Source organism: Ambystoma mexicanum, chromosome 13, assembly GCF_040938575.1.
Source record: "Ambystoma mexicanum isolate Mex_15411 chromosome 13, UKY_AmexF1_1, whole genome shotgun sequence".
Lineage (NCBI taxonomy): Eukaryota > Metazoa > Chordata > Amphibia > Caudata > Ambystomatidae > Ambystoma > Ambystoma mexicanum.
The window spans coordinates 511,205,704-511,494,061 of record NC_090938.1 but is presented as its reverse complement, the minus strand read 5'-3'; the positions used below and the strand labels follow the sequence as shown (position 1 = coordinate 511,494,061).

Below are 288,358 nucleotides of genomic sequence, written 5' to 3'. Positions count from 1 at the left end.
ACTCAGCCAATCCTGGGAGCAAGGGAGAGTCAGAAGACTCTTCTGAGCACCACAAGAGACTAGGCACCCACATTCTGCAAGCCATTTCCAAGCTTGCAGAATTAGGGAGAACCTAGAGGATCATATAGCCACCTCCTGTAGCAGGGCCTCTGAGTCAGAGGATGAGTGGACCAGGGTGACTAAGAATAAAAAGGCCAACAAAATTAATAGTGCCCTACTGAAAGATCCCCTGAAACAAATCAAGGCCATTAGGAGCGTCATAACTCCCTATCATAAAAATGCCAAATATTCAGTTTGGGAGCACCTCGAGTTATATGAGCAAATGATGGATACTTTCCACCAGAAAGATAGCCAGATTTGCATTCAATATGCCAAGTGGACATTTTCCCGTGAATACTCCAGCTTCTTTGCTGGGATGGAGGATCAGAACCACTCGAGATGGTCCACCTATAGCATGGCCATCTTAAAGCATTTCTCCATGCATAGGAACCCTCAAGAGGCCCGCAAGATGGCCCACAACCTGCAATGTGGGGAAGACCAGGTCCCACAAGAATTTGTACAAGAGTTAAAATGTGCCTTTGCGCAGACCACCAGGAGGGTGCGCACGGACAGTAGGGAGTTCATTAATACCTTCTTTCATGCACTCCCTAAAGACATCATGACCCAGCTGGTGAGGGACTTTCATGAGAAGAGATCACTAGACTGGGTCATTGAACAGGCAACTTGCGTTTATGAAGTGCAGAAACTGGCAGAGAATAAAAGTACAAATAAAAACCCCAAACCAACCAACACCCCTGCTGCTGCTAAGGTGGTAGAGGTGAAGGTTGCCGCCATTTTAGATCTGGAGATGGGGGAGCCTAAAATTATTCCTGCGCTAAATCCTCCTAACTCCCCTGACTACATCAGCCCCCGTTACAAGGGCAACAGACCCATCCTGGGCTATGTGTGGACTCCCCCAACACAAGGGGGGGCGGGATCCAACCAGGTAGCTGCCAACCCAGGAAACTTCCCTCCTAACTTTCCCCAGGAGGGCAGTAATCCCCCAAATGCCAGGTTGAGCTTCTTCAAACATCAACCCCCAAAACAACCATTCTTTCTTTCCCCACTTTCCTGAGCCCAGACAACCCAATCCGTGAGAGGAGAGGCCAAGGGTCGAGGGGTACCCAAACTATCCCAACCAAGGCTATTATGGCAGAAGGGACAGTTACCCTTCCCATGATCAATCTAAGATGGACCAGACACCCCCGTACCAGCCAGAGCGGGTGTCCCAACTGGAGCACCAGGTCCAGAACATGTCACAGGATATGGGTCACATGTTGAGGGCTCAGCAGAACCCTCAGATGAACAGGGCGACTCAGAACCCCTCAAATCAAGGGTCTGGTACTCCAGAGAAATGACAGGGAAAGAACCCCGACAACCCACTGGTTCCCAGGGAGGAGGCACAGGGGGAAGAGGGGAGTAAAGCCTTAGAAGAAGCTTCTTTCCCCACTTGTGAAAAGCCCCTGGAAACCCAGGAACCAGAACCAAAATCTCCTGCCCCTGAAAGTCTGCAACCTAAGGAACAGAGGGCGTGTAGGAGAAATAAAGGGCCTAAAAAGACCCATTTTGTGGAGGAGGTTAGAATCTTCCAATTTGAAGGAGAGAGGTCCTCAGAGGATTCTGGGAAAAGGATCTCCTCATTCAGGGATGGGAGAACTCCTCCCAAAGAAATATGGGTCCCAAGAGATCCTAATCCAGACTGGGTAGATGTGGGGACCGAGTTAAAACCGCCCATCATTGAACCCCAGAATGACCAGCCAGAAAATCACTTTGCCCAAACCAATTCTGGTGACTGCCTCCAAAATGGGGGGGGGGGCAGCCCAGAATAAGAACCAGGGGAGCCCTAAACTCCCCCAATATCCAACTGTCACCTTTTTCTTACAGGTTCCCAAGGTCCCAACCCAAATCCTGCACAAATTACCCCTCTGTCAGAATCCAGAGCAAAGAAATTAACCCACCAATTGGCCCAGAATGTGCATTATCTTTGCTCCCTTGAGGAGAAGGAGGGAGGATTTTATGCCCCGTTCCAAATACAGGGGGGACAATGTACATTTTTGGCACTGGTGGACACTGGATCCCAAGCCACCCTTCTGTCAAAAAGGGCCTTTGATCAGCTGAATTCAGGAAGGGGGAGAGATACCAGATCCCTCTTACCCCTCTTCCTGGACAACTTCAGAACTTTGATGGGAATGAAATTCCTGTCAAGGGGACTGCGGATTTAGACATTAAAATTGGGCGACACAAGGTGAAACACCCAGTCATAGTTGTGACTCCAGAGGGCACACCATGTTTACTAGGGAATGACATCCTGCGTAGATTGTCTCCCCTCATAGATTGTGTAAACAAGGTCCTCTAGACACAGACTAACCGACCAATAAAATTAAAACATAGTGTCAACCAAGTGCCACATGCCACATGGTTGAACAAAAACCTGACCAAATTGAATTCCATTTTCAAAACAACCAAATCCCTGACTTGACAATAATTGCAGTAGGACAACAAACTGGTGATGGGAAGTCCTCTCTAATTCTGAAAATCAACCAGTCTCAAGTGGCATTCCACACTGGAAGGCAAATACTCTGAAATTCTATACCAATTCACAATCAGAAAATCCCACTTATATAGTCCAAAATGATGAGGAACTAGCTCAAAGCTTGGCTGACCTTCAGAAAATTGGAGAACAGTTGTTCCTCCCGGTTCAGTTAAATGGGGGGGAAGGACTCTGTTCTCGCCTGAGTGTGCATGAACAACGGTGAGAGCTTCATCAGCAAGGCCATGTTCAGAAAACCCCAAAAAGATCCAGCAATTCCCAGATTTAAATTGATAGACAAATGGGAAATGGCCCTGGAAACACCCAATTCCAAACATCTCCTGCCTAGCATGTGTATGCTCAAAATGTCCATAGGCAACAAGAGCATAGTCCATAATTGTTGGGTCGTGCGAGATGTCCCTGCTGCATTTTATTTAGGCAGTGAAATTCTCAATCGCTTTGCCATTAGTTTGGACCTAATAAACTTCAAAGCCTGGTCCCGATTAGCGGGTATTCCCATGGACTTTGATGACCCAGAGAAAGCATTTTGGTCAGCTCATTGCTGCCCTATGCAGTTGAAATTCAGATTGGAGAGGAATTCACCATCCCAGAACGGACCCGACTATTCACACTTAAAGTAAAAATTAAGAGGACAGAATCTGAAAAATCCTCACGCATATGTTCACCTCAGTGCCCATTTCCAACAGCAAGGGTTGGGGTTAAACCCAACACCACTAGTCAATACAGAACACAACACCATTCCAAAAGTGGTGGATAACAGCGACCTTAGGAGTATCAATCTGGGCGCAGGCACCATTATTGGAATGGCGGTTGATGACTGACATTTTTTCATAGATTTAGGTAATGAACTGGGTGGACCAATCCTCAATTACTTTTTTGACAGTGATAGCGACAATGACACAACACCAGACAGGATCTTCATCCGGCATGGGAGAAATTTCCTGGTGTACTCTTCCTGCCCTTATGTTAAGGAAGAGGTGACCTGTGACTTCAGGAGGGATGAGGTGATCTTTCAAGTCCACCCGGACTGCCTTACCCATCTGAAGACATCAGTCCAAGTCAGTACTTTAACCAGGGACTTCTTCACCCAGCTGGAGGAGGCCGCTGAGATAGCCAAACTAGAAGTCTTTCCGGGCTTCAGGCAGATGGTTGAAGAGAGAGTCAACCTAGCTGATGCCTGTGAGACTCTGGAGCAAAAGCAGAAGTTGAAACAAGTTTTCGTAGATTTTCAAGATCTCTTTGCAGTGGACTCAGATGACTGTGGTCGCACCGACATCCACACAACAACAATTCCCACGGACCCTGGCATGACTCCAGTGTTTGTGAAGCAATATCGCTTGCCTCTCGCATCCATGGAGTCTCTTGCAGAAATAATTAAGAACCTTGAGTGCCGTGGGATAATTCGTCCAGTCCACAGCACCTTCAATAATCCGGAACTGGGGATTTTGAAACCAAACGGCCAGTGGAGACTCTGTGCTGACCAAAGGGTGCTAAACAAATGGGTCCACATTTCCCGATGGCCTCTTCCCTACATTTACTAAGGGCTGGCCCAGATGCAGGGGTCAAAGGTATACACTGCCATTGACCTCACCAATGGGTACTGGACTGTATCTGTCTGCAGGGAGGACCAATACAAGCTGGCCTTCACCCTTGGGGGCAGCAGTGACTTGGACCCAGACTCCCTTCGGATACATCAACTCCGGCAATGAATTTAATATCTTTTGTCATACGGCCATGCCTGACTTGGGCGAAAGCGGTAACCTGGCCTATGTAGATGATGTTCTAATCAAAAGCTCAACTGTGGAGGAACACATAGCGGAGATCCGTTATGTTCTGACACTGTTGAGGGCTGCCCGAGCAAAACTCTCTTTCCAAAAGGCACATTGGTGCAGGACCCTTGTCAACTTCTTGGGGCATGAGATAACTCCCGAGGGTCTCTGTCCCCCGGAAAAGAAAGTAGAAGCACTCCAGAAACTAGAAGACCCCAGAACTCTGCAGGATCTAAGGAGCCTCCTTGGACTGACTAATTACAGTAGAAAGTTCATTGAGGTTTACGCAGAGTTCACAAGATCTCTGATCCATCTGTTAGAGGGGGGGCCAAGAGGGAGTGGGGTCCAGAACAAACCCTGGCAGTAAGACAACTCAAAAGAAGCCTCTCACAAGCGCCTTGTCTAGTTTACCCTGTCAAAACAAGGAGTTCTTCTTGGAGACAGGGTTCTCAAATACATGCTTGACTGCAGTATTATACCAAAAGCATGACAATGTCAATAAAGACATCTCCTGTGCAAGAAAGACTTTATCCTCTGTGGAGGAAAAATTCAATGATTGTGAGAAGACACTCCTGGCAACGGTCTGGGCATTGAAGAATTACCGCCCGTTTATCCAGGGGGAACACATCATAGTGGAGACTCCACACCAGCCTCTGCAATATCTCCAAAGTGACAGAATCCGGGCTGGAAATGTGAGTAATTCCCGAATTACTTCCTGGATTCTGTCAATGCAAGGCTTTCCTGTGGAGGTCAGATATGGCCAAAACAAGAAGTGTCCCCTCGCGCAAAGTCTGGCTGACTTGCATGATTGTTCCAGAGAAAACTGTTTCGAGGACGAAAGTCTTAAAATCAAGGACAACATGGAGGCATACTTTAATTCCCCACACAAAGTCTATGAAGAAGACAAGTGTGAGGGAATTCTCACTGTCTATGTGGATGGGTGCTCCTACCATGTTGACAACAACGGGGAAAAGGACTTGTGGCCGGCGTGGGGAATGTATGGGTGAATGATGCCCCAGAACCCTCTGCTGGGTAGAAAATTGGTCCCCGTAGTAGTCAAGCGGCAGAGCTGATGGCTGTGCATCAAGCCATCCTCACTGCTGTCCAACATCAACTCCACAAACTGGTCATAATCACTGATTCAGATTATGTCCGGAACGGGTTCGTGGAGCACCTGGTTAATTGGAAAACCAGAGGCATGCTATGTGCTAACAATAAACTACTAAAACATGGAAAACTAATACTAAATATTGATAATCTGGTCACCTCGAATGGGATTACCATCTACTAGAAAAAGATCAAGGGTCATTCTAAAGTAGAGGGACCAGACAAAACCGCAAATGATTTAGCTGATCAGCTGGCCAAAACTGGAGCCATCCAAGGGGATCTACTTGAGATCGAGTCCCTGTTGGGGGAAATCCAGGTCACTGCTATCACTATGTTCCAGACAAATGCTCACAATGAACTCTGAACTGCCCAGTGGAGTAAGGAGACCCCAGATGCTGACTTGATTATGGCTCAAAAAGGGGATCCAATAATTGGTAACTTTTATCAACACATTGAAGACCCTGAGAACTTTCCCCTGACGGATACCAATTGCATTGGGAAAGAGGACCTCAGAGTGTTGATGGAATGTCTAAAAATGTTCCGAATCCAAGATGGTTTGTTGGTGAAGAGATCCATATCTGGCCATGACTAGTGGGTGTTCCCTACCTCATTCCGAAGCCTGATGCTAAGTCACGCCCATGATGCAGCAAAAGCCGGTCATCAGGGGTTTCATACGACATTAGAAATTTAGCGAGAGGTTGCATACTGGCCACACATGGGGCAGGACCTCGACCAATACTTGAAAGGGTGTCTTGTGTGTTCACAATTCCAGCCAACATCACTCACACACTGTGCTCCCCTCCAAAAGAGGGGGATGACACTGCCTTGGTCAGATTTGCAAGTCGATTTTATCGGACCCGTGATTCGCTCCTCTACGGGGAACAAGTACATGTTTACCGTAACATGCTTGTTTACTAAATGGGTGGAATGTCTCCCGGCCCCAAATTGCAAGGCAGAAACAGCAACTGCCCTGATGATCAATCACATCTTCTTGCGTTTTGGACTACCCCAAAGGATTGAGTCAGACCGAGGTAGCCACTTCACTAGCGAAGTGATGACAAAGATGTGGGAGATACTTGGGGTAAAAAGGAAACTACATATTGCCTACCAGCAGTCCTCTAGTGGTGGAGTTGAGAGGTACAATAAAACTATTGTGAGCAAATTAAAAAAAGTTTCTGGCAGGTTCTGGGCCAAGTTGGGACATTCAATTACCCCTTGTCCTGATGGCCATCAGATCTTCCCCTTCTTCTGCAACAAACATGTCTCCATTTGAGCTGACGACTGGACGAAGGATGGTGCTACCCCAGCAGCTGCTCTACAGAACACAAGAGCAGAGAATCTGAGAAAACACCTTCAACATGCTTTTGCGCATGCTCAGCAGAATCTAGAAAGATCTGCCGACAGTATGAAGACCCACTATGATCTTAAGACAACTAAAAAGGAATATCAAGCAGGAGACCGGGTCTACTTGTACAATTTCCAAAGGAACCAAGCCAAAGAGCGAAAATTCCTCCCAAGTTGGCGGGGTCCTTTTGAAATTGTGGACAGACTCTCACCAGTCACCTACAGAATCTGCATCCCAAGGGCAATTTGACAGAGGGGGAAGACAAGTGGGTCCACATAAACCAGCTAAAGAGTTGCCACCCCAGGCATACTTTGCAGCAGATAGAAGAGCTTACCGGAAACACAGAGGGGGAAAATCCGGACATCTAGAAAAATGACTAAATATTAATTGATTACAACTGAGAAAATGGGTAAATCATCACTGAATATAGGTGGGGAATATTGTCAATTGTTAGGGAATGCAAGTGTGGTTCCCACTGCTGAGATCCCCAGAAGAAGTGTGGGTGCAGTAGTGGGAACATTTTCATAGCCGTGTTATGTTCTATTTTCTAGTACTGGTGCTAAATCCCAAGAATCACCAAGGAGGAACTCTCAGGGACCGGGAGGAAAAACCCAAGGAATCCAGAGTATCATCTCATCCCAACCCGAACCGGCGAGGAGGGCGTGTCGCTTCAATCGCTGACGAGAGAAGCAACTGAATTTCTCCACATGGACAGAAAAGAACATCCCACTCGCCCGACTTCCCCTCGACTGGAAGTCAAAACGAATGCGGGGGGGAATTTGTGGGATGTATTGACTCACTATGATATACTATGCGGCCTCACTCTGCTATCTATGGTGCGAGAAACAGTAAAATGGCGGCAAAACCCTTGTGCATGGCAAAACCTCCAAAACCGCATTTTTCAACACACAAAAAGATGGCTGCACAACCTACCACCCATGGTGCATGTGTGGTGGAACAGAGAGCACGCTGCAGAAAAAGTACCAGTGGGCTCCATGACAAGTAAACATAGAGTGCAGAGGGAGAAGCAGCGCTTTGCAAGTGAACTCCAAAATTTGCCTGTAAATTACATTTACGTTGCTGCTGAAACTTCAAAAGGCCTGTACATAACACTTTCCAAAACTCAAAATCTTAGTGGTGCTAAAATTCATTTAATCTAATGAAGCACTGGGAATTTACAAGGTCCTGAACTTTTAAGAGCAAAACACCTTCTCAGCAAAACTGGATTGCCTGTGAATGACAACTCCTGTCAAAAATCCTTGTGCAGCCACACTGGGCTACCTGGGAGTGACAGTCCCGGTCAAATGGGCTCTCCTGATTAAACTTTAAGGTTGTCTAAACTAAAGGTCTGTCGGATTAGCAAATATAAAAGGACTGTTGCTGAAAGGAACACGGATCTCAGTTGTTTTGATCCCACAGGTTTAAATCAAGAATGCACATTATATATGTTATCTGATGTAACAAGTTTTATGCTGGATTTCAGGTCAAGAAATTAAGAATTAACCTATGCTGGCTGGGCCTGCAAGGGGTTGAAAACAGGTTTCCACCCAAAGGGAGGGCATTGCTCTCAGCAGATGCTCACTGACACATGATAATTCTGGGGTATGCCAGACTTGTTTCTGCTGCCAGGGACTAAACAATGGCACATTCTCCAGGCCAAGAAATGGACGTGTGAAGAGGTCATAAACTCGGCTTGCAGAAGGAAATCCCAAACGTGGGGGCTGCTCCTTGCCTCCAGAGACAGACAAAAGGCTGACTATTTGCTGCTAATGAATATGTAATGAACATTTTTTAGAGATGTATAACTCACTATCAGAAGTGGTGAAAAATATAAAATGGCAGATTTGTTAATCTAATTTTTGGCCCTACATTTGAAAAGTTGGTGGAACTGTGTGGCATATTCTGAACAGGAATGGCAATATATGTGGTTTTATGGGAACTGTATTTATGCTAGAATTGTTAAACTTTGCACACACATTCCTATGGTAAACGTGCATATTTGTGGAAATTTGGAGAAAGTTTGGAAAATGTTTTCATGGTGAAATGGACAAAATGCTGCAGAAAGGCGAAACAAGGTCTCAGCTGTGGGATTTTGATGAACAGATACTCCATAAAATATGTAATCCTTGTATGTGATTTTTGTAGAGGTTACAAATGTATAAATATGTATTTAGGACAAAATTTAATGTTGATACTAATGGCTAGGGGAGGTTTCTAAGTATGGTAAAAAGCAATCCATAAACCTGACATCATCCGTCTTTGATCCAATCACCCGGATGCAAGACGGAGATGAGGCTCTGATCCAATCCCATTTCACAGGGGCAGGTTTAGTTAAGCCGGCCCATACACCCATTTGGTGATGTCATTTGACAGGTTAAATAGGGACATCTGACAACACATGGGACGCTCTCTTCTGATTCCAGTGAAGCATTTTGATCCAACATTCAACATCCAGCCTTTAACATCCTTCTAGATCCAGATGCCAATCAACAGGCCAAGCAGTAGCTGAACCATTTTCAGCTAGGCCTCAATCCTCAACTAATCCTCACAACCCAGTAAAGCGCTGTGGTAGGGGGAAGCATCCTGAAGCTATCTGGCTTGCTACCACAAATGCTTGCCTGATGAACTCGCCATCCCGCTGATCTGAAATATCCAGAGACAAGAAGGGCAGATCCCATGCAGTTCCGGTGACCGGCCTAGCTGATGTGCTGTCCTTCCCTGATAGATCCGATCCAATTGATCAGAACTTTGACGGTCCAAAAATCTTAAATCCCATTGGGTTGTGAGTATTAACAGGATTCTAGAGAACTATTGTATACCTTGCCTTATCGTGTTCCACCCAAATCTCTGAACTATCCTTACTTTCTTAACCAGTAACAGTGTCATAATCTTGAGTTATATCCTATCCTGTCTATTTGCTAAAGCGTTATTTGCATAGTCATTTTTATTTGTGTAACTCTTATCCCGAAATCCCACTTCGAAGCTTTGAACTCGTTCCGCCGGGGAAGGCACTGGGTATCTGTTACTGAAGTCATGAATCAGTCTCAGAGCTTACTTAATCCCGACCTAGTTGTCTAGTTTGAATAGTCTAGTCTTGAGTTAAAGCATAATCCATATTTTCTGGTTTTAAACTGAAGTTCCTGTCCAAACCTGCGCCTTTTTTTTCCGAAAACACCTCTCAATAAAACCTCTATAACGCCCTCAGTTTTAAAGATAGAAACGACATTTCAACTCCCACTGATACCTAACATCCTTCGCTATCTCCACAACTAAAATCCACAGAACAGTGTAATTGACCCGCTTTTCTTCAATATCGCATAGTAAAGTTTGCAGTGAATTTGCAATTTCAGCCAAAGTGCACGTGTCTTTTGCCCATTTCGAAGTGTTTTTTTCCATCCCATCATGTTCTGAAGTGTATATTGTGGTTCATATTATAGCCCATGCATGTTAGGACCTGATTAGTGTTGCTTTCTTTAGAATTTGTCTCCATATTAGCAGTTTTGACTGTTTTGTAGTATTTCACCAAGCCATTTTCATCTGTCATTTCAAAGTGTAATTTGCCAAAATAAGGTTTTCTCTCTTGGGGGAGGGGGATTGCCTATAACTCTAGACATTGTATTTCATTCCTGAAAGCCTGCTGTTTACTCACATTGGTGTAGGATTGGTCATTTGTATTTAAACAAAACTGTGCAGGGGGAACATTAACCTAAACTCTATTTGTGTGCAAAACAAAACTGTTCTTTTTGTCTGTGTTTTCTATTTTGCCTCCTTATAAGTGAATTCAATTGCTTGACTTATATTTCTGAATTGCATTGTCACCCTTTGGGTGATTGCTGTCCCATATACCTATCTATAGTAAACCTATGTGTGATTTGAATATTAAATAAATAAATAAATCTTTACCTTTGCCAACTAGCCTGATTCCTGGTTCAGTGTGACCTGGGGGTATTTTGAGAAGGGTGTGATATGAGTGGTATATCATTCAGAATATTGAACTTATAGACAAAAATAAAATAAGGGTTTCATTTGCGCACTACATGCTAGGCGAGACTTGGGTCTGTGCCCGATTGAAATCCCTTACACAATGCAATCTCTTACAGAAAGTATACCTAGACACTGCTCTTAGTCCTATCACGATCCCGCGTAGGTTTTCTTAGCTTGACACATATGAAGGTACGCATGCATATGTAATGTTGTGCTCACACTTGGAGTTTGTACTAATCACCATATGTGTTAAAAGAATGTACCCTTTTGTTAAAAGAAGAGGCATTCTCTTTATACAGCGGCGTTTAAGACCTGCTGACCTGGCAAGAACTTGTTTTTAACAGAAGAATTGTGTTTGGTCACTGTATGTCGAAGCATGCTGAGCCTGCTAAAACTATCTGCAGATTACGGGTGGGGGAAGAAATGAGTAGGCATAGCCTTGAGCACAGAGATACGGGCACAAAGGGGCATGAAAGAATGTGAAGACCGGGATAACAGGAAACCACGATAGACCACGATAGCAAATGTGCAATGGTTGTTCGTTAAACTCCAACTGGATACTTCAGATAAGCTCCAACTGGAGATCCGCCCTGGGGTGGACGTGTTCTATGTGCAAGGCAATATAAACAGGAAAGTATAAAAGAGCATGATGTGTAGAGGAAGGCGCGGCACTTCGACGACTTGCTTTGCGAGACGTTTGAACTTGCAGCCCATTCGCGAATGCTTGTGCATTAATAAAGTAATGTTTACTTGGCTCTTTTCTGTCTGAGTTATTGCAGGGTCCCTCATTGTACTGGTTATGGTGACGGCGAGAAATCGCACCCACAATTTTGGTGTCAGAAGTGGGAGGCGAAGGAGCGACAGTCCGTCACTGGGTGAGGAACGCCGCGGCGGAACCGGAGAAGGAATTGATCACGGGGCCCCAACAACTGAATCCGCACCTTTGATTGCAACCAACGCGTCATCCTTGTTTTTCCGGCTCCGTCGGCGGTGGAACAGCAGGCTGTCGCCCTTCGGGTCCGGAACACTCTGGCGGGACCCTTAAGGTAAGTGGTATGGATGGATGCATGATGGAATAAGGAAATAACGATTTAGGGTTTATGAAGAGGACAGTGGTATGTCAGTCTATGGAATAATAATGATGAAACGGTGATGTATTGATATTGGTATGGCGATATATGTCAGGAGGATGTACTGTTAATGTTAGCCTATTAATGCACATTTGGGAAAGGTGAGTGTTTTTAGGCAATTGTGGTATACCAACAAAATGGGTCAAGCGGCTTCCAGCAAGAGTGGTATAGGCAAGAGACACTATGCCCCTCTTGAAGGAACCCCTGCATTTGATATGTTGATTAAACATGGATTGAATTCAACATTGTTCTTAAGAGAATGGTCTGAATATACAAAAGATTCGATTGAGCATAAATGGCCAGACACTGGGTCCTTTGATGTGGACCGCATATCCAAAGTAGAAATAGAATTAGTAAAAAGACGGGTCAGACCCGCACAGTTTGAGGCTATACGACTATGGAGGGTAGAAGCAATGCGCAGGCGCAATGCTCAGAACAAACAAAAGGCAAAGGGGCAGAAGAGAACAGTAAATCAAAAATTACGTGACCTAGAGATAAAAGAGAAGGATGAGAAACTAGACCAGTTGGATAGACGTATTATGATTAAGAATAGCGGGGGTATGTATCCTGCCTTGCCGGCGCCTCGGTATGAAGATGTGATAGGACTAGAAGCAGAACAAACAACGACTGAATTGTTATTTCCAGGGGCTACGGCTCCTTCGAGAGAAGGTGAGGGTGAGAGGGCGGAATTCCCAATGAAGTATGGAGACCCAGATAGGTTGATAGACCATAGGAGAACGACTACTGTAGAAAAGGATAGAGATGGAGACTTGCAAATCCTTATGACCGGGCTGTATGGCACACCCCTCAATGACAGCCTACGGGACCAATTGGGGCGTTTGACACCTTTGGAATTTAGGACAGTGGCCACTAAACTATATACCTTTTATGAGGGTAACTGTAAATTGAGAGGACAGAGTACTGCGGATCTGCCCTCAGCATATCAGGACGCTGTCGCATTACTACCAGTGACTGCATCCAGTGTTCAGTTATGGGGATGTATGTCCGACATAATAGCGGAAGTAATAAGGGGAGGTGTTGAATGGGAGAAGGAAAAGAGGGCTTGGGAAAGAGAGGTGAAGGAAAGAGAGGCTAAACTCAAAGATGCAGACCTGGCGGGCCAAAACGTAGCTAATCGTATGATAGCATCCATACACTCGCAGTCCATGTCCACCCTGGTGAGTCTGATGGAGGGCCTTGGCTGGCCTATACAAGTAAACGTAATTAAATATCTTCTTATTAGGGTGGAGGATATAGAAGAGGAAAAGGAGCCTAGATATGTGTCCCAGTGGAATAGGATTAAGACAGAATTGGATAAGAAACTGCTATCTAATATAAGAGTGGATGATTCTGGGGCGGAAGAATGGAGAATGGCTAAGGTGGAGAAACTTAAAAGATTATAAAAAAATAAAAGAGAAAAACCTTAGTCATCAGTCCTCTGCTTCATTACCAGTGCAGGCCCTTGTAAGTGAACAAACAAACATGGAAAAGTTACTATCAATGCCAATGAGAGAGTGTCAACCCACCATAGATGCAGTTACTGGTAACATGATGCGCACCTATGTGTATGTCCCCTTATCTCGAATAGAATTGATGCATATCACCAAGTCCATCCCCGACCCCCGTATAGACCCGGCAGGATTCTACAAAGAAGTGGGAAAGCTATTCAGACCCGGGTTATTTACTGTAGAGGATGTAGATAACATATTGTTAGCTATTGTCCCAGAGGAGATATGGACCCCCTTTCGTGCCAAAGACAATGATACAATAAAATGGAAAGATGTAATGGAGGCGAGTAAAAATAGGAAACTGCATGAGGAATATCCCGAACCCCTAAGGGGGCATGGCATGGCAGTCCTGAGGGCTCTAGAAAAGGTATTACCCCCATTTGATGTGAATGTGGAGAAACTGTCTGCTGTGATACAGGGCGCAAGTGAGGAAGTAGCACAGTACTTCCTGCGTTACGAAGCAGCATTTAAAGCACACAGTGGGCTAGAGATAGGGTCTGAGACGGGCCAACGGTACTTTGCCACAAACTTTATAGAAGGGCTCCACGGGCCAATCCAGGAGAACATTAGGAAGGCAGAAAGTACGTGGATGACTAGAAACCCCCGGGATCTCCTCGAAATGGCCAGGTATTATGAAAGAGGAGAAAGAGTAAAGGGACAACAAAAGGCACGACAAGAGAAGGATCTAAAAACCAAAGTGTTGATGCAACAGTTGCATCAAGGGCCCCAAGGCAGGTATAACTACAATAATAATGGCCCGTCACAGGGCTATAGTAGCAACATGATAGGGGGCCAAGGGACAGGTAGAGGTACAGTGCAAGGAGGTGCGCTATATGGGAGGATGGATGGGCTACCCCAAGATGTATGTGCCTTCTGCAAGAGACCCGGACACTGGAAATCCCAGTGTCCCCAGAGTGGTGGGAGAGGAAGGGGCGTACGGCCCCCTTTACAGACAACATTTGCCCCAGGAAATAGGACTGGTGGGTACGGCAATCAAGACAATAGAATGTTTAAACCCCCTCAACCCAATGCCTTTGACGGACAAGCAAGAGGGGATGTTCCCTGGCCGGCCCCGCCTCCCACCAATCTACTGTATCAGCCACAACAAACAACACAAATACAAGGTGTATGCCAGGGCGAAGGATGTGGGGAAGGGGTATACTATAATGACGACTTCCAGGATAACACAAGTGATATGTCCTGAGGAGGCCGAAATGAGACAGCGGGAGTGGTACAAGTACCTATAGATCAGAGGGGGCCTTATGCCTCCATTAGGATCGGCCCCCACCGAAACTTGAGATGTCTGGTATACACGGGAGCTGGAAACAGTTCCGTGAATATCAGAGCCGTCCCCGCTGTCCCATTATCGGATAAAAGCAAGGTATCAGTTGGATTTGGGGGAAATCCAATAAAGACTCCTGTAAGTGAAATAGTAGAGGCGGAACTTCATGGGGTAAAATGGGAGAATGGGTGGCTATTGACCAATCACTGCCCAGAAAACTTGTTAGGTATTGATGCATTAAAGACACTAGGGGCCACAACATATTGCTCCCCTCAGGGGGTGAGAATGACTATAAGCAAACCTATGGGTATGATAGGAGTAACGCAAACCCTGCCCCCGGAACTCCAAGACATCCCAAATGAACTATGGGCCACTCATGGGAATGATGTAGGGGTGTTGGATGTTTCCCCAGTAGTAATCAAATTAAAGCCCGGTGCCAGGTTGCCCAGGATAAAACAATATCGCATATCACACGAGGGAGAGCAGGCACTATATCAAATAGTACAGGATATGATACGGTTAGGGGTGGTAGAGCCAACAAATGATAGCCCTTGTAACTCTCCGATCCTTCCAGTACACAAGAAAGGTGATGAAGCGGTACCCTATCGTTTCATTATTGATTTGAGGGAGATAAACAAAATAGTAGAACCCAGATATCCAGTTGTCCCTAATATTGCAAGTGTACTCACTTTAATTCCCAAAACAGCGAAATGGTTTACGGTAATTGATTTGAAAAATGCCTTCTTCAGCATTCCTATTGCCGAAGAAAGCAGGTACCTGTTTAGTTTCACTCTTCGAGATAGACAGTACCAATTTACTAGAGCCCCGCAGGGATATACAGAAAGTCCCGGTATATTCAGCCAAGCACTAAAAACACAGATGGATAACCTAGCCCTACCCGCTAACACTGCTCTGATACAATATGTTGATGATTTGCTATTATGTGCAGCCACCGAAGAGGAATGCCATTATGTGACCAGATTGGTGCTAATGCACTTAGCAGAAAATAAGCACAAGGTAGCCCTAGCCAAAATGCAGTATGTAAAACAAAAGGTCCATTATTTAGGCTTTGAGTTGTCCGAAGAGGGGCGAACTCTGTCTACTGATCGCATTGCTTTGATACAGTCCATAAAAGGCCCCGACACGGCAAAAGGTCTCCGAAGGATAATTGGTGTTTTATCCTATTGTAGGCACTGGATTCCTGAATTCTCTGTATTGATCCAGCCCATGCTAAAAGCCTTAAAAGAAGTACAAGAAAACGGACCATTAGAATGGACACCTGAGATGGAAAAAGCCCTGACAGCTATGAAAGATGTTTTATGCCACGCACCGGCCTTAGGCACACCTGATTATACCAAGAGATTTTGCCTTTTCGTTGATGAACAGGAAGGTTGCGCTGTGTCAGTCTTAACGTAGGAACAAGGGGGTATACAGAGACCATGTGCATATTTCTCCAGTGCTCTGGACTCAGTAGCTCGAGGCCTACCCCCATGCATGAGAGCAGTGGCCGCAGCAGCGACAGCCCTAAAACAAAGTGCAGGTATCATCCTAGGGAGCGAAGTGACAGTAAAAGTCCCACATGCGGTGAACGTTCTCCTGAATAGAGTGCATACACAGCATTTGACCACAGCTAGACTCACACAGTATGAGATGATTCTGTTTGCCAGTAATGTAAAATATCGAACGATGTAACACTTTGAATCCAGCGACACTGCTTCCTTTGCCCGTCTCACCTAATGACATTAGGCATGATTGTGTGATCCAAATGGAAGAACACACTAAGGGTAGAGCAGACCTGCAAGACACCCCGCTGGTTGATAATGAGGGTATATTATTCTGTGATGGTTCCTGTTTCAAACTGCCAAATGGGGAGACAACAGCAGGGTATGCTGTAACCACAGGGGAGCGGTTGATTGAGAGTGGGAAAGTGTGTGAAAAATCGGCCCAGGCAGCCGAATTGATTGCACTAACGAGAGCATTAGTGTTAAGCAGCGGTATGAAAGTGACAATTTATACTGATTCAGCCTACGCTCATGGGGTGGTTTCCAGTTTTGGTAAACTCTGGGGAGAGCGTGGGTTTTTAACCTCCCAAGGTGATACTATTAAACATGCCCAATTGATTGCTGAATTCTTACAAGCCCTTACGTTGCCCAAGATGGTGGCCATAGTGAAATGCCCAGCGCATAAAAGGACTCTAGATTATGTCACGCAAGGAAACTCCTTAGCCGACCAGATGGCTAAACTAGCTGCCACAAGGGATACACGGTGGGAGGCCCGACAACTCATAGTGGGGAGGGATGTGACTATGGAAGGGACGAAGGAGCGCATAAAGGAAATCCAAGCAGATGCAACCATTGAAGAAAGACTATCTTGGCACAAGGATGATCAATACGAGGAGACGGTAGATGGGCTATGGGCACATACCAATACGAATACTTGGGTACTACCTGATGCATACTTACCTGTGATAGTGAGTGTGGCTCATGGTCCAACTCACGTTAACGCAAGGACTATGGAAGAAGTTTTGAGTGCTGTGTGGTACAACAAAAGATTGGGAATGTATTGTCGTCAATGGCAAAACAATGTGAAATATGTGTTCTATACAATGTGGGGAAAGGTGTACCAGCCCCGGCGGGCCACAGTAAGTTACCCACCTGCCCTTTTGAGGTGGTGTATATGGACTTTATACAGCTGGAGCCTGTAAATAAACATTCCTACTGTTTGGTGATGAGATGTGGGTTCTCAGGATGGGTGGAAGCATATCCCCTGCGGGACAATAGTGCCACCTCCACAGCACAATGCATATTGAAACACTGGGTGCCCTTGTATACGGTCCCCAGATATCTATGGTCTGACAATGGGACTCATTTTACTGGTGAAGTAGTACGCAAAGTTTGCAAGGCCCTTGGTATTGATCAACGCTTCCACGCAGTTTTTCATCCTCAATCAGCTGGGATAATAGAGGGCACAAATAAGGTACTGAAGAACAAACTGGCAAAGGCTTGTGCTGAAACGGGACTGAAATGGCCGGATGCATTGCCTATTGCATTATTGAGTATGCGTACTATGCCTAAGCGTACACATGGTTTATCTCCTTTCGAAATTGTTATGGGGCATCCACCAAGTATTGGGACCCCCATATCACCTAAGAGATTGTCTGAGCAAGCATGGCCTGCATTACAACAGTATTGTATTGGGTTAACTAATAGACTGATTTCTATTAATGCACAGGTGAACGCAGTAGCTCCATCTCCTCTGATAGGAGAAGGTCACGACGTGCAGCCCGGTGACTGGGTTGTTATAAAAGCCTTCGATCGCACCAGCGGACTGCAACCCAGATGGAGGGGCCCGTTTCAGGTGCTCCTCGCAACACAAACTGCGGTAAAAGTTGATGGCAAATCGCACTGGTACCACGTGAATCACGTCAAGAAGACGCTTCCATTACTGATTCCTCCAGAAAAGGGAACCAACCAACCCCAGGTTGCAACAGTACTGCCAGACGCCATTAGTAGGTGTGCCTATCGCCTCCGATCCCGTGACGTGTATGTGCCAAACAACGTGTAAGGACACTGTTTTGAACTTTGATCATTAGGGAGATGAACATTTGGACTCTCTTGTTGGTTTTAGCAGGATTGTGCCTTACTGAAGACAACGGGCTTGTAGCCTGAAGGGCCTCCGGCGTTCCCCTCATGGGACAGGCACTACGAGACGTGGGACAGATCGGATGAAGGTTTTCAGTGAGACCTACCACTATTAGAGTAATAAGGACACTGGTGCTTTAAATAGGGGATACAGCTATATCGCTAGGTTGCATCTGATACGCATACGTACCTATAATTGAGCCACATACTGAATTATGTCTGCACCCGTATATGCTGGTTTAATCCCTGAGCAGATAAATGTATGTTCCCCAAACACAGAAGGTAAGAGAAAAACACCACTTTGCACCACAAGGAACAAAATCTTATTTTTTGTATGCTCAATAGTAGTATTAATAGCGTTCGCCATATTATTCTGGTATTTGGAACATCCATCTAGATATGAATTAAAGAACTTGTTACCCGTGTCAAACGGAACAGGGAGAATAGATCGGGTCAAGAGCAGGAATCGAGATGCCTATGACCAACACGACCCGGAAGACTATGCTAAAAATGAATATGTGAAGATAATAAACACAACATATGGGGTAGTGAATAAAACTGATTGCTGGATCTGCACCCACATGCCCCGACATAGCAGTGAAGGCATCCCAGTGTACGCGTCGCCAGTTACTGAGGATGCCGGGTGTACATTAATTTACATGAGAATAGTGTCAGCACAGCAATACATGATGCCGAATACCTCTTGTTATGTTAGAGGAGAGAACAAAACCCTTCTAATGGCAAAGATACGCTATAAAATCAAAACTGAGGGAATCGGGCTTGCACCTGCTATGGTACAGATAGTAAGAGAACCTCCTCCCCCTATCACCATCACACAAGAGTTTAGGCCAAAGAATATATGTTTTAAGAGAAACGCAAGAGGTAATCAAAGAATGATCTCGGGGTGCAGTCAAATGGTGAATCTAAATAACTACACTAAGGGATTGTTACAGATAGAGGGACATGCCTACGTCTGTAACAAGAGGGCTTATTTGTGGTTAGCGAGAGATTTTGTTGGGGTATGTTACATAGCCAGAATAATGCCGGCTGTGATGGTATATGCCCCGTCTACTCTGCATAAAGAAATACACAGCAGAAATAAAGGAGCAGTAAACCCAAAAATTCCTACGTATCAACCTACAGGATGGGAAACGATTATAGATCTGATGGGGGCCCTGGTTCCTCCAGCGGGCATCTTTATGAACAGTCAAGAAATCCAAAAGCTAAGCAGGGCCCTTGAGTTCGTAATCGAAGAATCCGCAGACCTAATGGAAAACATCACTTATGAAATGAAAGCAATTCGGATAGTGGCTCTCCAGAATAGGTATGTCTTAGACATACTCACTGCAGAAAGGGGCGGGGTCTGTTTCATGGTGGGGTCCCAATGTTGTGTTTACATACCAGAAGAAAGTACAGGAATCTTAGATGGAATAAACAAACTACATAAAATAGCGGATAGTATCCACCAGGAGGAAGGGTCAGGAGATAGCTGGTGGATGAAACTCCTAAAAGAAATCGGGTGGCAGCTCCTTACGCCCATACTGGTTCTAGCGGCAATAGTTGTAGGAATTTGTCTCTGCATCCAATGCTTCCCGGTATGTGTGTCGTGCTGTGTTTCCATGTGTTCTTCCAGCATAACGCGCCTAAATCCAATGGATAAAAGCCATGTACAACAGGAATTTTTTGACATGGGAGGCCTGGAGAAGATTATGGTACAGACAGTATGTAATGATGTTGCTTTCCTGCCATCTGCTTATGCTAGGACTGTTTAGATTGATGCTCAAGTGTGAGCAAAGGGTGGATTGAAGGTACGCATGCATATGTAATGTTGTGCTCACATTTGGAGTTTGTACTAATCACCATATGCGTTAAAAGAATGTACCCTTTTGTTAAAAGAAGAGGCATTCTCTTTATACAGCGGCGTTTAAGACCTGCTGACCTGGCAAGAACTTGTTTTTAACAGAAGAATTGTGTTTGGTCACTGTATGTCGAAGCATGCTGAGCCTGCTAAAACTATCTGCAGATTACGGGTGGGGGAAGGAATGAGTAAGCATAGCCTTGAGCACAGAGATACGGGCACAAAGGGGCACGAAAGAATGTGAAGACCGGGATAACAGGAAACCACGATAGACCACGATAGCAAATGTGCAATGGTTGTTCGTTAAACTCCAACTGGATACTTCAGATAAGCTCCAACTGGAGATCCGCCCTGGGGTGGACGTGTTCTATGTGCAAGGCAATGTAAACAGGAAAGTATAAAAGAGCATGATGTGTAGAGGAAGGCGCGGCACTTCGACGACTTGCTTTGCGAGACGTTTGAGCTTGCAGCCCATTCGCGAATGCTTGTGCATTAATAAAGTAATGTTTACTTGGCTCTTTTCTGTCTGAGTTATTGCAGGGTCCCTCATTGTACTGGTTATGGTGACGGCGAGAAATCGCACCCACACATAGTATGACGTCATGTATAATCAGTTATTGGTATACAAGTATTGTTTTTTTATTAAATGCTTTGAGACTATGCTGTGCGATGTCCATTGATGTCAGTTGTAACTCCCTGTTTTAGATCATTGAGAATAAAACAGACATTTTGCCAACTTCCTGAGTCAGGCTTTTCATTGGTGTAAGAGTTATTCTGCATCCCATCCATCGTATGATGTGTTACCTTATTGAAAAGGACCATAAGGGTTCACTGTGTATTATGTATACAAAGCTGCTCTTCGGCCACTTGGACAGCCTTGAAATCTCCTACACCTAAATCACCGATGACACGTAAATTCTCCTCAAGCTCACCAGTAATCACTGCCTGGACTCAGCCAAAATGTACCGGATTTACAGCATCAATCAGGCCTGGATGGCTACCCACCACATATGCCTGAATGATGACAAGACAGAGCTCATCATCATAGCCTCACCACACCGTCTCAAACACTTAGACCATGGGTGCACAACATACGGCCCGCGGGCCAGTTGCGGCCCGCCATGCCCTTTTGACCGGCCCGCGAGGCACAAGACTTTCCTAATGGAGGGCGGCCCGTGGCCCCCCTCCATTAGGAAAGTCTTTGTTGTCTTCCGGGCCGGTGAAAACACTGGCCCTCATTGGCTCAGCACACACACGCATCACGTCGCTCCTACGAGCCACGTAATGCGTGTGTGCTGCACCAATGGAGGGCCAGCACTAAGGCTGGCGTGGTCCATAAGGCTTGATGCTGGAAGGCATTTCAGCCTTGGACCACGCCAGCCGTAGTACGATTCCAGCGTTCCAGCTTACCTGCCGCTTACCTGCATTCCAGCACGTCTCCGGTAAGTGGTCTGTTTGTGTTTGTGTGTCGGGTTTGTTTTGCTTTATGTTTGTGTGTGTATGTTGGGGGGGGTGTGTCGGATGTGTCGGATGTGTATGAATGTTTGTATTTGAATGTATTTTGTGTGTATGTTGAGATGCGGGGGTGGGGGGGTGTCGGATGTGTATGAATGTTTGTATTTGAATGTATTTTGTGTGTATGTTCAGATGCGGGGGTGGGGGGGTGTTGGATGTGTATGAATGTTTGTATTTGAATGTATTTTGGTTGTATGTTGAGATGCGGGAGTGGGGGGTGTGTCGGATGTGTATGAATGTTTGTATTTAAATGTATTTTGTGTGTATGTTGAGATGCAGGGGTGGGGGGGTGTCGGATGTGTATGAATGTTTGTATTTGAATGTATTTTGTGTGTATGTTGAGATGCAGGAGTGGGGGGGTGTGTCAGATGTGTATGAATGTTTGTATTTGAATGTATTTTGTGTGTATGTTGAGATGCAGGGGTGGGGGGGTGTGTCGGATGTGTATGAATGTTTGTATTTGAATGTATTTTGCGTGTATGTTGAGATGCGGGGGTGAGGGGGTGTGTCGGATGTGTATGAATGTTTGTGTTTGAATGTATTTTGAGTATGTTGAGATGCGGGGGTGGGGGGGTGTGTCGGATGTGTATGAATGTTTGTGTTTGAATGTATTTTGAGTGTATGTTGAGATGCGGGGGTGGGGGGGGTGTCGGATGTGTATGAATGTTTATATTTGAATGTATTTTGTGTGTATGTTGAGATGTGGGGGGGTGTGTGAATGTTTGTATTTGAATGTATTTTGTGTGTATGTTGAGATGTGGTGGGGTGTGTGAATGTTTGTATTTGAATGTATTTTGTGTGTATGTTGAGATGCGGGGGTGGGGGGGTGTCGGATGGTTGTCGGATGTGTTTTAATGTTTTGATTTGAATGTTTTTTGTGTTCTGAGTTGGGGGTGGGGGGTTCGGGTCTGTATGGGTGCATGTTTGTGTGTGTGCTGAGTTGGGGGGGTGGGGGGTTCGGGTGTGTATGGGTGCATGCTTGAGTGTGTGTGTGCTGAGTTGGGGGTGGGGGGTTTGGAGTTGGGGGTGTGGGGGGTTCGGGTCTTTATGCATGTTTGTGTGTGTGCTGATTGGGGGGGTGGGGGGTTCGGGTCTGTATGGGTGCATGTTTGTGTGTGTGCTGAGTTGGGGGGTGGGGGGTTCGGGTCTGTATGGGTGCATGTTTGTGTGTGTGCTGAGTTGGGGGGTGTGGGGTTCGGGTCTGTATGGGTGCATGTTTGTGTGCTGAGTTGGGGGGTGGGGGGTTCGGGTCTGTATGGGTGCATGTTTGTGTGTGTGCTGAGTTGGGGGGTGGGGGGTTTGGGTCTGTATGGGTGCATGTTTGTGTGTGTGCTGAGTTGGGGGATGGGGGGTTCGGGTCTGTATGGGTGCATGCTTGAGAGTGTGTGTGCTGAGTTGGGGGGTGGGGGTTTGGAGTTGGGGGGTGGGGTTTCGGGTCTTTATGGGTGCATGTTTGTGTGTGTGCTGAGTTGGGGGGTGGGGGTTCGGGTCTGTATTGGTGCATGTTTGTGTGTGTGTGCTGAGTTGGGGGTGAGGAGGCCATGGGGCATAGTGTTTGGTTGGGGGTGAGGGGGACATGGGGCATAGTGTTTGGTTGGGGGTGAGGGGGCCATGGGGCATAGTGTTTGGTTGGGGGTGAGGGGGGCATGGGGCATAGTGTTTGGTTGGGGGTGAGGGGGCCATGGGGCATAGTGTTTGGTTGGGGGTGAGGGGACCATGGGGCATAGTGTTTGGTTGGGGGTGAGGGTGTCATGGGGCATAGAGTTTGGTTGGGGGTGAGGGGGCCATGGGGCATAGTGTTTGGTTGGGGGTGAGGAGGCCATGGGGCATAGTGTTTGGTTGGGGGTGAGGAGGCCATGGGGCATAGTGTTTGGTTGGGGGTGAGGGGGATATGGGGCATAGTGTTTGGTTGGGGGTGAGGGGGCCATGGGGCATAGTGTTTGGTTGGGGGTGAGGGGGGCATGGGGCATAGTGTTTGGTTGGGGGTGAGGGGGCCATGGGGCATAGTGTTTGGTTGGGGGTGAGGGGACCATGGGGCATAGTGTTTGGTTGGGGGCGAGGGGGACATGGGGCATAGAGTTTGCTTGGGGGTGAGGGGGCCATGGAGCATAGTGTTTGGTTGGGGGTAAGGGGGCCATGGGGCATAGTGTTTGGTTGGGGGTAAGGGGGCCCTGGGGCATAGTGTTTGGTTGGGGGTGAGGGGGCCCTGGGGCATAGTGTTTGGTTGGGGGTGAGGGGGCCATGGGGCATAGTGTTTGATTGGGTGTGAGGGGGCCATGGGGCATAATGTTTGGTTGGGGTGAGGGTGCCATGGGGCATAGTGTTTGGTTGGGGGTAAGGGGGCCCTGGGGCATAGTGTTTGGTTGGGGGTGAGGGGGCCCTGGGGCATAGTGTTTGGTTGGGGGTGAGGGGGCCATGGGGCATAGTGTTTGGTTGGGAGTGAGGGGGCCATGGGGCATAGTGTTTGGTTGGGGGTGAGGGGGCCATGTGGCATAATGTTTGGTTGGGGTGAGGGGGCCATGGGGCATAGTGTTTGGTTGGGGGTAAGGGGGCCCTGGGGCATAGTGTTTGGTTGGGGATGAGGGTGCCATGGGGCATAGTGTATCTAGGGTTAATAAAATATATATAAGTTAATTAAACAGGCGAGATACAATAACTAAATAGAAATAAATTATAACAATGGAAAATGTGTAGTACAAAATGTAAGTTTGAAATGCAAATAAAAATCATTACCCCTCAAAAACATTCTTTTTCCATGTGTTTAGTACAAATTAGGGGTTTAAAAAGCCTCCTGCCACGCCCTGCCTACCGCCCCGCCCACATTTACTTTTCGGCCCACTATAGCCCTCATGTAAGGTACTTTCGGCCTTCTGTCAAAATCAGTTGTGCACCCCTGACTTAGACCCTGCCTTTGCCTCCTTCTTCATCAATGGAAACATTACACACGTGTCCAGCTCTGTCAAAACTCTGGGAGTCCACCTAGACTCTGAACTCATCATTTTCAAACACATAAAAGCTGTTGCCTCCTCCACTGTCTAATCCACTAAACTTATCAATGACTCCAGAAAATTCTTCTCCCCGGACAGCTGCCTTACTCAGGCGAGGGCCATTATCGGCAGCAAATTGGATTATTGCAACGCCATACTCGCTGGAACTTCCACCAAAAATCAAATTAAATTACAATTGATCCAAAATAACACCCTTTGAGCTGTCTAGGGCCTAAAAAGATCTGACCACATCTCTTTAGTGAGACACGAAGCTCACTGGATGCCCATCAAGGCACATATTGAGTTTAAAATAGCTACGGGCTACCGGCGCTATATAAAAAATAAATAAAATAAAATCCTCTCAATCACCCACCGATGCATCCACAATACTGCACCCACTTACCTCACAGCGCGCATCTCCAAAAAACACAATCCCTGCAGCCTGAGATTCTCCTCTTCGCCCTCCGTTACAAAGCCCAGATTCACCAGACAAAGAGCTAGAAGAGCCAGCTTCACATTTATTGCTCCCACTCTTTGGAATACTCTCCCTCCATCTATCAAAGACGAGCCTTCTTACCCGATCTTCCATAAAAGACTAAAAACCATTCTGTTCAACGAATACACCTAACTGTATCCTACTTACCACTACTGCTGCAACCGTAATAATTATGTAACCCAGCAACTGTTCTATTTTCAACGGTCTTGTTCTTACCAATGTAAAATGTAACCCAGCAACTGTTCTTCTTCAACTGTCTTTTTCCAACCAATGTAACCTAGAGACGTGATACTTCCGGGTTTGGGCGCTATCAACAAATGAAATAAATAAATACATATTTGATAAATGAGACAGAGGAATCAAAATAAACACCAATGTAATGAGTGGAGGTAATAAATGAGAGAATTAATCAGGGAAAGGATGTAGAATGGGGAGTGGGAATAGTAGAGCCAAGGAAGAAAATAATCTCAGTTTTTGAGGCATTGAGATGTAGGAATTCCCATTCATCCAAATTTGTAGAGCTAAGAGGCAGGAAGAGATGGTGTTCTGGAGAGAGCCGGAGGAAGAGGAGAAAGAGACATAGATTTGAGTACCATCAGCATAAAAGTGAGACGATTGACAAAATTAAGAAGCAATGGAGGAAAGAAGAGAGGTATACAGACTAAAGACGTGAAGACCTAGAATGGAACTCTAAGGAACACCGTATAGTAGAACATTTACCAGTCCAGGAAACAGAAACATATTTTTTAGATAAGGTTGGAACCACTGAGTGCAAAAAAAAAAAGGTTGGAACCACTGATGAACAAAACCAGAGGAACTCTGAGAGGAGAGAGTACGAAGAGGTGTAGAGTGACTGACTGGGTCAAAAGCGGCAGAAATATCTAGAAGGATTAAATTAGAAGAAAGTTTTGAATGTCCAACAGATAGAAGGGAATTGGAGACACACTGAGAAGGGATATCTTCGTGGAATGTGGAGGACAGAAGGCAGTTTGGTGCAGAAGAAATAAATAAATAATGGAGATCAAATAGGATGCAATCTGAAAATGTTCAACATGTTCAAGAATCTTAGAGAGAGAATGTGGGAGAGAAATAGGATGGAAACTTGCAGGACGGGTCAATAGAGGGCTTTTTTAAAATAAGCAAATGTTTAAAATTAGCCAGAAAAGTAGCTGAGGAGAGAGCCAGATTAAGAAATGTTCTTAGGAAAGGAGGGGGGTGAGGGTATATTTTAGAGATAAGAGGGAAAGGAAGTGGATCAAGAGAAGAAGCAATCGGATGACCGGGAAATAGGAAAACAGGCATTTCAGGAATGGAAACAGAGGTAAAGGTAGAAATGGAGGAGACTGAGGCAGATGGAAACTCAGCGAGGTTGGAACTGGAGGAGAGAGAGGGCCACAGCTGTATGATTTTATTCGAGGAGTAGTTAGCAAAGCTTGAGAGGTTGAGAGAAAAAGATAAGGAAAGGTCAGGAGCAAGTGGTGAAAGAATGCGATTAAGGAGCTGAAACCAGTGGCAGGGATGCCGAGAATGTGGCGTTAAGCCCCCGTTCCAAGAGCTGGAACAGGGGTAACGGCCCGGCAGCACAAGTTAATGGCCCAAGTGAAGGCAGGGCTATTAACGAGGGCTTCAGGCCGTTACCCCTTTCTAGCCCTTGGAACGGGGGATTAAGGCCATTAGCACCCCGGCTACCAAAGTGGTAACCTTGGGTGCTATAAAAAGTATTTTCAGTCATTGAATGAGATGCCTTGTGCATCCTGTTCAATGACTGAAAATACTGTCTTAAGATGGCTGCCATGGAAAGGGCTCCTCTCATTCCATGGTGGCCTTTGGGAACCAAAGGGAAGGAGCGGCTGCCAAAATAAGGTAAGTAGGGGGGTGGGAAATGAAGAAAAAAGGGACGGAGTATGGGAGAAAGAAGGCAGCAGTGGAGCCAGCCGTCAGGAGGCATGGAACACAGGCTTTCATTGCCAATTCAAGCCACCTGATTGGCTGGCTCTTCCTGCCAGGGTGCTAATCAGAGATAATACACTCACATAAACATAATTCTTCAGCATTAACTAACAAAGAATCATAAAATGAGTGAATATCAGGGAGGCAGGCAAGATCAGAAGATTAATTTCAGTTTTTCCGAAGGTATTCAGCAGATTGTAGGGTGGATCGATGGGTAAAAAGATTAAGTGTGAGACACAGTTGAGTTTGTTTGCTAACAGGGATGGGGCATGCTGGCAGCAGAGTGTTGGTGGCAGAGGTCAATATTAAGAGCAGAAATGCCAGAGTCGGCTGAGAGAAGAGCTAAGTCGAAGAGGGTGGGGGAAAGAGGCAAAAAGCTAGGGAAGAAAAGAGGTGAGATTGCAAGAGTTTAGGTTATGCTGAATGAAGGTCGGGGAGAATTAACAGGTGGGGATGGCGTAGGCACAGAAGACAGAAAAGATAGCAAGAGGTGGTCTGAGGAAAAGCAAGGGAAAGGCTCAGATGGAGCGGATAGACAGGATAGATGAGAAAAGAGAGCTAGATGATTTGAAACAGATGGTAGGAATTAGCAGTGCAAGAAGGGGAGATGAAGCATGTAAAGTAAGAACTTGTAGATTAAAGTCTCAAAGAAGAAAGAAAGTGGAAGATGAAGGGAGATGAGTCGATAAAAGGGAGTCATGGTCATCATAAAAGGAGAATAGGGACCCAGGTGGACAATAAATGATCAAGAAAGACATGGGGATAAGGCTTCAAAATGTAAGCAAGATGGAATTCAAAAGAAGAGCATGAAGGGCGAATCATTTGGTGTGTATTTAAAGTGTAAAAGGAGAGATAGAGAATACCAGTGGCTCCACCTCTACCTGTTTGATGAGGCGCATGAGAAAACTAGAAAGAGGAGAAGTAAGAGAGGCAGCAGTTGCAGTGTAGTGGGAGAGTTCCTCATCTCAGTAACGCAAAGGAAATGAAGATGAAGATGAAAAGAAGTGTCAAGAGTCGTATCGGATTTGTTACAGATTGAGCGTGGATTGAGAAAGCGAATTGGGATAATAGGGGAAAGAGGCGCTAGAAGAGATATGTGACGAATCCTTGGATACTGTCCCTTGTCCCATAGGGGGGACCCTTCACATGTGTCCATGGTTGTGTGGCCACAGTCTAATAGTCCCCCTGTGGATGGTACACTGTGGGAGGGGAAATCCCTTACGGGACCAGGGACGACGTTACAGGGAGAACGCGGTATGCAAATACCCCTTTACCCACTCCCTTACACTCTTACGGTATTCAGGGCAACCCAGTCCCTCCTTCCTCTATGTATGACTGTAAGGTAGAATATACCAACTCTGTACCATACTCTGAGACGAGGAAGAATAGGGACTACCCATGTGAGCAATGTAACCTGAAATCTGAGATGAAGAAGAGGCCCAGAGTAATGCAGGTTCAAACGGTGTAGTCTAGTCAATGTGGACAGTCGGATGTACAACAGAGTATAAAAATAGAACAAGGACGTGGAATGGCACTAAGCCCTACCTGGAGAAACTGCGAGAGCAAGCGGGGAGCCAAAAGAAGGAAGAAGACAGATTGTGCTGCCAAGGCGGGAGCAAGTAAAAGCTGAGCAGTTCCAAAGCGGAAGGACCGTTAAACAAACAAACAGAAGAAGAGGCTCCTGGAGTTGCAGTGGACTGTAGAATGCGAGAGGGAAAAGTTGTGTTCCCCAGAAGAAGATTTCGACCTTGAAGCTGCAGCAGACTGCAGAACGACCACGGAGGCCGGGGAAGCCCCACAGCAAACCGCAGGTGCCCGGGAAGACCTGGAACCACAGCGAACTGAGAAAAAGGTTTGCTTGTTGTCAGGGAGGCGCAAGGGCCCCAAGAAGCTGGTCAAGAAGCCGGAAGGGTGAGCAAAACCCAGAAGAAAGGGTATTGGATGATGACAGAGGCAAGGGAACTTTGACATGTCCAAAACAGGGGAGTACACCAAGTATATCAGAAAGAGAAATATAAATCGGAAAGGCAAGTCTGGGACTCACACCCATAAGAGGATTAGATCATTGGGAATCTTCATAGCCACAGTACCTGGCAAGTTAGAGAAATGGGTTGGCTGTGAGCAAAGCTGAAAAGAAACCAGGGGAAGGTAGTCATTCCCCCTGGTGTTTGTGAACACTATACCAAGCCAAGAGAAGGGAGACATTCTCTTGGTACTTTGGGATCTATGTGTTAAGTGCGAAAAAATAAATTCCAATCCAAAAATGTTGACATTATTTTTTCCTTTCACTGCAAGTATATGAGGGGTGGACCCTCCTACCCCCCACATCTCCCTCATACTCCCCTTCCACATTTTTGGATTTTAAATATTTTCATTCTGTATTTTGTTATGATCCCGTACTTTGGAGAAGCTGAAGAAAAACCATGGAATCATACCCCCTGGTGTCAGCGAACATTTTGCAAAAACAAGAGAAGGGGGTGATTATCTTGGCATTGTGAGTACCCGACAACTTTTTTGTCTCAAGGTTGAACATCCTTTGGAAGTTTGCTTTTGCATCATTTCCAACTTTGTTTCACGAGTTGGAAAATAACTTTTAATCTCACGTCCAGACGAAGAAAGGCCTTCTTCTGAACCAAAGAAGATCACCATTCCCCTTAGTTCGAGTTCCCAATGTAAGGTCAGAATGAGGTTTTGCCACAATGGTGGACTTTTCCTTTGGACATCCTGACAGACTCCTTTGATTATTCTTTGAGGCAGGAAACCGCTCTTATTACTCGGGATGTTTAGGTTTTCCCCAACCCTCATTTCTTTAATAAGTGTTTATAGCAATACACATGCCACCATTGTGTTGATCTCTTACTTCAGAACCCTTAGAGATATGAATTAAGTTTGAAAGAGTATGTGAAGGGAAGGACTTGGAGTGAAAGCTTGACCCGTGGGTCGAGTTGGAGGTAGACATCGGAGAAAGATCAGAGAGTAAAGAGAAGAGAAGAATTAGAAACAGGTACGAGTGTACTGTCCTGCGATATAGCTCCCATCCAATTCTTGATTCAAACTCACAGTCACAGGGATAGAGAGCGTAGACACTTCTTGGCTCAAATTCACAGTCACAGGAATTTAGCACCCAGCTGCTTCTTGAATAAAACTCAGTCATACGGCCACTTCTTTGCTCAGGTTACAGTCACAGGGCTCTAACTTCCAGCAGCACACTTCCCAGTCATAAATATAGCACCCAGCGTGAACCTTGCAATCCAGCCAGGAGGAAGTCACGCCTGACCGACTTCTTCCTAATCTAATTCTGAGTTCTAGTGCCACAGTTCGCTTTTAAGAGATGCCGCGCCATTCCCACTATAAAGGATGATGTGCACTTCTCACGCTTAAGGACTATCCTTCCCCTAATAATTGCTATAGTTCTCTTCTCACTCTTAAGAGACACAGTGCCCTTCCCATATATAAGCGATAGCAAGCCCTACTCTCTCTTAAGGGATCTAGTGCTCTCCCCTGAGTCCACTCAGGATGCTTAAGTGGGTCCTGCTCTTAGTCCCATCCACTGCTATTGGGCCATCCTGCCCAGATGTGCAAGGACCTTCATTACTTTGCCATTCATGGATCTCTGGTCCTGCTTCAGACTCGCCTGCAGTGCCCTGGGTGCCCAGCCCCCTCTCTCCTGCCATGTGATGGTACTTCTGCCACCTCCCTTTCTGCTTCCATACCTGGCCTTGTATAATGGCCCTACCTCTTAACTCCCATTTCTATTACTAACATCATAATATATTAGTCTAATACTGGGTATATATGGTTATAAGAACATTTAAGTAGGCTATAACATATACTAGTAAGAGCAGCCTTTTCAAATTGGCTGTGCCATTGGCTTTATTCTCATTTTTAATGGAAAATGAAAAAAACATCATGGTGTTATGCCTAACAATAACATGTGTTTAGCATATATTTTGCTCAACATCTTTAAAAACGGATAAACAATTAACGCAACACGTTCATATACTTGTCCTCGTAAGTGCCCTGACATAGGTCTAGCTGCAGGCAAAAGGTGACCAAGCCTTTCTATTTGAACTGGTCATGCTCATTTATTCTTTGTATGGGTTATTCCCATTGCCTCCCTTGTTTGCGTCCTCCCTTTGCCCCTCCCACTGCGCGTCCATAGCTTCCTTTATTGATGAAATGCCCAGCGGAGGATTTTGACAGCAGGGGGAATTGAGCCTCTGTGCCTGTTCTGCTTAACTCTGCAGTATCTGCCTGCCTCAGCTCTCCTTGGCCTGCCCACGTCCACAGTGCATCAGCAAGGCCGTGCTCTCTGCACTCATCACTGCAGGAATGGTTGGTCGAAGTGCAGGCTCAGACTGGCTTATAGGGCAATAGAGCCATGCCCGAACCAAAAACGCAAAATGCTGGTGTGGGCATGGTTTTTGGGTCAAAGTGGGACACTTTTTTGGCCACGCTGGGCCAGTTTGATGAGTTACTTCGCCATGCGTCTAGTAGTTTTGACCATTGTTACTGAATTAATATTCTTCAAATTACAAATGTGCATTGCATTTATTTTTTAAAGCACCCCCTTGGGTACTATTCACATAGTCTGTCACAAAAGGAATGAATTGCCATTTGCAACTATGGGCCACTTTTTCCTTGGTGCCAGAGACAATGTTAGGCCCCAGTACGACCCAGCCTAAGTGATTGCCGGTCCGCCGTTCACATATTGTTGCAGTTTCTTCCGTGTACTGCTTGCACCCACACATAGCCTTGCACCGCACGTGACGGCTAACAAACAAAAAACACACCTACGCCTAGCGAACGGTGTCAACCGAACTGATACCGCCACATCACAGCTCCCTTGCTCTTTTTCCCGCTCAGTCCTACTAACTTACACACCCTTTACCCTCTTACCTTACAGATCCGACGGTTGCAAAGGAACTGTGGAGGTGGTGACAGTGCGTGGTATGAGAACGCTTAACATAACATAACATATGCCTGTGCTTGCTTTGCCTCAGTGATTCTCCAGCCACTAAGGGCGCAGCAGTGTGCATTAATCAGAAGCAGTTCACATAGGAGTCTATTTGGGCCTATTCAGCACTTACACTGTTGCCTTAGAATTCAACACCAAAGGATCGCTTCATATGAAGGTCTCCATAGTGCACGTATTAGCAAAGGCCATAGTGTCATTACAGCGGGTACCGTGTTCTCCAACCTGCATCTAGGAGTTGGGGACTGAGTATTGACAACAGAGCATGGGTTAGTTCTGCATTCTGAGTCTCCTAGCTGTGAGGCCACATCACTCACATTAGGGCATGGCCATGGATTTAATAGGGGGCCTGGTGTTGTGTTCTGGAAATGGGCCCACTCACACAATAACGCACTGACACAGGATATGTCTTTACCCTTTTTATTTCTATCTTGTTACTGACTTCCTTTTCCCTCCCCTCCCCCTCCTCCCTTCCTCCCTTCCCAGTCGTTACTTTCCCTTTCCCTGAAAGGGGCCGGTGCCTCATGGCCTGTAACACCCCCCCCTCTAATTATCATGGAAGTCCATGGCCTACATTTCTTCAATGAGGCGAGGAGGCCTTCGTGAGGCCCTCAGGGGCCGGCCAGGTGGGTCACTTTTGTCATCATCTGACGCCTTCGGCAGCGGGTCCTCGGGTGGTTTGGGGGGTGCCTCCCGGATTTCTGTTTCTTCCTCTCCGATGTATCCATCCTCTTCAGGGTCCTCTTGGAACATCTTGCGGAAGAACAAGGCATTCTGTGTCATATCCCGTGGTCCCCCATGGTGGTAATCATCAGTCCCTTAACTTCCGTTACTACCAGCGGCTCCGGTCTGTATCTGGAATCAGTTTTCCTTTGTTGCGCTTGTCTGACAAGCACAATCTCGCCTACCTGGCTTTGGGGTTCTCTGGCTTTCTGTTTCTGGTTGGCCTATTCTTTGGCTTTCCTTCTTTTTTCAGCGTCTCGTCTCCTGATCTCTCTGTCCTCTGCCGGAGTGTAGTCTTCTAGCTGTAGTAGTCTGGTCCGTGGTTTGTATCTGATCATTAGTTGTGCTGGGGTCCGGCCGGTTGTTTTGTGTGGCGTGTTGCGGTAGCTCCTCAGCATTTGGGAGATGTCTTGAGGCATGGAGGTCTGGTCAGCCGCTGCCTTTTGGCATGTCCGCTTGATGTTAGCCATGAAGCGTTCCACCATGCCGTTGGCTTGGTGCCACAGCAGTGTAATCCTCTGATGGTGGAATTCTAGGAGTGCTGCGAACTTCCCGAACTCCTGTCCTTGGAAGGGTGGGCCGTTGTCGGTTTTCACGACATTGGGGATGCCCCATTCACTGAACAGCTCGTCCACCAAGGCCACGACCTGGTGGAATGCCATAGACTCCACGTGTTTCACTAATGGGAATCTGGAGTATTCGTCGATTGCCACTAGGAGGTGGGCCCCTTCTTCCAGCTGCCTATAGAAATCTAGCGCCACTCGTTGCCATGGTCCCTCGGGTAAGGGGACTGACTGTAGCGGGCATGGGGGTGATCTCGCTACGTTCATCTGTCATGGCACGCAGTGCCTCAGTGTGTCCTCGACGATGGTGTCCATGTGCGGGAACCAGACCTGATTGCGTAGTATTTTCTTTGTGTTGGCCATGCCTCGGTGCCCCTCATGCGCGATTATCACAAGGGGTTTCCTGAGACTTTTGGGGGGCTGTTTCCTCTGAGGAGTGCACATTGATCTGTCGTGGCCAGTTCTCCCTGCATCTTTGCTATTCTTAGTAGGTCTCTCCTGTCCGCTTCCTCCCCATCCCCGTCTCAAAGTGTTCCGTGGCCACCTGTCGCCACCTGTTGGTGTTCGTGAGTTGGACTGCGGCCCGTATCGTGGAGTCAGATCTGCTCCGTTCCACGAATTGCTCCGTCGTGATTGCCAGGAGGAGTGGGTTCTGGGACAAATAGGCAATGTATGCCTCCACCTTGCCTTGCATAGCGGTGTCCGGGGCTTTGTCCGGGTGTCTGGACAGGTAGTCGGCTGGATTGGCTTCACCTCTGGGCTTGTTGATGATGGTGTAATCGTACTCCTAGAGGCGTATGCCTCAGCGTTCGATGCGCGGCGGCATCTTTACTTTACGGTTACCGAATATAGACAGGAGGGCTTGGTGATCGGTTATGAGTATGAAGGTCCTCCCAATGATGATGTGGTGGAATTTCTTGCACACCCAGACTGCCGCCAGGCTCTCGCGTTCTGCCTGGGAGTACTCTTGCTCGATGGGGTTGAGCGCTCTGCTGGCATATGCGACCATGTGTGTCTCGGTGCTCTGTTGCAGGTTGGTCTGGCCTAAGATGGCGCCTAAACTGACAGGGCTAGCATCTACAGTGATTTCTGTGTCCCACTGTGGGTTGAAGTACGCCAGCTGTCGATTGGTCGCTAGTTCTTGTTTGATCATGGAGAAAGTGTGTTGACACTGTTCGTCCCATGTGAATGGTTGGTCCTTCCTGAGGAGTTGTTGTAGTGGGCTGATGAGTGTCGCGTAGTGGGGGAGGTATCGCGCATAGTAGCCGGCCTTGCCTAGGAATGATCGTAGCTCGGACACATCCTTTGGGCTCGTTATATTGACGATGGTGCTGATCTTGTCGGGGTATGCTCTGATGCCCTGGTCTGAGAAGATGTGTCCAAAAAAACACAAGCTGTGCTTGTTGATGTCACACTTTGGGCCGTTGAGGGTGATGCCGGCTTCATGTAGGATGTGGCAGACCTGTCTCAGTGAATCGTTGTGTTGCTCTTGGGTGACACCAAAGACCAGGATGTCGTTGCTGTAATTGAATGCATTTGTGACTGGGTTTATCAGCCTGCGTATGGTCTCTTGGAAAATTTCGCCCGCTGATGAGATTCCGAAATTCAACCGTTTGTAATGGAAGAGGCCTTCATGCATTGTAAAGGTTGTTATGGGTCGTGATTCGGGGTCAACGACTAGCTGGTGATAGCCTTGGTTTAGGTCCAGCTTCGAGAACCGGGTGGCTTGGTTGAGTCTTACCAGCATGTCCTCGATGTTGGGTCCTGGGTGTCTCTCCCTTTGGATTGCTGTATTGGGGATCCTCATGTCGACGCAGACACGAAGGCGTCCATCTGCCTTGGGGGAGACAAGTGGGGACACCCATAGAGTGGGCCCTTCTGCTCTCTCAATGATGTCGTTGTCGAGTAGTAGCTGTAGCTCCTGCGTCACTCTGGCCTGTAGGTGAAACCCTATCCTTCTGGGGTGTTGTGGCACTGGTCGTACTGAGGCGTTGTAGTGCAGCTTGATCACGGTGTCCTTTAACATAACAACACCCTTGAATAGGTTAGGAAACGTGACGCTTGAGGTCTCGAGGTCTAGCGCATTCCGGGACATGGCACATATGGACAGGGCACTCGGTGGAAATCCTTGGATCGTCTCCGACTGGTCATACTGGATGTCGATTAGGTGGAGGGCGATGGCTGTTTTGTATCTTAGGGGGCATCTCCCTCACAGGGCTGTGGATGACGTGGATCGTGACTGGCACTCATCGTCCTCTGTGCACTAGATCACACAGAAATTGGCCCATGGATGTGAGGGGTAGAGTCACGCCCCACTGGAGGATTTGAGCCTGAGATGGTCGTAGGGGATATGTCGCAGTCAGCGCATTATACGTTCTCTCGTTCATGATGTTGACTGTGGCTCCTGTGTCGATGAAGAACGGTGTGTTGAGCCCTCCAAGGTGAACCATCACTCGGGGTGCTGTGCTGTCGTCGGATGAGTTGAACATGAGCCGGACTTATTCTCTACTGTACCGGTCATATTCCTGATACTGCTCCGTCCCTGGGGGTTCTTCTTCAATGGGAGGGTTCTCATACAGGTCTCCGGTGGTAAATTCTCCTCTCGGGTCTTCGTCGGGGATGGGTTGCGTGTGGTAGAGGAGTTCCGGGATGTTGTGTGTGCCCCCCGCCGATTACATTTGCAGGTGTGTTGTATTTCTGGGAGGGTTGTTTCTCTCAGGGTATGGTCTTGGATTGGGTGGCCTGGGCGGCTCATATCTCATGTTTGGTGTCAGCTGAGCCGGCGGCCTGTAGTTGCAGTGTTCTTTCTCGACACATGCTCTGGAAATGATTTTCCTGGTCACACCTCATACACATCTGGACGATTGCAGGGCACTGCTGTGGGATGTTTTTACCCATGCATCCAAGCCCTACCATAAAACTGTGCAGTACTGGCATGGAAAACATCATGATGGCCAGAACTCCCCAGAGAGTGCACAGGGAAAACATGAAGAATAGGCTGCCACCCATTTTTGCCTATGTTGTGAGCACAGGAGGGCACTGCCTAAAACCACCATTGGGCTACACACACAGTAGCCTGAAACCATTGGGAATGGCAATGCTGATTGCCAAAAAGCAACTCAGAACTGTGGGGAATTCATTTTCTTAATCCCAAAAATGGTTGCATTACCAGTACTCACCACTATCAGAAAGCCGGCGTTTTAAAACCACCAGACTTTTGTGTAAAACTGAACAAATGAAACAAAACCAGACCAAGGAAAGACTTGCTAAGAGGTGGATACAATGTAAAACTATATTCTGAAATGACTTGAAGGAAGTAATTATTTAACGTACATGTAAAAATTGTAAGTTTTGATTTAAACTGGGAACTAAAGTGACATTTAGCTGAAACCTGGCTTAATGAAACTGGATTCTGCCTGACAACTACCCCCGACAGGAGTTGAAACTGGATCAACAGCCACTCTTCCCAGGCCTAGCTGCATCCTGCTGCCCCTTGCCAAAAGGAGTTCACCTCTCTGATTAGATTAGGGGTGGAGCACCTGGGAACTGGAAGGGACAGAACAATGCAACTTCCTTATATTGGGGGCGTCGTAAAATAGCTTCCTCTTGGGAGAAACTGGGGGGCAGCTGTGCCTCTGTGAACACGCTGGCTTGGGGGAAGTGGATAAACCAGTTATTCCACCCTGTGATGTGGGAAGCCACACTCCTTTTTGACCAGAGCATAATTTTAAAAAGATAGATAACTCATAGTGCGGACTTATCAGAATTATATAAGTAATATCATTATTTTTGTGATTTTTCTGTGAACATTTTAGGAGGCGTTAGGACCCTGTGGTGTATTCTGGGGGGTTGCTAGCGGAAAATAGGGTCTCACTCCAAATGTATGCATGTTAAAAATCTGACACTTTATCATCTGTAACCCATATCCCTGGTGCACATTTGTGTAAAATCTGGAAAGGGTTAGAGGTCGTTATCTGGATGAAAAGGGGAGAATTCTGTCATCAGTGGACACGACATCGTACAAAGACAGGGATCGGATGGTTTGGTGCTACAGAAAATATTTTAACTGGACCTATAATATTAGAAAAATGGTACATAGATAAATATGTATTTGGGTCAGAAATAGATTTGTGTGCAATCTGACAAGGGCAGGTTCCTCTGACCACAAAACCTACAGCATCACTCTGACTCACATTTCCTTCCCCCAATCAAGGGAGAGAGGAGGAATTGGCCAAGGATAAGTGAGAGGCGCAGGTTTAGTTATGACCAGGCACACACCCATTTTCAAAACACATAAAAAGAGACTGCTAGGACAGGTAGAGACAGTCAATTCCATTTGCTGCGGAGCATGCTGACCGACGACTTCACATCCAGAGATCCAGACTTCAAATCCATCAATCTCCAGAACCTGTAGCAGAAATTAACTCCAGAATTTGTAGCAGAGAGGCCTGAATCCACCAGCTGAATCCTCTTCAGCAGGCCTCAAAACTAACCAAACTATTCAACAGCCGGGCGAGCTGTTTGATGTTTTGCCGAGAATTTTTGCAAGAACCGGTAGCAGTACCCAGAAAGCAGTGTTACATCCAGAATCCAGAGAGGCTAGACCAGCAGAGCAGAGCTGACCCAGATCGCCGTGAACAGAACCAGTGCCTGATTGACCCGCCGAGCAGACAGAACCGCAGCCGGACGTGTTGACCAGATCCGTGACGAGGCCTAGTTCAGATTTATATTGTGAGTACCTAGCAGAACTGTGCAGAACCAATCTCTTAGTTAAAATAATCTAATCCATACTATTTTAACCTAAGTAGAACTGCCTCCTAGAAATCGTGTCATCTGTCATTTTTAAAGCTGCACTACTGTCACCTGTCAATTCTGCAGCTGCAAGCTGTCACCTGTCATTTTGAGTTACTTTAAATCTGAAAAACTACCTTTAGTTAATCGTCCGTATCTCTGGAACCGTTTGGGCTACCAACGAAATTCATTTGAAAGCTTAGAATATAGGCTTTCCAACTAACCTAGAACCGACTTCCTACTCCCTATACTTTTTCCGTAATCGCGAGACACAAACTCGTGAAATTTACCGCGATTTACGATTTGGCCCGATTTCTTCATCTGCAGAAATCAGCAGCTTTTTGCTTCTCTTTGCTAAAATTCGTTTGCAATCTGCTAATCATTCATAGAGTATTGTTAAAGTGAGCCTGAACTAATATAAAGTAGCCATCACCTACCCTGAACCTCTAGAGGGAATTAAAAGCAATTTTAGCACCTTTTCACTTCATTGCCATCACATTTAAAAGCATTTTGGGCCTGTGTTTCAAACCTCTACCTGTTTTCCTCTAAGCTTGCTGGGGGGAACTGCATTTCGTATTGCATTTTGTTGGGATTCTTGAAGACTGTGTGCTCTCCTTCCATTTCTTACATTGCATATGGGGGGAGTGAATTGTCAAGGAAAAGTGATTACATTGCCTTTTGTTGAAGCCATATCAAGTTATTTTCTGTACTGCATTTCATTCATCATTGCGTTGTCCTTGAAGCCATAAAAGCACTCTCAGCTACCTCATCCTCTATACTACTCCTAAGTAATCAAGTGTACCACTGTAACATTACCCATTGTGGATCCACATCATATGTCTCAGTGTACTATCAGATATTAATTTATTATAAAAGTGTGTTATATATATATATTGTTTAATTTTTCAAATAAACCTTTTAATTTGCAAAACAAACCTACTTCTTGGCTCAGTGGGGTCAGGGGGATTCTAAGAGGGGGGTGTTATACAAGGGTTGTCATCCAGAGTACTGAACTGAATATAAAAATACATCAATAAGGGTTTTCCTCAGCATCCCAGACTAGGCATTGACTTAGCTGTAGTGTTGATTGAATATCGCTTACAAAAGTGGGGGCTCGGAGCCGGGATATTCTGGGTTAGATTTACCACTTGTGTAGATTAATACAGTGTGCCAACTGACCAGATACACATATCCGGTTAGATCACCACGCTGCTTTACACTGTGAAAGCACCCCTCAAAGGAACGCTCTAAGGAAACGGTCTGTTTTGCAAAATAAAATACAAACTTCTGTAAGTCAGGAAGGAACTCAAATTCCAGAATGACGACCTTGGTAGTTATGAAAATAGCCAGAGAGCACTTCTTACATAAGCTATTTGTGAGAGGTGAGTGGACTCATCAGGACCAAACGGTCTGGTTGCAGGCAATCGTGCAACAGGTCACTGAAACAGGGTCAGATATATGGGGAGATCAGGGTCCCCTACATGTGGCCCTGAGTGAACTATATATGGCCCCTAAAGCCAACGATGAACATAATAAGATTGCCAGGATAGCGGCATATTTGTATCTATATATGGGAGCCATGCAGGACAAATGTGCTGAAGGCCAAGATCTGGCAAATAGGCAACAGATGGTGTTAGAGAAGGCCCAATCTGATCTGGACTCTTCTGAGCAGAGGCTGCTCAGGAGCCAGGAGTCAGAAAAGGACAGCAGACAGTACATCACTAAAATAAAGGAGGATATGGATGTGCTGCAACAGGAAAATGCGGACCAGGATACCAGATTTCTGGTCTTGCAGAAGGAGTACCAAGAAGGTTTGGACTCCCTACTGCAGAGCCAGAAAAAGTTGGAGCAACAATTAGATTTCAATAGGGCATGTGCCGAGCAGGTAGTCACCCTGCAAAGCCACCTAGATAGGGAGAAGGCAGAGAGCAACAAACTGATTTTGAAAGACCTGGATACCCAGGCAGAGTTTGACCAGCAGCGCCAGAAAGCTGGTGCATTCCAAAGGCAAAGGGACGACCTGGCGGCACAGATGCAGGCTCTTAGTCAGGAAAGGGATACCTTAGGCCAGGAAGTCTGCCACTTAAAAAGGAAAATGGAAGAAAATCACCTGGCCCTCCAGGGACTGGGTGACCTCCAAAAAGAACACCAGAACTTGTTAGAGCACACCAGGAGGGTGGAGGATGCTCTGGCAAGAAAGGAGCAGGCCAATAGGGACACAGCGCAGGAGGTAACCCTCCTGCAGCAGAGACTGGCCCAGTACTCCAGGACCAATCAGGAGGCACAGAGAGAAAATAAGGCTCTTTGTCAGCACAATGATAGGCTCCAGCAACAGGTAGCGATGCAGGAGAGACTGATAGAGTCTAGTAAGGCCTTAACTGAGGAACTGAAAGCGCGGGCTCTTGCATTGCAACAGGGAGCAGGGGCTGATAGAGACGAGGTGTGCTGGGAAAGGGTAACGCCTGAGCATAACCTCATGAGCCCTGGTACCAGAGGCCTCCATCTCTCCCAGTCCCTGGACTCTGCCACCCCCATGTCCCCTCGCGCACATGAGCCCAGGGCCACGGAGATGGCAGATTACTATCCAGCTAGAAGTATGGGGCTCATAGGCCAGTACCTCCCAGGAATGGATGGGCGGGCATCCGGGTATGGGCATCCAAGCACAGTGCAATTAAGTGGGGAACCCCAGGAGAGTAGGCCCATTAAGGGCATCCTGAAAACCTCTGCCCAGTTAGGTCAGTGGGGGGGTACCCATCAAATCCTGGCAGCAAGGAGGGGTCTGAAGACTCCTCTGAGCATTACAGGACACAGGAGACCAGGTCCCCACATTCTGCCAGCCATTCCCAGGCTCGCAGAATCCGGGAAAACCTGGAAGATCAGACGGGCACCTCTGGGAGCAGCGCTTCTGAGTCGGAGGATGAATGGACCAGGGTTACCCGAACCAAAAAGGCCAATAAGGCAAAAAGGGCCTTGCTTAAGGACCCATTGAAACAAATAAAGGCAATAAGGAGTGTCATCACGCCTTATCATAAGAACGCCAAGTATTCTGTTTGGGAACACTTGGAGCTCTATGAGCAAATGATGGAGACTTTCCATTTGAAGGACAGCCAAAGCTGTATTCAATATGTAAAGTGGACCTTCTCACCAGAATACTCCAGTTTCTTTGCGGGACTGGAGGATCAAAACCATTCAAGGTGATCCACATACAGGGCGGCCATCTTGAAACATTTTTCTGTGCACAGAAATCCTCAAGAGGCTCGCAAGGCAGCCTACAATTTGCAATGTGGGGAGGATCAGGCCCCACAAGAGTTTGTGCAAGAATTAAAGCGTGCTTTTGCGCAGACCACCAGAAGGGTGCGCACGGATAGCAGAGAATTTATCAATACGTTTTTCCATGCCTTACCCAAATACATAATGACCCAGCTCGTGAGAGATTTTCATGAGAAAAGATCTTTAGTCTGGGTCATTGAACAGGCTACCTGGATCTATGAGGTGCAGAAGCCCATCGAAAATAAAAATAATGCGCCGAAAAACCCCAAAACCAACAGCACCCCTGCTGCTGCCAAGGTGGCAGAGGTAAAGGTTGCCCCCGTTTTAGATTTGGAGATGGGGGGGCCTAAAAACCTGCCTGCATCAAATAATTCACAGCCTAGAAGGCCCTTGGGCCAGTCACAGACAGGGAGTCGAGGAGGTAGTCCCACAAATGGGGTCCCCCGCCCCCCTGACTATGTAAGTCCCTGCTACAAGGGAAACCGACCAATCCTGGGTTATGTGTGGACTCCTCCAGCCCAAGGGGGGGATCCAGCCAAGCACCTGACCTGGGGAACATCCCTCCTAACTTCCCCCAGGAGGGCAGAAATTTACCAAATCCTGGGCAGAACTTTTTCCCCAGGTATCCACCCAATTTCCAGCCCCAAAATCATCCATCCTTCTTTCCTCAATTCCCTGAGCCCAGACAACCTAATCCGGGAGAGGGGAGGCCAAGGGTGGAGGGGTACCAAAATCTTCCCAACCAGGGGTACTACCAGAGAAGGGATAGCTACCCTTCCCGGGATCAGCCCAGGGGAGAAAATAGAGCCCCGTATCAGCCTGAGCGGGTTTCACAACTTGAGCGCCAGGTCCAAAATATGGCACGAGATCTGGGTCACATACTGAGGGCTCAACAGAACCCTCAGATGAACATGCCACTGCAGAATGCCCCAAACCTGGACCTGGTGCTCCAGAACAATGACGGGGGCAGCACCCCGATAACCCACCGGTTCCCAGGGAGGAGGCACAAGGGGAAGGGGGGTGTAAAGCCTTGGAGGAAGCTTCCTTCCCAACTTGTAAACAGCCCCTGGAAAACCAGGAACCGGAAACAAAATCTCCTGCCCCTGAAAGCCTGCCTTCCAAGGAGCAGAGGGGGGGTAGGAGAAACAAAGGACCCAAACAGACCCACTTTGTGGAGGAGGTACAGGTCTTCCGATTTGAGGGAGAGGGATCCTCAGAAGATCCTGGGAAAAGGATCTTCTCCCTCAGAGATGGGGGAACTCCTCCCAAGGAAAAATGGGTCCCAAGGGATTCCAATCCAGACTGGGGAGATGTGGAGACTGAGCTACCGCCGCCCATCATCTCATCCCAGAACCGACAATACCAAAATCCCAAGGGTCAAACCCATCCTGATGACTGCCTCCAAAAAGGGCGGGGCGGCCCAGAACCGGAACCAGGGGAACCCACAATGGCTCTGATCTCCATTTGCCAACTTTTTCTTTCAGATTCCCAAGGCTCTCCACAGAATTCCGCCCAAATTTCTTCGCTAGCAATGTCCAAAACCAGAAAGTTAGCCCACCAGTTGTCCAAAAATGTGCATTATCTGTGCCCCCTTGAGGAGAAGGAGGGAAGATACTATGCCCCGGTACAAGTACAGGGGCAGGGTACAATTTTGGCACTGGTGGACACTGGATCCCAAGCTACCCTTCTGTCCAAAAAGGCCTTTGAGGAACTAAATGCAGGAAGGGGGGAGAATTACCGTATTCCTCTCACCTCTCTTCCTGGACAACTGCAGAACTTTGACGGGAAGGAAATTCCTGTCGAGGGGACTGCAGATTTGGACATCAAAATTGGGTGACACAAGGTGAAACACCCGGTCATAGTAGTGACTCCAGAGGGCACCCCTTGTTTACTAGGGAATGACCCCCTGAGAAGGTTGTCACCCCTAATAGATTGCGTAAACAAGGTCCTCTGGACCCAGACTAGCCGACCAATAAAATTAAAACAGAGTGTCAACCATGTTAGTTTAAACGGCACCTGCCACATGGTTGAACAAAAATCTGACCAAGTAGAATTTCACTTCCAGAACAACCAGATTCCAGACGTGACAGTAATAGCAGTAGGACAACAGACTGGTGATGGGGGGTCCTCTCTATTTCTGAAAATCAACCTTCCTTCCAGTTTAAGGTGGTATTCCACACTGGAAGGAAACACTCTGAAATCCTTCAAATTGGAGAGCAGTTCTTCATCCCTGTTACATTAAATGATGGGAAGGACTCTGTTCTCGCTCGAGTGTGTGTGAACAACGGTAAGAGCTTCATCAGCGAAGCCATGTTCCGCCAACTCCCAAAAGATCCAGCCATTCCCACATTCAAACTGATAGACAAATGGGAAATGGACCTGGAAGCCTCCAATTCCAAACATCTCCTGCCAAGCAGGTGTATGCTCAAAATCTCCATTGGCAACAAGAGCATAGTCCATAATTGTTGGGTCGTGCGGGACGTCACTGCCGCCTTTTACTTAGGCAGTGACATTCTCAATCGCTTTGCCTTTAGTTTGGACCTTATAAACTTCAAAGCTTGGTCCCAATTAGCGGATAATCCCATGGGCTTTGATGATCCAAAAAAAGCATTTAGGTCAGCTCAATTGCTACCTTATGCAGTTGAAATTCAGATTAAAGAGGAAGTCACCATCCCAGAAAGGACCCGACAAGTCTCCCTAGGAGTGAAAGTTAAAAGAGGACAAACATTGAAAAACCCTGATGTTTGTATCCATCTAAATGCTTCTCTCCAACAGCAAGGGTTAGGGGTAAACCCAACACCATTAGTCAACATAGAACATGACACCATTCCAATAGAGGTGGATAACAGTGACTTAAAGAGTATTACTCTAGCCGCAGGCACCATTATTGGAATGGCGATTGATGACTGACATTTCTCCATTGATTTAGGAAATGAACTGTTAGGACCAATCCCCAAGGACTGTTTTGACAGTGACAGTGAGGACAATACAACACCAGACAGGATTTTCACCCGGCATGGGGGGGAACTTCCTGGTGTACACTTCTTGCCCTTATGGTAAGGAAGATGTGACTTGTGACTTCAGGAGGGATGAGGTGATTTTCCAGGTCCATGAGGGCTGCCTTTCCCACCTGAAGTCTCCAGTCCAAATCAGCACTCTGACCAGGGACTTCTCCACCCAGCTGGAGGAGGCCGTTGAGATAGCCAAACCAGAAGTCTTTCCAGGCTTCAGGCAGATGGTGAAAGAGAGAGTCAACCTAGCTGATGCCTGTGTGACTCTGGAACAGAAGCAAAAGTTGAAACAAGTTTTCTTGGATTTCCAAGATCTCTTTGCGGTAGACTCATATGACTGTGGTCGCACTGACATCCACACCACAACAATTCCCACGGACCCCGGAATGACTCCAGTGTTTGTGAAGCAATATCGCTTGCCTCTCGCATCCATGGAGTCCCTTACTGAAATAATTAAGAACCTTGAGTCCCGGGGAATAATCCGTCCAGTCCACAGCACTTTCAATAATCAGGTGCTGGGAATATTGAAGCCAAACGGCCAGTGGAGACTCTGCGCCGACCTTAGGGAGCTCAACAAACGGGTCCATAATTCCAGATGGCCTCTACCCTACATTGACCAAGGGCTGGCCCAGATTCAGGGGTCACAGGTATTCGCAGCAATAGACCTGACCAATGGATACTGGACCGTGCCTGTCAGTAGGGAGGACCAATACAAACTGGCTTTTACCTTTGGGGGCCAGCAGTACACATGGACCCGGACTCCCTTCGGATACCTCAACTCCGGCAATTAAGTCAACATTTTCCTACATAAGGCCATGCCCGACCTGGGTGCGAGGGGTAACCTGGCTTATGTAGATGATGTCCTCATCAAAAGTTCATCTGTGGAGGAACACATAGCGGAGATCCGTTATGTTCTGACACAGTTGAGAGCCGCCGGAGCAAAACTTTCCTTTCAGAAAGCACAGTGGTGTAGAACCCGTGTTAATTTCTTGGGGCATGAGTTTACTCCTCAGGGTCTCTGTCCCCAGGAAAAGAAAGTGGAAGCACTTCAGAAACTGAAAGACCCCACAACTCTGCGGGAACTAAGGAGCCTCCTTGGACTGACTAATTACAGCAGAAAGTTCATTGAAGGCTACGCAGAGATCACTAGACCCCTGATTCATCTCTTGAAGGGGGGGTCAAGTGGGAATGGGTCCAGAACAATCCGAGGCAGTAAGACAACTCAAGAGAAGCCTCTCACAAGCGCCTTGCCTAGCTTACCCTGTCAGAAACAAGGAGTTCTTCCTGGAGACAGGGTTCTCTAATACGTGCTTGACGGCAGTATTATACCAAAAGCATGACAAGGTCAATAAAGTAATCTCCTATGCGAGCAAAACTTTATCCTCTGTGGAGGAAAAATTCAACGATTGTGAGAAGGCACTCCTGGCAACGGTGTGGGCATTGAAGAATTACCGCCCGTTTTTCCAGGGGGAACACATCATAGTGGAGACTCCACACCAGCCTCTGCAATATCTCCAAAGTGACAGAATCCGGGCCGGAAATGTGAGTAATTCCCGAATTACTTCCTGAATTCTGTCAATGCAAGGCTTTCCTGTAGAGGTCAGATATGGCCAAAACAAGAAGAGTCCCCTCGCGCAAGGTCTGGCTGACTTGCATGATTGCGCCAGAGAAAACTGTCTTGAGGACGAAAGTCTAAAAATCAAGGACAACATGGAGGCATACCTTAATTCCCACACAAAGTCTTTGAAGAAGACAAGTGTGAGGGAATGCCCACTGTCTATGTGGATGGATGCTTGTACCATGTTGACGACAACGGGGAGAAAGAATTGGTGGCCGGCGTAGGGAATGCATGGGTGAATGAGTCACCAGAACCCTCCGCTGGATACAAAATTGGTCCCCGAAGTAGTCAGGTGGCAGAATTGATGGCGTGCATCAGGCCATCCTCACTGCTGTCCAACATCAACTCCACAAACTGGTCATACTCACAGACTCGGATTATGTACGGAACGGGTTCGTGGAGCACCTGGTTAATTGGAAAACCAGAGGCATGTTATGTGCTAATAACAAACCCCTGAAACATGGGAAGTTAATCCAAAATATTGATGATCTGGTCACATCGAATGGGATGACCATCTACTGGAAAAAGATCAAGGGTCATTCCAAAGTAGAGGGACCAGACAAAACTGGAAATGACTTAGCTGATCAGCTGGCCAAAACCGGGGCCATCCAAGGGGATCTAATAGAAATAGAGTCCCTGTTGGGGGAAATCCAGGTCACTGCTATCACTAGGTCCCAGACGAATGCTCACAATGATCTTTCAACTGCACAATGGAGTAAGGAGACCCCTGATGCTGATTTGATTGCAGCTCAGAAGGGGGATCCAATAATTGGTAAGTTGTACCAACACATTGAGGGCCCTGAGGACTTTCCCCTGACGGATACCGATTACATTGGGAAAGAGGACCTAAGAGTGTTGATGAAATGTCCAAAAATGTTCCGAATCCAAGACGGTTTGTTGGTAAGGAAATCCAAAGCTGGCCACGATCAGTAGGTGGTTCCTACCTCATTCCGAAGCCTGATGTTATGTCACGCCCATGATGCGGCCACCGCCGGTCATAGGGGGTTTCACACAACACTGGAAATCTTAAGAGAGGTTTCATACTGGCCACACATGGGGCAGGACCTCGACCAATACTTGAAGGGGTGTCTTGTGTGTGCACAATTTCAGCCATCATCCCTCACGCACCGTGCACCTCTCCAAAAGAGGGGGATGACTCTGCCATGGTCATATTTGCAAATCGTCTTTGTAGGCCCTGTGATTCGCTCGTCTAGAGGAAACAAGTACATGTTGACCGTTACATGCTTGTTTACCAAGTGGGTGGAATGTCTCCCGGCCCCAAACTGCAAGGCAGAAACAGCAGCTGCCCTGATGATTAACCACATCTTTTCCCGTTTTGGTCTACCTCAAAGGATTGAGTCTGATAGGGGTAGCCACTTCACCAGTGAAGTAATGACAAAGATGTGGGAGATACTGGGGGTTAAAAGGAAGCTACACATTGCTTACAGGCCAGCTTCTTCTGGAGCAGTGGAGAGATACAACCAAACCATTGTGAGCATATTAAAAATGTTTGTGGCAGATTCTGGGCCAAGTTGGGATATCCGATTACCTCTGGTCCTCATGGCCATCAGATCTACCCCTTCATCTGCAACCAAAATGTCACCATTTGAGTTTATGAAAGGACGCAAGATGGTGCTTCCCCAGCATTTGCTCTACAGAACCCAAGAGCAAACGCTGATAAATGCCTCCACAACTCATGAGTATGTGGAGAATTTAAGGAAACACCTTCAGCATGCTTTTGCCTATGCTCAGCGGAATCTAGAAAGATCAGCCGAGAGCATGAAGACCCACTATGATTTAATAACTACCCGAAAGGAATATAAGGTGGGTGATCGGGTCTATCTATACAATTTCCAAAGGAACCAGGCCAAACAGCGAAAATTCTTGCCTACATGGAAGGGACCGTTTGAAATTATAGACAAGATCTCCCCTGTTGCCTATAAGATCTGCATCCCCAAAGGCAGACTGGAGAAAGGGGAAGACAAGCGGGTACATATAAATCAGCTAAAGTGTTGCCATCCCAGGCACACTCTGCAACAACTGGAGGAATCCACTGGAATCCCAGAGGGGGCCGCTCCAGAGTCATTCAGTTCCAACCCTAAAATATTCCACATATAGCATATAAAATTCTGTGATCCTTGTATATATATATATATATGTTCTTGTCTCCTAATTTAAAAAAGAAAATGTATATGTTCATATCTTCTGATTCATAAAATGTATATGTTCGCCACACCATTAATAGTGGTGAAGAAATGTCTACGAATAGGTATTGCCGCTTTGCTTTATCATCCTAGGAGAGATGAAACCATGGAGACTGACCAAGGAGGACGACCGGGGACCGGGAGCAGAGACCCGAGGGACCCGGGGTACCGACCCAATCCTCCCATCAGGACCAGCAAGGAGAACTGATTGATCGACTGGAGGGAGGAAAAGATGCTGAACTGTGCCATCCATGGAATTGGAAGAAAAGGAGGTGAACATCCCAGATCTTGCGAGTTCCATCAGCGAAAGGACAGAATGCCATCGCAAGAGGGGGGGCTTGTGGGATGTTTTTACCCATGCATCCAAGCCCTACCATAAAACTGTGCAGTACTGGCATGGAAAACATCATGATGGCCAGAACTCCCCAGAGAGTGCACAGGGAAAACATGAAGAATAGGCTGCCACCCATTTTTGCCTATGTTGTGAGCACAGGAGGGCACTGCCTAAAACCACCATTGGGCTACACACACAGTAGCCTGAAACCATTGGGAATGGCAATGCTGATTGCCAAAAAGCAACTCAGAACTGTGGGGAATTCATTTTCTTAATCCCAAAAATGGTTGCATTACCAGTACTCACCACTATCAGAAAGCCGGCGTTTTAAAACCACCAGACTTTTGTGTAAAACTGAACAAATGAAACAAAACCAGGCCAAGGAAAGACTTGCTAAGAGGTGGATACAATGTAAAACTATATTCTGAAATGACTTGAAGGAAGTAATTATTTAATGTACATGTAAAAATTGTAAGTTTTGATTTAAACTGGGAACTAAAGTGACATTTAGCTGAAACCTGGCTTAATGAAACTGGATTCTGCCTGACAACTACCCCCGACAGGAGTTGAAACTGGATCAACAGCCACTCTTCCCAGGCCTAGCTGCATCCTGCTGCCCCTTGCCAAAAGGAGTTCACCTCTCTGATTAGATTAGGGGTGGAGCACCTGGGAACTGGAAGGGACAGAAAAATGCAACTTCCTTGACTCAGGCAAATGTTATATTGGGGTGTCGTAAAATAGCTTCCTCTTGGGAGAAACTGGGGGGCAGCTGTGTCTCTGTGAACAAGCTGGCTTGAGGGAAGTGGATAAACCAGTTATTCTACCCTGTGATGTGGGAAGCCACACCCCTTTTTGACCAGAGCATGATTTTAAAAAGATAGATAACTCATAGTGCGGACTTGTCAGAATTATATAAGTAATATCAATATTTTTGTGATTTTTCTGTGAACATTTTAGGAGGCGTTAGGACCCTGTGGTGTATTCTGGGGGGTTGCTAGCGGAAAATAGGGTCTCACTCCAAATGTATGCATGTTAAAAATCTGACACTTTATCATCTGTAACCCATATCCCTGGTGCACATTTGTGTAAAATCTGGAAAGGTTTAGAGGTCGTTATCTGGATGAAAAGGGGAGAATTCTGTCATCAGTGGACACGACATCGTACAAAGACAGGGATCGGATGGTTTGGTGCTACAGAAAATATGTTAACTGGACCTATAATATTAGAAAAATGGTACATAGATAAATATGTATTTGGGTCAGAAATAGATTTGTGTGCAATCTGACAAGGGCAGGTTCCTCTGACCATAAAACCTACAGCATCACTCTGACTCACATTTCCTTCCCCCAATCAAGGGAGAGAGGAGGAATTGGCCAATGATAAGTGAGAGGGGCAGGTTTAGTTATGACCAGGCACACACCCATTTTCAAAACACATAAAAAGAGACTGCTGGGACAGGTAGAGACAGTCAATTCCATTTGCTGTGGAGCATGCTGACCGACGACTTCACATCCAGAGATCCAGACTTCAAATCCATCAATCTCCATAACCTGTAGCAGAAATTAACTCCAGAATTTGTAGCAGAGAGGCCTGAATCCACCAGCTGAATCCTCTTCAGCAGGCCTCAAAACTAACCAAACTATTCAACAGCTGTTTGAGGTTTTGCCGAGAATTTTTGCAAGAACCGGTAGCAGTACCCAGAAAGCAGTGTTACATCCAGAATCCAGAGAGGCTAGACCAGCAGAGCAGAGCTGACCCAGATCGCCGTGAACAGAACCGGTGCCTGATTGACCCGCCGAGCAGACAGAACCGCAGCCGGACGTGTTGACCAGATCCGTGATGAGGCCTAGTTCAGATTTATATTGTGAGTACCTAGCAGAACTGTGCAGAACCAATCTCTTAGTTAAAATAATCTAATCCAAACTATTTTAACCTAAGTAGAACTGCCTCCTAGAAATCGTGTCATCTGTCATTTTTAAAGCTGCACAACTGTCACCTGTCAATTCTGCAGCTGCAAGCTGTCACCTGTCATTTTGAGTTACTTTAAATCTGAAAAACTACCTTTAGTTAATCGTCCGTATCTCTGGAACCGTTTGGGCTAGCAACGAAATTCATCTGAAAGCTTAGAATATAGGCTTTCCAACGAACCTAGAACCGACTTCCTACTCCCTATACATTTTCCGTAATCGCGAGACACACACTCGCGAAATTTACCGCGATTTACGATTTGGCCGATTTCTTCATCTGTAGAAATCAGCAGCTTTTTGCTTCTCTTTGCTAAAATTTGTTTGCAATCTGCTAATCATTCATAGAGTATTGTTAAAGTGAGCCTGAACTAATATAAAGTAGCCATCACCTACCCTGAACCTCTAGAGGGAATTAAAAGCAATTTTAGCACCTTTTCACTTCATTGCCATCACATTTAAAAGCATTTTGGGCCTGTGTTTCAAACCTCTACCTGTTTTCCTCTAAGCTTGCTGGGGGGGAACTGCATTTCGTATTGCATTTTGTTGGGATTCTTGAAGACTGTGTGCTCTCCTTCCATTTCTTACATTGCATATGGGGGGAGTGAATTGTCAAGGAAAAGTGATTACATTGCCTTTTGTTGAAGCCATATCAAGTTATTTTCTGTACTGCATTTCATTCATCATTGCGTTGTCCTTGAAGCCATAAAAGCACTCTCAGCTACCTCATCCTCTATACTACTCCTAAGTAATCAAGTGTACCACTGTAACATTACCCATTGTGGATCCACATCATATGTCTCAGTGTACTATCAGATATTAATTTATTATAAAAGTGTGATATATATATATATATATATATTGTTTAATTTTTCAAATAAACCTTTTAATTTGCAAAACAAACCTACTTCTTGGCTCAGTGGGGTTAGGGGGATTCTAAGAGGGGGGTGTTATACAAGGGTTGTCATCCAGAGTACTGAACTGAATATAAAAATACATCAATAAGGGTTTTCCTCAGCATCCCAGACTAGGCATTGACTTAGCTGTAGTGTTGATTGAATATCGCTTACACTGCCCTTTGTGGGGGAACTCAAACCCGCAACGGTAGCACTGTCTCTCGGGTTGGGTCCGACGGGCTGAGTTCCAGGTGTCTTGGCGGGACGAGGCGCCAAAGTGGCGGGTCTGACCTTGCGGGTTGTTGGTGATGGCGGCTACCGTATCTAGTTTCCTCGGATTTTCGATGTTAGCAGCTTGAGCGTCAATGTGCTCATAGACCCTTGCCAGTTCCGCTATCTCCTGGAGGGGAAGGGGTTTCTTCAACAGGTGTTTCATGAACTCGGAGGACAGACACCCCTTGATCACCCTTAGCCGATGGCTTCGTCATCGTTGAAATTCGCAAAGAGACAGTATGTTATTTTCTTTTGGAGGCGTAGGATGAACTGTCCCATTGTTTCGTGGGGTGCCTGGGTACACTGGTTGAATGTGTATCGTTCATAGTCTCTGTTCGGTAGAAACTATTGGCGGCCGATGATTGCAGTGATGAGTAACGAGTAGGTCGTTCTCTCTTGAGTGGGAATGGTTTTAATGACGCTCTTGATGTCCTTTCCCACCAGGTTGGTGAATATCTCTAGCTTGTTGGGTGCGTCTTGATTTTCCACGGATCTCATGAATACTCCAAAAGCGTCCATCCATTCCTGCCATTTCTGGCCTTGATTTTCTTGTGGCTCGAGCGTGAAAGGATTCGGACGGCGCAGAAATGATATTGGGTTCGTGGGTGTTACCCCTGCTGAAGGTGGTATGGCACCATCTGCTGCCGCGCTTCCTGATTGCGACATTTTTATTTGAGGTTGTTTGGCTTCTCAGTTTCTGCTCTTGCTACGTCCCTAGGACATGTGCTTTTGGTATCAGTTGCGGGTGGGAGGGCTAGTCCGCGCTTCCTAGTGGGCTTGTTGTGCATGTAGATCTACCTTTCCTCTTGGGCCGTCCTCGCTTTTCTAGTGGGTTAATGAGCCGGTCAGTTGCTCCTTTACTTGTGGGTAATCCTCTCTTTCTAGTGGTTTCCAGGATGTGTGGGCGAGTTTTTATTCAGGCGTATAATGCCAGTCCTCGCTTTCTAGTGGCTTTATTATTTGGGTGCTTTGTGCGTCTTGCTTCTTCATGCGGCGTGTTCTGCCGCTTGTTCCCGCCCCTTAGACCGCCTCTGTACCTTGTTATAGCTGTTGTCGGACACCGCGCTGCGTCACTCGTGGTTCTTCTGCTTCTTCCTTCGTTGCGGTCCTCCTCGCCGGCCGCACTGCTGACCGCCCTCTTCTCCGAGCAAATCTTCTTCCCGCTGGTTGTCCTCCGGCCATCTGGAGCCTCCTGGGGGGGGTCCTCCTCACCGGCAGCACTGGTGGGCCTTTCTTTCCCTCCGGAGCCTCCTGGCGCGGCCCTCCTCACCAGCAGCACTGCTGTGCCTTTCTTCCCCTCTGGAACCTCCTGGTGTGGTCCTCTTCACTGGCGGCACTGCTGGGCCTTTTGCCTCCGGGCTGGTCCTGCTGCTCTCCTCCTTCTGACAGCACGCTGCGTCGTCTCGCTGACAGTGCAGCTTCGACCCTGAAATCTCTGCCTCGGTCCGCCTCCTCCTGTCCGGGCTGTGCACGTTCCCTCCTCATGGGACGGCACCGTGGGCTACTGCTCGACGCCAGTTGTTGTGTTCTGGAAACGGGCCCACTCACACAATAACGCACCGACAGAGGATACGTCTTTACCCTTTTTATTTCTATCTTCTTACTGACTTCCTTTTCCCTCCCCTCTTCCCTCCTCCCCTCGTCCTCTCCTCCCACCCCTCCCTTCCCAGTCGTTACTTTCCCTTTCCCTTAAAGGGGCCGGTGCCTTGTGGCCTGTAACAGCTGGGGCTCTGCACAACCCACCTAACCGCCTCTAGGTAGCTCACAGCAAGGGTGAATTAGCCCTCCTAGGCCGGCTTTACCGGTCCCTGCCAGACATTTGAATGAAGTCAATGATCTGAAAACATCACAGGTGTCTTTGCGTTGAATGCAAGATTACACGCACGCCCGCTGCTTTTCACGTGTTTTGGGGTGCTGTACAGCTGTGGCACAGATACAAACATATGCCAGGCAATGCACTTTCGAATAAGCAGTGGCGAATATGAACACGCGCCTCGGTCACGTGCACATGCGTCTGGAATCATGACACGCATGCGTGCTTCGACGGCGTTACAGCTACTGGTTTTGAGAACACGACTGCAGCCCTACGGTACTTTCAGACAGAAGTCTGACATATGTCGGTGTGTGCCATACTATTTCAAACTTTGGATAATTAACCCCCGATTTCTTTTGTGAATTGGAAATGAGTTATTTTGTTTCATGTATTCATAACCTACCGTATTTTCCAGAAGAAAGTTACACTTACCCCTCGAAAAAATCTTTGTGGGCCAGGCCCATATCCCCAAAGCAGTGTCACTTTAAACAATATCCCAGCCATTGCCACAGCTGTTAAGATTCCCAGTTCCATGTGTGACACCTCGAGCCAGTTCTGATTGGCCTATCACATTCTGGCTTTTGTAGTTTAGCTCCCCCACTTTAAGTATTGGCCTACAAATCCCAGCCTGTCATGGAAAAAAACAGGACTGTCTCGAGGTGTCGTGCATAGAAATAGGGAGCAGGCAGAGCTTCGGGTGGGGATCCTCCTCCTGCTTGTTTTGCTTGCCGCATGCTTGCTGCGGCACTGACATTGTCTGATGCATTCGAATGTGTTTGAAAATCGAAAAGCAAAGGGGAAGGTTGGAGAAGCAGGGCAAGCGGTGAAGAGGCGAGTCAGCAAGCCACAGGAATAAGAGGCTGTGTATGGGGGACTTCCATTGCCTTTAAGAAAGCCGCGTCTGACAAAGGAAGGTCTGCCTGGCTCCGCGCCTGCTCTCCTCATCCAGAAAGGAAACGCGATCCCCGCACGAATGTGTCCATCCGCCAGGAAAGGCTTGTCTGGATGTGAGCAATGACTTCACCGTGCATGTGGCCGGGACTTTTCCTGCACATTCCTGAAGCATGGGCGCAACTGCCGTGGGCTTTCAAAGGGGATGTGACTGTCCACCGAAGTTATGAAGCCCCCCCCAACGTTTACACCGACTTCCTTCCTTCACTACTGACATATAGTTTTCAGCACTGGAAGCCCCGCCCCCCTCACTTCCCAGAAATTCCCTTTCAGCACACATTGTTTATTTTAGAGTAGTGTGCTCGCTGATAATGTGCAGATTCTCCCCCTCCCCCCACCTCCCCTGTTTCTCCTGATGGACGCCCAAGCGGGTCCTGTCGGGTGAGAGGTGAGTCTCAGGACTAGAGAAGTCTTTACCAGGGTCCCTGCTACGCTTTCAATTACTTTTTCCTTCTGTCCATCCTTTACTCCTTAAGTCATCAGCTGCCTAGCAGCAAAACAAAGGAGGGGGAGGCTGACAGGTTTAGAATTAATCTTAACCACTAGTATCACTGTGGGCAACCCTCCAGACCATTGTTCTTCATCTGCCAAGCCGTTAGAGAAAGGGGAAAGAACATATGCAAATCAGTCTTGCCCCCCCCCCCCCACACATGGGCACTCCAGCCCAAAGTACTTGGTCACAACCCTTCCGCAAGACACCACAAGCAACCCCATACATGCTTTCGGCCTTGGTGGGCATCATCAGCGAGGTGTAACTTGGGTCTCTAGCCCCAGCTGGCATGGGGCCCACCTGTGGGTATACCGTCCCATTCAGGGGAACATCAGCAAAACAAAGGAGGTGTTGGCTGGAAGTTTTAAAATGATGCTTTACCACTGACAACGCTCTGGGCTACCGTCCAGACCATCCTTCTACGCCTGCCAAGCCATTACAGAAGGGGAAAGATCATATGCAAATGAGGCTTGGTCCCACCCCATGCGTGGCAGTGCAGCCCAAACTGCTTGGTCATACCCCTTGTGTATGAAGCCGCAACCAACCACAGCCACGTTTTTCCACCTTGTTGGGAGTTGTCTGTGAAGTGTAGGTTATGTCCCTACGTCCAAAAGGCAAAGGACCCACTTTTGGGCGACTTGGGGTGACATCAGCAAAATAAAAGAGGTAATGGCTGGAAGGTTTAGAACTAATCTTACCCACTCCATCTTTCTTTGCCTGCCAAGCCATTACAGAAAGGGTAAAGACCATATGCAAAACTCCTAGGAGGCAGCAATTAATAGCAAATGGGTCACAGCAAGGCCTATCTTCAGTAACACTTTTGTGGGAGCAGTTAACAATTTTCATTAAAACTGCCAATTTCCTTGTTTGTAATGCTGTTTGGGGCCATCTAAATGTTTTACTAAATCCCCACCAGGGATTTACATATGTCTCAAGTTGCCCCATTTAGCTTGTGAATAAGCACATCCATTACTCCCTACTTTCCTTGCATACTTCCACTTACAGAATTGCATTTATTATAAAAAAGACAAAACTACAAGTACCACAATCCAAAGAAAGAAGCAGTGCAGGATACACCACTCGTAGCCCACATGGTGCATATTTACATCTTTTGGGTTCCCTCACGATGTGGACAAACACCAACATTTTAATCGTACTCTCCACCATGGCCTGCAAATATTTAAGTTAGCTCAAAAGGGTTCAATGGCGTGCGTGAGTACCCCATCAAACCCAGATTGTGTTTTTTCTGTGCATTCTGTTACCTACAGTTCTGCATTTATAATGGATACCCATAAAGTATAGATACCATAATGTAATGTAGAGGGACTATTGCCTGGCCTCCTGTGCAGGCAGACTAGGCCCAACCAATTGGAAAAAATCCACTAGCTCCTTCTCTAGCCCAGTAGAATGAAGCTATTGGCTGAGAGAATAAGGGCGATGCGACACGGTTTTTCAGAACCACTACTGGTGTAGAATTCTGTGAAACTGACCTAGAGGACCTGAAAGGTTCTCACCAAACCTTCACTTGGTAATACATCTGAGCAGTAACGACTTAGGAGATTGTTGGTTTGGTGTACAGTCCAGTTAACAGCACAGGAAAATGAAGAATAAAAGGGTCTGTAGACATAAGGGTTTGGCAAGATGGACGCGCCTTTGAAATGAGAAGGTATGTGAACATGAGAGAGCTTGTGCATATGAGAATTCAAGTAAACATGGCAAGGGCTGTGTGAGGAACCAGGAATGAGAATGAGACTGAGATACAGGGGATTCATGGTTTTGGTCAAAGATTTGTATTCAAATAAAAAGGGGGCAGGGAAATGCCTCTCTGCCCATGCTCCAAGAATGGTTTCCCTACCTAAAACCAAAACTAAGAGTCCGTCAGTGGTCAGAATGTCCAAGGCAAAATGCACTGTATCCAAAGCACTATTCTGGCCCTCACATTCTAAAAATCAACTCTAAGGTGAAAAGGAAAAATGTCTTTGGCCTTAAGTAGTGAATAAATATTCAAAAAAAGGAAAAATGCGTAACTCCAACACACATGTTCCAGAAGATAGAGTTGCTTGTTCCAGGGGTGTTCCCCTGGATTTCTCGTCAATCTGTTTTATACTCAAGAATATCAGTTCCTTGAGTTTATCTTGATCAACAACACAACTGGTAAACAAGACAACTTTGCTGCAAGTCTGTACCTTGGTAGGATATCTGGTGTACTTCCGTGCCAGGTTTACACTCCTGTTCTATTGATAACAACACAACTGGTACACAAAACAACTTGGCTGTGAATTTGTACCTTGGTAGGATACATGGTGTACACTTTTGCCAGATTTTCACTCCTCTTCTCTTGATCAGCAACAGAGCCTGTTGCTAGTCCTGCTATATCCTTCTCAGGACCTCTTTTCCATGATGTATTTCTTATACACTGTTCAGTTTGCCCTTGCCTGGTGTGCTTCCCTGGCAGGACTTTCTCCTATAACCACACTTGCAACTGCCTGGTAGGCTGGTATGCTCTCCTAGAAAAAACAAAGATTGGACCAGTGGATCAGGGTGACACAACTCACTATCTCGATTAGTACAAATTGTATTAAATAATTCACAAATAAACATATATCTGTATGTATCCTTTAAAAAAACATTTTCCTTTTTACAAAAAAGTCACAATTCTTTCACAACTCATACCCCAATACTCTCAATCTCTCATTAATACATACGTACATAAAACCATAACGGCCTACAATAGTGTAGCAATACCCAAATGGTACACAAATGTTTGCAGCTATCTTTTCAACATCTAGTTTCTCTGACCCTGTCCTTGCTAATGATGTCATATACAGTTTGTTTATAATTTCCAAACAATTTGTGTGGTCATCGACACATGTTTCGGTCAATTGGACAACAGTGCTGTCCTTTTCTTCTTAAGACCTTCCTCGGGACGTGAGGCAAAATCTAGTTGTCTGGCTTCTTATGGACTGGAGTAAGCCATTTCAAATCTAAAAAACATACATAAAATAAAAACCTATCAGGGTCTTGTGTCATCCCCATTTCTTCAATCAATGACTATTACTGTCATATATGCAATTCTAAACAATAGATGCAACACATCTTACTCACCCCTGTATAACAACTCAGGAGATGCAGATAGATGTAATGGAGTAAATCCTTCACTGGTAACTAATCTCCTGTTTGACTAGGTCCTGTGAATTACAATGGGAAAGAAAAAATCTGATTTATTCTCTACCCTGATCGTGATCATTGTCCTTTTATTGGTCATATACCAAATATACTTACAAGTCCAGACACACAACCAAGTGGTCTCTGGATCTGTGTATTTTAATCACCTCCCATAACAGACATCCAACCTCTGTCTCTGTGTCCTATAATCAAGAAGAAATCCATATGTATCTTATTCGTCCAATCATATTTAGCAGGATAGAGAATATCTACACGAGTATATCTTTTATTTACAAACTTACCCCCTACACCCCCATGCAGATCACAGCCGGGTCGGTAGTACTTATAGTGTGCGGCTTCCTTCAATCACTATATATCATCAGTGCCATTGATTCTTTGCCTTCTTTTGACTAGTTCTACATTCTTGAGATTCACTGTATTGTGACGTGCGTCTCGAAGGACGTCAAAAGAGTAAGCAACGCTGCAATACGGTGGTTCTGAGGAGTGCTTTGTAGATATGGCGATCTGTTGTTCTGACTAGTGAACACAGAAGGACTTTGATGACCATATGTCTTCTATTTTAGAGATCCAAGAGTATAGAACTAGTCAAAAGAAGTCTGCTGCTATGTGACTCAGGATCGGCTGCAACTAGAGTTAAGGAAAAGTTAGTGTTGAGTTATTATTTTAAAATCATAGTCTCGCCATTTGTAATTGTTCTCTAACGAATTACATCATAGCATGCTGAGGAAGCCAAATGATAAGAAGCCTACGGGTAAACGTAGCACATATCACTTTCAATGAAGGGGCTAATTCAATGGAGATGGAGGTGGCAAGTTTAAAAGGTGTGGTGCACAGGGACCTAGTTTACACTGCCCAGCTTCAAGGGGCACAGCTTGGAAAAATCACAGCCTTCTTCTATCCAGTTAGCAGAGATACGCCTGTTGAGAGAAGTACAGAAGGCAACGGTAGCGAGACGCATAGTCTTAAATCCATCCTAGTGGATAGAAATTCCCTATTACATCTCTACTTCTCCCTACAAAACGGAATTGCTAATCTAATATATATATAGCTGAATGTATGTATGTGTGTGTGTATGTTTATCCGGCTATACAAATCCACACCATGGAACCCACGTCTACCAAATTTTGCATGGATTCCTCTTTTGTCTGGGGCAAGATGGTGGTCTATGTTTCGATGCAAAAATCTTATATGCCAAAATATTTTTGGATGTGTGTGTATGTTTGTCCGGCTATACAAATCCACAACGTTGAACCCAATGCTACCATATTTTGCATGGATTCCTCATTATTCTGGACACAATTGTAGTCTATGTTTGGCTGCAGAAAATTCACTTCGTAGACACCCTCATTTACTGATGCATACGCCGATTCACTAAAGTAGGTACTTGAAGGAGGCAAAAATGTGAAAAGTGTCTGAAGCTAAATGTTCGGTGTGCTGGTTATTCCTTTTAAATGTATTACTACTGTATACAGGTCGAAACTGTTTATTATAAAGCATTTTTAAAGGGAATTAAAACAAAATATGTTTTATCACGCCACTCCAAATATGGCACAAGGCAAGGTTAAAGTTTACTTAAGTTCATTCACGAGAAGAGAGCACAATCAATCGAATCAATCTTTCCTGGACATTTTCTCAAATGTGCTGAAGCCATTGAGTGACTGAAACATGCCGCACAACAACAAAAAAGCTTCACTTGGAAAGGCTCCATCTGATGCAAAGCAAAAATCAATATCAAGAACTTCTGAAACACAAGAAACAGCAGCGCGACTTGTCAACCAAAGGACAAGAGCAACTTTCTCCAGGGCAAATGAGATACCGGAGCACACTGAAGCAAGAATTGCTGACATGAGGACAAGAGCAACATCCTCCATGGCACATGAGACACCAGAGCAAACTGAAGCAAGACTTGCCGACATGAGGACAAGAGCAACATCCACCAGGGAACATGAGACACCACTCGATCAGAAAACACGGCCAACGGTGGTTACCCCAGCTAGTTTAACATATAGACAGGGAGAGCAGAAGAATGTGTCAATGGACTTATTTGCTGAAGTACACAGTGAACATCAGGGCTGGCCTTAGCGGCAGCAGTGCCCTGGACAGCAAGAAACATTTCCTGCCCCCTACCCCTGCAAACACCTGATCATGCGGGGGGGCTGGCAAATTTGTCGATAGGCGCTGATGCAAAAGCTCAGTACTCTATTGTTATTAAATGCACCCTGCTCCCGAAAGCAGGGTGCATTTAATTTCAATAGGGCACCTGACTCCCCCTCTCCCATACTGCTCAAAATTTGCAACAAAAAGCCTGAAGACCTTTGCACACAAACAGGGATGTGTTGCAGTGCTTAGAGAACTCTATGGGCCTGAACATGTGTCAATGCCGCCGGCGACTGGCGTTTGTGGCGAAGGTGGAAAGACGGACGCCATTAAAATGTTCCATTACGTTCCTCCTCACCTACCAGACTCGGTCTAGTTGTTTTCAAGATGGCCGCCGCCGTTTGTATATCTCACTCGGCTGCCGGCGGCTCGGCGCGTTTCAACTGAGTTCATTTCTCACCCTGTTGCTTGCGCTAGTTTTTCCATCTGACAGTCTGCCTTGCTATCACGTCTTCCTTACTCTTCCTGTTTTTTCTCCTCCTCCCGTTCCCTAGGGGCCCCCCCCCTTTCTTTGGACCCTGTGTACCTTCTCATGTGTTTTGTTCCCGTGCTGATTTTCTGCTGAGATTTCTACGCTCTAGGATTCTCTATCTCCCGGATATTCCGTTCACTCTTGTCTTCCAACCCGAGGGGTATCTACCTGTAAACCGCCCTATTCATTTCCCTTGATTAACGGAGTCACGCCGACCTTACTATTTCCTGGATTTTCGGCGAAGGACCGTTCAACCTACTGCAGTGCCGACGACTTCCACAACCTTCACGACTATATATGATCTAGGGGTTTTTTTGCCGTTCCAGTGGCTTTTTCCCCTCTGGCTGTCGCGGAGGGGAGTCACCGTGGGTTTTCTCTGTCTGGGAGTCACGGTGGCTTCTTTCCGAGGTAGACCATATCTTCTAAAAAAGAAGAAGCCGTACATCCGACTTACCCGCCGGAAGAAACTGGACTATTCAGGTGAGGAGGAAGAGATTGGGGAGGGTTATCAATCGAGTGAAGACGAAGATATAGCTGATCACCTAGCAAGTCCCGTAGCCCATAGTGTCAGTCCTGATAGTTTGCAACGCCCGAAAGAAGACATGGCTACGCCACAACAACTGCAAGAGCTGGTGACAGCTGTCCAAACCCTCAACGTAGAAGTCCAAACACTAAAAGCTGACAACATGGCGCTCCAACAAAGAGTAGCTGCAAGAGAACAACAGACAACTGATTTACCCCCACTACCCCTGGTGTCAGGTAAATTCGACGGCTCGGAAAGAAAGGTTAAGGAATTCCTGGAAGCCTGTAATATTCATTTCACCTTCCGCAGAAATGCCTTTTCCACAGATCATTCCAAGGTGGGTTTCATGATCAGGCACATGACAGGAAACGCCTTGGCATGGGCTACTCCATTGGTATCTCTATCAGACCCAGTGTTGCAGGACTATGCGGCCTCTAAGGAACTACTGCGACACACCTTTTTGCGAACCGAAAGCTCACACGTGGCTAGCGAAGACTTGCTGGATGTGCGTCAAGGGAGTACCGACTTACTATCCTATATCTCCACTTTCAAGAAACTCGCTGCAGAGGCAGGTTGGCAAGAGCAGGCCCAGTATGCCATATTCCGCCGGGGCTTGCGAGAAGAGCTCAAGGATGAGCTTGCCCGGATCCCGCGCCCAGAAACCTTTTTAGATCTTCAAACTGCAGTTCTAAGAATAGATTTCCGCCTGACGGAACGAAGAAACGAAAGGAAGAAGGTTCGAGGTCCACATTCTTTCTTGGATATACCCCCCACCTCCTCCTCACCTGGATCGCGTCCCGCCAGAGATGAACCCATGCAGGTCGGAAGCACCAGATCTCCGTTGACTGCCGAAGAAAAGAAGAGGAGACGTGAAGGGAACCTTTGTTTATATTGTGGAGCCGCCAACCATCTGTTGAGAGACTGTCCCGATGTGCCCCCAAGGAGATCGGGAAACGAACGCCCTCGATAATCAGTGGAACAGACTATCGAGGGGCTACACCTTGTTCCTACACTACACTTTCTGTGGCCTCATCTCAGATGAGCGAAGATGTGCGTCTCATGGTGATTTCCATAAAACTCCATTTCCGGAAGAGAGAGGTAGAGACGCAGGCTCTACTGGATTGTGGGGCGGCTGGAAACTTCCTTGACACCTTTTGGGCTGATAAGGTGGGTCTGCTAAGGATTGAAAAAAAGGAGGACCAAAAGGTTGAAGGAGTGGACGGTACACCCCTATGTTCAGGACTCATTACTCACACCACCGAGGAGATTCAGGTGTCCATTCACCAGCATTCTGAAATCATAAAGTTCGACATTATACGGGCGGCCCACTTCCCTGTCATCTTAGGAATTGGGTGGCTCAGGAAACACAACCCAACGGTGGATTGGTCTAAGAATCTACTAAGTTTTCATTCCGCTTTTTGCCTGCGAGAATGTCTTCCAGAACCAACATTCGCAACTGTTAAGACCATGTCTGCTGTTGAAAGCAGTTCCATCCATTGCATACCGGAATGTCTTTCAGAATACAATGAAGTCTTTCAGGAGCAGACCCCCATTAAGCTTCCTCCACATCGCCCAGAGGATTGTGGTATCGACCTAGTGCCACAAGCATTGGTCCCCTTTGGGAAGATGTATTCCCTCTCTGTATCGGAGAAGGCTGTACTCCGATGTTACCTTGATGATAATTTAGCAAATGGACTCATAAGACCTTCCAAATCCCCCGCTGGGGCCTCTCTGTTTTTCATACCCAAACGGGACACCAAGGAGCTGCGGCCCTGTATCGACTATCGGGGGTTAAACAGAGTGACCATAAAAGATCGATACCCTATGCCTATCATATCAGAGATTCTAGAGGCTGTCCAAGGCTCTGTTGTGTTTACTAAACTTGATCTACGGAATGCGTATCATCTACTCCGCATAAGAACAGGAGATGAGTGGAAGACGGCGTTTCGCACTCCCTATGGGTTGTTTGAATACCAAGTCATGCCGTTTGGCCTAGTCAATGCACCATCCATTTTCCAGAGATTCATGGACCGATTGTTTTCCGACCTTCTGAACCTTAACACAGTGGTTTACCTGGATGACATTTTAGTCTTTTCACGGAGCCAGGAGGAACATACCGACATGTAAAGAAAGTTCTGCACAGACTACAACATCACAGTCTACTGGTAAAACCTGAGAAATGTGCATTTGCTCAATCCTCATTGTCTTACTTGGGATTCATCCTATCCGACAAAGGGGTTACTATGGACCCAAGGAAGGTAGATGCCATCTTGTCCTGGCCGTCGCCTTCTTCAGTTAAGGATATTCAACGTTTTCTGGGGCTGGCAAATTTCTATAGGAAGTTCATTCCGATTTTTTCCTTACTCACTCTTCCTATTACATCCCTTCTCAAGAAATCCACAGGTCCGTTCATCTGGTCAAATAAGGCTGAAGAAAGCTTCCTCAGCTTAAAACACAAGTTCTGTTCAACTCCTATCTTGAAACAACCAGATCAATTACTACCCTTTATTCTGGAAACTGACGCTTCTGCAGCAGCCGTAGGTGCTGTTCTTCTTCAGAGAGTCAAGGACCTAGAACATCCGGTGGCTTACTTCTCAAAGACTTTAAATCCTAGCCAACGCAACTACTCAGTCATAGAGAAGGAATTACTTGCTATGAAGTTGGCTTGTGTGGAATGGAGGCATTTGCTCCAAGGGAGCCTACACCCGTTCCAGATACGAACAGACCATAAAAATCTGCAAATACTCAAGCAGCAAGAGTGTTATAACACCCGTCAGGCCGGATGGGCTCATTTTTTCGCCCAGTTTGATTTTGTCATCACATTCATCCCTGGCTCTCAAAATTTAGTTGCCGATGCTCTCTCCCGCAGAGACGATGTTATCTTCCCGTACAGAAAGGAGTTGATGTTTCCTCGTACCCGGATCATATCTACAGTGTCTAACTTCTTGGAAGAAGTACGAGGAGCCTGCCTCCAAGAACCTACTCTCAATATGGGTAATCAACCAGTCACCACTAAGGACGGGTTGCACTTTATCCGTGGAAGACTGTTTATTCCTTCCAATAATCTCAGAAGACGAGTTACTCAGTGGTGCCACGATTCCAAGACTGCAGGTCATCGAGGAGTACGAGGAACTCTGGAACTTCTCCAAAGAGCTTTCATCTGGCCCAACATGAAGGCCGACACTCAAGCCTATGTCCAATCCTGTATGGTGTGTTTACAAAGCAAATATACCACCTCGAAACCTATGGGGCTGCTACAACAGGAACCGGTTCCACCTGGTCCCTGGAAATGTATTTCTACGGATTTTATTGTGGAGTTAGCGGTTTCCCGAGGCTGTACCTGCATTATGGTAACCGTAGACGCCTTCTCGAAACTTGCACATTTCTCTCCATTGACAAAGATCCGGTCCGCCTCGATCATGGCTGACGTATTCCTCAAGGACATATTTAGGTTACATGGGCTTCCTCAAAAGATAATTTCAGACAGGGGGAGCCAGTATACCTCCATTCTGGTCAGCATTGTGCAATTCATTGGGCGTTGAGAGAGCTCTTTCGTCGGGGTTTCACCCCCAAACAAATGGACAAACCGAGAGGTTAAACGGTACCTTAGAGCAATACTTAAGGTGTTTCATCAATAAACAGCAGGACAATTGGGTGGACCTGCTTCCCACAGCAGAGTTTGCATATAATAACGCTGTCCACACGGCCACAGGAATTAGCCCATTCTTTTGTACCTACGGATACAACCCGCAGTCCATAGTTCCGAGTTTCTGGGAGGAAACTAACATTCCTTCTTTGGAGAACACCCTTGTGCAGATCAAGGAGGCCCACGACACAGCCCGTCAGAGCCTCTCTAAGGCTAGCAGTCGTTACAAAGAGCAAACCAACAAACACCGGAGTCAAGTTCCTGCCTGGGACAAGGGTTCCAAGGTCATGCTGTCCACCAAGTTCCTTCCTCGATGGGTTCGGCCTTCTAAGCTGTCACCCCGCTACATCGGACCCTTCGAGATAACTTCTAAGATAAATCCTGTGGCCTTCCGCCTAAAGTTGCCAGAGGGACTCAGACGGATTCATCCCGTGTTTCACTCATCTCTCTTACGCCCCTTTGTGCCAGATACTCGGAAACAAGCATCCCCCAAGCTGTGGACTTTGCCAGTTCCAGCTTCCGATGAATATGAAGTATCTCAGATACGGGACTCCCGTTATCATCGGGGACGTCTTGAGTATCTCGTTCATTGGAAAGGGTATCCCTCCTCAGAAGACACCTGGGAACCGCAGTTCCATATTCACTCTCCTCAACTGTTACACAAGTTCCACCGACTACATCCAGAAAGGCCGGGAGGGAGAAGCCTTCGGAGGGGGCATACTGTCACTGCCGCCGGCGACTGGCGTTTGTGGCGAAGGTGGAAACAAGGACGCCATTAAAATGTTCCATTACGTTCCTCCTCACCTACCAGACTCGGTCTAGTTGTTTTCAAGATGGCCGCCGCCGTTTGTATATCTCACTCGGCTGCCGGCGGCTCGGCGCGTTGCAACTGAGTTCATTTCTCACCCTGTTGCTTGCGCTAGTTTTTCCATCTGACAGTCTGCCTTGCTATCACGTCTTCCTTACTCTTCCTGTTTTTTCTCCTCCTCCCGTTCCCTAGGGCCCCCCCCCCTTTCTTTGGACCCTGTGTACCTTCGCATGTGTTTTGTTCACGTGCTAATTTTCTGCTGAGATTTCTACGCTCTAGGATTCTCTATCTCCCGGATATTCCGTTCACTCTTGTCTTCCAACCCGAGGGGTATCTACCTGTAAACCGCCCTATTCATTTCCCTTGATTAACGGAGTCACGCCGACCTTACTATTTCCTGGATTTTCGGCGAAGGACCGTTCAACCTACTACAGTGCCGACGACTTCCACAACCTTCACGACTATATATGATCTAGGGTTTTTTTTGCCGTTCCAGTGGCTTTTTCCCCTCTGGCTGTCGCGGAGGGGAGTCACCGTGGGTTTTCTCTGTCTGGGAGTCACGGTGGCTTCTTTCCGAGGTAGACCATATCTTCTAAAAAGGAAGAAGCCGTACATCGGACTTACCCGCCGGAAGAAACTGGACTATTCAGGTGAGGAGGAAGAGATTGGGGAGGGTTATCAATCGAGTGAAGACGAAGATATAGCTGATCACCTAGCAAGTCCCGTAGCCCATAGTGTCAGTCCTGATAACATGTTGGCTTATTTGCAGAAAGGAGAGAGTGTTGAGAGGTCACTGGATGCTGGAAGCTGGGGTAAGGACCTTCCTTCTGGCAATGATGTCCCAATTGTTATCTCTGCAGCAAATGATGCACAGGATTGAAGTGCTTGCTTTATTGAGGGGGAAGATACCCCAGATGGTATGTCTAGCGGAAAGAAAGAAGGCGCTGGAAGGGGATCAAGTTTAAAAAATCCAAAAGAGGAGCTGCTGAAGTCCCCACACCTGCTTTATCTTTGCCTGGGTGGGGCAACGCCACTCCAGGACGTAAACACCAAGAAGGCCAGAAAACGAGCCAACCGTCGCCTTAAGAAACTCAACAAGAAGGAAGGATCCTTTATCAGCTGGGTCCTGTAAAAATGCTTGACGGTGGCAAAAATAAGCCATCAGTGGGGCTGCTTGATGCCACAATGGGGTCTTCCTAAGAAGAGGAAAGCACAGGTGACATTTTCATGAATGTGGAGTACTTTGAAGCACAGGATAGATGCTGTACTCACGACAATTTGATTTCTGATTCAGTTAAAGCAGGGCAAATTGTGGAGCATTGGAAAGACAATAATGATCTTCGCAATGTGGATGTGAAAAGGGACAGAGATGCTAAATCGCTTACCATCGGCTGTTTATTCAAGGAGGGGGAAGGAAAGTGGATAAACCGGTCCCATCTACTGCAGCTTTTTCAAATGGTCCCTGCCTTGTGGGTCTTGCACTCCGACAACATTGACCATGTCAATGTTTTGGACTACACTAGGAACACACCCTCAATGGTTCACTGCTATTCAAGTGGAATAGTAGAGTTAAATAGATCCCATCTGACACACTTTATTAGAATTGTCTACAACCGGGGCATTGGTTGTGAAGCCCAGAGTGTGAAGGATAACCTAAAGCCACTCTGGGTCACAATGGATCTTAGAATAACTTCTACCAAGAGTTGGAGGCTGGTTACAAGCAAGACGCTCAGGGGGGACTTGGACAACCCAAAGAGTGAATGGAACTGGGTTGCTGGTTTTTTGCAGGTGACAACCAATGCCAGAACCTGAACTTGCAGCTTTCTTACTTGGAACACTCAGGGTCTCAGGCACTTTGGTTTTCAGGGGTGCTCTTGGACTGTTTTAACAGAAGCAGGCATGTTTATGATACAAGCAAGTTGGCTGCAAAAGTGTTTTATTGGATGGTGTGAGAAACCTGAAGATGTCTGCCTAGCTAGTCCCTGGGGATCTGTCATCCAGGTGGCCAGGACACAGGTTTGCTATTGGATCCAATTCCTGAGGGTGGACCAGTGATGGAGGATCACCTGGATGGGGGGGTTCTTTTTTTTTTTAAACTCTTTTAATTGTTCAACAATGGTCTCAACAGTTACAGCATCGTACCCCATCAAGAAAACACAAATTGATAGGCAAAGAAAACATTAACATACAACATTATATGGACATTTCGTCATCTGAGAGCAACTCGCACAGATAGGTTCGGAAGGGGCCCCATATGTCTTTTGGTCGGCTTGCCCCTGGCAGAGTCAAAACAAATTGTTCCTCACATTCAGTGATGTAAGTAAGTTCGCGGAGGAAAGTGGTCACATTTGGTGGCACAGGCATCTTCGAGGCCTGCAGGATGCATTTCTTAGCCACAGCACATGTGATATTAAATAGCCGCCTTTTTTTCTCCGAGCACTTGCCAATGTCTCCAAATAAATATTTCTGGGGGTCAGCTGTGGGGGTATCTGTGTAATTTCAGTCACTATTTCGGCCACCTCTCCCCAGAACTTCAGGAGAGCCGGGCACTTCCAGTACATGTGAAAGGAGTCCGCATGTAGGGCCCCACACTTGGGGCATTCCCCCCCATGTTCCGCAGCAAATTTTGCCATTTTAGCTGGCGTATAGTGTAGCCTATTTAGAAGTTTAAATTGTATCAGAAGTAAGCCTGCATTCAATGAAACCTTTTTTGTTAGTGAACAGTATCTGCTTCATTTGTCCTCTGGGATAGGCATTTGCAAGTCTATCTCCCATTTGTCCTTGACCCGGTTCACCGAGGGGGTGTGGGCCTGTACTGCCCCATATGGTTTAGAAATGCCCAGCCCAGCCTTCATTGTGATGAGTTGTGTACAGGGGTGTTGAGGGGGCTCATCTGGGAACATTGGCCATCTTTTCTGAAATGCGGCCCTTACTCTGTAGTATTGTAGTATTTTGAGTGGCCCAGCCCCCATCGCTCTAGTAAATTCCTCGCTGGTAGCAAATTTACCATCTATAAACATATTGCCTACCTTCATTTCCATGTGTGGGTCCCAGCTCTCCTGAATACTCAGGTCTGACATAGGGGGGATGCCTGGAAAATTCCACAAGGGGACTTCTGGGTTGTGGTTGTATGGTGTTTCCAACTTCAGTCGTATAAATAATGCCCCCCAGGCCCTGACCGTGCAGCTAACTGGATCGTAATCACAGGTGTCTTTATGGCGTGAATTAAATAGGAGGACTTAATGTCCGCGGGGGATATAGTTTGTGCTTCCACCCAGGTGTGCGGTGTAACCCCAGGTTCCTCGTACCAATATTTTGCAAACTGTGCCTGTGCGACCAGGTAATAGAGCTCAAAGTCTGGAGTCGCTATTCCTCCGGTGTCGTAGGGCTCTGTCATTTTCTCCCACCCTATTCTGGCTGCCTTCCCGTTCCATATGAAGGTTACTACCAGCGACCGTAGTCTTGAAAAAAAGTCTCTACCCGGCCATATGGGTATATTTACAAAAAAATATAGCAACTTGGGGAGAGCTATCATTTTAAGTAGGGCTATCCTGCCGTAAAGGGATATAGGGAGGTGTCCCCAAATCTGTAGCTTGGTGTCCAATGTTTGCAGCGCCTTCTCGTGGTTGTCCGCGTACAGGGTTTGCCTGGTCCTAGACACTAACACCCCGAGATATCTAATACATTGGTCCGACCATTTAAGGCCGCAGGTGTTCACAGGGCATTTAGTGTGGGGTGTGAGTGGGAATATCTCCGATTTGGTTATATTGATAACGTATACTGAATAATCCGCGAAATCATGTATGTCAGTCATAATGGGTGCTATGTTTACTTCTGGTTCGCGGAAGTAGAGTAACGTATCGTCCGCATAAAGTGATATTAGCTGGATAGAGCCTTTCATGTTAATCCCCTTGTCCCTGTGTCTCAGCCGAACCGCAGCTGCCATAGGCTCAATAGTTAGGGCAAACAAGATGGGCGAGAAGGGACAACCCTGCCGCGTTCGCCTACCCAGTTGGAACATCTCAGAGATGGTTCTATTCGTGCAGACTTTGGCGCCCGGAGCACTATAGAGCAGTCTTACAAATCTGATAAACGCCAGCCCCACCCCAAATGCTTCCAAAACCGTGAAAAGGTAGACCCATGATACAGAATCGAACGCCTTTTTGACGTCAAGGGCTACAGCTGCTGCGCTTCTGCTCGAGTCAATCTGTGCTATTATACTAAATAGTCTGCGGAGGTTCATTGCGGTGGACCTCTGGGGGATGAAACCGTTCTGATCGGGATGGACTAGAGTGGAGACCATGGGCAACATTCGATTAGCCAGTACTTTAGCAAAAATGCTGGCATCTACATTGATGAGCGAAAGGGGCCTGTATGATGACATATCGCTAGGAGGACGTCGGGGCTTGGGGAGCACAGTGATAATGGCTTCCCTCATCGTCGGGGGTAATATGCTTCCCTCTAGAGCTTCCTCCCAGGTTTCCAACATTATGGGGACCAGTTCCATGCGGAACTCCTTATAGAATTCAGCCCCCAACCCGTCAGAGCCCGGAGCTTTGCCCGACGCTAGCCCCATGATTGCCTCACTCATTTCTTCTGCAGTGACCGGCTGATCTAGTGTCATTTTACTCTCAAGTGAAAGTTTAGGGAGCCCTAGCGACGCCAGGTATGTTCTAATCTCAGTAGTCGTCTTCCTATCCTTATTTGAATACAGCGTCTGTTAAAATTTGGCAAATTCTCCATTTATGCCCTCTTCACTCGTCAACACCTCGCCAGAAGCATTTTGTATGCGAGTAATAGGGTATGGCTGCCTCTCATTTTTAATCAAGTTAGCCTTTGTTCTGCCCGCCTTATTACTTTCACCGTATCTGCGTGCTCTGGCAGGGGCCGCTTTGTATTGTATTTCTCTAGCAGCCAGCTAATTAAAGGTTTGGATGTGTTTATTAATCTCGGCCAGAACGGCCTTGTCGTGTGTACGGCTATACCTCCCTCACGGCTGTTCAAGGTATTTTCTACCCCCTCTAGCTCCCTCCTCACTCCCTTCAGGAGTCCAGTGAATTTGGAGAGAATTGCCCCCCTAGCCCAAACCTTAAATGTTTCCCATACCGTGGAGACCCGTGCAACCGACCCAACGTTATTTTTGAAAAACTCTGTTATTTCTTCCCATAGTGTCTCTGCCACCCCCGCGTCACCAAGTATCCCACCCGGCATGCGCCATCTTCTGGCAGGTCTAGGAGCATCTCTTATACTAAGCTCCAGTGTAACAGGGGAATGGTCGGACAGTGTGCGGCACAGGATTTTGCAGCTGTGCAGTGCCTCTGAGAGGTTCTGGGATAAAAAGAAATAGTCTATTCGTGATTCACTGTCGTGCACGGATGAGTAGTGGGTGTAATGTCTAACGTCTGAGTGTAATGTGCGCCACAGCTTAACGCAGCCAACCGATGTCCCGTACCCTGCCCCCCCACCCGCATCATCTCCCCAAACTCGACGGTGCAACCCATGAACACTCATAACTTGCCCGAAGGGCTTTCCTGTTGAGTTGGTGGACATTTTCAAAGGGGCAACCACTGTCGACACTTGGCCGCCCACGTCAGAGGCCCCAGGCCTGGTAATTACGGCGATCCTTCCAGTCCAGTCGGGTCGACTTATAGAAAGGACGGTGAACAAATTATCATGGCGGGGATGGTGTGGTTTCATCCATTTGTCAGATTTCTTCAGTCTTCCCCAGGATTGGGTCTCGCATTTTGATCCACATTGCGGTCTCTAGGGGGCAACGGAATGGAGGCCTCCACGTATGCCATAGCTTCAGCAGGGTTCTCGAAGAAATGGGCCCTCCCTCCATGTTGGATTTTCATTTTTGTGGGGAACATTAATGTGTATGGGACACCACAGAGCCGTAGCTGTCTTTTGACCGTCTCATATGACCTGCGTTGTGATTGTATGTTCGCAGAGAAATCCGGATAAATGTGGATTCTATTCTCCTCGTATTGTAGCGGACCTTTTTCTCTGGACCGTCGAAGTATTGTATCCCTGTCCCGATAGTTGAGGAGCCATGCTATGATGGTTCGGGGTGGAGCGCCCGGCTTCGGAGGTGGTGCAAGGGTACGGTGTGCTCTTTCCACAAGGAAGCGGTCCGAAAGGGATCCTGTCCCCAGCACAGACTTTAGCAATTCCTCCACTTGCCTTTCCATGGAGCCCCTGCCGAACGTTTCGGAAACCCCAACTATCCGAATGTTGTTTCTGCTGGACCTTGATTCGAGATCCTCACACTTATTCAGAGTTTTGCGTAGCTCGGTTTGAAGTAAATCTATGTCGCGGCCATGTTGTGTGAGTACATCCTCGTTGGAGCTTATTCTGTTCTCTGCCTCCGTGATGCGTGAGCTTTCCTTTTCCACTCTCGCCTTTAGGGAACCAATTGTAGCCACTATGTCGTCCAACTTGACGTTAACGGCCAGGAACCCATTCTGCACGATTGTTGCCAGGTGGTCCAATGGGTCCGTGTCTCGGTTTTCGGAAGCTTGTGCCGCTGCCCCCCCCCCACTATTGCCTGCGGTTGGGAGCTGGCAAAGGTATCCATAGGGCCGTTTTCTCTCCCCCCTGCTGCCTTCTTCTCAGTGCGGCCCATCAGTTAGTGCCACTGGTGTATGGCGGGTTGCGTTTTCCAACGTGTATATGATGGGCCCCCCGGAGATTAGAGTTTTAACGCCAGCAGTCGTGCGAGCGGGCGGTGTAGCAGTCTTAGCCCTGTCTGCCAACAAGGATCTTGTCGCAGCCCAAATGAGGGATTGAGGCTTGGCGTGACCAAGGTGTATACTCCCGTCTTCAGGTCGTTATAAGTTCTCGCGTCCCTTCCCCCGGATCACTCACCGCGACAGCGGGCCACGAGCTGGGCCCCCGCTTCAATGGGGGAGTGTGTCGCTGCAAAGCCTTTCACCGGGTCTTGCCTTCCTGGTCCGATGCGGTGGCAGCGATGTAAAGCGTTACAGTCCCTCAGCCGTGCCCGGGTTTGGACGCGTGGCCCCTCCCCCACTCGGCCGGCTAGCGGTTACAAGCACCAGGCTCACGTAGATGTCGTGTGGAGCCCTTGGGCAGCCGCATTGCAGCCTGGCAGTTGCCGCAGCTTCACATCCGGATATCTCCGCTGCTCCGGGGCCGCCGTAGTCAGCGTTTTCAGGATTCCTTCCTTAGATCTTCCGCCGCAGTATTTTATGGTCAACCGTCGACCAACTTGGAGCTGGAAGGATGAATTTGTTGCAAGGATTTTGAACGAGCCGGAGCTCTCCACCTAGGCGGCCATCTTGAACGTGCGCAACAGCGCCCCCCCTGGATGGGGGGTTCTTGGGGAGTGGAAGTGGGACACTGATGAGTGATGCATGGTATCGCCCTTCTTTCAACACCTTTTCCGCATCCGACCACGTAGGATATTCCAAAACACTGCCCCCCCTTTCCGACATGAACACTTTTGCATAAAACAAAAGACAACTGACTAACAACAGAGCTGTTTACCTGACAGGTTGCAATACACACAATACAAGGGTCAGGCAAAGTCAGGCAAATGAGCAGAATTAAACATGCCCGACGGCCCTTTCCCTTCCCCACAGGGATAAAAGGTGGAGCACGAGAGCACAGGACGAGCAAGGCAGACCGCACGACGTGAGAGCTAACACAGCAGTTCAAGAGGAGGCAAAAGGCGACGAATACTGAGAGGGTGACAAGAAGAGAAGTGATCTTGCCCTTTACGACCAAGGCCCGTGAAACCTCTGCAGACGGAAACATAAGTCCGCAAACAATAGCCAGCATGTGCCAGAAGTTCTTGGGAAAAGGCAAAAAGAGGTCAAAGTGGTCATATAGGGGTCTTGTAAATCCTCTGTACCGTTGAAAGTCTTTGACCAACAGATGATTGTGAAGCTAAGGGAAATGAGACCTGTTTCATGAAATGAGCATATGAACAGTGTGTTGTAAATGTTGGTGAGAGCGAACCAGGCTGAGGGAAGCCGACAAAAAGAGCGAAGCCTGAAGAACTGTTTAAAAAGACATTAAGATTTGTGAAAGTAAGAAAAGCCACAGTGAAACCCAAAGGAGGGAGGTGAACGTCTGAAAGGGGTCCAAGCTCGAAAGAGGGAGATCCGGGGAGGAAAGTTGTCACCCAAAGTGCATTGAAAAGGAACTGTTGGATACGATTTTGTGAAGGGTCTACGCCCGGAAGAGGTGGACCCGGGGTTGAAACCAACACCCAAGGTATACATAAAGCAGAACTTTGTGTTTGTTCGTTGGATGCATCAGGCCTTGAATGCAAGAGACTTTTTATTGAAACATAGACTTGGCCCTAGAAAAACCAGACATCTGATGAGGAACTGTCGGCTCATGCTGGTAAAGCTTGAGTGTGTGCTCTGCTCCAAGGTCCCACCTTGTCCTGTGCTGAAAACGTGGGAAAGGGACCCCCTGGCAATCACATCCCGACTTATGATTTAAGAACCCTTCTTTCTTTATTGATGCATCTAAATTACAGAAAGAATGTGGCATAGTGTAAGGAATTGGCAATAGGTTTTTCATAGTATAGGCCCTTTTATTTGACACAACGCCACTAGGACTGCCTTATTTCTCATTTGATGGTTGACGCTTGCTCCCATCTTAGATTTAGGTTTAGGTAATGTGTTTTTCCACCCTGCATTCATTGTTCAATAAAAACCCTGGAACTGTGATCATTTGTGTCTGTCTTTACTGTTGCCACCATGAGCTCCTTACAATGGCTATGTTATAATAAGGCTGAGAAATGCCCATATGGTGTATTGATGATTGGAGTAAGAAAATCCTCAGAGGCTTTCTCAAATTAGATTATGCCTTGATGAGAAGAATGTGCTTGCTGTTGAAATTAGTCTTAAAGCAGAATTAAATTTAAAAAAGATGCTAGTGACAACGGTTTACGAGCCTCCAAGTAGCACACATAATGATGGTATCCAAGAGACTCTAATGAAGCGATTGCTGGACCGGTTAGCATTGAATAATGAAGGAATGGTGTTATTAGATGGTGACATGAATGCACGTATTGTGGATGATGATTCAGGGTAAGAGGTCATTAACATAAGGGCTAACTAACTAACTAGCATGACGCAACAAACGGGCAATAATCAAGGGCAGACGTGGCTCCGTTTCATGTAGGGCTGTCATCTGGTATTATTAGTAAATGGGTGGACAGAGGGAGATGTCCCAGATAAATACACGTGGTTCAGAGGAAATGGTAAGGCTACTCTTGATAATTTCTTTTGCAACCGTGTAATGTCTTATGTAGTCGCTAAATTAGAGGTTGAATTGAATGATTTTAGCGACCACGCAACCGTGAAACTTACAACCGACCTCATGGGTGGTCATCATAGTTCATTGCAAACTGGAGACATGGATTTTAACAAAGGAGTAATAGGATGTCTTGGTCGGCCAATAATTTGGCAAAGATGACCGCTCATCTCTTCACTTATGTCGGTTCTCTCAGGCCAAAATTGGCGACCTTAGATATTGTGCACTGGTTTAAATCCATTTGACCCATGGAATAATATTAGAAAGTAGCATTTATTATGTTCAGGAAGAAACCCCTCACAGAAGACGTTAAGATAAGACAATCCACAATGATAAAGGCAAATTAAGGAGAGAGATTAGGCATATCAGGAGATCCACTATCTATCCAGTTGAAAAAGGAACGGGTGTAAGGCAATTGAAAAATGAATACAAGATGTGGGTTAAGAGATGGAAATATTCTGATTTGAACGTACAATGGCAAAATATGGTGGGCATTCTTACCAGTGGAAACATAAGGAGGATGTGGAATTAAAAAAAAAAATATTGATGACTCTAAAGTAACTCAGCTGAGCGACCTGTTCAGCGAAAAATCTTTGAACTGAGGATATAAGTGCTGCTCACTCCACAGGGATGGGGGACGGGTGATTTGGCCAGGAGCAGTATGGAGAAGAGCACTGGGAGTCTACACCTGAATATTGACAGAGATGATATCATCACAGTTATTGGCAGACTGAGAAAATCGAGGGCCGCGGCCCAGATGGCCTAGCCAACGTAGTGAGGAAAAAAGATGTAGAGATGTGGCCCACTATTTTGACCTCGTTGTTTTCTAAAGGTTTGCCTGTAGGGTCTGATCTCGAACTCTTGGAAGCAGGCAAACGGTCCATTAAAATCAATCCAGAATGGATCCAGATAATTATCGATTACTATTGATGTTGGACATACCAGGCAAACTGTTTGCCATGATATTATTGAAAGAACTTAATTGCTGGGGCAGAAAGAGTAAACATCCTGAGTATGTCCCAACTGGATTTTGGATGGGCTCCTCAATGGTGCATAACATTTTGGCCCTTAACATACTGATTGAGGCAGCTTGTAGGAAGGAGAAGCCCTGCTCCCTATTATTGTACTTAACGTATGTGGATTTCCAGGCTGCCTTTGACTAAGTGAACTGACAGCTCCTCTGGGAGAGCTTGGAAAAGCAAGGGGTCGGGGGAGGGGGGGGCACTAGCAGAAATGTTGTCACTGGATGCCTGAGGGCTTTGGGGATCTATAAAGATAGATAGATAGATAGATAGATAGATAGATAGATAGATAGATAGATAGATAGATAGATAGATAGATAGATAGATAGATAGATAGATAGATAGATAGATAAGCAGTTGCATGAGGGAACAAGTGAATGTGTCGGGTTGAGCAGTAAAGGTAATGGTACGGCTTATATTTCAACAAATAAAGCCCTCAAGCTAGGCTGTGGTTTAGGGCCCCTCTTATTAAACCTGTACTTAGAGGATTTCCAAGAGAGATTATCTAACATCAGGAATTGTCCCTCGAGATTGGGTGACAAGCAAGTAATCTGGATGTCATACAAGGATGACATCATCCTGTTTGATCACACATATGTAGGCTATCAGAGAACCATGGAAGAGCTATGCACATATGCTGGTGAGAACAACTTAAGTTTGAATGTAGATAAAACTAAGTAGATGTACTTTGGACGGAATAAGCGATGAATACGAATAATGCATATTACAGCTGGTCCTATTGAGCAAGTGAACACATATTGCTACCTCGGGGTCCTCATAAGCGCCCATTGTACTCTTAACGATCTGATGCCCAGGAAACGGCAGGCTATAGCATGATGGGTGTTGTAAACGGGTAAAGGTAGTGCTACTGACCTGCACTCCTGTATGGGCTGGAAGCCATGGGAAAGACAAATGGGTTGGCTGAACCTTTTGGAAGGTAGATTTTGGAAGAGCATACTGGGAATTTCTCCTAGTATTCCCACGGCAGCCTTGAGACTGGAACTTGGCTTGACCTTGTTGATTAGGCAGGTATCTTGCCAAAGTGTGATTCTCTATCTACAAATGATGAAAGAGCCCACCTGTCCACTATTAAAATACTTGGCGGCCACTTTAGCCTTTCGAGCTGGTGTAACAGCAAGAGGGTTCCAATCCATTAATGAGTAAGTGTTGGCACATATAGGTTGGGTCCCAGACTGGTGTGTGAACTTCTGGGACACGAAGCAAGCCCTTGTTAAGAAGTCAAGATGCTGTGACTGGTTCAGTAATTACCACCATCTAGCAACACTGAAGTTGTATCAGGAATTTGGAGTTACTGGTCACACCTTTCTTAAAATGTGGCGTTACTTAGTGTTAAACCCAGCCCTGAGGAGGTTCATACTCTTCCTTAGGCTTGGCCTGCGCCCCACTTTGCAAAGGGTCCTCAGACAGGAATTTGGCCCACGAAAAGAATCTGCAGGGTGTGCAACCTAATAGACACGTGCTGACCTAATGTGCGGTTTTGGCAAGTGCAAATATTTGGCATTTGGCCAGATTTGTGCACGACTCTACTAACATCCCTTCGCAAAAGTTTGGGGTGTTTTGTAGGAACTCTGGTGGTATGGCAATAAGAATTGCCCTCTTCAGAGTCTGGAAACTGTTTCTAGTACTTCAACAAAGGGCGAAACTCCTATATGTCTGGATAAGACTTGGAGGGGAACGCTCAAGGGATTTAGGCCTTGTGCCCTGTATGTCCAAGGTAGTAAAACTAATGTAGGACTCTTATGCATCTATATACTTACTCACTGATGGGTGATATGCGATAAAAGCTGTTTCTGGTTTTATAAATTCTGTTTTTATGATTAAAATTGTTATTTGACATCAAAAGTAAGTGTAAACCAGTAAGTGAAAAGTTCTGTAAACTGTATCACATTACATGCAAATAAATACATACATAAATAAATATGTCAACACTTAATGGCACCCTGTTGTAAAATTATGAATTTGTGGAACATGGCTCCGATAAAAATTATATCAGCGACGAAAGTGGTCATTAGCCACTGATGCTACAGTCAATACTCTGTGGCTTTTGTCCTATTTCTGAAGCTCCCTAGATTAGTTCCTAAGTGAGTAATGATAAAAGATGTAAAATGAAGTGGTCTGTTGTCAGTTTTGAAAACCTCCTTAAGTTGGTAGTAACAGAAGGCCTCCCTCATATGTATGAGAGCTTGACGGGCAATCTGGAGCCAATCGATGCAATTAATGCATTTGATAGATTGAATGAGATCATTAAACATGCATTCATAGTTACTGTTAAATCTGAGGCACAGAGAACTACACTTTCTTGGTATGATAAATGCTGCAGGGTTGCTAAAGTAGCTCCTGTTACTACCCCTAGTAATAGTTCCTCGACTCAATCCGTGAAGGCATGGGTGAGAAGGAACTAGTGATGTAACTTAACTAGTGCCAGACCTGTACGTGACAATGAAGCATGGCGATAAATTCTGAAAGGTTACACTGATTGTGACTCCAGACAGTTCTGGACGTTAGTAGCCAATAGTGTAGATACCAACCCAGTAGTTGATGCTATAACGGGAAACATTTCTGAATGTGATAAGTACTTCTATATCAGTCATGTTTACAGCGTTGAGACTTGCGATAATGTGATCATACTAGATCGCATAAAGAGTATTGATGATCTCGAGTATTGTCTCGGGAAGATAGCTCAGCGGCAAGTGCTTGCTTTGGAAGCACGACGACACGGAGCAAACACAGGTTCGATCCCCGGGTCCGCGCTTAGAAACCGCTGGGTATTAAGAGCGTTGTAAATAACCTATCATATCATATCTTGTAGAAGTTCTTACAACAGAACAAGTCAAGAAAAACAGATTAGAAAGAACCTGTCTGAAATGAGGTGTGGGGCACTGATGGGGTTCTGGCTGATATTTATAAATCTAATGTAGAGCTGTGGACACCCCTGGAACTAAATACCCTACACTCTCTACGACAATCCAGAATTCTGCCCAAAACAGGGCTTACTAGTTCCATCATTACTGTGTTTAAAAAAAGGTGATCAAGCAAAGGCGAATGCTACAGACTGATTTCCCTTAGTAATATCTCTTTGAAGATACTAGGGAAATTTGTGTTATTAAGATTACAAAATTGGGTTGAGAAGGAAGGTGTACTCTCAGATATAGCCAATATGGCTTCAGACCCAGATTGGGCCCTACTGAGCAGTACCTTAATCTTGCATTCATTGTCAATACCAAGGAATTAGAGGAGGTGCCATTGATCTCGCTTTCAAACATGTCTCAAATAGACAAGGCACTGCTATGGGAACACTTATCTCATTGGCTGTCGAAGTCCAGCATCTCAGCATCTCCATGCAATTATTTTCTAGCACTGCTGCTTTTGTTACCTATCCTTAAAGTGGTGCTAATACCTCACGTTGTGTAAATCAATAAAATGGCCAGCCGGGATGTGTAATAGCGCCATTATTTTAAAATATATCTTTATAATTTGGAAGGTTATTTAACATCTTTTACAAAAGATGTCCCTCGGGCTGGAAGGCAGCTCCATTTCATGTTTAGCATATACAAATGATGTCGTCCTGATAAGCCATTCGCCACTTGTATTGCAAATATGTCTAACAGGCTACAGTGAGTATGTGTAAGATGTGAATACAGTTAAACAAGTCTAATGTGATTTCTTCGAAGAAGAAAATGTAAGAAATCATTGATGTTTGACAAAAATAACATACATTTAGCTAAAGTTGAGACCTTTGACTATCTAGGTGTAATATGTGATTCTGGAAATGTAAGCGTGGTTCAGATGAAGAAGGTTTGTATGCGTATGTCTCAAGTTTATTTATTTATTTATTTATATTTATTGTGCATTTGTATGGCGCTTATACATCAAGTAAATTGTGTTTCAAAGCGCCCACAGGGCAACAGGGAGGGAACATGGGAAAGAGAACAAATATAACAATGGAATATAGAGGTGTATGAGCATTCAGAACCTGCAAGTGCAGAGAGAGAGGGGGACAATGGGGTAGTGGGGGGTAAGTGCTAGGTATATTAAGAGGGAAGTGCTAGGGAGTGAGCAGCTGTAAGTGCATAGGAGGAGTGGCCAGCCACCAATAAATAAGTGCGGGTAAGTGATGACATATGCCAGTGGGTGCATAGGCAAAGTGCTGTGAGGGGTGGAGGGTGGAGGCTGTAGGCGATTGGGTGTGGGAAGCCAGGGCCTGGGAGGACACATGAGGAACCTGGTCCCTAATCTCAGCACCTGTGTGATTAGTAAAGGAGGGAGGAAGGGGAGGAGGAGGTGAAAAGGAGAGTCTTGAGGAGCTTCTGGAATTTGAGGCGATCCAGCTCAAGACTAAGAGTGGGGCTAGTGGCCACAACACTAACGGTCTGCACGGATAGAACTTGTGGAATTGCTAAATAGGCAGCCAGAGTCTGGGCTACATCTTCATTGACAGCAATAGCTAAAACAGAATGAATGTTTATGAGGAGTCTTCTGGGTGCAATTTGCAATTTACAATATAAACAAATATGAATATATTATTGGTTTACAGAGTTCTAAAGGGTTGAGATGGTGTTCCCAATATTTGTCTTTCTTCATCCCATTGTGGCAGCAGCTATTATATTAATTCTGCACTCTGTAGCCAATGACAAGATGACTGGGAAGCAAACATCTTATATCACAAAAAAAACTCCTTGCCAGAGCGTCTGCTCGTCGAGGCGCAGGTTGAGAGTGACCAACGAGCTCTGAAGCTCCATTTTCGCACAATCCACTCTTCAACGAGCTGTCAGTGCCAAAGCCTCATATATTTTTTTTATTAGTACATTGGTTTGTTACAAACCTTTTACTTTTACATCAATCATTAATTCCTGTTAGAAAATATTGAATCAACAGTATGTACAATTGGGTACAATGACCATTTATCATCCATTTACAGCAGGAATTGCTGTAAAATAGTTATCTTTGACCAGTATCGCAGTATTTTAAAAATAAAGGGTTTCTGTTCACCCAAAATCAATGAGGACCATCGTTCATCTGGATTAAGAGTCTGTGTTCTTGATTGGCTGTCATCACGATATTTGTCTCTGATATTTGATAACCCCTCACATTCCAATATATATGTCGGAGGGATTCCTTTTGCTGAGAATCGGCAGAAGACCATGTCACCATTGCCTGTTTCCATTGTGCCAACACTTCTCTTGTGGGCAGAAGATTCAGTTTTAATCGTAAAAACAGATATCTCGTCTTTGGGCACAGGAATCTGTATAAATACGAGGGCAGTTGATTCAGTGCTCGCGAGTCAGCCGTACAGTTAATCGATAGTTTAGATTTGGCTTTGGTCTGCTGCGTCTCCACCCAGTCATTGCACTGTATTTTTTTATGTTTAAGGGATTTGTTACTAAGCTTTCTTCCGTGGAGTCTAGCGTTTCTAGGCACCTTGCACATTGGATCTTCCAAAGGTTCAAAATTACATTTTGTTGCTAGTAGATGTTCTACTCAAGGTCTCCAGCGGGAGGATCCCATCAAATATATATCTCATGCAATTTACAGACATCTCTTTATTAGGGTGAATATTGTGACCAATCAAAACAGAAGAGTCTATTATTCACTTAAAAAGGGTTTCTTACAGAATCCCTATAAGGCATATTTAACATTTGAAATTGTGGACATTATGATGTTCCCATGATGCTCTTTCCTTGTATGCAAATCACCAGGATTGGGTTCTATGGAGAGATACGGGTTTCACAACCTGGCCCACCCACTCCTTTCCACAGCCCTGTTCCTCCAAAGAGGTGACATTTCTGCCAGTAATTTTTTTGCCATTTCCAGCGCTGCACACAATTGTGTTTTTATATGTTATATACGATATTATTATGGAGCTGGACCTCTGAAATCAAGTTGCTTTTAATTTGTTTAGGTCTTATATGGCTCGGCAGCTGGCATTTGCATGGCCACTCAGCGCTTTTGGGCCCTGACTGATTATATATATGAATGAATGAAGAAATTAATACAATCAGTCAGGGATCTGTTAATCAGCATCTTTTATATCTATTACTTATTAAGGCATCCATTCGTTTCCTAGTGCACACGTCTCCATTCCTCCAAACTTCCCTTCATGCCAATCGCTGTACAATTACGTCATCATTCATTCATAACATCATTCAATTATTTCTGGATTCATTAAAATAGTTGCTCGTGTAAGCCTTTGTGCATTCATCCCCCAAGTCTTTACGCACCAACATGCCCCATTCCGGTCGGAGACTGTAGTCCAACCCTGGTTTTAATGCCGCATTCTGTTAGTGGATTCTAAACGGGGAAATCCGGGATTACACATCGCAGAACGCAAAGCTAAATTAACATCTTCCAAATGAAATGGGGTTGTTGATTTGCATGTCTCCACTCAAATGGCTAGTCATTAATGCAATGCTCACATTCATTTCCAAATGGGCTACTTCTCGGCCCATACATATCTTTCTAAAATGCTGCCATTCGTGTCTTTCGTTCACGTTGTCTATTCTTTCGGGGCTCGGTATTAGTAAAATCTGCACTCCGATCACACCACCACCGCCGTCGTGCGCAGTTCCCCGTTCCATCCCCGTCCTAGCTAGCGCTGCGCGACCCCTTTAAGACTCGCTGGTGCAGTTGAAAGGCAGCGGTCTGAGCAGGCCCCGCCCCTCCGGCGCGCGCTTTCCAGTGGTGCCTGCGAGCGCGAGCCACTGCCACACCCCTCCCCTCCCCTCCGCGAACAGCTGGCAGCGGACAGACAGGGCGAGAGGAGAAAGCATCAGCCCCGGCGCGAGGACAGGACCAGAGCGCGCGAGGAGGACCGCACCCGGCTCCAAGCGAGGACCTGCCCCTGCGGCGCGCGGACACCCGTACTCCCTGCACGAGGAGGACAGCTGCGGCGCAAGGACCACAGACGCGAGCACCGTCCTGCCGAGCCCACCCTTCCTCCTCCTCCCGCCGCCACCCTAGTCATGTCCGGAGAGGAGGCAGCCGCGGCCGCCCCGGCGCAGCCCCCAGAGCAGCAACAGCCGGAGCAGCCCCCGGCCGAGGAGGCAGCCGAGCCGGCGACGGCCCCCGCCCCGGAGCAGCCCCCAGAACCCACGTACCGGTGTCTTGTCCTCTCCGGCCACGGGGGCTACGATAAGGTGAAGCTGCAGACCCGCAAGGGCGTGCCCGGCCCACCCCGCGCCGGGGAAGTGCTCGTTCGTGTGCGAGCCTGCGGGCTCAACTTCGCGGACCTCATGGGCCGCCAGGGGCTGTATGACCGGCTCCCGAGCCCCCCCACCACCCTGGGCATGGAGTGCAGCGGCACCGTGGAGCAGCTGGGTGAGGGGGTGACCGACAGGAAGGTGAGCGCGCTGCAATCCCCATCTCCAGCACTGGGCATGTGGGTGTGGGGCCATGCACCTGTGGCATATGGAACTGCGGGAATACGGCTTGAGCGCACCCGCCGTGTGTGCGGGAGTACACCTGTCACGCACACCTCTAATGAGTGCCGCTAACGAAGATGCGGCAGTGTGGTGGCCTAGACGTGTACAACGGGTGTCTGGCGCATGTACGCACCTGTGATGTGTACTGGATGGAGTGCGCCTGTCTACACGTGAGCGTGCGGGAATACGAATGTAACGCATGTCTGATAAGAAGGCAAATGACGTATGTGGCATTGTTATACTGCACATATCTGTAATGTGTGACGGCGTATAAATCACTATATAACATCTAATCGAGAATATTAAAGCATTCGGCTGCTTTAAGCGTGTGCGACGGGAGCGACTGCTCCACGCGTTCAGCCTGCGCTCGCGACCTACATCATTAATGCATGCGATATGCACCACGAGTATATGTTCCAAATGGCAGACTGTGCGTTATGAATGCTGTATTCGACGATATAGTAGAGTGGTGACTTGCAGGGGCGTTGCTGGGGGGGGCTAAGGGGGCTATAGCTCCTGATCTTTTGGTTGTAACCCCTGGTAGAATCTCAGGAGCTACAGCCAAAAGACTAGCCATCCCCCAGTCCCAACAGTTCCGACATCAGCTTAGCCCCGGGTCTTTTCCAGACCTAGCAACTCCCCTGGTGACTTGGCACATGCGAGGTTCCAGCAGGGCGCCCATCTATTATAACGGTGTATGTCGCGGGATCGTGCTGCTGTGCATCCAGGTGGCCCCTGGCGGACTATGCAATGTGCTCTCGCCGAGGTGGGCGGTGTGGCGTCGCGACTGCCACACGAGCCATCGCTGCAGTAAAACTGGGGATACTGTGACAGGTTGTTAGCCAGAGCTAAAATGTGTGGGCATTCGCGGCGCCGCACCCGAGGTTGTAGACTCATTGAAATGCAGCACGATGCGAAGCATTCGTGAAACGGTGTAGAACTGAAAACGGGTCTGTTTGGAATGCGGCAGGCGTCCGGAAGTAGCGCGTGCCCGCGTTATATGCAGGCTTAATGTGTACCTCCAAAAGCGGCATCGTTGGCACTATTAAGGAGAACAGGCGAGGGGAGAGCAGCGGGTGTAGGGATAATTCATGGGCAGAGCGTCAAGAAACGTGTCTGGCTTAGAGGGTATCCACTTCACAGGAATTGGACTATCAGCACTGGCCCAAATGGTATAAAGTATTATCTCGCTGTCATTTTATTGGTCCCCCAGGTGAGTGACAGCAGCAGAACTGTCACACGGATTTACGGCACTCTTGGAAAAATCGACATTTACGTGGTCCGAGTGTCCTTGATTTTCAGAGGGTTTCCGCTTTTTTATTTATTTATTTTTTTTATCCATTGAGATCTACGAGTCATCACAGTGATCGATGTAATACACTTAGCGACCACTAGCCTGCCAAATGGTCATTCTGCCTATACGTGTTTTGTGCCTAGCGCTTCTTCTGGACCACATCTCTGCCTATGGGAGAATCTCATGAAATCGTGGACCATAAAGGCCGGGGAAATGTTGCTCGTATCACTGCATCCTTGTACCTGTTCTTGCTGGATCAGTTGTCTGTAGCAGACTGCGATCACAAGTTGACCAGTAAAATGACCAACTTACATTTGCTACTTATTTTGGGCCAGCACAAACGGTCTTACCTCAGTTTAATTGGGCTACTGCCTTTGTTATGCCTGACACACGGCGAATACCTTAACCTGAGTTAAGTCGTGTAACGTAAGCCTGCATACCTACTTTATAATGGTGGGTTTTACAGGGAGCCTAGTAGGCTGTTTTTTTGCAGACTGGATAGTGATGGCTTGGTGTGTACCGCAATTAAGTCTATAGTGGATCCCAGGTCTATTTCCTTCACTTTACAATCCCACAAGCCCAGAGACAGCGAGGGGGGCCTCTCAAACTTTTCAAATGAAAGGGACCTCAAGCCCCAGCACCTGCCCCCATATTGCCAGTCATCACTCGGCAGTCTTAAAACATGGCATTCTATTAATTTCTCCATTTTCGTTCTGGGGCTTAAAATGTGCGCTTTGCAGTGCTCTCATTACAAGTGGTGGTTTCTCTTCTGCCGGGATACACGAGTGTTATCACCAATAATAATAAACCAACACAATGAGTGTTGCAGGCACCGGCCTTATCCTTGGTTTAGTTCAGATACTCTCTGGCACTTCCCACCTAGGAAGCTTGCTAGCAGGGCACGCTGTGTGCTGGCTGGGTACCAGTTCTGGAGCTCCTGGAGGCTCCTCTGGATTCAGTATCTCCCGCTGTTCCTTGGGAGATGTTTAGGGGTGGATTTTTATTTTGCTATAGTGCACAAAGCCCAGAGGCATCTAGGTGTTTTAACTTTGTTTACAGTAAGTGCTTGAAGAAAACAAGTTACAATAGTTACATACCAGGCATACATTGGACCTGGATAGTGCAAAAAATACATACTGCGGAAAAGCTTGCCTCTTGCTGTGGGGAACTACATCAAGAGTAAGTATGAGGGACATAATAGGTACATTTCACAGATACGAAAGTCCAACAATGGGCAAATACATGGTGCCTACCCCATGTTGCGGGGCAGCAGTAGCACACAGATGCGATATGGGCCAATCCATGGTGCCTACCCCATGTTGCGGGGCAGCAGTAGCATGCAAAAGCAAAAATGAATTGGGGGCACTATCTGGCTTGGAAGAATGGGAAACAGGGAGGGGGTGGGGGAGGAAATTAAGGGCAAGAAAGTGGGGTGGGGGCACATAGCATCACAGGCGACCGGGGGTGGAGAGCACACACAGCTTCACAGGTGACCAGGGCGTGGCACACACAGCATCACCAGTGACCGGGGGTGCACACACAAACTCACAGGCAACCGGGGGGGGAGCGTAGTGGACAGGGAGCAGACAGGGGCCTTTGTTGTGGGCCCTGGTTGGTCAGAGCCAGCTCCCGCCTCCCGGTTGCTCTGATTGGCCTTTCTAGACCAATGCAGCCACTGGGAGGGGGAGTTTGTCCAAACCAGGCACCACCACAGTTAGTGAACCAAGTAATGAAGCCCTCTTGAAAGGGCAGGTCAAGTGAGGAGCCCCAATCATGCCAGTGAGAACAAAACGAAAATCTCAGGTAGAGGGCTCAATCAGGAGAAAAGCTTTCACTGCAAGTGCTCCTTGTGCAGCACACGATTTAGAAATTGTGTTCTAACCTCTTTGGAAATCCTGGCCTTTCTTCATTGGTGGCGTCTGTAAGGCAACTTGTACCTTGAGCCAGCATTCAATGCTGAGTTCTACTCCTTGCGGAATCTTAAGATCTGCCAAAGAGGGACTCCACAACTCTTTTAAAGCCAAATGGGCCCCAGTGATTGGTGTAGGCTAAGCCTACCTTAATTAACCAATCCCCATCAACGATCTCCTTTATGCATGAGGTCATAACCAGAGTGCTTTGCAACAGGAAAGGTAAAGGGTGAAAACCTGTATTAAGTCCCACCCATCTTCCTGTCTGTTGTGGACAACAATCTGGTTTATTGCGCTCTCTGTGATTCCTGATTAAAGTGGCGGGTCTCCCTTGAAGCTGCAGCCAGAACAGACATTCGGTTGCCATCAAACTACATACTCGTGCTTTGGGGGCCCCTCTCTGCAGGGATGATTACTGTAAACGGCTGTCCTAGACAATACATTTCACTGCCCTTTATACTAGGAGGCGGGAGCTGGCTCCAGGTTGACACAGATGCATACCAAAGGTGTTGGGGTTTCCTGGCTTTTGATACCCCTGCGACAGGGCCTTTCATGGGCCTACTTTAAAAAAATTGTAATCGGTATGCATAGTTGCCACCAGCAGGGCCAACAAAGGACAGGGCGGATCCATAGGACCTTTGTCAATTAATCAGGCTGGCCATGGCATGAGGAAGGCTTTGCCCTCCCCGTTTGCTATGCCTTGATGTACTCCTGGCTGTCACATTCCAACTAAATGTGTTGGAGGGTTGGCACCTGTAAGCTGTGTCCACCCAGAGTACACCTGTCTGTCGTGTGGTGAGCACAGGTAAATGCACATGGATTAGCCCCACACATTCTTCGAGGTTGATATAACATTTCAAAAAAGCCCAGGCGACGGCACACCCACCGTGCGGATGGTTGAATTCCTCACACTACCACTGTGGACATTATGTAAACCCAAAAATCTGGAACGAGGCGATCTTTTTAAATCACTGGGCATGAAACTCTTTAAATCATGGGTCAAGGCAGGGCTTCTGGAACTCCTGCTGTGCAGAGCAAGCCAGTACTACAGTGGTCTTTCCTTCTCAAGAACAGTTCTGATCTAATCTCAATCGAGTGTCCATTTCAGTGTTTGGACCCAAAGCCCAGCCACACACATGACAGTCGTAATTGAAAGCTACTGCTGTGGCAGATCTAGCTGCATAACCCCTGGTGTAAACTACTCTCCCCTGGCCCCTCTCATGCCTTAATGCTTTTACGGCTTGTTTGCGTGAACCTCAGGGGCACGGCTGCATATCCACCAACAAATTAATCCACACTGTGCGTCTGCATCCATACTTTTGTACATTTCACCTTAACTCCTAGTTGTACCAGTCACCCTTTTTTAGTAGTAGGATCATGCTGTATTCCCGGCAGGTGCTGTATTCCCCCCCACAGGTGCATATTTATCGCATTAGGCATCCCGACTCCGCCCTCCAAGGACCACATCATGCCAGGCTTTCAGGAAAGTTTTGAGGTAAAGAATTAAAATGTGAAACCTTTTACATGCCGCTTTGTGGGTATCCTGAGTACCCGATGAAGGCAGCCATTGTGGCTGTAGGTAGACACTGCCTGTGGTTTGCCTGTCCGAAGTGCAGGAAAAAATGTACTGGGGGAACAGACTCCTTTTTGTAGGGGTGGGGCTGTGGGAAGGAGGGTCCAGGGGACAGGCAAGCAGTGTTACAGCACAGTATCTCTATAGCCCCCAATCCTGGCGATTTGCATAAAAGCAAAGAGCATTATGTGAACATGGCCACAATTTTAAATGTTAAACGTGTCTTATAGTGATTCAGTAAGGACCCATTTTAAGCGAATAATGGACTCTTCTGTTTTGTTTGGTCACAATATTCACCCTAATAAAGATGTCTAAATTCCAGGACTTATATCAGTTTGGACACCTGCATCCCTGCATGTGAGGCTTTAGTAGTTTCGGTGTGCAGTCTCCAGTGCTGGGGCTGGTGAAAGCTGTAGAAGAGCGGGTGCGATAATCCGGCATCAGATCAGATCAGGTTGTTGTTTGTCTGGGCGAGCCCCTGGGCGTGGGGACAGGCTAGTGCAGTTATAGCAGCGAGTGAGCACCTGTCCTGCACCTCGACGAGCAGACTCCTTCTAAAAGCCCGGGCAGCACTCTGCAGTGTCTTATAAAAGCGGTCTGCCCATCGTGGCGGGGGGGGGGGGGTCAATCCAGTCTTCTGGAGTCCACTACGAATCCAGGTGTTGGAATAGGCAGAGACTTTTTGTTGCGGTAGCAGTAAAAACTTTTATTCAGCACATGTAATGGGGTCCAATTTCACAGCACTATACAATGAAGAACACATTTGTAATCCGGCAGACAATGTATATAGAATATTAACCATTAAACTCCATATATGCCATGATTGATAATTCATTCAATTGTATAAAATCAAGGTGCGTGTGTGTATAATGAAACCTTGTTTAAATGACTCCAGAGAACAGACCCTAATGGATAAAGGCCACACATTCATTCGACACCAAAGGGGACTCCTGTTATTTACTGTATGCACGTGTGACTTTTGGGGAAAATGTGTGCTGGATTTAGTTCTTGAGGACTGGGCTCTGAGACCAAACATTAATGCATATAGATGGTCTGTAATGCATGCCTGCAGCAGACTGACCAATGGGACTGCATGCAAGGCAATGGCAGGATTTACACGGTGCCAGGCAACAGCAGAGTAGTAGCTTGCCCTTAAAAACAATTTGGCATTATTGTACAGGAACAGTGACCGTACAATGACCCCCCCCCCATTACCCCCTCGAGTGGCGCATGTGAGGGAGGACTGTGTGAGGGCTATGAATAACACAAGTGTCATTACTATGCTTTCTCCATCCTTCATGCCATAGTGTTGAGAATAGCAACATTTAATGCACTTAGAACTGCATTTACTGGTGTGGGTAAACTCTGGCATATTTTAAACATAACTGCACCGTTTACAGAAAGCAATGGGTAAAGACTGTAACATGGCGTGCTGTTGTATGTGCTCGATGCATTACCCGGAAGCCCTTTGTAGGAAACTGTTTTTATTAACCAGATGTATTGTGCACCAATATTATGGAATGTATATCTGACCTATGATACACCCTTAGTAAATGTGTTACTGCAACCCAAATACATGAAATCAGGATTGAGTGTTGCGTGCGTATGCAGCTTTTAGTTTTTGGGCCATAGTGGCCAATGCACCCATTGTGCCAAGGCCAACGTTGAGCCACGCGGTCCAGCGCTCCAGATCTCCCTCTCGGAAATGTTGCCCCTTGTGGCTCCACTTGCCCCTTGTGGGGGGGGCTAGATGAATTACCCAGTGTGGCTTTGCAGACCTTCTCAAATGTGATTGTTTTGGTAACGCCCCAAACCCTTGCTTTGGGGCTAATGGCCCCTCTGTGTTCAGAGGTTAAACCATAAGGATATTGGAAGCAAAGTCTAACATATGGCTAACGTTAACCGCCTAAAAGGACCATTTTCTTACTAGAGAAGTGTTAGGATCTATATAGGAAAGCTGTGCACGTCCCTGTGGCCCCATTCCTGTCTGACATGTGCTTCATGGTTGCTTGGGAGAGGAGGCAAGTGGCCTCCATTCACTGACGTCATGTGAATCACTTGTGTATAGGCGCGTTACAAATAACATATATCATAGTAGAATACTAGTGACACTATCATGTTTCATTCGTGTTGGTTTATCTAGGCCCAATGATTCCAAGCCACCCTGAACACCATGCCCGTCTTCCACTATGAATTGTATTCTGGGATATTTGCCTTGGTTCACTTTGGTTGCCTACAGAGGACTGAAGTGGAAGAACTTGAACATGATGTCCCATGATAGGAAGTACTCTGGCGGAGCCAGCATCGGTTTGGGGAGATGCAGGGGTGTAGGAGGGCTGGATGAGTTTTGAAAGCTAGTCCTGATTGGGGCCAATAACCCATTACAATGCCCCCCTCCCTCCACACCCCAGCCACCCCCCTTTGTCTGAGCCGAGTAGGCTGAGTAGTGGTTGCCTTACTTTGCCCCATTAGATGCACATTTTGCCCCCAAATAAAGACACTATATTTTGTTTTAGAAAGCAACGTGAATCATTGTATGCCTGGTCCATCTAAGTAGCACCCATCAGTTGCCTTGTGTATACCGGAGGGGTTATGGATATTGCCTGGGTAGGCTTGTTTTTCACCTGTTTGCTGCTGCCACTTTAATTGTGTTAGATGCAACTACTGGGCTCTTCCAGGTGGCATCTTTGACCAGCTCTTGCTGTAGCATTCCTTTCCTATTGGAGTCATGGTTTGAGCATCACAGCAGAGTGATGGCTTCTTCCTGCAACCCCCTTAAAGTGGGAGGGCTTAAGCACTCACCACTATGCATTCGCCTGGTAGCCTCACTGACTGGGAGTAACCATACCCCAATGACGAGCTATTACGCTTTCCCATTCAGTGATCCTAATTATACTTATAAGGCTGCCTGATGTTGGTGAAAGGGTGAGGCAACTAGCACAATGTGCCAATTACGAAAATGACTAAGAGCTGAAGGCGGACTTGCTTTGAATGATTCTGGGGTGGCTAGTGGTACTCTTGTTCAGAGAATTGTCTAGCACTTCAGTGCTGGACTGCCCAAGTGGGAGTGACCTGAGCGCTATGCAAATAGTTATTTCTCCTGTGAAAGGCACAGGTAGTTTGTAGTTGTAGAACCTCCCCACTCGGCACCATACCAAAGAACAGGTAATTTGCCTGGCTTCCAGCCCTTTTTTGTTGCTTTTGATTGCCAGGTGTGTTCTATCCGAGCTTTGCCTGTAGAACGGCTTTCCCTCTGTATTGGAGACCTCCTCACCACGCATTTTAACTGGTGACATGTCCATCTTGCCATGTCCTAGTTGAGACTGCAATGGCGATTAATAGGACTACGGGTTTTGCTGGACATTAAGAGCATCGCATTTTAGTCGGCGCAGGGAAGCCTAAAGATCTTGAAGCGCAAAGCGCGTCTTGTGATATCCCCGCTTTCTTTTTGTCCTCGTCTTCCAGCGTTCCTGGGTGTGGTTTCCTGCCGCGCGGTCTTGCGGCCCGGGGTCGGTCTGTGGCGGTGCTGCTCTGCGGGGACAGAGATTCCGGGCTGCGCTGAGTTTCCCCTCCGCCCTCGGGCACCGCCCCTGCACCACAGGGGGAGACAATGGCCGCGGAGTGCGCGCGCCTGGCGCATCCCCGCCTGGCGGCCTCCGGGAGGCTCGCCACGCCAGTGCCATGCCGCTCGCACCCCCGTTTCCAGCGTCCGCCGGACTCCCCTTTCTGTCACACCGAGAGCCATGCTGTTCGCTTCCATACAGCCCCCTTGCAGAGAGGAGACGTGGGGGTAGAGGGGGCGCGGCAGTTGTGGCATGCAGTGGGGAGGGGAGTGCGGGCCTGGAATTTGTGGCATGGAGTTGGGCAGCTGAACCCCATCGTCTGAATTCAATTGGCAAAAACTAGGCAGCATACGCTGCTGGCCACTTAAAGCGCATCTGTCTTATGGTGACGATGACTTTGTATATTGTCGTCACGCAGGCAAGATGCTTTCACATTTCGGGGGAAAGGAGGTTCATATTTTTTTTTGAATATTTTTGAAATGTTTTCTTGGTATAAAGATGACTTCATGTAAAGTTAGATGGGCGGTCCACACGTCTGACGCGTGTTTATCCCATTTTAAATCATGCGCATTAATCACAGGTCTTGTGCTTTTGCTTTTTCCATTGCAAGTCGAGGCTTTAAAGTCCAAGCACGTAGAGCACCTTTTGCTAAAGATCACGATTTTTCCTGTGGAAAATGGCCAAATTGGCATCGCTGTTGAGGTCTTAGTTCTTCAGTCAATATTGTTCCCCTCTCTGGGACAGAGGCTTAGCCAGGATAGTCTAACTAACAAGTGGGGACTGAAGCCAATGTACTTGGGCCTACCGCAGTGGCATTAAGATCTGTAAATGCCCACACAGTGCTGCTGAGTGGGCATTTACAGATTTTGGGTGGGCCATGCCCACTGAGGCCCTACTCTGTCTACGCCTCTGCTCTGCGCATGTGCTGTGGGTGTCAAAAAAGACTACTCAGCAGGAGTACTGGGATGAGTAATGGTTGGACTCCTACTCAGCATCACACCCCAGGTGCACACTACTAAACCAGCAGTGATCCATCTACTGCCTGTCCGTCTTTAAAGAAGACTGGGCAAAAGGTAGACAATATACGTTTTAGGAGGCATGAGAGTTGGCACAGATGCAGAGCCAACAGTCTTACTGTGGTACCAAATAAAGATGTTCCTAAACTTCTATAAAAATACCAACGACAAACTCCCTAATCAAACGCCATACTCCTCCCATGTTGGGGACAGATTGAATATGCAGTCTTGTACTGAAAGTGGGCCTGGAGCCAGGGGTGCGCAGTTTACTGAAGATGCCTTTTAGAAAGGTAGAGCGTAGCAGTCTTAATAGTCACTGTAGCCCTTTAAATCAGACCAGGGGAATAGAACCACGTACAATACTTTACAGCCTTGTTCTTGGGCCTGACGGTGGAGCCAGAGTTATAGGTGCTTTACAAAGGGTTGGCATTAAGCATTCTGTGCCTCCCGTGTGGGTTGACCATCCCCAAGCCCAACAGTGTTCCCTTGGGAGACCTAGTGGGGGTTCCCCCTCCGTAGGGCAAAGCTTTAGCACTGCCTGGCCAGAGCTGTAGTGGCTATCGGCTTGATCAGGTGAGGAACAGGAAGGTGATGGGTCAGTTGCCTCAGAGGTCCAACAATGCAGTTTTTCAGTGGCAATCTGCTCAAAAGGCTGGAGTAAGTCAGCCACTCAATGGCTTGGCAGTGGATTGAAATGCAGGGAGTGTCAATGGCTCCAAGTGCTTGCAGTGGCTCAAATCTCTTTCCATGTCTCAAACTGATCAGCATGAACTGAGTACCCAGGGCTGGCTCTCGCCTTTGTTTGTCAGGAGGTCCTGTCCTGGGTCTCCAGGGGGAAGGTTGGCCGTGCTTCTGTACTTCGCAGCCAGGAGGCTTTCCAGTGGACACTTGCAAGAGGCTGTTTCCTCCAGATTTTTGGATATGGATACCAGTGGTCTCTACTTGCAGTAGGCAAATGGGCTCTCCTTGTCCAGCCATCTGCTCACTTCAAAAGTCCCTCTGGGATAGTTAAGGAGAAAGGCTTGTCCTTTACTTTGATGTCTTCACCTCTGTGGAAGATTACTTTGGAGCAGATAGTAACCCCCAACAAAGTTCAAGATATAATCATGGTAGTCTAAAGGTTTGACAGAGGACATTTTTACACCCATTAAATTGGTAATTGTCTACAGCGGAATGGTTCCTTTGCAGCCTCCTGTAAGTGGTCCACTCCTGGTTGCTGTTTGTCTGCCTGGTGATCTACCCAGAGTGCTTCATATGCAGGAATTTGGGAGGGCTACAGAACGTTTTGAAGCTCTAGGAAATCCCAAGATGGTGGTACCCCTCTTTTTCTGGAAAATCTCCTGTCCCCATTTTTCCTGTCTTTTAATTGTGCTGGTGTGAGCTCCCCGTTGACCTGACACTACTTGCCTTGGTGGCAGTTTCCCAGCTGACCCACCTGGGGTGGTTTGCTGTCTTGCTGGAGAAGGTGGCAAGCCGGGGACGTCATTTCACCAAAATGCCATGGTTAGCAGAAGTGACATCCCATGACCCCCCTGATGACATCACAGGAAATGATGCAATTTCACCCTGTCCCTATGTAAAATCAGAGAAGTGATGGAAAACTACCTACACATTTTTTAGATGCATCTAGCAGTGTTTCCATGTGCTAATTTCAGCCAGATATAAGAACCGAGGCACATAGGGAGGCATGATTACCCATTTGGGGAGTGCCATTTTCCAGATACAACATGGGGTCTATATGTAAAACATACATAATGCAGTATTTCTAACGGGGGAACCGAAATCTTAACGCAGGCTACAGCTAGTGAATGAAAAATCAATGTACACAGAAGTATGTTATCTGTGGCATTGCTGGGTTAAACAAGCCAAAAAAGCACTGACCTATGGAGGCGTGTGCTGCTGTTTAGCCAGGAGAAATATGCTGCACGAATTAAATCATTGACCAGGATTTTGCATAAACAAAATTCCCTGGTTACAAATGTATATATGATTTAGCTACCACTACGCTAAAAGAAACCCATTAGACTGGTCTGCATGCACAGAGGGGAGTGCACCTGATAATCTTTGCTGGAGTATAATACCTGGGGAAAGTTTCTTTCAATGTACTATCTAAGCTTAATGCTGGGTGCCAGAGGACAAAACGCCACTTGATGTAATATCATTGCTGAACACACAAATTTATAGCACCACACAGTTATTTGAAATTGAAAAAACCCAAGCGTTGCTTCTCACCTGGGGACTCGCTGGATTTCAAGGCGCGCACTGCACACTACCCCTTTTGTGAAAACCGGTGGCGCCCAATGGCGTAGCACAAGCATTTGGCAGCTTCCCTGCGAGCCATGCTGTGGGTGCCCCCCTCAAGCTCCTTAAAACACAGGGCACGCCTACCTGGGCTGGTCCGGACCACCACGTGTGTGGAATGTACATGAGTATGCCGTTGCTGGGGCATGCACTACAAGTGAAAACTAAATGTTTTTCAACCAAAGCTTAAATCTTTAACATAATATAGAGAAGGTGGCGGTGCCTGGTCCACAAATATACCAGCCACCAGTGGTGACTGGTGAGTTGTTTTTTGGAGGGTTTAAATATATGCCACAAGTATGTGATTGTTCCGGAAATGGATTGGGGAGGAGTCCAGGGGTTTCTTCTCCCATCCCAGAGTAAATGTTTTGAATAAAGGATTAAAATGGTGCATTACAAAGCACACTTTGGGGAAAATGTGGGTAAAAGGCCAACAATGTGGGTAAAAGGCCAACAATCGGTTTTGTAGGGTAAATCATGAAAAAGCCAAATAGATGCAAGTCACCAAAAGTGCACAGGGTATTTCCCAATGCATTCACACGCCGATCCCCTGCAATATATGCCAGTATGAAAAACATCTGTATGCTAGCTGTGCCCATACATTTCCATGCTGGCTCCACCATCCTATGCTCTTATTCCCATATAAGAACATACTTATGTACACAGGTCCTTTTTCTATAGTCTCATTACTGGCACTGGGCACAAAACTGGCTCTGCCAATTTATACCAGTACTCCTATGTAAGTACATACTCCCGTTGGTTTGGCCATTAAAAGTGGCAGGTTACAATAGGAAAACCTGTCCAAACACGTTCCAATGTACGCCAATCTAGACCCATAAGAACACTTACCTTGCTTGATTCATCATAGATCCTCAGTTAATAAAAAAAAAAATATAGTGATGCTCCATTGAAGAATATACAGGCCGCTACTCCAAAACATCAGTCTAGCGAGGTAGCGCTGCTTATCATGGTTCTTTTTATTTTTTAAAGATGCTGAGTAATGCATGTCATGCTACAGTAAGCAATGGCTAGACTCACTGCACCAAAATGCCAGTCAAGCCAGGGCATGGCAGATATGACTTTGCCTTTGCCCAAAAATACCAGTAAAACATGCAAGTCAATAAAGGATGTGACAAATGCTCCAGACGCCCAGGAGCTTAAACGCACATTCCTCCCCTTTCACCCACGGTCATTCACCCATACTCTCACTGAATTCACCACACAGGCACACACCAAACCCCACCAAGAACATTCAAACACCCACTACCACATGTATGCTAATTCACCCACCAGTCACTCACACCTTCTCTTACATGCACTCATTGCATTCTCTACACAGGCACACGCCCACCCAGAACATTGAGAAACACGCCATCACATTCGTACTCGCCCACCAGTCACTCAATCAAACACTTTTTCTTACCTCCACCCATTACATTTTCTACACAGGCGCCGCACACACACCCAGAACATTCAAAATCACACCATCAGTCACTCGTTCACCGACCAGTCACTCACACCTTCTCTTACATCCACTCATTGCATTCTCTGCACAGGCATACATCCACCCAGAACATAAAACACACATCACATCACTTCTCATTCACCCACCATTCACATGCCTACATCTGACACGCTCTTGACACCTTCAAAACAAAAGCCTTCTTACCTTTTTGTTTCCGCTTCAGTCCTTCCAGGCCCCATCGGCTCCTCCGTGCTGCTCACAAACAGGAACCAGGAAGCTGCAAGAGCTTCCTGGTTACTGTATGTGACCTGCAAGGAAGCGGAGGGAGAAGGGGTTGGAGCTGAACATGGCATGTGACATGTCACCTCACGGTCAACTCCAACCCCTACTGAGTGCCTCCCTGGCCCAGCCTTCACCCTAATGGGTGAGGACTGGGCTGGGACCCACCAGACCTGGTGTGCCCGCTACACCAGAAGCACCTGGTTTGTTTTGGCAAAAAAACGAGTGTTTATCTTTTGGGGTTGCAAGGGAGTCTCGGGGGTTGCAGTTGCGACCCCTGCTGACCCCTAAATGATGTCCCTAATAGGGGTCCTGGGCTGGACCCAAATTGCTTTGGGTGAAACCCTGGTCCCCGAAACTGACTTGCATAAGGCCCTCTCGGTGAGTCACTAGCAACCAAGCTGACAATGACTGCACATGAGTTTGGGCCAATATAATGGATTCCCACAAACGGTCGGAATAAAGCATGGCTTACGTTTCATCTGCACCATTCTCTCGGAGCCCACGCATATAACATTGTTGCATCAGAGCTGGCCATGGTTATGCAGAGCCCGACTGCTCGTACAGCAGTCCCATCAGTCTTTTGTCAGAAATGCAAATGTCCCCTTGTAACTGCCATGTTGCCAAACTACAAGGCAACTGCTGATGTCAGACCGGCTCATCAAGTTCTGTTTGCAGTATGCCTTTGAGAACTGAGGGGAGGAGGGGGAGGTTCTGATTAGCAGGCCGCATTATCAGAGAATGATACCTGCATACTTGGACAATTAAACTAAAAACGCACATGCTGCTTTTGCCCTCAGAAAGCATTCTGTTATAGGGGGTTGGTGGTATAGGAGGGGCCGATGCTGAAACCTGCAGTGTTGCAGAGTATAGGTCACAAACACCTGTTACATGTGTGCTGGTTTGTAAACTGTGCAACGCGATTGAGTGTAACGCTGGGCTGTTTAGCTTTAGGGATGGCCCCTGGTTGTGGGGTGAGTTGTGTGCATGAGGCATGCAATGCAATGTGGAGAGCGTAGGAATCTGTGCTAGACCAAGTGGATCATTTAGGGAGGGAAGTGGGAAGTTGAAAGATGTTAATATTGTGGAGTTGGGATATCTGTAGAAGGCTTGAAGTGGCTAGATCTAACCGGTTTGCTACCAAGAGCATATACGTTGGAGTAAATTCTTAAGGTCTTGTACACTAGCCCTGTAATCTGCCACTGTTGGAATATGTTGGGGGTCTCTGGGTGCCCCCATGCGTGCCCGTGAGCCCCTCCACCCACAGACTCAGACCAGACACGTCTGTGTGCTTCGGGCTCCCCGGTCGCTCTGACGCGGCTGGGAACGCCCCGTTTATTTAAGACGCACGCGGCGACGTGCAACGTCACGTCGCCGCGTGCGTGTCTCCCTCACGGGGCAACGCCACACTCCTCCTTTTTCCGGGAGGAACAACAACAGACACTTCCAAAAATTGCACTGCACACAACATAACAATTACAAACTCAGAGCCCATGCCCCTTTAATGTCAGCCTCCCGATTCCCCTTACTCCGGAACACAGTCAATCGGCCCCAGCACATAGTCTCCGAGATAGGCAGGTCTCCCTCGCCCAGCCCTCTGGGGGTACCTCCCGCCTACCTCAGCCGCAGGATTCCCAGCTGCTCCAGTGCCTCGTTCTGGCGACCCCACGAGTTCCCCCCGGGGGGTATCTTCATCCGGGAGGACAGTCTCATCCGGGTCAGGCGGGAGCTCAGCTCGAGAGTCCCCCAGTTTCTTAAAGAAGCTCACATTTCGAGTGACGGCCGACTTCCCGTCCGAGGCCGTTACCATCGATCCCTTTACTGCCACCACGTCCAGCGGCTCCGGTTCATATGGGAGCGAGAGTTTTCCGTGGGGATGCCGATTCCTGATCAGCACTTCGTCGCCCGGTTCCAGCCGCTGCGGACGAAGACCCCGCCGTATGTTCTCTTGATGTGTCCTTGCCTGTCGCTCCGCTTCCACCCGTTGGTCATCTATTACGCCAGGTTCCTTTTCATGTACCTCCGGGAGGAGACCTCGGGGGCACCTTCGGAACAGGACTTCAGCCGGGGCCACCCCCGTCGAGGCGTGTGGGGTGGTGCGGTACACTCTCAAAAACTGGTATAGCGCCCGCTGGAGGGGCTGGCCCTGTCCCTGGGCTATCCGGAATGTTTTTTTCAATGTCCTCATCAGCCTCTCCGCGTCCCCGTTCGCACGGGGCCACAGCGGGGACACCTTCCGGTGCGCCACTCCACAGCTCTCCAGAAATTCCGAGAACCAAGCGCTCTGGAATGGGGACCCATTATCCGAGCACAGAGTCACGGGAAACCCATGGGTGGCAAAGATTTTCTCCACAGCGCCCACCACGTGCTCAAATGCCACCGACTCGACGAATTCCACCTCAGGGTATCGGGAGTATTCATCCACAATGGCCAGGAAGTGAGTGCCTACGGCCGTGGATCCGAAGTACGCATGTACGACCTCCCACGGCCGGGTCCCTCGTGGCATTACTTCGATTTCAGGCTCCCGCTGGACTGGGGAGGCCGCCTGGCACCACACACAGGCCGCTACGAAGTCGTCCACTTTTTTCTCTAGCTCGGGAAACCACACCTTCAGCCTCAGTCTCGCCTTCGTCTTGGCGGCCCCTTGGTGTCCCTGGTGTGCCAGGTTGATGACTTCATGGACCTTGGAGCCTGGCACCACCAGGCGATCGCACCGCAGCAGCAGGCCCGACTCCGTGAAGGACAGTTCGTCCTTTACCTTCCAGAGTTGCTCGAGGGTCACTTTAGCTTCTTGAGTGCGCCCTGCCACCAATTCCAGCACGGACTTCCAGGACCCCGACCGCATCGAGCTCCTCAAGATGCGGAAACACTCGTCGTTGGCCGCAGCACTCTCCAGTTCGGGTAGCGGCATTGCGTTGGGGGTGGCACCCTCTACCACCATCCTGACGTGGTCATCGGCTTCCTCAGCACACGAGTCTTGTGCAGGTCCTCCACCGCCCACCGGGTGCCTGGACAGGTAGTCAGCCGCATTGTTGGCACCCGGCCGGTAGATCAGGGTGACGCTATACTCCAGAAGGGCCAACATCCACCTCTCGATTCTGGCTGGTGGTTTTGAAGATGATCCGGCCATGATCGGAAGCAGCGGCTTGTGGTCCGTTACCACTGTCACGGGTCTCCCCAGCACATAAAGCCGAAAATGCCGACAGCCCCACAAGACAGCCAGGGCCTCGCGTTCAATCTGCGAGTATCTCTGTTCGGTCTCGGAGAGGGCTTTGCTGGCATATGCCACTGGCCTTATCCCCCCATCTCTGCCCACTTGGGTGAGCACAGCACCGAGGCCAAACGGGCTGGCGTCCACCACAATCTCGGACTCCAGGGCGGGGTAAAAAAAAAGCCACGGTATCATCTGCTGTCAGGGCGCCTTTGATGTCCTCGAACGCCGATTGTTCCAACGGGCCCCACTGCCAGGTGGTATCCTTTTTCGTCAGGGCCCTCAGAGGCTCCGACCTCGAGGCGAGATTCCTGATGAAGCGCCCACAGTATGTTACCAATCCCAGGAAGCTCCGCACATCTGACGCCGACTCAGGGGGGCGCGCGGTCCTGATGTCCTGGACCTTCCTGGGGTCCGGAGATACACCGCCCTCCTTGAAGATGAAACCAAAGAACTCAATGGTCGGGCGGAGGAACTCGCACTTGTCCTTGTGGAGAGTGAGCCCCAGCGACTGCAGCCTCTCGAGGGTCTTGGCCAGACGTTTCAGATGTTCAAGTTCAGTCCTGGCAAAGACCAGAATGTCGTCACTAATGTTTAGGACGCCCTCCAGGTCTGCGAGAGCGCCTCGGATCAAGTTCTGAAATACCTCGGCTGCTGACGACACTCCGAAACTCAGCCGCTTGTATCGATAGAGCCCCCTGTGGGTAGTGAAGGTTGTAATATATCGGGACTCTGGGTGGAGGACAACTTGGTGGTATCCAGCTCGTAAGTCCAACTTAGAGAAGAACCGGGCCCCCTGCACTTCAGCAATGATGTCATCGATTGTCGGGGTCAGGTGTCGTTCTCTCCTGATGGCCTTGTTGGGCAGCCTCATGCCCACACAGATCCGGACGGAGTCCGGCTGTTTTGGTTTCCTCGCCACTACGATAGGGGATACCCATGGTGTGGGGCCCTCCACCTTTTCGATTATATCCAGGTTCACCAGGTTGTCTAGTTCCCTGTCCACCTGGTCCCTTAAATGAAACGGGATCCGCCTGTGTTTCAGAGCCACGGGCTGCACCGACTCATCAATGTGGAGCCTCACGGGGTCACCATTCATTCTCCCAATCCCTTTAAAGATGTCAGCATATTTGTCCAGCAGATCGTTGATGTCCTCTAAGTAGACTGAGTACGCGAAGCTCACTATGCCAAGAGCCTCCGCTGCCGCACAACTCAACAGGGTGTTGCTGCTCACCGGAGTCACGTAGAAGCGGGCCTTGATCTTCGACCCGTCATGCTCCACCTTGGCGACAAACGCACCGTCCAGTGGCAGGGGCTCCCACCCACCAAATGCAAAAATGCGGGCTCTCGGCGTCGCCAGCCTCGGGGGTGGGTTGAGCGCGGCATAATGTCCTCTCGCCATTACGTTGACTGAGGCCCCCGTGTCGACCAGCACCGGGACCGGCGAGCAATTCACCTCCACGACGCATCTCGGCTGTCTCCTGCTCCTCCCCTTGAGGACTTCCATGCTGGAGACGAAGAAGATATTCTCCTCATCCTCTTCCTCCGCTTCTTCCGCCGGCGTCTCCTCTCCCGCCTGTTCCACCTGAGCTACATTGGGCGGGCGGTTTTGGCGAGGGGTCCACAGACGAGGTTGTCCCCTCGGAATCAGTACAGGCAGGGTCGCCCTGCACACCCTCGAGAAGTGGTCGGGCACCCCACAGCGTCCGCAGATCTTTCCTATTGCCATGCACTCAGACGAGTGGGGGAGGTCATAGCCGCACTTCTGGCATGACTCCACTGGCTTACCAGCTCTGTCTCTGGGAGCCCCACCGGGCCTTCGCACCCCTCTGCCGCCTCGCCAGACAGCGCACACCTCTTCCGGCCTCGCTGCGCGGGATCCGGCCTCCATCTTGTTGGCACGGGCCTCCGCCACCTCATGGCACCGCCGAGCTCCAGGATTCTGGGCAGGGTGAGTCCGGGCTCTCTCAGGACCTGTCGCCTCAACTTGCCAGATGAACATGCCTGGATTAGCATGGTCCTCATCATATCCTCCGCATCCCCCCACGCACACCCTTGGGATAGGTGGCGCAGGCGGCCATAGAAGGTGTCGAGCGTTTCATCCTCCTTTTGTCTGGCCGACAGCATGACGAACCTCTCATAGTCCACGTTGGCATGGGGAACGAAATGCGCGAGGAGGACGGCTTTGGCTTGGTCATAGGAGTTGTCCACCGGAGTTAACGACTCAAATATCTCCTGTACAGCTGCTCCGGCCGAATACAGCATCGTAGCCACCCTGCTGTCATTGTCCGTGACCTGGGCGGCCCGAAAGTACATGTCCAGCCGTCCGATCCATCTTCTCCATCGGGGGCCCAGGCTGGACGGAGGACCCGTAGCGTCAAACTCCGGAATGGGCTGCAAGGCCGCTTACGCCCTGGCTTGGGCCATGGCCAGGGGTGGTGGTTGGTTCGGGGGAAGAGCGGCACCAACCGTGGGTGTAGGCAGCCCAGACGTCGCAGGATGTGGGGTTGGCTGTGGGGGATTCTGTTGAAACAAATCTGCCAGGCCTTCGTCCTGCGAATCCTCCGAGGTCGTGGCAGTCGCACCCTCCAGGGCGCCGAAATCACTCATAGGCCCAAGCACACAGGCACCCTCGTTCTAGTCCTGAGGGCCGCAACTTGCACCTCTCCCCACACTGCCACCACCCTCGTGATGATGAAAGGGTTAAAGAAGCTACCTTGAGGCGTCTCGTTCCAACGTGGATCTCAGGAGCGGGTATGCCATCACCCACGTGATGATGAAGGGGTTGAAGAGGGTCCTTGAACCAAATGTTCCAAAAATTGAGCTTCAAAAATGGAGTGGGCTGAGAAGGCCCAGCCACCTCAGTCCATCTTCCAGCTACCACACGACGTTACAGACTGAAAATTGGCCAAAACATCAAAATTCAGGCATGGGCCTGCGGGTTAGGCTGCCCGCAGTCAGCAAATCCAAAAATTGGGCTTGGATGGCCTTCCGACTCCAAACCGGAGCTTTCGGAAGTTCCTCAGCCACGTGCGCAAGATGGCCGCCAGCCGCGTGTATGGTCCGCGGCCACAGCGTGAGACGAAACATCCGCGGATGTTTCGTCGTCGGAGAAAAATTATCCGGGATCGCTCTCACCGCCGGGCCCGGGCATCCAACACTCGTCGCCACTGTTGGGGGTCTCTGGGTGCCCCCATGCGTGCCCGTGAGCCCCTCCACCCACAGACTCAGACCAGACACGTCTGTGTGCTTCGGGCTCCCCGGTCGCTCTGACGCGGCCGGAAACGCCCCGTTTATTTAAGACGCACGCGGCGACGTGCAACGTCGCCGCGTGCGCGTCTCCCTCACGGGGCAACGCCACAGAATACACCTCTGGATCTTCTCCCTTTACTACCATGTTGCCCCACTTTGTCATTCAAGGTCAGATATGCCACCCACAGCAGCTGCACCCCGTCGCATGAAGTTTGGTGTTACCAAGTGATTGCCCCTTAGTAATGCTGACCCAGTGCCGTTTCTACACCTCTAGGGGCAGTGAGTAAAAGCTGTCGCCCTTGGTCCAGGGCTGAGCATTGCCCCCCTCATCCCCACACACTCTCCAGGGAGTGACTTGCCAGGTCTCGGGGTTCAGGACTGACTGTGGGAGGCGGGGGGGTGGGGTTGGTTCTAGAAAGCCTGACCGGTAAGCAATGATGGCAGAAGCCGAACAGGACTGAAGAGGCAGAGTGGCAGTCGGGTTGAGGTGTGGGAGGCGCATGGGGGGGGGGGGGTGATGAGGTTCGTACAGAGAAAGCATGAACACGTGAGGGTGGGGGAGAAAGGACTGGTGTGGAAAGAAAATGGTAAAACAGAGTGTCATGTGGGACAACGTAGGAGGGGGCTATACAACCCCGGGTCTTTTGGTTGTACCCCAAGGTAGAAGCTCAGGGGCTACAACTAAGCCCCTTGCTAGCCCAGAGTCCTGAAATGTTTGTAGCCCTGGATCTGTTACAAGCCTAGCGACACCCTGCAAGGAGGGGTGACGAGCAAAGGAAAGCAACGTGAAAGAAACCAGTTTTAATTAAGAAGGGGAAAGGCTGGCAGAATGTGAAGGCCAAGTAGAAGAACCGGGAAGGAACAAGCGGGCAGTAAATGGAGATGTGAAGGGCTGTAAGAGAACGCGGCATCTGAAGTGAGTGATGGGTTGAGAGATGAGCTGAAAACGGGAAGAAACTTCAAGGTTAGGGATGGAAATATAAAGGCATACAGGAGGGTTATTGAAGGGAAGAATCTGGAACTTGATGGTGCAGAGATAAAAACAACTAGAATGGGCAGGGGGTGGGCTGAGCAAGTGGGAGAGTTGGAGATATGATGCAAATACATGGAGGAATGGTGGGTGGCCCGACAATGGCAGGCGATAGCAGCACACTTGAGGTTGTGATGAGAGATGGACCTGAAGAGGAGTGGCAGGGGATGTAGGACAACAGCGAAGGTGAGAATGAAAATGATGGGTAGAAGAGAAAGGTACAGGCAAGTGTGGAGATGGAATTGAGTGTATTGTTTATTTGTATAGCGCCTATACACAATGAGTTTCAAAGCGCTTCAACAAAAGCATTCTAACAAGTCCTTGAAACGGATCAGGATGTGAAATGACTATCAATCATAAGAGATAGTACAAGTGCATGGAAACAATAAGGGCGAGGTGGAGGGGGAGAGACAAAACAAGCAGTAACAATACTATGCCTGAGTGACAAGAGGGGAGGGGGGTATAGGAATAGAAGGGGTACGGTTGGGGACAAAGAAGTGACTATCTAGAATAGGTCGACTAGTGTTCAAAATAGTACAGGGGGGGAGAGGTGGGTTAAAACAAGATGGGGCGGGGGCAGGGAGGACAGACAAGCTATTATCAGCGGTCAAAGGGAGGATGATGAAAGTAAGTGCTGAGAGGAAAGACTAGGGGGGGGCAGAAGGTTGCAATGAGAGGTGGCTACAGATTAATATGCCTAAATGGCAATTGGAGTAGTACCAGAATTTGACAGAGGAGGGAATTGAGGGAGGAAGGGGTGAAGGAGGAGAAACAGGAGGGGCAACGAGTAAGGCAAGAAGTGGAGAGAGGGGGCAGGAGATGAACCTGGAGGCGAGACATAGGCATAGGCGCTGGGGGTGGGTAGGAAAGGTGCAGAAAAGCATTTGTAATAAAGTAAGGGCACTGGGAGATATTGAGGGCTGGTTGCCTGTGCGAGTGGCAGGTGCAAGAAAGTGTGGTGAAATCGCTGTAGCTAGTTGAGACCTGAGTTAGCAAGAGATGTGCAATACAAAAGCGGGGAGTGGATGGGACCTTGAAGTTAACACAAGTGTATGTGTGAGGTGTGAGACAAAGGTGTGCAGGAGAACAGAATGAGACTGGGAAAGGGAGACTACATGGGTGGGTACATTGTAGAGACCACCATGGAAGGCCCCCTGGGACTGAGGGAGGTGGGATGAACTGAAGTATTGTGAAACCTTGCCACTTCATGGACTGAGTAGGAGATTACCCTTTCCAATGGAACTTGGGTCGCCTCCTGGACAAGCGAGATCTGGGAATGCTGACCTCTGCCTGGTGCCTGGTGCTCCCTAGTCCACTTCATGTCTTGGTCTGTTCCTGGGCCAGTTTCTTACCTACTAGTGGTGTGCACTAGGTAGGTGCCAGGAGACTGTACTATTTGACGACCAGTCTTTGTATTCAGGTTGGTTCTCGAGTTACTGAGGACCTTTTCCACTCTGAATTAATCTATCTGGCTGGCTAACAAGTGATAAATGTCTGGACGGTTTGCAGTATGCAATGCATCTTTCTCTGCACAGACGCCTTGCTCATGCACGGTTTCATGGACTACAATTGTTTTTCATCCTTTGTCACGTTTGTGGTTTGCTCCACAGACCGAATCTCGCTCTCGTGGGCCATCATCCTTGCATAACGTATGGGTGGGGGAGATAAATTCTATTCTGCAGTGCTTGGTGGATACCCAGGTTCTGCCTGGGGCATGAGTGGGCACTCTTGGCTGGGGGATGTGAAGGCTTCAGTTGCTAACCTGTTTCTGCAAGAGGGGCAGACTACTCTTGGCTCTGATGCTGGGAAGTGGTTGTGCAATGGAGCAGACTTTGGCATATTGGGGGGGGGGCACCTATTGGGGCTGGTGGGGGATGCCATTTGGCGATTTGCCCTAGGCAGTTTGTGTAATGCAGGTACACCTATAAAAAGGTTCCCAGTTTAGATGCCGGCACCCACAGGCAGCTGGCATTGTTCTACTTTACCATCCATTGTTGCTATCCATAGCAGGTACAGTAGCCGATGTGATGGTCACATTTATTCGACCCCTCCCCACCCCCACCCCTTTCCATTGGGGGAAGTTCATGTTTAAATCCAATTGGATCTTTTCTCATCTCTGGTAAACATGTTTAATTTACTTGGCAAACATGAGCTGGCTGATGTTTACTTCTGCCTGATCTGAATAAATATGTCTAAGTGGAGAAAACAGCCTTGAATGTAAATGTGCAGCTCAGGAAGAGGTGGCGCCCGCCTGACCTACTGGGATCATGAAGCACCCACTGGCTGGGATTCCCGGAGGCGATGCTTGTGGGTCCAGACACACCTGCTGCCGTCCATGAGTCATGCTTGAATCTGCTTTGCCTTATCTCGGATTGCAATTCAATAATTCTGGTTTGAGTAATTTATAGTATAATGTTGCTCCCAGCGCAACAGAAGAAATCGCGTCACCTTCAAAATGTCTTTTTGTTTTTCCCCTTTTTGTTAACGTAACCAATTTTGTATCTGTGAAATTGGGAATACTGCTTCTATCAAACATTGTACATCAGATCACCCTACAGGGTTGTCTGAGCAGTCTCATTCCCTGGAAGCTTTAATGGGAATGATGGACTATCCCACACTCCCACACTCCCAATCTGACTGCTGCCTGACCTCATTTTGCAGTGAGACATTTCAGTGGTAGGTTTTGGGGCTGATAAGGCAGGTTAAAACAGGGGTTGGGTGAGTAGGTGGGAGTAAGGGTAACAATTGGGGAATAGAGGGCTATAGAGGCGAGGGCTATAGAGGCTGGCCCTCATAGATATGAGGTTATTTATAACGCGCTTAATAACCAAAGCGTGGACCCAGGGATCGAACCTGTGGTGCTCCGTGATGCTTTGCTTCCAAGGCGATCACGTTGCCCCTGAGCTATCCTCCCGAGAAAAACATTGCAGTAAAATGTGGTGTGATCCACCATAAGTTTGCATGGTGGTTGGAGACTGGAACATCAACTGGGGATCATGTAGATCATGTACACCTTATTATGAACCGGATGTGGAAGGGTGAGAATTTAGTAGGAGGGTTGTTAATTTGTGTTGCTGGGAAGGAAATGGGCATGAACAAGATGGAGCAGAGCTCGGTCAAATTTGGGCTTGCGGAGCTCTGCTCCGTTACGAGGCCCAGGAAACCAGCAGCTCTGTTCCCAGGGTGCGCTTCAAAAGGCTTGGCAAGCCAAGACTGTCTGTTTCTGCTTTAAAGCCTCGCAGCCTGTTCAGAAGCTGTCCAAATTGGTATACGTGTTTTGCAATTTACAGACTTTTTGATGGGGTGAGAATTGTGACTAATAAATAGAGCATAATCCAACTTCCATTGCTCGATAGGGGTTCTTGGTGAATCGCACTTTTAAAATTTGTGGGCATTCTTATGTTTCCCGAAAGGCTTTTTGCTTTTATGCAATTTTCTGGCGGTTTGCATGAAAAGACATAGTTGCGTGACCTGGCCTGGGGCACCGCCCCTATGCTTCACCCTCTCCTCCCTTACCCCCAAGGATGTGAGGGTTCCCAGAGTAAATATGGTCCACTTCTGCACTAGTTGCAGGAACACCCTCTGGAGAGGGTGTGGTGTTTTTTTTTTTTTTTTATAGCCGTCTTGAAGGCAAAGGCGTAGCCAGAATTGTCTAACAAGTGGGGCCTGAAGCTAAGGTAGTTGGGCCCGCCGCAGTGACATTAACTTGTGTAAATGCTGACACAGCTCTGCTGAGCGGGCTTTTACGGATTTTGGGTCGGTCTTGCCCTACCCTGTATACACCTGCTTCAAGGTCTGAACTGTATTTGGGCTCTTGAATTCTGCGGTCCAAGGGGAATGTCGGAGAGGGGTGATAGTGGATTGTCTGAAGTATTGATCAGAGCTGTCGTCCCCCTGAATGAACAAGCTAATGAACAAATGGTTCTCATATAAAATGGAGCAACTGGAAGGCCAGTTCAAAATTCTCCCTTCTGTGCAGTACTATAATGCGGCTCTTTGAAAGCTTGTAGTCTCGCTCCCAAGTATGGTTTTTTCCATTGGTAACATACAGGGTACAGATAGATTAGTGTCCCAAATTCCCTGGATCGGTGACTATGCGCATTTCTTTCACAAAACGTTCTTGAAAATAGTGCCTCTGCCACTTCACCTGGCTTAAATGGGAAGCAGAAAAACTGCAGGGATTAAACTGAAAAAACACACCCTGGTACCGTAACGCCTTCTGGTCCCAAAAAGTGCAACTTTCTAGATGGATATTTCTTAATTTCCAACTTCTTAAAAGGCAACTCAGTGGCTGGCTGTAGTGTCTATTACCCTGCATCCCTTCCAGGGCGCTCTCATCAGTATTTCATACGAGGTTACTGGCGTGGTTGTGCTGGTTAGTTGGCGCCAGCACATCCCCTGTTCCATCCACCCTTCTGGTGTAACACTTGGGGAGTGTTTGCCAACAGGGGCAATGTGTTCTCTCGCATCACAGCTGACCGGCGGGGCTGGGCTTGGGCATTTAACCGGAGGGCAGTAGACTACTCCCAAATGACATGTGAAGGCCATGTAAGAGCTAAGGGGTTTATAGAAAGTCTCTCTAGATACCGAGGCTGACTTCCTTACTCTGCCAATGGCTAGCCGGAGACCTAATCGAACACAGAAAAACTGTGCACTCCCTAAAGCCCCAATATTGTTGTCGGGTGATCCCTGGAGGTTTCCAAGTTATGGTGGAGGGCAATGGCGAAGCACTGAAAGAACAAAGAAACCTCCCTTTATATGGAGGTCGATTCAGTACATGCCTTCAGATTTGCACTTTGCTTTTTTTTGTTTTTGCAATGTGTCCCTTACTATTTGCTTGCATTGATTTGCCTTTAATGCAAGTGCAAATTAGAAGCCCTCGCTACATGTAATCACCCATTTGTCTTCTCTGAGACAGCTCTACCATCCTCTGATCTGCCTCCTTTAGCAAGAGTGGCACAGTGATCCAGTAAGCTGTGCTACGAGTCCCTATCTATGCTGCTATTGCATCTTGGCTGGCTTGGGCATGATCATGTGGCGTATGGCACCTGCAGATTATGGGTTCCCCTGAGAATGGCTTTCCCCCTTTACAGTGCAGCTCTCGTTTAAATGGACTAGTAAAAGAACCAGGACTTGGCGGGCTAATGAACTGTTACAGTAGACCCAGGTCATGTGAAGCGCATCAGACATTTTCCAAAAATTGGTCAACGTGCATTTAGTGGGACAATGTGCGCATGTCTTCACTGTCTTGGGACAATTAAACCGCTATACCTAATCGGATCGCTTAAGCCTGTTCAGGCTCTGCACAAGCAGTGTGTCCTCACACTTGCTCCCTTTTTTTTTTAAGCACTACATAATTTTCCTAGCTAAAAAAGAGTGTTGCTGTCCTTCTGAGAATGAACATGGGTCAAATACCCTGTTCTATGGAATGTTTTACACTCGGGAGGGTCTACAACCATGTTTTGACTCCCTGCACCTTTCACAGAGGGGTAATATATATTTGCATATCAGTCTTTGTCCCACCTGCCTGGGCAGTCCAGCACTGAAATGCTAGACAATTCTTCTCTGAGCAAGAGTACCATCAGCAACCCCAGACACGTTTCAGTCTAGTCGGACCTCAATGAGGTGACGTTGAGCCCCTCTAAGACACAGTGAGCAAGGGGTCCACGTCTGGATTACCCTGGGTTACTTGGAGTGAAACCCGAAGTTTTACAAGTGGAAGAAATTCCATAGAGCAGGGTATTTGACCCATGTTCTCAGTAGAGGGGATCTCAAACTCCTTTTGTAGTTTTTATTTTTATTGCTGTGCATCACTCTAGCAACCATGTGCGTGGCACTGGGTAAAGTAGGCCTATTTGCCAGGGCATCGCTGCCCTTTAGAAGATGGCCACACACCAAAAAGTCAGTCTTGTATAGGGCTTAACTCGTGCACACAAACTCCCCACAATTGACCTTCAAGGCCAAGCACAGGACTTCACTAGCCACAAATTACTTCTGTGCAAAATCAAGTCCCATTTACCAATTGTTGACCCGCACAAATGATCATGACCCTGCTACCTAAAGACACTGATGTCCCCTTATGATCAAAGTGAAACTCGTTACTGCAGATTCGGGAGCAGAAAACACTCCACGTAAACTTGCCAGACATGAATGATCTCCTAATTACTGTGCGATTATTTTTTTTAAATGTCTTGGCGAAGTCCACATAGTGAACAAACTTGTTAAAGGATCATATTGCTCCTTGCACATTGAGCATGCACATTAAGATTGGTGGTCGTTTTGTGGCTGTCTGCAAGAGGATGGTGTGCCAGTGGGGTACGACACTCTGGCAGCACTCTTGCCTGGGACCTAATGCCACAGCTCAATTGGTAACCAATTCCATTGTGGCAGATCTCCAACAGGCTCAAACTCATGCTTGCACTTGTGAAGGCGGTGGTGGGGTGGGAGTTGAGACTAATGTACCAAAGAGTTCTACCCTCATAATCATAAAGCCGCTCCAAGATGCCCTTGGTAGTTTCTCAGACCAGGCACTCAAATGGTTGACCTCCTTCCTCACTGACCGCCCATCCCAGGTGCTCCTCGGCTGCTTCTTCACCACTGTGTGGTGTTCCCCAGGGCGCTCTCCTCTCCCCTTGGCTTTTCAACATCTACCTTGCACCTCTTGCTCAGCGGATCTCTACCTTCTCTCCTAATTTCCAGTGTTACGCAGATGACACACAACTCTTCAAGCTACCCTCTTCTTTCTCCTTTATCATCCCCAACTGCCTGTCTGCTATTCAGGCTTGGTGCACCCCCAATGATCCAAGACAGATTCTTTCTATCTGGATACCTGTTCCCAGTTTCCCTCCTGCACTTTGGCTGCCCTCTATCGGTTCCTCTGCCTCTCCTTGCCCTGAAGCCAGAAACCTTGGTCATCTTCGACTCTTCTCTCGCCTTTACTCCTCACATGTGAAACCTTGCCAAGAAGGCCCACTTTCAACTTGAGGCATTCTCCTTTGCCTCCCCTTCCCCCAGAAGCTCTGGTCCTATCTGGCCTGGATTACTGTAACAGCCTCTTCCCCCAACCTGCCTTTCCTCATTCTGTCCTCTTCAACTAATCCAGAATAGGGTTGCAAGACTTGTCCTTGGCCTCAAGCCCAGAGACCATATCACTCGAGCCCTAAAATCTCTCCACTGGCTTCTGGTTGCTGCAAGGATCAAATTCAAGGCTTTCTGAGCCCCAGGACCACGCTACCTGCAACTCTTACTTTCCTTGTAGATCCCTTTGATCTTCTTGCTCCAACTCTCTGCTAATCAAACGTTTCTCTGAGCAGAGAGCTGGGGGCAGATCTTTCTTCAGCTGGATCCCTCCTATGGAGCAGTCTCTCCCTCCTTCTTGAACCAAACCACCTCCTTCCTCAAACAACTGAAGACCTTTCTCTTCTCCTTCCCTCGCCCCCTCCCGTGCTATCCATACTGAGCTTGGTGACATGGTCTCTCAAGAGCCCAATGGGGTCCTGGCTTTTCCATCAGCAGTCTTTGCCCCCCCCCCCTGCCTCCATCAACCCCTCTGCCCCCTTGCAGTGCCCTCTGGGCCCACACCCACCTGTCTGGTGGCTTGCCTCCACCCTACACTTGCACGTTAGGTGGTAGACCTTCCTCTTTGCTTGTAACATCTCCGCCCATGCGCTTACCTGTTGCCTCCACACCAGGCACCTCTGGCACTTCTCCCCTGTGGGACCCGGATAGCACTTACCCCCTTCTGCCCCCCTTCTATTTTAACTGCATTTTCTTACTGCACTTGCACATTCCAAATGTCACAAGGCCTAGTACGACAGCTGTCGTTTAATTTATTTTTTATTTTTTTTGTGTTGGTTTTTGATCCCTTGCTCCCTTCTCTTGTGGCGCTTTGAAAGACTGGCTTGTTGTGTAAGTCCCTTTATAAATGGCCAATAAATTAAATAAATGGAACACACAAGTAGTCGCAGGCGAAACAAAGTATAACTCATAAAGAATGGGGGGTATAAAGATGTGGTTGGAGAGAGGGTGTAAGGGGGGGTTCGTGTGAGGATTAATTATAAAAACTAAAAAGATAGTTTAGTTACTTTTGTGCCCGGCTGGCTACATGTTGGTTGCATAGAAACTGCAGGAATGTATGAATTGCATCTTGTATAGATTGTCTGGAGCCTGTCGAGACTGCACTCTTTATTTATAGGATGGTAAGGCTGGCTTCAGGTGCATGCTGGGTAACAGTTGCTGCAGCCTTGACTACCATGCAGGCTTGTAACGGATCTTGCGAGAAGGATGGACCTGGACCGTTTTAGCTGAAGATGAATGCCCACTAAATGCGCCATTTGGATTCCATGTGCCAAACTACTTGGTTCACTTTCAAGGTCTGCTGTGATTGGAGATTTACAATAAATGGACAAGACACACTTTCATTATTTTAGAAGAGTAATAAACTACAATTATCGATCATATTAGAACTTTAGTTCCCCAATTAAAACTAAATATTAAGAAAATCAACCTATTGCGGGGAAATGGGGCCAAGTGATTTTTGTTATCTTAGGCTTTATTCATCACTTGGCTCCCACAGCATTCATGAAACATTCAAAAGGAGTCGCTAATATATCAGGACCCATTAAATGGAGGTCCTACTCATGAAGTCAGTAGTCTGCTCAATAGAACACGTTAGGACTCGCTTCCTGTTACTCTGGAGCCTAGTTCTGTGAAATTCGCTACTGCAACCAGCACACCAGGGAATTGGGTCGATTTACATATAGTTTCTGCTGAGTTCAGCCTGCCACCACCATCATTTAAAAACCCCTTTCTCTGAAACACCCCTGAACTGAAGAAGAAACTCATGCCTTCAGTCAGATATATCTCCTCTCTAAACTTGGGTTTTTGAATTCCTTTCAGATTTGTAGTCTGTGGGTGCTCAGATTGCGCTACGAAAAAATATTCAAATAAGTTTCACACTGGAAAATGTTTCACTTTCGAGCACTATGTACCATACGGGCGATTTCTACATTTATTAGATGGGCTCATTTCCTGCTATAGGATTTGAAAAACTACACTTATGAGACAGGATTACCTCCAGTCTTTAGATATTACATTCCAAAATGGCATGTATGGACTACGAAAGCATTACTGCAACGCCAAGATAACTGGACTTGATACTACACCAGTATCCAGATCAGAGGTTAAGCTACATGCTCAACCTTTTAATGTTTGTCATGTGTATATCATTGTTGAAAACGGGAACTCGCGCAGCTATGATTACTAACTTGCTGTTATGACTTGAAGTACCTCTTCCAAATTGATGCCCACCCCTTCCTTCTGAACCCTGGATCTCCTGGGCACATCTCACAGGCAGGAGAAGGTGGGAGACGAGACATGGGTAGCTCCGGAGCAGTACAAAATAACACATTGGTCGTCGTAAATGATGCATGGCTGCAGTAGAGGAGATGTAGAGTACTTACCGGTTTGAGGCCATTAGGTTGTGCTGCTTTGCAGACACCTACCTGCCATTTAAGCCCCCCCCCCTTCCCCTGAGTCTGGCCAAAGCAGAACCCTAAGGGAAGGGTGGGGTGAACTGCCCCCATGATAAAGTTCCAATCTGCGGACCTCTGGTATTCTAAATAGTAAAGACTGATTTGATCGCTCGTTGGAGGGAAAGGGGGCGAGGGAATCTGCAAAACACTGGGAGATGCGAAGACTAATGCGTGGGTGCTGCTGGCTGGGAGCTCGCTTGTGGAGAGGTGAGAAAAACCGTCTTTTATCCCCTGGTCTGGTCACTATTTTGCGACAGTTTCCACCTTGGCCACATATTCCCCCTTCCTCATGGTCCTTTTCCCATCGTCCTCCCTACTCTTTCACCTGAATCCTGACCATGCTTGCCAAATGCTTACATAATCTGGCTGGTAGCAGTGAACCTACTGGTAACAGACATCATACTGCCTTTTTATTGAGCTCCAGTGTAGATCAACTGAGGGTGTAGGCTTTCATAAATACCCAAGCTGGACTATCAGATGAGCTTTGAGGTTGTTTTGATACTGTGAAGTTGAGGGGCCACAGTGTCTCCCCAGTAATTTGCCATATTGCTGGCATTCATTACAGCGGACCATGAATGGCACCCCTGTTGGCTTTTTTTTTTTAAAACGGGGTTGGCACTTTAAAAGGACTTTCTCTATGTGGCAGAACTAAAAATGGGCATGGTAGTGTTTGACTAACGCCTATTTAATGGGTAGATGGCTAGCACTTTATGAAGATGACAATTTAGTGGGTAGACTTGGGCAGGAAGGGGTCTCATGGACAGTGCTTCTCCCTAAAAAGGCCTGAGCTGAACTATTGTCCAGTAACCTGCATTTAACATCTTCCCAGGCAGTGATCTGCAATCATAATTCCTTGCCTCCGATTGTCTGATACCATGTCACTAATATTTAAGATCTGCGCTGAATCGCACATGTGCACCAAATCAGACTAATAGCCACCATCAGATAACCTGCAACTGGTCAGATCAATCACTGTGATTAAATGCTACCCTGTTAGTGTGGCCCAGTTGGTGGTATTTGTGCTATGCTGAAAGGCTGATTTTTCACTTTCGGCACTCTGCCCACAAATCTGCAGGTCAATGACCTCCAAAATTAGCCCTTTTACCAAGAGGCTTGTCTTTATAAAATGGCTGGCGGAAGTGTGGTTTAAATTATAATTTTCAGACCCTAGAATGTGCCTATAACCTGTTGCTGTGAGGAATGCTGTGAGGAATGGAACACCCTCTGCCATTTTGAATGCATGGGAAAGAGGCATTCCTATTTGCACTTGGAAATTGGTGGTTAATGTCCTGCCCAAGAGAAACTGGTGAGTGTCCTGATCTCTGTAATTGCACGGACATGTTTGACCTTCTTATCGACACCATTACGTCCTGATGTATTTGCTACACTGAAACAGTTTCACAGTGGCATATTTCCTTTCTGGAAGGGAGTGCACTCAGCAGCCCCTTGTGTGATGTTGGCAGTATGTACGTTTCCCTGTCCTAATGTCTCAATAGAACAATTTGCAATATTGACACTGATTTATTGCAGTTTCTGTCAAAAGAATGTTGCACAGGTACACACTATCTACTAGCTTCAGCTGAATTATGCAGCGATAAATATTCTACTGCAGAAACATTTAAAGTTGTGCAGCTGACTCTTATGAGTTTAACTTCGGAGAAACTTTCAGTTGTGTTGTTTTAACACAATGTGCTTTTTTAGTGGCATTCCTCGAGTAACCAAAACTTTGTTTGCTTTCTGCGACAATTCACACTCCCAAGACTTCATTTTGATTCCTTTTATTTTTAGAAGGAGAAGTTGGCCAGTGGGTGTGGGCAGGTTTGGTAAAAGGGCCACCTGTTACATGCCAGACAGTAATGCAGTATAAATTGTACTGTATAATACGTTCTGCTTGCAGTGACTTCATAACCAATGAAGCCACTTTGAATGTGTCACCTAATCCGAGGACTAAAGAGTGCAGTGCTAAGGAAGATGACATTTGTTTCGCCTGAAGCTAGCCTACAACTAATGCCTCACAGGTCTGCACAACCCAACGCATGGTAATGAACCAAATCCAATTCGGGAGGCGGGTGTAAGAGGAAGTTGCGTAATATTATATGGGTCTCGGGATGCGAGGCTACCGTCGATAGATTCCTGTGCTACAACAAACCGCAAGAGGCAGTCAAACCGAGGGACTTTTTTCCATGTGCTTTTGAGGGAATAGAAGGTTGAACTATGTTGGTATTCAATATTATGTGGTGCTGGTCCACACACCTTTTAGGCAGCTGAGCAGATAATAATTACCCTGTGCATCATGGGTTCTTGGCATTTGTGCCCAGTGTTCACTTATGAAATCCAAACCTCATTTTGAGAAGCATTTGGTGAACCTACTAAAATGCTCACTATTCCAGTTTATTATATATATATATATATATATATATTCGTTTGTAAATTGTAAAGCGCTTATGCACAAGTGTGCTTTAAGTTTTTGAATTATCAAACAAAATGAACTAGTATACTAGGCCAGAGGCATTTCTACTAGTGCAAGTGCATGACGGGAGAGAAAGGAGAAGGGAAGAGCAGCCAAGCTGCTGAGCTAGGTCAAACGACTTGCCAGATAGTACTAGTGCATGAGGAGTGTGGAGAGAAGGAGGGGTCGGTGAGGACATAACTACCATGTTAGGCCTGGCCACATTCATTATTGAATGATATGCACAAGTGTTCCAGGCGCAACAACAAAGTATGGACAGGACAAAACGATCTTGTGAGGCCTAGTGCATTCAAGGCCGTGCAAGTGCGCAGATAGGAAGTGCGAGGGAGAACAAGTGCACCCAGCCCATCAGGGGCCTGGGTTATGTGCCAAAGAGGTGGCCTCTCACATGGAATGGGTCAGAGTGCAGAGGCAAGTGTAGGACTGGTGGGGGAGCATGGGACCTGTGGCTCTGGAGATGCACCAGGCGACCTGTCTGCGAAACTGAGCAGAATTGGGGAGGAAAGCAGGAGAGGGGCTTAGCAGGGGAGAGAGGGAGAGGGGAGGATGAGAATAGGAAAGTATTGAGTTTCCAGAACTTGAGATCTGGCTCAAGACGGAGACCCTAGCTAGAGAGCAGTTTTGGGCATACTGTTGTAGGCCAGTAGTGCAGTATTGTTGGTGATTAAGGGGCATGGATTTATTCATGCCAGGATGGTGGGGCATGCCAAACCTGCAGTGGGCTGGTCCTTTTCCTGCCATGCCCCGACCCTCTGTAGGGACGCCAATCCACCAAAATGCCTGGGGAGGCGGAAGTGACACCACAGACCTGATATCACCGGAAGTGAGGCCACTTGACTTTTGAATTGAGTGGCATCAGTTCCTCTTTCACCCTAGTGACATTGCCAAAAGTGGCTTGCAGGAATAAAAAAGTATGAGTATGTTACAATGCCAAATATGTACTGAAGCAGACAAGAATATTTTAAATGCCAACCAAGGGTGCTGCTTTCATATACCATAGATGGGGTCATGATATAATCGGTTTAGACCCAATAGTTGAGCTTGTAACCTAGCACCTTCACCATGAGTATGGTCCCAATGCACTGCTGGTTGAAAGCCGTCGAAGGGAACGAAGTATGGGTAAATTGGGTGCTAGTAGAGTTGTGTGCATGATGCCCATTAAGGGTTACGAGGGCGTGGCCGAGTCCCTTTTGGCCACCCATGTCTAATTGGCATGTGTGTGGGTGGAGAGATGTACACCAAGGAAATATACTGGAAGGTGTGTGTAAGACGATAGTCCTGTGTGTTGCTACAGTTAGAATTATTTGTCGTGGATGATCATTTGTATGGCAGAAGTGTTGTGAAAGGGTGGGTGTGCCTTTGGCTAATTCCAAAAGCACAGAGTGTGAGGCGAAAAAAAAATCATACACAATCATTATTCCATTCTACTGCCGATGGAGGATTCCTCCGCATCCATCCCTGCAGTATTCACTGTTTGGTCATCAGAAGTCCTGAATTAATAAATCTGTGTTTAATCTCGGGCAATTTGCCAACAAAACCCAAAATACACACCCGAGGTGACAGCTGCCATTGGGAACTAGTAATATCAGTAAGAGTACAACATACATTCCCGCACCGTCCTTCCCAGTGACGGACTCTGTCCCACCAGTGAACCTGACCAACCGGTCCTGCAAGCCCTGAACACCCAGGGAAGCACTGCCACCTCATCCTCCCACAAGTCACCTGCCTCCTTCAATGGCTGCTTTGTAGCCAAAAACAGACACAGCATCCATGACCTCTTAACCTCCAACAATCCTGATCACAAACCTGGTTCTTGGACAACTTCAAACTAATCGTGCACTATGCATTCTCCCTCCAGACTTCGCGCTCATCACCCACAACAGAACAAGAGGAGGCGGAGTAGCAATCCCCCACAAACCACACATTTGCATTACCGTTAACAAAACACAGCCCTGCACAGCAAACTGCAAATCCCTTCTAGTTAAAATCTCCCTGCTACCCACTTGCGAAGCTTCCTACTCGTCTACAGGTCTCCCAGATATGATTGACATTTCACCAACCACATTCGTGACTCACTAGCATCTAAATTAGTTAACCATCAAGCACTCACCCTACTGGGGGACGTCAATATCTGATTTGATGTGCCCAACAACTCCATGACCCAACCCCTGACCGACAGTTTGGAGGCACTCTGCCTCACCTGGCATACCACAGCACCCACCCACACTGCAGGCCACACCCGTGATCCCATTTTCCGCTCCTGACCTCGTTTCGGTATCCACCCCTAAACCCCTCATCTAGACAGACGACCCAGCCATATTTTTCTCTCTCCACACACCGCCTCAGCCTCCTCGGTCCCCCCTTCTCATTTCAAGTGCTGGAACAAGGTCAAGATAACGACTGACCTGGCTGATGCCTTTCTATTCACCCTGCCCTCATTGCCAGCCACTGATAGACCTGTACCCACTGAGTTCTTTGACTCTTGACTAAGTGACTCGCTGCTTCCTCTCACCCCTTCCAGCTCCACTCCCTCCTAGACAGGACCAACCCCCAAGTGGTTCACCTGCCCCCCACCTGAAGGTGCTCAAAACCCATCAACGCTCACTTGAGCACAAATGGCGATCCTCCAGAATCCCTCAAAGCAAATCAGTGTTTGCCCACCATCGCATAACTACAGCTCTGAGATCCAAAAGGCCAAAAAAGCCTATTTCTATAGAAGAATCCTGAGCTGCCGCAGCAGCAAAGAGCTCCACAGGGTCCTCATGGAATTCGTGGACTCTTGCTTCTATGCCACAACCACCTCCTCGCAATCGCTCAAACTCCCTTTCTGAACACTTGCACAAAACAGCTCTTGATAGGAGAGCCACCCGCCGAGTTCCCTGCCTGCCTAAAACCCGCTCTGCAAGAATCTGCCCTCCAAGACCTTTCTGCTCTTTCAACCCTATCGAACAAGGAGTTTGGGAAACTTCTATCGGACAGCAGAACCTCTGGCTCACCCCTTGATCCTCTTCCTGCCTCTCCTCAAAGAAATCTTCACCTCCACGTGTGCAGGTGTGCTGGTGAGGGCCAATCTTAATGACTCCCTTGCCTCCTGCAACTTCCCCGAACCCCTCAAAATTGCGCATGTCAAACCACTTCTAAAGAAAGCATCACTCGACCCTCTCCAAGCGACCAACACCCAATTCTTTGCGAAACTAATTGACTGCACTGCATGTTCCCAGCTAAACTAGTGGAATCCAACAACCTCCTAGGCCCCGTGCAATCTGGCTTAGTCTGCGCCACGGAACAGAAACCTCACTGATCTCCCTCTGGGATGACCTCAAAGTCTAGAAGGATGTGCAGCACTTGTTCTTATCGACCTCTCAGCAGCGTTTGACATTAACCATACAATCCTCCTTAACAGATTACACTCTAGGAATCTGAGACCTGGGCAATGAACTGTATCACCCCTTTTTTTAAAATCGCCTTTCTCCCCCTTTCCTCTCCACCTGCCTCTCACCCCTTTTCAACCTGTACATTACCCCTCTGCCTGGGATCATTGCTCTCACAATTTAACTTGCTATAACTATGGCAACGACACAAACCATCTCCTTCTGAACCCAGGGAAAACAGATCATGGTGTGCAGCAATACAGCCCTTTTCCTGCAACTTTCTCCCTGGCCACCCTCCCTCAGCAACACCCCCTGCTCCCGCCACATCCACCATTAAAAACCTGTGCTGCACAATGGACTGACCTAACCCTGTGTCACCACATCAATGTATCAAAATCCTGTCACTTACACCTTAGGCCTCTGAGGCACATCTTCCCTTACCTGACCTACCCCAATAGACTGGCTGCAATTAGGTCCATTGTCCTGTCCAGACTTGACTATGCATGTGGGCACCAGCCTACCAACTTAAACTCCAAAGAGTACAAAACTTGGCTGCCAGACTGCTCCTTGCACTGGGACGAAGGGATCATCTCACCTGCTCTCCGTACCCTACACTGGCTCCCAATTGGACCAGTTTCAAAATCCTGTGCATCCCTCACGGAGTGGTTCACAAAGCTGGCGCCAACTAAAAGAAAATATTATGCCTTACTACACAACCTGCACCCTAAGGTCAAGCACGGCCCTTCACCTAGTGGTTCCCACCTCCATCTCAGCCAGGATTGGAGGGTCTACCTACTTTGTGGAGCTCCTTACCCCCCTCCCCCCACACTCTAGTCAAGACTACATGGCTTTCCAGAGAGCGCTCAAAACCTGGCTATTTCTGCAAAATCATTTAAGGAAGCGTTCTGGCCACCCAAACAATGGCCTATGGCCAGAAATGGCTTGACTCCAATTATGGGGAGGTAAACACTACAGGGACATGGAATATGGTTCTACTGATGAATTCATCTCTACTCCAGGAACCTCCTGGCCCTACATGCTTGGTAACAAATGCTTTGCTGCTCCCATGCACCAACACGTTGAATGTGCTATGCTAAACCAGTGTACTGATGTGATGCCAAGGCTCCAAACCAGAGACATGGTCTCTTGTGATTGTATGCTATGACTGGGCTTGCACACTGTCCTCCACCTGGCATGCACAATGCTCTGACTAGCAGTTATTTCTCTATCTAGAAACTGCCACCCTAGGCTCCGTATCTGAGTCCTAGTCACTTAAGTTCTTTGAGCCTGACCATTATCCCCCTGCAGGTATGCACTGTTAGTCTAGGAGATGTGAATCTCTAGTTTTCTTATCGGAATGAATGCGCAGAAGTAACCCAGGGCCTGTTAGCACTTATGCTGAAACAATGCAATTGAGCCTGATCTTGTCATCCACTGGATATGCTCATCATGTTCTGTTTGGGAATTAGTGCCCCAAACTCCTTTACTTGGGACCCAGCATCACCCATGCTCTGAAGCTTTGACTGGGCTTGCTCTGGCTCGTTTGCCACTTGCAGATATGCACTGTGCTCTCCTACCGTTTGACACCACTAGCGCAGAGCTCTTCCCAAGGACAATGATGTGCTACAATTCCACTGTCCAAACCACAAACCACGCCGGAATGCCCATCCAACTCGTCAACGAATTCCCAGGAACCGGGAAGAATGGGCCAATTAGCACTTTACTCAAGCTCTAGAATTGGACTGCCTCTATACAACCTCCAGGGAATACGCGCATGGAATCTGGCAAGGCAAGCTCCTCCAAGTGTCACGGATGGGCTCTTGCCTGCTATCAGCACTCAAACCAGTCACTAGACCAGGATCACTTACGTCTGCTGCATGTAACATGGTCAGTCACGCACCACAATAAGGCCTGCTGCTGGACCTTGGAACACTAAGCACCTGATATCTTGTTGTAGGATTACTTGGAAGTCTGAATAGAACTGGAAATAACTGGGCCCTGAGTAGATGTCATCCAATACGCAAATGCCGACTCAACAAGACTCTGATATGACTGCAGACGATGCCCAGGGACATTAAAATTCACTGAGCACCAGTCATCGAATCTAGAATGTACGTATCCAATAGAATAGAATTGGATGCAAGTGCACAATGTTAGACACCCCGGTAGGCACTCAAAGGTAATCCGGGACAGAGCTCTCACTACAATCCGCACAGACCCTAACTCATACCAATATGCTCACTCTCCTGCATCAACAATCGAATACAGCTATACCTCTCGTTCAATTCCGCCTAGCTGCCCACATAAACTACACCTCCATGAACACCGGAACAGTCTTTAGAACGCAGCTTTAGCCCACAAAATATTCAGGCTAGCTGCACACAATCTTACACAAGCCCCCCGACTGCTAGAATGCAGATTCCGAGGCCAATTCGGGCATGCTGCACATATTCTACTGATCTGACAACCACTGCAACATGCATTGCTTTAGAATGCAGCTACACACCACATAAACAGCACTGGCTGCACACCTACTGAGGGCACCAAAGCACCTTTTGACTAACCTATCTCCACTGACCGGGACTGCAGTCACAATAAGCCACTTCATGCCAAAGACACCTGCGACGGCTGGATCAGTAGCCTGATCGGCAGTGTCTGCTCTCCAGTGGCACATGTTCAGGGGGTCACAGGTGCCCAATTGACAGCCAACTCACTTCAGCACACAGGCTGTATTTAAGATATGAAAATCTGTTCCCAAAAAACCACATAAATGAGTTCCTGTCCTGGTGGCAGCTTCGTATAGGTCAGTTTAAGGTATGGTAGCTATATCATTTATCTAAGTCACACTAAATTGATATGCATGTGTCGGCACTGCCAGCCCAAGCAAGCTGGAGAATGATTGTGTGTTTTCTGGGCAGAGACTGGCCCTGCCAGTTTCAGGGAAGGCTACTGAATAGCTGGTCTATACTTCGATCAATTTTGAAGTCCGGTAACACCTTTCCCCACCAGGACAGCCTCCCAGCAGGTGTGGTCCTGAGAAGCTACTAAAAGGGCACAACCATCCCAAAAAGTCTAGCCTCTCACCATAGTGCTGCATACCAAAAAGGCCTTTAATGCTATTGACAAGGGGAGGGGCAGAGTTTGTCTAGACCGAGGTAGCTCATCATACCTGGAGGAAGGTTCCACCATCTTGGTTCTCTATATGCCCGCCTTCTGGTCCCCTCAACTTCCTTTAGCACAAAGCACTTCAGGTATGTCGGATGACAAAGACCACTTGCCTAAAGGACAGGGTTTGGAACCCTTAGGCCAGGCTTCCTTTAAACCAATCACTGGTGGACTTCCTTAAAAAGCAGTCTCCCACTCCTCCTGGGATTAACTTTTGGACAAGCACTTGAACACGTTTGACCTCTTGGGAAAGTTGACTCCAACACCCTCTGCCAGTAAGGTGAAGTCAGCGTTTTCAAAGCAGCGGAAAGCTCTGTACCCTAACCATATCTAGTGCATATTAGGGTGACTTGCTGCTGGAGCAAGACCTGCCTCTAAGCTACACCAGTGCCCAGGTCCTCGCTGGAGGTGAAGGACTCCTGCAGGTGTGCCATTCTCTGTTTGGAGAAAAACCTGAACCCATCTTGTCCCTAAGCCCCTGGGTTGGGCAGCACCTGAGAAGATGAAGCGGCTGGAATCTGTTTGCACAGCTTAGAACCCCCTGTCACACGTGCAAACCAATACAGGGCCCAGAGTGCTGCTTTTACATGCCCCGAACCTCTACTCGCAACCGTCCAACACTGGATTCAACACTGGATTCAACAAAGAATATGATGATGAGGCACTTTGAAGAGGCCCCTGTTCTTAGTCTCTAAGGTCCCAAAAGTGGACTAACAAGACAACTTGTTGCAATTTTGTCTTTAAAAAAAACATATCCTTTGAAAGAAAAAAAAAACCTGGTTTTTGATTGCCTTTCATCCCTGTTTCAATGACCAGAATGCCGCATCTTTCCACCTTTTCTCGTTCTGTTTTGTGGAGTATTTTCCATTTATTTGGTATCGTTATATGGTGTGTTTGATTAAAATATATATATTTTTTTATACAACCTTGATTGGACATTCCTTTATTTTTGACTGTTATATTGCGGTTTGGGTTGCAACCAGGTAATTATTATTCTTTCATAACGTGCTTAATACCAGCAAATGGTTTCTAAGCACGGGATTGGGATTCAAACCTGTGTTTTGCGCTGCATTGTCTTGCTTCCAAGACAAACGCGCTGCCTGAGCTATCCTTCACAGCCTTCCCTTGGCCCACATTCCCACAAAAAGCGATGGAGGCATCTCTGTAAACGGTTTCACTTTTATGATTGAGATCACTCGTTTTGTAGATGTGCAAGGACAAAGTAGGGGGTTTATGCATAACTCGTTATTCTACTCCTGTGGGGTCAGAAGTAATTTCATCCCGCCTAGTCCAAGATCAGACATTAGGCAAGTAATTTTTGATTGAAGAAAAGCCACAACTCGGTGATACAACGCATGATGTACCACTGACATCTCATGAGAAAGAAGCCAGATACTGAGGTGAAAAACACGTTACAAGTTCAGACAACTTTGAACGAGTATCAAATCGTAACTGCCCCGACAAACCCTTTCACCCACTCCCATCCTCGGCTTTAAATGCCGCTCAATAGGAGAAGCTGGTACAGATGGTAAACATTCACGCTCTCTGCTTGACTGTTCATCAAAACTCAAAAACACGAGAGAACTGTCAGAAAAGCTGAAAATGCCGAACTATTTGGAAAGCAGGATAGTCAAAAGAATGTCAAACTGCGGGGTGGGGTAGAACACCCCTAAACTGTTCCCATAGATTTAATCAATTTTAAACTAGTACACACTGGCTCATTCCCGCCAACTTTGAGCCTGTGCAAGGATGCACAGCATTGACTATGGTCACTGCCAGCTTATATAGGAACTGAATGGCAAGGAGCAGAAGCGCAGATGCTTTTGGATTGGCATGAACCACTTGATGCTCCCTGCCATTCTTCTGATGAAATGCTGGACCTTTGATCAGCTCTATCGATTGGTACAAGCTGGTAGTCAGGACTCCTTCCTCAAAATATAGTAGCGCCACAGGGTTCCTCTCTCCCCTCTTCAATCTTTACTTGCCCCCCTTTCATTAGGAAGGCAGAATCTGGGGATCCATGTTCTTATTTATGAAAATGACTAGCTGACTATTAACTCAGACTCTAATCCCCAAACCTTTCAAAACAGGAAGTACTTTGATTCCGGGATGTGCCGTAACTTATAAAACACGGATGGCCACGGGCCATGCTCTCCATGTGGCTAACGACTGCCCACAAAAGGAAATCTGGCGGTCAAGATCAAAACAAAACATTTATTCACCATGACATGTAAAATCATATATTCAATTTTCTAAAGGTCTCTAAAATTCGCAGCATGTCAACATTGACTATGTCAAGGTCATGTACTTGGGATCTCCTGCATATCGGTTGGACTGTCTGCTGAGAAAACAGGACAATGCTGTGCTGATATAGTACGAGGGGCTTCAACCCTACACCACATGACAATAGCAGCAAGAGTCAAATTCAAAGCCCACTGTACACAACAGGTCATGTCATCAGATACTCCTGCATAATAGGTTCCACTTCCAACGACCACAACTCTTGCAATCTTCAAAATCTACCCTCCTGGTCCTGCCTAAATACAGACTACATAGAGCAGTGTGTAGTAATCTGCTGGCAAGTTGTAAACTCCTATGCCAATTTCAAAAAAACAAGAACCCCACTTAATTTCTAGTCTGCACCAGTAATTTGACAGGACATTTTTAACTAGTGGATAATCCCCTTGTGCCTGTTTCCCAGCACCGTGAGACCACAATAGCCACAAAAGGGATATTTGCTAATGGGGACTACTTTGTGCATGTGCACGTAGGCAAACATATTGCAAAAGATCAGGATATAGGACTCGTACTCTAATCACCACTCCACATAGCGTGTGACCTGATGAAGCAGCTTGCTGTGCTACTCACCTACCCCAAGCAGAATTCTAGACTTCAGCAGTCACTAGGTTACAGGAAGGACAATCCGACTTCATTCATGCTCTTTGCTAAGCAGCCATCTTCTGACTAGTTGCAAAGCCCGCCTTTCCAGTAAAGGATAAAGTGAAAATATTGAGAACACTGGAGCAGGAAAAGGAGATTTCCTTCTGAAAATCTGCACCTCTCCCAAAGATAAATCACTGGAAACCAAAATGGATTTCAGAGCAGCAGATGCATAAGTTTGAGGTTTCTGTCCAATGGAAACACCAAGGAACACCAAGCCATGAAACAGGTCAAACATTCTCTTTAACATCAAGACCGTGTCAGCTAAGAGAACTTGAACCAACCAGAGTTTAAGATGTTAAGTCATGCAGCGGACACTTGGGTCTAAACTAGAAGCACAGAATTCACTAGCACATCTAGGACGTGCGTGCCACCAGTGGTCGGTTCAAGCACCTACCTGCTGCTGAAACAGCTTAAATAACTGGTTTTGAGGGCACATTTTCGTAATGGGCTCTAGGAGAGCATAATGGATGTAAAACTGTTCCATGCCCCTTCTAGTCCTATCAAACCGTGTAAAATGGGAGGAGGAAGCAGGTGTACCGAAAGAAGCTACTCAAAATTTCGAAGTGCTTGATCCGAGGGTCAAGAGCACGCCATTGGCAAAAAGGCCAGACCACGACCCTTGCCACAGGACTGGGTCCCCACTTAGCTACTTCGCACACCTCCAGCTGGGCTCGTGTCCCACAGGCTGTGGTCAATCCCACCCACCCCCCGTGCTTATCCTTATCCCTTGAGGCAGGATCACCAGGTCGTGTGCCATCGGAGCGCAGGCACAACTTCAGAATAAAGGCAAGAGTTTAAGTTATTCAGTTGGCTATAGCTGGAGAGCACTTAGGAGCTGGCAGCTTGTCAGGCTCACCAGCACTCCCTCATCAAACCTCAAACTCTATATGGAACATATTGGAATTTTCCAAAACAAGAGACCCCAACATAACCCTTCAACAAAACACCAGTGAAACATATCTGTATCGGACCTCCATCCAAAACTAGATGTCGAACGCCTAGCTTAAGCTTAACCCCCACTGAAACTGAATTCATCTCCATTGGCTGCAATTCTAAACAGTATTTCCAATATTCAATCGATGGGCTTTAATGTCTACAGCAGCCTCTTCCAAAAGAGGATGAAAACACCCAAATGGCACAGCTACTCCACAAAAATCAAACCCTTCATCACCCCCCTCCCCATAAGACTTTTGCACTGTTGTTCAAGTTCTCGTGTTGTCCCACATGGGACAGGGAAATTCTCTTAATTGGGTTCCCACCAACACTGCAGCCCTTCCGCCCACCCCCTCATGCCACCCAAGGCTGTCCACCATACTGCAGCCCGCCCAGTTAAAGGCACCCACAAATTCAACCATATTTCTCCTTGTGCACGAGTCACTGGCTCTGACTCCCTACCAGAACTTTCAAAATGTCTTGCATCAATTACAAAGCAGTCTTGAATGGCACATCAAAATAATTGGTGGTAAACAACCCTGGAGGCTCTTGCACCTCCTGTAGGAAATCCATCAAAAGGCTGGAGTTAAGGCTAGGCTGCAAAGAGAAGACCTGCAAACAGCTACAGGGTCAGGGATGCCAATCTGGGGTCTGCAAAGGGAGAGAGAGAAACCAAAAGTAAACATGGCTCTCATTTGAGATTGCCATTAACATTTATTTCTTGAAGTCAGTCTGACTTGTAAAAGAAATTATTTGTGGTACAGTTCATTTCTTTTTGAAGTTAGACAGACTTCAAAAAGACCCCCCACCTCACATAGGACATTGAAGGCTCCGTTTCCCCTGCTCTGCGCATGAGGGGAACCAGAGCCGGTTCCTTGTGTGCGTGGAGTACAGGAGGCCTGCCGAGGAGTTCCCTGTAGTAGCAATGGATTTGGAAAAAGGTACTTTTTTTTGTAAAAATGTGTGCGTGCATGACAGGGTGTGAGTAAATGGGTGCAATGTAAACTAGCATGTGAACTTGTGTTCAATACCTATTCAATTACTTATCTGTAATCTTCATTACTCCTAGTCTTACTCTTCCATGTTGGGACAAGGAAGAGGGACGTGGAGGCAACGCTGGGCCAAGGGGTGGCGTTTGGGGGTTAGAGGCAGAGAGTTGGAGGGATAGAGGACAGGTAAGAAGGGTGGGCAGAGTAGGTGTGCTAATGCGTAATGGACATCCATGATAAAGCAGGAATGATGTGTAGAGTCTAGACTTGCATTTTGGTATAGCAAGTCTGGTCATCTCTTACTGTGGAATGACATTTTTACATGGCTTCTATGATAAAGTAAGCATGATCAGTGTTATTACATGTCTAGACTGACATTTGGGTGCAGCCAGTCTAGCCATTTCCTACGGCGTCATGGCATAATTTTCTGGGCATCTATAATGAAGCATGTTATTACATGGTGCTGCCAGTCTAGGTATGTCTTACTGTGGAATGGCATTTTTTTTATTGTGCATCAAGGCCACAGCAAACATAAGAGCAGTCAGTTTTTACATGGTTTCTTATAGATAGCATTGCTTTAATAGCAAAGCGTTTAGATATCTCTGCGGATTGAGCGCTTGCTGCTGCGATCTGTGCGTGATCTGCAGTTTGCAGGTTCAAATACTGGCAAGGCCACCTTAGCCTTTTCATCTGAGGTTGATAAAGTACCAACTTCGGTTGAGATAATTGTATTTAAAAATGTGCCATGTACAGCGATTTGGCGAAAGCGCGAAATAAATAACAAATCAAAGCATCAATGCTCCTGTGCACAGAAAGGGACTTGCATCTATTGGAATTTTGGATACTGTATTATCGTAGCAACTGGAATGTAAGATCTACTTTTCATATGACAATACCCGACCTGCAGCTATTATTGGCATGATATGGAGGAAACTGGCAATACATTACAACATTCTAAAACAAACATTACAGACATTAATTAATTCAACAAAACATATTATATACCTCAAGGCCACCTCCTTTTCTAATCCCCAAGATTACATTTTCCACCCATCTGACAAATCGCTCCCTTCCCTACCTCGGTGGACTCCAGAACAACATTACCCCCCAACGTTTTGTGCATCACTATTAAATATTCACTACAGCAAGGGTCATTGAGAGAGTATCCATACAAGAGCCTAGCCCACATGGCTTCAAGTTTAAATCTAATCTCCTTATGAACTTTCCCAACATTTTCCTCGGCCCTAGTGTTGCGCTACAGCAAATCTGCCAATGTTTTAGTGTTTCTGCCTCCCCACACCTTTTTACAGAGCCGACAAATGTCTTTCTTGCCAAGGGATCCCTCTAATCGGACAAACCTTTGTAGGGAGCCTAGTAAGTTAAGACACAAGCACATATAAATGTAACTATTTCTGCCCTGGGAATCTCATCAGAGGAGAGCATCTCCTTACATTTCCTCAGTTGTGTGGTTAGCTCCCTTGTAGTTTATACAATGACATCTGTATATGTTGCCCCATTTTACAATTCATTTAGTTATACATCTTCACCAGGCTTTCCTCAATGTAAATTTTTCTGAGTCTATTTCAGCAAGAATGAAAAGGGAGATCTGCTTAGCAGGCCACCCTTTCTGAGGTGGAATTACCCACACCCTTTTAGTCGTAAGAATCAAAAAAAGCCAGGGCTTGTGCATCTTTGCCAGATGGCAATTACTCACACTAGGCATGCACACACATTCCTACCCTGAGGCCAGATTACCCCTCTTTGAAATGTTGGAATCAGATGGGCCTTCCTCCCTTTGGTTACCAATGTAGTGACACAAGCTCTTTATCCTTGCACCCAAATCCAATGGCTGTCTGAATGTCTGTGGTTCATAGTTAACATTTTAATGTTGGGCAAAGTGTTGTGAAAAATTGTACCATGCCCAGGATGCATTATGTATTCGGTGATGTTTTTTTACTTGTCAAATATACAGCTGTGATCATTTGTAATCTTCCAAAATGCCTTCATTTCATGCAAAGCAGGTGGGGTCCTCAATGTTTCAATGTGTTCTCTTTCCCATAGGGTTATTTCGAAAGGGTGGCATAGGACTGCAACTGACTGCCCATCTTGAAATGATAACGCATCAGAAAATAATTTGATGCGTCTTTCCCAGGTTTTGATGTGCTTGAGCAGTAAAACCGGTGTAATGTGTTCACTACAATATGCATTCTGCAAGGAGCTGGCCAATTCTTCTGCAGTCTCTACCTCTCCTGTCCCCTCCCAGGCCCTCTGCACAGCCTTGGCTTCTCATTTCATCTCTAAAATTCAGGACATCCTGTCCTCTGTTCCTCTACCCCCTGCTCTTCCTCTGGCCCTTCTTCAGCCACCTCTCCTCCCTCCTTCTCTGCCTTTCCCCTGTTCTCCTCGGACAAGTTTTCTAGACCAGTCTTATCTCTGAGTCTCGTCAAAACAGGTTCACCCGTGTTCCTCCTCAAACCACCAAGGACCACATTGACAGCCTGGCTCCTGCTCTGGCTGATTTCTGCAACCACTCCTTCGCCCCTGGAGTCTTCCCCCTCCCCCTGAAGCACTCCCTTGTGCACCCTCTTCTTAAGAAACCCTTTGCTGACCCTTCCTGCCTGGCTAACTATCATCCAATCTCAATCACTCCTTTCCTAGGCAAACTCCTGGAAAAGCTGCCCATCTCCCAGCTTAATCTTCACTCTGAATCTATTGGTTATCTCAATGACCATCAGTCTGGCTTTAGAGCTGCCAGAAGCATGGAAACCCCTCTCCTGAACATCCATGAAGACCTGCTCACCAACCTTGATTCCAACAACCCCTGTGTCCTCCTCTTACTTGATCTCTCTTCTGCCTTTGACACGGCCAACCATGCCATCCTGCTCAACAGTCTCCATGATAATCTGGGTATCACCGATCAGGCCCTGGCTATGCTGACCACCCTCCTCTCGGATTGAAACCTCCCAGGTCCAACTTGGGTCTTTCCCCTCCTCTATCTCTACCTGTGGTGTTCCCCAGGAGTCTAACCTATCTGGCTGTTCAACCAATACCTGGCACTTCTTGCCCACTGCATTGCCACTCTCTGCCCCAACTTTCAGTGCTATGCGGATGACACTACTCATTTTCAGGCTCCTTTCTGCCACCTCTTCTCCTCTCATCTCTGACTGTCCGCCATCCAGGAATGGTGTGCCACCATTGATCTCTGCCTTAATGCCAGGAAGACTGAGCTTCTCCTCATCAGCACACCTGCTCCCTCCTTTCCCGTCACTCTCCGGCCGGTTTTTAAGCCTGGCCAAAAACCTTGGTCATCTTCGACTCCACACTTTCCTTCTCTCCTCACATCTGATGTCTCTAAGAAGTCAAACTACCAGCTGCGTCTCCTCAGAGGTAATCTTACTTTCCTCTCCTTCCCCTAGAAGCTCACTGTATAGAGCTCTGGTTGTCTCTAGGCTGGACTACCCCAACATCCCCTTTCTAAATCTGCTTGCCTCTACTCTCCGCCCTCTGCAACTCATCCAAAACAGGACTGCAAGACTTGTCTTTGGCCTCAAGCCCAGGGATCGTATCTCTCTAGGACTGAAATCTCTGCACTGGCTCCCAGTGGCGGTGAGGATTAAGTTCAAAACCCTCTGCATTGTCCACGGGCTTCTGGGGTCTGGGGCCTCAATACCTTCAACTCTCTCTCCCTAAAGATCTTCCTTCTCGAGCTCTTCGCTCATCCGCCTCCAACTCCCTCAGGGTTGGTCGCTTCTCCAAGCAGCGAGTTGGTGGTAGATCTTTCTTCTGCTGGGGCCTCCCTCTGGAACAGCCTCCCTGACTCTCTGGCACCGAAGCACCTCAAGCCCTTCCTCTTTGCTTCTGCTTTCTCTCCTCCTCTACCCTGCTGATCTCCTGGCTGAATCTGAAACTGCACTGGTTACCTGGCTACCCTGTGATCTCTGGCCCAGGTCCCCTGCCTGCCAGTTGCACATCTGCACTGCCCCCCTTCCTTGGCAACCATTGCCCTCTGGGCCTGTTTCTGTATCCCTACAGCCCCACTAGCACTTGCCACCAGCTGACTGCACTTTATTTATTGTCTTTATTTTACTGTTATCCTATGTACTGTACTGCCCCCTGCCCTTACCCCCGCACTTTTCCCCTCCCCTGCACAATCTCCATGTCACGTGGCCTAGTGGCCTAGTAGGATTGTCTCCATCTTCCCTCTGTTCCCCCCCCCCCTCCCTTGCCTCGTCGCACCTTGAAACACTTTTGTATAGGCGCGTTATAAATACCAGATCATGCAATGGCAGTGATTGTTGGTAATGAACCTTGTACACGGTTTACTATGCTCAATATCCTTTGTTATTGGATTCTTTTATCTAGAGTAACAATTCTGTTCATGTTCTTCTTTGTAATGTCTCGATCATTGCTTTTAATATGATCTGTTCTTCTGTAAATACTTTTCACTTTGCCAGCTGGCCACTGATTTGCAGCTCAACCTGTACAATTGGTGTTACAGTATGCATAAGCACTAACCACATGGAAAATACACAAATTGCCTGGTCCCTTACATTGTCTGTCGGCACCCTTGCACTACCTGCAGAGCAAACCTGTGTGGCCCCTGCCCAGTTGCTTACAAACTGCAAATCTCTGTATGATGAGTTTGGGCAGGACACTGAGGCAATGTATGTCCAATGTGGAGGCTGGTTTCCACTCGCGAATGCTAGTTGCTGCTCTCATGCTACACGTCACCATGGACTTGGCTGCCCATCACCAGATGCCGTTTCCCTGGACACGCTGTGGCAGCGATGGCTGGGGTGGCTCCAGCAGACCTACACCTGGCAAACTGCTTCCTACAGACACTGAAAAGCATGCTAGATTGGTGCGATATTGTAAGTACTGCTAGTTTTCAATCCCTCCCAAACCTTTGTGTTTTCTCGAAAGATATGTTGGTGGCTGCGTTTCCTATTTGTTTAACTTTTGCACATTTCTACTAGTTTTGGCCTCTGCAGGTTTTTTTTTTTTTTTTAAATTTTATTTTGGTCTAGTGAATGACTTTTATCTAGTCCCTTTTGTCATTGGAAGAATCCCGTTTAAAATCTGTCCTCGTTTTGTTGATGGCTGTGTGAATAAAGTTGAGGGATTATGCCATTTTCATTCGTAATAATACTTAATTTCCACGCCTAGGTGGAGGTGACTGATTATATTAAGAGGCTTGTAAGGGGCTGACCAGGTAAGAGGTACACATTTTTGGGTTTCTATTAAATGACCTGAACTTGGTCCAGGGTATGACCTCCCTTTGGGCTTGTCCAATTACTCACCCGGTGTAGATAGTTTGGGCTCGCAGTTTAGGTTGTCACCAAGGAGGTGATTTAGCCAACTAATCTTGAAGTCCCCTAATATGGCTAGGTTTGACAAGAAGATGGCTACTGCAATTGGTTAAGCTATTACGATGATGCAGAAATGCTCAAGGGCTTGTGTGACAAAGTTCATGGCCCTTTACCAGTGCACGTTTTCATGTGCAATAGTGAATATGATTCCTATACAGCAATTCTTTTGGAGTTTATTTGGGAACACGTTTGTAACTGAGGATCCTCAAATGTTAATATCGCATACCTTTTTTGTGGTTTTCGATATTTCAGTTAACCACTTCATGCATGTTGATAATATATTTGTTATAGGGAAGTTGATGTGGGTTACAGCAAGGTGTCCATATTTGAGCTAATTTAGTATGACTTGCACTGTGAGGCCTGCATAAATGTAGTGTTGTGGTCGGTGTAGAAAGTTCATGTAACACCTCTCACCCGAATGTGCCTTTCTGGGCTTGTTTCAGTACCTCCTATGTAGCATTTCCTTGAATGGTATTGCAAGCCTCAAAATGCCCCTCGGTAAGTGACACATCCATTAAGTTTGTGTTTTATCTGCTGCTTTGTCAAGACTACATCATGGAAGACTCCATGTAATGTTCGTGCGTGTCCTCTCCTATGGTAAACTGAATGCATTGCTGATGGAAGTAGGTGATGTTCACACAAGGTAGGCAAGGCAAGTCCCATTGTTCACGCACTCTCCTCCCCACGCCCCAACCTCATCTCAAGGACCTCTGTTACTTTATGATGGGTGCATTAGGGGACCTCTTGCTAGCTATGTATCAATTGTGCACAAAGTTGCCCCTTCTCAGTGGTCTGCCAGCTGCAGCTCTCCAGATGTGGGACTACAAATCCTGTGGTTCCCCAATCCTAACTATTCTGGGAATGGCTAATGGAGTTGAAGTACATCTCCGTTTAGCTGGTCAGATAGCACAGTGACTAGAGTGCTTGCTTTGACATCCGTGCAGAGCCTGCCGACTCGGGTTCGAATCCTGGCAGGGCCAAACTCGGCCTTTCAGCCTTCCCAAGGTCAAATGAGCACAACACACCGTGGGTAATAATAAGCAGTGCTCAGATGCCTGAGGGTTTTTTTAGTGCTATATAAATGCAAAATTACTACAAAACATCTGGATAGTTAAAGGTTGCAGACCCTGTCCTCTGACTTAACGGCCAATAGAGCATGAGTGGAACTACAGCTCACTAGCTCTTCTGGTTTATGGTTACCAGGACAGGACCCCGGATCGGGTTCATGTCAGCTGGGTAAACTCTTGGATTAATACATTCGAGTACTGCAGGATCGGGGAACCTGTGCAGAAACACTGATATTAAAAATGGAGCTCTGCAATGTCATTGCCCTATTGGATGACTGTCTGCATGGAAATCCAAGGCTCAGAAGTCCAAAATGATTACTAAAACGGCAACTGTTTTGTTGAATCAAGGGGGTGGTCATCTGGTTTTGAACTGGAGCGCATTCTTAACTCCATTAAAGAGCCGGCACTGTGGAAGGATTTGGAGCCTTTTAGAATTCTCATCAGAAAGCAAAGGTGGACCTTCGAGCATGATTTTAGTGGATCTTCAATCGCACGTGAATAAGGAACCAAGCGTCCAGTAGGTTTCAAAGTTATGGTGCTTCATTGTGGTTTGAAATTGGAAGTACCTTCAATACACTCTAAAGAACCAACCTCTAGGTCTGTTAGGGTGCAGCCCTGCAGGGTGTCGGTCCAGATGCTGAGTGAATATCTGTCATCTTAAAGGGACATCCCTTGGGGAGGCAATTGTCAGTCTACAGCTAATTTATGAGCGATTATGCAGCCCAGCAGGACACCTTCACTGCCCCATAGCCAATCCTATGCCTGCACCCTAGGACCAATGGTTGACTCTGGTAAAGCGAGTAGGCCAACTTTTAAGCCAGAGAGGGGGTGTATTCCGAAGCAAGCACCCTAGCACGGAATTAAAGGGGGAAACGGACTCATTCACCTGCCTAGCCATGGATGCGACCATCCAGTCTCAGCTGGAGAGCCCTGGCAAATGGCTCCATGTTCTTTTGCCGACCGAATATTTTCAATGGAATTTTTGCCTAAAAAATGTCATTGAAGAAAACATGTATTTTGGGGGTGCCCCCTTTACCCATGGTATCCCCCCCCAGTTTTTTGATGCAATTTTTCTGGCAAAAATTAAATCACAAAAAACTGTCAGCAAAACATAATACCCTCGCAAACACCATTCCACCTCTCACGCCAACCAAGCTTGAACTTGAGATCGCCCCATAGCTAAAGCATTTTAACATATGTAACGCCTATGCTTGCCAGGAGGCAGTCTGTTCCACCAGATGGCATAACAGCATTACTGGGTTGGGTCCTCCATGTTAATCTGTGGATACCCATGCGTCCTAGTCTTTGAAAGCTAGGAGGCGACCACTCGGGCAATGATGGAGCAGTGCATTCTTCTCCCACGTCGAGTAACTAACTTCCTCTAATATCTGATGCGCCACGTCTGGCCCTCCTCTCCACACCTTGTTCCTACAGTCTACACACTGAGTTGGCTACAGAGTGGCCTGGTGTATCAAGCCCATCCGAGTTTGTCCCAAAAGCTATAAAGAACGTACTTCCATGACAGTGGAGGTGAGAGAACCCCAAACAATTACTAATCAACAGTCCACATTTGGGTCTTTGACTTAGCTGCAGTGCATCCATGGTCACCCTAGTGAATCACTAGGCAAATCCATTTTGCCTTGAGCAATGCAATGGTATTTTGCCTCGAGATCCTTTTCAGGAATTTCTTCACATCAGACGTAAAATGCACATCAGTTACTAATTGAGGGGGGTGGGGACCCCTTGCTGGAAGTGCTCATTGACAAACTTCCATATAGTGCAAGTTGCTTATACAAGCTCAAAAATGGGCTCCTCCCATAAATATAATTTGGGCAATGTCACCACAGTAGGTATGGGGGATAACGGGAGGGCTCTGAAACCTCGGACCAGAACCGCAAAGCCCTAGGACCAGCAACTAGAATGATTGGAGGGAGGATAAGAAATGTGTAAGTGAGATGGCCTCTCCCTGGGTCAATTCGGAATGGTTTAAACCATTTCAAGGACTTAATTGATCAATGTAATCAATTTCAGGTATATTTTGGTATTTTTTAAAGCAGAGATCTAGAGTGCAGTTTTATTCTGGCGAGGGCAGATTATAGGCCCTATTTGAAAGGATTACTGTAAGGAGTAGATCAGGTTTTCTTCACCACCTTACTACCATTTTGTTCTCCTGCGTTCACTTATATTCGTTCAGTCACTCGATGTGTAAATTCTTTTTCCTCCTTCCTCTCACTCCTACTTCTAGCTTGCTCTTGCATACAGGGTGTTTTTTTCAGTTGTATGTTGTGCCCCCGGTCATGCCCATCCCTTCTATTACTTACCCGCATACATTGCACTTTCCTATTCTGTGCACTTCCATTTTTCTTTTTTGTTGGATCCCTTTGTTACTTTCAGTTAAAATGTTCACATGTGGCGTTTCTCCCGACTGTTACTTTTTCCGTCAATGCTATCCTTTTCCCTCCTTTTTCTCACTTCAATTCCTTGCTCTCCTCATGCTGATATTTTATTTAATGTCTTCAATCAAGACATGTTTATTTCGGAACGACCGTTCTATAAAAACAGCGTAGATAAAACAAGATAAAAACTTCAGCATTACAGTCATTACATTGAACATTCGTGGGACACCACTGCAGCCCCCAATTTTGTTTCACTTTTACAGTGGGAGCAGGGGACATGACCCCCCCCCCCACAACCCGCCCCCATATGTTACCAGTGGCTTTTCCCAGCGACATTATGTATGGGGACATTATTACCCAATACAAATGTGTTCCCTGGAGACGTGACTCGACATTTCTTACCACATAGTCTAGGTAATGCCAACTAGCTTTAAGACTACCATCAGGAAGGTTACTCAGAAAGGGATAAACTACATACAGAATTAGTAACTGCTCAGTTCATGTTACAATGTGATCGCAAAATTCAGACAATACATGAAATCCTGAAACACAAGCGATTGGGACCAGCCACCGCATATTCTGACACCCGACAGTGCTTAGCCTTCACGGCCTTCATTTTTCAGTCCTACTTTCCTGTCCTCCTTGCCTTCCCTTGCTACACGCTGCCTTGTCTGATCTCGCACTGTCAAATATCTGGTGCTCTTGTTTAATCCCATTCACATGCAGGCAGTTCTTAATCTGTTGGGGCTATTGCCAGGGCTCAGCCCTGGCACTTATTTCTGAGCCCTGGAGTTTATCTCGGACTCATTTGGTGTTTTGGCAACTTTATTATTTTAACTGTCAGTTACCTAAGAAGCATCTATAAAATCAGGACAAAAAAACTTCAAGCCTCACTTAAACATTTGTCTCATATCGAGGCACAAGTATGGTTTGTTGATTGGAATTTGTAAATCACACATCTGCCATAGTCTGTACATCAACCCCAACTAGCTAGTGGGAGTGGCAGCGTTAAGCCCACATAACTTCAGGGAGCAGCCATGAGTCGTGGCAGCAGTGGGAGGAAAGCTACCTGCCCTGATGGGTCATGGGTATACTAGAAAAAAATAGAACCTTGGCATTTATTCTTTTACAAATTAAACACTGCATGTGGGTATGCTTTCCTTGCAGGTCTACCCGAACAGCCAGAAGTGGCATTGGAAATGGAGGGGCCGGGGGGCGCTAAGAATGGCATGTTGTCGAAGTACTGGGCATAGCCTCAAGGGAAGCAGGCGGTATAGGCAAGGGCCACCCCCCCCCACCCCGAGCAATATGTTTGGAGTACCTGCAACATGGTGCTCATTTGATTTGCCACCACTCACCCGAGCAGTAACCAGTCTGAGCCATGCATCCTACGCTTTTGAGAAGCTTTACTGTTTGGATGCGAGACATAGACTGTCTTGCTAAAGCAAAGCATGACTTCCTCAAATGCATTCCTTCAATTGATTGGCTGTTGGCACTGTCGGGCGCCTAAGGTGCACCCTGGTGAATTCACATGTGCTTGTGGGGGGGGGGGGGCAGACTGAGGAAGCCCCTGCAGCACCCTTTCTCTGCAGTTTTTGGAGGGTGCATGTTCACCACTCCATTTCACTTAAATTCCTGTTAAGGGCACACCTCGTTTGCCACGGCAGTGCTCTGAGCCCCTTTTAATGCCTTCGCTTTGCTGTCAATGTCCCTGCCACTTTAGAATGCCCCGGTAAACCCCCCCCCCCCCCGACCCTCCTCTGCATGAGTTTGTGTTCATGTTGCATTTGCAGTTTTAATATTGTATCTTTCTATGTGATTCATATGGATTTGTGACACTATCCCAGTTTTGCTGTCACCCCCCTGCTGCCAGCAGTATGGTGTGGGCAACATGAATCCCTGGCAATAAAGGGTACCCCCTTGACCTCCCTGACCCACCCACCAGGACCCAAATACACCCCAACTAATATTCTTACCCCCGCCGCACACCCTCCCTTTTTGTCTGGCACCTATTCACTCTTACCCTTTCCCCTGCTCCTTTTTACCCTCTGCAGACTCGAATGTCTGGGTATCCCTCGCAGTGTGGAGGGCTGGAGTGTGGGGGGGGGGGCATAATACGATTTGTGGCAAGCCCAGTTGCTCGGTGGACTCTACTGAGATGACTTGGAGCAATGTAATCATGCCACTGCATACATTTCCCAATAGTGAGCCTTTTCTAAAAGGGAGAAGGGGGGGGGGGGGGGCGGTTGGGCTCTAGAGTTGAACACTCCTGTGCTGATCTCGGTGTTTGGTCTGATGGATTCGATAGTTCTGTGCAAGGTCACAGGTGGGAAGAGGTGAACCCAACACCTCTTGTATGGGAATAGAACAGTCCTGGTTACCTTGCAAAAAAAAGTATTTGATGAATCTTGTAATTCGAGATTATCACACTGGATGCAATGTTTCGAAGTGTTTCTTTATTTTCTGTAGTGTAGACACATGGTCTAAAAAGTGGTCAGCCGACATGTGTTTCGACCCCGGAGGGTCCTTCTCAAGGCAAGTGAAGTAATATTGAAGAGGGGTTTGTTACCCCAGAATGTGTTAGTTTGCGGCCGTTTGGATACCTGACGGACGGCGGCACCAACCATGAATTCCAACCAGACCTGACCTTGAATTACTTGATTCAAACGGCCTCAAATGAACAAATTCTGGGGCAACCAACCCCTTTTCAATATTACTTTATCTTGCCTTGAGAAGGATCCTCCGGGGTCGAAACGCGCGTCGGCTGACCACTTTTTCCGGAAAATAAAGAAACCCACTTTGAAACATCGCATCCAGCGTGATAATCTCTGTAATTACAAGATGCATCAGAAACTTCCTTTTACAAGGTAACCAGGACTGTTCTACTTTTCTAGAAGAGAACTTAATGTATCTGCTTTTCAGAAGTGTCTGGGGAGAGGTACATGTCATGGATTCTTCCTTATCTTTAATGCATTTTTTAAGTGGCTGCTTGGTGGTGGCGGACCAAAAGGAATCCCCTTCCCAGACCTGTTCAGTTGACTAATTCCAAGTGCAAGCGTACTGTTATTGTCACAGATAATCGAGGCTTCATAATTGCGTAGGACCTGTCTCTTGAGGCCCATAACAGACAAAACTCTGCCTCCTCAACCGGAGTTGTGACTACTCCGTTCCCACACGTGCTTTTACCATGCTTCTGCCTAAATGCCCATGGCTGGCCAGATCCATAATGCACACACAGACTACCGCCATCCCCGAAATAGGTGGTCGCGTACCACACCCAAAACATGCTCCTGGTCCCTGCCAGGGTCAAAATTGAAATTCATGAAGCTGGAAGTGGATTTTCCTCTAACCAGGAGGTACTCATCCTGACCCGGGAGATACTAAAGTGAAGGCTCATTCATGATTTCTTAGGATGGTTAAATTTTTTAATATCTTAATATGAGTAGCACAAGATGATTAAATTAGCAGCACGTGAAGATTAAAAAAGTGGTGTTTTAATATTGAGATCTACACACATGTGAGAATAGACTTCCAGCCGTGCCTGATAATGATAGAACTGCTGCTTTTCTCCCCTGTGGTGGGCGCATGCCATTAACTTCTTTCTAATGCTGCTTTGCTCTTTCACACTTTTCAGTTGGCTTCCTGTCTTTTTGTTTGTTTAATCTTTCCCGTCAGTTCTTAAGTCTTGCAGTTACCTTGGTCATTACTTATCTGTGCCTCTACACCCACACCTCCATCACTGTCTGCTTTCTCTTCACTACCACTGCATTTGTAGATCTGCTCCCACCTTTTTCTGGGATGCCACTTTGCTTGCTTAGTCTCTGCTGCAAAATTAGTAAACCTTCCATAGCATGGCGTAAATCTTACTTCCAGATGAGATGCAAGCTACATTTTAGTCCATTATTGCACTTTCCATCTTCAATTATGCACGCTCTCAAACACACATTTAATGTCATGTGTGTATGACACCAGTTGATTTGGGGATCTAAAAGGAGCTCCTGGTTTGTTGGTGTCTAGCTTACCAGACTCTTCTAGGTTTTATCCAGGCGCTAAATGATCTCCCAGCAATGTTGAACCCTGGACCTCATTGCACGACCGATCTTCCGCCACAAGCCCTTTCACTGATTGCCCGGATCGGTCTGCTGCCTCCTTCCCGATTCAATGTTTTCCGGCTCACCACAGTGTTGACCACTACCTCCAGAATTATTGTCTATTCACGGCCTGTGGCATCACCTTTAATCTACGGGTTATGTAGTTGTGATGGGGGAATCTAACATGGTGTCCTGGTAACAAACATCTTCCACTCTGAAGCCCCGTAGGCCATATATTGATTCTGGGTGCTTGTATTACTGAGCTAGGAGTCCTTTCTAACCTTCAAAGTAGGTATTAGCAAAATGTAGGCAGTCTAGGGGCATTAACACAAGCATTATGGGGTGACATGCACTGGAAACTAGCAGTAGAGCACATCCTCTTATAACCTTGACAGCCTGAGGCCATTGTTTACATGCTTTGACGTACATGGTGGTCCTGACTGCAGGCGAGGTGGTTCTAGAGTTTAGTTTGGATGGGAGGGTGAAGTATGGGCGGCTTCAAGTGATGCCCATGGATAGCCCCTAATACTCCATGGACTAAAATCTTGTGATTATTTTTAACCCTAAGTGGGATGCCCTACAAGAATGATTTTTAAGATGCTGTGCCCCCTTTTCAGCAGTGGAGTAATTCCTTTTGACCATTGCAAACTACACAATGCAAATGCTGCCGCTGCCACCGCTAGCTTCTCTTCCTGCTATTGGTGGGTAAAGGGGCACCTTAGGCAGTATTGGCAATATTCTCTTAATACTAAGTTTTGATAGCAGTGAAAGGCTTAGTCCATAAACCTCCATTGTTTTTGTAAACCAGTAAAGGGGTACTGTTTGAGGTGAATATCTTCATGAGTTTAACCCGTATTCCTGGAGACCTTCGAAGGACTGCAACTCCTCAACCTTCACTGATGCCTCCTTGCCTGCCTCATCCAAGCTTGCCTTGCGCCGCATTTCACCAGCTCCCAACCTCCCTTCTAAGACTGCCAGGTTTCAATTGTACTCCCACCCCCCCCCCCCAGATATTCAGAACATGCCACAATATAGTATCAGTGTGCCACGTCACTCCCAAATATCAAAATGTTATCCAGAAGGCACTTCACATTGGGCATGTCCTTAAAAGCTTCTGACACATGCCCAAAGTTTCAGCACCAAGGGCAGCCAAAAAAGCAGCTCCTTAAAGCCCCTTTGGGCCCGCCTGCGCTGGAGTGACCTGCACATTAGCAGTGCTGCCCAGTGGCGGTACTAGAAAGGTCTGGCCCACAAACGTATTGGGTAATGGCTTCGGATCCACTGAAATGTTCTTGACTGAGCGCACAACCACACACGGCCAGATGGATCAGACTTTTGTAGATGGGGGTGGCCACCCACTCTGCTAACGTCACACTACCTGTTGTGCCATTTCTCATTCTACAATTTCAACTGCTTCTGAATCATGACGGGAACTAGGCCCACCTTATGCACTACAGGGTTTGCTCAACTTCAGCATGATTACATGTTTCAAATACAATGTTTAGCGATGCAAAAGGTTAACTGACGGCTACACCTTTCCTGGAACACTCCTGCCAGCAAGTGGGTCGGCCAGCTGCCACGGGATCAAGGTATATTCAAACACCTTCTGGCAGCATCACCCAAGTGGAGGATCCTTGCCAATTCAAGTTGCACCTAATCGGACTCCCTAAAAAATAAAACTTCATTTTGTCTCGACCATTTGATACTGGATTCATATCCCCTAAAAGTAAATTCTCCATTCTCATACCCACGACTGCTTCCATGTCGCTGATCAACACAATGAGCCATGATTGGACTACTTTCATGTGCATTGCTGCCCACACATGCGGTTTGACCACCTCAGATGTCTTTTACATCCTGGATTTCTACTTCCAGTCACTGCACCTTCCCTTGCAGATGCATACCAGATAACCCTGACACTTGCTTTCTGCACAGTTCCCCTGGGGTGCTACACCTTTTGGCTCCCAAGCCACGCATTCTCCCACGCTGCACGCGGGAGGGTCTTTTCCATACAGCATAGCCCTCTTCTCAGACATGCTCTTCTGCTCGAGTCTGGACTCCAGGGGCTTGGGCACAATGTCCCTTTTTTCACTGTTGTTCATCTGCCTTTTCAGGTGTATAGAGACAGATGGGCTGTCCTGGCCATGCCTGTTACTTGCTTAGGATCCAGCTATTGGCCAAGAGTCTCTTGAACCTTGGCTCTGTCTGCTGAACTGATCTCTAATTGGTCAGCCTACCAGGTTGCCAACACCACACCACTGCTAGCCCTCAGTGCTTGCACATTTGCTGCTAGATTTTAATTTCCTCTTTACCCTGTAAGCAAATGCCTCTTGAATGCAATATTTCTTATGCCCAACGTGCTCTTCCAGCAAGTTGATGGGTGCCTCAAACCTATGCTGGGCATTGCCTGCAGTGCGACCCACTGGCACGTTATACCCGCCTTCCCTCTGCCACCGTCTCGCGCCTTGAAACACTTGTGTATAGGCGCGTTACAAATGCCATATCATATCAAGAATACTTGGTTGAGGTTGAATGCAAAGTTCTTTCCATCAATTGCAAGATGTAATAGTTTTTCAAGTGCCCCTGATTGAAGTACGGAGTTAGCTTGCTGTAAAATCAGCACTGGTGGCAGTTGTGCCCTTGACTTTGTGCGCAACAGACAAAATACACGTATGCAGCAAACTAATTTAATTGCAGGTTATGCTGCTGTCTTGTGTCCTCTAAGGATGCCTGGCCTGCACACTTTCCCAGGGTTCACGGTGGGATAATATGGTAATTTTGATAGAATACCCTATGACCACTGGATGCGACCACAGGGCAATTATGGAACAAAGCCTACGTCCTATCTGTGTGATCTTCACACCATCAGCGCAGGATATGGGCCGGATTACAACAGCGAGGAGTTCCAGCAGGGCGTGTCTTGCCGGAGCAGAGTTCTGGCCAGACATCTCTTGCTGGCTGCTGCCCTATCCCGAGACCCTGGGGCTTGCCCACGACACTAACACCCGCGCCCCAAAGAGCAGGCAGCTGGCAGAAGATCCTGCAGCGCTGCAGAGCCTTCTGAAAGCGGCCTGCTCGAAGTGCGTGTGACAGCTCTGCTCCAGAACAGGATACTCCCAGGAAGACCATCCTCAAGCAGTTACCCACGTTTCAACAGACACTTAGACTTTGCATAAGCTTCATATACAAGTCCGGACAGCTAGAACAAGTATGTAGAAACTAGTTTGAATAAAAGAACCTGCAGTGTCTTTAAGATGTGGGGGTATAGGGGCGTGGATTGGTCTTATGTTCCAAGAGGAACGTTTGAAACGGCTCTTTCTTGTTTTTGCAGCAGTCTTCATTTTTGCTGAGTTTAATGCATGGATGGCTTTTTCTTGGCAAGCGCGTCCCTCTCAGTGGACTCGGGCTGCCAAGACGTTTATGCCGCAGACTACACCGCGTTCCAAATTGGCAATTGGTATTAAGAATGCGCTGGCAGTGGTGTTCTGAAGAGGAGCCTACTTCAATGTATGAATGGCGTCTTATTTTGTGGGTGGGGGGAGCCTTTCAGGCTGGGCAATGAACTGGGTTTGCACAATAACCGCGGTTTCCTGGCACTTCTTGAAGGTTGTTTTGGGGATGGGAACCTGGTGGGAAGGCTCCATGCACCACAGTACTGCTTTTATTAAAAGTAGGTTACCCAACCTCCATCCTGACAGGATCGGATCCCGGACTAATCTGTGCCTAATGGCAGTAGTTCCTCCAGATGAGCACTGGACAGACTTGTCCTACTACACAACTATAAAATGGTGGGTTTTGGAGCTGCCTAGCTTCTCTGGGTTCGGACTTGGGGAGTCGCTTATGTTTTGGTGAGTGAATTGTCCTGGTAGTGATCCCTAGCTCGGCTTCTTAAACTCCCAGGATTACCCACCCGTGCACCGTGCACTCGCCCCTCTAAACACTGGTTTAATATACTGTCAACGATCACACAATTCTGTTAGTGTTACAAGGAGTTCGTAGGGCTGGGTTTCTCTTTTGGAGGCAGTGGCACTTTGTAGACCATTGCTGCTCGCTTTTGGGAATTACAATTGGGAGCCTCTCTTCGGATGTTTTTTGTTGCCCCTGCCACCCCCATGCACTTAACTGTAATACACCTTTATCTGAGGTGCCGTCATTTTCCGTAAATGTACTTGATCAATCTTTTCTGGAGTTAATCTTTATCTGCACCATCAGAAACCAGTTTGTACTTAATGGCACTAACTTGGGTGTTCTCAGCCACATTGTGACCAGATGGGCTGCCTTCTCTGAGCTGGATGAGCCAGTCTAAAGACTTTAACTTCTTGGGTAGAAAGCCCCCTGTACCTTTATTTGGGTTTCAGGTGTATTTTTCCTTCTCAGCTAGGCCAAAGCCTGACGGAGTGCATGCTTCTGATCTGCCTTGGGAGTCCTTCTGACGGATAAGGCAGGTTTAGCCCTACTCCATTGGTAATGCGGCTAGGCTGGTAATGACTTTATGGAAATTGGCTCTGCTGTTAACTGGCAGTGTCCTTTTTTGACCCCTCCACTTCCCAACAGGAAGGTGGTCTTTTTATCTTTGTCTCCTTGTGTCAGTGGCCGTGGCCGTTTTTGGCCATAGGCTACCTGTATTCTGAGTGGAGGGACTGTCGTCTGAAACTAGTTCTGACCGGCAAAGGCGGATACAAATCTGGATTGGTGTGGATGCACTTTCCCGAGTCCTGGGTTTGCTTGGAGGGTTGAGCGGCATTGGTTGACCACACCTATAGAGGCTGCCTGGGGTGATTGGTTGCTGTACTCATTCGCTTCCTTCAGAGGGGATAAAAGCTGACCTGCTTACCTTGTTTTCTTCTGAACTGACCCTTCACTGCTGTAGCTCTGAGATGGACCAAAGACCTGCATCGGCATCCTTCAAACTACCAAATCGGATGGTGAAGCTCTGCCTCCCTGGAAGATCAGAAGGGCATGCCTTTCACCTGATCCGGTGGAGGCAACTGGATCACAGTTTCTGCTTGAAGGCCCAGTCACCTGCAGCTCCAGACCATGCCTGTATCACAGGATCCAGATGTTGAGCCTCTTCACTGTCGAGACCGTAAGTACTGCCTCCGCCCACTTGACAAAAGTTTTTGTCTGGAGACGTTAGGAAAGCCTCTTGGTTCACCTGCCCTGCACCCTCCAAATATGAAGCTTCAGAAGCCTGTCCTGCCTTTTGCCCCATAACCACACTGCCCAACTCTCCTCCTGCCCTTGGGCTGACTCCTCTCCGGCGAGACCTTCACAAGCAAATCTGGAATAACCATCCTTAACATTGGGTCTTAATCTGGTCTCCAGCCTCCTAAGCCAAATCCTGAACTAAGGACCGAGGAATCCTGCATCGTGACCTACTGCTGACCTCTGCGTTTCCTTTCTGTTCCACCCTAAAGATGCCAAATTTCTATTTTTCTCACCCAGGATGTTGGGTTACCTCTGGCACTGCTGTCCTTGTTAGAGCGTTTGGTCACCAACCTGCAGTAACCATTTCTGGTAACCATAGAAGTTCCTTTTCAGAGTATGGTACTCCTGACTCCCGGGTACTCAGGCAAGCCTTTTCTTAGCGTCCATCTTCATCTCTGGGTGGTCCTTAATTGTTTTTCATTCGCCTAACCTGCATCACAACTCGCCTACCAATTTTTACATTCCACAAAAGGTAACTTCAGGAAAAGCTGCATAAATCTGCACCACAGTTATGGCCACTACTAGAGAAACATTTTACTCTCCTTTTCTTGGAAAGACTTTGACCTAACAACTCTCAAATTATTTCTACATAACTGTTGGTGTTTCATTTTTTTCTTTTGTTTACTTAACCTTAATTGGCACGCAGAATGGAACTAGCACCCAGAATGGAACATTAGAATGTTGCCAACTAATTGTGATTCAAGGCTTTCGCACATCATTTGCTTGTCTAGCCTTAGATCCTGCCGGTTGGCAATATTCCAATGTTCACTTTGTAGTGCTTGTCCTGTCGTCCTCCACCTCCTGTGCTCCCCTGTCTAGTTCGCCAGAAGCTGTCGGTCCTTGTCTCTGGCTGCCCCTTAACTCTTTTCCTGGAGGGAAGCTCCATGCTGAATCCGCTTCCTACCTAGGACTGCCTTTTATTCCCTCCCACATCACTCTTTGAATGTGTAAAGGGACTTAAGCCCACTACCTGCTGAGAAATGGGAAGTTTGGTGGGGCCCTCGGATCAGCTTTCGTCGCAGTTGTGAGCGCTCCACCTAGCACTCGCCCCCTGCCTCTGCCTGCTTATAGCAGTATTACCTGCCCATGCGTGAGTCTGGCTTGTGGGCACACAGCAGTATAGTCCACTCCAGCTGGCAGAACATTCTCTAATACTACGGCAATCACCCCCACGTCGGGGGGGGGGGGCGGCCGAGTGTACAAGGGATGGCTATTCGTACTCCAGGGTTCGCCTGGGGGGCAAATAGTAAAAATAAAATAATAAAGTTAAAGGGATATGGGTTCTGCATGCATTGCATGCCAATATACCATGAAAATAAAAGATGGCTGCCGCCACAACAAGGGTGACTTGGTCCCTTTTTCAAATTGCCATGATGGTGGGTGGGAGAAACACCAGGACTGGAGTACAAAGCTCCAGTCCAGCAGGTAAGTGGGTGGGAGGTGGGGAAAGGGAGCAGAATGTCTTTGTGGAGGAGGGTGGAGAGCCTTGCCGATGCCCACCCACAATGTAGATGGGACCACCCAGGGAAGGGCTTAGAGTGGCTGGAAAATGCGTGCGGTACACTGTTCACTCCTGCATTACCAGCCACCCGATTGGCTGGTCACTCTTCCCTGGGAGTGAATGTTTATTATCTTTCCTTTTCTGCACAAAGAATATAGTTCCCAAATTAATGTCCACACTCATTTTTTGTAAAGTGTGTAGTGTACCAGTCAACCATCCAACTCTTCCAAAGCGTTGAGCTTTGGAAGCTTTGCCATACTATCACTTAGGAAGCCTAGCAAAACTATAGAGAATCCTTGATACTCAATGAAGACCTCATTGCCATCTTTAGCCTATCCTTTTATGGATGCCTTTACTTACAGGATACCCTTAATTGCAATAGGGGGCAAGTGCATGGTTAGTTTGGCTTATTCCTTTGCCTGCGTGGCTGATGCAGGAAACGCACGCAGCCTCATTGCTTCCCTTTGTTCAAATGGTCCCTTTTTTGAAACCGGGAATTCTCGACTTTGGAGATTCGTTTTTAGAAAAGTGATGGTTTGTGGAATTTAGACTTCCAGTGGGTGCCCCGTCTCCTCTTCCTGCTCCGTGGCAGTGCCTCGGGCACACTTAGGATGCGTATAGACCAAATGCTCTGGGCTTCCTTTTGTAACCAGACAACGGCTCTGTTCCTTCGCTCATCTTGCTTTGATTAATGGGACCTCGTATGTGCAGAAATGAAATGTCCCAGTCTTCCAGCAAAAAAGTTCCCCATCAATCTTATTAAAACGTTTTGCAATGGTTGTTCCTTTTTGAGAGTAGCAGAGGACATGACATCGCAGGACGACCAGATGTGACCTGCAAATTCCTTCTAGCAGGAAAGGGACAAGGTTTACATGTTTGACACCAACTGGCTTACTTACTAATCCTACATTTCAAATAGTACTATATGTACACGAGCTCATATTATAGCAGTAGCTGTAGTAACACATGTTTTGTCCAGTACAATCCATGCTAAGGGTATTGTTTTGTTAACCGAATGGTCTGCAGTCCCCATAGTGCTAACAGTACTAGTTGTGATCATCCTAATGCCCTTTTAATAGTACTAGTATGGCTTCTACTAGTAGCAGCAATAGTACTACTGCTGGCTGTACAACCACCCTACTAGTGCTGGTACATCTGTGACTAATCAACTTCCCGGGGCACCAGTGGTCCAGGGATGAATATCTGTTTCTAAACAATCCATCGGCCCACACCTGCAGTACACCAGAAGGGATTCGAATACAGATTTGAAACACACGCAAAATAAACCTTGTCCAATTTTGGTAACGTGGATGCAATGTCAGGCTTATCTCTGCAAGGTCCTGGATCGTTGTTTAGTTGCAACACGGCAAAAATACAATGATTACCCAATGATAAAAGGGACTGTTCAGTCAAGATTGTACACAAATATCTACTTTATCACAACACAGTTCTAGCACACACTAAAATACAACTCGCCCATTAAAGGAATGCAGAGGACACAGTTTCAAAAAGGAAAAGAATGCACTCTGGATAAGGACAGGAGGGTAGTTAGTAAACTAATTGCAATAGTTCAAGGATACTCTGTTTCAACACAAGGAGCAATGGGTCGTAAAATGTCACTAGGGGCCTTCGGAGAAGGACAGAACCACAATTTACTTTGTGCTTGTATTCATGCTAGACAGGGTCGAGTCGGTTTCTGGATACTTTGCAGGTCTTGCGAGGAGTTCCAAGACAGGAGACTGCTGCAGGTATCAGGCGGCAGGCAGTTCTACGAGTGAGGTTGGACAGGCAGCTGCAGGCTGGATACACTGCTGCTCGGGGTCAGGAATTCTCAGTGCTGGGTCTGAAGCACTGCTCTAGGCATTGCAGACGACATTAGCGACTGCGACGTGACAAGTCAGCGGTGCAGTCGGTTGCCATTCAAGGGGCTTGACTGGCTCAAATGTCCTTTAAGGCAGACTGTTTGCTTGTCAATGCACTCCTCCTAGCTTCTTCCCTGGGCTTGTCATCCAAAGCGGAGTCTTGCCGGCAATGCCCTTGTCTTTGGTTTGGTTCAGAGACTCTCTGGCCTTTCCCGTCTAGGAAGCTTGCTTGCAGAGTCTCCCAGGCCATGCAGTGTCCTGGCTGGGTACCAGTTCTGGGCTACTGGAGGGTCCTCCGGATTCAGTATCCCCTCTGCTCCCTGGGAGATGTTTAGGGGAGGCATCGTGCCTCCCTCTTTGGAAATCCTGGCCTTCCTTCAATGGTAGAAGCTATAAGGCAGATTATACCTTAAGCCAGTGTCCAAATGACTTCTTGTTACTTCTTGTGTAGTCTTCAGATCTGCCCAAAAGAGGGGCTCGACCCTTTTATAAAGCCAAATGGGCCACAATGATTGATATAGGCTAGGCCTACATTAATGAATCAATCCTGGGTCTCCGCCAACCATCTCCTCTATGCATGAGGTCCTAACAAGAGTGCTTTGCAACAGAAAAGGTACAGTGGTGAAAAGTCCCACCCATCTTCCCGTCTGTGGATCAAAGGGTCTCCCTGGTTATTTGGCCTCAGTGGTTCCTGATTAAAGCGACAGATCTCACTTGGTGCTGCAATGAGAATGGACTGTCTCCTGCAAACCACATTCTCATACCTTATGAACGGTGTCTCCCTGCAGGATTGCTTTCCCAGACATGACCTGTCACTGCCTTTGATACTAAGAGGTGGGAGCTGGCTTCAGGTTGGCAGTGCATGTCAAAGGCTGTTGGAGGGTGGGGGGAGGGGGTGGTCCTGTCTCCTTTTTTAAACTCTGCAGCCAGGCCCCATGTGGGCCTGCTTGAATTAAACTGATCAGTATGCGAAGCTGCCACCAGCAGCAGATCCTAATCCAGTGGAAAGGGCAGATCCATGAAGCCTTTGTTGGTTAATTAGGCTGGCCGTGGCAGGAGGAAGGGTTGCCATGCCCCTTCTGAGATGACTGGCGTAATCCTGGATGTCATATCCCAACTAAATGACAGGGGGACAGCGCCTGTAGGCTGTCCACCCCTAGTGCACCGGTCTATGCTTTTGTCGTGCAGTAAGCATAGGAAAATGTGTGCGGATTAGGCCCACACATATTCCGTAGGTGGTTCTATCATCATTCAATTTCATATAAAATGTCAAATAAGTACAGGGGAGCACACACCCACCGTGTGGATGGTTGCCTTCCTCAACATCTGCCGGAAATGACACTATTATTGCTAATAGTGCTCATGGTAGTATGAAACTTTTTACAAATTTCATCACTACCAGTATTGGTAATGCCTACTGCATCAGTTAAGTGGTACTATTGGTAGTGAGAAGTTATATTGCCAGGAATACTATTGATACTGAGAATACTTATGATAGTAATCGTAGTGCTAGTAAAAAAATACTAGTAATGGTAGCATTGCTACTTCCGATGTTGCTCCTATTGGCAGTGCATGATTAGTAGGTTAATAAACGGGTTGATAGAAGGTGAGATGCAGCCTTGTATTTTGCCAGACTATTTTCTCCATCCCTTACTCTTTAACGGTGGCTTGAAAGCAGCTTGAGAAATGCCTGCAAAAATATTTATATTCGGATAGATTGGAAGCTTTTTGTAGATTTTTTTATTTATTTTTTTTTTGCTGGAAAATAGGCCGAGGGTTAAACTAACACATTTTATTTTTAGATTGCACGTTCCGTTGAAGTATGGATGGAAATTGTGTATCCACATTGTTCTCCCTTTCATGCCACTAGCCTTGCAACTACCCCTAGTTGCTCACTGCAAGACCTGGCTTATCGAAAGCCACCATTGGCTTGGCGGTGGGGGATGGTGGAGGTGTGGGGGGGGTGGAGTTTGGTATCGTTTACTGGTCTAGGTTTCTAACTTGGTCGTCCTGTATCTAAGCATAGTGGTACAACCTTGCTTTTGCTGCAGTTATTTTGGTAGTGGGTTCTAAACCACCTCCTTGGCCAATCAGAGTGGGGACTGGATGTGCTTCCATAATCCTACGCCACAAGACTGGCCATTTACTTTGAGCTGATAAATATCTGGCTATTTCCTGGTGCGTGTTACCTATTCCAGAGGCACTCTACCAGCTCTTCAATCCTGTTTGGTTTCCAGCATCTTGTGATCGTCCAGACCTATGCTGCAATTTGTCGTACCCAGTGTGGGTTACAATCGTGTGCTGGGTAGCTTGTGCACAGGAATGCTTCGGTAGTAAGGGACAGTATGGTGGTGACTTGTTTCTGCCCAGGCCTTACTAATGAATTTAAGACATTTCTAAGAAAATGCTCTTTGCCAGCCTGGTAGTCTAGTGCCAGCACTTTCCATCAGGACACAAACTGCCGTGTGATTGAACTGTTGCCAACTATCCTGCTTGAATAGTTGAATGCAGGGGTGTTGCTAGGTCTAGAAAGGATCAGGGACTAAGTTATGTCTGGACTGTCAGCAGTCTGGGCTAGCTAGTATTTTGGTTCTAGCCTCAGAGCTTCTATCCAGGGCTACAACCAAAAGACCCAGGGCTATAGCTCCCCTCCCCCTTGAAACTCCTCTGGTTGAATGTGTGTTCAGCCATTTTGAAAAAAGCCCAGAGCCTAACCTGCCTTGGTGGCTGCAGCATCGAGGTTCCAAGGAGTGATGTACCAGGTGTGTACGGTCGTCTTTTGGGACACAATGCGGATGCAGGCACAAATGTGTTTTCCTCCTGTATCAAACCCTGGGACTGGTAATTTTATTTGGAGGGCCTCTTATCGCTGGGATCTGCTAATCACGGTTTCCAATAAAGCGTAATGTGGCCACGCTTGCAATTCAATTAGTGCCATTACAGCAGGAAATAGCCTGCCCAGTCCCAGAGATCCCCAGGGAAATTGACTCCATCTCCAAGGCAGCTGCTATTTGTGGGGCGTAGCTGGTTGGGCTGGGAGGTTTCACTTCAATAGTCAATTGGGGAGAAGGGTGGCAGGGTAACATGCAGGTGCCCAAGGGGGAGCAAATCAAATGTGAAGTGTGGGTTGGCAACGAAATTGCAGAATAGTTTTAGGCACAACCTGCTTCCTGATCCTGACTGGCCAGCAATCTGAAACCTGTATTTCGAAGCATGTGCACAATATCACGAAAGACGGATTTAAGTCGTCCTGATTAGTGTGGAATGCATGAAATGTATGTGGGCAAAAGGTCACGGTGTAATGAACAAATGCCCCACATTGCAAGCCTACAGGGCCAGAGTGCAGTCCTAGTGGTGATTGAAATGAGGGTGTCCAATCGGGAGCCAATGGAAATTTATTTGAAGTGTGCGAAGGAATCCATTTCAAGAGGTTAGTTGCAGGCTCTTAATCAGCCAACATTGCAGGTTGGGAGGGTGCAAGAGCGGGGGTAGTAATGTGTAGAATGCGCTCTGACCATGTAAATAGTTGTCAACATAAAGGGCATTACATTACCTGCAGGCTTAACTTCCAATGTCTTCATTAAGGATTAATGGGCAGTAAAGATCCTGATACATCATTCCTGCCCCCCCCCCCCCAATAACCCAAGATAGCATGCAAATTGAACCTGGCTGCAGTCTCATCCGGGCCTGGTCCTTCTCATCTGACCACCTCTCTGTGCCAAGTCATTAAATTGGAAACTATCTACTCTCATCCCTTGGGTGGGGTGTGTTGCGACCACTGAACCTAGTTACAATGCACTTGTTGGAACGGGTGACTTATGTGGATGGAACACATGAAGTATCTGGAAAGTACTGGTGTAATATGTGAAAGGTACGGGAACTATGTGGATGGAACGAGTGAAATATGTGGATGGAGTGCATAAAACAACTTAGAAATACACAGAGGGGACTGGAGGTTGTGGAGCGGTCTGGAGCGCATAGAATTGCGCAACTTACATGGAATGGTTTGGAGTGCATGGAACATTTGAAAGAGCATGTAACCAGACCCTCCAGGATTTTGCGGCATGAAATTACAAATGTTGTGGCGGCATTTTTGCAGCACAAATTCTATTGACTGGAGGGTGCAAGATTGATACATTGCGGGAAAGAGGCTGTGTACAAGGCTACAATAGAGCCAGGGTGTCATTATCTTTTGTATCAAATAGGAAGAGTCCTAGATGTCTCTGGCTTGCCAGAACAGTGTTTGTTTTGGCTACGTTTTTTGGTTTAATGTGCATCCCTATTTAATAGTTATTAATCATTATCAGTTGTAATGCTGAAAATATTCCCCTTCTATGTTCCCCAATCCCACAAACACCCACACACCTCTCACCCAACACACATCACACATTTCACCAATTCCCCATCACAACTTGTATTTTTGAACCTCATGCTCAGTTGTACACATACTCACATACTCTGTCACACTGCCAAGTCACAATTTGCGCTCTCTAGTCCCTGCCAAACTCCAAATCATACTCGCACCGTACGCGCCCCAATTCCTCCCGCAGTATACAGTCTTTCATTCTTGCGTGCTACTTCTGCATCCTTCATCCTTTCTCCCATTCTATCACTCTTCCCTCATCCTTTCTCCCAATCTGCAGCTTGCTGCCTCTTTTCCCATCAACCCCTCTCTGCTTTTGGCTCACTACTACCCCTGAGCCCACGTTCCTTCCACTTTCTGTACCTGCGCTCTGATTTCTGGCCCACCGCCCCACTGCATCCGCTCTGCTCTTGCCCACTGCTTCCACCTCTGACCAACTGCTCTCCCTCTGATCTCCCTTTGCGTTCTTGCCTACCACGTCACAGCTCACCCATCACTCACCCTCTCACTCCTTTCTCCCATATATTGTGACCATTTTTTAATTTTTGAAGAAAACTGTAGATTTTGGCCTAAACAAATGGGGCATCTAAAAACAGGGCAGAGGATGTGCTGATTTTAGATAACCCATTTTTGGAAATGAGCAGGCCACCTTAATTTCAAAGGTGACCTGCGCATTTCCACGGGGCTGAGCTGTAGCGCAAATGATGCGCTGGCCAGCCGCATTGAATGTTTGTGTTGGAAGCACTCTCCCGATAATTGTCTACAGGCTCCCCTTTCATTTCACTGTGAATGGCCCTTAAGGGACCTGCCACTGTAAAATGCAACCCAAAAAGACTTTTCTATCCCATTTGGGGAACAGAAATGCAAGTGGGACAGCAGTTTTTTTTAATTATTTTTTTAAAGTATTGCATGAGTCAGTAGGGTCAGTAAAGACCCTGTAAAGAAGTGGCACCCCTCCTGCACGTATTTAAAGTAGGCGCATAGGGTGGCCTACAATTTCTGCACATTTAAAAACGCATCTTGCTTGTCAATTTGGGATGCACTTTTAAATGCGCAGAAACGCCCCCTGATTTGAACAAAGGGGTGAAAAAGGACACCTGAATGGGTGCATACAAGAAGCATCCATTCAGATGTCCTTTGTGGATCGACTGCTCTTTTTTTTTGCAAAGGTTGAGAAAATGGCCCCTTGAGTATTTTTCATTTTTTATTGCAAAACGCCCATTTGTGTTTTTTTTTTTTTTTTTTTTTTCTCCAAAAACGGCAATGTTTGTGCTTTTTTGCAAAAACGGCCGTTTTTCGCTGAATTTTGCGGGATCGCAAAATCCCTATAGGCTGGAGGGTCTGATGTAACCCATCACATCACAATGCTTACTCTCTTCTTTACACCACCACTCAACTAGAACACATAGATACTATGACACCATTCGGTATAGCTGTTCTCATACCAACATCTGCCGCATACTCCACATCACTCTAACTAAACACTGCTGGTTACACACCCCCCAGCCAGGCGTTCTGCTCAGGCCTAACACAGCCACAATCGGTCTGGATAAATCCTGCCAGAACGAACACATACTCATGCTCACTCAACCACCACACCTACCTCTAAGAAGCAGCTATTACACGAATGCCACACCAGCTGCACACATATCCGGTGCTCACATGCACCTTTGACTCTCTACTTTCTCTACTGACTTGAACTTCGGTTCCCGAGGGCGTTCAACCTACCGGAGCCTTCAGACCATATCAGTGGTATATAAGGCGCTATATAAATGCAAAGTAACGTAACGTAACATAACTTGTCTTGCTCTAATTCTTAAGTGGTGGGGGCGCATGGGTTTGGCCATCTTAACAAAAGGACTGTTTAGGGATAGGGAGGGGGGTGTGGTGATGCAGGAAAAATTAACGGGGTTTGGGATGGTTTAGTGGTAGGGGTAACCAGACGTCCCAGTTTTCCTGGGACTGTCACAGTATTTGGTGCTCTGTCCCCTTTCTCGAGATTGTTCCCATTGGAAACTGCAGTGGTCCCGGTTTTTGGTAGTAGGTATTCATAGCTTTAACTAATGCGTCCTTGAAATTGCGTCCCCTTTTGTAGGCTATAATTGGGGGCTTGGGAAACAGTCTCCAACTGTGGATCCATTCCAATTATTCTCCAATTTTTCTTGATCATCCTTGTGATATGATGACTTTGTCCTGAGTATTGTAACGCATAAATAAAGGGAAATCCTTCTGGTTTCTCTTTCGGAATTAGTAGTTCAGTTCGTAAAGAATATCACCTACGCATTAGTTAAAGCTGAAAGACCCCCCATGGAGAAACAGTCCACTTTGAAACCAAGAAAGTCAGGGACGTTTGCATGTTTGAACTGTGCTCATTGCAATAACATAATGAGAGGTACACATGTGAGACATCCATATAACGGAACTAGAATCAAGCTAAGAGACTATGCCACATGTGACACTAAGTCGGTGATCTATGGTTTGAGTTGCCCTTGTGGCATCTTTTACGTAGGACAGACAAACAGAAAAGTCAAAGAAAGATGGCATGAACATAAAAGTAACATCAGAACCAAAAACACAAGGTCACCAGTGGCACGTAATTTCGACGAGAAGAAAGTGTAGCTCAATTGAAGGTAATAGTCCTAGAAGTAGTCAAAAAAGCAACAAGGGGAGGGAATCATACCAAAAGGTTGAACCAGAGAGAAATCTATTGGGTAGACAGGCTGAGTAGCTTAGCCCCTAGGGGCATGAACGAAGACTACAACCTGGGAGTATTTTTGTGAATTATTGTTGTGAATGTTGTGGATGAATCTTCTAATCACAGTATTGAATTGAGCTGGAAGAGGGATGCAATGCATAAATAACGTTAAGAGAAATCAGAATGTGAGCACACCTTTTCATCCTATAATTACCTACATATTAAATGTATGAACTATGAAGGTACGAGATCAGGGCACTGCACAGTACAAAAAGATTTCATGAGATGAGTATATAGTTGGACATTAGAGAATTTAAGACTAAGTACATTAACATATATCACCTAACGCCTAGTGGAATCTTCTATTTTTCGTTCCGATAAACGGCGAGATTAGTCACAATTTTCTACACGGAATACACTTTCAATTCAGATCATACTGACAGTGAATCATCATGATCTAGACATCCATAGTCATTATCACCTATATAAGCTGGTGACACATATGAATATCAACTTGTTGATACTTATTTAGATTACACGAGCGTGACGTCATCACGCCGCCGCGTGATGTCACCACGCAAACGCGTCAACACCGTGACGCTTACATAAGCGGCCATTTTGCGGATCTCTTCTACCGCGGCAGTTTAGCAAGATTAGGAGAACGAACTGAGGTAAGCACTAAAACGCCCTAAAACCATGGGGAATTCAGAACCATATGCACATAACCATTGAGGACTTAATAGACTGGAGCATGAGTTCTAAACTCAATGAAGAAGTAATTCCATATTAATTCTCTACAGATTCACCATCGGGTGTAAAGTTAACCCACTTAACTAGGAGGACAATTTGAATACCCCTTACTGGAACAAGGACATATATCATCGGATTATGGTACCAGTTGATCTCCTGAACAAAAATCTTCTCTTTAGAACATTGATTGAAAAATACTGACGTAGGAGAGAGGCATCTGAGCACCCATTGGTGCATCAGCTGAGGACAGCAAACAGGTAACTCTTGAACCATTGGTATTGCACCATGACTCTTATTATCCACATAGGGGTTTTTATCACAAGAACCTTTCTGGAAGTGTAAATAATAGTAGGTTCATCCTTATATTTATTCTTTTAACCTTACAGGCCGATTTCAGTAGCATAACAAACGATTGCTATAAGAAAGAACACAGGTAATTATGAGATGAAAATGAATGACAGATATAAAACATATAAAACAAGAAAATGTAAATTTAACAGATGAGTGACAATACTCTATTTACTTATTTGTTGTAGATGTGATAACTGCACATGAAAAAGGATAGACAACTCCTGAAGAAGGGGATAGAATACCCCGAAACGCGTAGAGACACATAATCTAATATTGGATGTTCAATAAGAAGTATTATTGAAAGGAATGAAAAACTATCTGATATTAATGATTTGAATTCGTTTATCCATACTATGTTGAAACAAAACATAAGTCAAAAGCTAATACCAATTTCGAAATGCACTTTGTTTGAATAGTAATGAAGATTGGAAAAGAATGTTCTTTTTACTATAAATTGATTGATAAAACACATCACAAGATTGTTTGATACTATTTTTTTTACAATTTACGTTTATAATAAGGTTTGAACCTACAAAAAACATATTACTTTTTGGTTGTATTTACAATAAACATTGGGTGTGCAGGGGACGGGAGAGATCCACAAGGTTGTGGACATCTGTTGTATTGTAGTTTTGTTTTCGCCTGCCACTTGTGGAGGCGATTAACATACCAATGGAGGGTACGGCAAACAGGCCCATATAGGGCATGGCTGCAGAGGTGAAGAGACGGGAAACCAAACACTTTCATATGTAACTGTCTCAGGCTGAAGCCAGCTCCTGAGCCGTCCTATCTGGGAATGCTGTTTACAGTAGGCCACCCTGCTAGAGGGGGACCCCATTCGTAAGGCATGAGAATGTGGTTTTCACTAGCCTCTGAGTCTGGTCTAGCTGCAGCTTCATGGGAGACCTGCTGCTTTAACGGGGACCACATGGGGGACCAGTAACCAGAGAGAGTCTGAACACAACAGACAGGAAGATGGGTGAGAATTAGTGTCACAGGAGCTTTCTGTTGAGGGAAGGTTGCTGCCATTTTACTTCTGGGGCACACATTGTTAATGTTTTCACCCCTTAACTGTTGCAAAGCAGTCTGGTTATGACTTCACGCTTGCAGTAGATTGTTGGTAGGGACCCCCAGGATTGGTTCATTGAGATAGGATTAGCCTTCACCAATCATTGTGACCTGCTTGGCTTTAAGAGGGCTTTTGGCAGATCATCTGAAGACTTCACAAGAAGCAGCAAAAAGAACCCAAACTTGGACCCAGGCTGAAGGTGCAGTCTGCCTTAGAGCTTCCGCCAGTGAAAATACCAGAAACATCCAAAGAGGTAAGCAAGGGCCCTCCCCTAAACCTCTCTGAGAGAACAGAGGGAGATGCAAAACTTGGAGGACCCTCCAGGACAGTACCCTGCTAGGCTCTGCAGCAAGCCTCCTGGATAGGAAGGTCTCTGAACCTACAACCAAGGACAAAGCAGCTACCTGCAGCACTCCTCAGCATTGGGCCACCTGCCTTAAAGGACGACACGCGCCCAGTGAAGAAGCTAGAAGTGCCTCAATAAGCATCTACTACTATCCACCTTAAAAGGACCTTTTTGAGCCAGTCTAGTGCCTCAATCCTCAACAGACCGCAACATTGACTGTTGTCAAGCCACCCTTGACTCGAGACGTCTTGACCAGTGCTTCAGAACTGCCGATCAGCACTGGGAACGATTCCTGACCCCGAGCTGGTGTGTAGGCCCGCCTGCTGCCATTCATCCAGCTTTGCTCGCGGAACCGTTGTGCTGCCTGATGGCTGCAGCGACTCCCGTCTCGAAATGTCGCAGAAGTCTGCAAAGTGCGCTGAAGCCGACTTGGCCCTGACAAGCACCAACAACATCTACAGCACAAGGTTCTGTCCCCCTGGTCCTTCCCAGAAGGCCCCTTGAGAAATTTTAAGACCCATTGCTCCCTTTGTGCCAAAGCCAAGAAACCTTAAACTGTGTGGTCATTCCTACTGACTACCCTGCTGTCAGAATTTAGAGTGCATCCCTTTTCCTTCTTTGAAACTCTGTACTCTGCATTCCTTCCCATGGTGGGTCATATTTTGTAGTCCTATAAAGTCAATATTTGTAATGCAACCTTTACTGGACACTCATTTTATCATTGGGTAATGTATTTTCTGTTTTGCCACTAACCAACGATCCATGACCTTTTCGGAGAAATGCCTGCCGTTCCATCAATGTTACCAATAAGGAGGTTTATACTTGACTTATTTCAATCCCTTCTGGTGTGGGGCTGATTGGTTTAGAAAAGCGATATTCATCCGTGGACCACTGGTATCCCTGAAGTTAATTCGTCACCATAATGGTATTCAATTTATAGTTGTTGAAGGATGAAAATAAGTCTGCTCCATAACTGCATGCTGGCCTTAAGCCTGGGCAGATCGTTGACTGGTAATTACTGAGGTGGGAGTGCGGGGGCTTCACTGGTAACTGCATGCAAGCCCACAATATGTGAAACCAGGGCCTCTGCGAGGGCTTGGGACATTAATGGTGAAGGCCACCCATCACAAACGCTACTGACATTAGTACGGAAGCTGCATAAGGGAGGTGCTGGTTTTGAGGGGGTGAGTGGGAGCATGTGGCTAAAGACAAGATGGTGGCCCGCAAGAGCGGGGGGGCGGTGCGTCAGGCAAGCATGGAAGGTGAGTGTATACTGGTGGATACAGCCTACCTTTTTGGCCTTGTGATCTCTCCCGCTGGTGCTAATGTTCTTGCGTTGGCAAAGATAGTGGCTGACGATTCTAATGCCTGTCCAATATGTCATTGGTAAGTCTTCACTTTTTTTTATCTTGTCAAGTTTGCCTTTGCTCAATAGGGTAGGCCAGGTCTCCAATCTTATGTAACCTCTGGTTGGGTAGGGACATTTCTGGGGTACCGGGTGAGAAGAGGATGAGTAAGGGGTGTGGGGCTGTCTCAGAAAGGCTGAGCTTCCCTTCCTTCATTTTGAGCCTGGCTGTGCCCAGACCAGGCGGCTTCTAAAACGAAAAGGGAGCCCCTTGTAGAGCCAGGTCTGAACCAGGTTTTTGTATGGATGCATTGTGCCTCCAAATTACCTAGTACAGGGGTCTGTAACATAAAGACATGTTTTGGATTCCAACTCCCATTGGCACTAGCCAGCCTAGTGGTTTGATCATGGGATTTGTACTAGCTGGTGATAATTGACTCTTGACAAGTACAAATGTATGTTTTTATATACAATTGAGGTGGCTAGACTTTATGGTTGGCTAGTAGCTTCCACCTTGAAATGTGTACCCCTGCTACATCTGGCGAAGCACAGGTCGGCGCCCCTTGACCTAGAATAAAGGTACAATGGTGGAGAAACCCCCACTCTCTGAAGAAGAGCATGGTCGGACCTAAGGCCAACCCGAGGGATCAAAAGTGAAACTGGGAGAGGCAGCAGAAACCTCACAACATTGCTCCCCTCCCACCCCCCACCCGGAGCTGCCTGGCACACCAGTGGGGTTCCGTCCGCCCACTATAAGCGTCCACCAGGGAGGGCCGCCACACCTTGTAGCACTAACCTCACCACTCACCAGGCTGCCTTTACGCTTCTCCTGGGACTGGAGCAAGCAAATTCATGAACCCTGCCCAGGCTGCGGTGTACCGCTAGCTGCTGCCCCTCTGAAGAGAACTTCACAAAGGCCCAAGCGGGCTGTGCGTGAAAGCTGCTTCCTGGTACTCTTGCAGTTGTGGGCGGAAGGCGTGGGCACGGAGAAAGGCCGATGGGTCCCGTGATGCCAGGAAAAAGCTGAACTCGTGCCGAGAGAAATGAGCTTCAAGGTCATGCGCTCAGCAGGCGTTGCTAAACACGTGCCCCCACCTTGCAACACTGTCGCACGAGGCCGCTGTAGGAGCTCAGTGACACTTGTCTTTTGTCTAAATTTTGCGAATGAATTGTGTGGCATACGGGAAGTGTATCCATGGAACGTACAGAACAAGAGGTCAAAGTGTCAAATAATGGCAATATGCCCCCCTCTTGCCCCTTCTCTGCACTCGGGGTCGGACTGGGACGTAACATTGTCTCTCTCTGGCAGCAATGAAAGGGTCCCACAGTTGCAAATGCCATTTAATGCCTTTTGTGACACTGGAGGAGGTTTTTGATAAAAATGTGAAGCAAATTATGCATTTTAAACAACGTGTATTCAGTAACAGTGGTCAAAATGACTAGCCGCAAAATGACTAGCCGCATGGTGAAGTAACTTCTCAAACTGGTCCAAATGGGCCCAAAAAGTAGCCCACACTAGCATTTAGTTTTTGGTTCCGGCGTTGCCCTATGGACCAGTCCGAGCTTGTCTGCACTCCATGCACCCACTCGCCCGCCTCCCCTCATTCATAACCTGTACCTGGGTCCTTCCTTTCCTCCACGGTAGTGTGTTTCAACGGTTCTATCAAGATTGACAAACGCAATGCAATACAATGCATTTGAATGACCACCATTAGTTTTGTCCCCCACCACATGCAGCTTTATGCACCTACCCTTCCAATCACCAACCATAGGGTTATATGCCCCCATTACCTGTACAGACTCCGTTGGCAGTCCATGCTTAACTGCGGAAGAGAAACGCAGGTCCTTGCTCAGCATAGAGCTCAGCACAGGAGAATTGGGTCTGAAGCTTTCTTTACAAATGAGCAAATGCTGTCCAGCACCTGCGGGATGGAGCAGTATGTTGGGGCACTGGAATGTTGCCTGCAGGGCCCAGGTTTGAATCCCCAATAGGGGACGAGTACAAAAATGGTGCCCTTCCCTCCTGCCCTGGAACGGTGCTCATGGTCACATGGGGAACAATGGCAGATTTTCAGGGAACAAGGCAGATTTCCCTGAAGAGTAAGGGGAACATTGTGTTCCTGCCCCTGGCCACTTTGACCTCTGCAATACTTGCAACATTTGTCATGTCTGGGCTTTAGTTCTGTAATAGATAGCTGTTCGGACCACCTTAAAATAAATCCGGTCAGCTCTTCTGCCGCAACTGCCCATGTACCAGGACATGCCGGCTTCCGCAGAATAGGCGACACTACAGGCTTTACTTTGTCATTATGCTGTCGCCTTATGGCAGTTGGGCCAAGTAACATGATGGGCACAGAGCATTGCCGTCCAGGTGATGTGCTCGTGTGCCCCTTAGGGCAGCTAGTTTGTGGGTACTAGAGTAGGCGTGGCTTACTCTGTAAAATTGGCGGGAGGTGATTGTAAGATTTCCCATGAAGCACTTGGGCATGCAGAACTAAATGTACTGTTGGGACTGGCACACTTGTATTCTTCATTGCGGGATGTATCCGTCGAAATCATTCATTCTTGCGCCAGTGCAAGATACTCAAATTTTCAGGTTTTTGGCCATAATTCAAGGAAAGGGTTTGAACATTCCAGGCACCTCAAACCTGTCAAGGGTTCAAAGCAGACTAGGGCCCAGCAGAGGAAGGGGAGAACTGCTGCTGCGCCAGCAGGACCTTGCTTTTGCTCCATTACAACCTAGAGTTCCTGATAGAAATGGAAACAAATATTTCTAGAGATGGAGAAGGCTCACTGAAACATTTTTTCTAATTTGTAGGGCTGACCTCCAGACACAGAATAAATGCAGCCCTTTATAAAGAAGCTCCGAACACCTTTTGCAGGAATAACTTTTCTTCCAAAGAGAAAAATACATGTCAGCAGGGGCATTCAACCCCCTACTGCAATGGAGCACACTGGTTAGTTCAAAGCACACACAACCTTTTTAAAGAACAACAATGTAATTCATGACGCAAACAAGAAACAGTAACATCATTGGTGGGCCCCTATATACATAATGTTGTTCCCTGATCGACCACTATATTGGCTGTTTCTTGTCAATCATCTTCCACGTGGTCCTTGGCCTTGCTGATTTTACAACCTGGCAACACAATGGGTTCATTGGATGAAAGACTGCTCCCCACACTTAGACCACGTGATGTGCACTTGGAAATGAGCTCAGTGGATACTCTTGGTCAAGACAGCTTCTCTGAAATGGGAACAGCTTCGTCTGATCACACTCTAGCGTCCCTCCACACCTCGCCCACTGTTGGCCTAAATGTTTTGCTCACCCTGCACACCTTGCAGTACAAATCACAAAGCATTCAGTTTGTGCTCCTCCATTGGCACCTGCTCCCTTCTTGTTTGTGCTCCTCCATTGGCACCTGCCCCCTTCCTGAGGTGTCCACTACGAACACATAAACCAATTGGTCGTTGAGGGATTTAGGAGTTTGGATAGTTGGCACCTGGTAGTTCAAATAGAATGACTGCTTTTTTGGGGGGGCATGCATACTCTAAATCTGGGATACATGTTTTGGCAGCTCCAGGCCTCTACCCTGCCTCCCTTGATTGTCCCTCAGAGATGCGCACAACCATACATGCCCTTTGCTGTTCACATCCCTTTCAGATTACATAGGCCTGCAGTGGGGCACAATAAAGGGTTATGTCTTGCTTGGTGAAATGACCTTCTAGTCTACCACCTGCGGTGGCAACAGGAATGGGAGTGTATTCCTACATCTATCATTCTCTGGTACTGGATCCTGGCCACTCTGGGCCTAGCTTCCAAAATGGCGGTGGTTCAGTATACGTTTTCCTCTTAGAATGCCCAACGTCTACAAACTCGACACTTCCTGAAAGCTTCTACATCCTTTTGTCCCTTCTATACACCCCCTCCCCACCCCTGCGCTACCTCGTGCGATTGGGTATATGATGGTGGGCTCTGAGTAACTTACAAATGTGTGTATGTACTTTTGGAACTTTAAAAAAATGGTAAACTATGGATTTTGGTGACATTTGTGACCGTTCTAACTCTCCTAGCCATAACTCGTCGTTAATGCTTTTCTAGAATTCATGCTGGGTATCTCAAACCCTTCTTACCTAACAAACCTTGTAGCAACATCTACTACTCCACTATCTGTGTAGAGCGCCACGGCTACTGATGCTAAACGGGTGAGCTCGGACTATTCAGCCTGTTGTATGCACTAGATATAAACTCTTATTTATGGAACTCACTTGTATGCACGAGGGAATTTTTCTGTGATGCACATTTATGATTCTTTTCTCTGAAGGGAAACCAGTTGGAGCGATGTGTAGTTTTTTCCCCGGGAATGTTCAAGTTGGTAACACTGAGCTTGAGACCATGTTTCTTGGTTATACATTTTGCATTTCAGCAGCAGCCTAGCTCTCATCCCTTCTTCAGATGTGCACCGACCGCTCATCCTGCACAGGTCTCCTTAAAAATCTGTCTGCTTTTCTGTAAAACTACACTGGCAGTATTAAACCTCGTCCTGAATCAACCTAACCATATATTGCAATTTTAAAAGTAAACGGTTTGCCAAAGGAAGTTTCGTTCACTCTGAAAGGAACACAACAGTATGTGTTTGTATTATTTTGATATTTCAAAACTTGTCTCTTGTACAATTTCAAATACTTTAAATGCCACGCTGGGGAAACGGTTGTAGTCTGAAATCTGAAAGTTTCACTAATTTCATGTGAGCAACTGTTTGACAAGTTGACAAGTGGTTGGTGTTCAGTTTTGGGCATCTAGAAGGGTATACCCCATCATGCAGGACAATCATGGCAACCTAGCTGAGTGGGTTGAACGCCCACTGCAGAGATGTACTTAGTTTGAATCTTGGTGTGACCAACGTGGCGTTTTAGTCTTAAGTCATTAAAATAGGTACTGCCATGTTGGGCAATAATGCCCAGTTGCCACATCTACCAAGGCTGTGTCTTTTCATAATATTAACGTAGAAATGTGTAAGAGTCCTGCACTTGGATTCCTACAGAAACAGACTTGGGGCATGTGCACAAGCAGTAAACCTTTTTTGCGCCGTCTCCTAGATCCCACGATCATGACCAATTGGAACATTAAACCAGATTCTGCTCTGCTGGGCAATGAGCTCCTGCCAGCAGCATCTCTCAGCCAAGGGTGTACATTCCTCAATGTGGGACAGTAATTGCTTGGCCATGGGTGATAGTCTGAATGCAAAGGCACATTTGTATCAATGTACCTAAAGTTGGCATGCAGGCTACTTGCTTTATTAAATCCAGATCTGAAAAATATGCAGACGCAGCGTACTTGGTGTCCCATGGAGGCTCTGGCGTTCTGCTGCTGCTGATGGTGTTTGGGCTCATGTCATTTTCGTTCCCTATAAAATACTGAAGTTTAATTTCCCCGTGACTAATGCAGGACCACGAGGAGCAGATTTAGTGACCATGTTGTGGGTCAGAGGGCTGGCACATTATCTCATCTCACCTGACGTGTAACAGCGCACAGAACTACAGTGGGGGAAACTAAATTCCAGCAAGGCTCTTGGTTTTTGTAGGTGGCCCCTTTGTATTTTCATAAAGCCCTAGATTTTCAGTCAACAGCTCTGTTTTGAGACTTTTTGCTGTTCCCATTGGGCTGGACCCATACATCTCGAAATGCAAAGTACTAGAAGCAAGAATCGAAATGCGGTCTCACTTGGCAACTACTTTCTTACCACTACTGAGTCCCTACTGCATGGAATGGAGGCCGGTGTCATGATCTCTGCAGGACTTGCCCGACTCCCTTGGAAGCAGACCCATAACCCCGGTTCCGAGTGCCAGCCAGTCCCAATTGGGACCTTTTGGACCCTGTCCTGGCGCCAGTGGCACCAGGCTCATAAAGATGCCCAGTCCCAGCGCTGGAAGCGCCGGGCACATAATGCTTGGGTGGACTTACCTGCAGCAGACCATGCTGCTTACTTACCTGCCAGTTGAGCCCCTGATCCTCTTCTGTTTGGGACTACTTTTCCTGTTGGGTGGGGCAGGAGCCACTCCCTAGGTTCAGAACACTGGAACTCTTTTGGAAAGCAGGAACTCTTTTCTCACCTAGGCGAGGCTGTGGAAGGAAACACCTAAGCACTACAGGAGGCTATTTAAACCACACCCGATGGATGAATCTTGCTTTGCGTTATTCTGCATTCTCTGCAGCAGAACGCTCATCGTGTCTTCTGCTTCTGATCCTGGGCCTAAGGGAACAAAGGCTTACCATCCTGGAATCCAGTCTTCAGCAGCACCTGTAAAGACAAAGAAAGAACAGGTTAGCACTACGGTCTTCAGTGGCAGCGCATCTCTTACCTGGTCCATCGGCAGTCACCAACGCCTCGCGCTGCATTCCGGCATCTGAAAGACAAAAGCTTACCAGCTCTTCGCACGCTCCGGAGGCCTTCGGCGCTGCATCCCGCATCTGAAAGACAAAAGAAGGTGCGTTTAAAGACATTGGGCAACTTTATTACTCGCGTGCCATTACTCCTTCCCACGCCGAATCCAGTGGGTATTCCAGCACCCTTCAGCTTCTCTAAAGCTCCGAACTTGTACCTGCAAGATAAAAGGGACAGTTAGTGCGCATCGTGAAGCAGGCTATAAGCGCTTACTTACGTGCTTCCAGGCGCTTCTATTCCTCACGCGGGTTCGATCCTCAACTCTCATCAGCCCGCCATCCGCCATCGCCGGAACCCTGCAAAACAAGAGATATCATTACAAAAGACTTTTAAGACATTTGAAGTGCCCAGAACTTACCGTTCGTGCAGTTAACGACGGACAGCAGTCCTCTGAGGTCAAGAGGCCTGCACCCTTATCCAGTGAAGAAACTGGTTACGGCACCCTGCCCCGAGGCAGATGGGGAGCTCGGCGTTCACTTACCTAAGGTGAGGGCGTTAACCTTTGGGGTTCTACAGGAGAAGAGAAAGGGAGGAGGAGAGAGGCACCCAATAACCCCAGTTCATTAATCCCATATTTTCTATCTGCAGACATCTTACTCTTCGAGTCAGACATACAGTGCACAGAGGTCCAGCCCAAAGAGCCAACCGTGTGTTACACATCACCTTTGAAGATACGGCATTCACCCAGTCAAGACCGGCTCCTCTGCGGGAATCAGGTGAGCGTTACAGCCGGGCTGGATGCGCTATGCACACATATAGCATTGGGGCAACTTGAGATCTGTAAACTGTTCAGTATTGACTTAACAAAATACAATAATCTGCTTGTTGCACGTTTTGTGCATAAGTGTTCAGTTCCACAAACCAGCAACCTTTCTGTTTCACAGGCAGAAAGCAATGTGAAGTCTTACAGTGGGCTATAGCATTACGCCACACACAAGTCCACTGCAGGTTGATAAGTGAACTTGAAATGCAGATGGTCCAATGCACAGTTAAAAGTGACACTTTCAAGGAAGATTTCGAAATGACAAGTAAAAGGGTCACTGTTCTTGCAGGACTGTTCCATTATTTGCTGCTTCATGGACCGCACTTGATGAATAAAAGGACACAGGAAGAAACTTTAATATGGGTGCACAAAGTCATGGTGAGCCATTAATTATCTCGTTCTGCCGAACAAAGCCTAACAAGCCTGACTGAACATCCACCTGATCTGGGTTCCAGATCAGAGGGGTGAGACGTCCCACACACCCCTACACCCGTGGCTTTAGGCGATGGTGTAAATGGTGTGGTGTACTGGCTGCTTTTGTTGGTGGACTCATTTCTCCACTCGGCCCGAGGTTCTGCACATTTTACCCCAAGATATCTTGGGTAGTCAACGCCCATCTCCCCAAAGCTTGTTTTTGTGGCCCACATCCTTCTGGCACCATGGCATTCCGTCCTATTAATTTGCCTTTCTTTATGTAGCCATGACTAAAACACCCGGCCGGCGAGCAAAGAAAACCGCAGGGCTGAATCACGTGGGTCTTGACTTGAATGCCCCACACAACTTGCACGGTGTAGATGGCTGACAACTAACCTGCTTGGTTTGCTGGAAAGTTAAGTCCGCTCAGAGCAGTGGCATGGATGGCCATCCTACACTTAAAAACCACTGTCTCTAAATGCGCCTGAGCTGGTCTGACGTGAAGATGCTGCCAAGGTCCTCCATTTGTTTGTAGGCCCTCCTGAGTAAGCTCATCAAGGCTGCCCGAGAGTCCTGCTCAAAGGCTCTGGTAGTAGATGCAGTTAGCCAGTGTCCCATGTCCATGCCACTCTCCCAAATGCCATCCACTGTGATTGGTAAAGACCTGGGCTTGGTGAATGATGCTCTGTGCAGGACCAATCTTCGACTGGCAGGGCGGTTGCATCAGTTTAGCAACACTAGGATGCTCTGGGTATGCACGAGCTGCTAGAAGCACCCCCCATATGAAGGAGGGGGGGGTCTCTCAACCCATTTGTGTTCTCTTCATTCCTTCCCTTTTTAGTCGTGGCTAACTTTGTTGAAGCAAACTTTGTCAAAGTATTTCTGCTTGTATGGGATTTCTGATTAGTGTGAGCACATTGTAACTTTTTTTCCTTCTTGGTGTACGCAGCCCATCTTTGTTCTGGTGCCTATTGTGACACAAGATCCACCATGTGCACAAAATAGTACAGAGAAGAGCTGATGCAGCATATTTGGTTGACATGCATATGCTACATTGTCATAACACGTTTTATTCTAGTCCTCCTTTTGTTGTAGGTCTGGCCTTTCTCCTTTGCAATGGTGTTTAATCCTAATTGCACATGGCACATCCTTCAAGAATGACCTTCCAGTTCTAGGATCGTCCTTGCATCAGTTAACTCATGTTTACCTGAATGTTGGTCCTCTTTGCATGGACAGAACTGGTAAACTGGGGCTGGATCTTGGTACAACACATCATCTTCATCTTTTTCAAACTAACTTTCAAGCATCACATGCCTTTATATACATGCTTGTGTCGTGCGTATGTCTGTATTCTATATTGGTGTGATCAAGTACTACTTCTTGGGTCTGTGCTAAACTGATTGTTAGGGGTTACACCAGTCTGTTGGGCGTTGTGACCCTGGCTAATTGTGTCTTAAGGATCTTACCCTGATGCCATACTGAATGTTGGAGATCAAATGCATTGTGTGGGCCTTCATAGTGGACTGTGTACACTCTGGACTTTGTGCCTTGTTGCAGAGGCTGCTGTCTCGATTGCATGCTGACCATCTTATCAGGGTTATACAAAGTTTTCCCCATTTTTATTTTATGTGACAAAACAAATTCATGCCTCCTAAATATAAAATGCAATGACCTGCAAAAGCCAAAACGATTGGCTTTGCCAACGCTAGTTTAGTGTTGGTTATTTTTATTCTGCACACAGCCCAACGCTTTATAGGAGTAAAAGGTGGATTTTGAACTGAAAGATTATTAACTAGACTCATTGTTTTTGATTACCAGCACAAAGGGCATTCGGATCCATGCTGCTGAGACAAATGTAAGGCTGGAGACTTGCACCCTCTGAGCTAAACCTGGGCTGTCTGCACTGTTTGTTGCACTGGAGTTTGCAAAGTCCAATTGCAACTACACTGCTTAGGAAGTTCTGAGTGCAAGGCTTTGCGGTCTTTGGGCGGCCGCTTTTTGTCTGCATTCAAAATGTTGGATAGGCCCGTGCCGGGAGCTTTTCACCTTAGACATGTGTTAAGGAAAATCCACAGTCGGCGTCTGGCTTAACGTGGTGACAATTGGTGGGTGGGTCCATGTCACATGCTTATAGGTTCCCCCGTGCTTTCAGGGTCCCTGCTCTTGTTGCTGCACCAGTGGGTTAGCGGTGCATACTAATGTCCATGGGACTGGTCAAGAAGCAAGGGGATTCCTTTGTGAACACTTTCGGGTGGACTACATTTTAAGGGATGGCCCAGCATTTGGGCCCCAAAACTAAATGCATACTCTAGCCTTTGCAGGCTGCCAGATGAGCGCTTTTCGATATCATTTCGGTTTATTCCGAAGGCTCTAAATGGCGAGCAGAAGCTAAATGATCGAGTTCTTTGTTTAGATTCATACAATGGCTTCCAACCCCCTAGAACAGGTAGCTGCAGTATTTCTCTCCGGTTGTTTTGAAGTACCACTCGCATCAACCTTAGCCACCATGGAATGAGGGATCATGGGAGTGGTTATCCAAAACCTCTGAAGAGCCACCGGTTGCAGGCCCTTGCCTTAGAAGGTGCTCTTTTGGAAGAATTTAGATGGCGTTGGTTTTGAGATGCAGAATTCATCTAGTGTGCTGTTGCTGTGTTAATACCACAAACTATGACAAGAAGGCAGTGACATCCCATGGGCAAGTGATGGCACGTCAGCCCGCCGCCATTGATGCATTTAATTGGGTGGGCAATTTGATGCAGTACCATACCTTTGGTGTTCTACACTTGCTCTTAGTTTCTCTTCACCTTCCCTGGTATGCAGTGTATGGCTGCCACTTGGCTTCTGGAAGGCTTTAGAGATCTTTGTGGCAGTGCTGTAGCTCCAAACTATTTTAAAACGCTCAACCAAACTTTCACCAGTCAATCTGTTCATTTGAAATGTAGGGTGCTCACCCATGGTGTTTTGGCTTGTGTGTATAGAATTAGCCTTTTAGTTGGGGGAAATAGGTGGTGTGCTGTGAAGAATTGCTGGCGGTGCCTTAATGGGTCATACAGTAGAAAGTACCGATAGGTGATCAACTTTTCTGCTTGTTTCATTGATCACCTATGGATCCTATGTAATCCATACACCTGCAGCTGGAATCCTACTTTTAATTATCAATGCAAAACATTTTTGTTTAAACAATCCCGGGCACACCTTGTTAAGTCGCAACTCATTGGTTCCTATAGGGATTTTATTTTGTTTAGGGCGCAGGGAGCTCAGACTCCCTACTGAGGTACAATGGGTGTAGCTAACTACTCTTCCAAAAAATGTCAGTCTTTACTATTAAACTGAACTTGGATGGTTTTTGTGCAATGCCTTTTGCACTTTCTGTACAGCCTGGTTTTAAGTGGGAAACTCGGACTAGGCAGACTCCTGGAATTCTTGTTTTTGGCCACAGAATCAAAACTTACTCCCACTCTTTTTTGCAAATGGTGACTGCATGACCATCAGTCTTAACGATCCTCGTCGGCAATTACATGATCATTGGCGCGCCCCCCAGCCATTATGCAACATATGCCACTTATTGTCGTGCTCGGGTCCTTTTTTTAATAGTGTTCTGCGTGACAAAATCCTCTGCTGGTAGTTATCCATGCCTTAATTTCAAGCACTGCCCCATGGGAGTCTGCGAGGCCCCTTTCTCCCCTGCTGCCTCTATTGGAAGCGAGGGCGGGGCGCATGGCCCGTAGGAAACGGGAGTGCATCAGTTTGACTGCTCACACAGCCAATGGAAAAACGTGGAAGCAAGACTCGAGGGAAGTGTCAACTTCTGCTCTACTTCCTGTTGCTGTGTTGGGAACATTCATTTTTCATCAAAGGGTAATTACGTGTTCCTGAATGTGAAGGAGCTCGTCGGTGCCATGTGGCAAGGGGAGCATGTAGTAGTTGTAATGCTCTTCAATGTCAATTCTGGCATATTTTGGCCACCGGCTGAGATGTTTTGCAGTGAAATTGGGGCATATTGGGCTATGCATCATGAAAATGTGAAGAAGCTCCTGTGCACAATTTGTGATCTGGCTTCGTTCTCCCATAGAACAGATTGGTTTTCGTACCATGCAATTTACAAAACTTCCTTTAAATCAGCAAACAATCGTAGTCTGGGGTAAAAAAAAAAAGTCGGTTGCAAGTCATTTCCCTGTCATGAAGTCCCTTGCTCCCACATACACACTGCACACAATTGCTTACTTGCCAAGAGTTTGTGATCAGTATCCAATGGCTAGTGCGCGTTTTGCAGACTGATTGGTTCCTGCAGTGTTACTCCATTGTTCTGCTTATTTTTGTCGAGTAACCATATTCACTGGTGGAAATCTTTAGCAGCCCGGGTGGAATCTAGTATTGGATTGGGGTCAGCATGTTGCAAGTGCCATGAGTATCCAGCACTGAGCAGCAGCAGGTCCATCAAAGTCTTGTTGGAAATCTATCCAAACTGGGAGTCTTAAATGACAGTGTACTGTAGCAATTGCAACATCCTAACTGTAGAGTTAGGCTTCTCATTATAGACCTTTCAAACACAACCTACACACTAAGTATGTTGAAAGGATGCAGATGTAAGTCTCGACACAATCGTGGCATGTTTTTGGATATAGACTTTATTAATAGTGAGGGTTGGACAAATGCCCCTATAAGAGCGATTTCCCTGCCTCAAAGGAAACCAGTGAACTTGTCAGGAAGTCTGAAACTAACAAATGTCACTGTCGTGTCCAAAAACCTACTACTGTCCCTAAACTGACCTATAATGGAATGGGTGTCGAACCTCAATATGCCAAGTGTTGTCGACATGGAGGAATCCATCAAGGGACACTTTCAAGTTCTAGACAGACTTATTTTATACATTTGTGAGGCGCCCAAACCTGAAGGTATCGCGGTGCTAGAACCAAGGTAGTGTGAGCAGTAAAGGTCACATTAAGATGCCCAAATGTCCATAGTCTGAATGTATAAGCTGATCGTCATGAAGGTGTCATCCATACTTGTCAGCCATGTTTTAGAATTTTTCTGAAGGTCAGATATGATGGTTTGCCTTTGATGAAAGGAGGGTGTAGGTTCCAGAGAGTGGGGGCAGTGGCCACAAAGCTGGCTCCACCAGCTGACTTCTTGTTGAATCTGGGGGTGAGTACTGGAAGGGAAGAGGATGAGCGTACAGGGTGTGCAGTGGACTTTCTGTGTAGGCAGCGGTTAACATGGGTAGGAGCAACATTGAGAATACAGCGGTGATCTTTTTACTTTAGTCCGATCTCTGGGAGCCAGTGGGCTTGGGTGAATCCACTTACGTGGCACCAGTGGTCCAGGGATGAATATCTGTTTTCAAACCATCAATCGACCCCACACCTATGGTACACCAGAAGGGATCCAAACAGACTGGAAACAGAAGCAAGTTATACACTTCCTTGTTCAATTTTGGTAATGTGAACGGAACGGCAGTCTTATCTCTGAACATTTGTGAATAGTTTGTTGCAACACAACAAAAATACAATTCTCGAATGATAAAAGGGACTGTCCAGTAAAGGTTGTTTCCACATATAAACTAGCACACTACAGAATACAACACACCCTGTAAAGGAATGCAGAGGACCGTTTCAAAGTAGGAAAAGGTGTGCACTCTGGATACTGACAGGAGGGTAGTCTGTATAGTAATTGCAATAGTTCAAGGATACTTGGTTTCAACTTAAAGGGAACAATGGGTCATAAAATGCCACTAAGTCTTGATCAGGGGGACAGAACAACAATGTACCTTGTGCGTGTAGAGGTTCTTGGTGCTCGACAGTGTAGTCCAGTTTCAGGGCGCTTTGCAACTTCTGCGGGTGTCAGGCAGTTCGGTGAGGCTGGACAGACTGCTGCAGGCTGGCCTACACAGTGGAGCAGGGTCAGGAATAGTTGTCTCAGTGCTGGTCAGCAGTTATGAAGCACTGGACAAGCCGTCTCGGGCGGCTTTAGGGACTGTGGTGTAACAGTCAGCAGTTCAGTTGGTTGCAGCTCGACTGGCTCGAAATTGTCCTTTAAGCCAGACGTCAGTAGATGCTTGTCGATACACTCCTAGCTTCTTCACTTGGCTTGTGTTGTCCTTTAAGGCTGACGACCAAAAGCTGAGGAGAGTGTTGCGGGTAGCTGCCTTGTCCTTGGTTTGGTTCAGACTCTAGCTTGCTGCAGAGCATAGCAGGATGCTGACTGGGTACCAGTTCTGCAACTGCTGAGGGGGGGTCTTCTGGATTCAGCATCTCCCTCTGTTCCATGGGAGATCTTGCTTCCCTCTTGGATTTCCTGGCCTTCCTTCACTGGCGGAAGCTGTATGGCAGACGATTTTCAGCCAGGGTCCAATGCTGAGCTCTTGTTCCTTGCAAAGTCTCAGATCTGCTCAAAGATGGGCTAGGCCCCCTTTATTAAAGCCAAATGTGCCACAATGATTGGTGTAGGGTAGGCTTACATTAATGAATATATCCTGGGGCCCCACCAACAATCTCCTGTATGCATGAGGTCATAACCAGAGTGCTTTGCAACAGGAAAGGTAAAGGGGTGAAAACATCGAATACAAAGTCCCACCCACCTTCCTGTCTGTTGTGGATCCAAGAGTCCCTCTAGTTAATGGAGCTCTCTGTGGTTCCTGATTAAAGTGGCGGGTCTCCCTTTAAGCTGTAGTGAGAAAAGATTGTGTGTCTGTCAATCCACATACTCCTACCTTATGAATGTGGGCCCCCTAATCAAGCAGTCCCAGACATAACCTTTCACTGTCCAGTGATACTAAGGATGGGAGGTGGTTTTAGGTTGACACCGTGCATATCCACGTTTGTTGGGGGTCTCCCTTCTTTAACCTCTACAGCCAGGCCCCATGTGGGCTTGTATACTGTTAGTTTTCTGCAGGGCTCAACAAAAGGCCCGGGCGGATCCATGCAGCATTTGATATTAGGCTTGCCATGGCAGGAGGAATGTTTTGCCCTTCCCCTTCTGAGATGACATGGTGTACTCTTGGCTGTCATATCCCAACTAAATGACGGGGGGGGCGCCTATGTGTCGTGGGGTGAGCCTAGAAAAATGTGTGCAGATTGGCCCCACACATTTTCCAGAGGTTGATTTACCATCATTCAACTTCATACATTTCGAAAAAGTCAGGCGAGTGCACACCCACCCTTTGGATGGTTGAATTCCTCTCAGGACGGGCTTGTCTGCCCTGTGACATATGGTCAGTGTTGTGCCCCAGGCAGCTCTGAGGGCGTTGTTTTAAAGTAGTTGAAGTTTTGATAGATTCTTGACAGTTGTGTCTGTGAGTAGTGTTCCAGTAGTCCAGTTTTCTGCCTATGATGGCTCTAGCGAGCGTAAGGCAGTTGTCTGGTGAGATTGGTAGGTTTGGTAGTCGAAGTTAGGGTGTTGATGATCAGCATCTAGGTAGACCCCAAAGGTATTTGTGGCTCGAAACGGGGAAGGGGTTACCATCTAGGGTGAAGAACTTGCAGGATCTAGGTTATTCAGGTGGTGCGGTGAGCAGCCAATACATTTGTTTTATTGCTGAGGCAGAGGTGGTGATTTGACATCTAATTCTGAAAAAAAGTATACATTGATGAATTCAGCAATGGTGGAGCAAAGTTTCTTCTGCACAGTTGGAAGGTTTGAGGAGTTTAATGGCATCTGCAGTGGTGACTGAGGAGCAATGGAAGGGGGCCATTGGCTGTGGGGTAGTAGGTGTGGAGTGGGTGGGTTGGAAAAATTTATTTTTTTTGACAATTTTTTTTTGTTTTGTCCGAGTGCTGACAGAATAGAAGTGCGCCATGCTTTGTTTTTAGGAAAAAACAGGGAAGGGAAGTTGCAGCTCAGTGGAATTGGGGTCTCTGGTTCTTAGAGAATTTTGAGTAGCTCTTTGCCTTAATGACCCTTGTGTTAATAAGAGTTTGTTTTGGTAGAAATGAGGACAGCTTTTGAGGTTTTCGCAGAGAAGGCATCTTTGGCTGTGGAGGTGTGAATTCTAAAGAGATGTTCAAGGGCACGTTTGTGTCTTTGCAGGGATTGTAGTTCCTCTAAGAACCAGTTATTGTGGTGTTGTAACTTTTGTAGAAATCATGGTTTTTGTTATGGGGCATGTAGGTCTAATGCATTTAGTAAGGTGTAGGTGTCGACATGTGATTGAGGATCGCCATGGTTTGTGTGAAGTAGGCAAACTCGAGATGGTGGGAGCTAGTACTTCATTAGTGAGCTTGCTGGTGTTCCAGGCTGTCGGTGGTCTGCTAATTGGGGCATAATAAAAAACCGCATAGTCGCATGGAGCACACACTGTAACACTGGTTATTACAGCTGGGTGAGCACAAAGGATTCGCTCTGATCAAGAGTCGGACATCTGGATGGACTATGAACAGCAGTTTTATAACTAATACAAAAGTCAGGAGAAACGCTTGCAAGTTGAAGGATTTAATTTTCTTTCTGTGCTTCCCATGGATTTGATTGGTTTGCAATCTCCTACACCCCCTCGATAGTTACATTAATTAGTGAAAGCGTCGTTTGAGCAAACTGTTCAATGGGTTCCCAGCACCCCCCCATCTGGAGCCACATTTTATTTACAATCCATCTTGTGCCTAGTTCACAGTACATTTTCCAATGGGATTTTGCCATTATAAAATGCTTCTATGAATTGGGCCCCTTGGTGTTAATGAAGCAACACGTGTGCTAACCACCAGAACTTTAATGCACTGTCATTGGTCAGCACCATTGAACAGGACACAAGACACCCTGCAGCTTATGGGAAAGGGGACGTTCACACAATGCCTGTTAGATGACCTTCGCTGACTGTGTGGAAGATACTTTGAGGGGTGGCTCTCATCAGAGCTTAGGAACTTGTTTGGTCCTCCCAGGAACACCACTACGTCCATTGTTCCTTTCCCACTGCTGCCTGCGATGGGCATCAGTGGTCATGTGACCGGCACACTGGTACAGACCCACCCTCCCCACTACCATGCAGGGCGGCTTGTTTGGCTGACTGCCTTGAAGTTACATCACCCAGTTCCAGTTTTCTTGGAGTAAATTGAGCCTCCTCCCCTTTACACATCCCTGTCCTTGTGGTCACGTCTTTTGAATTGGAGTTTACCAGATCCAGCCCACTCCAAGGAATTTTCCACTACGTGTATTAGTGATTGTGCTATTTTGGTCACCCCCCTCTTTTAGCTAATCCTAGAGCAAGGTGTTGACCAAGTTTACATCTAATGTATTGTTACCCCCCACCATTCCCGGTGAAGTCATTTATCCAGTGTCTGTGGCTCAGAGTATCAGTGTTATTCCCCATATAGCCACCCCCACCATGCATCTTTACTTTGGTAGGTGGGCCCCACTGTGTGGCACTGAATTAGCACTTAGACACTGATGGGGAGGGGAGGGGGTGCAGAGGTCTGGCTGGAGGGTATGTGATCATGTGGAATACTGTATTGATGACCGACTGGTCAGACCAGGGGGAGAGGGTTGATGGCTGTGATGGAGAGATTGTTTTATTGCATTTATTTACAGCCCAGACCTGGAGGTCTCAGAGCACATGTACAATGGCAGGTAGCATAAACAGCATCATTTAGTCATAAGTTTCCTGAAAAATGGGTAGGAAGGCTAATTTTTGATTATGCTGAGAAGGGAGTTCCAGGGGGTTGGCGCAGTGAGGCTGAAGCTTGCGCCATCTGTTCCCTTAATTTTAAATCTAGGAGTCAGAAGGGTGAGAGGATGCAGATCATAGAGGGCGGGCTTCGTGGAGATAGTGGTTGAGGTAGGAGAGTGCACCATTGTAGATGCAACCGTGAGTGATTGGCAAAACTTTATGCATGCTTTAATATGTAGACAATGGGCATCTCGTCTGGCTAGTGAGATCTGATCCAATCATCTTGGGCCCTTCTTTCTCTAAAGGCCCTGTTTTGCAGAAGTTGAGTTTGGAGGTTCTTGGTAGATGTGACTGTGAAAAGAGTGTTGCAGTAATCCAGTTTGCTGCCTATAATGGCTCTAGCAAGTGTTATAGGCATTTGTCTGGTGATGGGCCGTGTCTAACGGCTGTGAAGGACGCCAGAGCATTGACCCATTTTGTCATGTTAAGTTCTGCGTCCAAATAGACACCAATAGTTTTAACATGCTTGAAACCCAATGCCATCAATGGTGAAGTGGCGAAAGCAGGGGCAAGGTTATTGAGCCGATGCAATGAGTAGCTCTGTTTTGTCATATAGGCAGAGGTGTGTGTTGGCCATCCAGTTCTGGATGACCCCAAAAATCGGGTGCCTGCATCGAGGGAGTGGTTGCCTGTAATGGGTACGATGATCTGGGTGTCATCCGCGAAGGTGGTATAAGGGATACACAGGTTTTGTATAAATGTTGTGAAGAGTGGGGGAGATGCAGGAGCCTTGCGGGACACAGAATGGGATTTGCCTTAGCATCGCCAATGAACACTCTCGATGTGCGATCACTGGGGAAGGATTTTATCCAGGGGACTGCCTCGGTGGAAAAGTGGCACTTTGTCAAGATGGGCTGATCTAGAACATCATGGTCAACCAGGTTGAATTCTGCAGAGGTCCAGTAGAAGCAGGATGGGCAAGGTTGCCTGAATCACTGATACTATCTAGTTGGATCTTAAGGTTGAAGAGTGCTGTTTCTGTATTGTATTTGGATAAGAAGTCGGACTGATGATTGAGGATCCATTCAAGGATATGCAGCCTTTGGGGTGAGTGGGCGAGGTAACCATTTGGCTGAGGTTCATTTTAGAGAAGGTGCTGATGACGGCAGCTGATGTATAGTGCGCATGGTTGTTGAAAATCGGGATGAGTTTTGTTGTCAGTTTGATGGTGGGGATTAGAAAGGGTAAATCGGATTCAGTGGAGCTCAGATTAGGGTGTCGGTAATGAGGTTGAGAATAGATTGAGAATTAAGTGGCTGTTTGGTAATGAGTTCAAAGCCTGGCAAAGTGGGTGTGGGGAGCTCTCTGATGGCAAGCTCGATTTGAATATGTGGTCTACTCTGCCACCTGGTTTTGCTGGCCAGTCTGAGCTAAGGATCAGGTATCTGTGGGGGGGGGGGGGATACGTAGGGAGAGGACTGGCCCAGCCGTATTGTGTAGCCAGGTTTCTGTGACCGCTAGGATTTCCAGGCGTTTGTCTTCAATGAGGTTGTGACTATCGATTGTGTGTGTGCTCATCGAACGCACATTGATGGAAGTGTAAGCTGGTGGTGTGCATGGGTGCCGGAGGTTTAGCGGGATGTGGTCAGGTGGATAATCTGGATTTTCTGTGGAGGCCGATGATGGGGATGTGCTGGTATGGATGTGGGCATGGGGGAACAGTAGCAAATTAATGTGTGGATGTGTCATTGCGGACCGAGACATGTCTTGGAGGGTATGGGTTTGGTGTAGGTGGGAGCTGTGTAGTGAGCGTTCATGGAACGAATGAGAAAAGATGGTGGCAGGAAATGGATGGGTTGGGTAAGGTGCGTCAACTAAAATGATTCCTGGATACTAAGGCATAGAGTAGGGCAAAGAGAAGAGTTCTGGGGAGGAGTGGGTAGAAAGCATGTGGGGGGTGGATGGAGTAGGGGATATGTGACCGGAGTGGTTTAGGGTGGAGCGCATGCTACAGCTGCTAAAGCAAGAGCATGCTTATCTGTGGCTGGGAGCAAAGGGCGAGGCCAGATGTAGGTATGAGCAGGAGTAGGTCGAGGGGTCTGGTAAGCCAGTGGCGGTTGCTGATGGGAGCGGTGGTTGCTGGTTGCTCCAAATCCGTGGTGGGGGCTGGGATCGGTGGTAGGACATAGCAAGTGGATGCGCTCCACACCCAGGCAAGGGCTTTAAAGGCGGGACTTGCGGGGGTGGGGGGCACCTTTGCCTGCCGACGAGTAGTCTGGCTTGGATTTTGCTGGTCTTTTGGGAAGCTGAGTCTGCGGCAGCCATCTTGCAGGGGAGCGAGTGCTCCTGTGTAACATATGGAGACCTGATGCGCTACAGATGGGGTGCAGTGTGGTGACTCCAGGACATTAATCAGATGTGGTTTCCTTTGGATGAGATGTTTCTTTGTTGGGGATCCAGTTGAGGCACAAGTCCCCAGTAGCAGGAATGCCAGTTTCCACATGGTTGGAGTTCCTAGTTTCTTACATTGCAATGGCGAGTGGCAAGTGTAAACTTAGTTGCCTGAAATAAACCAATTGTGTGTGCAGTAACGAGAAGCACCTGCAGTAGTCGTACTGCAGATAGCGGCAGAATTGCTTTTCAGGTAAATTCGTGCAGTACGCATGTGCTTGCACTGAGAATGCCACGCGCCTAATGCACATAGCCTATACATAGACTTTGTTCTATTCGGCCAAGCATTACGGGCTGGGGTGCTGTTTTTGAGGTGGAGTCTGATTTGCATAGGTGTTCCCTACTGTGATGGCTTGGCAGGTGAAAAACGATGGTCTGGAGGGTTGCCCGAACTGTGCCCCGTGGTCGATACCAAACCCTTCAGCCATCACCTTTTTGGTTTTGATTTCTTGTCCATTCAGACCCGGAATTGAATTAAAACGTGCGCTCAGGAAGAATGGAGATTCCATTTGGGCCCGCTCATTGGGGTAGCGCGTGCCTAGGCTGGAAATCTGCTAAGGCTGATCACCTCTGGAACTCAAATGTATTCTTTTGGCAGGAAGCCTGTGAGGAAGGAGGCCGGCTTCCTGACCTCGGAACCGGAAAGCACATGCTAGTGGTGGACATTGTTTTACATTTCAAGTGGGGAATGTGCATGCCAATCATGGGAGTGGTGCAAAGGGCGGGTCCTAGAATTCCCTTTCAAACCCTTCGGGCTTGGGACACGAGTGGAGCATGTTTTCAGTCTAGTCCTTTTGATTACTTTGACTCTTAACATGAACAAAAGCTGAACTAGCTCTTCCTGTGGGCTGTAACCCAGTCATGGGCAATGTGTTTTAGCTCTGTGCCCTACCGGCCAGTATCATTGGTATAATGGTCCCATTCCAGGTCGCTTGTCCACTGTGCCTAGGCAAGGTTCACAGGGCTGCACCTCGCTGACTCTACAGAGGGTGCTCCGAGGATACTGTGGTCACTCTTACTCTCGGGTTTCACCAGCATTTCCGGTTGGACTGCCCCTTTGGTGGGAGGGGGGATAATTGACTGATGCTAATTGGAAATTGGGGTAGTACAAAACTAAAATGTTATGGAGAGACCCCCTGTGACTTGGGCCCACAGAGTAAGGTTCTTGCTTTTCTTAGATTCGTTTCTCGTTGTTGGCTGCTAATGGACATGTTGATGTGCTGAAAGACTGCCAAAAGTGCATGGTATTTGCGTTGCATAACTCCCCCACCCGGGAGGCTGGCGGCACAAGGTATAATTCATGTCGTTGCTTTGCAAGGCCACTATTGCAAGGATGGCATTGCAAGGCCACTATTGCAAGGATGGCATTGTTGCAGAAAGGGGGCAGGGCAACTGGCGAGAGATGCCGGACTTCCTGGTGCTGCGCAAACCTAGACTTTTTGTTTCACTGTCCTCTTCCTGGCCTCATTCTCAATTTCTTCAAATCTAGCAACTATGACAGTGCGTTGCCGGGGGGAAGAGGGGGGCGTCTTTGCCTTTTCGGATTTGTGGAAACCACGCTCCATCGACTTGGTACCCGGAGCCCTGCAATAGTGTTTCAGAAAATGCAGTCGCTGGTCGTGGGGATGAGGGAGGCGGGGCGGGGGTGGGGGGGCAACATTTGTTTACACACAGCTGCCTAGTGACCCAAGCCATTAATTTTCTTCTCCTGCATGGCATCTTATGGATGCTTCAGGTGATGGCGGCATCAGAGTAGGCTTGGGGCAGACCTGCCCTTTACCTGCCCCTGGGTAGTGAACCAGCTTCAGAAAGCCAGGGTGTATAGATCGCCTGCGGTGTTGCTAGGTCTGGAAAAGATCTGGGGCCACACTGGATTGTTGGGACTTGGGGCTAGCTAGCCTTTTGGTTTTAGACCCTGAGATTCTATCTGGGGCTGCAACCAAAAGACCCAGGGCTATAGACCTCTAAGCCCCCTCCCCGCCCCCCGGCAACGCCTCTGCATATCGCTCAACCCCCTAGAACAGCAGTGTTTGTTCCCCAGCAAGAGTTTGCCCGTGGGTGGCAGTGTGCATGGTGGCGGCTGGACAGACCTGGTCGCCACTAAACAGCCACCATTGATTGCCTATTTGGCATTGGGATGGGAGGACTGTGCCAAGTTTGTCATTCCCTTGGATTTGAGCAAGCAGCCAATGGCGCTTATTTCGAGTGGCCACCGTCTGTCCACGAATGCTGGCATTAAGGCACTCGCTGGATATAAGATGACTCAAAGAGCCAGGTTAAGTAGATATTTCAAAATCTTTCTGTTGGGGGGGGGGGGGGGTTGCATTGCTCAAGATGCAGTGGCTTTGAAAAGTGGCGTGGCGCACAATTTGGGGGCCCCACTGCAAGCCATGCAGAGGGTCCCCCCTACCAGCTTGGGAACAAATCACGGGTTGCGACACACTCGGGGGGGGGGGGGGGGGGGGGGGGGGGGGGGGGGGGGGGGGGGGTATAACTGGTAACTTAGCCAGACATTACCTCAGTGTCCCACTACCTTATCCCAGTACTTGTGTATGAGGCGCTTTAATACACAAGTACTGGGACGAGGAAGAAGGCTAGTAGTAAGAAGATTGCCAATAAGTAAACAGCATAAAACACAGGCAGCGGTGCAACACCATTGATCTGACTGGGCTTCCACCCCCCCCCCCCCCCCTCTAACCCCCCCTGAAATTTTGGGCTATGGCGACTCAACCTGGCTGACCTACAGAGCCATTGCTGGACAGAAGGACACCAATGTTAAACGACACCTGGGATTTGCCATTAAAAAAAGGCCCAGCAATTACTAACGTAAAACATTTTACCATTAGTACTTGCATTCAAATGCATACTTTTTTAGGCAATTGAAATAGTGATGTGGGTTTAGTACTTGCATGCCAGGGGAATGATTGGAAGGGTAGAGGGGGGGAAAGGAGACCACTCATTCTCACAGCTGTCTATAAATGGGTACTTTCAGACTTAAGGAGAGTTAACTGCTTGTGACAACGAAGAATGCGTAAATAAGTTGACTGCCCCCACACAAATAAGCTTGCCCCTCCCCACTGCCTGTGAAGTTGGCGCATCTCCCAACCTATGAATGGTTAGTCCCCCCTACTGAAATGTAAGTTTCCTTGTGCCCTTAACACAAGCATTCACCATTCACCCACCCAGCCAATTAAGGGTGTACCCTTTCACTATACAGGCACACACAGGCAGCCACCCGTACGTTAAATGAGCACCCTTTCACCAAACACTTGCACACCCAGCCACCCATAAATCATGTACTCGCTCCTACACATTACATTATATACGTACACACATTTAAATAAAATACATGTTCTTCCTTTAATCCGTTGGTCCAGGGAAGGGGGGCTTCAGCTCCCTGCAGCATCCAGGAATGTGTGTTCCGTCTGCAGAGGATCTGGAGGCTTCATCTCATGGGGTGGAGGAGAGCCCTATTACTTTAGCCTTCATAAATACATTATTTCCGTTACCGAACCATAATGGAAATAATTTTTTTATGAAAGAGACTACAAAAAACTATTTGATGTCCTAGGGCTCACCGCACCCCAGACATGGAGGCTTCCATGTCATGGGTTGGGGGAACCCTCAGACTTCAAAAAGAAACGCATGTTTTTTTGTAATCACTCAGCCTTAACAGAAATAATTTCTATAGGAAGACAAATTGACTTAAAAAAGAAACCATTTTTTGTTGACAGGCCATCAGTAAGTGCTTGAGGGTTTCACTTTCGGATTCTTCCTTACACCAACAATCACTTACGCTTTTAGATAACTGACCATGATCTGCTTGGTCAGATGCAGGTTCCAACAAAAGCGCAAAAAATGCATGCTTTACAGGTTTAGCTGGTTAGATGGATAAAAAGGAGCCAACGTTACCTAATTTTTTATGACCCCCTCCCCACCCCCCCCCCCCCGCAGATGGATTAGAGAGGGATATGCATGCAATTTGGTTGTTTGAATCCAAATGTTTTCATATAATTCTGAAACCTACCAGGATTTTCCCATAGCTCAGCTACCAAACTATTCTTCTTTTAAAGGCCACTACACAAGTCATAGACTTCATCCAACCCTTTGCAACTCCTAGACTTCCACGGTATGACATTTTTCTCATCAGGCAAGAATTTCCAATGTGCTTTAGCTTGCAAAGATGCAGCTTGGATCTAATTGCATCGATTGACACTGAATTAGAAACTTGCAAAACCCTTCTCCAAATCAAAGCTTGAAAATTGTGCCAATTTGTCCAGAGTAGACCAAGGAACATTGCATTATTTTAGTCTTTTCTGGAGTGCATGATTATGCATATCGGCAGAAAAGGCATTAATGAGTCTTTTGAGTCCTACCAGAGTACAATAAAAAAATCAGTCATCCATGTAGGACAACCAAAAGGGTCTTAAAGGATGAACTCTTGTGGAAACAAAGGTTGCAGGTTTCAAATAATCCCTTATGTCCGATAGTTAGGGATTAAACAGTCGGGGAGCCAATACGCATCCCTGCTGTACACCTCGAAACGTAGGGCTCACACGATGGAGCGTACCAGATTGATTTCAATCTCACTTGAATAGTCGAATGTTAAAATGGACCCACTATAAGCCTTAGGAGAACATGCGGCACATCCCACTGATGAAGCTCGGCCCAAAGATGCTCCTGTTCCACAGCATCAAACGCTGCAGTTAAATCAGTTGATGCTATGAATACTAATTCATGTTACTTCCACGCAAACTGTTGGATACTTTTAACATTGCATTCAATGAAGTACCCATTTTTCTAAACGGCCAACCCTACGAGCACATGCTTCCAGATGGGACAGCAGGATAGATGCAAACACCTTGCTGTCTGCATGTAGAAGGGCAATGGGTCTATAGTTTAGGGGACACAATTGTTTTTTTTTTTAATTGGGGTTTTTCTGCTCAAGATCAAGGACCAGGAAAGGGATGCAGACACACCCCACCATTAAACCGTGCACTGTTGAGTTGTTGCCCAAGGCTCAGCCATTTGTAGACCAAGTTAGATAGTTTATTGGGCCCTGGGGCTCTGGGAGTACACCAATCTTCACAATAGCCTCTAAAATTGAATCTTAATTAAACAAGGATAGGTCCATTCTATCATTCACATCCCATTTTGGTAGTTGGACACAATGCCCCCAGAGGTCTTAAACGGGGTGGAAAAATGAAGGACCCAATCGCACTCTATTCCAGCATCCAGTTGTTGACCAGATTGAGGCTGATCCATGGTGTTCATGAGGCGCCTTGCTTCTGCATCCTCCTGATCCCTCATACCACAGCTGTGTCTAAGGCCATTCCTATAACTTTGACACATTTAATCTGATCCATCCTATTTTCAAGGGTAATATCAAACCTTTTAAGGACCTCACTGTTTATTTCCCTACTACATCTTCATTATAGATATGTGGATGACTCTTTGACATATTCCTCCTCCCCAAAGGGCGGTGGCAGGGATTCCTCAATCAATTTCTCTATAAAGATCTCAAAATTATTCAGAGATTACACAGTTTTGCCACCCAGGAAAGCCTGCTGGGTTCACACATGCCATTGGGACCCCTATTATCCAAGACCTCGTCGGAGTATCCGAAGTTGAACACTACAGCCAATTAAAGTGATCACTAAATGAAGGGGAGGCAGTCGTTTAGTTACACTTGTCAAACAACCAGCTATCTACAAATATATAATTGATAGTGGAGTTTATCGTACCATTTGTCCAGGCCGGATGCTACGGTAGATCACCCTGAACCAATCTGTTCAATATAGGCCCAAACCCTTCCAACAACTCTGCCATTGGTTCCCCCCTACATCGTTTGGCTGTCAGCACTATACCATGTCCTGGGTTTGTATTTTGAAAATGTAATCCGAGACAATTAGAATTTAGATCATACAAGCAGAATCTGTCCATCTAAATATTGATCTCGCCAAATATTAATGCATTCAACCAAATATCCTAAAACTAATTCCAGATTTGAAATCTTCTCATGACATTACACATTTATTAAAACAAGAGTGATAACCAGTCTCTGTATTTATACATGGGTCAATAAGGCACCAAAGTGAGACTCCAAAGTCCTCACAGGGTTAAGATCTATCCCTGATCTGACAAGGGTCAGGAGTCACCATATGCAGAGCCCGTATCCCTTCGTCTGGCAGCTGAGATGCCACCATGTATCCATCATACACAGGGAGACTGAAGCCACGTTTCTTGTAGGCAAACCACCCTATAGGCCTACTTTAGGATTGGAAAATAAATGGTATTCCCCCGCTTATTCCATGATAACATTAAGAACCCACCATCTCCCCCAACAACTGAGGTAAGAGACTGTTTAATAGCCTTGCTTTGTTTAAGTAGCCAAGACAAGTCTCCTCAAAAATCTTCATTTAACTTTTTAAAGCCAACATTTCACTATTCAAATGCTGTTCACACCGACCCTTGATTCAGACTGCCGTATTCCCCTCCCCATACTGAGATAGATCGAAGCCAAATACCTGAAGCGACGCATGCTTATGTAAAATAGTATCAAAAATACATTTGAATTAAAATAAATTGTATTCCTCCTTTTGTCTCCTTGTTTCGGGAGGATAGCTCAGCAGCAGCGTGCTCGCGTTGGAAGCAAGATGAGCAACACAGGTTCGATCCCCGGGTCCGCACTTAGTAAACTGCGAGTATTAAGCGAATCATAGAAATAAACCCTCTTTAAAGTAGATATCCCTGCTAAACTTGGCACTTCCAACAACAGTCGGAGAACATTTGTTCGATTAAGAGTCACCCATCTGTTCTCAGGAGTAACACTAGGATGGAGCAAGGGCAGATGTCTTATGTGCACCCCCCATTGTCAGTTTTCGTGAGCCACCTAATACACCTGGGCCTAGTGGCCAATGCCCCGAGTCACCAGCCATATTTCCGTTTGATAATTGTGATGGACAGAGCAGAAAGCCCCTTGCCTGTTCACGTTGAATCTGCGAGGGGTGATCACAAACGTCCTGTAACGCAGGTCATCTTCGAGGGACTGCTAAATAATGGCCTCATCCGGGGTGCATTTGCTTGGTTGGTCTCACTTGGCAAAGTCACCACAGGGCAAAGGTCAACCCCCCCATGAAAACATCAGTTAAAGGGGTTTTCATCTGTGAGGTTTCCTTATTGTTCAAAACGATAGTACTTTTTTCCCCATTGGTGCCAGTTGCCATGTTCTTCATGAGATTTGTTGGTAAATCTCTAGAGGTGGGTCTGGTTAGCGCCATTTTCATCGCAGGTTGGGACGGCAATGATTTCAGAAATCGACATGCCGGAGTATTTAAATTTAAGGCAGAATAGTTTTTGGTGGTTCTCGGCTCCAGAGCTTTCCATTTCTCCCTTTCAACAGGAATAGAGGTAGGCACGTTTTTTCCCACTGTGATGGACTCGGTAGCTCCCCCTCTTAACGGGGGTAATCCATCCAAGTGAACAACCTTACTACCCAATATCACAATATGGGGTCATAATGGCGCAGTTGGGCCCCACAGTGGCAAGTGAGTTGTAATTAGGGACACTGAAGGCTCGGCACTGGGATTCGCCAACCCCTCGTTATGAAATACATCGGCCTTGCAGTAAAGAACGCTGTCCGAAGCGGAGTCCAAAAGGGCAGAGGTAGGAGGGCCACCTGTTGTAACAACTTCGGAATCAACTGATCTGTTACATGCGGCCCCCACCCTTGGCTCAATGGTGAAATCCCTGGTTGTTCGGCCTGCAACATAGTCGGGTTTTTTCTGAAGTATTTCCTGTTGTTCCTAGGCCATGATTAAACGAGTATTCTTTTACCGATGCATGAAGTCTGATATTCTCAGATCAAGAGAAGATATTCCAATAGTACTGAATTCACCTTGGTTTCAACTTTCAGGCTTTCATACAAGGAAACCATAATACATAACCGATTGGTGGAAATCAGTGTTCCCATGAAGGCATCCCCACTTTATACATTACCAAAGGCACATCAGATTTCCTTGAAGGCAAAAGAGGGTGAGGAATCAATTGACGAAAAAGGGTGCATACCGCAGAGCCATTTCCGGTGGAGAACCAAAACTGTCCATCCACGGCATGTGATGCTGGTGAAAAGCCCCCTGTGATATGGGTGTTACTATAGACCTATACAGTACTGCTAGACCCTGTAGGGGTACTAACACCGTATTCTTCATAAATGTCACAGCGTCATTCCCTTTTGGAATAAAAAAGGAAGTGATCAATTTGGAAGTTATTTTAGTCTGTACATTCTGTATCGCTACATGGGGCGAACACCTAATTTTCACATCCCCAGACAGAGCTGCTTCGGGCAGAGTTACCGCTTCTCTAGGAGGGAGCCATGGCAAACACGGTCTATGGCAAAGATGGGGGCGGAATATTTATTGCTGCCAACAGCTCCAGCTGAGATTTGGGGAGGCATGTTTTGCCTACTGCTCAGTAGTACACCCCACAGCAAAAATGTGCAGGCGTGGCACAACAGTGAAAGAGCTGGGAGAAAGAAAAGGCAAATGTAGTTTACACCGCTCACCCCCTCAACCTGCGGGACTGCAGGACTCGGCTGGACTCTTGCTCCGACACTCTAGAATCGGTTCCATGTCATATTAACAAGTTAAAAAAACCAACCTTTTTAACTAAAGACCTTTCCCGAAAAATGTGGGGGGGTCCCCAATCCTCCGTTTCCCTTTGTTTATAACCCCCATATATATTTAAAATGTGGTATTTTTACGGTAAAACGATTCGTTAAATGTTTTTCATTACCTATTCGGTAATATCACTAGATACCTTTTTTTCAGAATCTTGTTTTCAGCCAACTGCATCAAACTTCCTGAACGAGAGGCCACTACTTCCGTGATCACAACCCTTTGGATGTTGAGTATTTAAATATACTGCAAGTATGTGTGGTTCAGATGTACCCTTTTTATAAACTTCTTACACCTGTGCCTGCGACTATTACCTAGTTACATTAGGGAAAATGGTTTTATCGTCGCACTCGCCCGTGGCATCAAAATAAATGTCCAGGCGTTGAAGTTCCCAGCGTGGGCCTAGGCTGGTGGGAGCTCCATCGAATTCACATATTGGGGCTAGTGAGCCTTGCTGACATGAGTCTCCCGCATGGTGGTGGTGCTGGGGTGCCATCTTCCCCCGACATAGTGTCACTGTTGTAGGGTCACCCGGTAATGGCAGGTGTGCTTTACCCCTTTTCCCTTTTTTTGTTTAATTTTATTACATTTTTTGTGCTGGACGGTGCACAAGCCTTCCGTAGGCTCTGCAACCCTTATCAGAGGTGGAAAAACAAAAGCGCTTGCCCACGGTTGGTGAGGCAACATGGGTGGGTACACAAGCACTCCAAGCACTGCGTGCAAGCGACACTTCAGGGCGAGAGCCCCAGACTGGATACGGTGGGCTGAGGATCAGCCCCCTCTGCCACTTGTCGGAACGTACAAAATCCCTTTTCATCTGCAGTGTATGACAATGACCGCAAGCCCAACACGTGGGCTGGGTATGTCGCAAAATTGAGGTAGCGTGCCTCTGAGCAGGAGTACGTGTGGTAGCGATGAAATGGCCCGGGGCCATTACCGGCTGAATACCACAATGATTGATGGCCTTTCCTGCACGGTCTGGTAGCATAGAAGGCGAGCATTCTAACGCCGGGCACCTGCTTGCTGATGGCGGGTCTTGGCGCGAAACCGCCTTGTAGCCATTGTTATGAAGTGTCGCTTGCACGCAGCAGGGGCTGGTGTGTGGGTAGGCTGCGCTGCAAATGCGCGCCTTAGAATAATCACATGGACACAGTTCTAACTAACTGCTGGGCGTACCATCATGGGGCTGTCTTTATTCAGGCACGCCGTGGTGTCCGACGTCATTGCGTGCCATGCGTGATACCATACCCATAATCGGCTGGGCAACTTGTAAACTTCAGCCCAGCTGGTCATATTCGTTCTCTTGCACCCCTTGCAATGTTAGCCATTGACCCCCTCCCCCCAGAGCTTTACCCCCCATTAAACTGGCTCACAGCTGTCTCTCCTGCTAATTCTCTAGCATTTGGATGTAGCCTTGAACACAGAGCCTACTTGTGTTACTATCATCACTTCCTGCTCTTGCATTAATTCGGCATGGAAACGTAATGAGTTCTATGGTCCCTCTCCCTTACTTATGCTGGCTAGGGTTGATGGGGAGCAATAGTCCAAAGTAGCTTGGGAGGAAAAGGTTGCACGCCCAACCAGCCAGAGATTTGCATTGTCTCGTCCCACTGCCCTTCCACTACTGCTTTTGCTGCGTTATCGCGCCAGGGACGCAGATCGAGCACTCCATGCCGAACTCCTAGCACCTAGATGGGCCAGTAAGTCTGAACTGCAGCAAAGAATTTACTGTGTAGCAAAATCGGACATGTTCCAACTTCATGAGAAGGGCTTCTTGTGGCAAAATGGTAGGCCTTGGAGTCGTGCGACCTGGGTTTAAATCCCGACCAAGCACTCTTTACTACAAATCTGTGGTGCGTCAATCAACGCACAGCAAGCACCCTTCAGTTTATAGATTTAAATGGGCTCTTTAATGCCAATATGTTGCCTGCCCGGCAACAGTATTTCTTGAATGGCAAGAAATCAAGTTTGTGGGACTTGACGTGCGTCGGCAGAGCACTCTTGCTGGTAAATATGGGGCGTTTCAGTGCAGGATTCAAGTTAACAGAACTCGCTTTAGGCGAGCATAATTTAGGGGGGTTTGGCAGGGCAATACTGGTGGGGTGGCAAGAGGTTTGAAGCAGAAAATATGCCAAGCTACATTTGGGATCCCATTAGATGGAAAAATTACTGCAGGTTGGGGCCTGGGCAGACTTGCCTACATTTCAAAAAGAAAAACCTGGGGATTTGTCACCCGACGCCCTGCCCACATCCACTCTAGGCACTTGCCACTGCCCCGCCCACTTTTTAAAAATAGAATGGCAACACTACAGTGGGACTGCCAGAAATCTCACTCTACACTCTTCCCCCAGAGAAGAGCATGGAAACCCGTGCCAAACTCAGACTAGGCAGGTTGGGCCTTGGGTGCATGTCATTGCTAGGTTTGTGTGTGCGCGCTCAAACTGTGTGGGGACCACTCCTAGATACTGAATTATAACTCCATCGAGGATTGGATGTACAAGAACTGGTTGTATCTTAACGGCAACAAAACTGAGCTCCTAGATATTCAGATCCCCACAGGCTCATCGCAAACTAGACCCCTCATATGATAACTTCTTGTTACAAGGTAACAAAATCATGGCCCACAAAGTCAAAACCCTAGGGGTCTATCTGGAGGCCTCCCTGTATTCAGATGCCCTGGTGCAACATCTTCGTCTGACCTGTCATTATCTTGGGCTTCTCCGGACCATCCGCCCCATCTTAATGAAAATAATTCAGTGATCATAGCTCGAGCCGCTAGTTTATCCAGGCTTGATTGTAACACCTAGTTATGAAGCGCCTCAGAATCTAACATTCAGGCCTGCCAAACCATTCAGAATGACACTGTTCACGTGGCTGTGTACCTCATATATCCAATTGCAGGAAAGATCCTCATTTGCTCCCAGTGCAGCAGCGATTCAGTTCAAAATTGGCACTTTAGTGCGTCACTATTTACAGTAAGACCCCGGAGTATCTTAAAGCCTTGGGTCTACCGTGTCAACCAACCAGAAATGTGCGATCCTCCTCTCTCGCTCAGACGTAGGGAGGTTCACAGGATGTATGGGTCTAGGCAAATCCTTCCCAGCCATGGCCTCTTTCTGGAACGCCCTACCCCCTACCATTGGAGCCATGACTAACCTGATGCTTTTCAGAAACTATGAAAACTTCTCTCCAGGTAACGTCACGGCTTTATCAGTTGCGCCCTCTTGTGACCCCTGATCATTTTTAGTTTTCACTATCCTGTCCTTTCATTGTCCTTACGTGTTTTTGTTGTGCCCCGATGCCTGGGGGCTGTTGGCACATTATACATTTTATAAATAAAATAAACTGAGCTACGAGTCCCACTCTCATGAATTGGCTGTGCTACAGTCCTGGCAGAGCTGTCTACCATTTTGGAAGTGTCATTGAAGTGCATTTTGTTGATGCTTTTCAGTGTTTTTGGAATGCCAATATATCCCTGTGCCACAGTTCCAGTGTCGGCTTCATATAGGCGTGAATGAGCTTATTTTTTATTTTTTTCTTGAGAAACCACGTTTCTTTCTTTTTGCAGTGGGCTGATTGCATTTCCTGGCATTCTGTGACCTTTTCGTCTAGCAATGTGGCCTTGGAGCCGGGAGAAAGCAGTTCCAAGGACTGTATGCTTTGCAGAAAGATTAGTCTTCTGTGTGTTTAGAAAATGTTCACCTGAACTGGCTGTTGGTATCCAGGCAAGGCCTGTTTTCAAAGGTTTCATTGCTGCATCTGCCCGGCCAGGGGCGCAACGAAGCCTACATTTCAGGGGGTGGTGGGGGTGGCGGGGAATCTGTTGATTGGAGGGGGCCACTTCAGAAAATGGGCTTGGCAAACTTGGATGCTGCGCCCCCTCTGTTCGATCCAAAGGGTTGTTTGGCGTGGGGCCCAAGTATCTAATGGCAGCATCCCAGCATTACACATAGGCGCACACGCAATTACACATTCACTCACTCATTAAACGTCCCATTCACCATGCACTCGTTCATTTACATGCACACCTAGCCCCCATACATGCATTCACACACACACTCCTTGCACGCATGCATACATAATGAGCTAACATGCTGCACCCGTTTAACGGTTCTAGTTTCAGCAAAGGCTTCCCTCTCCCCCCTCGCAACAAAAAGCATGTGTGCATCAGAACCTTCCCCTCTGGTGTGAAAGAATATATAACCCATCCACGGGGAGGGGGCTGGAAGGTGCCTTTTTGATTTGTGTTTAAAGTTTTGCTGTGATTGTGCAAATAAATGTTACTGCACTAACATAGTAATACGTTAAAGCCGCCGGTATCAGGAAAGGCTCCTCGCCCCTGTTTGACCAACAAAAAGCTGTGTGAAGAAGCTCTGCCCCTCAACTCACAATACGGGGGGGAAGGGGGTGCATTGAAGCTGATTCTCAATGGTGTCACGTGCCTTTGCAGGGGTAACAGCTGGAATGCTTGGACAAGGTTGCCATCCAAAATATGGTGTAAGAGTTATGGGACTGACACTTCTCACACAGGGCAGTTTTTAGACCGTATTGCGCACAGGGCAAAACACCAGAATGCACCCAAAACCGCCTGCTCCTGCAGGCTATTGCTGGCCTTTTTGATCAAGCCAACAAAAAAAACCCCTTTCAGTCCACTATGAACTCCTAAACTTCCATTCTGGCATGCCAGTGCTATGCAGAAGTGAGAACACGGTTGAAGCATGTTTCACATGGAGATGTCAGTTAGAAACTTCCATGATGCATACTCTGCTTAGAGGTTTAGGAAGGTTCCCAATTTGTATTTATTGAGTTTTATATAGCGCTTTTAACCAAAGCGCTTTAGAGAACAGTATGCAATAGAATCAAGTAACAAAGAACAATTTACAAAGATCAGTCAGTAATACATCACGTATGCAGTGAGGATCGATGCTCAGAATCAGCCGTTGACAGTCAGGCAGGTGACTGGAGTAGGTGTGTTTTTAAGTGGATCTGGATATGGGCAGTGCAGGCTTTTACCACCCACCCGCCCCCCTGCCTATTTCCGTGTTGTGCCCAATGATGAATGCAAAGGCTCCATGCTTTCTCAGGTGGGAGATGGAACAGGCTCCATGCTTTCTCAGGTGGGAGATGGAACAGGCTACCTGCTTTCTCAGGTGGGAGATGGAACAGGCTACCTGCTTTGTCCCTTGCCCCGGCCGTTGCCTGCCGCTAGAAACTGATTTGTCCAGAGGGTTTCCTTTGGCTGCAAGTGTTTGTTTTATAGCAGACTTAATTTTCCTCCTTCCCAGTGGCCGGCTAGGATAATTGGCAAGTCTTACCGGAGTCGACTTTTTTAGCTAGGCTTATGTCCTGGATACCAGTTGTCCTATGATCCAGGGGTCAAGTGGGCTACTCATTAACATACCGATTGAATGTGGCGTCACCAGAAATTAGCATATCAAGTTGCCCTCTGGAAAAAAACTGGGGGACTCGTCCACCCGCGACTTGAGCCCTGCAATGATCCCTGTGTGTCCTATGATAGCTGCACAAATGTGGAACATTTTATTGAAATTGAGACTATTTGAAGGAAGAAATGTTTCTTGGGTTCATTTATTTCGTAAGGAGACTAGATAACCTGGCTCCCCCACTTCAACAAATAAACGCCTCTGTAGCTCAGTTCTCTTATTTCCCAAACGTAGTATTTATTTATTTTATGTGTCCTATATAATGTGCACGATACATCGGAAGTGTCTTGATGCACCTTGAAACAAAGGGGAGAGGTCCGGGGGGCGGAGGGGATAATAGAAAAGTTCTTTAAAGTGTCTTGAAGCATTTGGAACGTGTAAGTGCTAAACCATGTGACAGGGGGGAAGGAGGGGTGGTGCAGGAGTGGGGTAGAAGGGAAGAAACATCTGACTTGGTCGTAAGACGATTTGGAACGTGCACGTGCTGTCAAACATAAATGGAAGGTGGTGGGGCGCTGAGTAGTTGGGTGCTCCGGGGCCCAGGCCCCCCTGGCAGAATGAAGTCGGGGCTGAGCCCCTCCCCCGGGAGGAGAGAAGAAACTCCGTATTAATGGCCCTTTGTTGCATCCATACTGTGTCTCTCTCTGGCGGCCCGGGGGAAAGCAGCGTAAGCAACAATGTTTAAAAATTGAGGGGCGGATGCAAAGCAAGAGGCTCTTGTTTTGCATCTGTCCCTCTGTTTCTAAGAATCGTTTTGGTTTGGGTATACTTCTACATCTGTGTGCACGGTTGTAGAGGTACACCAACTCAAAACGATTTTTAGAAATGGAGGCACAGGGGCAAAGCGCCACGCCCCTCCCATGCACAATAAAACCCCAAACCACAGGTTTCTAAGTGCGGACCGAGGGATCGAGCCTGTTACTCTGTCGTCTTGCTTCCAAGGCGAGCACGTTGCCCCCGAGCTATCCTCCCGAGACTCTGCAAATCTGAAGTACATTTAATGATACAGAACCAGAACTATTGAACAAGTCTAACATCATGAGAATAACTCACTGTTGTGGATATACAAGAGCTAATCTATTTAAAGGGATGGAATTGCTCAGAATGTAGCAGCACTATTCAATAACCCAAAGTGCTTAAGCATAGTTAATGTGAAAATACTACACTTCTCACCGTTGGGACAGTACTGCCACTTCTCACAGAGGCTTCTACACCGTTGTGGGGCAGCACTGATCCAGCCTACTGGACACCTTTACTTTTAATGGCACTTCTCAGTAGGGCTGCTATACTTCAATAGGAAATGACCAACGCTACCCCGCATTGCATACTCTTGATGCCACCGAAGCAGCACTTCCACCCACCACAGCTGCTTTATTTTTAATGGCACAGTGCCTGTACTTCTCAGCCACTCTGCTTTACATTTAAACAGACCGAATTGTCATTTCTCCGCAGGACTGCAACACTATACCATTGTGTTCTGTATGTTGATTGCTTCTTCACCACCAATGTGGGCCCACGGCACTCTCCCAGTATCGAAATAGTAGATCTGGCTACATTCAATTGGCAACATGCATGTCCTGAGCTGCCTGCTGTACATAATCCTCCGATCAGAATGTTGGCAGCCGTAATGGGGCAAGGGATAAAGGGCTCGAGCCCGTAGGATAACGGAATCAGCAGGGTCTTAAAACCTGCTCACTCATTATGGAGTGAGGGGCCATGGTGCAAAATGAGCCTCATCTCACATACAGGGGGTTGTTACCCCTTTCTCTCCTGAATGAAAGAATGAGCTCTCACAGACACAAGTTATCACCCTGCACATACAATGAATGAATACGGTATAGATCGAGAAAACTAGAGTGAGAATTCAGAGTGTTTTAACAGAAATATAATTGTCCTCCCAGATGGGAGACTGACTCCATTAATATACATGGGGTCACTGAGATGACCAAGAGTGAAACTGTACGTTCAGTTGTGAGATTACCAGCAACTAAATAAATTAGTGAGATTGTGCTCCAAGGTAGGAGGCACACGCAGATGGCATTTCGTTCTCCCATCCTAGTTGTGTTGCTCTGCCTTTGGAGGGCTACTACAACCTCTGATTATAGAGGGGTGGAGTAGGGGCAGTGTTTGCCTACTGGAATGCAACTGGAAGGCTTAAACCTCCTTACTTGAGTTTAGTATATGCAGTACATGCTAGCCAATGTTTCCACTGTTCTGCGTCCCCCCACCCCCATCGCACCAAGTTGGCGACTATGTGCAAATGCGGTCATATAACTGCTGGTGATGTCCCTTCCTATATTTGGGCACCCCCCAGAAATTCATAAGTCGACTCCCCTGGAAGGTGGTAGGGAAGGGGCAAACAAAGTTCAACCAAGCCAAGGGGCAAAACGGAGCGTGCAGGTGCTGAAACACGAAGGAGGGGCAGAGAGAAGCAGCCGCACAGAGCGGGTGCTGCAACAGTGAACATACAGAAGGCAAGCCAGCAGCGACAAGGCAGAGAAGTAGCTGGGAACACTTCACAATGCACAACAAATTGGAGCAGGGAACAAAGGCAGGGGTGACGAGGAGAGGTCGGGCAGAACAAGGGAGCAAGAGGGAAGGGAACCAGAGGCAGGAGGTAAAAGCAAAAGGAAGCACTTGCAGAGAAAGCGGTAAAGCAGTGTCAGGTTAGGGAGTCGGCCACTGAAGGTGGACAGCATTTCCGAAGCTCCTGGGGCCAGAGAATAGTCAGTACCAGGTGAAAACATCCAAGTTGCAGCCATAGGATTATGCCGGATAAGTTCGCAGGGACCAGGGTAGTAAAAGGGAAGTCCTGAGGAGGACCAGGGGGTCTGCAGAGGATAGTCGGGCACTCCTGTGAAGATCCAGCTGGCGTATCTGAGTGCAGGTAAAGGCGCACTGAGGGAAAACGATGGAAAGACCGGAATATGATGGGCAGGGCGGGTACAGTGAGGCGTCAAGCAAAGCCGACGCTTACTGTACACGTGGCCCGCCATCGGGCATTTGAAGGAGAAACGGTTCACAAGGCGGCAGGAGTACTTGGAGTAACTGTCGGGCGCAGCATTGACTTGTGCATCTGTCATGGTAGATGTTACACTACCAGAATCTACTCTCATAATCACAAATGCAAGATAAAGCTACCACATGCACTTTCACATCCAATGCCACGTTGCCCAATTTGTTGGCAACCAAGTGACCTTGAGTGACTTGCACTTCGTGCCCGTCAGCTCTCCTGTCATGCTGGCAGCATGCCCCTATGTCTGCCGTGAATAAACGGGAAGGATCAAGAGCCCTCCACCCAATCTTGAATTGTTCAACTTGCGACGGCCATCTTGCTCTTGCACATCTCCAACTATTGGCACTCCAGAGAGAATCCCAGGATGCTAAGATATTACACCTCAGGTGGGTGGCTTTACGATTAATCTGCTTGTTAAGGCTCTCGGTTGAGTCACAACCATTTCCTGGTGGTTAACAAAAATGGGTACCAACTGGGGTATTGGTAGGAATTGCAAAGTTAACAAATGGCCAATGCCTGCACCACTGATCAGGTTTTGTGTCGCGGTGCTGAAGACAATTGTGCCACTTGTTTGCTGCATACCGTGCTCACCGTCCACACTACCCATATAGACTCCATCATAGACGCTGTTCCAATTGCCAAAGTGATCTATTGTACGCTGAACTGCGGGGCTCAAAGCCAGAACCAGCTGAGGCAAGTCGCACTTGCCTACCAGTGAACTCGCACTAACCTCGAAATACAGGAGCTATGGTGGTTTTCAGGCCAAATTCTCATGGGCAAAGAAGAGCCACAAACTGGCAATGGGTGTCCTGGAAGCTCTCGAGGACGGACCGCCTGGACCAACAAGCCACATTCACCAGCTCCGAAGGTGTTGGAAGTTCCAGGGGCTGCTCTTAACCCATGCCATCCCCAAGAGGACGTCTTGCCCACCAATCGGCGTCTCAAATGCTGCCTCCTATAGCCTCACCCTAATGACCATGTATTTCTTTGGCCCAAAAAACTATTAAAATTGGTACACAAATATGAATGTCAAGTGCCTCTTGGTTTTGGAAGATTGAAGGCCGTCCCACGGAATGATGTAAATGCGTGGCCTTCTGGTTGCTTCAGTACCCTTAAACCTTGGAGCGTGATGCCCCATAGGAAGAAATGAAAGCGAGGTTCGGACATCTTTGTAAACTAAGCAAGCAGTGCACCATTTGGTCTTTGGGTGGAGGCCGTGCCATAGGGCTCTTGGATGGCAAGTAGAGCTGGGTGGCATGGAGGGAAGGGAAGTAGGCATGTAATATGGGACTGCAGGCCCCATGGCACCACCAATTGCCTTCTGGGACTCGTAGTATTGGGTTACTTCAATTGACTAAAAATATTTGGACTGCAACATCATTGGTGACATGGATACCATGAGGTAAAGCATGTGTTACTAATGGGTACCTCCCAACTTTATTTCTTTTGGGGTACCAGTTAGAATGCGGAAGAGACCTATAGTGTTTAAAGGTGACAACGGATTACCCTTCCTTACCTTCACTCCTATTAGCAGTGACATTCTTCAAAAGCTATATTGAATTTGGCCTTATGTAGTCCATAGACCATTATAACTGCATACATGTATTCATGTGGTTTACTCAAGCCCCACACAATTACTTAATACCATTAGTTCATTCATATCAATATTCACAATACGTATAGAAATGACATATGTAAAACTTTGTCATGGGGTTAGTATACGATGCGATTCAATTATTTATAACGCATCTGCTTCTTAAAGACCAATCTTCTATTCTAGTTTTTGCCTGTTTGATTTAAGTTAATGTGAAGTTCTTTTTGTAAGGGGCAACTCTCCCGGAGGCCTCGGTGCACAGCAAGACGGCAGAGGTCACAACAGAGAATCCATCCAAATAGGAGGAAAGAGCTAATCCATAGAATTTAAAAGTAAAAAAAAACTTGTGCGAAAAACGGTGTCCATGTATTATACACCGTGCACCAGAATGGAACACAGTTTGCCATTCAAGTTGTCTACACGTGTTTCAGCCCTTTAATCTATCCCAGCGTTTTTGACAGCAATTGGATGGGCCTTCTTCAGAACTGTTTCTCGTGTATGCGAAGATATCGGTAAGACCCTCGCTCAGAGCAACACCAGAATACAAAAATGGATACTTAATGAGACCATGGACCTCACAGTACAATTGTGTGATGTTTATCTTTAGTGTGATGGCCACTGACCTCATTCTTGTTAGGGGTAAAGATGGGCAGGGTGGATGAATTGCTTCGTACCTGAGGGGACATGTAGTCACAACTTAATACATTCTGAGCTCCATTATGATGTTAGAAAAGTTATTTGGCTTATGTCACTAACCTAAGTAGGGGCGGGTCTTTCGTAATGGTAACATTACACAGAGGACTCAAGTGAGGGTGGACTGCTATTTGTAACTTCCCAGATGAGTGCAGTGGTTGGTCTGCTCTGCTTGCAGTCCTCCAGTCCTGCCAGTTATTCCTTTTGGGTGCCTCTGAAGGGGGGGTTGGGTGGGGGGCAGAGATCCTCAAGCCAGTGATGGGCTCTTCTGTAATTCCTTCACCCAGTCCACCCCTTCATGTGCTGCAGGGGCCTCCTGGAACTGAGAGCCTGGTAAAAGTAAAACCCCATGACAATGTGATCTATTCAGCTTAGTAGGAAAAGAGGGGCTGCAAACTGGAACAATGGATGGCGTTTTTTGTGTAGATTATGAAGTATTGTTTACTGGATTGCATTCCCTTCAATTTGGCCGGATATGCCTTTCCCACCTGGTCCCTCTTGCAGCTTTTGGTATGACTTAAAAGCCAAGGCAGAATTGCAGCATGGGTGCCCCCCTCCAGAGTTTCTACTACATCTTTTGGGCAGAAACTGTGGTGCATGCTCTACCCTGCCAGGGAAGGGTGGGGTCAAGACTTCTTGGGCATTTAAATTTCCAGGTGGGGGGTGGTTGTTAATGCTGATATTAAGACTGAGGTAGGGACAGTTTCTTTGCCTTTCAACGGATCTGGCATCTTTACGCAGTAACCCTAATTGATACTTACTGGCCAGTGCAGAAGCTGTGCGTGATCATCTATAAGTAGCTATTTGTGGAGTCCACATTCCTACCGCAGGCAGGTAGTGTCTCGTACACCGGCCATGCAAGACCGTGACCACCATGTTACTTACATGTGCTTCTAGCGTGTGTCCCACACATGCTGAACACATTTATGGAACCCCCTACTACTGGACCGAGCCATGAAGGGGACACATGCAGAAGTTTGCAGCTGGAACCCATAGTATGATGTCACCGTCTGGACCAAGCGGTCTAAGGGACGCCTGATTCTGATATGCAACAGAATTACCTTTGGATACTGACGGTGCAGGCCATGTATGTGCAAAGGTGTGCACACTTGGGATGCTCATGACAGTTTAAAGCTGGATCATGAATTGTGCAATAAATACTTGGTTCGAGTACGCATTTGCATTGGCATGTTTGTACTAAGGGACGAACATGTGTAACATGCGGCATGACGCTCTGATCAATAGCACACACCGGACTGAACAAGTATCTCACTTTTGTGTCTGGCCCATGATATAAGTAGGTGTGTCTGGTATTATAGCACATGAGGCCACTTTCAGGGCATGACAAAATATTGTATGGTTAGTTGGCCGAACTTGTGCACTGGGTATGTGTGACTATGAACGACGGACACGCATGCCGAGCTTGGATGGCTGAACCTGCAGTGTCTTGGCAGCAGGTGGGGGCGGTGGTACACAGGAGCTCGATCCTGCTACTTCCACGGCAAGGGCGGGTGGGACACACCATTGTCCTTTAAATCGCTTCGAGTATTCTGCAGCCCCCACCCCCGTTTCTGTCTGGCTGTGGATGAATATGGTGCAGCATAGCAGTTTCCTGCCTGAGGGTTTGGCACGGGGGTAAATGCGAGTGGGAGACTGGCAATGTGATCGAGTTAACTGGGACCTTTCTGCCAGCTTTTGAAGTGTGGGTTTGCATGTTTTGCCTTGTAAGGAATCCTCCGCCCCCCCCCTCGCCCCGCTTCCTAATCTAACCACCTTCCCACTACAGCCTACACTCTAACCCTCCAACAGATGGCTGGCTCCGCACATCAACACTAAGCTCGCCTCTTTAGCCCCAACTCCCTTTCAGCAGCTAACCAGACCCAAAGCGCTGTAGTGGATCATATCTTGCGCACTTCCCTGTGGACAAGTCTCTGCCAAACCCATAGAAAGCAGACCGGCAGAGCACACGGGAACCAGGTACTTCTCGCCTCCACCCATCAATGCTGCAGGTTTCACATCCGACTCTCCCGTTTGATAACCTTCCCTGCGTTTCTTCAGTGCCCACGTGCAGCAAGGCCACACCGTTGCAGAAAAGCATGATGTAGGATCACTTGAATTTTTTTTGTAATTTTCTTCTGTGGTATGGGCTGGTCCCAGTGGCTCTTCTCTGGGTTTGGGTACGTTCAAGTTCAGACTGTTCTAGACCCCCAACACGCATTCACTTGTTGGAGTATTCAACAAATGGCTGTTGCGTTATTGCCTCTAGGTTAGCCTTGATTGAGACAAGGACTGGCACAGCAGACTTCATAGTAGAGACTGACACATTTGTAATTAGATGGTTGGCACTCCACTCGCGTTAAGAGAAGGGGTGTTGGGTCAGTAAAGGTTGCTCCCAGCCATAGTCTATTCTTAATGGAATTTCTTTGTTTTCCTCCCTCCACTGGAAGGACAGTCCACGACCTGAACAAACCTAGCACCCTGAGGAAGGCCCTTTTAGCAGTGATGGGGCTGAAACCTGTAGGGGAAGGAGACTCGTACTGAAGAGTCTACATCTTTTACAAGACAATGATTAGTGTATGTCCATGGAGTGGTGAATTTTTTTGTTGCGGTTTGTCATTCTTTTTTAGTGTTCCCTGTATGGATTGGAGGTCATTTAGGCGGTGATTTGGTGTAAATTATAAGGTGGATTCTTGTCAAGACAATACGCAACTAAGACATATTCCTGTAACAGCGCCTCAATGCCCCCGGGCTGTGTGAGCACTTTAAAAATGCAAGTAAATAAAATAAAGATTGAAAAGGGGTGTGCTTGCAGTAAGCAGCCAAACCATACATAGCACATAATTGAGGCTATTTTTGTGTTGCACAGAGAATAAGGGCAGTCGCTAGTATCGAGTTACCGGGACCCTCTGATTATTTTGGCGACTTCCCTCTTGCAATGAAAGCTAACCTTTTGGGACATGCTGTGCTGCTCTCGTAAACACGTGTTCACGTGCCCCTGCCCTCAATTTCCCTTTTGAACGGGAGGGTAGTTATTTTATGACTGCAGTGGTGACTGTGTGACTATTTCGCTCAGGGTAAATATTACTTTTTAAGTATTACCAATATTTGTTCTCCCTCAAATCGTTTGTTGAACTCATTACAATAAAAATGCATGCATAATACAGTATTATTTCTGGCTGGAGGGAGTTCTCATGAAGGGCTCGAAGGGGGTGGAGGAATAAATGCTGTATTTTAAAATACAGTTCAGTCTTGCATAACGCAAGTCTAAGTGATGGTAGCTATAGTGTCAACTGGTTTGAAATTTACTGGTGGCGTCCCATGAAATACAAATGGTAGCCACTGGACTGGCTTAATCAGTCATGTTATTTTCGTCGACCCATTTTATTTCCTTTAAGGGGTAGTGTATGTAGTTCTATTTATTTTTATTTTTTAAGGGGTGAAAACTCAGTTGCAAACTTCTAGTCACCCCCTCCATACACATAGCTCTGATCTTACTTGCCCAGAGAAATGTTGCCATTGCCCACGACTAGTGTAAATGGAGGACTGAATATATTTGGTCTGCTTTGGGCACTGTTTAATGTTCAGGTACAGCTCGACGCAGCCAGTTTGTAGCGCAGAGGTGTGCTGATTTTGGGTAAAGACTAGAAATGATGCCAGGGTAGGCTCCCATTACGGCCCTCCATGCTTCCTATTTGTTCAGCAGGTGGCATTAAGGTGTGGGCATCTCTTCTGCAGTCTTCCTGCAATTAAGAGGTCTTTGTTCCATTGTGCATCATTCAGGGTCTGCCTCCTGTGGGTGTCTAGCCCAGGATGTTGGGGTAGATCTGGGACAGGAAGCTTAGAATTGATGACACATTGCTCTGGGATCTTGCATCGCATTCTGGTGGCCCATCTGCACCGTTTCGGAAGGGTTAAGTCATGTGTAAGTTTCTTGAGCCTGCCAGCAGTGGAAGCAATGCAGCCCAAGCTGCCAGGGTGCCTCGCCGCTGCATGATGATGCAAGCAACCCCACCCATTGTGTCGGCGTCTTCAGAGTTGCAGCTTGATTCCGTGTGTACAAGTGAAGTAATCAAGCCTGCACATACTTCCTCCCTCTTTGGCAGACGCGTACTACAGCCAATAGAATTGCATGACCTGCTGGTGTGGGTGGGACAAAGCTTGGTTTGCTTCTCCTTCCAGAGGAAACATGGTTTGGAGGATTTCTTGAAGAAAAGTCAGGGGTTGATCTATTCCAAGTCTCCCCCCAAGTCACCCCCCTCCCCCCCCCCCCAACCCACCATGCTCGTCCCACGGTGTAACCTTTCCAGTGTGTCCATTTTTATTTTCTGCCAACTGGTACAGTACATGTTTTAACAAAGGTGTCTCGATATGCCTAAACTCAGGGCAGCACAGGGTATGGATTGGATGATTTCCTAGAAATCGGCCATCTCGGGCCTCTAGCATGTGTTAGCTGTCTGGCTTTGTAGATATCCCTATTTCCCCCCAACCCTCTTTGGTCCAGGCTGGCAGCTCATTGTTTCTCGAGCCTATGTACATGCCAATGTTTGCTGACTTTTTTAATAGGAGCGTGGCATCGGAATGCGTGGCCTGCCTTGTAGGGTAATGATTGATTGATTCTTTAGTCGTGTGTCTGGGCCCACTTCCGCCCCCTCCCTGAAAATCTGCATTTTGATCAGGGATCTCAAAGCCGCTGACCAGCATGTACGGTTTGTGTGCATGTCTCTGGAGGACTTTCACGAAGCCCAAGGTGCTGTAACCCAGCTTACAAGAAGTGCCTAGAAGCAAGTTAGGTTCTCACTTGTTCATCGCATGTTGACTACTTCATTATTGCATGTGCATTGTGCTGGATATCCTTGGCCACCATTCCACCGCCTGCATTTTGGGGGGTGTGTAATCCTAACCGAAGCTTATTCCTAGTAGGGGTGGGGACATTTACTCAGTTCCCTGAGTAGTTGGTTTTCCTTTTGCTGTCTTTGGATAGAGACCTCAGTAGAAAACAGCTTCTAAGGAACGTCGCTTGAATTTTCCCCAGCTACGTAATCACCAGTGTCCTCTTCACGCAGGCTAAAATGGAAGGGTGACGAGTCTGATCTACCAAATAGGCTCTTTTGGCCACACCGAGTGGTTGTCTCAAGTAATGCTTTGTGGCAGGTCATGCAACATGTTGGATCTCTAACTAGCCAGGCATGCTTGCTAGGCATGGACCTGTTTCGCTGAGCCTGTTGCGGTGTGCAGCCTGTACGTCCATTAATTCCCTGCAAAGTCCACTCCATTAAACTCCTCTGTGGATCGGCGACTAGTGGAAGTTGTAATTTTGACACCTAATTCACGCTTCGCCGGAATTGGGGTTGGTTCTACAGAATGTGTATGGCAAGTCCCACTCCTCGCTTGTTCCAATTGCCTAGTTGATGTGCGTAAAGATCCTGTCCTACAGGATGCCTACTGCCCCGGTTTCACGTATCTACAGATGCTTGGAAACCCAGCCCACCTTCACATGCTTTACCCCTTTACTTTAGAAGCAAGTCCTTTTTAAAGCAATGGCTTAGCTGCCTCCTGTTTAGAATGCATAGCGAGGTCATGCGAGGGTAATTTAGATGTAATCCCCTTTTCACTATGCAAAATGAGAAGAGCGGAAATGTAGCTAAATGTTTCTCCTGGAGATTGCTCTGCGGCTTTGGGAGTCAGTAAATGACGTTGCCATGGCAAATGCAGCATGGACCGGAGATGACTGTATTTAAATGGACCAGGCTTCACGTTTGTGAAGTAAATGCACAATTATTTTTTCTGAATCCATTTGACAGTTTCTACATGGGTGTGCGTGCAATGTATTCGTGGAAATGTGAGTTTTGTGCAAAACCCCAAAGATGTATTTTCATGCTTGAGTAGATGCTTCTTGCCATTGGGAGTTAATCTTGGATTCCAACTATGGAATCGTTATTATAGGCAGACCAGCACTGATTATCTGGGCCTAAAATCAATCGACCTGCTTTTATTCTTGTACTAAGAACTACACTAAGTTTCACAGGAGCCTGGTGGTGGAATGTTCTGCCTGCAAATCTAGACTGACCAGTCTGGTCGGCTTTGCCGTTTCAATACAGGGTCATCCAAGAACTCGGTGGTCGCACTCCGCCATATTCTAAAATAGGGACCTTCATAATGTTGCATGACTGCTTGGTGACCCCCAGACTAATGACTGCCCAGGATCATAAAGCAAGGGAAAGCTCGAGACCCTGTTCGAGGATCAGTCCAGCCTTTGATTTGATGGCACCTCTGGAAATCGTGTCCCCTTTGATTACTGAGGTGCACCATACCCTGAAACTGGTCCATGGCTAACTTGAAAGGGAATGGAATCGTTCTGTCGCGTGCATAAGATCCGATTACAACCCGGGCAAAGCAATTTCCCGGGCTAAACAGCTTTTACTACTGGATACAAAAAAAACAATCCACAACCAATCTGGCTCCTGAATCATGTAGGTGTTCCTCTAGCGGTCCATTACTCCCCTGCCACACCACAATCTGTTTGGCCAACTATCGCCAAAATGAAAGGACTTCACATGAATGAGACTGGGCCAAATACAACGCTTGGCCTCGCCTCCCTTCACACAGATTCTTTGCTCCCTCTACTTTGTCAATCTTTTTGCTTACCCATTTCTGAGGTGCAAGTCCTTGCCAGATTGAGCAGCCTTAGCACCCTCCCAGCCCACCAATCCTTGAACTGGCTCCAGAACTGTACCAACAAGCTCTGCCACCTACTCGACCAGCAGACACGCCAACTGGCTTCTTTCTATCCAGCAACCCTCGCCAAAGGGTCATAATAACCTTGCCACACTATAGCCTGCCTTGGAGAATGGAGGGCTCCACCACCTTTGCCAATTTAGGTTTTGTCCCAGACAGGATTGAATCAACACTCATGGAGGTCTCATGGAGGTCTCGATGGCCATCGCAAACGGCAACTGGTTTCATAGTCTGGCTTGAACCTCCCAGCAACCATTGACCCTGAAGCCCTCTGTCCTCTGGTCAGGTTTGTCTGGGTGTGGCCAGATTCCCTCTCGTTTGTTACTCTAGAGAGAGATGGTCTCCCTCGGTGAGGACTCTGAATTCTTGCAGAACTGGCTATAGGATGTCTCAAAAAGCCCCTTCAGACAAAATGTGGGACAATCCGTTTCCCTTTCTGTCCTCTTAATTTAATCTTCCCTCGATTTGCAGATTACGTTCGCACTGATCATGTTAATGGTGGGGTGCATTGGTTGTCGTGGTTTGGCTATAGTTCCCTCGCTGGAACCCCCCCCCCACTCTTGTTCCCTCTCTGGACCCCCCCCACTCTTGTTCCCTCGCTGGACCCCTGCCCACTTTTGTTCCCTCCCAAATAGGTAGTCAAACATGTGGTTTTATGGGTTTCACTAACTCTCCCGGTTTTCTACTCCTAGAGGTTTGACTAGCTTCACCATATGAATCTGCCACTTGATTTCCCTCCCGCCCCCCAACTCTTTGCTTAGTGGTTTTGGCCTCCTTTGGCCAAGTCAGTTGGACTTTTATCTGCATATGTCCTAGGATTTCCAAATTGCTGCTTAACCAGCTGCAGGCCCTTAGACCAGCGCTGCAAGAGGTTAGAGAATGCGGGTCTCCCAGTACACCGTCACTGGCGCCCAGCATGTCGGAATTCAACTTAACATTGAGTGTCTGATCCAGGAGCATATTTTTTGTCTGAGGGCATTGGACAACGTTACCAGTTGCCTCACAGAGCATTTAGGAAAAAAGAACTTTAAGCTCTTATTTGCTTGAGGATCTGCACCCCTGCACAGCAGCGCCTCGAGACTGCCTCGGCTATGTACCTGTGGTTAATCCAATCTTTTACTCATTTAATTCTTTAACTCAGTCTATTTAGGAACACAATTTTTCAGTCGTTGACTGACTTTTCACAGACGTTAATATTGTTAGTGACATTATCCAGTCTGAAAGCCATTATAGAAATGTTAGGCTGCCCTGGTGGTGAGCTGTCTCAGGTTCACCATGCATGGATATGCAAGCGATCCCATTGGATGTAGCGCAGGGGTCTGCAGACTTTGGCTTTCGAGATGTTTTGGACTGCAAATCCCATCGGCTAGGGCCGGCATAGTTGATGCTGAGGGATCACAGGTGTAGTCAAAACATCCGGATAGCCACAGGTTGCAGACTTTTACTTGCCCTCTAGGAACTCCTAAGCGGCGCTCTGTTCACTATACACCAAGTCTGTAGCTAGTTTTGCAAGGAACACTAATCCGCCCCCCCCCCCACCTCTCCAATCAAAACTAAGTACCGCAGATGATTTATGCTTTAGCTAAGCACGTGAAGCTATTTTCTGCAGCACCCTCGCCTGTCAATATGGCACACCAACTTGAGCACATTCTTTCTTTGGTCTGTGTAGGCCCATGCATAATGCACTGTTGAAAAGTTCGAAATTGCTAGGAGCCATGCATTTCCTGCTAGCCCTGGAGAGCCTGGTTAGCTTGGCACCAAGAGTTTCCAGGAGCTACTGTTGGCCCCGAGGACATCTGGGCCCACCCAAACATACCTATGACATTAACAGTCTGTATTTGGGAACGTCTACAGAAGCCCTAGAAACCTCTAGAAGACATTTAAAGTGTCACAGATTGCATATAATGGGGCGGGTGTGGGGGGTGCTCTTGGATAAAGGTTCTCCATGGGTAGCCCGGCCTTCTGGTGGTGCCCAATATCCAGCATCTAGTTTTAGATTCTGCTTCTGAAATGGTCATTTCCACCCCTGGGGTGGATCACGCGTGAGTTAGGCACTCCCTTTTTGGCAACGTCTTGACAACTTCTTATCCTGGCATGACCACGTTGGCCCTTAAACCACTTGAGGAAGGTGAATTAGCTAATAGTGGAGTGCTTGGAAACCAGAGGCATCCTGCAAGCACTTTACATCGAATGATCGAATGATCAAATGACCAGAAGGATACTCTGCATGGAAGTGGCTCAATTATCAAACCTTGCTTTTGCAGCCTCCAAATAACGTTAGTCTGCAACAGAGAGAAGGCGGCCATGTTGAAATGAACCATGCGCCATTTGGCAATATCCTTAAATGGTTAATGTAGTCTTGCAGCCGAGCGGTTTTACAATCGAGGCTGTTGTGTAAAAATCAAAAATGTGGGTGGTTCGATCACCATTGCATGGCAGATTGACGTTTGTGTGTGAAACGCTCATTACAGGACTTTGGAAACCCATTCCTGCGAAGTGGCCCTGGTTTTAATAATGGAATGGTTGAGTTTCAGTGAGGCAGACGGTCCATACACGCTTGTTTTGGACTGTTCCCCTTCGCCATAATGCCTGGCGATGGATCTTTGGAATAGTTCTCCTGAACCTGAGCGCCGAGAGACCACTCATGTGGCAGCAGTGCGGGGTACTTCTTGCGCTACAACTCCTGCCTGAACCTCTCTCATTCACAATGGGACCTTCATAATGTATCCTAAGTATAGCCACATTGTATTTTTGTATTGGCTTGTTGGGCAAAGCTATGCCTGGTTTTAGCAATATAAAACCCAGTACATTTCTGTGCACAATAATTGTTTGTACAAATGAGTTTTTGTAAAATGCCTGTTACTTTTTAGATGAAGGAATGCCCTTTATCCTTCCTTGCAAGAAGATGCAATGGGGAGGTGCACGGACCGAGGCTTCCTAACACTGGGTGCGAAGTAAGGGATCGCATAAGGATCCCAATCTCCCAAGTGCATGCAGGGGTGGGCAGGCCTTTTCTCAGTGTTTCTAGGGGGGGAAGGTGGGTGCTGCAATGTTTGTGGTGCAGGGAGCAAAAGGTGGGTTTAGAGTTGCAGGGTAAAACCAGCCATACAGATGAGGGGTGCATCAGTCACTCCCTAAAAATAGGCAAATACTCCCAAAAAGTTAAAATAGGGAGTACAAATACCCCCAACAAAAAATAGGAAACAGACTTTGTACCCCTGCTTTCACCCACACAGCTCCATGGATGTTTCGTCCAGTAACGTCCCATAGGAACAAACTAAACTAGCTGCCTGATCAGAAGTAAAGCTGTAGATTTGAGTAAAGAAATTTACCAAAATAATTCAATTTTCCAGTTAAAAATTACTTTTCCCACTTATAAAAATACTCTCATTGGGAATTCGATACATTTTGACACCCATAAGAAATTTTACTCAACTTTTTTTAAAAAAAAAGCATACAGTACTCCGACTTCCAAATCTTCTCTGGAGAACTGGGTAAAACCTCCAGTGAAGAGAATCCCACCGCCCACAGGAGAAGGTGAGGGGGCACTCCATGAAGGGTTTGAGAAGAGGGGTAAAACCTTCTCAAGTCTGTGTTTCATGCCCATTGAAGGCTGCTTCAAATCGGCCTAAACTCATTTTTGCATGCAGCCTTCAACGGGTAGGTTTTGAACATTGATCCTAAAATAACTCTCAACTTGTGGGCTTGTTGGTGGGATGGAGGGAGTCTGTAAGGTAAGGTGAGGTGAGGAGGGATTAGGTCCTTTGGGGACGCTTGGACGTATGTTAATTCGGATGAGAGCCCAAGATGTGTTCAGATCGCAGCGTTCACAATCTGGGTCAGTTCCCAATGGGCGAGATGAGGCCCAAGAGACGTAGAGAGTTGTAATGGATCAGTGGGGTTGTAAATGATAGGTCTGTGTATTCTGTTTGGGCATAGTGTATGATGTTAGATTTTAGCAGTGAGTTTGTATGGGAAGAGGGAGCATAGACTAACTTTAGGGGGAGGGCAGAAACATGTAGGGTGCCATTTGAGTGAGGGTTAATGGTCACCATCTGAGGGTGAAGACTTTCTGGGATTCAAGAAGGCGGCAGCAGAGCAGCAATTAAGCCATTGGCAAGTGTTAGATTCCAGCCACATCTGGTGATGGACTACTAGGGCCAAATCATGAGTGACGTCTCTTACCCGATCACATGGTCTTATGCTTTGGGCTAGGCGTTTTATCGGGGCTTGGGGATCACAATGGGGCAAACTGGTGCTCTTCACTGCCTGCCCGGACAAAGCTGGCCTGTGTGGGATCTGGTTTGTGAGGGGAACCCTTGGTCAGCTGACCCATTAGGAAGGCACAATCTGATGGAGGGAGAGCGCAGATCTGCTGTCGATGCTGCAAGCCCTCCAACAATCCTCCATGACTATGAACAATTCTGAAACTTTGACTTTAGGAGCAGGGCGGATGACTCTGGATGGGCTCTAAACTAGTCCTTTTTTTGCAACTGATCTTTTCTTCCTCCCAGACTTATCTAAATGGGGCCTATGTGTGGACTTGGGGAGCAAACTATTCCTTTTCCATGAACCATCCATCTGCCTCACTTCCATTAAGAACCAGGCAAGCATAAAACACCAGGGCCGGGTAGACACGGGATCATTGCCCTTCTTGCAAGCTGGGAACATATGGTTTACAAACCATATCCTTGAGGATTCTGGCTTCAGAGGCTTTCTGTGCACACGTGTTGTGGTCAAAGTACAGTCGTCTGCATGGCTGGATTAACATGCAATATTCCGAATCCCTAAAGTGGGAAACGCCACCTTCATCGTGATGCACTCTTCCACAGCCCTGAGCAGCTCATTGAGAGCAGGGTCGCACCAATAGGTTTGTAAGAGCTGTGGCAGAGCACTATAGCCAGACCTAGCAATGGCCACTGTTCACCTCTGCTGCCTCATTGATTGCCTAGCAACTCCGGGAACATACACTGTGTGCCTTGCTTCTGAGGCTGAAATGAGTTGGCAGGCTAAATCTTCTGTTTCCAATCACTTGTAGCTAGGAGATGGAGTGGTGCTAAGTGAGGCAAACCTGAAACTTGTATGTGCGAGCTTCATGTGGAGTGTGTGTGTCTCGATCGTATGAACTGTTACATAACACAATCCATTTGTTCAAATTATTTGGTTTTTGTCGAGTTGATTTTGTTCCACTTCAGCACAAAATGGAAGGGCGGGAAGCAGAGCTTGTGTTCTATATTTTATTTCTGCATTTTTGTCTATCTTGCTAGATGTGAGCTATAGCTGGCCGCAGCCATGAGCCTGGATGTTGGGACCTGATGCAGCTATTGTTATATGGGTGGATGGTACCCCCCCCTCGATAGGAGAGCAGAAAAGGGGTCTCCATTGTTGATGGAACGGAATTCCATTGAAAAGAGACCAGGATGGAAGTGGTTGGGACGGCCCCCAATTGGCAGGAGCCAAGAGCCATTGGGGCGGGGACTCATGGCGTGTAAGAAATGCTGTGATGTGGGCACGCAGAGGGTGATGCTTCGCTAGAGTTGTGATGCATGAGGGTATTCACCCCTTCTCCCACTCCAATTTTTGAGCAATATTTAACAAAAACCTAGTGGAGCCACGTCTTATTTCAAAACACTTAGGATTCAACACACTTAAAACGTGTTTTTAAAAAAGTGCACAAATAGAAGGGAAAAACTACTAAAATGGAGAACTCGTTACTTATAGAATGCTTCCGTTTTATAAAACTTTGCTGCCCATCTTGCCAACCTGGCATGGTGGGAATCGCCAGCAGAGACCGTGCTGTCGACTTCAGCGAGTTCTGGCGGTTCTTGGCATGATCGGATCTTAGTCACTTTTGTGGTTTGCTGGGACGTTGCACGTGACTGCCTAATACACAGGCCACTTATCAGGCTAGCGCGCGGGGGGGGGGAACCTGCACGGAAGGTGGATCCTAAAGTGAGGAATCCTGTTCGTGCTCCTATTTACGGGCAAAGTCGGACGCTGCGTGGGTTGTTTGGCGGAATCCCCTTTGGAACCTGGTCCCAACTAGTTGGTTTCCTCCCATTATTTGGCCTCTGGACAATACCTCCTAAACGGCCATGCTCTTATGTGTTTTAATGCTTTTGGAACTGGGAAGACATTCAGTTGACCTGTAGTCACGAAGGGCAGTGGTCAAAGTGGGTGGGAGCGGTTGGCAGCGGTGCTCCTAGTTTTACCGTTCCTATACTTGTATGTTAAAAAGAAACCATTCCGGAACGATTTCGCTTTAAAATAAGTTTAGGAAGGCGTTGAAAGTTGCGCGTCAGTGCATTGCACTGAACGTTCCCTTAACAGCAGGCGCATCTGTTTGGGGGTTTGTATTGCGCGTGGCATGTCAATGAGGTTTGTGGGGAGCGAGGCCAGCCTGGCAGTGAACATAGTTTCACTGCTTCTTTGCGGACACTTCGACCACTGCACGAGGGTTCATGTGTACGGAAAATGCATTCTAATGACCGATTTGAAACAGATGTACAAATGAGACTAGCAAATGCCCAGTTGTGTCACTATTTTGGCTTCCGGTGAAACTTCTATTGGGGCAGCGGTTCATAAATGAATTGCACATAATGTGTATTATGTGGTACATGGAACACCATGTTTTAGTTCACTGTGGCTCATTTCGTGTGGAGGAAAAACGAATGCGAATGGCTAAATAACTTTTAAATGTGTCGTATTGAAGGCAGGAAGTCCCTGTTGCTTTTCAAGAAACAGCTGACAATGGAACAGTTGAGCTGCCCAGAAAGCTTCTTTTTTTTTTTTTTTGCTGGTAATCTGGCAAGATTTGTGGCTATTGTGATGAAGAGCAGCCTTGCTGCAGTGTCCCGGCGCTGTACAGCAGATGGTCTCTATCGCGACAGTTCCTAAAAGCCCACAAACAACGCATGACTGTTGTATACGAGTACCACGTGTGTGTCTCCCTTGTATTATGCATACATACTAGGCTATACTGAATAGGCCAGTGTAAATTATGCCACCCCCTGCGCGCCAATGCTGCACTCTATAATAGATGAGCATTGTTGCTGAGTTGGTTGTGGGGTATGGGGCCCGCGGTATAAAATGTGATCAGCCTTCCCATGTCGCTTACACTGAAGGCCTGTTTGTCTTTTATTTGTAGGGTGTGTAAGCAGCGCAACAGGGCGCACTCACATTTTTAGTTTAATCTTTTGAGATTATGAAAGGGTAAGAACAAAATAGCCATGAAGATGACAATAGAAACATTAATGATCAGAATGTTAAAGGAGGCAACAAGATGCAACAATCCATAACAATCCATGATCTCGAGTGAGGCCATGGAACGGGCTAGTGATTCATATGCTAGAAAGTCAGCATGCAGAGATCAATTCACGAATCATGGACCGGGGAACGAACAGGGGGCCAGACAGAAAACCGTGCGAAGGGGTAGGGGATGAACACCAATGTAATTCCTGGAATCATTGATTCACGAAACTAAAAAATCTGATAATCAAATATAAAGGCAACGTAAATGCAGTGAAAACTGTAGCAGGTAAAATGTAAACGGCTCAGGAACCATGAGTGGACATACTGAAGTAGTCTAAGTAACTAACGAAATAAGCCCATTTGGCACTGTACTTGGGTATAGCATCAAGGTAGGTAGCCATGCAATGTTCAATTCTTTGCACATGCAAAATATCTCCATTAAAGGATGATGGATGAACATTTGACAAGTATTGGCAGTGATGAGCTTTAGGGCAAGAGCAATGAAAAGATCATAAAGCTTGGCAGAGGCATGTAACTTGATATCGTTGGCAGCAAGGCTACCTCATAAACGATAGAGGGATAATGACAATAAAGAAACTTAAGGAATCTCCATCTCTTGCCAGAACTTGAATACAAAAGGACAATTAAAAAAAAAAAAACATGTGTTTATAGGAAGATGGGGCACCTCCACAGGACCAACACTTACTATCTGCACCTCTCTTGGATTTAGATCATTTCAGGGTGGAAATGAAGGCTCTATTAATGAAGAAGTACAGGTTTTGTGTAATGTTGGCGGAGGTGGAGACGCCCTGGATTCTAGTATATAATAGAGTCCAAGTATGATCATCTAGGACGCAGCCAAGATCGTACTCCCATTTTGAACGCACAAGCCATTTAGTGGTAGGGTGCTCCACATTAGTCATTACATTGTAAAATTTGGCAGCTCTGATATCGGAAGCCATGGTTAAGAGCAGAAGTCGAGAGGCATCAGGCATGAGAATTGTGAAGGTAAAAGACTGAAGTGGGTCTAAACACGCATTGACCAAATTATTATAAAAATTTAAATCCGAAACTGGGATGGAAACCTACTTCTGAGCTATTTGAATGAGAAGGGAGCAGCCATGAACAATCTGATGGCTAAATCTGATGCCTTTTTATTTAACCAAGATTTGCAATATAGAGCCCTTCTATTTATGGTTTTGTTGTATCACAAATGGGGAAAGTTTCTTGGATGGGGTTTTGTTGTGGGGGAAAGAAACAATCTATGGGCAGAGATAGAAGCCTTGATGTTGTCCAAAAATGCCACAGAGAAATGGCTAAAGACTTAAATTAGATCAACCATGTCCCAAGGATGTGCCAATTGTTTTTTCAACTCCTACCAGTAGGGAATGTCAGGATTCAGGAGGGGCAAACCAGCAACAGGACTGTGAGTAGAAATGCAGAGTGATACAATGTAATGTCTGGGAACCTCACCACCACCACCCCCCCCCCCTCATATATGGCTCTCGACTTGCTGGCGCGGCAATTCTTACACTTCCCCCATAAGAAATTGAGGATTGAGATAATGGACTTGGAAATGAGGGAGGTAGAGATACTGGAACTAGTTGCAAAAAATACAGAAAAATGGGGGACAACATAATTTTAATGGGGTTGAGACGACCCCACCTGGATTGGTAGAGAGGAGCCACATTGATGTTAGTTCTTTGAGTCTTTTGACCGATAACGCCACTTTGAGCTTGACGGTATCAATCACAGAGGAAGCAAAGCGAAGACATAAATATTTGAGTCATGGCACCATTTAAACCCAAAAAACTCTAAATCATGTTTACCACAGAAGGAGTTGAAAGGTAATATATTTGATTTTTCCTTGTTAAGCTTATAACCAGATACTAAGGAAAACTGAAGTCTATCCAGTAGATGATGGCGATGAAGTTTGGGATTCTTTACAAGGATTAGAATATCGTCGGCATATGCAGCTATTTTAATGCTTGATTTCCCACAAGAGATCCCAGGGATGTTCCTATCAGATATTATATGTTCTAATAGAGGCTCTAGAGAAAAAATGTAAATAGGATACCAGGGACACTCCTAACTAGTTCCCCTTCGCAAAGAGAAGGATGAGGATTGGCCATTTATACAAATAGCAGATTTGGGACATGAATAAAGAAGCTTGATAAGGGGATGTAGTTTTCACCACAACCATGCCATCGAAGAGATTGAACATGAATTTCCAGTTGACCTGATCAAAGACTTTCTCAGAATCTAGCGCAATAGCTGCATAGCCTTGTTTGTCTTTTATCCTTTGAAACAATATGCAGTGTGACTAGCAGGAGTCTTGCATTCACTGATATGTTCCTGGCTTCGACATAGCCAACTTGATCGGATTTAACCAATGCGGGTAGAGCAGATTCAATTCTGTTAGCAAGAACCTTAGCAAAGATCTTGCTTTCAGCATTAAGGAGAGAGATTTGTCAGAATGGGGTCTTTATCGGCTTTGGCGAATAGAATGAGTAGCGCCTCTGCTTCCCAGAAATGTTCTTCTGGATCCTTCTCAAAGCAGGAGTATGATGTTTTGAGCCTAGGAGTAAGGTAACGGGCAAAATGATTTTTAAATAACTCAATAGAGAATCCATCCAGACAGCAGGCATTCCCTTTACCCAACCCCTTGATGGCACGATTGATCTCGTGAAGTAATATCACAATCCAAATGAGTAGGATCAGTCTGGGGGTATGAAAGCCTACTGATATTGAGAAAGGAATCGATACTAGCGGGAGAGACTGGCTTCGGGGTAAACAAGTCACAATAATAATTGCTTGCAGCAGCTCAAAATGTCATTGGGATTTGTAAGGGTGGTACCAGATTTATCTTTAATGTGTGGGAAGTTTTCTGTTTGGTCTTAAGGTATGAAGCAAGCAATTTGCCAGTTTTATTGGAAGTCTGAAATCTTTTTTTTTTTCTTTTCGAATAAAGCACCTGAAGCAATCTTACTACGCGCTCGCATTTTTAAATATTGGAAGCCGGGCCAGTCCTAGGATGTGCGGGGCCAAGTGCAGCAAGAAGTGTGTGGCCTCTTAATGTGCATGGGGTAACATCACATGAAGTGGTGTCACAGGACGTGACATCACAGGAAGTGAATTACTTGTCCACATTATTCATAATTTCAATATCGACGCAGACTCAGAAATTCCAAGGGTTGGGATCCCCCCAACACAGGGCAATCCAGCCTGCCCCTTCCCCCAAGGGAAATTTCGCTCCCCCAAACCAGTCCTGAGCATCTGTGGGAGGAATGGATCCATGCATAGTTGAATCCGTGACCAGTATCTAATGTTGCATGTGCTCATGAAACCAGGCGATCATGAGTGATCGCCTTCAGTACTAACCACTTTCCACAGCCGTGTATGCAAACTCCCCCAATGTTAAAGAAACCTGCACTAAGCCACAACCCGGTGGTCTGCCTTGCTCCTGTAAAGGCCTGCTAGTGTTTAGCGTGATGTGCCCTGCTGGCAGGGACATCACGATCGCAAAAACAAGTGGCAAAGATAACAGGTGCAGGGTTAGGTCTAGCCATAAAATATCTCAGCAGCATGGCTCTGAAACCGCGCCTAGACTAGCTTTCAATATATATGGATAAGCCTTGTGTATCTCAGTGGGCAGGTGCACCTACGTAACAGATTTGGGTGTAGATCACTCAGTAATTGTATTTCATTCCTAACATTGCCCAACTCAAATCATTTTAATTGCTTTTAAAACGATGAAAGGCTGGGTTTTTTTCAACTTGCGTGTAACACCGGCTACAACTCTGCAGTAGGCACGTTAACCTACCAAGCGGTCTTATAAAATTCAAGCCACAGGAAGCAGATTGGATGGATCACACACGCAACTGAGTATCCCCCAAGCCCTGCTGATCTTTCGGCGGTATCTGCATGGCAAGTCTGCACTTCTATTGTTCATTTAATTTTGATCAACCACGTAAGGATGAAAAATCGATCGTTTGGCCTATGTTTGTTTTAATGGCCTTTAACTTCTAAAGGCAGCTCATTGCTACTCCAAATACCAAGTAGTCCTTTCATCAGCAGCAGTTGTAACCTTTTAGAACTTGGCAGAACCACATCACATGTTCCTATTTTAAGGGTGTTGAGTGCAGTTCATGATGCGCTTAATAATCACTCGTATACATACCTCACAGCCGGCTGGAGCTCATTGTGCGGTGGGCAATGCAGCTTTTTCATTTCCACATCTGTCCGGCTAAAGAGCAATTGGAGTATCGGGGAGGAAATGCTCAAACACAGCCACCAAGTGGCGTGAAACTGCACAAAATGGCGGGCCAGGCTCAGAGCCTCTGACTCGCGTAACATTACTTAACTGCCGATCGGAAGAGGCAGCACCTTCTGCCGCATCTCGCTACAAGGGAAATCGCGCCCCCATCCAGGGCAATCAAGCCCGCCAAGGGAAATGTTGCCTGGACCAAGAAACCGGCCTGACGACACACTGCGTGGGGCCCCCGGAAGCGCAGGGCCAAGTGCAGCCGCACATACACCACACGCCTAGCACCGGCCCTGATTGGAAGCTATCCTGTGCATGGTATGGTAGCAAGACTGATGAGCAAATCCATGGATACTGGTACGCCACTTGGCTGTATACTGCTGTTGTCTCTGCACAGGTGAGAGCGTGCTAATTGGAGTTTTTTTTAATGTTGCCAGATTAGTATTGCAAGTGGGCTTTGGAGGGTGTAGTTTCAGCTGGAGAATGTCCCCCACACTAAATGGTGACCTTCACCAGAATCCCGATTTGCCCAGCGTATGCTTGGTCCGTGTGCTTTTGGACCTTTTTTTGCTTGCAGTAGACACCTGGCCAGGGAAATGCCCATGAGGTCTGAGTGGCGTGCCCGAGTAGCGCTTACTTCATTTCTGGTTGGCTTTAATGCTGCTTTATTCATACAAAAGCTGTAATCTCAAATTGGAGGCTCGCTTACATCCTAAAAACAAAATGAAAACTGTTTTGGGATCTTGCCACTGAGACCACTTTAAGAATAGGAGCCGTTGGAGCGCAGGGGTAGGCGTCAATGGGGTGTAGAAGTTGGTTGCCAAATTAACGGGGCATGAGGAAGCAATGGTCTTTGACACGAGCATCAAATGTTCTCCAGGTCCACTTTATCGAGTAGGTAAAGGGGTTTTGTGTTGGTTTTTGACTCCCTTGATGTTGTATGCAAGTTAATGTAAGTCGGGGAAGAGATGGACTACGTTTTTAGTAATTTTTTAAGTGGAGGCTGAGTTGGCGTTGCATGCTTGAGTGTGTGATATGTACATCCGGACCTCAGTGGTTTGCTATGTGAATTGGGAGGAACAGGGGCTTGGGATTAACTACTTCAGGGTGAATTGAACCTGTTTGCACTGACTTCAGGAGAACCCTGGATAAATCTGTTTTCTGCTAGCGTTAAGCTTGGTTGTAAGGGCAAAGGACTACAGTTCATAGGTATTTTCTAGATCGTTTTGAGCGAGTGGCGAGTTCTGATGAATGCAATCGGTTAGTCTGGCAGTTTTGTTCCAAAGTGGACTCGAGATGTACACTAGTAATGGTGGTAACTAACGTTGCTTGCCAAGTTGAGAGAATAGATTGCTTAAGTCAATGTCGAAATGTGTTCTTATAGCATTTGTACTGGGGTGTAGCATGGAGTGATTTAGGTTTTGGAAGATGGGGACGTTTGCGTTCCATTGGTAGCTGTTGTGTGGCCTTTCTGAGATCAATCGATTGAATGTAATTGGACGACAGTGCACATTTCTCTCGTCTGAAACCATTCCAAGACTCCCATACTCCTTTCATTGGAGACCTCGGACTTTGTTACCAAATGGAAATGCTCCTTCTGTATTAGCAGAATCGGTTGCATGATGTATTTAGGGTTTTTTGTTCACAAACTATAATTTGGCGTGGGGAGGAAGGGGGTGATTGGTGAGGAGTGGCCAGTGGGGCCAAGCGAGTGCTTTCAAAGGTCGCCTCCTGAGTTCTTTCCAGAGGCTAGAGCTACAGTAGGGAGCTTCTACGGAACTCGGAGCTAGGATTCCCTGCCGGGAAGCCTTTTACTGTGGCCTGCCTTTCCCTGCACTCGTTCGTGCCTCGTGACAGTTCACTGCATCAGAAATAGCCCTACTACGGTACAGTGAGTCAATCCAAGCGTGTTGGAGACCATACCCTTTGCATCAGAAGTCCACCCTCGTCATGGTAAGAGCAATAAAGCGGTTCGTGTTTCCTGGATACTGGAGATGATCTGACCAGATGCTCCTTTTTAAAAACAACTTCCGCCTTCTGCAGGGATCAATGTTCCCCCTTATTAAGGTAGACAATGTTAAGTAAAAACGCTATTGCATAGTTGGCAGTGGCTTTTGAGAGTTGCAATCCATTCCATTATCCTGCAGAATGGCTCTTTTTTTTTTTTTTTTTTTTTTTTTTAATTTTTATTTTAAAAAAATGTAAAAAAAAAATGTTGGTTGCTTTTTCTCGCTCAAAATCATGAGGCAGAGGGTCCAATAACGGTGCAGTTTATCATGGAGTCTGCAGGGGCTGCAGCGTTTGCTACCATGCTGGCACAGGCCTTTCTTGGGCCGACTGCTTCGAAGAGCTGCAAGTCCCTGCAGGGAAGCACTTTAGATCCCAGCTGCCTCCACTCGTCCCACCTTCCACAGTTGGGATGTCCTATGGGTTCCTGCTAGGTTTTGCATTCTCACCCAACACTTGTTCTTCCTTTTAGGGTAACATAAGAGTAAATGTTGCATGTCACTTACGGCGTAACACATTTCTCCCCAAAAGACGCATGGCGATTGGCTGGGATTGCTAGGTGTGGTGTGAAGGGATCTCTGGGGAACCATTGGATAGAACTGTTTGGTATTCTGGAAGGTGCTAAAAAAAATTGAAGAGGTGTATTGGAGTGTGGCAAGTTAGATCCTACCTCACCAAAGAAGAGCTTGTAGGTACTTTGGAACAAACAGGGTTATGTGGAATGAGTTGAGCCCTCCCCACTGAGATCTGTGTTGTAACTGGCCTTTCCCTTGCAACCTGCTCAGTGCTTGGAATGTTAGGAGTGACTGACATGGATGGTTGAGTGAATGGTCCCTCCTGTGTGTTCCGATGGTGTCAGTTGAAGATGGGGTCACCGAGCGAGAGGGTGCCGGTGGATGTTGTCCCATAGCTACTTGCCTGATGCCCCTGTGTCATTGTAACCTGTAGCGGAGACTGGAACTCGAGGAAAGAGGTTTCCTGTTCCTATCCCACTCGGTGTCCTCTGTGGCCAAGACCTTGTTACAATACTGGCGACGAGCTGAGAAAACATGCATCAGCTGTGCTGGTGGGAAAGGAAAGGGACAGCAAGGTACAGGGACATCCACTTCCCCAAACCCAGAGGAGACCGCTCTCTAGTTGGAAGGAGTGCTAATCTCCTGGCTGCAAGGAGCAGTGGAGCCTGTGTGTCCCAGTTGGTTTTCAGCGCTGTGAGGGGCAGTTGGGGCCTATGAAGGCCAGCAGTGGCTGCAAGGGCAGCATTGAGGCCGGAAGCCATCTGGGTTTGCATGGGCGGCTAAACCAGGCTCAAGAGTTCCTGGTGAGTATCCTTCTGTTTAAAGTGTGAGGCAAGTGACAGACAGCCATGCAGTTAAGGAGGTGCCTGCAAGTGGCACCCAACGAACTGCTGGTGAGGCATGGGTGCCAGAGGCAGCTGAGTGGGCAAAGTCCCTGCTGGTCCCTTGAGGCACAGCTGCAAGGGACAGCTTGTTGCATCGGGTCATACCTGACTGGAGTAAGGACCACAGCTGACATGTCTGGTTGGTTGGAGCTGCTTGTTTGGTGGCCGTGGTTCTGGCAACAGTAGGGGTGGTGGTGGGGGAGTGACTTGGGCTCCGTGCCCGGGGTTGTTTTGGTCCCCGGTGGGACGTGCTCCTGGTCATCCTTGGAAGGGAGCGTTGTTCCATGCAGCAGCCGGGGTGGAATGATTACGTCACTGGCGTCGTTGACAACGGCTGAGTGGCCCTTGGCACCTCACGCTCTGAGGTCCTGTATGTGGGACCAGGGTCGGAGGGGATATTGTTCCTTGATGGTGCTATTGTATCCAAGAGCAGAGCCGTGCTGTGGCTGATAGAGGGGTACGTATGCCTCGCAGGAGCCTCAGCGGTTTACACGATGCGGTTTCGTCATGGGATTCCAGGGACGTGTCATTTAGGCGCACCAAGGACTATATAATGCATGCCCTAAAGGTACTGGTTGGGGCGGGGGTTGTTTTGACTTTTGCTGTTGTAGGCTGCAAAATGGGCCACTTACTTGTTATACTGGAGTGGAGGCCTACATGACAATGGAGTAGCGGCGTTGTAGCAGCTTTTAGTTATCCTAATCTTGCCTTGTGATGCAAGGCCTCTTCTGCTGAGCAGTGAAGGATGCAGTGTTGATGCACTATTCTGTCCTTCACATTATGTTTGTGTTGTGAGGTCTGTGTCGTTGGGTGCTGCTTTGGAGCGTTGTGCCGGCGGTATCAGTTTGAGGAAGTTGTGGCCTCTGTTTAGTGACATTAAAGCATTAACAAGTTATTTGGAACAGTGCTCTTTGTTAATGTATTTGCTGTTTAACCATAGTTTTTCTCCACAGCTTGGACATTTTAAACTGTGGTTGGGCCATGGACTAGTGCCTAGTTAAACGTACGAATTTTGCCAACCAATCTAAAAAGCCCAATGTTTGCCATGTAATTACTATTTTGCTAGTTTGTGGATTTGTTGGCCGACAATTTTGGGGTCTGTTGACTTGTTTGTGTTCGGCGCTGTTGGCGTGTGCAGTTAATATATGCGATTGGGACTTTGGTTCTGTTTCTGTACTTGTGGAAGTTTGACCCATGGATCCAGTTGGTGTGTATCTTTGGGGCGTTGGGACACAGGCGAGCTAGGTGTGCGTTATCAAGGGGTGTTGATAGCAAGGTGTTGGGAATGTTGGATGTTGTAGCGAGTGTGCGCTGGAGACTCCGTGCCTTCTTTGTGGTCAGAGTTGGCACATGTAAATGTGACTAGGTTTTGGTCTGTGGCCAATACCTCAGTCCAATACTTTCAATCAAGCAGGGGCTCGAACTGGTCTACTGCCTTTCCTTTCGGCGGTAACCACTTAAAAGATTACTCAATTTAGTAAGTAATTTACAGTGCAAAAAACAATTTTGTTTAAAGTTGTATATATACATTTTTTTTTGGTTGAGATTTTGTCTGACGGATGTGACAAAGTACCACAAGAAGTTTCTTGGCCGTATGGGGTCATTGAACTAAATGTGACTTGCAATCCTTTTCTAGTACAGCTGGGGGTGATATATAACTTGGCAGTTTCTTATCTCAATTCAACCTTGAACACCTGAAACCAATCAGCCTCCCTAATTGCTGAGGCATGAAAGCATGCAAGGAGGAGAAATTCTTTGGACTGTTATTGCATCTGGGACCCAGAGTTGCACCCCTGCCACCCTTCTTTTTGCCTTCACAAATACGTGAAAACTATTGGCTACACGTGCCTAATCTCCCCCACCCAACTCCCTATTGAGGGTTCACATTGAAATTGGGGGTGAGTTGGGATCCTGGCTGGTTATACACTACAGCTACCAGAATTCCTTGCTGCTATAGACTGGTACTTCCCAGAGGGATTCAACCCTGAACACCTGAAACCAATCTGCCTTCCCAATGATTTCTGAGGCATGAAAGAGCACTAGAAGGATAAGATCTTTGGACTTTTGAGCAGATGCTGCTGGGACTCAGAGTTGCGCCCCTACAACCCCTCTTTTTGCTTGTTAATACTGCTTTTTTTTCTCACCCCACCCCCATTTTCCATTAGTTTTAGTTCTTATTATGAGCACCCAAACAAAATGATTGTGTATCCAATGGTTCTTTTTGGGAAAGGTGTTGGGCAGGGGGCCTAAACATTTATTGGCCCAAAAATATCTACACAAGCTGGGCACAATTGGAACAAGCATTGGCAATGCCAACAGTTTGGGATTTTGTGTAGGCTTGGGAAAGGCACTTGCCAGACACTGCATTAGTGGTATTAACTGGCCATTGATGGTAGCAGGTGCAAAATGGTGCAAGTTGCTGGACTTCTAATAGCAGTGGCTGGCAAATGCCGAATACTTGGACACAAGCCAGAACTATTGGCTTTGTCAGTGCTTGTTTTCAATAGGGCTTAAGTGAAACGCACACTCGGTGTGAAGGCAGACTTTAAGACATTTTTATCACACCAGTAGCGGGTTTACAACTCTCAGACTTCGTAAATAAAAAACAATGGCAGGCACTTTGAGTGCAAAGTTTGATGGTAAGGCTTAATTAAAGCGAGCTCAGGGTTCCCATGAAGAGGTGCTTTGGGAGGGGCAGGAACTGACCATAGGGAATTTGCATGGCCATGGAAATGTACAGTCAATAGGTGGGTGGATGGCCAAACCACCCCTGCAAGCAATGTCCCTCATATGCCATTGCTCGTTATCTAATAGTTTCAGTTTACAGATGTCACTTGTGACACAATAGCCCAACTGAAAAGGGGCTCTAGGAATTCACCAGTTTCCTTCTCTGGGAAAGGCGCTGGTCATATGCCCGAGTGGATCCAGAGGGGACAAGTTGTTTTTGGTAGGTGGCTTAGCGGCAGGGAGGGTGAATAAGATTTGGTCTTCTACTGCTGGATTTGGTGCGTCTTCTGAGCAAAATGATTGGCCGCTATTATGTTTTTTCTTCCCCACAGGGTCCAGTTTTCTTTTTCGCCCTGAGGAAGGCAACTATACCCATCTAGAATCGTTTGCCAGACAGGTGGCTCTTTTGCCGAAACGTGTAGAAGATGTCTTATTAGCTTTTGTTTTGCTTTTTGGTCTTTCTTTAATTGAGTTACGTAGGCAGTCCTGTCAATTAAAATAGGAAAACTTTGTTAACTGAAAAATTGAAAAGTTCATCAATTCAAGAATTGCTTGAATTTAAGTAAATACCTGGAGTTGACATTTATTTACTGTTCATTTTTCTGTTAACCACTTGATTGTGATGAACAAAGTGTTTGTTCAAACTTGTTTTCTGATTTTCTGTTTTATTGTCTTACTTTAGATTTAACTATTCTTAAAACTGTTTCCCCCATTTTATGGTCTTTGAAACACAAGCAATACATTTCACCTTTTTCTTTCTTATCAAGAGATTGTCTTGACTGCTTTCAGAGTGTGCTACAGCCATCAATTTGTTTTTTAGTGATATCAGCTTGATGCACTTAATAACCAATTACTACCAAAAGTTCTCTTAAAGTAAATGGTATAGCAGTGTGGACTCTAGTGTTCTTTTGTCCAGTTGTAGTCCCATTCCACTACTGCTTTTGGGACACTCCCCCCTCCTGTTTTTTAAAGCTATGCCTGCGTAGTGCATGATTGGCTGCTATGCCTGCCTAGTGCTTTTTTACTTATTGCTGTGCCTTCTCGCCAGTGGTAATTGAGCAGTAATACAGCACTTGGTAGACCATACTGGATGGCAACTGCGCTCTGCCCAAGAAAATGGCCCAGAGCAAAGCTTCTAGATAAGTCTAGGGTGCTCAAGATCAGCTGCTGAAACTGGCCGCGACGTGCATATGACCCATGGTCGCTCAAAAGATCTACCAGTTAGCTGGCTGCCGTGGAAGTTGGCATCGGAAGTGCATGTGGTGCCACTTGCATTTCCATGGCAATGCAGCACTCTGCTGGTGATTGGCAGGCAGCTGTGAGGGAGAAGAGTGGAGGTGAGGACCAGGTACATTGTCTTAGTTTGAGAGTGCAATTTGTGGAGCGTTTGCAGATGGAAGCCGCACTTGGCTATCTCCGAATGCTAGGCTAGCTCTGAATGCTAACGATCAATGTGTCCTCAGGAACTGGTTTGGCCCCGTGGTGCGAAGATGTTGCTTAAGGCTGGTCAGTGATTCGGTTTAAATGGATTACATGCAATCGGACTTTACAACAGGTTTATAATAAATACTGTTTTTGGAGGTTAAGCTCCCATGGGACATAATACACCTTTGAGTTTTAAGGCTAGAGTAAGTTAAAGAGCAATCTGTGGCCTTGTCATGGGCCTAGTTGATGACTAAGTTCAGACAGTGTTTGGGTTATTGAATGGAGTATTTTTTTCCAACCCTTAATGTTAATTGCTAGGTATATTAAAATGTACGAAGTTTCATGTAAACTAATTTGTGGTTTGGAGCAGTGTAATAAAACACAGAACCACAAACATATGTTCATGATAAAGTATTGGGTAAAGCCACATGGGTTGAGGCAAGAAAGGTAACGGAGGGTTAAGAACGTACCTCAAACATTTTCCAGTTCTGTACATTTTTTTTTAAAGACTTCAAAGAAATGTACTCTTGTTAAAAACACAACTACCACGTCCAAAATATAGAAGGTTTTGTTTTATTAAATGTTATGTTGATTTATACCGCAACACCACTACCACCCAGGAGCAGACTCCAAGGGCTCACGTGGCTCTGCAAGTAAGAGGACAGGGTTGTGAGGGAAGAGTGATAGGATGGGTCCAGAACCAGGCGAAACTGGCGTGTTGGCTTGCAGATGGTTGTTTGTGTGCACTGGCTTTTTGTATCTGTATGGGTAAGGTTCAATGCATGGGTTGTTTCTAGGACTGTTATGCAGGAGTGTCCAATGTTGTGAACATTGGATGGTATTTCAGGTTGTGCGATTGGCTTAATGTATCCGTATGGGTAAGGTCCAGTGTGAAATTGATATGCCAGTAAATTTGTGGATATCTGGGAATAATTACTGCCTATGGTAAGATGTTTTTGGTGCACCGGATGGTGGTTTCCAAACCGCTGTTCGAGCAGGACTTCCCTGGCAGCTATCTTTTTGAATTTCTGTTCCCGAAACGCTGGTGTTTCGGGAACAGAAAAAAAAATAGGCCCCCCGTGTTATGGGCCGGGGTACTAAGCAATAAGCCCCGTAAACCCAGGCACTAAAAGCATTTTTCTTTCTCTTCCAAAATGCAAGCATTTTGGAACAGAAAAGTTTACAAAATGGCCGCTGGGGAAGGGAAAACTAAGTGCTCTTTGCCTTTCCATGGAGGCCATTGAAAACAATAAAAAAAAGTAAACGAGGCAGCCGAAGACTTGCCTGATTCCCCAGCGAGGGGAGATGGCGGGCGCCAGCCCAGAGGATCAGGGCGGTGGGATTACTGTCTGGAAACGCCTGCATTCTGAGTCTACCCATTGATTGTGAGGCGCCACCCCCCCCCCCCCCTGTCCGGGTACTATCATGCATAATTTCCCCACATATAATGTTAAAGTTATAACACATTAGTGGCATACTGTAGAATACTACTTATGAACATATTCCACTTCCTAAAGTGCATGGATGTATGGTTTTACATTTCTTCTTTCCCAATCCACCGCTCGTCCCCCAACCCAGCAAGAAATGCCAACGAGACCCGCAACTTTGCCACGTTACCTGTAGACTGATTTTTGAGGAAGGGTAGGACTGATATTTCGGGGGCTACGCGTTTGTCTTGGAAGCAAGACAACGCAGCGCAACACAGGTTTGAATAAAGATCCCACGCTTAGAAACCACTCGTTGGTATTAAGCGTGTTATAAGTGATCCGATTGTAATTTGGGGTCCTCCATACAAACCATTTACATGAACGTAAAACGGAATGAAATGCTGGAAAATGAGAGCACTGCAGTATTCCAAAGAATCTTTAAAGTGCTAATAGAACAGGAACAGCACTTTGTATTCTTTAAATTGTGATTTCCTTGCATATATCATAATGCTATTCACCATTTTTCAGGTTGGGGACAAGGTGATGGTGCTGAACCGGTCGGGGTTGTGGCAGGAGTTGGTCACTGTCCAGGCCAGTCACACCTTCATCATGCCAGAAGAAATGAGCTTCGAGGAAGCGGCGGCCTTTCTGGTGAACTACATCACAGCCTACATGATTATCTTCGACTTTGGAAACCTACGGCCCAACCAGAACATTCTTGTTCACATGGCAGCAGGTAACATTTCTCTTGTGGTTGTTTTTTCTTCAAAGTTTCTGTTAAGCAGCTGAATGGCCCACTCGCCCCTAGGATGCACATGGCCTATACAGAATAGTTTTTGCTCTTCGGAGCAGAGTGGGGCATGGTCCCTGGAACTTGCAGAAGGCACTGGGAGGGCCACATCACATTGGCCCACCAAATGAGCTATATACTGAAAAAACTTTGTTAAAGGGACATTATGGTTATGTTGGACTAATAACCTATGAAGTTCAAAGAAAAACTTTGTTAAAGGGATGTTATGGTTTCGAGTAAAATCGAAAACCCCCAGAAATTTGCCAGTTCTGGTAAGCTAAACAACAAAACTAGCGCCACCACTTTGTACTGCTAAGACCAACACCCAGGACATCAAAGATGCCATCACAAATGTCACTGATGACATCACATGTGAAATACATTTTGATGAAGAGTCCCTACAAGGAGTTGTGTTTATATTGTTGGTAACAAGATGTCAGGGGTGATCGGGAGACCGATCATGAACTACTTAATCTATTAAAGAATGTACTCATCTAATATCGTATTGGAGTGTTGTTAATACAGAAACCTAATCCTATATAAACATAGGCAATGACTGCAGCATGCACCATAGAAGTACAGTATTTATAATCTTGTAATTTTGGATAGTACAATAATGAATGCTACCTTATAAGTTTTGAGTAATGTAAACATGTAATAACTAGCTAACAATTCAAGACTTGAAGCACTTGTGCTGGTACAAACAATACATTTGAAGAACCACAATGCATTCAAGTCAGAGGCACATACAGGGAAACTAAAGTAAAGAAGAAAAACTGCATCATCAGAAAATGTTAATGACATTAAAGTTTATCTTCATGTATACAAATGAATTGTGTTTTGAGGCCTGCTCATTTCCCCATGTATGTGCACCATGAGCTGAGACCAAACCCTAAGGAAAGTACTCGAACATATGACAAGTTTAACGTCTAGATATAAAGCACCTTTTTCAATTTTATTATTCTGACTGCCAGTGAACAAAACCACCTGGCCTATATGTCAAACAAAAACAAGTGGCCCAGATATGTGATGTCATCAATGACATTTGATATCTTTAATGTCCTGGGTGTTATTCTTAGCAGTGCACCGTGGTGGCGTGAGTTATGGTTGTTTAGCTTACCATAACTGGTGAATTTCTGGAGTTTTTCGATTTTACTTGAAACCATAACGTCCCTTTAACAAAGTTTTTTTTTTTTAGTGAATTTCATAGGTTTTTACCAGCTCATGCTATTTTACTACAACTTACTAATATCATACTTACCCAATATAGCAATGTTTGTGTCCAATTTACAAAGTGTGACCTTAAAACTCTGCCATTTCCCACCTTCTGGAATCATTTTTAACACTTCCCACACTTTTTGCAACTAGTTTTGCATCCGTAGACGTCTACGAACATCTGATTTCATAGCGGACCTTCTGGACAGTGCCACATGACCATACACTGGCACGTGGCATGATGACCTGTCCGAGAACCCGTCCGCACTTCACAATCAGATCTCTGTTTAGCGGACAGTTCAGAACCGCATTTTCTACTGATCTAGGACCTTTCAACTTCAAAATTTCCCTTGCACAGCTCCAACACCTATTCCTACTCCTTATCCATTAACAATCTAGTACACAGTACATACTTGTAGCAAAACTGCTATTTATCTTAAAATGGCATCAGCTAATGCCATCCCTCCTCCCCAAGAGCCACCACCACTGCTATAATCAAGGGGCATGAGAAACAGTGCTCCCTAACTTAGAAATAACACAAGCGCAACATTTTCCCTTGACCACCTACCCCTCCAAATTAGTGTTTGGTTCCTCTTCCCTCATTTCCCTCCCCCACCTTTCGTTCACAGCTCTCCCGCCAAAAAAAATACATCCAAAAACAGACCTATTCCTTTAAGAACCACCTTTCACAGTTAAGAAATAGAACAAAAAAAATGTATAAACTCCATCTACTTTATATTTCTCAGTAAAGTACATACTCAATAAGATTTTCCAACATTTCCATTTTGTGTTATTCTAATGGGAATATCGGGGTGTTAATCCTCAGTTCCAGGGACTGGAACGGTGGATACTGGCCCAGCAGGCCAAGTTATCAGCCCAAGCAAAGCGAGGGTGGAAAACGAGGTCTCTGGACCATTATCCCCCCCATTTCAGCCCCTAAAATGGGGGATCCAGGCCATTAGCACCCTAGGTTCCCAAAGCGGGAACCCGGGGTGCTAAAATAGAGGATTTTTCAATTTCGAATAACTTTACCACAAAGCCAGTCCCAGGTAGACATGGCCACTTTAATCCTATGTTTTGTCCCTTGTGGTCATGGCCAGTAGTCAGATTTTCCGGATCATGACCTTTGACCCGGACAATCTGGCCACTGCCCAAGGCCACAGGCTACCCCTCAGTCACTAAAGGTATACTGCTATTTTTTTGTAGCTACATTATGACACTTGTCAAATAATAAAACGCTGGCACATTTGCAAAACCATGCCTGTAGGTCCTTGCCAATGCTCCTTACGCAAGTTTGCTGGAAATCCACCCATGTTTTATTTTTTCAAAAGTGTCAAATGTATGCACATACAATTGTCATATAACTTAGCCCCGACTTGACAAAATCCATTCAGACTTTACGAAAACGCCTACATCTATGATCTGTTTTCAAACAGTTTGTGTAGATTTGCAAATGCAACCACATTTCTAAGCCTTTACAATATTTTGGGACCCCCCCCCCCCCTCATGACAGAATCCCACGAAACTTTGCATACTCACTCAGAATCAGGTCCAAAATATACATGCACAATTTCATGCAGTTCAATTATGTGGTGCCAAAGTTATAAGCCGTCAAAGAACTGCATTTCACCAACCCTGTAATGCTGAAGTGTCCGAACTTTTCAGGACTGTTGGCGAACATCCGAACTGTTTGCGGACTTTAGCAGCAAAAAACACTTTTTTTGCTTCTTGCAGCCATATCCCATCCCATCCTCATCACCCCTCATCTCCCAGAGATTATTTGATAAGTTTGATAAGTGCAATGCTGTGTTTTTTTTAAATGTTTTTACCACGATGTCTGCGGCCGCTGTCCGTGAATCCAAGATGGCGGGCGTTTCCAAAAATCTGATGCACTTCATGCTCTTCACCATCCAATCAGCGAACACGTTGAATGTCCGCGGACATGACGCAAGCCGATTAACCAATCGGTGTTGTGTCCGCAGAGCGAACAGGCAAGTGTGTCCACGGACCGGACATAGATATCACTAATTTTTTGTGACCACCTTTTTGGTCGTTTAAAAAAAAAAAGCTACCAGACAGATTTTCACCAAGTTTACAAAGGCACGCTTTTGGGGCCAAGCCACTGCTCCTGCCGCAAATTTGGTGAAAATCCGACCAGCGGTTTTGGCTATAGGCGTGAGCATATATTTTATTTTTTACCCCCATTCAGTCTTTGGGAAAAAAGAAATGTTGGGACCCCCCCCCCTATAACTTTGCCCCCCCGGACCAAACCTCACCAAACTTAGCAAAACAATTCAGAGTGGGCCATATACTTTTGCAAAGTTTGGTGTGGATTCGTCCAGGGGGGACGAAGATATAAGCCGCACAAAAAATGTTCTTCCTATGGGTTTAGCAACTTAACCATAACTACACGGTCATTACCGTGGGCGTGTAAAAAAAAAAATATATATATATTCTCCACACTTCATTTGGTGTGCCAATGTGACGTGGCCCCCAGTGCCTTCTGCATGTGTCTATATATATATATATATATATATATATATATATATATATATATATATTTTTTTTTTTTTTTTAAATGTTGTCCAGTCTGCATTTCACTGATTGGATTCTCGTGCTGATGAATTGGGACACAGCATATCAGTTAATAGTAACCCAGTTCTAGTGTTTGTGGTACTTCAAAATGGGTGGTGGCAAGTGGTACATGAGCTGGGATCTAATCCAGTAGACGTGTCGGAACACTTGCACGCAGTGGCCAATCAGATACGCCACTTTCTGAATAGCTTGTGCTCTTGATTGGCTGTTGCACTTGTCGGGGCGGAGTATACTAGAGTGGCCGCCTTTTGATAGGCAGCAATAGCATTCAGTATCCCAAGCACTCGAGCTATAGCGGACAGTCCTGGTGGGGCGGACTCCAATTTTAACAATTAGAAGGGAGTCTGGCAGTGAAGCTAATCAGTCCTCTAGATAATATTACTGTTTTAAGCTGTATGCACTCTCTTCTCGGTTTCTCAGTTTTGTATGAATTTTGTCACTACATTTGAAATGTTGTCACACTGGATTGCATCTAAATTGTAGTTTATGCAAATTCCAATCTATAAAATGTGATGTGCCACAAGCCCAGTCGGGTCTAGATTTCACAGCCGATGTCTGTATCCTTTCAGTGACCCAAGCACTTTGATTTGTCTTGATTTAAATTGCATTCCTATTTGCAATACCAGGTGTTAGTTTGCAGCATAATGGCGTGCACACTGTGAAGGCTTAGTGGCATAGATGCAAGGTGCAAAAGTCTGACCAATCTCCACTGCTCACCCCCATCTCATCCCAATTCCACTTACAGATGGCTGGCTCGCCTCCATGTCTGCAGCGGTGATGGCTGGCCTGTATTCTCTGCGCTGGTGGAACCGGGGAAGTGTGCACACACCCTGATTGCCCGAGCGAGTAGACCTTGCAAGAGGAGAACCTTTCTGCATGGACGAGCAAACCCCTGTGTAAACAGGAAAATGTTCTTGTTTTAAAGGAAGGCTGTCATTGACGATAGGGAGGTCAATACGTTACTAGGAAGTAAAAGCGGCTCTGGCAGGAAGAGGTTCACTTGTAATGTACACACTGCAGTGCCTTATGTTCCCTTATCTCGCTTAGCAGCAGCTGGAAATGGGGTGCTGCAGTGTGACTGTCATTTTACTCCTCGTGGAAGAGCCATCCGTCTTGCAGATGGAAAATAGTCGCATTGTTCAGATAGGAGTCCCCCCCCCCCCCCCCCCTGTAACCCCCATTGCTCTTACTTGGTGTACTTGCATTTAGTTGGTATACACAGCAATGAAACGCGACCTTTCAAACCTTGACCAAACAGGAAGTGGCATCACATAGCATTGTTCCCAAGTACACTACAAAAAATATAGTTGCAATATCACTTTAATATGATATACATTTCATACAAGAATGCATCGTTAATCAGTGTGTATAGACCATGTTACCAAATGACTGTGATTGCAAGGAGACCTTGGAAGCAAGACGGCACGGAGATCCCAGGGTCCGCTAAGCACATAGGGGTGTTGCTGGTGGGGGGGACGGCTGCGGGGGCTATAGCCCCTGGTCTTTTGATTGTAGAACTCGGGGACTACAACCAAAAGGCTATAGCTAGCCCCGAATCCCACCAGTCCCTGCATTAGGTTAGCCCCTGATCTTTTCCAGACCTAGCAACACCCCTGTAAGCACGTTATAAATAACCTATCCTATCATACTTGCACTTTATGAAATAATTTGTAGTCTTTATAGCATGTTAATACTTTCATACGTATAGTTTATTGTGCTCTTTGGTGTTCAGCCGACACATGTTTCGACCTCTCGGGGTCTTTATCAAGGCTAGAGCACATATTTCATGGGTACTGGCTTGCAAAGATGTGGTTGATATTGCTGTCCTACTGGGTTGGTGTCCACCCGCATGGGTGGTGACCACCCATCTGGCCGTGACGGCACAGGACAGAACAGGCACAACATCCAGACTCCAGCCCATCCGGCTAAGAAAGATCCTCTATATAATGTTACTTCGAAGCATTGAGAAATTTTTACAAAAATATTGCATCAACTTTCTATACCCTGGATGAACTTTTCAAGGTGCAACTACTAGCCAACTATAGTCACTCACCACCTCCTAAGAAATGGTGTGCGGTGTGTTTGTGCAGAATACTCACCAGGAGTCCATGATCACTAGCCAATGGCGAATGAAAATGACCTCTTATATACGTCAACATAATTGACTTATATTAAAACGCGATGTGTTATTCAGAGTAACTTATTCCCATATTTGCCAACCCTACCAATTTAGGCAGTAGGATACCGCTTTTTAAGCAGTCCTACCGATTTAGTGGCAACAAATACCTATTTTTTTTTATTTATTTTTTTAGCTGGGTTTAGCAGCCTGTTCAGCCATGGCTGAAGGGTGCGCAAGTACACCGAATCCCAGGAACGTTCTTCAGTGGGGATATGTCCAAGCTGCTGCTTTTATAATGGTGTTGTTACTGGCAGCAGTTAGCAGACCCGTGTGCCAGTGCAACCTCCCCAGACTGTCGGAGGCGCCCATGAGATCCTCTTCAGCACTTCTGAATATCAACAGCCACATGGTTTACCGTACCTCAGCTCCCCGGTGCCAGTCATCTACATGCTGGGGCGAGCCGCTGAAGCAATGGTGAGCCACTCCTCCTAATGAGTTCTGGCAGGTGTGAGCTTGCGCCAGGAGCCGGTGGGAAACTGCACGTTTCAGCCCTGCCCTGCGCTAATCTCGCCACTTCCACCTGCCTGCAAGTGCAATATGCTATATCTTCAGCGTAGTTGCACAACACAGCGCCCCTCTCTCCGGCACCTGCTACATACTTGCCAACCCTACCAATTTAGGTGGTAGGATACTGCTTTTTAAGTAGTCCTACCGATTTAGTGGCAACAAATACCGATTTGTTTTTTATTAAAGAAAAATCAATATTTTTGAAACTTTAAGATTCCTACAGATTTTTGGTTGCATAATGTTGCCATGTATGTATTCTGCAGCTGCCAGGGGTGGAGAAGAGTGAATACACCATGGATACTGGCCTTTACTTGGTAATTGCTAACCAGTAGGCTGTTCTGCTGAGGTTTGGTTTGTCAGTGACGGTTGTGAAGATAATTAAGTTGTTGGAGAATTTAAGCCAATGCACATTTGTCTAAACCTACTTCATTTAGTATCCTAGCCAATCCTGTTGCTAAACCTACCCAGTGCTTAAACCTTGGCATTGTCCTACGAGAACACAAGTACAATGCAGAGATGGTGACTTTATTTATTTTTTCAGGGTTACACACTGCCACCCAGGCAGAGTAGACATTCTACCTTAAGTGTACTATGGGCATCTATCGTCTTTGTAAGGATCTCCCAGTCAGTCAATTTAACTTTGAACACTTTTGGATTATTGCTGAATATAGCAAAACGTTCCTCGTCCAATGACCCGGCACAAGTATTCAATTGATATTGATATTTTTTTTATATTGCTGTCGTACAGGTGTTTCAGAGCGTGACCAGATAAGGGAGGGGGAAAGGGGAGAACAAAACTATCTTACTAGGCCCAGTGACATTGAGAACGCAGAATTGCATGGGAGAGGGAGCAGGGAAAAGTGCATGGGAGGGGGAAAAGTGGAAAGTGCGCAGCAAAGGAGAAAACAAAGAATAAAAGAAAACAAACAGTGGAAGTGCAGACAGCAAGAGGCAAGTGCTGGGTTTAAGGCAGCAGACTGGGTGTGTTTGAGTGCAGGAAGAAAAAGGGGGGCACTGTATGGGTACAGATACATACACCAGTGCACGCAGTGGCAGAGGCAGTGTGGGAGGGTGTGCAGGTACCTGGTCCCGGAAGACAGGGTAGGCCAGGTGCACAGTGCCGAGAGATATCAGCAGAGGAGAGTGCAGAGGTGAAGGCAGAAGCAAAGAGGAAGGTATTGAGATGCTTCCAGAACCGGAGATGGTTCGCCTCAATTTTCCGAGTGGCAGGGAGGGTGTTCCAGAGGGAGGCCCCAGTCGAAGAGATCTAACCCCAGCTTGTTTCTTGGAAAAACGACTGACCCTGAGGGAGTTGGAGGTAGAGGAGCGACGAGCTCGAGAGGGGAGGTATTTGCAGAGGGATACTGAAGGGATTTTGGACCCAGGCCAGAGAAAGCCTTGTGGACAATGCAGAGGGTTTTGAATATAATCCTTGCGTCCACTGGGAGCCAATGGTTAGATTTCAGAGCTGGAGATACGATCCCAGGGCTTGAGGCCAAGGACAAGTCTCGCAGTCCTGTTCTGGATTAGTTGCAGAGTGCGGAGAGTAGAGGCAGGTAGATTGAGAAAGAGGCTGTTAAATAGTCAAACATAGCGAACCAGACCTTGAGACGGTGAGCTTCTGGCGGAACAAGGGGAAGGGCAGAGTACCTCCTGAGGAGGTGCAGTAGGATGTTTGACTTTTTAGAGACATCGGAGATGTGGGCAGTGAAGGAAAGTGTGGAGTCAAAGATGACCCAGAGGTTCTTAGCCTCACAGCTGGTGGTAGGATGAGGACCAAGGGAGGCAGGCCAGAGAGTGAGGGGAAAGGAGGGTGAAGGTCTGATGAGCATCTGTCTTGCTGGCATTCAGACAAAGAGCGTTGGCGGCACACCAATCTTGAATGGCAGTTAGGCAATCAGAGATGAGAGAAGGAGAGGAGGTGGCCAATGGCAGCCTAAAAATAAATTGTCAGCATAGCACTGGAAACTGGAGCATAAAATGGCAATGAAGTGGGCAAGAGTTGCCAGGTATTGGTTAAAAAGCCAGGGCGAGAGGTTAGACCCCTGGGGAACACCACAGGTAGAGAGGGAGATAGATGATAGGAAGGACCCCAGTTGGACCTGGGAGGGTCGATCCAAGAGGAGAGGTCAGCACCTGATCAGTTATACCCAGGTTATCACAGAGGCGGTTGAGCAGGATGGTATGGTTGACCGTGTTGAAGGCAGAAGTGAGATGGAGTAGGATGAGGACAAGTCAAGGTTAGAGAGCAGATCTTCACAGATGTTCAGAAGAACAGTTTCCATGCTTCTGGAAGCTCTGAAGCCAGGCTAGTGGACGCGGAGACGGCCAACAGAACTAGAAAGGTTAAGCTGAGAGATGGCCAGCTTTTCCAAGAGTTTGCCCAGAAAAGGAGTAATGGAAATTGGGCGATAGTTAGGACAATAACTATCTTACCAATATACATTACAAAAATTGCTAGTGAAACAAAGTGCAGGAAGAAATGCATACTTTCTATAGAACCTATAATATATGGATGGCAACAAACATTAAAAGGATGACCATGTGTGTAGTGAAGTCGTGACAATAGTCCAATCCCTTAAAACAAACGGCAACATTAAAAGAAAAAACCTTTTATATGCAAGCCTGGGAAATTCAATAACTTGGTGATCTATATGGATATTCATATTTCTTCATTTTTTATCACCAGGCTCCTCACTTGCCCGGTCTGTATTTCAAGTGCCCAGGTTAGCAATGGGGGTTTCATCTTTTAGCAAATCTGCCGGGCGATATTGTAGGAACCCTAAACCAGATGGCACAGGGACTAGGGTGTTTACCCGAATATACACATATAGAAGGCAGAAGAGTAAGTGGGCTAGATCTTCGTTGTCTATGTTGCACAATGTGCATCTCGGCTCTCTAGAGTTGCCAGATTGGGCCCCAGCTTTACGCAGTTAAATCGTGCACGAGTAAACTGGCTCCCAGCAACTGAACAATTACTGCACAGGAGATGGACCACGGTTTTAGTTTGGGTAATTGTGTTTTCTGATTATCTATTGTTGGAGATATATTCCACTTGTGCAGCCAGAACTCTCTGCACCTCTTGGTCTAATTGGTTCGATGTTCTTCAGCATTTATATTGTTTAACAGTTGTTTGAGTCACGGGATATTCTCTGCCCCTGTTTTTGCCAAAATATTCGAGCTCTAGAATTGTCAGGGTGGCACAGTGGTTTGCCCATACGCGCAACCATAGATAATATTGTTCCAAATCAGTTCATCTTGTAGGTAGTTCAAGTCCACCTCCGAGTGTACAGCAAAGTTTGGAACCAGTTATACCCAGGTTATCACAGAGGCGGTTGAGCAGGATGGTATGGTTGACCGTGTTGAAGGCAGAAGTGAGATGGAGTAGGTAAACCCAGGCTACGTTTCAGCGAGTTTTTCTAGTATTTGTAGTCTGGTGCCTGTGAAATCCCGTGCAGCCCTGTATTTCACCTTGGTTTTTGCTACTTGGATTTTAACAATTATGGGTTGGATGTTGCACGTGTTCCCAAATTGGGCTACCTCATAAGGCTCACTTCATGCGGATCTCCCAATGTCTAATGGGATCAGAGGTGGACTTCTGTAATGAGCATCTACTCATTGAAATGCCATCCTCGGTTGTGCAAGGGTAGTTTTGGAACTACAGGTTTAGCCAGGGTTGTGTAACAAGTGGGGACTGAAGCTTTGGGGCTCAAAAAGACCTTCACTCCACTTGAGGTCAAGCGCCACAAAGGTAAATAACGAGTGCACACTCATTTGTTGACATTTTATAAAGTGTATTCAAAAAAGGGGGTGTGCCCTATATGAGACACGTGTTTCAGCGAATCGCTCGCCTTTTTCAATCAGGGCGATATGGTGAAAGTTATGGGTCAAATTTCAAATTAGATAGTGAAGTTCATGGGATAAATCCCACCTTGCAAGAGGTGGTCTCCTTCACAAACATCGGCGTCTGGAAGCAAGCATATAGGGCACACCCCCTTTTTTGAATACACTTTATAAAATTTCAACGAATGAGTGTGTACTCGTTATTTACCTTTGTGGCTCTTGACCTCAAGTGGAGTGAGGGTCTTTTTGAGCCCCAAAAACCTTTTTGCACTTACCGGAGTAGGGGGGCTTTCACTTCGTTACTCCACTGATCGGCAGCCACTGTTTCTTTAGCGCAGGACACGGATGGTTCATATTCCAAAAAAAAACAATTCACAGTACTATTTCTGAAGCAAGTGTAGTTGGCGAGGTGGTGGGAGAGCAATGCAGTGATATTAACATATGTAAATGCCCACACAGTGCTGCTGAGAGGGAATTTGCAGATTTTGGGTGTGCCATGCTCACTCAGCCCCTACCCTGTCTATGACTCTGCTTCAGTATCTAGTTCAGAATTGGGCTTCAACAAAACGGGCATTAAAAAGCTTTGGCGATCCGCTCATGAATGATCTTTTAACTTGCTCCTGTTTTGTATTTACTTTGCATGAAATAACGATGTCAAGGGATCAGCGAAGGATTCGTGATATTCCTTAGATGCTATGTATCTAGATAATAACTTTGTCATCGGCTCAAGCACTCGCGAGACTCTAGCATGCTGAATGGCGTTCAACCAATGCTGAATGGCGTTCAACCAAGACACTGATCTTTGCTAGCTTTGTGTTTGTTCTAATCCAGTGTTTGACTAGTCTATTCATACCATGCTTTCATTGTAGCCTTTCACGCCAATCATCTTCTACGAGCTGTGAAATGGGTTTTATTAACCAGCGAAATTGTATTCAATTTATCAACCCGCAGAAGGGGCCTGCATGGACCTGGGCATGACCGGATTCCAAGTCACATGTGCGTAGCTCTGAAGGGAGCTCTTAACATCCTTGTTTTCTACTTGTGAAGGCTTTGAGGGGCGTGGTACAAGCAACGTGTGTAACTGACGCGTTGTCTTTCTGCTGCGCTGTCTGAAATAGTTGAAATCTGCCTGGATTATTTACTTAGCATGGTGCATGACTGAACGTTTATTTAACTGTGAGCAGGAGGGAATAGCTTTTTTCTAACGCTCTGCATTGTTGCTTACTTTACATCTCAAGAGGACCCTACAAATTGCCAGATTTTGAACTGCTGACACACGTTAATGTTTACCTTCTGAGATCTGAATTACATTTGCAAACGATCTGTTGTAACATCTAGATTTGCTCTCATCTAGATTCGAATCCTGCTTGCTGCTCGTATTTTGCGGGCACTTACCGCTGCTGGCCCGCGCAGTCTTTAGTGCGCGTGTACAGCTGAAGCTATTTAGAGCCTCCGTTCTGCAGTTCATTTAAACTAAAAATCCTAGAATAACCGGGCCTCTAACGATGCCGGTGGCGTATTAGCGCTGTTGCGGTCACAAGGTGTTTTCTTGCTGGTTTGTGCCCGGTGCGTGCCGCATGCTGTCCAAGGCAAGCTTTAAGTCCCCATACATGGCAGGTACAGTACTTCTGACCTCTTACCTGTGGTTCTTTTTCACCATGCATGACTTTCATCTCACCATTAGGGAGCTCTGCTCAACTTAACCTAGCCCCTTATGTACATAACCTAGCCTCATATAGGAAAAACCAGATATTCTTGCCAAATACAGCACACTCGAGACACAGTAGGCCATAATGACCCAACAATCCATCAATCATAGATGCTAAGCAAACCACAAACTCGGTTTACACACTAACGGACCAAATCACAGCTCACCCCCTGTAGCACTGTTGCCTCTGGGTGCTGCTAATATTATGTCGTTCCAGACCGACTTCATGGGCTCTGGCATTTGTCACCTGATGGGCAATATCCCAGCCGTCCCGCTTCAGTCTGATTCTGACCCAGGCATCGACACTCAGGAGGCTACCGAATCCCTTACCATTGCCACAAAACAAATGGTTCCAGTCCCCACCCTTGTAGAGCCGAATACTCCTAGCCGCATAGTCCACCAGAGTGCATCTGAGCTTCTCCCTGCTTGATGGTCCCTTTTCTGGCATGGGTGTAAATTCACGATCTTACTGAGACCACTCCTGACCACCTTGCCATTACTGCATCCTGGCTAAACCACTCCCTCTAATGCCACCCTGGCTATCCCGTCTGAATTCCAAAGCCATTGTTGATCGACCCTGTCCAAAAAGGTGGGGGAGTAGCCATCTTGTCCAATAAACAGTTGAACCTTTGTTATCCCCCCATTAATCTCCTGAAGGCTGTGAAAGCCTATTGGCTAAAATAAAAACGAACCAAAATACAACTCTAACCATCCTTGTGATCTACAGACCCCCTAGATATGCCTTCTTTTGAAGAACAATTCATCAGTCTGCTTAACTATCACTAAAGCAAACACTCATGTGATTGTTCTAGGAGACCTCAATCTCTGGGCTGATGATCCACAGGATAAGCAAGCTGTTCCCTTCTCACCCACCGCTCTGGCCAACATTGGATTCTCACAAGGGGTTAGTGACCCCACTCATGGCCCCACCATATAGGGGGACACACAATTGACTGGATGCTGACACATCACCTTTCCGTCATAAATTCCACTGTTCTGCAATGTCGCTGGTCTGATCATTTTATACCAAAGACTACAGTCCCTCCAGCACCACCACTGAGACTGGATGCCACACCAAGACTTTACATCACAAATTGTTGCACTCTTGGCCAGGTTGTCTCCTCTCGAATCCTTCAGTAACTCCGACCTTGCTTTACATCTTACTATGACCATGGAGAGTCATTGAGGCCCTCGCCTCAGCGAAATCTAAGCTGGTGAAATCCGAATCCAATAGAAACTCCTGGTTCAATTAAACGACTTTGCTGCTTGGAGACACAAAAAGGGCTGCAGAGAGGGGCTGACGGAAACCTCCTCCCCTAGCACCCTGCTGATATATAAGCAATCAGTAAAACAATTCAAACTAGCAATTGTTGAGGCAAAATCTTCTAGTTTCAATAGCAGGATTGCTCTTGCTAAATCCAGCTCTATAGAGCTTTTCTCAATCCTGAAGGAATTCGAGGGCAAATCCATCAGCAAACCAGCATCCAACAAAGACTGACTGGTGCAAGATGGTCCATGATGAATTCTCCTCCAAAACTGCCAGCCATCAACAAGCCACCATGGCTCCGGTGTTAACCAAGATGAAGAACATCTGTAACATTTGATTTAAACATTGCACCAAAGCAAACATTTGCATCATTGCCGGTATAAAACCCACCTCCTGCTTCAGCGACAGCTGCCCCTCCAGCATCTAAGGGATTGTATGGATGTTCTGGCCGCCTGCGTAACAAAACCGATCAACTTCTCCTTCACGGAAGGCAGTGGAGAAGTTTGCTGAAAATGTTGGTGGGACATGGCATCTGAAGAAAAGGTGCCCCAGCTGAATGAATGGAGACAATGGTGTGCCATGAAATTTGGGGGGACAAACACACCCCCGTCCCACTTAGAATTACACCATGACGGAAGATGATGTCCCCCTCCTATTAAAGCAAACTTGGATAACTCCCTGATTGAAGAATCTTCAATAGCTACAGCCCAGCAACAGTTTCCTTCCTCTTGAAGATCATGGACCGGGTGGCATACCTTCAATTACAGGAGTTCATTGAAAACAATTGTATCCTCAGCCCGAGGCAGTCAGGTTTCAGTTCCAGACATGGCACTGAAAATGCCGTGCTGGAACTTAAATCTAATCTGGTCAGCATTGTTGACGAAGGTCAGCCTGCCCTCAAGTTGTAGGACCTCAGCAGCTTTTGACCTGACCTAGTTGACCACTCTTTGTTGATCAGGTTACAAGAGCAGGCGTCTTGTACCAACATGCCTACACAATGGAGGTCATCTTTCCTAGGACCTCAAAATGCAAGAGTGGCTATGGAGGGTGGCAGCTCGTTACCAGCTGCCAGGGGTCCTTCAGGGATCATGGATCTCCTATGCATAACATTTATGTCATGCCCCTCCTTTCTCTCTTGGGTGATCTGGGTGTTTTAATTAAACCAACTACGCTGATGACACTTGGGTCAGCCTTGAACTGTCTGGCATCTATGATCAGGACGTCCTGGCCATTAACGCCATTTGAGGCAATCTAGGCTTGCATGGTAACCAATTCTCTTGCCCTTAATATGGACAAAACAGTTTCTAATTGTAGCCTCAGAGCAAAGGCTCAAAAAACTTGACTGACTATGAGAGTTTCCATCTCGGGCAGTAGAATTGTAGTGGCTACGAGTGTTAAAACGCTGGGCGTCATTCTGGACTCCGGGCTCACAATGAGACGCAGACCGCTCCTATTTTGGCCACCTGTGGTTACATTACAAAGCTCCTAAACTACATCCGCCCCTACATGTCTCAGCAATTTTCTACTGCTAAGCACTTTGCAAGCCAATAACAAGGCACTTCAAGCCGCCCAAAAAGCACTCTTCGGGTGGTCCATGCGTTAACTTGGAAACACCATGTTATAGATGCCAGGAGGCAACGTCATTGGCTCCCTATAAAACATTGAATCGCACACAAACTCCTCTCCTTGAATTACAGGTGTTGTAACAATGAGGCGCCTCAATACCTTGCAGGCCACCTCAGCCTGTCATCCTACATATAAACTATGATTGCATGACCCACGCAAGCGGATCCAACCCAGGTTAGATTTGATGGCGCCCTCTTTGATGTCCAGGACCCTTCTACCTGGAACAAGCTTCCCCTGGATTTGAGATCTGCAAACAAATTTTAGAAAAACCAGTCTTGCTTGTTCACTCTCAAACCAGGCAGACAACCTCACTATCTGAGCTTGCTCCCTTATTTCTATCCCCCGCCCTTTTTTTCATCTGGTCTTGGTTGCACCCTGATGCCCATGGGCAAGTGACGCACTATAAAAATTAAAATGTGGGTGAATCATTTGTTCACAAGAAATGCTTCATTCCACTGTTGCACCACTGTACAGCTGTTAACACTGATGAAAGGCAAGCAACATGCCTGGTAGAATCACCCGTTGCATAGAGGATATAAAGCAGGGGCTTAATCTTTGGATTTCCAGATGTTTTGGGCTACATCCTCTGTGACCATTCAGCAGGGGCTGTACTGTCTAAGGCTGATGGTAGTTGTAGTCCTGAATATCTGGAGAGGCAAAGGTTGCTGACCCTAGGAAATGATGATTGGTGCTGCTAAAGTAGCTCTGGTGGCAGAGCAACGTGCAGTTCCATGATTGGAGTGCATGTCCAATGGAAGCCTAATTGGGGAGTTATAATTATGTACACGGGTAAAGTTGTTACTGCAATGCAGGTAGCCACTTTTGTAGCGTTCAAGGTCCTGTGGAAGGTAGAGTAATAAAGTCCTGGGAGGATAGTTCAGAGGCAACACGCTCACCTTGGAAGCAAAACGTGGAGCAACACAGGTTCGATCCCCGGGTCCACGCTTAGAATCCTCTGGGTATTAAGCGCATTATAAATGACCTATTGTAGCCTATGCCGGCCTGTCTGCTGCAGAGTCAAACGGGGTACCTATACAGTATAGCAAAACTAGCAGAACCAGTCTCTAAACTAGATCTGAGATTAGTTTAGTAGAGGTGCACTGTATTGAAACTTCTAATGTGACTATCGTTTGTTTCGGTTGTTGCATTGTTAAAAGGCTAGTGTTTGGTCTTAACAATCTGACTTTGTATCTTTTGCTACAGGAAGTCCAGAGTTTAATATTGGGGAGTTTACGAGGTAGTTGCCTATAGTTGTGTCATGTTTTTTTTTTTTAAAGTGGAATGTGTTGAATGTATCCGTAGGGAACTGGGATGTTGACTCTGGTTTTCTCTAGTTTGAAGGTCCCCGGCTGACCTTTGTCTTTAATCAAAAAAAATAGTTTATTCGTATATCGTATTCCTAAAAGTGATTTGTTCAGAGTCCAAGCACTTCAAGAACCTATTTTCTATTGAGATTTTAATAAATATGGAACAGTGTTGGCATGCTTCACAAATGGCTCATGGTGGAACAAGCCAAGAGCTCGGCTTGCTCCCCAAGTGAAGGACCAATTGGGTGCAAGGTTACTGTGGTTGTACTCTTCTCGCCAAGCCATTTAGAGATTTGGTGGTCATAGGATTTGGGTGAACATCGCTCACTGCATGCATGTGGGTGAACATCGCTCGCTGCATGCATGTGAATGGCTGTGCTTCTGATCTGCAAGGCGACCACGGATCACAAATTACCTGCTCTGTTCCCCGCAGGTGGTGTGGGCACTGCTGCAGTCCAGCTCTGTAAAACTGTAGACAATGTGACAATCTTTGGCACGGCCTCCACCGCCAAGCATGAATTCCTGAAGGAAAGTGGAGTCTCGCATCCCATCGACTACAGGACCTCAGATTACGTGGAGGAGGTCCGAAAAGTCTCTCCAAAAGGTAACGTTGTGAACACCTTCCATGTTTTACTTTTTATTACTGACTTAACCAATTTTCTGAATGCCGAGTTGTGGGTAGAGCTATGCATCCATGCTGCAAGTTGTTAGTAGTACAAGGCATTGGCATGCTGGAGTTGGAGTATTGTGTGAAGTCTGTGCACGAATTTGGCAGAGAAACATTGTAATTTGCTTCTTATGGAGGCAATACTTGAATGTTTCTGTTGCACTAACTACCTCCTGATAAACAAAGGTTTTATTCCACTGGTGTGACATCAGAGCAGGAAACGAAGGCATTGAATTTGCCTCCTCCCAGCTTCCTGAGGTCCAAGGGAAGCTGGACACTCCATGCCTCAACACAGGTCTGCACCGTGTGCAGGACACCTGCCGAGCACTGTGCTGCCCCAGGCCGGAGTGGGACCCCTGGGGCAATCGATGGAACAGGCCCTCGGCTCCTTCTCCACCAGAGCAGCTCATTGTGCTGCATGTGACTTGTCTGTGCCACTGGGCTGGAGGTGTGGGGGAGTGGGGTTGCAGGTGTAGGTCTCCGTCTACAACTACTCTTGACTTCTGCACCACGGCACTGCTGATCTATGGGGAAAATACAAAGTACAGTCAAAGGACTGAAGATGAATTGCTACCTTGTTAATGGGCACCTTTCAACTGTGCAGCCACTGGTGGGTGGGAAGGGGAACCAGTGTCTGAAGGAAAGCCAGCCATGTCGCACAGAATGCCTCAGTAAAATGTACCCCATTGGTGTCGCCCATAAACAATTGTATCGATACCTGTTTTAAAAATGTAATCTGGGTCAGCATTGACCTCGTGGAAGACCAATAGAAAAATTATTTATACTGTTTGCACCATCCCCAGTTTGCAAACCCTGTACTGCAATCTTGGCTAATGTATGGTATTGTTCATTTATATAGCACCTATACATAGGCAAGTGTTTCATAGCGCTCACGGAAGGTCGAAACATGGGGGGGGGGGGGCCGGGGGGAACCCTTGAAATTTCAGTGCCCTTGAAATTAGGAGATGGTAATAGTCTGCACAGTATATAAAAGAGTAAGTGCATAAAAAATACATTTAACAGTTTGGGAGACAGCGAATAGGACTGACAGCGATTATGCAGTTTTACGGTGCAATTAAGGGGTGAAGACCAGGGAGAACAGACCATCTTCAGGTGTTGTGCATAGGGAGAGGGAGGATCAAGTGCGCCCAGTCGGTTGAGACTGGGTTAAGTGCAGAGAGAGCCACTCTCTTGGGTTAATTTCCCAAGTGCATTGAGTGTGGGTGAGGTGTAGGGCCCTGAGGCAAGTGCGAGAGATGAATGGCGGGGGTGCCGGGGACCAATGAGACTCGGAGGTACACCCAGCAGCCAGTCAGCATTCTCTAAGGAAGAGGGGGGGGGGAATTGTTAGCAGACTAGAGGGAGGGAGGGAAGGAAGAGGAAAGTCTTGAGGAGTTTCCAGAATGTATGGAGATCCGGCTCAAGACGGAAGACGGCATGGAGGCTATTACAGAGGGAGGCACCTGCTGAGGATAAGGATCTCCCTCCAAATCTCTGCTTGGAGAACTGGCTCACTCGCAGAAGGTTGGAGGTAGATGAGCGAAGGGCTTGTTGGGGACAGTATTTTGGTAGGCAGCGTTGCAGGTATTTAGGTCCCAGGCACCAGAAAGCTTTGATCAATTTCAAAGGGTCTTGAATTTGATCTTTGCAGCCACAGGGAGCCAGTGAAGGGATTTCAGCACGGGAGAGATGGGAGGGGGGGGTGTCCCTGGGCTTGAGCCCAAGGATAAGTCTTGCGGTTCTGTTCTAGATGAGTTGCAGAGCATGCAGGGTAGAAGGGAGGTTGAGGAAGAGGCTGTTGCACTAGTCCAGTCTGGAGAGAACCAGGGCTCTGGAGACAGTGAGACTCTGGGGGGTGGAGGGGAGTGGGAGGGTAGAGTACCTCTGAGGAGGTGGAGCTGATAGACTTTTCTTTTAGAGATGTCTGGAATGTGAGAGACTTTTTAGAGATGTCTGGAATGTGAGAGGATAAAGAGTGGAGTCAAAGATGACCCCAAGGTTTCCTGTTTAGCAGGTGGGTGCAGGCGCATGTCCAAGGGAGGCTGGCCAGAGCAAAGGCGGGAGCAGGGGTCCCAATGCAAACTCTCGGTCGTTTGTAGCACACCAATACTGAATGGCAGACAATCGGATATGAGCGAAGAGGAGGCGGCTGCCGAGGGTAGCCTGAAAGTTACTTGCAGGTCATCTGCATCTACTGAAGGTTGACCCTGCTAATTGGTTCTAGTGTGACCTGCTACATTAAATGATTTGCAATAGCATGGTCGGAGTAAAGTTGTTGGCCGGACAAGAGCCGGTGCTGTGGCATAGTGCTCATACAATTTCCCTCTGTTTTTAACCAGGTGTTGATATCGTCTTGGACCCTCTGGGAGGCTCGGACACCTGCAAAGCATTTAATCTATTGAAGCCAATGGGCAAACTCGTACTGTACGGTAAGTGGCCTGAGCTGAGCAAGTATGTTAAGTTTAGTACTTTGTTTAGTTATGTGCAATGAAACCTTCTATGGCAACGAATCCCCTTGCCACATATTGGGGGAAATGTTTGCCAGTTAAATATTTTAGAGTGCGGGACAACTTTTGCCCATAGCTAATGTTCTATTCAAAGATCTCGCCTGCCTTTTATTCCACAGGGTGAAATGTTAAAATCTAAGTGTCTTAGGGTGTTTCGTTAGTACTGTATGTCAGATTGTAAACTGGTGCTTGCAGTCTGTGGCGCCGGAAGTCCGGCGTCACAGAAGGTCGCACCATAAAAGTGCTCTGTATCCCAGCCTTCCAGCCGAAGTGTGCAGCAGGTGAGGAGCCTGGTGGGAGCCCAGGGTGCCGTGTAGCAGCTGGGAGTTCAGAGACCTTACCCGACATGGACCTTGAGATGGTTGCACACAAGTTAACACCGCAGAATTGCATATACACACATACTTGTATGCAGGGGTCAAGTCATTAAAAAAAAAAAAAAGGGTGGACTCATTACCACAATTTGAATGTGATGTCACCAGAAATTAGCATAACAAAGTGCCCTCTGAAAAAAGTGGGGGACTCGTCCATCCACGTGTACCCTCGACTTGAGCCCTACTTGCAATGATGTACACACACTTAAACAAATTACATTCTTTTCGCTTTTTGAATCTGTTGGTCCAGGGAAGGAGGCCTTGATCTCCCTGCAGCAGCCAGGTACACTTGTTCACGTGCAGAGGCTCTTGAGGCCTCCATGTCATGGGCTGGGGGAGCCCTTTGAATTCAAGAGGAACATTTCTTTTTGAAGACACTCTGCTTTCATAAAGAAATTATTTCTGTTATGGGGCCTGGACCTTAATAGAAATAACTTCTTTCTGAAGGCAGTGACTTCAAAAAAGAAGTGGTGGGAGGTCGCCTACCAGGACATGTGGCAGAGAGGCCCCTCTACGCAGATGGAGCTGGTGGATGTCTTTGGTGGAAGATATTTTTAGGTAGTTGAGCATCATCTGCATACTGGTGGATGTGGGTGGCAAGATGTGCTCCCAGAGCTTGTGTTGATGAAGGGTGACTGAATGGATCCTTGCAGGACTCTGCAATTGATTGGTGCAGGTGGTGCTAAGTGGAGGTTGCAATCTCTACAAACTGGTGCTGGTTTTTCGAGAACTGAGTTGCATCACTGAAGGATTCTCACCAGTTCCCATGCAGATGTGTAGCCTGCCAGCGATGGCTTGAGGATCCTTTGTCGAATGCTGAAGAGATTCAGGAATACTAGGAAGCAGGAATTGCCCTAAAGGGTGTAGGGAGCGTAGTGTAACTCTTGGCTAGTGAGAATCTGGCTCTACATCTCTATGTAGCAAACATTGGTATGTCCAGAGGAGAATGTTATCTGTGGTATGAGTGGCTGCAGCTCTTCCAGGGATCTTGCCTAGCAAAGGAAGTTGGGTGATTTGATGGCACTTGGTGCATTGTGTCAGCCTCTTGGTGAATCTGCAGTGTAGCAGTTGAGAATGGAACCGCATAAAGAAACGTCGCCACTTCCTGTGCATGAAATGGTGCAGTTGCACAGGTGCAAGGTATAGCCCATTCGAAGCTTTCATTTACCTATAGATTTAAGCCCAAGAAGTGATAATGGCACCAAATGAAACCAATGTTGCCCAGGCTTTAGGCTTTAGGCTTGGCATTACTTCTCATATATCCAGGTTGACCAAGTTGATGTGCCCACCAGTAACCAGTTAGTTTGCAGGGCACTGTGGTTTGTATTCTTGTGAGCCAGGTTAAAGCTTCCAAGCCAAAAATAAGCGAGTGTAGGCAGCGCAGTCTGAGCTTGTGTAGTTCAGGTATCGCTTGCAGGTTAACACAAGGGACCTTCATCAGTCGAAAACCCTGGATGCTTTTTTTCCTGTCTTTGCTTTGAGAAATGGGATTTCGACGTCTTTGATAGAGGTCTTATGATGTTCCCTTCATGTGTGCACATTTTCTCCGTGGATGTCTCCATGCATGCAGCGCCCCACGCTGTGAATAATGGTCGTGTGTTTTAACGCAATGGCTACATAAAGCGTGGCTTGTCTTGCGTGCATGCGTGGGTGAGGTGCCCTGGAAAGGTCACCCATCCCCAGCCGTTGGACACCAGGATCTCTATCTGCACGCACAATTGGGTATGACTGGAATAGTTGTGCACAGCTTTCAGAGCACATTTTTTTAACGTTATCTGCTGGGTTCTTTATTTTAAACCCATTCTCTATCTGCCTTGTAAGATGAAGTTTTGTGTGGAGGGTTAATTTGTAGTGAATTGGTTTTCATGGCTCTGCCAAGCCAATCTACTATTTCCGATGGAATTTTCAATGTGGAATGTTTCACCAACCTTCTCCATAACCTTCTGAAAGTTTTTATTCATATCCAGTCCTGTTTTTCTCCTCCCCACCCCCGGGTGCCCCACCGTGGTGGGGGAGTTCAGTGTATTTTATTTTGGTATTTGTAGAGCGCACTACAGCCCAGAGGCAACGAGGCGCTATAAGGAGATTTAAAGAAGGCTTGCTTGAGGGTTACAATAAGCAGCCCCAGAAGGTATGCTTGGGTAGATTCAGTTACAGGGTTACATACGATACAGTCCAATTACATAGTTACAGCGGGTATACAGTGAAAGTTACAGTAAGTTACTCGTATACTTTTCTAGGTAGCACGAGGCATAACAGAGTGTGCTAGGTGATATAGTGGAGGTGCAGACCTAGACTGACGGGCTCTTTTATACAAAGAGCAGGGTTTTTAGGGCCTTGGGGAAGGCTGTGTGAGAATCAATTGATCTAATCTGAGCTGGGAGGTTGTTCCATAGGGTCGCCGCCATAGAGGGGAAGCTAGTGCCTCCTGCCCGCATTCTGCGCGTGTGCGGGACAGTGATGCGATTAGCATAGGCTACTCTAGACGGTCTGGTGACTGTTTGTCTGGTAATCCTCTGTGTCAGATAAGGGGGGGCCTGATCGTGCAGACATTTATGTGTAAGGGCCAAAGTTTTGAAGACCACCCTTTCCTTGATGGGGAGCCAGTGTACCTGCCTCCTGATCCCTGAGATGTGTTCCTTGCGTGAGGTGCCAGTAGCAGCTCTTAAGGCATTATTTTGCGCAATCTGGAGTTTGGTGAGGTTTTTTTGGGAGGTCCCAATGAACAACGCATTACAGTAGTCCAGTCTGGAGCCGATAATGGCTCTGGCAGTTGAGATGCAGTTTTGCTGAGTTAGGAAGGGCCTGATGGCATTGATGAGTTTGGAGTGATATGCTGCGGAGGAGGCGACGGCATTGACCTGTCTGTCCATGGTGAGGCTGGGTTCTAGATATACACCCAGTGTTTTGATGGTTTGGGAGACTCTGATGGGAATATTATCCACGGTGAAAGATTGATAGTTGGCGTCAAGTTTGCCCAGTGTAGATGGGGAGCCGACAAGCAGTAGTTCGGTCTTATCATTGTTTAGACAGAGCCAGTTCTCCACCATCCACGATTGGATGGTGGCATAGATCCTGTTGTGTGTCCAGGTCTGTGGTGTAGTCACCTGACAGGGGGATGAGGACCTGTGTGTCATCTGCATAGTTTGTATATGAGATGCCAAGGAGTCCAGAATCCTGAAGAGAGGCCTCGTGAAGAGATTGTAGAGTGTGGGGGCTATGCAGGAGCCCTGTGGGACTCCGCATTTGATGGAGCTGGGCGTAGCATTAGCGGAGTCAGAGAAGATCTTCATTACCCTCTCTTGAAGGAACGAGGAGATCCAATCGCATGCAGCAGTGATGCACAAGGTCCTAGCACTCACCCTGCTGTGCCGGCCAAGTGCGCTGTTTGCTGGATTCATGCCCTGTCTATTCGCGATTAAGGTTTCAATGGGATATTGAGAGTTGAGTTGCATGAAGAGTTCTTGAGGTGTTCAGCGCTAGCCTCCGTTGCTGCCGTGGTGTCGGAGGCAGGTTCCTTGTACACAAAATAACCGCATGTTAGTCCAACATGTAGACGCCAGGTGATAGTTTAAGTCTACATCAGACGGCTTGTTAAAAGCAGCGCTTTACCACCTACTAAAGCACTTGACATGCTGGGGAGTACAGGAAAGGATTTACAGCCGAGTACTTGAAAGGTAACTTCCCAAAGAGAATAGAGGACTCTATTTCCCAACTATTAGTTTCCAAATAAAGGTATGAGGCCCAAAGTTCTGAATCATCACTCCTGTGAGATACGAGTCTTAAACTGTCACTTCCCTGTTGTGTCTTAACCTAAAGACTGAAGTGAACCCCTTATGTGCTATAACCCCCTCTGCCGAGACAAAAGTTCCTCCTGGTGGGGGGGGGGGGCTTGAGGGGGGACAACACCAAATGTAGTTGGTGGTCCTGTATCCACGTCTAGTGTCTATGGAGGCAGCATGTGAATGGCACTGTTCCTTGGCTGCAGAGCTGGGTTCAGCTGGCTTTATGAAGACCTGCATCGACCTCCAAATAATGCCAGCAAAGGTCAGGGAATGTGACATATGGCTGACGTAGGATATCCCCAAAATGCACATAATGGTTTTGTGCATAGTTACCACTTGACCTGCCTTAAACCCCAAAATCTGGACTGTTGGCCCTTGTATAGGCGGCTGAGCAGAGAAGCAAAGTATGTGCATAGCCAATCTGCTTGGAGACCAAGAACACCGAAGACCTCTGACCACACACTTGGACCATCTTAGTGGCTTGTCACTAACCCATCAGTTATGAGCCTGTTCTGCCTTAAATATCCGGATGTAGTTGGGTTTGCATACCTGCTGCTGTTCGTAAAGAATTGATGATCTTTAAATGCTAGATTACAAATACTTGGGGTCTTTTTTTGTATTTGTATGCTCTTTCATGGGGTCAAACAATGAATACCACCCACATCATTCTTGTCGCAGCTGGTCAACCATTTCACATGATTGAACCAAAATATCAAAGGTTGAATGTGAATTGGCAAACTACTATCCAGGCAGACGGCACCCCGCCCTCCCCTCACCATTTATGCTAGTTCGAGCTGTGCGCTCAATTCCTTGCGTATCCAGCATAAATGAACACTGGCAGCGAGTGCCAATTTTGACCCGATGCGTTATTTTTGCGCATCCACCAAACTGTCTCGAACTGTTTTGCCCCGATTGCCCTGACACTGCTACCACTGGTGCCTAGGGGAGCCAAATGGCCCTTGACCTGCTGAGAGTTCTGCCCATTGGGGGGCCAGGAGGAGGGGGAGGGTTGGAGCTGCTCCATATAACTTGGTGATTTGTGGCCGAAAAATAGTTGGGGGGGTGGGGGGGGGGAGAAGGGGATGGGGGTCTAGTGGCAGTTGACCACTAGAGCTGGTTCTCGAGGGCTTCAATTGCTGTTGTGCCACTTGACAAAGTACTTAATGCTCGACAGCCTTCCTAGTCTCCCATTGCTGTAGTTGCTGAAAAATGGGATGCATTTGAACCGCTGTTAACTAAGTCTGCGGGGTATAGATCGATTGAGTTATGGGTGCGATTAGAAACTGCACCACGTCGAGCAAATTGCACCACTCCATACAAGAATAGCTAAAGTTTTGTTTTGTGAACCTTTTTAAACATTTTTTTTTTCCCTGCATGTCTTAACTGATGCATTTACATTTTAGGCTCTGCAAACCTACTAACTGGGCAAAAGAAGAACCTCATGGCTCTGGCTAAAACCTGGTGGAACCAGTTCAGCATTAACGCAATGCAGTTGCTCCATGCCAACAAATCGGTCTCTGGCTTCCACCTCGGCTACCTGGATGAGGAGCTTGAGCTCATTGCTGGAGTGGTCGCCCAACTGGTGGAACTTTACAAGCAAGGCAAAATCAAGCCCAAAGTAGATTCAGTGTGGCCTTTCGAACAGGTGAGTGCTTCTCCTGACCCTTGGCCATCCTAATCAGTTTGATGTCGTCATTACACGAAGTTGTATGCACTAGACCCTGTCGCAGCTCTAACATCGTGTCCCTGGTTGGGTGATTATAGACCTTTGGCTGGGATTTTGTTTTGAAGGTTATCTGTTTTCCAGGCACACATCTACTTTTAGGGGCCTCCCCAGTTTGGAGCATTGGTGAAAACCAGTCACACCATGCCCATTGTGGATAGGCAGAATACCGTTCGGCTTGCTACATGGGGCAGCAGTGTAAGTAAACTAGTGGGCTGAGTGTCTTGCACTCCTTATATTGACCAACATATGTGGTCTGCTTTCTTTCCAGGAGTTGAATGCAATATAGGCTTCCACTCCACACACCTGGCCTTCGCTCCATTTGTATTGCTTGCTAGGAGTGCACACCTTAATTCCACTGTGCCCCCTCCCAGCCCAAGTCCTTTTGTTAGCCCCCCCCCGAGAACTGTGTAAGCAAGTCTTAGTAAACTGAGGTATTCCCTGATCGAACTAAGATTGCATCTGTGGCCCTTTTAATGGAAACCTTTAAATGCATACCTTTAAATGCATTTCAGACTGAGTTCAAAGGCTGTTAACGAAACTTATTGCTAGAAATCTAGCGACTGGCATCCCAAGTAGCCAGTGGTGGCTCTCGAGGGCTGCCGAGTGAAGGATCAGAGGATTGCATTCAGCCCGGAAGCTGCCAATTGAAACCTACGTTGTTCTCCTCTGGGTTACCAAGCTTACAGAACCTGTATGGCTGCTTGGAGGCCCAGTGCAGACCCTTTGTTGCACTGATGATGCATGATTTACTGCACTACCTTCTGCAGGTTGAAGGCACGCCCCTGCGCACTCAGACCAGAAAATATACAGCCCCCTAGGGAAAAAGGCCCAAGACATGCTTGCAAGGATAACTGTATTCATTTCTCAAATAGAAATGCATCAGCAAAGAACTCGAGTGCTCGGCAGCAGCAGAGCTCTGTAGGGATGTGCAGCACATTATAAGCACAAAAAACGTCACTAACGACGCAATCGCATATAGTACAGTTCTGCAATCCTATCTGGGCAAGCTCTATACATAAAGGGCCGGCTCCATATGGGATGCCAGGCCATTGGTCCATCTTCATCTATTAATCTGCCCACATGGGTGCTGCTGGACTAGTCAACCGAGGTGAAGTTGGCCTAACAATTGTCTAATAACAATGTTATTTTATCGCTGCATCAAGCACCTGGCAGATGGGCTCGATGGGAGAGCGGAGGTCACACTAACTTGCATGCTTCTCTCGCTCCCAGACAGATCAGCAACTCCCAAGGTCCTCCACCTTAGTTTTAGGCTATACTTTTGATGCTACCTTGCACCTCTCAGCACAAATCTTGTGACCAGTTTTTGAAGGCGCGATACCCTTGCCTTCTGATCTCGGAGTGTAAAGGTTTAATGGTCAGTGGTCTGGCTTTGGACGGTGCCATGGCATGAGAATTCATGGGATGAAAGCACGGCAAAGCTGTATTTCTCGTGTGGGCATCGTTGGGGGCAGGAGGGCTTTGCGATCGGCCCTGTGGGATGGTACTGCCAAGCGGAGCTCTGCTATGTTCTTTCCTGGGTGCGAGGGCCTATAACCTTCTTGAAACAATGGAGTATTTTGTGGGGTCTGCGAGACCTGGCTGTGGTGGGGGGTGATGGTCACGCTCATGCAAAGGAATATAATACAAACAGAATTATTCGCTGCGCTTGGTCCTTCTTCTGAGATTGCGATTGCCAACCAAGATGGCGTTTGCACCTGCATTTACTGTGTAGCTTCTAATGCATGTACTAAGGTGGTCACGGACCCTCCATTATGTGCACCTCTCCCGCACCGTGGATGTGCTCTTAGCATTAATTTATTTCTCAGTCGGTATCGCCTAAGGTGGGTGTGAAGACCCACTTTCCTTACCAACAAGGTCTTGATTTGAGATGACTCTTGGAAGAAGACAAAGGTGGCTTATGCCTTTCCCACTATTGCTCAGCTGCCCTCCTCAGTCTGGTTTTCTTCTTTCCTGCTCCACAACTCCGTTACCTGCTCTGCACCTTGAAATGTCCACATGTTAACCTACCCCTCTGCAAACTACCAACATAACAGCCGTTTCTCAGAGTACTGTTATTCCTGTCCGAGGAATACGTCGCTTACTGCTAATCTGACCCTGTGACTTTGCACTCATGACTGGTGGTGTGGACTGCCCATTCTTTATTTTTTCCGTGTTGTCTGTTCCCCAAGTGTTGCAACTCTGATCCACTCAGCAGTTTAACTGGGCGTTCTCACAAGTCTACCATTGCTCTTAATCGACTAGTCTGAACACAGCTGAAGCTCTACAAATCCACTGATTGAGGCATCCAATGGATCTAAAGGATTTCCCTTTGAATTATGGAATCTATTAAAACTTCAGTAGAATGAGCTTTGGTCACACATTGATGTTGCCCAAAATGCTAGATTTGCTTTCTCCTAAGATTCCACCAAGTTAGTGCAAGGGTGCGCACTGAAAATAATGCAAGTGCAGCTCAGTGTTGTTTTGGGATGTTACGTATTGGAGTGGTCTTAGTAATGCGATTTAAGCTTGTATAGCCCAGTAATTCCAATGCACTGGCTTTGTAGACTGCACTGTGTGGTGGATAGTGGGGAGGTGCATTTACTACCTCAACAGCGTGGTTTTAGTCAATGGCATAGGATTGGAGGTTGCGAGGGGCTGAGGAGTTCTGTTGCAGTGGCTCCTGATCTGACGCGCGTTTCCAGTTCTGGTTTTGTCCCTTGACCTCCAGGGCATTCTTGTCTTTGCGCTACAGTGTCCTTCGCTAAACCACTATTTCTATTTAATTTATTGGTCATTTGTATTGTGCCTATACACAAGTGTTTCCTGGCACCATAAGTTAAAAGGGTGGGGAGGGGGGCATGAGAATAAACAGTGACTGTTAATAGGCCATGTGACAATCCAACCATGTTGATAAAAGTGCAGCAGAGGGTTGGGTAAAGGAGCAGTGAAAGGGGGGGGGGGGAGTGCAGGAATGGGGGTCCCAAGGGGGCTGGTGGGGTGAGCAAGTGCTGAGGGGAGCCCAGAGGGCAAGTGCCAGGGAAAAGGGTGGAGGGGGATAGATAAGTGCAATGCACAGGATGGACCAGATGCTGGCTAGTGCGGGCAAGGGTGCCCTAGGGCAAGTGCTAAGGGATGCTGGGGAGAATGGTTGGGATGTCTGGCCCCTGTGTCACTCCGGAGGCACTTAAGCACTGGATGGGGAGAGGGAGAGATGCAAGAGGAGGAAAGTCTTGAAGTTTCTGGAATTTAAGAAGATGCGGCTCAAGTCTGGGGGGGCAGAAAGGTCGATCCAGAGGAAGGATCCTGTTGAGGAGAGAGGGGGGGGGGGGGATCTGCCTCCCGCCCTCTGCTTGGAGAAACGGTTGACCTGCAGAGAGGGTATCCCGATATATCCGGGAAAGGTCATGGTGACATTAAATATGGTGACCATATATATGGGATCAAGGGGAGCAGGGGTTGGAGGGGGTGTCACCCACATGTTAAATGTCATGTCCCTGCAAACAGCAATTATTTTTTGGGAAACTTTTTTGCCAGGTGATCTTTTTTTTTGCAAGGACCTTACATGGAAACACAGAGCATGGACCTAGAGGACTGAAGAACCCTAGCATGCAGGTATTTAGGGGGAGAAAGCTGGGTGTAGAGGTCCCAGGCCCCAGACAGCCTTGTGGATGATGTGAAGGGTTTTCCATTCGAGTCACCAGGACCCATTTTAGAACTGGAGATGGATGCAGTCCCTGGGCTGGAGGCCAATGATACGTTTTGCAGCTCTATTCTGGATTAGCTGAGGTGGGCAAAGGGAGGAAAGGGCAGATTGAGGAAGAGGTTGTTACAGTAGTCCAGCCTAGAGAGAACCAGAGCTCTGGAGAAGTTGAGGTTCTGAGTGAAGGTGAGGAAAGGGAATGCCTTTGAGGTGGTGAAGCTGAACGTTGGACTTCTTGGCAAGGTCTGTTGTGTGGAGAGAAAGTCCAAGATGACCCAAAGGTTTTTTGCCTCACAGGATGGTGATTGAAGGGGACCCAAGGAGGGAGGCCAGAGTTGGGGCTGAGGGGGGTAGTTTGAGGGGTGGACGGGAAGCAGGAGAACCAATGAGAAGGATCTCTTTTACTGGCATGAAGGTAGAGATCATTAGAAGAGCACCATGTCTAAATATCAGTCAGGCAGTCTGGTATGAGAGAGAAAGGGGAGGAGATAGAGGATGGAAGCTTAAAGGAGCCGTCATCCGTAAAACATGATTTGGCAAGAGCAGGTGGAGATCAAGTGGGCCAGAGGGATGTTGAAGAGCCATGGCGATGGGATAGAGCTCTGAGGGATGCCACGGGTAGAGAGAGGTGAAGGAGAGAAAAGATCCAAATTGCACTTGGGAGGGTCGGTTTGAAAGGTCAACCACGCCAGTGCCCGGTCCATGATGCAAATAGTATCAAGGAGACCATTTGAGGATGCAGTGGTTGACTTTGTGGAAGGCAGAAGAAATATCGAGGAGTATCAGAACAGAGGGAGAGTTAGAATCCATCTTCTAGAGCAGGTCCTCTCGTTTTCAAGAGCTGTTGCTGTGCCTCTGGATGCTCTGAAGCCAGACTGGTGCTCATGGAGGCAGCCATCCACCTGCGTGTGGCAGGTCTGTTTGGGGATGACCAGCTTCTCCATGAGTTTGCTTAAGTGGGGATAGAGATAGGGTGATAGTTAGCCACGTAAGAAAGGTCAGAAGACTGCTTTTTTTAGAAGACTGTACACGAGATTGCTTTAGGGAGGTTGGGAAGGCGCCAGTGGCAAAATAATGGTTACAAAGGTCGGCCAAGGCTGGGGCGAGAGAGATGTCCTGATGGTTCTGGAGGCGCAGGGGAGAACCTGTTTAGAGGAGACTTTCATATCGCGGACCATCCGGTGCAATGGGAGTGAAGGAGTAATGTGTGGGGGCTGGAGGGGCAAGAAGGGAGAGGTCAAGGGAGGCAAGAGAAGCAGGAGCTGCGGGAGGAGAGTAGATCAAAGTGAGGACGGGATGGCCTGAGTTTTGTAGAAGGGGAGGCCAGTGCCGAGGACCTGGGAGGGGGGAGGAGACTGCAATAGGGTTGGCAAGTTCCTTTCGGATTTTGAAAAATTCAGCCGTATTATTGGTGGCACCAGAGATATGGGCTTAGGCATGAACCCTCTTAGAGCAAATTGTGAGATGATAGGGCCTTTGGAGCAACCCAATTTGTCGGAGGATATGTCTGAGGCCTGCCACTTCCACAAGGCAGCTTTACACTTGCATTTCAGAGCAGCCAAGTCAGAATCATTCTAAGAGTTTTGTTTGGAGGAAGACTTAATGCAGAGCCTCCTGACCGGAGCAAGGATGTCAAGGGTGTTAGAGATGGAGCGATTGAGGTTAGCCAGAGCAGTCTAGTGGAGAGTCAAAAGCGGTGGGGTGTGGGATGAACGTAGCAACAAATGCAGCAACTGACACATGCTTAGTCATGACTGAGAAGGAGACTGGTGGTGTGGACAGAGACTTTGTTAGAGGGCAGGGGATATCAAGACGAGAGGTGAGTGGTCAGAACAGGAAAGAGGGTTGAAGAAAGGGATGTCTGAGAGGAGAGCATCCAAGCTGTGTCTGGCCGAGTTGGTTGCTCCAGAGGGCAGAATAGTGAGGGAAAGATTCAGAGGTCACGGAGTACAGTTGCCATATCCAGGGAGTCAAGATGGAGGTTAAAGTCCCCAAGGAAGAGGGGAGGCAAGAGGAGAGGTGTGCCCATTCCGTGAATAGAACTGTGAAGGAGGTGGTGGGGGGGGAGAGGCGAAATGGATACCTTCTCCATGAAGTTGTAATCCTCCTTCCTGTGCAGTGCACAATGGAAGGCTGTTCTCAGTGTGCAATCTACTAGCTAAGCTGTAGCGGCATCATCCCCATTTTTACCATGTTTGACCATTGTCATGCAGCGCTGTAGCCAGAGGCAGTTTGAGGGGGCTATAGTACAGCAATAAGGTAATGGGGGCACACCAAAACTTAGAGGAAGAATACTTAAAGCTTTAAGGTCCAGTAAAGCTGGTTTCAAGGATTTGAAGGTGCAGGGTAGGAATTAAGGCCTTGGCATAAGACCTTACTATACAAAAGAGAGGAGAAAAAGCATTCACAATAGGAATCCTCATGTCCCCTGCACACTATCTAGATCCGCCCAAATGGCGGTAAGTCATCAGTTTATAACAATCACAAGTAGTTCATCTTCAATTAGTAATTACCATGTATCCACTCAATGAAAAGTCTATGTACTCAGATATTCTAAAAGCAAGGGCATTTTAATCATGAGGAAGTATATACATAAACAAAGCACATCCCATAGTCCAGTGTCAAAGGCTGACGCGTTTCGAGGCAATTCCTCTTCAGAAGCCTTATAGGACTGTTGATAGATGTCCTGCATAAAGGGAAAACGCAATGGTTGCCGTTATAACCCAACCATGGGAATATTTGCTAATTCATCTTAAAAATACCACCAGTTGTGATAACTACAGAAAAACAATCAACATGCATCAGTGTATGTTCTAACAGGAAACCCTTATAAATGCCACAGGTACACAATGACCATTATTGGCATATAAATTGGGCACAAATACAATCCATGAGGTATCAGCATGTTCAGAATAGCCCTAGACGGGCAGCCTTCACATGAAGGGACATTTTCTATTCACCAAACCTTTGTCAGTTATACTAGTACACAATGTCAGTAATTATTAACCCATATGGTTGCCAAAACTTCACCATACGTAATATCTAAACAGTTGTCCATTCAACTTTTCTGGCGAATTAGTGAGGTGATTCAAGCTGATTGATGTAGATAGTGACCAGTCGTATAGTGTTGGTGGAATCCAAAAGTTGCTTACTGTTGGAGTGCGTGGCGACTATGGCGGTAATGCATCAGTGAGGGAGCCACCCATTCTACACATGTAATTGTATGGCATACTCCTGGGATACAAGAGACGGATTGGATATAAAGGGAGACAAATCTAACGTAGTGTCAATGGATTTCGAAGGGCACTAATCATTCTAAAATAAAAGTATAGGCTCCAGACAAATGGACATATATATATATATATATATATCTCATGTTATAAATGAGAAGAGCACTCACCAAAGGGTGCATCCTCTGCATCTAAAAGAGCGCATGGAACCACATGAAACGCTCATAATATCGGTAGACTGGAATGTCTCGTTCAAAAGCCACGTTCTGGTCACTGTTCAGCACAATAAAGGAGATATGTATCAGGAGATAGTTTTCTTACTGGTTAATAAATATAGTCAACCCATCAGTGAAAATGGGGGATAATGGACTCCCCATAATTTATTCATGGTTACAGGCACTGGCGTTGGTAAGAAGTGGGGTTAAAGCCCTGGGTCTATTGGTTGTAGCCCCAGATAGAAGCTCAGGGGCTACAACAAAAAGGCTAGCTAGCCCCGAGTCCTGCCAGTACTGACATTTCAGAGTGATCCGACTCCTACGTAAGAAATGGTGAGCTGTGTGTATGTGAATAACGGAGGGATAAGACCTAGCAAGATCCCTATTGTCATGCCATCTTAAACTGTGACGCTTTTGCCATCCTCGAACCCAACATTTAAGAGACTTTGGTGTGACAGTTTAAATGGGAGGACTTAGTGTGGCACGCTCTAGCACCATGTTCATTTTCTTGGCGACCGTCCTCGCTACAGCACTTGGTGCAGAAGGCTTCCCGTGCCGGCTTTTGCAGCAACAAAGAATTGTTTGAAGTCGGATCTTGATTTTGGGCTTGACCAGGAAATGAAGGCGCATTACAAAAGGAAATGATGGATGTTTTTGTTTGGAACTTGGGTCCGACTCATGGACACATGAGGTGGTGGTTAGTTTGGAGTTGTGAGAAATCGAAGATATTTAAAGGCAGGGATGAAGTTACAAGCTGGGCATAAACTCATTTGCCCACTCTGTTATTCACATACAAACAGCTCACCATTTCTTACTACCTAGGAGTCCTTGATCACTCTGAAATGGCTAGAGCACATTTTGAGGTGTTTGAAGGTAGCACTAAATTTCTGTATTGAGGTTAAATCTACCGAGATCTCCTAGGAACTAGGGTGTGTATTAACCCATATGCTCAACCTAATGGATTGGTGGTTGAAGTGTTTTAGAGCAGGTCGATGGAGTAGATGAGATGGCTGTGACAACAGTCAGTGGTGCAGTTGGTTGCAGCTCGTGTGGGCTTGACTGGCTCGAGAATGTCCTTTAAGGTAGACTGTCGTCGATGCACTCCTAGTTTCTTCACTGGACTCGTGTTGTCTTTTAAGGCAGGCAGGTGGCCCAAAGCTGAGAAGTGTTGCAAGCACCTGCCGTGTCCTGGGTTTGGTTCACACTCTCTGGCACTTACCACCTAGGAAGCTTGCTTGCAGGGCACGCTTTGTGCTGACTGGGTACCGGTTCTGGAGCTGCTGGAGGGTCCTCTGGATTCAGTATCTCACTCTGTTCCCTGGGAGATGTTTAGGGGTGGGACTGTGGTCTTTGGAAACCCTGGCCTCCCTTCACTGGCAGAAGCTGTAAACCAGACTGTACCTTTAGCCAGGTTCCAAAGGAGTTCTTCTTGTTACTTTTTTTAATCCAAATGGGCCCCAGGGACTGGTGTTGGCTGAGCCTACGTTAATGAACCAATCCTGTGTCCCCACCAACAATCTCCTGTATGCGTGAGATCCTAACCAGAGTGCTTTGCAACAGAAAAGGTAAAGGGGTAAAAACATGTAAACTAAATACCCACCCCCATTTTCCTGTCTGTTGCTGATTAAAGGGTCTCTCTAGTTAATTGAGCTCTGTGGTTCCTGATTAAAGCAGCAGGTCTCCCTTGGAACTTTGGCTAGACAAGAGTTTTGGTTGCCGCCAAACCACATACTTATCTACTGAATGGGGCCCCCCTGCAGGCATGAATACTGTAAATACATAGACCCAGACATGACTGGTTATTGCCCTTGATACTGATAGGCAGGAATGGTTTCAGGTTGACAGTGTGCATCACAGGTAGTTGGGGTTTTCGTGGCTTTTTAGTGCTGCGACCACGCCTCCTCATGGGCATGTTTGAATTAATTCTGATTAGGATGTGAAGCTGCCACCAGCAGCTAACCAAGAACAGGGCAGATCAATGGAGCCTTGGGTAGTTTATTAGGCTGGCCATGGCAGGAGGAAGGTTTTGCCCTCCCCTTCTGAGAGGTCTTGATGTACTTCTGGCGGTCATATCCCAACTAAATGACAGGGGGTGGCGCCTGTAGGCTGTGTCCACCAAGAGTACAAGGGTGTAGCCCCACACATTTTCCAGAGGTTGATCTAACATCAATTTCATTTAAAATTTCATAAATGCCCAGGTGAGCGCACACCCCCATGGGGATGTTCCAAATCCTCCCAATGGATTAATTAAACAAGATATGAGTGATGGAGACCGGGGGATCCATGGAGTGATGAGATTCTTTGTTTTGCAATGCTTATCCCCTCTCCCCTCAGCCCCCTGCGACTCCTTCCCACCCCCCACAGCATGGCAAAAGAGTTATGGTCTAACAATTGCTTTCTGACCTCCCATGTTCAATAGGTTCCTACCCTTTCCAGTTTAAGGTACTCAAACATTCTGTGCTTTCCCTTTTTTCAACACACCTGGACCGCGAGATCTCTATTTGGGGATTACAGACCCCTTGCTTTAGAAATACTTTGGTCAAGACTTTGGAGGCAGGACAGCAGGAGTTTGACTCTCCCGTGCATTGCACCTATTCTCTGGTTCTGATGAAGCACTGAATCCAGGTGAAGGTTGCAGTCTTCTCTGCAAACCCTGCTCAGTCACCCGTTTAAGAAAGGCAGCATTTTTTGCTGGCGGGGTCCTTTTGCATTTAGGTCCTTGGCCAGATCATCTGGTGTGAAGCAGGCCATTCCGACCTGGCTCTTACTGGTCCTGTGTCGGAAACCTCTGCTCCTTGCTACAGTCCCAAGAAGCTCTCTGGTGCACATGCTAACCTCACTTTACCTTGAAGATTTAATTCTGTCAGTCCACAGCACTGTGTCTTGTAACACTCCCAGCAAGTGAGTGATTATACTGGATGATAGGGGTCAAATCATACCCCCTGTTTTTGGTGTGGTGTGCAGCATCCTTCCTGGCCACTGGTGAATGAACTATGTGAGTGTAACAAGATGTGGTGATACGGAGTGGGGATGGCTGTAGCCTTCAAGGATTTGCAAACTGGTTTTTCTGCCATTCAACATTTGATACAAGGAATTCTTGCATCAAATTTCCACTTAACATTGACTACCAGACCAGTCATTGGGGATACTTTGCCCCCGACATAAGCCTTAATTATTCTAGTTGCTGCATTTTGGGAGATTTAGTCTTGATTTTGGTCTTCAATGCACGGCAATAAAGTAAAATAAACCCAGAAACAGTGTCCCGATATGTCCTTCGGGCAACATTATTTAGCTTTTTTTTTCTAGCGATCTAAGAACTATCATCAAGTCAGATAAAAATGCGAGATCCATCAATTGAGGACTTTCTAATTAACCCATTGCTCCTCTGCATGTTCATAGGGCTTCGAGGGGAGTTTGTGTAAGTGCTAGACATGTAATCCGCTATGGAATGCAACACTGGCAGATGAAGCCATTTTTAGTCCCATTTTGGTGATTCTGGTGACCGATAAACCTTTATACAGTTTTTTATAAACTGACCACCATGGGTGGTGCATAACACTTAACCAGAAAATGTAACAAATCGACAATACAGAAAGCAAAATGCAGAAAACAAAAGCAGCACAATGTGGTGGAAAGTAGACCTATTGAAAGGCTAAGTCTAGATAAAACTTTCCTATCACGTCCTCTAATATCTTTCTAGGTTATTGGAGGCAAACCCAAAAATCTGGCCAGTTCTTTTTTACATTGGAAGGGCCCTGTGAATTAAATGTATGCAGGGAGCTCGCTGAAGAGTGGAGGGGAGAGGGTGTACACATGTTGACTCGCTAACCTCCAATGGTTAGTTAAGCAATTTGCCTAGTCTAGCTTTGAGAATAACCCCTTTTTTCTTTTCTTGTAAGTTAACGTTGACTTGGCACAGCGTGGCCTCCCAGTTCTGTGCCATTTTTCCTTTTTGGTTCAAGCCCTCCAGATTTAGATGGTGTCTGAGAATTTAAAAACTGTTCTCTGGGTTTGCCCTCTATACACCAGCAGGCCCGAAATAAGCCCAGGTTTTTGTATTCTATTTTGAAATCCCGGACTAAAATACACTCTTGTGTGCCTAAAATTTCTGGTGGGATTTGGGAGCCCCTATAGAAAATTGTAGATTCAAGTAGATACGCTAATATTTGTCCTTGACTACTAGAGTGTAGCCCTGAACCATCTAGTTATTGCTATGAATCAGCAGGAGCATTTGAGACTTGGTATCTTAAACGTTTACAATGAATGCTCTTGCTGTGGGTTGTGCTGCACTGTTGGATTAGCCTGAAATTCCTGCACATCATTTTTTCTTTTGGCTTCCATTTACCATTAAAAACTGGACTTTTTGTGGGGATTCGATCAGCGCGTTTGCTTATTTGCATAATACTTCTGCTGTGTGCTCTTGCGAGTGAGTGCATAAGATCTGCGTGCTGTGTACATTTAGGGATTTTTCGGCAGCATACTACGTGAAATGTTGATGCACTGCTAGAAAAGGCATTGCAGTGTTTTTATATATTACAAGTTTAAGCAAAGCTTTTTTTTTAACATTACCTCTAGAAATTCAGTCCTCCTAAATAACTCATTACGAATTCTTGATCCTCCCATCTTCCTGAGATCAGAAGGACACATCTTCCTGAGTTCAGGAGGACACATCTTCCCGATGAGCTAATAAAGTAGCAAAGCCTGTGAGCAGGATTTGAGAACATATTATAGGGAGCAGATGCAATGAATTCGGTCTCTAAAAATGACAACTGGAAAACACTGGAGTTGGGATTTTACAGGTCAATCCTATACCGCTAGCACATAGTAAAATACAGGATTCAAATGCACTCCATCCATTTACATCACCTAGAGGGAGACAGAGGAGCTACTATTTTAGCAAACAACCCCGCAGGGAACCAAAATGAGGCTGATGGTACCAGACCCATAAGGTCTTGTTCCACTCCTAGAAATGCACTGTTGCAAGTATGGTGGTCAGTCAAAATGTCGAAAATAAAATGTCGAATGACAATGTCGAAAATAAAATGTCGAATTCCCCTTTTTTAAATTGTATATTTATTTTGGGGTCCGGGAATAAAAAAAATAGGTAAAACAAAAAAAAGGGGGGGGTTGGGGGGAACCCCCCATTTCTAATAAAAAACGTCATAAAATAAAATTCAACTTTTTTTTTTTAACATTTATTTTTCGACATTTTGACTTTCTACATTTTGTCTTTCTACATTATCACTATAAACCGCAAGTATCGAGCGAAAATTAGCCCAACACTTTGATAGCAGGTGTGTAATAGATTAATTTGAAAGTACATTATGGATTAGGTACTTTTTAAAATTCTGGGTTTTTGGCCGTACATGCCGATTGGGTGGGAGAGGGGGAGGGGCAGGAAACATTTCCATGTACAGAAAAGCAACCTCGAGGAGGGGTGAGAGGAGGGGGGGAGGCAGCAGCTAGCCAACAAACTGTGGTTCTGATCCAGGACCGCCCAGACAAAGAGCAGTGGGGGGTTGGTGCCTCATTGCCCTTCTAGACGACTGCACCTTCCTACCCTAAAGCACAGGGCCCAGCAGGAAATTCTGGGATGACGGCAGTAGAACTGCCCAGAAATGGGCCGAGCCAGGGAGGACCTAACTCGGATGGTTGGGGCAGCTCAGAAAGGATGTCCAGCAGCTAAAGTCTAAAATCCGAGCCAAGAGTAAAGACCGAATGCAGCCAGTATAGCCAGGACTGGTCCTACAATTACAGCCAAATCATTTCAAGGTGCACATGAATAGTGGCAGGTAAGCAACCGACCAAAATCCCAGCAAAAGGGGCTAGGACTCGCTTAGATATACCATCCACTCATGGACTGGCCTAAACCTGTCCTCCAATCACATGGGAGCACCCTCCCAAATGGTTTGGCAGCCATCCAATCAGGTTGTCTCTAACAACCACCAAACTCACAGATCCACACCCACAATGTGCACTGGCCTGTAAAGGGCTAGGACCTGTCTGAACCAGGCCAAGCTACTAGGAGGTATGAGGGGTGGCTCACTGAGCCCATGTTATTGTTATAACTTCCATTTTAGGCCCATCTCGCAGTGTCCCCCAAACAAAGAAATGACCCAAAATGGCTAAGCAGGAGAACATCAACATTGGTACACAAATGGCCATAAGACTGCAAACTTGTTTCGTCACTTGGTGTAAGTAACTTAGGTTTCAGATTTCGCATTATACTGGTGAGCAGCCCAAGCACACTAAGCAGGCTGCTTTTCCACAACTAAGCAATGCCTGCACCTTTCCTCTGAGGCATCTGCCATCGTTACAAAGCAGTCATAGCCCTGCCCAAGCCCCAACTGAATGTTTGACAGTTGAAGGCACAATCTGAGCCTGCTCCATTGCACCACTAGTTACCTGCTCCTTACTGCATTTATTTGTGATTGGGTACAGTGTCTGCAAATTTTGAAGCCAACATGTGCGTTTAGCGACATTGCAGCTGGTTAAATTCCCTACTCTCTAAGCAATTTGGGGGTTTCTATCGGACTAGAAGACGCATGGGATACTTTGACTATTCAAAAATTATGGTACTGCTCTGCAGTTCAGTGCCCCCCTTACCTAGGGAGCACCCATATAGTTTAACAACCGTAATCGTTTCCACACCTGCTTTTTAATTTTGTTTTGCAAGCTGTGCAGGCCCAAAATCCTGTTTAAAACTTCCCCAGGTATGAGCCAGTGCTCCTTGGCATCCATCTCTAAACTAGACCCACTTCTGCAATACTAGTACACCTCTGGGGAAGTGGCAATATTCGGTAAAAACATCACTAACTGGCAGATTTGAATCTCCGGAGTTCCTTCATGTCTCCTGGTTCTGCTCTCCAATCTCATGTCGGGGTTGTGGTATGGAATGGAAGTCACTGAAGTGACTGAGCATACCCCTACCCCATAATGTCTGCTTTGCGTTATGGATCAGATCAAGAAGCGATTCTTGAGTTTCACGATGGCTAGTTTTAGCTAAACTGGATGAAGTGCCCAACACCTACTCTGAAATTATTTCAATGTTTGGTTTTGTCCAGAGACCAGGAGAAGCTTTTAATGGGTATGAAGCTTCACACTTTAAATCCTGGACCTCTGGGCCTTCCTTGGAATATAGCACAACGCCAAAACCCAAAATGGGTCTACCCAACCCTACACACCTGTTTGCATTTGAGGCATCTTAAGTAATTGCTTTGTAGGATGTTTTAATCAGGTTACTTTTATGGAATTTTCTACCCCCCTAATTGGGCAAGCAAAATCTTTATTGAATTAAGTTCTTTTTATGAACCTGGGACCCAAATTAAAATTTTGATTCCCTACAACCAGCCTCCCTCCCCTTTCGAGAAAAACCGAGCTGTACAGGCCAATTTATTAATAAAATAGAAATTGAATCTTAACAAATTATGCATCCTACGAAATTCCGAAATCAATGGTGACTCTCATGAAGAATGATCGATACTCTAGGCACCTCAATTCCCACGGCAGCATTTACAGGAGTACACCTTTGTAACCCATATCACCACATACACATTTAATTTACCCTGAGTACATATCCACCATCAGGGAAACAGGGGGGCTGCGGGGGTGGAGGAAGGTTGAGTTCAGGATTAAACTTTCATTTTGATACAAACGAAATCCAAACCAATCTAAATCTCTATTTGGAATAAACCTAAACCCCACCCCTCTAACCAATGGACATGTGAGCATCTCAAACAGCATTCTAAAAACACCTGTAGACTGGCTACTTAACCCCCTCCCACACGTAAAGTGCTTGCTAAAAGGAATATGTATGTTTAACGCATGTTTGCAAGATTACTTTCAATGGTTTTTGTATTGCATGAATGTGTACATTGTCATTTTCTTTTTTTTTAAACTTCAATTTTTTATTATTCAGGTTTACAGAGAAAAAAAAAAGAACAGACTCCCCTTGTCCCCCCCACCCCGCACCCCCACCACCCCAACATGTACCCACCCCCCCTGTCCAATGCCAAGCCCAGTCTGTTGTGTCGGGAGACTCCCGGTGGGAACTCCCTCCGCGTGTGATGTAGCTGATGCCCTTATTACCGTCCAGACTGAAGCCATTTCGCCCCGGGTACTGGGCTTCCCCGACTGCTGAAATGCCCACCTCCTCCTGGGTGCCCCTTTGGGGCCAAGATCTCTCGTCGGAAGGATTAGTGGAGCTCCCATCCCCAGGTTTGTTGTATTCCATACCAATTTGTAAGGAACGTGCTAGTATCGTTGTTCACCATGGCAGTCAGTTTGTCCATTATAAACATGTTTTTAACCTTTTTCATCCACTCTTCCTTGGAGGGTGGTTCCGGGCTTTTCCATTTTTGTGCGAGGGCTACCCTGCCCGCCCGCAACATCGTCTCCCACATCCTCGGATACCTGTGAACTTCCGTTTCCTCCGGGGGGAGGCCCAACAGCATCGTCAGAGGGTTGAGAGGTGGGAGTTCCTCTGTTACCTCCGCCATCCAGCCCCTCACCTTCCCCCAGTACACCTGAGCCTTTGGACAGTGCCACCACATATGGCTCCTGGAGCCCGTCTGCCCACAACCCCTCGGACACAGTGGGGACACCCCCGAGAACATCTTCGACAGTTTCACTGGGTCCCTATGCCACCCTTGTAGAACTTTGAAATTGTGTTCCATGTCGGCCGTGAAAAGGTTCCCATGGAAGGCGATTTTGAAAATTCTCGACCAGGAGTCCTCTGAGATCTCCTCTCCTGCCAGCTCCTCCCAGAACTTGCGGAAGGATCTCCTTCCTTGGAGGTCATACGTATTGAGGATTTTGTATATGCTAGAAACCGCCCCCTTCCTTGAGGTCGCTGTGTCTATCAGCTTTTCGAAGGGGGTTAGGTGCCTACTCAGACTGGTGCCCCACGACTGATCGCACAATATACCTTTCAAACGGAGGTACTCAAAGACGGATAGGGATCCCTGGCCGAGTGTGTCTCTCAGTTCTTCATAGGGCAAGAATTCGCCTTCCCTGAACAGCTGGCCCGCCCATTCCAGACCTTTATCCGACCAGGTTTGTGAGAATCTGAACCCTTTGCTACCCAGGTTAAGGGGGTGGCCCCAGAGGGAAGACATCGGGGATGGCCATGTAGTGAGATGCGCCGTCTGAGGGCCCTCCTTCCAGATGTCCCAGAGGACTCCCAAGGTCGGGTGAGCCCTCAGGTGTCCCGGGATCGCTCTCCGCGGGGCCCACAGGAGGTCTCGCACCTTCAGGGGATGGGTGTCCATGTCCTCCAGATACGACCAGTATGTCCCCATTCCCTCCTTCATGTGCTCCAGGAGCACTCTCAGCTGGGCCGCCCGAAAGTACAGGCCGAAGTCCGGCAGACCGAACCCTCCCTCCTCCCTGGGCAGCGTCAGCGTAGTCCTCCGGGTCCTCGGGGTTTTCCCCTGCCAAATAAAGTCCCTGGTGGAGTTCTGTAACACCCTGAAAGTCTGCTGCGGGACGCCAGTTGGGAGTGCCGTGAAGAGGTACAGGAGCCGTGGCAGTACATTCATTTTAACCGCCGTCATCCTGCCATACCAGGAGAGGATCATCCTTCCCCACCTCCTTAAATCTGATGTGATCCCTTCTATTATGGGGTCATAGTTCGCGGTGGCCAGTCTAGTTAAATCCCTTGTAAGGAGAACCCCCAGGTATCGAATTTCAGCCTTCCCCACTGCAATCCCATGGAGTCTATTCAGGGGGTCTAGCCCCGGGTCTCGGGGTCTCATGGGGAGCAGGACCGATTTCGAGGCGTTAATCTTCAGGCCCGAAAAGCGACCAAATTCCGTTATCAGGTCCAGCAGGGGGGGGAGTGAGGAGCAGGGGTCCACCAGGTAGACCAAAATATCATCTGCAAACAAGGAAAGTTTAAACTCCACCTCCCCCCTGCTGATCCCCCTAATTCCTGGGTGGGCTGTGATGGCTATGGCCAGGGCTTCTATCGTGAGGACGTATATCAGAGGGGAGAGAGGGCACCCCTGTCTTGTCCCTCGAGAGAGGGGGAAGGTGTCGGTCAACTCCCCATTTACTTGGACTCTTGCCGTGGGAGCTCGGTAAAGGGCCGTTACCCAGCTCATAATGTGGGCCCCAAAACCCATCCTCCTCAGGAGGAGGTCCATGTACCGCCACTCGACTCTGTCGAACGCCTTCTCTGAATCCAGAGAGAGGACACTTGCGTTAAGGTCCGACTGTTGTGCAAAGTGAAGCAGGTCTATGGTCTTGCGTATGTTATCCGAACCCTGTCTCCCCCTGATGAAGCCCACCTGGTCCCCATGGATTAGTTTCGGCAGCACCCCCTCTATCCGCTTCCCCACCACCTTGGCCAGTATCTTAACATCAGTGTTGAGCAGTGATATAGGGCGGTAGGAGGCGCATTCCTTGGGGTCCCTCCCCTCCTTAGGTAATACCGCAATGATAGCCCCCATCATGGAGTCTGGTAGGGCTCCCCCCTCTAGCACCGAGTTGAAAACCCTCACCAAGTACGGGATTAAGGAGAACCGGAATTTTTTGTAAAAGAAGACAGAGAACCCGTCTTCCCCGGGGGAGGTGCCCGCTTTCATCCCACCTATGGCCTTATCCACTTCATCTTCGGTCACTGGCCCTTCCAGCCCTTCGGATGCTTCCCTGGATAGAGCCGGGAGCCGGATGGAGCTCAAAAAATTCTCTATCGGGGAGTTACCCTCGTTGTATTCGGATGAGTACAGGGTCTTATAATATTGGCGGAAGGCTCCTCCGATATGGGAGGATTCGCAGCCCAAGGTTCCCTGGGCGTCCCTCACTTCCTTCACCATCCTGCTCCTCTGGACCTCCCTCAGTTTCCATGCCAGGATCCTGTCAGCTTTGTCCCCCTTCTCATAATACTTCTGCTTTACCATCTGAAGACTTCTCTCCGTTTTGTGGATAAGTAAGTCCCTCAACTGGAGTCTACAATCCTCCAGGGCGGCCACTCGATCGCGGTCAGGGGACCGATCTAGGGACCCCCTTAGTTGGAGTTGGGCAATTTTATCCCGCAGGGACCTTTCCTGGGCCTCTCTTTCTCTTTTTACCCTGGCACCTTTTTGGATGAGGATACCACGAAGAGTCGCCTTGAAGGCGTCCCAGAGCGTGTGCGTGGCCACTTCCCCATTGTCATTTAACTCAAAAAAGTCTGTAATGGCATCTGCAATCTCCTGGGCAAGAGCCTCGTCCTTCAGTAGGGCATCGTTGCATCTCCAACGGCCCCTACGCTCCTCACACCAACCCCCCGATATTGTCACTCTTACCATGTCATGATCGGACCAGGGAACAGGATCGACCCTATAGCCCGTAACGTGTGAGCGAAGGGTTTCATCCACCAATATATAGTCTATCCTCGAGAACGAGGCGTGGATGGCCGAGTAATCCGTGTAAGAGGGGACACCTGTTCTAGGGATCGGGATCGAGTCTACAAGGCCCAGCTCCTCATTTACTCTCCGAAAGGATCGCGCCGTGGGTTCCTCCGATGGTCTGGGGTTCTGGGGACCCACCCTCTTCCTGTCCATGGACGGGACCAACACCATGTTAAAGTCTCCTCCCACCACTAGTGTGCCCCTCACGAACAATTTAAGCTTCTCCTTGACCTCTTCCCAAAACTGGGCCTGGCCATCGTTCGGACCATACACCACGGCCAGCGTCAGGGGGGCTCCCTGTAGGGTACCCCTCACCAGTAGGAAGCGGCCCTCGGGGTCCTGCATGGTAGCCTCATTTGTGAAGCAGAGACCCCTGGCGACCAGGATAGCCACCCCTCTTTTCTTCCCCTTATGGGATGCGTGAAAGACTTCCCCTATGCCTCCCCCTCTCATTTTGGGTTCCTTCCCTTTCGCCCAATGTGTCTCTTGTAAGAACAGCAGGTCCAGCTGCGCCCTCCTGAATTCGCGACAGACCAGGGACCTCTTGGTGGGTGTGTTCAAGCCCCGTACGTTCAGAGAGCCCACTCCCAGGGCCGGTCGGCCGTCAGCCATAGTCTAAGTCATCAAAGCTGTTGGGCATCGGCTTAACATCACTGATCGTTGTCTGTTCCCATAATCGCACTGGTCGGGCATTATTCGGACCTTCCCTCAACTTATCCCCTAACCCCATCCCCCAACAACAACCCCCTAATAACTTCTTTCCCCCCTCCCCCCTACCCGGCGTCCAGCCAATTAGTCCCGCCATTCCTGGCTTTAGGCCGGACCACCAGTCTGCTCCGCCCGGCCGGGCCCGCTGAGCTAAGCTCTTTGTCGTGAGCCCCCACCCCCCCCCTTTTTTTTTCCCCCCCCCCCCCCTTCTTCGATCCCACCTTACTTGCTGTCCTGGGGGAGTGTGTGATCAACCGGACCATCATCGCATCGACTCTCCAGAGGGCCAGTCGCCCCTGTTCTCAGTCATCTGTGTCGTTGCGTTCTCCCTCCCTCGCAGCCGGGGGGGTATTTAACTTCCTGTATTTTCTCGATCCGGTTTTCCTCCTCCTGGGCCCAGGGTGGTTTTGGGACCCCTCCACCAGACCCGCCGGGCCTGTCGGGCCTCTCCCGGTGGTGGGCCCAGTCACATAGTCCTGAATGGCCCCTCTTATGTCCTCTTCTGAGGTTAACGACGTTTTCTGGCCCATGTATTCAAAAACCAGGGAGAATGGGTACCCCCACCTGTAGCGTACTCCTTTGTCTTTCAGCAATTGCGTTAAGGGGCGGCACATTCTCCGCTTCGCCAGGGTGTAGGCTGAAAGGTCTTGGAATATCGAGATCTCTGCGCCGTTGTAGGAGATCTTCCCTGCTTTCCTTGCCTCCTCCAGGACTTTTGCCTTATCCGTATAGTAATGGAATCGTGCAAGGATCGATCGGGGGCTTCCCGCCCTGCCGCCAGCCCTGTGCACGCGGTCGAATGTCAATTCCGTTGTCATTTCTTTGGCAAAGAGAAGGGTGATTATATCACGGACCACCCGAATTAAGTCCCTCTCCGTTTCCCCCTCCACCTCCGGGACCCCGAAAAATCTAAGGTTATTCCTCCTTTCCCTGTTTTCGTAGTCATCCATTTGTCTGGCCCTTTCCTCGTCCCTCTTTTCCAAAGCAGCCAGCCGCATTTCCATTTGCACTTCCTGGATGGCTGAGGACGACTGATCGGCCTCCACCCGCAGGAGCCTGTCTTCCATCTTATCCACCCTGTTGTCCATTTTTTCCAGCTTTTGCGCGATGTCTGATCGCATATCCCGAATCTCTTGAAGTATGGATGCAAACCCCTTCTCCATGGCTGTGGTGGAGAGCGTTGGGGATTCCGGGTGGGCCATGGCCCCGTGGATTGTGGGGTTCTCGCTATTTTTCCCAACCCCTTCGTATCGAAAAGTTTGCAAGGCCTCCTGCCAGTTCATGCGGGCCTTCCCCGCTCCTGTTTCGTTGTTAGCCACTTGCTCAGGGCCGCGGGAGTCTTTTCTTCGGGCCCCGTCAATGGGGGCCCGGGAGGTTGATGAGAGCCTGCAGGCGGGCACACGCCCCACGAGAGATAAGTGGGGGCCTCGCACCTGGTTCCGTTTCCTGGTTCTGGCCGCTCCTGGGGGGCTGTTGGCCGGCACACGCCCTGCAAGTTAGCGCAGGGGCCTCCACCTACCGGGGCCGAGTGACGGATGGTTCCGTCGGTGTGGCTGTGCTGTACCTCTGGGTCCGGAGGGGGGGGGGGTTGGGCCTCGTGTTTCTTCGGGCCCCGTCAATGGGGGCCCAGGAGGTTGATGAGAGCCTGCAGGCGGGCACACGCCCCACGAGAGATAAGTGGGGGCCTCGCGCCTGGGTCCGTTTCCTGGTTCTGGCTGCTCCTGGGGGGCTGTTGGCGGGCACACGCCCTGCAAGTTAGTGCAGGGGCCTCCACCTACCGGGGCCGAGTGATAGATGGTTCCGTCGGCGTAGTTGTGCTATACCTCTGGGTCCGGAGGGGGGGGGGGGTCGGGCCTCGTGCCCCGACAACGTCGTTCGTCTCTCCCTCAGTTACAGGCCTCGGGAGGGCCAGGGGGGGTCTCGCTGGGGAAGGGGGCTACCTCGAGGCCTCACCACGTTCGCCCCGAGCTCCCACCGGACAGCGGGGACCGCCTTCCACGCTCCGCACCGCGGGGGAAGGCGGAGCGCTCGCCCTGGTTCTCGCAACCTCCCGCGGGACAGGCCGATGGTTCCCCGGGAGGGCCTCGCCTTCCGGGCCCTGTCGCCTGCGATGTTTCCGCCGAGGGAGTCCGCGGGCTCGCTCGGCGCGCCCTCGTCCCGGGCTGCAAAGTCCGTTCTCTGGCCCCTCGTGGACCCCGGAGTCCGCTCTTTCGCGCCGGGGGCGCAGGGGAGGGTCCGGTTGCCGATCCTGCTCTGCGTTGCCGCCGGGGGGGTCCGGGGGGGGGGCTCAATCCCCGTTAATCGGCCTCGGACGGCGGGAGAGCGACGCTCAGGCAGCCATCACCTACGCGCCCCCTGGTGGCCTCTCACACATTGTCATTTTCAATGGGCAATAACAGTGGGAATGGGTAGAGGTTAACCTCCCTTCCCCTTTGTCTTGAATGTTTCAGTGCCAGGAACAGAACTTGGCTTGATGTAAACATGAAAGGCCTTTTGTGACCTTATTGTTCTAGCTATGTACACAGTATTCTGGAATCCAAAAAGATACATCTGTGCTTTCTCATTAGTCAGGGTATCTCCCAGTATACACCCACCCACACATAGGACCTATTCTATCAAATATAGAATTCCAGAAGCGCATTGAGGTGTTCATTTCTTAGGAAGTTTAGTCCATTCATTTACCCCGTCTCCTCAGTACTTTCACTGAAAAGGCCTAGGATTTAATCTGTTCCCCTTCGCTCCCCTGAATTATTTCCCCTTAATAAACTTGAATAGAGATTTCTTTTGGCTGTCTCGGACCAGAGCACATTCTTGGACTCATCAATTCTCCCCTTCTAGCAACAGGTGGGCATCAGTCAGCAAGATGTCGTCTGTGTCCCCTCACAGCCTGGTGTCCCCCTTTCTGCTTTGGTGCTGTCTGTTATCCTCTCCACTGAAGAGAGCCTGTGCTTTAACTCAAAGTAGCCCTTTTACAGTGTACTGCTAGTAATCCAAAAGAAAGCAATCTTTTCCTTTCTGTTGTCCATTGTCCTTTCTCTTCTGTCAGTCTGTCCTTCCCAGTCAGTCAGTGAGCAAGTGAGTCCCTACAATCTGTGGGTTTGGACTTCTATATATTAGAAACCAGTCCCTTTTAAAGGTGTGTATCATTTCTCTAATCCAATTGGCCAGTGTATGTGATTGTCCAATGTTCCTAAAGTGATATCGTACTAAACCACCCCCTGTCCTCTATGGGCATATTAATTAAGAGGGGACTCTAGTAGGAATGAGCCCCAAGCCCTGGTTCCCATATGTGATGTCTTCTTCTTGGAGATTTTTACTTAAATTCTTTTCTGAACCCTCCTGTTCCTCAGGTGTGATTGTTACTAATTGGTTCATCCAATTTCTCTCGGGTGCATCATCGAATGCAATTTTCATCTCCACACTGCATGGGATGCATGTAGTACAGATCTGGACCTATTGCTCCGACACGCTTTCACACACGTTCCTGCCCCAGCTCAGAATAACTGGCTCACTGCCATGAACACTAGGCTAGATCAATCACTGGCATGTGACATATCTGTGGAAAAAACTATCCACATTCGCTTAACTTGCACAGTCAGTTTAGCTATTTCAGTTTAATGTAAACCGTTTCAGTTCATTGACCTTTTCGTCCCATCATTTGGTCCACAATATTTATAGACATGTTTGTTATACACATAAAATAGAATCTCAGCAGATCAATGATAAACTGCATAAAAACAAGAACTAGACTGGCACGGCATTTTGAGAACGTGAACTGATAAAGATAAACCAGATCCAAACTTAAATGTGCCTCCTCAGCCAGGCTATGTAGCTGTATTTATTTTGCAATTGTGTGGATGTGCTACCGGCCCATGGATCAACAAATCCAGGTTTATTTGAAAGTTACAGGATAGCCCAAAAATATGAAAAGCCACCACTAGTTTGTCCCTTTACTGTCAACCCTCTAATCTTTCTTGGACTAAACCCTTTGAGCAGTCTGTGGCATGCAACGGAGTTGGCTTCACAATCCTCAAACCAGGGTTTACTTACTGGGATATTCAGTCCCTCTGACGGGGGTGAAGTGTAACCTTCCCGCTTTCTTGGCCTTAGTTGCGTGTGTGGGTTGGCTATGCCTATGCGCCTTCACTCTACACTGGGAGGTAAAGTGGGTCACAACCTATCCAAGCCCCTCTGTCTGCTCCAGAGGTTACTTATTCCATAGGATTGTCTGAGGCATCTCACCACCTCCCTGTTCAAGGGTCCTGGCTGGGTTCTCAAATGGAGTTTACTTTCGTTTAGGTATCCAGACGTCAGCCTAATTTGCCAGGGATCAGTACTGGAAGTCCCTTTCACCGTAGGTGCCATCTCTGAAGGGGACATCACAGCGTTTGACACTCATTACACTCCAGCACACAGCCTTTTGACTAGTGAAATGGGTGGATACGAAAGCCATGAAGTATTTTGGTAGTTTCATATCGGCTGAAATCTGGAATCCTAAATGAAAGGGAATCCCTTTTGAAAACCCCTACAGGCAATGTAAACTGTGCCCGACCCCTGGGAACATCTCCAAGCACTGCTCTACCTTATTGATTTGAATAATTTTCTTTCGAGAGTCGCTGCATTTTTGAAGCACGACTGTAACCTTCTTTCTGAACTTTCAGCTAATGTGATTCTCACAAGCTGCATTTCCCCCGAGGAGAGGACTCGAAGAAGCTGTGGAAATGTCACTCGTCACTAAAGCGCGTGTATTTGGCAGCAGAATACGGGTTGGCAGTCTGGGAAAGCGTCCGACTCTGTGGCAGACATGTGAATGTGCTTTGCGTAGCCCTGCGGTGGCTTTCCTTGGCACTCTCTCTGCATGAATTCATGTAAAATGAAGTGGGCAGGCCTTGCTTATCCGCCAGTGTCTCCCATTATATGCGCGGGCCTGCAGGTGAATTGATGGGCTGTTTGCTGAGTGGGGGCGTGGACGTGTCATGTACATACACAATGATCTACGTGCTGATACTTTGTGTCAAGGCGTCTGTCAAACGCATGTCCCTGGCGCTGAAGGTTGGGACATGGTTTTGGGGTAGGGGAGCGGCCCAGGGCGGTCAGTCACTTGGTTCGCTCATTCCACACAGGGCTGCAAGGCGAGTGTCCGCGTGGAGCCAGTTCTCGGAGCCTAAAAGGAGGACTTAGAACTGATATTCCTGTCCCCCGATACAGACCAAAGACTACTGTGGTGGTAGGTGCTGCCCCCTGAACAATCTTGTGGTTCCTGCTTTGAGGCACCCGCAGGACTTAAAAGCAAATGGCTCGCTTGCTAGTCAAAGTGGGCCACATTTTTGGCCCATGTGGGCCAGTTGGATAAGTTACTTCACTGTGCAGCTAGGACTTTTGACCAGGATTACTGAATACATCTTTAAGATGCACAATTAGCATCACGTTTTATCAAACCGCCCCCTTGGGTACTATTCAGTCTGCCACAAAAGGAATGAATTGCACTTTGAAACTGTGGGCCACTTTTTCATTGTTGCCCGCGACAATTTTATGCCCCAGTCTGACCCTGCATCTCACCCTCATCTCAAAAGCAGGAAGTTGCTGCAGTGCAGGGAGAGAAGAGGGTGAGGGTCACATGGAAGCTGCATAGTCCACACTGCCCTTTTGATCTTGCATCGCCACATAAATTGGTTGACGTGCAAGGTAGAGGAACTCGTGCCTTTTCCTGAGCTGTGCCATCTTCTCTTTTTCTTCATGTAATTTCTATACCTGTGGCTATAGATGCTGTGGAAGATTGCACTTCCAACTGGCTTAAAATGGCTGAAGAACAAAGGATTGGATGTGTATTAGTTGTTCCCGCCGCCTGTGCCTCCTGGTACCAGAGGGAAGAGCTGGAGGCCCAGTCGCTGCACGCCTTTAATGTTCATGCAGCAATCTATTGCAGGCGGTCGAACTGTACACAGCATGGCCTTTGGGCACATGGCTACTGTAGGTCTGAGGGCGGAAGGTTGGGAATGAGTGGGGGGGGGCATGTTAAAGCCTGAAGTTATGGGTGGGTAGAAGGTAGCCAGATTTTCTGTTTGGATAAAAGTGGAGGGTCAAATGAAGCTTGGTTGGGTAGGGGACTCTGCTAGTATGTTGAGGATGGAGCACCAAGTATCATTTCTGGGGTCTTATTGTAATGGGGGATCTGGACATCTTACATATGCTTCCATGCAACCTCTCCACCCCCTGCAGGGCTGGGATGTTGCGTCCTGCGATGAAGGGATCTCGGGTTGGGTCAATGCACAACATAACATTGCATAGTCCACTATCGCCATCTAGTTGCATGCCACACCCTGGCTCCAAGGGATATTTTTGTTTGGCCATCAGATGGTTTTCATTGGTATTCTATCACTGCTGATCGATGTGTAGTGCAGATTACACCTTATTGGGGTCACTATTTGGCTCTTTTGTCTTTACAATCCAACCTCAATCCATGAACGATTATGGGTGCAGGGGGCACCTTCTTGTCTTGTGCTCATTTAATCTCTGGCAACCAACGTTGCGTTAGCTGGGACTAGGTAGGGTGGGAGATGGAATTGGATTGCGATTTTTCCAGGGTGGCTGCTGTCAGCCAGTATCTTTGCTTAGATTGGGCTTCAAGTGCTACTGGGAAGGCTTGGCACTGTAGGTGAAATGGGAGTGCAAGGCTGTATTCATTACATACAGTTTCTTGGGTGGCACCTAATAGAACCCTGAGCCTACTGCAAGCACTGTGGGAAACGGATGGAGGTAGGTTAGCGGTTGGGTTAGAAATTAGTAGGGGACAAATGATGACGATCCTGTGCAGTGGTTGGAGCATGTAGAGTCTGTATTCCTGTGGAACACACAGTAAGGGATCGGAGAGAGGATGAATTTGTTTGGAGAATGGTCTCCATAGAGGTGAACTTCCCAATTCTGCCTTTCCCTGGTCACTCTGCCCCAATGTTGTAACTTTCAATAGCTGGCTTGTTTCAATTTTCAGAAGAGCTGTGCATCAGACTGGAATTCCTTCAACCCCTGGTGCAATGTCTTGTACCCAGAGGGGGCAGTCTGTATTTGAGGTTTGATCAGTTGCTTCCGCTCGGATTTCTGGTTTGTATAGTGATTGGCCACCTTATGTGGTTGCCGCAGGCTTCTGGCCACCAAGCCAAATATTTCTCATTTAATACTGGGTGCCGGTTGAGGTATTATAGGTTGTGTGTGCTTCATCTATACTTGCATTAAGCCCCGGGCTGTTAGACTGGTTTTACTCTTCTTTAATCGCTAATCCTTTAAACATTCCCCCTTTGAGCTTCCGTATTGCAGACGTTGCAGAACCTAAAATCTGACTTTCAGCTAAGGATGGTTAATTTCTGGGAGTGGTAGAACCTTTGAGCATTGATGAAAATTGCAGACGTGCATTGGTTTGTGGAACGGAGCATTCATCTAGTCTGCCCGATTCATGATTTCTGCTGAAGTCCTGGTCTACTCCCACACTACCAGGGGAGTGTCATTGTCTTCTTTTGCCCGGCTCTCCTCCCAGAAAAAGCACTTGCATTGTAAACCATTGAGGCATGAGCAGCATTTTCATTCACTGGGGTTAAATGGACACTTCATGATGCCCAGCTGGCGTCCTAGCTCTGTGGTGTCCATAGCGTCGGGTCTTCATTCTGGCAACAGCCTGTATTTGATGCTTCCAGGCAGCTAAATGTGCCATTTGCAAGTGGACCGTATGGTATTGCTTGATGATCCCCTGTGCTCTACCCATATTTCATTAATTACACTCACGCTCCTGACTTCCCTCCCACTACTTCAGAGCCTGCGCCTGTTTCTAAAGGGCACGCTTTGATGAACTGATGATCCGTGCCTACTTGATAGAGAATTGCAATTAATAAACAGTATGTGTGCAAACTCTCCTGTCAATTGCCTAGTCGGCAGTAGGCTTTGGGAAATGGGTTGGGGGGCGCAGGCAAAACATGCAAGGTGATCTCTGAATGAAGTCACAAACTGTATGTGGGTAGACCTTTCTTTTCACCCCTTTCTGGAAATCTGGAGGTCTTCCTTCGCAGGCGGAACATTGGGGACTAGCGATGAGCATGGTGCAATTGTCTAGGTGTACAGGTTTCCCTTGCCAGGCTGTCTTGGGCCGATCAGCAGCGAAGTCTGAAGTGTGGAACTATCAGGTGGGATTGGGAAGCCTGAGCTGCACAACGTTTGCTATTTAACAATTGTAAACCCCTTCCTTGAAGGCCTTGGACTGGATCCATGTTTAAGTGCCCCTTTGCAGGCCCGCCCATCAACTGCATGAGGGAGTCTGGTTGTGCAGCACAAATTCAGAATGCGCATTTCCTCCAACATTGATATCCTCCTACTCGCCAAGTTCACTTGAGGTTTGAAGTCCTTTCTCTGTACACACTGTGGCAATGGCTGACCAGTGACGGCAGAGCTCACTGTGCTGTGCTCTAAAGACTGGGATCTCTGAGCGCTGTTACCAGTCACAATCCATCTGTGCCAGACTTCCTCCAATAGTCGCCATTAAATGAGCACGGACAACCCTCATACATGTGATATTTACCATGATGGAACATTGGATTGTGCATATTAAGTGCAACAGACTAAGAACTTTACCATTCTATATTGAGTACAATATTAGGGGGAAGGGTTCTCGCACTTCATTAGTTTTCCTGTTGGAAAACCTTCTTTGAAGTGACTTCAAAGCTAATGGACAGGCTGGTCTGCATACACATCACTCTGGTTGCTGTATGGTCATTGAAGCTTTCACTCCACCCATCTTGCTGCCTGCCTTGGGAATGAATTGCAGATTTTTTTAATTTTTTGAGCCAGTTTAAAATTGGTGCTCCAAATTAAATTAGCCCACACTTGCGAGCATGACTCCTGTGCAATCAGAACAGCTATACAATGTAAGGCACAGTGGTAAAACTGTCTCACCTACCAACCTCGTCCAGGGACCTGGAACAGAAGCCCAATATTCCATGGCCCACTAGCTATGCAGAATTGATAGAACTGGCCAAAGTCCTCCAAAAGCTGCTCCATCACCAACCTACAACCACTCGGCTGGTAGCAAGGCCAAATCCGCTTTTCATCCTTCTGAGGTCGATAAATTAGTACCAACTTCGGTTGGATGATATAGTGTGTGTATATGTTCTCTGTAAAGCACTTGGGCGTAAGCGCTATATAAATACCTTATTAGAATGCCATCAGACTACTGATTTTTGGAGGCACCTCTGGCATTGTCTCACGTGGAATGACTGCCACTACAGATTGGTTCTAACACATTTGTGGCAAGCATGCATGCCATCACAGGGATTCTCATTGAACCTTACACAAATTCCAGATTCTTCCAAAGTGAATCCTCGCCCTGTGTTAATTTGCATAATTTATCAGCTTGTTTACTTTCGTCCATGGAAGTGTCATCACAGCTCTCTGGAGGTTCCTAGAGGGTCAGACTGCACATTTAGCCTATTAGTTTTCATCAAGTCATTGACTCAAATGAAATACAAATCCCGGAGGAAATTATCCAGAGTCTTTTGCATAATATGCCGACCCATTTGGAATGTTTGGTTGATCTCTATGGTATTCATGCAGTTGAGTTGGAAGGTAATTATGATCATGTGAGGGTGAGAATCGTGTCCTTTTGGATTTTGCAAGTTCGACATCTGAAGGTATTGTAATCTTATTGCCATAAATCCATTCCGGACCACAAGCATTCAAACCACCGTGAGACATCCAATAGACTCCTCTATGAAATTGGCTAACTGGATAGAGTGACCTGATTAAGCCTCCTTCCCTGCCTTCTTTTGTGCGATACATTTGTTTTTAATTCTACAAATCTAGCCTAGCAGTTCGTTATGGTCTTGTAAATGAATTTGTTTCTGCCTTGCATATGTTGACCTAATTAATCCAAGGTAACTCGCAAGACATTTTAAAAACGTCCTACTTAGACTTGTGGTGATACCTCCCCTTTCTCAACCAGTCTTTCCCCAATTCCCACTTTTCGTCCATTGTCCGATACCATGGTGCGATAGTCACAGAATAAAGTTTGTGCTTAATGGGGGGAAAAAAGGGCCAGTGGAGTCTAGGTAACAGATGACTTTAGCACTGCCTCGAGCTGCTGGTATCTGTTGGGAATGGGTAGGAGTATTTTTGGGCAGAAGATGTCTACACCCACTTTCCTCCTAAACTTCCCACAATTTGGCATCCTTAAGCAGTGTAACAATGGCAAATTTGGTTTTGCTCGTGCTCCCTTTTTTCACATTGTGGGGAGTGTCTGGTTTGGCTGGTGGTTGGTTGGACAACACAACTGCCAAAAGCCAAATCTCACTATACGAGTGACAACTGTACACTTATGACGACCTAGTCCAGACAGACTTTTCTCCCCTTCCTGGTCGCCTCCCAAATCTGGGGTTTGGCATAAGGGTCTGTAAGCATTGGCTCTTCTGATGTTTTTGAAAAAAACATTTTAGCCATCAGTATATGGGAAGGATCATGGGAGTTGTAGTCTAACATATTGAGAGCTGCAGCTTGCTGAGCCCTAGTTTAGTAAAAGCAATAAAACAATGACTTAATGCACATAGCTGTTTTATTTTTTTTTAATTTGTATTAACTTGAATGTTTGTGTGTTCTGTCAGGTTGGGGATGCCATGAGACAAATGCAGGAGAAAAAGAATGTGGGGAAAGTCATCTTGGTCCCTGAAGCTCCGAAAGAAGAACCTAAGAAGGAAGAGGCAACAAATGAAGAAAAGACAGAAAAAGAAGAGAAAAATTAAATTGTATTGCATTGCAGGGAATGTCGCAGGTTGTGAAGCTGTGGTTTGACTGGGTTTCGTTTTTTCCCATTTTACTAATGTTTTCAGGACGTGGAAATGGACTTCTCATGCCCTATGACACTTCTAAAAGGGCTTTTTCTTTCTTTTTCTCTTTTTAATCTACCCAAAATGTAAATTATGTAACGTGATACTACGCCACTTTTGTATATGCAGTCAGCCAGTCAACAGGCCCACCTCATGAGCTCCATATTTGGGGGTGGTCTTCAGTTGTATGACCTTCAAGTGCTTGGTGTGGTAGTAATCCCATGCTGGGATAGAATGTGGCAATGCTCTGTGGCTGCCAATATACTGAGCTGTTCTTATCTTACAACCTTCCTTCTCTGGAATGGTCATACACCTTCAGTGGCCGGAATGTCTTTGCACATCCCCCAATATCGGCCCGGTTTCAGAACCGTGGTGGCTCGCCTAGATTTGGTGACTCCACTTCCTTTTCCACACTAAGAGGGCGATCCTACAGGGTTCTAGAAGTCCTCAACAGTGCAATCGACATTCTAATGTATTCTAGAATTGAGAAGCTCTTGGATACCAAACCTTGTGAGCTGAATGCCACCACCGATTAGCGCTCACCTGGCGTTATCCAGTGAAGCAGCTTAGAGGCACTCCTAGCTCCGAATTGGAGAGTAGGTGTTAAGTTTTCCAACTTACGTTCGTGGGGGCTGATGGTCCATTTCTTCAGATTTGTAAACATTTAGTAAAGAAACCTCAACAAAGCAAAGGTTGTGAAACTGTAAACTGACGTCTGTGTGACTGGAACCATACATGTCGGCTGTGTGTGCTTTAAATGTGTTTGGGGGGAGGGGGTGTGGGGATAAATGTCCTTCAGGCTCTGTGTCGACCCCTTGTATTTGTATTGCCCAAAGGCACCTGTTTGGTGAGATGTAAATTGTGGGTATCCTGTGGCCCTTCTCATGGTAGACCGCGTGGCCACTTTCATGCCTTGCATTCAAGGGATGTGAGGGATTCATGGCTGCGTGTGCAGGTTCTTGAAGGTTGTTCGGGGGACCTTGTTTGGTGGCTAAAGCCGTTCTCAATATCTAGGTCTCCAACTAAATCAGGGGCCTTGCCTCAGCCGTGCAGAGCGTCCTGGAGCATAGCGTACATTTGCGGATACCTTTACTATGGGATTGTTTCATAACCTGCCAAGTACACATGTCATCTGCTGCAATAACCCCTTGGGTTTACAGCTGGAGTGGTATAAACACTCAATAGTATCGGGATTACCTGCCTTTGAAAGGAATCCGCCACTCTGAGGTCCATCAGAGATATGTGAACTTTATACATTCAGTTTCTTAAATGGGCGTCCTTTTTTAAAGCACTTTCCACTTTTTGTGAGATCATTTAAAGTAAGTTGTGGTGCCAAGCTTGTTAACCCTGCCAAAATATTAACCTGCCAACAAAATGATGGCACGGTAATGCCCAGTTCTTCTACATATATTCTATGCTCATATTTGGTAAGACTGAAGGGGGCTGCACTACTGAAACCTGGATTGGCAGGTCTTTGGGTTTTTGCATCAGGAGTTTAGATGGCACGGTGTGTAGACTGGTGAGATCTATTGGCTGGGCATCTTTTGGATTGAATGTAAAAAGCAAGCCCTGGAAAGGATGGAGACTTGCAAGTTATTGGGGCAGCGGCGTATTGCTGCTTCCTTGAAAGCAATGCTAGCAGATTGGCACTGTAAGATTGTGCCTGGTATTGGGTCTTGGTATTACTCTTTGCTTTTGTATTGCTTACACTTTCTGTTCCATCTGACCCTCTAAAACATCTCGGGATTGTGTAAAAGTCCCTGCTCTGATCTATAAAAACATATATATTAAAGATGGTTAAGGAAATCCCAATATGTTGGATAACTGAGATGGGGCTTTAGTTTTCTGGCAGGCACTTACTAATGCTAAAAAAATGCCTTTTTAATGCATATTTAATCTAAGGTCCCTGCATGTGCAATTTGTGCTTACACTCCATTTTCGTTATCTGGAGTCATTCAGAATGCACTCTTTGCTTCATGCTCTGCAATAGCAAAGTAATGGTTGGGAAATCTGCATCCATTTTATAAACTACATTCTCCTCGCTGCGCCTGCAGCCTATCAAAATGAGCAGTCATGCGTTCGATTAATGCTCGTCCGCTCCTTCCCAAGTGGGGATTCCAAGAGCATGAGATACCTACTGTGAATATGCTGATTTTGATATAGACCGTAGCTTTATAAGAACTTCTTGAACAATAAAATTCATTGCATTTCTCATAGGGTTTGTAGTTTGGCTATTGTCAAATGGGCGAGTTCACTAGGTAGAAAAGTGGCTTTTAACACCCTCTTCGGAAAAGCGTGGTTTCCTTGAAAAGGATAAAATGGCTGTATCTTATAAATTTTCAGGGCCGAACACGTGTCTAGGCTTTGACCGATAAACCTTGATATTGGAGCTGGGACATCGTCCAAATGAATGCTCCATCTCAACTGTTAAGGCTGTTTTCCAAACCTTGAAAGCAAAAACTGGGTGCAAAACACCATACCTCCCTGTACATGACTTAATGCTGTCGCAGCCCAGCCGTGCCAAGTGTATCTACTGAAGTGCATTTGTCAACAAAGTAGGCGTGAGATGGGTGAAATCCCCTGCTTTTGTATGGAGCTCCTCTGAGCCGTTCATATCATACTCGTTTTTCTGGCTACTGTTTAGATCCGCTTTTCTTTATTTTTGGTGTTGTCCCTCCCAGTGCACCATTGTCTTTTGGTAGAATGGTTACTTTGTTGCTTTATCCAATGGGCTGTACACCAAACCTTTTGACCGGTGCTTGATTTGGAGAATGACTGGGTTTTGTTCTAGGATAGGCTTTCTTGAGGTTGCTTTGTGGGCAGTAGCCTGTGCCTTACTCGTTGTGGCCTTCCAAATAAGAGCTTGTCCAAAGTCTGGAATCCTCTGACCTCTAAGCACAGTAAAAGGAAGATCAGGTACACACAGCTTTCCCCAACAGTGCAATTCTCATGAGTGCCCTAATCGCAGATCTGCAGGGAGAAAAGCCCAGTGCCTTTTTCTCAATGGTTGTATTGACGCAAGGTCTTGCTTTGGCCATGTAACGCTGTCCACTTTCATTTGCAGTATACATTTGTGAACGGGGGTAGCTCCGAGTCCTTGCAGATGTTTTCAGGCAGCACGTCCATTGCCTGTTCAGTGAACTTGGTTCCTTTTGAAAAGGAAACTCTGGCGGGTACCAAGTTTGGTACCAATTACACAGGTTTTATAGGAGTGCGGCTATTTCCTATGTTGCTGGGGAGGTGTTGGTACGGACGTTTCTGAGGAATTGATCAGTCTTTTTGTTCCAACCTCCCAACTGGCCACTATATCCCCACATTTTACTTTCTGACTGCAGCCCACTTTATAAATGAGCATAGGAGTGACCAATACAATTTGACTCCCAGCCCATTCAAACCTTAATTTTCTGATGGCCCATGGTGCCAACATCATAGTAATTTAAAAAAAAAAAAAAATCTCTTGTAACGAATATTTTTACTCTGAAATTTCACATTACCAAGGACCAAATGGACATATTCATGGGCGGTTTCTAAACAGCTTGATTAACTCACCTTTCAGGGGGAAAGGTTACTTTCTTTCTTTTTTTGGAATATATCATGTATGCGTTGTTGAACCTAGTGGTCTGAATTTCTGGAGTACATCGTGCACTCAACTGGTTGTGAATGTGCCATGTCACTCAAGCTGGTCTGTATATTGCAGGTGTCCTGCCCAGTGTAATTGACTGTGTAGCCTGTTCGATGTTTTTATATTGTACAGTGCTGTAAGCATTTAATCATGTATTCATCAGAGTAATTTGTTATGCAAAATGAACTCCTCTTGGTGGCGTGAAACCATTTGGCAAGTTAGACTTTGTGCCATTGAATTGCTTAAAGAAAAATGCACCTACAGAGGATTGTTAATCCAGTCGCCAGTGTGAGGCCTCTGGATTATGCAATCCCTTTCAAGGGGGCATGCTCCAAAATGGTTTTGGAAGCAGAGGGATGACCCTCTTAGTGGACCTAGGCTAAAGACCCAGTTGCTGCATTTAATTCTTGGAAGAAAATGTGTTTTGGAGCTGATGAAGTTGTGGGAAATGTTCATGTGATGCAAACCATAGACCGTAAAAATCCAGATAATGCTTGAGAGCCCAGGGCATCCTCCCAAGGCTGGAACCAGCTTGACTGCAGTCAAAATACCCTGGACAGCCTGTGCCTGCATCCAGATTTAGTCTGTACCATGATCCTACGGCCCTAGAGAACTGCATTCCATTCAGGGCTCTCATATTGCATGTATTGTGGGCAAGAATGGAAGCCTTCGCTGCTCCTGCCCAGACTGTTTGGGGTAATCTCTGGCAAAGGGAAGACTTGAGTAACTTTCCAAGTTTGCAGTTGAGGTTTTTATGCATGCAGATTAGCAGGGGGGGGGGGGGGAGTGCAGAACCTGCCATTGTATTCCTAGACCTCTGCAAAGGATGACGGCATATCCCTAGTTTGCGTCCTTGATCGTGCTTGACCTACGTAAGTGCCTGATAGTGCAATACTATCCTTTTATACAAGACTGAGGTTTTAAACGTCACGTATTGCACACACTAGGTTCTCCCCGCTCCAGAAAATAAGTGCATGCATTTTGAGCCAATGCAGGAGTGAGCGCTCAGAAACGACGAGGTGCGTGAACTACTGTTGTTGCCAAACAGTCTTTTTGGTACTCCAAACTATGGTGTGAAGACAGGTTCCTTTTCCAAGTGTTTGAGATGTTTTCCTCGTCTCACTGCCTTTTATGAGGAGCCTTTATCTGTGCCCTTTTTCTTGTTAAAATGAGTTGTCTTATTGGATGCTGTAATTTGACAGGTCGGTCATTTCAAAGTTATCCTAGTGTTTTAAAGGTCTTTATATTCTGCTTTGTGTGTGTGTAACCCAGTTGAACAAAATGCGGTCGTGCCAATGCTGTTTACATGGACCAGAAAGTGTACTGCTTTCATGCCTAATGTTACCATATGCCTTATGTGTTTCAAACGTTCATTAAAGCATAACAAAACACTTTCTTGTATTCATTTGATATGAGGTGCTTTGTCTGAATAGATGAATACAGCATGAGGAATGTGTTGCACTGCAGGTGGGTATGTTGGAATGGTGCAAGAGGAACATGGTAGACTTGGTAAATTATCTTGCGGATTCAATAGCTGTGGGAGCGGAATGGTCATCCGGGATGGTGGGGCATTAATAGGATGAACAAAGGGCAGCCGTGAGGGGGGAGTGGGAAGAAAGGGAGCAGAGATTGGGTGGGGGGTCGGTGGGAGTTAAAAGTAGCCTTGAGCAACATAAAATATTGGTAAAGGTCCGTCAGAGTTGCAAAGATGGATTGGGTGATGGGCAGCCAGTGATGCCTCAGAGGGAGAGACTATGATGGCGCTAGCTAAAAAGGGGGGCCCATGAGTTGTAAATGGTGCCTTTTCAAGCGGATGGTGCCCCAACATGCTCCAAACCTGAAATTTGGCATGTGGGTCGGCTCCATGGTGTAAAGTATAAAATATAAATATACCATTGTGTTTTTTGTTGTTGTAGGAATTAACA

At 47.1% G+C, this 288,358-nt stretch overlaps 1 protein-coding gene and 1 long non-coding RNA gene across 2 annotated transcripts; one reads left to right on the top strand and one right to left on the bottom strand.

Annotated features, from left to right (window-relative positions):
* Positions 1–57,730: 57,730 nt before the first annotated feature.
* Positions 57,731–58,407, bottom strand: LOC138520627 (uncharacterized). Its single transcript, XR_011282822.1, has 3 exons — positions 58,321–58,407; positions 58,144–58,226; positions 57,731–58,022 (listed from the first exon to the last, which is right to left on the bottom strand). It is a non-coding gene; the product is annotated as an uncharacterized lncRNA (long non-coding RNA).
* Positions 58,408–82,841: 24,434 nt separating this feature from the next.
* VAT1 (vesicle amine transport 1) lies at positions 82,842–287,824 on the top strand. Its single transcript, XM_069634196.1, has 6 exons — positions 82,842–83,501; positions 227,142–227,349; positions 244,084–244,254; positions 246,657–246,746; positions 252,387–252,628; positions 282,590–287,824. The coding sequence occupies exons 1-6, from the start codon at positions 83,124–83,126 to the stop codon at positions 282,725–282,727; spliced, it is 1,227 nt and encodes a 408-aa protein (XP_069490297.1). The 5' UTR covers positions 82,842–83,123; the 3' UTR covers positions 282,728–287,824.
* The last annotated feature ends 534 nt before the right edge of the window (positions 287,825–288,358 follow it).

What these genes read in the sequence shown, in the direction of transcription:
- VAT1 (XM_069634196.1), top strand. Translation starts at nt 83,124, where the DNA reads ATGTCCGGAGAGGAGGCAGCCGCGGCCGCCCCGGCGCAGCCCCCAGAG. An exon ending in AGGGGGTGACCGACAGGAAG is followed by an intron (nt 83,502 to 227,141) that starts GTGAGCGCGCTG and finishes ACCATTTTTCAG; the next exon opens with GTTGGGGACAAGGTGATGGT. An exon ending in TCTTGTTCACATGGCAGCAG is followed by an intron (nt 227,350 to 244,083) that starts GTAACATTTCTC and finishes TGTTCCCCGCAG; the next exon opens with GTGGTGTGGGCACTGCTGCA.